The 288,358-nt window shown below is 39.6% G+C and overlaps 1 pseudogene across 1 annotated transcript; it reads left to right on the forward strand.

Annotated features, from left to right (window-relative positions):
• Window positions 1-106,255: 106,255 nt before the first annotated feature.
• LOC309845818 (insulin-like growth factor 2 mRNA-binding protein 2 pseudogene) lies at window positions 106,256-108,026 on the forward strand (annotated as a pseudogene). The gene has a single exon. The product of its transcript is annotated as an insulin-like growth factor 2 mRNA-binding protein 2 pseudogene (transcript).
• Window positions 108,027-288,358: the final 180,332 nt, after the last annotated feature.

Raw genomic sequence — 288,358 nt, forward strand, 5'->3', positions numbered from 1 at the left:
AGTACACACACACACACACACACACACACACACACACTGATGTGACCACTCACACAAAAACACACATAGACTTTCTCAGTACCATCCATTGGAGGAGCCCCAGGTGGAGTATTGATTAGTATTGCTCTCTATGAAAGCACTGAGTGTTGCAATACTCACTTGTCCTCTCCTTGATGGCAGATTTTTATACTAAAAACTGGATTAAGCCTAGGGGCGCCTGGGTGGCATAGTGGGTTAAGCCTCTGCCTTCAGCTCAGGTCATGATCCCAGGATCCTGGGATAGAGCCCCGCATCGGGTTCTCTGCTCAGCGGAGAGCCGGATTCCCTCTCTCTCTCTCTGCCTGCCTCTCTGCCTACTTGTGACCTCTGTCAAATAAATAAATAAAATCTTTAAAAAATTAAAAAAAAAATCTGGATTAAGCCTAAACTAGGCATCCCCCACTGACTGGATCAGTGTGTACTTCTAAGAGAGAAGACTAAATTAATTCATTTATTTGACAAATACTTATTGAAAACCTACTACATACATGGCTTTTGCTCTTTAGTTCCTCATAATTTGTTATCAGGTCTGAAATAATACTTCTAACCTGTCTTTCTGAATTTGTCTCCCTCCACCAGTGAACTATCAAAGTTCACACTGTTGCTACAGTGATCTTCATAAAACATAAACCTGTGTTCCTCCCCCACATCAAATCACTAAATGTTTTTTTTTTTTGTTCTTTTTGTTTTTTTTTTTTTAAATCACATTGTTGGATCATCTGACAGCCTACCACATCCTCCAGATCTGGTCCCTATTTACCTGTATTATACTAGCTTGGTGTGATGGTTTATGTGTCAACCTTATTGGTCTTAATGGATGTCGTAAAACATTATCTTGTAAATAAATGCTACTGACAAATGTTGGTAAAACATTATTTCTGGGTGTGTCTGTGAGCGTGTCTCTAGAGGAGGTCAGCATTTAAATCAGCACACTAAGGATAGCCCTCATGGAGGGGGTGGGCCTCATCCAACCTATTCAGGGCCTAAAGAGAACAAAAAAGTGGTAGAAGGGTGAATCTGCTCTCTTTGCTTAAGCTGAGACGTCCATCTTCCCTACCCTTGGACACAGCACTTCTGGTTCTCAGGTGTTTGGACTCAGACTGAATTATACCATGGGCCCACCAGTTCTCAGGGCTTTGGACTCAGACTGAATTATGCCACTTTCTTGGTTCTTCAACTTGCAAACAGTAAATTATGGGGCTTTTAGATCTCCACAACCACGTGAATCAATGCCTATAATAAATCTCCTCTTACATCTAACTATCTATCTATCTACCTATCTCTATATCCATCCATCCATCCATCCATCCATCCCTCCATCCATCCTACTGGTCCTATTTCTCTGGAGAACCTTGTCTAATAGACACCTCTAGTCATCTCTCTGCATTAACCCACCATTCCAGTTTATTCCATATGTTGCTTCCCAACAGACTACGCTCTCTTGCTTCTGTGGCTTTGTGGGTGCTTTTCCCTAAATATGGAGTGCTTCTTCTCTCCTTGCCCTGCATAACACATGTTCATTAATATAGTGATTTGACAGTTTCATATATTACTCACTACTCATCAAGATAAGTGTACTTTTAATTCTCTTCACCTATTTCTCCCCTATCCCACCTCCCTTCTGATAACCATCTATTCTCTGTAGTGAACAGTCTGTTCTTAGTTTCTCTCTTTTTTCTATTGTTCATTTGCTTTTTCTTAAATTCCACATATGAGTGAAATCATATGGTATTTGTCATATGGTATTTGGCTTACTTTGCTTAGCATTACGCTCTCTAGCTCCATACATACTGTTGCAAATGGCAATATTTCATTCTTGTTTTTGGCTGAATAATGCCACATGGTTATTTTTTAAGACTCATGTCTGGTATCAGGTATTGCTCCCCAACACATTCTGTCCTGAAGTAGACCTATGTTCGTTGCCATCTATGAGCAAACCTGCATTAGCTGCTTTCTTGCAACAGAATTCTAGCTCTCTTCTTAAAAGTTACTAGTTTTAACTGCAGTGATTTTCCTGTCAGTTTTACCCACTGCACTGTGAGCCCCTTGATGTCAGGGACTGTCTTCCATTCCTTTTTCCCCAAGACTTTGCAAAAAGCCAAGTATATTAATTCCTAATGATGTTGGTTGAATAAGAGGAATTTGGGATCAGAAGTAGAGGATGGTATGAGACTAAACACAGGCTGTTGTTAAAGCTTTAGGGTCCCAGAATGGAATAGTGCTAGAAAGAGAGGTGCTTTAAAAACATTGCATACAACCTCAAAGTGATGCTGGGGACTTTTATAAAACGTGGACTTTCGCAAATCTCATGAACCATGACTAGAATTAGTACTAGAGTAAAATCCTACTATGGATTTGTCTTACACCTTCCAGACAATTCAACCTACTTTTGAACTCATTAAGGGATAGCACACTTTCATTGTGCTAAGCAATGGCAATTTGGGAACAATGAAATCTGCATCACCTCAGTGGTCCAATCTCTCAGAATAAGTCATGTAACTCATGAGACGCTAGCAAGAAAAAGGTCTCATCTCAGAGAACGACAGTCCTATAACCCAATAAAACACCTGTGACCCCTCTTTTAGATAAGGAAATTGAAGCTCAGAATCATTTAACAACTTGCCCAAAGTTGCACTGCTAATGAGTAGTAGATGTTGGTGTCATACTTAATCCCTGAAACTAAATCCGCTCTGCTCTTTAGACTATAAACTATGCACCAACCTATTAAAAGTCACAAAAGTAACCAGGTACTTGGACGAATAAAAGTCATAACTGCTACTGGTTGTGCATGTGCTTCTATCTGGGGGAGCAAGAGGTAGTGGGGAGGTGGGATACAATTAATGAATACCCTTCTAACACTGAGTCATCATTATTTTTAAAAATATTTTGTTTACTTATTTGACAGAGAGAGACACAACGAGAGAGGGAACACAAGCAGGGTTATGGGAGAGGGAGAAACAGGCTTCCCCCGAGCATAGAGCCCGAGGTGAGGCTTGATCCCAGGACCCTGGGATCATGACCTGAGCCAAAGGCAGACACTTAACAACTAAGCCACCCAGGTGCCCCTCATCATTATTATTTTTATGTATTAAGTAACATAACACATTTTGGAAACTAATTTCCAATTATTAATTATTAGGAATAACTATCTTTTCAGCCAGAAGTAAAGTGACAACCAAGCTAAGTGTGCTGCTCTTATGTCTCCTGAAATTAATCTTTTCTGAAAATGGAAGGTTGCCAGTTGGGCCAAGAAGAGAAATGATGGAGACTTTACACTGGGTAAGTACATTGATTAGTTAATAAAATAAAGTTACATCCAGCAATAAATGGTGGTTTTATATGGCTTCCCACTATAGTTATCACCAAATACTTTATAGAGAAAATCTCTCATAAGATAAGAGCAACAAGAGAGCATGGGGAGGTCCAGTAACTCAGGAGGAAAGAGATGAAGATCTACAAGGTACTACAAAACAACAAAAGGCCACAAACAAAAATGAAATTCTGTCGACACAGAAAGAAATGTTAGAAATTAGGTAGAATTGGTGGGAAAGAGGAAGCCACCTTGAACACTTACACTTACCAGTGGCTTTGAAGAGATAGGCCACCTCCCAACAAAGGAGAAATGTGCACCCTAGCTTTATTGCTTTTATTCCTAAGTTCATTCTCTGGAGGACCTGAAATTTCTTGCAAACTTAGCTGACTGATTTATGGGAAACATTAAATAATTAATAACTAATTTCTTTTTGAGACACAGATATTGTTAGGGTTAGAGATTTATAAATCGGAGCAGTTATTTGGGGGCACCAACATTAGATTTAAAAAAAAAGTCACTCTTCAACATCTAGCCCACATTCTTTTTATTTTTTTTTTAAGATTTATATTTATTTATTTGACACAGAGAGAGAGAGAGAGATCACAAACAGGCAGAGAGGCAGGCAGAGACAAAGGGAGAAGCAGGCCCCCCGCTGAGCAGAGAGCCCAATGTGGGGCTCGATCCCAGAACCCTGGAATGATGACCCGAGCCGAAGGCAGAGGCTTAACCCACTGAGCCACCAGGCGTCCCTACCCCACATTCTTAAGAGCATGATGTACATGGAATGCTAACAGAGGCACGGTGAGAATAACCATCAGCAGCACAACTTGTCTATAGTTGAATTTCCAAACCATAGCCTGAAATAGTGATCTGGGGAAGGGTTTGGGGAGTGAGAGGAGGACAGTTCTGTCGTTTGTTACTGATGTATGTGGTGGACCCTCCACCAGGTCTGATCTTCATGACCAGCCACTGTGCCTCAGAAGCAGAAGTGAGAGGGGTGCCTGGGTAGCTCATTTGGTTAAGCATCCAACTCTTGGTTTCAGCTCAGGTCATGATCTCAGAGTCAGGTTCTGCTTGAGATTCTCTCTCCCTCTACCCCTTGCCCCCCTCTCTAAAATAAATAAACAAATCTTAAAGAAAAAAAAAAAAGGAAGTGATAATGTGCCCAACTCTCATTGTAGAGGGAAAACTCTCACAAGTGACAGCACCTCTCTCTTCTGGTAGAAGACAGAGCAGTAACATGCAGCTCTGAGTTATCATGGAATCAATAAACGTTTTCTGTGCTTTCCTCTTACAAGGACTGCCTGGCAATTTTTATCCTAATGAGTCTAAATTTGATAGCAACAGAATTATAAAGGGTGTTGGTACTCTCTTATAGGCATAGACTTGTATAACTTCTGATCAACCATCTGTTCCTAAAAAGCAAAATTAGCCTGAATTCCTCAGCAAGAATTGTAGGGGCAAATCACAGTGTAATAGTTGAGCAGTTATTCTACTTGGGAAACACTTTTCCTACCAAGCAAATTTTGTAAGTCAATCAACTTTATTAAATTGCAGATAAACAGCACATAAGAAGGCATCAACTTCAACAGGTTCACTCAGTTGTAGAGTACACTTATTATCATCAACTATCATTCCTTAATAACTGGAGGCAGGGCGAGTATCACTATAAATTAGCTTCAAAGTCCTTAGGAGATTTCAGTGGGACAAAGGAAGGAGACTGTAATTTAAAGAACTGAAAGGATAAAGCACAAAGGCAAACCTTGCCAGCAATTCCACTGCTAATACAAAAGTACGAAGAACCATGAAGGGGAAAGACAGGAGGAGAATGCTAAAGCCAGAGAAGAAAATCCTGATAAAGCAAACCATTGGCAAGTAAATCAAAGATGAGTTGGAGATGTGTAATTAGTATCAATCATAAGTTTCAATTAATAACATATCCCTTAATCTCAAAATAATGTAATTTTATTGATGACATCAGAAATTTCTCTTCTACACGAAGGGGTCCAAAATACATTACTAATGCTCTTTCTTTCTTTAAGTCTTCCTTTTTTTCTTTCTTTCTCTTCTGTCCATCCTTCCTTCCCTCCCTCGCCCCTTCCTTCCTTCCTCCCTACCTTCCTTCCTTCCTTCTTTGTTCTTTTGTAGGCACTTCCCCATTATTCCAACTACCGGTTGCATTTGTCATTCCATTTTCTTGACCCACATTAAAATTAGGCAAGTATGAAATTAAAACTCCAAACATTTGCAAAAGCTATTTCAAATTCAGAGATTTATATCCCTTGCAAAATGGGATTTTGACTTTGACGCAGGTCTGGGATGCATTAGATCCCTAAGCACATTTCAAGACAGCCATGGAACAGTTAGGGTAGTGTGAGGGGTGAGTAATTTTTTTAAGTATCTGAAAGTCCTTTGTGACTAACTTTTCCAGGTTATTTATGTGTGGCGCTTTTGACAAATTCTAAATAGGTTCTTTCCAAGTAAAGCAGAATGGACTCTATTTTCTTCATAGCATTTAACTTATATAATGACATACCAGTGTTGGAAAAAAGATAGCTCTTTGATTCTGTCCATACTCAGAATCTAATATAAGAAATGCCACTGAAGGTCATAAAATGCCCTCTAAACCCAATGACAACACGAAAGGCATAGAGAAAGGCAGTCAGTATACAGGTGCAGACTCTCTCCAACTTGCTCTGAAATCCATGGTAGAGGGAATGTTTCATTATCACTTAGAATATAAAATGTCACCTTGATTAATATTCGGTGAAAATAAATGCCTAGAAAGACCTTTCGTAAAGAGTAAAAATTTAGAAAGAGCTTGCAGTTTAGCAATAAAAATGTTCCACTTAATACAAATGAGGGCAGTTCCCTATTTACAAAGAGCTTTTAATTAAGCTGAGAAGAAAACTCACATGTGATAAATCAAGAAACCCCCTTTTTTCTTAAAGATTTTATTTATTTATTTGACAGAGAGATCTCAAGTAGGCAGAGAGGCAGGTGGGGGGGTGGGCAGGGCATGCAGGCTCTCCGCTGAGTAGAGAGCCTGATGTGGGGCATGATTCCAGGACCCTGAGATCATGACCTAAGCTGAAGGCAGAGGCTTAATCCACTGAGCCACCCAGTTGCCCCAAAGAACCCCTTTTTCATACACACACAAACACACACACATTGAATTAAGTCAGGAAAAGTGTTTGCTTAAATCCTGTAGAGTACATCTGAAAGTGGGAATTTTAGGCAAGCATGCCTGGACTAAATCCCAGCTGACATTTACTGGCAGCACAACCGCCACATCAAGTTACTTAACCTTCCTGAGCCTTGGTTTGCTCAATACAAATAGGGAAGAATATTAGGACCTCCTGCAAAGATGACTGTGAAATTGAGCTAGGAAAATGCAGAGTGCCTGATATGCAGAAAACAGTCGATAAATATTAGTGAGAAGAGGAGTCTGTCTTCAGTGCAATAAATGTAAGATTAAATTCTGGAGCTCCAGATACTTCCAGTCCTTCCGGATACTTCCTTCTTAATTCCTTTAAGAAGTCAATCTACAAGCATAACTGTGAGTTAAAATTCATCTTCTCTACTGACACTCCTCATTACCACTCTCACCATCTCATATATTCCTTTCTCTTGTTCAGACAGATGCTGGTCTCTCATTTAACCAAATAGGCTCAGGACAGGTGAAATCTCAGTTGCACTCCAAACTTTCTCCAATATTTGCCCTGCTAGTTTGTCTTCATAACACTCACTCTCTACTAGATCCTCCCTCTTTTTTAAAAAAAAATATTTTATTTATTTATTTGACAGAGAGATCACAAGTAGGCAGAGAGGCAGGCAGAGAGAGAGAGGGGGAAGCAGGCTCCCTGCTGAGCAGAGAGTCTAATGCGGGGCTCAATCCCTGGACCCTGAGATCAAGACCTGAGCCAAAGGCAGAGGCTTAACCCACTGAGCCACCCAGGTGCTCTGATAATAATAACTTTTGATAACATAGGCTTCTGTATGGGGGAAAAGGACTCTCTGGTCAACTTCTTCTGTACCCCACTCTCCCAGTGGATCACTCCAGATGGCATTTTCCAATGGATCAGAAAAATGCAATGACTCAACTAAACACAGAGTTATCTGTACACTTAAACTATGCACTTGAAAATCCACTTAGGAAAAGCAAGTCATTTCATACTTATGAAGGCAATATAGGTAGTTTTGCCATTTACTGCATATTTTTATGTGTTTCAAGACACTTTACATATGTTATATGTCACTTAATATTAAAAATTCCATAAATTAAAAGAAATCCATGAATTAAGTAATAGTATTTATTTTGTAAGCATAAACCAAGGTTCAGTGAGGGTAAGTGACAACAAGTAAATATCAGAGCATAAACTCAAGGACATACTCCTAAATAATTCATGGGCTAGCCACAGCACTCACAATACTCAGACTTTTTCCTCCCTCACTTCAATTTCTTTTTCTCCCAATCCTATTCTTTTATTTGCTTAATCGCTCCCCAAAGACACCCCCATGGATACATATATCATCCATATACAGGCTTATTAATGCTTTAATTAAAAATATATAGCTAATTAAAAACAAATTATAATTGAAATTACTAAAACTAAGAGAATTCATGATAAAACACTGTTAAAAGTAGCTGGATTTAGGGGCGCCTGAGTGGCTCAGTCAGTTGAGTATCAGATTCATGGTTTCAGCTCAGGTCATGATTTCATGGGTACTGAGATCATGCACGCATGGCCAGGCTCGGAGCTCAGAGGGGAGTCTGCTTGAGGATTCTCTCCCTCTGCCCCTCCCCTACTCACATGAGCATGTTTGCTCTAGTAAATAAATAAATATTTTAAAAATATATCTAGATTTAATAAATCCATAAATTGAGTATAGCTATTTGTCAACATTAATCATGAGACAAGGCTCTGAATGAATCACTCACAAAAATGAAACAGAAAACCTTTTACTGCCTTCGTATCCTCACCTTCACAGCTCACTGTGCTCTTCCTGCTATAACAGTTTTCACAGTGACTGTACATGTTCGTAGTTCTTATCCCTTATAACCAGAGGTAAGAGAACTCCATTCTATTTGCCAAAATGTTATGGAAATTGTATTTGTGCACTGAAAAACTTGTGAAATGCATGAAGTCTATCTCCACAATTAAGAGTGACAAATCTGATTTCTAATGATAAGTAGCATGACTGTGTCTACCATTTTGATAACTACTACACAGCAATTTCACCCAACTGTCAATTAATGTTAGCTTCTGGGGTGCTACTTATTTTTATTTGATATCCTCAAGACTTCATTTGACATTTATCCATTATATGTTAAATGTTAGTAATTCAAACACATTTTCTATCTCACTGCCAAACTAATATGCATGGTTCCCCACTGCTAAGTGGGGGATATACAGAATTACATAAAACCATTTAGCTATTCCTGTGATATTAGGCAGCTCAATAGAGTTTCCAGAGGAGAACAGGCATTGTTTTGTTTTTTCTAATTTCCTTTCTTTCTTCCTTTTTTTGCTTCTCATCAATCTAAATGACATACAGGTTTAGTCTAGTTCTCATGTAAAAAAATTAATACCAATCCCCAAAGAAGGGACATCCCAGCCTCTAGATTGCACTGGCAGAACTGTCTGATTTGTTTCTGTTCATAATGGGATATATTGTTATAAAAATATGCTTAAAGTACATATATTATCCCTCTATATTTATCTATATATATGTGCATAATTTAAACCCTTAGAAGAAACCACCCTCTTCAATACAATACACAAAAATCTCTACATTGCTACATACTTCCTGTTTTTCATTATTTTCTCTCTCTCCAATATTTGTCATATTTAATGTAACCTTCAAGATCCATAGCTTCACATTGACATAGCAATTGTTCCGCCTATGAAAAATGGTAGAGTCACCTTAGATCTTGTGACTATGTTTATCGGGGGAGAAAGTGGGCCACATGGTGTTGAAACAGACTTTGCCAAGGCAACTAAAATTTTTTCTCTGACTCCACTTTTCTACAATCTATTACCTTTAGTCTAACCTGTGCACCAGCAAGGCCACTTAAAACATCAAGGAAAGGGGCTCCTGGGTGACTCAGTGGGTTAAAGCCTCTGCTTTCGGCTCAGGTCATGATCCCAGGATCCTGGGATCAAGCCCCACATCGGGCTCTCTGCTCAACAGGAAGCCTGCTTCCCCTCCTCTCCCTGCTTGCCTCTCTGCCTACTTGTGATCCCTGTCAGTCAAATAAATAAATAAAATCTTAAAAAAAAAATATCAAGGAAAGAAAGTTTGCAAGTGCCCTATCTAAACAGACCCATAATTTCCTAGAGATCTGGATTTTTTTTTTAAAGATTTTATTTATTTATTTGACAGAGAGAAATCACAAGTAGATGGATAGGCAGGCAGAGAGAGAGAGAGAGGGAAGCAGGCTCCCTGCTGAGCAGAGAGCCCAATGCGGGGCTCGATCCCAGGACCCTGAGATCATGACCTGAGCCGAAGGCAGCGGCTTAACCCACTGAGCCACCCAGGCGCCCCAAGATCTGGAATATTAAAATAGCATAATTATGAGTGTGGGATGTGAGGTGTATCTTATAAGATTAGCACATATTTTTGTCTAATTTTTGGCAGACCTTTTCCCATATTTTCAGGCAACTCTCAACTGACTTCTGACTGTTGCTCTGTTTGGGAAGACACTTCCTTCCAACATTCAGGGCTAGCTCAAATCTCCCCCATTTGTGTTAAAAACATAACCTAAATTTTCTTGCTGCCACAATTTCCTCCAGACCAATATTTTGGGGAATCCATAATACAATTAAGTGGGCACTGTGTTAGGGAGTTGGCCAGTGTGGTAGAAGGTACAAAAGAAGTAACTAAACTTTCCAAGACTTTTAAAATTATAAACAGTGATCCATAATCTAAAATAATGTGACAGAATGACTTTTCAACTTCCACATATGTACTTTACAAGCTATTAAAGTTGGCATTTCTCCTTTTCAAGATCCCTTTGCCTTTCATTTAAAAATGATTGACCTGTTGAGTAATGTTGGCATGGAGAAAGAAGAATCAATAACAGAGCTCTGGGCAGTGAAACTAAATATTTCTGCCTAGTATTCGCAATCACCCTTACTATCAATTTATCTTCTCCACCTCCTACTCAGAAATAGGTTAAATGATCAGTGAAACCAGACAGAGGACCAAAGCTGACTTCAGGTGGGATTGAAGTATAAGATAGTTCATCAAACCAAGAAATCCAATTAATTGCTTTTTAGTCAGTCAACCTCTTACCCAAATTCAAGCAAGTATGGTTTGACTCTCTATAAAGTGGCACTGACCAAAATGACAGAAACAGCCATAGAAATATTGGAGGATAACTAGTCCAAAGAAGGCAAATTTGGGTGCTTAAAAATCGAGTTCATAGTTATGTTGAATACCTCATTTAATCCTTACAACTTTTTTTAATAAATTATGCTTATAACTCTTATTGATAACTTATATAATTGATTCCTGAAATATCAGATAATGCTCGAGATGAAATGGGAAAATATACCTCCTTATTACCAAATTAACATTTCTCCTTTCCAGTAATTTATTTAAAATTTTTCATTAAGAACATGACCATAAGACAATAGTCCATTCTTAACATTTTTTACATAGATTATTTTGAGAATGTGAATGAGAAAATCATGGGTCTTCTTTCCCAGGAAAATGTGCCTATAGAATGTGTATATATACGCAAAATTATTGACACAATTTCAGGAGACACCACTGACATAATTTCACAATTTCATGGCCCCCTAAGAATCCTGATCCTTATTTCAATACCTAGTACATTGCACGTGCACACACACACACACACACACACACCCCAAATTCCCAAAGACAGCAGCCTCATTCTTTTTCTTAGTCCTTACGCCATAACCTAATACTTGATACCTAATTTTTAGTTTTCCCCATTAATTTATTGAACAAAGTCCTTTTCAACCACGAAATAATCTGTTCAGAGAAATATGACTTTTAGATTCCCGCTGGCACACAGAAGACGCTCAAGAATCACTTGGGGCTTAATAGAAAGGAAGATGCAAGTAAACGAAAGCCATGATTACATGAGATCCTACACGTTGCCCTTGGAATGTGGAACATTTCCACCTGCAAAATGCTTAGACAGTCTCTAATCATTGCTTCTTCTGTACCTTTTATCCACCAAATCAAGGATTGCAGCATGATTCTGTGATGTTTTACATAATCAGTGTCCAGCTCTGTCCAATAGCTAACTGAATTTCAGCTTCATTGAGCCAAATCCACACACTTACAGGACACAAAGTTGGAGCCCAAGTTTTGGAGCTTTAGAGGAAAGAGATCCTTACTTCTTTCTCTCTGTTCAGCATGATACTCCCTCATTTGATGTCTGCACTGTGGGGTCAAATCTCTTTGCCTTTGTGTCTGACCTAAGGCCATTTAAAACTACCAGGCAAGGACTAGAACTGCCATGGGGCTTCCTTTCATGTAGCGACGTAACAGAGCATATATGCTCATCCTGGAGAGGAGTTTTGTCACACTTTGGTTATAGCTAGGTAGGTCAGTTATGCTCAGTTGGCCACCTTATGAAGTCCCCTGAAAACAGAGTAGAAAATTGGTATCTGATGCTGAGAATCACAGAAATCTCAGAAAATGTTTTGATATTTGATCAGAGCTGCAAACCTACTCCTCCTCTACTAAAAAGACAAAACAAAAATAAAAACATGTGCTAGTGTGATTACAGGTATCACATGCAATGCCATGTTATTTCAGCTTCCTTGAACCCAGTTATCATCCTGAACAAAAATAAATGAAAAAGCCCTTTTAAAAGGAAGTCTGTACTAAAGATTGCTTCCTAGATAGTGGCTTAAAGACAAAGAATTTATGATGCACATAGCTAGTTTTTTGTTTGCCTTCCCTGGTTTTATCGTAGTTATACTATATGAATAATTAGAGAAAGAGGAAATAAGTATTTCTCCAATTATTACTGGCCATTTGCTTATTTTATAGACTCTATTCCTCCCCATCTTGATTTCTCAATGAAATGATCAGTTTTTCATTTAGTCAGGGCTGAATCTACAACTAAGAAGTTCATTCCCAAATTTGCCATTAAGGAAACGTAGGGTGGACGAGTGTGCGAGGTTTGTGTGAACCTCAGAAATACCAAAGTAAGCTTGTGTTGTGACTTAATGAAGGGCAGCTGGTGAACAGTGGCTGGGAAGAAGGAGCGGTCCCAGGGACACAGACTGTCTGAACAAGGCCTCTGGCTAAAGGATCATTCAGCAGCTACCCTATAATGAATAACCTGTTGAATCTTGAAGTTAACTTTGGGAAGAACTCACAATCCTAGATTTGGAAGCAACTTCCGAGTAAACCCGGGGCAGGTGCTCTAGTCACTGACCTGCCAAAGGCCACAGAAAACCCATCAAATGGTAACCAAAAGGAAAGAACAAAAAAGGGTAAAAGGTTGGGGGAGGGGCTGAAATGAGAAGGACACTGTGAGGCTGTGAGTCCTTACAGTCTCCGCATGTAAGGGGCAGGTGGAAACCAGGACACTCTTCTGTTAATAGGACATCAGAGACAACTTTTGAGTTCTCAGAAAACAAATGTCACTTCAAAGACCTTCTTCAGTGCTGCTAAGAGCCAAATGGTTAATCATCAGAGGAAATTTGGCCTTTTTCCAAAACTTGGTGATGATCCGAAGTGCCCTTTCATTTACAAAGTAGGAAGGAGCCAGAAGTCTGAGCAGAGGCCCTACTCCACCAGGCAGAGGATGAGACATGGCTAGGTAATCTATTATTATTCATTTCTTTATTGTCCATACATCTGAGTGGAGCCCTGCACTCGGATGGGGAAAAAAAAATGAGATAGGAAAATCTAAAAAAGGATATATCCTACCAGGGGAAAAATAACACAAAATGTTCTTTCCACCTTCTAGTACCAGCCCCCTGTGTAGACTGGAGTGTAACTCTAATCTACATCAGGTGAAATCTGAATCCTGAGTTTTGACGGAGTTTAGGGTTACATCTGGGGTAAATCTGTTTCACCAGTTTTTCAAATGATGTATCTTACGGATATATGAAGCTATTAAGTGAAGAAAATAGTTCTGACCTGAGTCTAAATATGGTTTCGCTAAAATGAACCATTTATTTAGGAGGAAAACTGGCTTTAATAATCATACCACAATAATAATAATAATAATAATTCCATATTTTATTTATTTATTTTTATACCACATTTTAATTCAGCCTCCAAAACCTAGTCTCTGCACCAGACACCATTAGTCCCTTGGCAAACTGCGTCCAACAGTATTTCTGAAACTTTTTTGTTTTCTTTTCTTCTTATTTTCTGAGATTTCTTCAAAGTAGAAACAACAATGATGAATCATGAAAAAATTCCTTTTGCCTTCCAAAATACTCACATCTGGTCTTTGTTTAAATAACTCTAGCTGTCATTTTTGCCTACAAAAATCAACAGCAAACAATGAAAAGAGACATCAAGTTTGGTATCATTTTAGCTCCCAAAGGCCTGCCATCTTCGTATTGGTTTCCTCAAAAGGCAAAACCACCCAAATACCACAAGAATCACTACCAGCCTGTATTTCTACCTGAAGTGATCACTCAGTGAAATAGTAAATGTTTCATTCCTGCAGCTACTGGTTCTTGCTGTCTCCTTTCATTTGCTTTCAGCCTCGGTGAGACATTTATTTTTGACAGTTTATTATTATATGAGGAACTAGTCATATTGGATTGTAAAATACCTGAATCTTTTTTAGTAGAGTTACTGAGCACTTCCCCTTCCATCAAAATATAGGCTACATCTTTACAGAATTCCTATTAAATACCATTTATTGCAGTACCATCACTGAATGACTTTGCAATGTGATAAAAGCAGGTGATCCAAACTGCCAAGTATTTGGCAGTTTCATAGACAAAGGAACAAGGATTTAGACCTTCATTTTTGTGGAGAAGAAAACAAGTGATTTTATTTTTTAAAATATTTTATTTATTTATTGAGAGAGACATAGCAAGAGAGAGCACAAGCAGGGAAGAGAAGGAGAAGCAGGCCTCCTGTGAGCAGGGAACCCATACAGGGCTCTATCCCAGGACCCCGAGATCATGACCTGAGTCTAAGGGAGCCGCTTAACTGACTGAGCCACCCAGGCACCCCAACAAGTGATTTTAATACTCTCTTGACTGTTCCTAATCTTACTCAGTAAAGAGGCCCTAACTTTTCCCTTACTTTGACTAAACTTAGACATTCTTTTTCCAGACTTTAGGCCCTGATCTCCCTTTTCTTTCTTTCTTTCTTTTTTTAAGAGCATTTACTTTATAAAATTATAAATTCTTTCTTTGCCCCTTTAAGATGTAAATTAAAAAGGAAAAAAAAAAAGGTTTCTCACCAGGTCTTTCTCAAGGATGTGGGAGCCCTCTCTTTGAAAGGTAAACACCCAGGAAGCCAGTGCCCCTACTATCCAGTCTCTTTGACTCAGAGAGTAGGAGGCTAACTTTGGTGGGCACCTTGCTCCAAGTTACAAAATTACCTTCTGTCATGAAGATTACTTTTCCTTTGGGTAAAGTTGATTAAAAAACCCAGATGGTGCGGTGCCTGGGTGGCTCAGTTGTTGAGCATTGAGTGTCTGCCTTCAGATCAGTTCATGATCCCGGGGGTCCTGGGATCGACCCCCGCATCCAGCTCCCTATTCAACTGAAAGCCTGCTTCTCCCTCTCCTACTCCCCCTGCTTGTGTTTCCTCTCTCCCTGTGTCTTTCTTTGTCAAACAAATAAAATCTAAAAAAAAAAAAAAACAAGAAAGAAAGAAAAACAAAAAACAGATGGCCTAGACCCCACTTTCTCATACATGTCTTAAAAAGACTTTCCCACTCTTTGTTCTAGTGAGCTGAACTCACACTCTGTTCTTATTTTTCCTATCATTTTGGCCTTGAAGAAAGTCTTCCTTGCCATGTAACTTTGTCCAGTGCAATTTTTTCTTTGACAAATGTTTATAATATTATCTTCTATAGTATCAGTAAAATCAAGGTTTTGCCATGCCAGTCTCCTGACATATTTTTTAAAAATATTTTATTTATTTATTTGACAGAGAGAGATCACAAGTAGTCAGAGAGGCAGGCAGAGAGAGAGGGAGGAAGCAGGCTCCCTGCTTAGCAGAGAGCCCTATGCAGGCTTGATCCCAAGACTCTGAGACCATGACCTGAGCTGAAGGCAGAGGCTTTAACCCCCTGAGCCACCCAGGCGCCCCTCCTGACAGATTTTTAAATATAAAAAAAAGAAGAAGACATAAAAAACGGACTTACGGCTATTATGAGATAACAGGACTGATATAAAATCAAACCAGCTGCTAACAGAGCTATTGAAATGTTTATGGAAAAAAAGTGTTCATGAAAAAGATGACCCCTCCCCAAAAAAAGGTGATTTATTCACTTCCTATATCTTTCTTCAAAGGACTCAACCTAGTTTGGAATCAATAAAATAATAAGCACAAGTAAAAAATAAAAAGGAAGAATAATACAAACATTCCTCCCAGAAGGAATAACCATAGGTGCTGTGATTAAGCCTCATATTTGGTTCTGAAGTTCCTGACAGCCAGGAAGAGAAGGAAAAGCAGTCAATTCCTCAAGGCAACTTTTCTTCAGTAACTTTAAAAGAATGTGTTCATGTAGAATTTCATGAGGATACCAAGAAATGTAACAGAGAAGGTTTTCATGTGAAATGTGAACTGGGTAGGTTAAGTGACAGTCTCTTGGGTTTTGGTCAGGTCATGATTTCAGGGTCATGAGATCGAGCCCCACATCAGGCTCTGCACTGAGCAAGGTCTGCTTGGGATTCTCTCTCCCTCTGTCCCACTCCCTCCCTCAATAAATAAATAATTTTAAAAAAAAGAATGTGAACATACTTTTGTGTTACAACAAATGTTAAAATATATTTGCTATGGTTATTTCTTTCTTTGTATTAATTTTGCCTCTTTTTCTTATTAAGAAGCTAGAGGGAAAAAATGAAACAAGATGGGATCAGGAAGGAGACAAACCATAAGAGACTCTGAATCTCACGAAACAGAGTTGCTGGGGGTTTAGGGGGTAGGGATAGGGTGGCTGGGTTATGGTCATTGGAAAGGGTATGTGCAATGGTGAGTGCTGTGAAATGTGTAAGACTGATGATTCACAGACCTGTACACGGGGGGCCAATAATACATTATATGTTAAAATAAATAAATAAATAAATGTAGATTAAAAAAACACATTTAAAAAAGAAAAGAAGCTACTGTTAAGAATAGCTTGAGACTTACAGAAAATTTGCAAAGAAAGCACAAAGTGTTCCCTATAAACCAAACTTTTCCCTCAGTTTCCTGAGTTATTAACATCCTATATCTGTAAGGTACATTTGTTGCAATTAGGGAAAAATACTGATACATTATCATAACTAAACTCCAAACTTTATCCAGACGTCTTTGGTTTTTACCCAGTGTCCTTTTTCTCATAGGAGCCTATCCAGGATACTAAATTACATTTAGGTCTCCTTAAGTTCTTCATGTGATAGTTTCTCAGGCCTTTCTTTCTTTCTTTAATTTCAGTTAGTTAACATACAGCACTATATCAGTTTTAGGTATATAAAATAGTGATTCAACAATTCTATACATCACCCAGTGCTCATCAAGGAAAGAGTACTCTTAATCCCTTACAGTTATCTGTTATAGTGGCCACTGATAAAAGCAAAGGGCTTAACCCAGAAATATGAGAAGGTGCAGGAAAGGTGTTCTAGAAGGCAAATGTCTGCTTGCATCAAGCTTTGCTTGTAAAACTAAAATTGAGATTTAAGTTTGAATTGCTGTAAGAGACATGATACTCTCTTTTTCTCATTTATGCTTTGGAAACAAGCAAACCCCAGTGGCAGAGTTGGTTTTCTATTGTGAATTTAAGAAAGCTAAGAAATGTTCAGAACTGGATCGAGGTCCACCCACCTTTGTCCAGAAATAGAGCCTAGAGGCATCACTGATGTTTTGCACAACTCCAGGAGGCACATTTACATAAAAGACAATGTGATTCGAGTTTTCTGGCACTATATGACTTATGGCAGTGCCAGAATTTGGGGAATCAAAGTTAGGATTTTGAGGCTGCTTTAGACAACCTCTAACACAAGAACACATGGATTAAGTATATCCAGCAAGAAGATTTTTGTGGCTGGAGGTAGTAGTCACATACTACCATTTAGAAAAAGTTTAATAATAATTCCAAAGTGATCTGATTCTGAGAAACATGGCATATGGTGGTAAGAAAAAGAAACTGTAGAATTTTCTGTTGATAGTTCTTTTTTCTCTCTTAGCTATCATCTGAATTGTGAGCTTCTCCAAGTTTATTCCCCTGTAACTATAATAACAACAACAACGAGAACAGTAACATTATTGGTATTTGTTATGTGCCTCACAGTGTTCTAAGAAAATATATATATATATATATATATATATATATACACACACACACTCACTTAAATTTCATAACACCTCAATAACAAAAGTACTATCGTTTCCCTCATTTCACAAAGAAAACTAAGGCAAAGTCCAGTTAAGTAACTAGTCTAATGTAATGCAGCAAATGCATAATGGAAGGAGGATTTAGACTCTTGACACTGACTCCAGAGCTCATTCTTTGGATAGAGACAGAGAGCGCCCTTCAATTATTAGAAGTGCTCCCTTGTAATCTTCAGACTATCTTGCTGGAAAAAATGAGAATGGAGTTGTGTGACTTCCTTACCATTTAGCTATCAGTATAAAGAACATGGGTCATTTCCAGGATGAGTAAGTTAAGATTTAATGTATCTCCTCCATTCTTATAGCCCCCTATTATAGTGAGTTGGAAGCCACCTATGAGATGGCAGTGTCACAAGTTGGAGAAGGGCCAGATCCCAGAGTTATCAGATGGAGGAAAGCACCCATCAACCTAAAAAGACTTTGTATTAAATGAGAGCTAAACTTGAAATTTTAAATGGAAAAGTCATTTATTATCCCACACAGTCTTTTATACTTTTACTAATATAGAGCTCTTAAACACTACCTTATGGTTCTCATTCGCAGCTCTAGATCCATTTTTCTAGATGATTATATTTACAGTCTTGATTCTCAATGTTATCTACTGATTTCCAAGAGTAAATCTAAATCTGATATTCCCACATATAACTACCATTTAGAGGACATAGATTCAGTATCTTGAAACTAGGAATAGAGGGGAGCTTTTTCAACTTGATAAAGAATATCCTCAAATAATCTATGGCTAGCATCATATTTAACTGTGAGAAACTAGAAGCTTTCCACCAAGATCAAGAACAAGGCAAGGATGTTCCATCTCACCACTTCTTTTCAACATCTCAACACTCCTGGAGGTCTTAGCTAATACAATGAGATAAGAAGGAAATAAATGCTATAGATATTGGAAAGGGAAAAAAAATAAAAAATAAAAAATAAAACTCTATGAACTTTGTTCATAGAGGACATGATCACCTATGTAGAAAATCTGAAAGATTTGACAAAAATTTCCTGGAACTCTTAAGTGTTTATGACAAGGTCGCAGAATACAAGGTTAATATATAAAAGCCAATCAGTATTCTACACATTGGTAATGAACAAGTGGAATCTGAAATTAAAAGCCAATATCATTTGTATTAGCACCATAAAAATGGAATACTTAGATACAAAAAATGTGTATAAGATCTATATGAAAAAGGGTTATAAACTCTGATAACTGAAATTTTAGAAAGAACTAAATAAGTGGAAAGAAATTCCATGTTCATGGAAAGAAACACTTAATATCATCATGATTTCAGTTCTCTCCACCTTGATCTACATATATCCAATACAATCCCAACCAAACTCCCAGAAAGTTATTTATGTGATATTGACAAACTAATTCTAAAGTTTATATGGAGGAGCAAAAGACCCAAAATACCCAACACAGTATTGGAAAGAACAAAGATCTCAAGATGTAATATAAAGCTATAATAATCAAGACAATGTGGCACCGGTGTAAGAAGAAACAAATAGATCAATAGAACAAAATAAAGAGCCCTAGAGCAGACACCCATAAATTTAGCCAACTGAGAGGCTGAGACAAAAATAATTGTTGGCATAGAATTCTGCATCAAACATAACACTCTTTTAAGAATGAGGATAAATGAAAACATTCTCAGACAAGCAAAAGCTGAAATTGTTTACCACCCTCACTAAAGGAAGTTTTAAAGACTATATTTAGGATGGAAGAATATCTGCTAGAAGTTAAAGATGCCAAAAAAAACAAGCAATGAATAAAAATAATGGTAACCATTGATAAAAAGTAAGCAAACTACTAACTTAGAGGTACTTCTCCTAAACATTTAGAAACATGTCTACAGGATCAGTGGGGTGGGGCAAGGGTAGATTGTAGGACATCTATGCTTGTGAGTTGGTTTTACCCAAAGGAGAAGTCAACTTTCTCATATCTTCACAATAAGAGGTAATTTTACAACTTGGAGCAAAGGCACCCACTAAAGTTAGGCTCCTACTTTCCCACAGAAACTGGGAGATAAGGACACTGTCCTCCTTGATTTTTATATTTCAAGGGGATGGCTCCCAGGGCCTTGAGAAAAACACTCCTGGGTCCATAACACTGGCAAGAGGCTTTTTAAGAGACGTGTATCTCAAAGAGCTAGAAAAACATTTATAAAATCACAAATTTCTAAAGTAAATCCTTTAAGAAAACGGAGTTAAAGGCCTGAAGACAAGAAGTCTGTCTTAAGTCAAACTGAGAAACACATCAAGGGCTTTCTTGGTCAGCATGTGTTATGGACAGAATTGTCTCCCCCCGATTCAGATGTTGAATCCATAACTCCAAGTATTTGGAGACAGGGCCTTTAAGGAGGTAATTACGGTTAAATAAGGCTATAAGAGCTGGGCCCTAATCCAATAGTAATAGTATCTTTATAAGAAGAGGAAGAGATAGAAGAGCTCACACACAAAGAAAAGGCCATGAGGACACAGTAGGAAGTCATCCGGGAATAGAGGACCCACCTTACAAACATCTTCATCCTGACTTTTAGCCTCCAGAACCATGAGAAAATAAATTTCTGTTGTTGAAGTCATATAGCTCATGGTATTTTACTACGATAACCTATGAGGACTGAAACAGTAGATATGAATAAATGAAATAATGAAATGAACATTACTTCCCATTATTAGGTATCCATTTAAAGGCAAGTCCAGTGAGGTCTGATTAAAACATGAGAATCAGCTTGGCAAATGTGGCATTCTTCTGGCACATTGATATAATTTTTGGTGATTCTGTTAGTATAATTCAGACCAATGAATTCATTAAGAAATGGTGCTAGTTTCTTATAATTTAATACTGCAAATTAAATATGACAAGTCTGAGAAGGTGGTTAGCAAAAATCAAAGGATTATAAATCAAAGCACTCAGAAGCTCATCATTAAGCTCAGTAATTGGAAAAATGTACTAAGAGCCAGGACTACCAGAACAATAAGATTTACTATCTAATTTCTAAAAGAGAACAATGAAGGAAGCAGTGGTCTACAAATAGGCACTTTTGATCTAACAGAATGTAGGCTTTAAATCCATTCTTACTTCATTTCTTCTTTACTTTAAATCTTAACATCTTACTTATGCTGCCATTTAATAAATTTAATCATAATCTGTTTCCATGTAATTCAGAGTTTCCTATAAGATTTTGATTATTAATTACTACTCCTGAACTTATATGATATTTCTGATATTCTAGAGGAAATTACCAAATGAAAGGACTGAAAATTTGTAATTGCCTTCTAATCATGTCTCATATTCTACTAGTCCAAACAACAGACTTCAAAATCCCTAGAGGTAAGCTTGATTTTTATTTTATTAACTCATTCAACCAATATTCATTTGGCCCTCTACCAGACATTATGCCAGTTACTGGGGCAAGAGTGATGAATTTAATATATTTCATATCTTCTCTGAGCTTACCATTTAATAGGAAACTCTCATGTAAACTAAAAAGTACAAGGAGACGGGGTAGCCAATTCAAATTGAGTGAGGAGAGCATACATCTTAAATAAGAGGATATACCAGCTGGATTTAACCTATGGGGAGATATTTTTCAGGCACCAGATGCATAAAACTGAATTGGGGGAACAACAGCCTGGAGGTTGACAGGATTTTAAAAATTTCACAAAATATTTAACCTAATTCGAACAACTGAAAGACATAATACATTAGGTAGTAGAGTTTGTAAGACAACACATTGTACTTTATACCTCAAGTCCTTATCAGAAACATTTTCTTGTCTACCTAGGTGTGTCAAGTAGATCCAAAAGCACCCATATATTTTTATCCAGAATATTTGTTTTACCTTTCAACTGATTTGTATATCAAGATCTAGAGAGACAATATAAAATTATGTCAGGAAGGAAATTGATGTATTTATAAAATCTGGGAATTCTGACATGGAAGCTATTTATGATCTTTTAAAATACCTTAAATATAAATGTTTCTTTCCCCCATTATAAACATAAAACATATTCATTGTAAAAGTTTTGGAAATACATAAAAATATGAAGATCATCTGTTAATTAATATTTATACCAGTTAAATATAATGAACCTAAAAGGTATAGTTTCTATTTTTACTTAAATGACATTGTTGTTGTTGTTTTTTAAGATTTATTTATTTATTTGACAGACAGAGATCACAAGTAGGCAGAAAAGCAGGCAGAGAGAGAGAAGAGAGAGAGGAGGAAGCAGGCCCCCTGCTGAGCAGAGAGCCTGATGCAGGGCTCGATCCCAGGACCCTGAGGTCATGACCTGAGCTGAAGGCAGAGACTTTAACCCACTGAGCCACCCAGGCGCCCCGATATTGTTGTTTTTTAAGATAAAGTCAAATCGCCCATTGGGAATGTGATACCAACTTATACTTCCAACAGTAGTGTAAACTTGTAAAAAAAAAAAAAAAGTAGGTGGATGGGTTTTGCAAATTTAGTAAAAAATAATGACATTTGATCATTTAAATTTGCCTTTCTTTGGCCATTAGAGTTATTTACATAACTTAATTGAAGTCTTGCATTTCTTTTCTTCAACTATTCTCCATACTCTTTGTCCTTTTTCTAATACGGTTTTCTTGTTATTCTTAATGATTTACTTTTTATTATTTATTTATTTATTTATTTATTAATCTGGGAGAAAGAGAGCACACACGTGCAAGTGCCCACACAGAGAGGGAGAGGGAGAGAGGGAAAGGGACAGAAAATCTCCAGCCGACTCCACACTGAGTATAGAGGCCCATGCAGAGCTCTCTATCCGGACACTGAGATCATAACCTGAGCCAAAATCAAGAGTCGAACTCTTAACCGATTGAGCCACACAGGCACCGCTGTTCTTAATACATAAGAGCTGTTCACACATTCAAGAAATTTAGTGTTTGTCTTACATCTATTGGCTAATTTTCACTTCTTTATTTTGTATTTTTAACATTGTTCATAAAGCTTATAGAAAAGTTTTCTAGTTTTACTTGTTTTTTTGGTGTTATACTTAGAAGTGCCTTTTCAGATATGAGTTCAGATAACATATTCAATTCCATCTTCTTCCACTTGTTAATTTCATTTTTATGTTGAAATGTTTAATTTATTGTGGTATAGAATACCAAGGCAGGAGCCCAGCACTCTTTTTTTTTAAAGAAGTAATTAATCAGTTGTTCACGTATCATTGCTGAAGTGTCTCTCCCTTTCCAGAGAACTGGAGGTAACTCTTTTACCATATTGATATTAAATATGGCCTCAAATTATTTTCATAGGACCTTGTATTCATTTGTGTGGATTTTATATTCTTGTTTTGAATCACATCATTACTTCAACCATTATGATTTAATGGTAATAAACTACATTTAGTGGTAATGACCTACATCTGGTAGTTCAAGAGACAACATATATTCAGATTTGGGACTATAAATGTTTTAAAATGTTGGTAACATTTACCCTACATATGTGTATCACCTCAACCAAAAAATGTAAAGAGCAAATGTTTATTTTAGACACTTGAATGTTTCAAAAGCAACATAGAAGTCTAAATTATGTCAAATATAGTGTGTCCTCATATTCTTTTGCAAGTACAACAATTTATATACATACACAAAATGGTGGAAGTAGTAACAACTGGAGCAATATTTGTATTGAAAACATCAGAATATGAAAATCCAATTAATTTTTGCTCACTCTACCTAATATTTCCATTATTTAAATGGCTGATAGAGGAAAAAGGAGTGGAAAGAAAATGTTGCTGCCAGAATTTAAGCAAATATTCCAACCACTAGATATTTAACATCAGAGCCTTTTTTAAAACATTCCCAAATCAATCAACATGATACACTGCATTAAAAAAAAAAAAAAAACAAAGGACAAGAACCATATATTCCTCTCAATTGTTCAGGAAAAGCATTTGACAAAAATATAGCATCCTTTCTTGATTAAAACTCTTCACAGTGTCAGGATAGAGGGAACATACCTCGGTATCATAAAAGCCATATACAAAATGCCCACAGTGAACATCTTTTTCAATGGGGAAAAACTGAGAGCTTTTCCCCAAAGTCAGTAAGAGGACAAGGATGCCCACTCTCAGAACTGTTGTTCAACATAGTACTAGAAGTCCTAGCCTCAGCAATCAGACAACAAAAAGAAATCTAAGTCATTCAAATTGGCAAAAAAGAAGTCAAAACTCTCACTCTTCACAGATGACATACTTTATGTGGAATACCCAAAAGACTTCACCCCAAAATTGCTAGGACTCGTATAGGAATTCAGCAACACAGCAGGATATAAAATCAATGCACAGAGATCCGTTGCATTTCTATACACTAATAATGAGACTGAAGAAAGAGAAATTAAAGAATCAATTCCATTTATAATTGCACCAAAAATGATAAGATGCCTAGGAATAAAACTAACCAAAGAGATAAAGGATCTATACTTTAGAAACTACAGAATACTTATGAAAGAAATTGAGGAAGACAAAAAGAAATATAAAAACCTCTCATGTTCACGGATTGGAAGAATAAATATTGTTAAAATGTTTATGTTACCCGGAGCAATCTATGCATTTAATGCAATCCCTATCAAAACATCATCAATGTTTTTTTCACAGAGCTGGAACAAATAATCCTAAAATTGTATGGAACCAGGAAAGACCCTGAATAGCCAGAGGAATGATAAAAAAGAAAACCAAAGCTGCAGGCATCACAACACCAGACTTCAAGCTCTATTACAATCTGTAATCATCAAAGCAATATGGTACTGGCACAAAAACAGACACACAGATCAATGGAACAGAACAGAAAACCCAAAAGTGGACCCTCAACTCTATGGTCAACTAATCTTCGACAAAGCAGAAAAGAATATCCAATGGAAAAAAGATGGTCTCTTCAACAAATGATGCTGGGAAAATTAGCCACATGCAGAGTGAAACTGGATTGCTTTCTTACACCATACATAAAAATAGACTCCAAATGGATGAAAGACCTAAAATCCTAGAAAGACATCAAAATCCTAGAGGAGAACACAGACAGCAACCTCTGTGACCTCAGCCACAGCAATCTCTTCTTAGACATGTTTCCAAGGACAAGGGAAACAAAAGCAAAAATGAACTTCTGGGGCTTCATCAAGATACAAACATTTTGCACAGTGGAGGAAACAGTCAACAAAACTAAAAGGCAACCTACGGAATGGGAGAAGATATTTGCAAATGACATAAAGATATAGGGCTAGCATCGAAGATCTATAAAGAACTTATCAAGCTCAACATCCAAAAAAACCCAAATAATGCAGTCAAGAAATGGGCAGGAGACATAAACAGACATTTCCCCAAAGAAGACATACAAATGGCCAAAAGAAACCTGAAAAAATGCTCAACATCACTTGGCATCAAGGAAATACCAATCAAAACTGCAATGAGATACCACCTCACACCAGTCAAAATGGCTAAAATTAACAAGTCAGGAAACAACAAATGTTGGTGCAGATGCAGAGAAAGGGGGAACCCTCTTACACTGTTGGTGGGAATGCAAGCTGGTGCAGCCATTCCGGAAAACAGTGTGGAGGCTCCTCAAGAAGGTAAAAATACAGCTACCCTATGACTCAGCAATTGCACTACTATGTATTTAGCCCAAAGACACAAATGTCATGATCCAAGAGGCACCTGCACCCCAGTATTTATAGCAGCAATGTCTACAATAGCCTAACTGTGGTAAGAGCTGAGGCATCCATCAAGAGATGAATTGATAAAGAAGATGTGGTATATATACAACAGATTATTATTCAGCCATCAGAAAGGATGAATACTTACCATTTACATCACTGTGGATGGAACTGGAGGGTATTATGCTGAGTGAAATATGTCAATCAGAGAAAGAAAATTATCATATTTTTTGACTCATGTGGAATATAAGAAAAAGTGCAGAGGATCATAGGGAAAGGGTGGGAAAACTGAATGGGAAGTCATCAGAGAGGGAGACAGACCATGAGAGACCTTTAACTCTAGGAAACAAACTGGGGGCTCCTGGAGGGGAGGTAGGTGGGGGAGGGGATGATTGGGTGACGGCAGTAAGGAGAGCACATGATGTGATGAGCACTGCGTATTCTATGCAAATGATGAAGTATTTAACTCTACCTCTGAAACTAGTGATTGTATTATATGTTGCTAATTCAATTTAAATAAAAAAAATAAAGCATATCAAATGAACTTCATTAATTATCTGAGTTCAGAGTCTATTAATACACTAACAGCAAATAAAAACAATTAATTACTTGATCCTTTTTAATAAAATTGATTTTTAAGCAGCTAAGAAGTTTCCATTCAACTGGTGAAAAAGACACTGCACATTGAGAGGGGCTTGCCAAAAAGTAGCTTACCTAAGGATATTCAATTACTCAGTTTAATGATAATTCATTAATTGTAAGCAATTAATAAATAACCTACCTTGGACATTCAAAATGGTAGTGTACCATGCTGCAGCCTCTTAAAAATGTCACTCAATTTGTTAATCTTCCACCATAAAATCATGCCCGTATTTGTAAAATAAACACATGAACTTAGAATGCAGCTCTAACTTCATCTTGGGACATTTTTTTTTCCATCTCATTTATGTTATCAAATAAATACCTTAGATTTTAGATATATTTTCTTTTTTTTAAGATTTTATTTATTTATTTGACAGAGAGAGATCACAAGTAGCGCAGCAAGCAGAGAGAGCGGGGAAGCAGGCTCCCTGGTGAGCAGAGAGCCCGATGCAATGCGGGGCTCCATTCTAGGACCCTGAGATCATGACCTGAGCCAAAGGCAGAGGCTTAACCCACTGAGCCACCCTGGCACCCCTAGATATAATACAAGATACGAATTTATGAGACTATCATGTCTAAAATGTAGTGACTTCTTTCTGATCTTAGTGATATGAAGAGTATAGTCCCTACAAATATTTTCCAAAGAGCTTACTAGAGAATCATCTATGGACAAAATCACCCATGGACAGAATGCTCCATGATCCAAGGTTTCAAAACTCCTTGCCTAAAAATAACCAAAGGGCAAGACTTTCTGCGCTAAGAAGAAATATAATAACAGTCACTGCCTCTTTTCTTTTTCTTTTTTTTTAATATTAGTTAGTTGCAGTGATTCATCCCATTTTCATGGAGGTAAACATCTCCTTTATTAAAGTTTCTCTAGTAGAAACCAGTAATAAAAGGAGATAATCTCTATCTCATATACCATGTCTTTCTTTGGGTAGCATATTTTTCACATCATTCTTTTAGTTTTATTAAAAAATATTGTCCTCCTAGCAGAGCCAACTTTCAAACTTTTAATATAATACCTTCCTCCAGTCTTACTTCAGAAATTGGGCTTGTCTTATGAAATGGGATGTACATAAATTTTTAAAACATGATAGTTTTAGTTTCTCTCCCATGTTTTCCGATTATTTGAATTGTTTATTTAAATAGAGGGAGCTCGCTGTGAGGCGGGCAGCCATTTTAGAGATGGGCAAATTTGGCAGATGATGCTAGTGCTGGATATTATCTATCCTACTCAAGAACTAAATTTACTTCTTCAAGAAAAAAATCCCCATGCAAAATAAATTGATTTCTTAAAACACAAAAACCAAATGCTTTGTCTAGCATAACAAAGTTTTTAAAAAGCAAGCAGGTAAAAACCTAACCCAGGTTTTCAATTTTCAGAAAGCAAACAAAAATGTAGCCATCAATATGCCAGGAAAGGGATCTAGGAAAGCCCTGGGGGTCCAATTAGTTTAGTACCTCCAACTAGGTTTTTTCCCTATTGGGAGATTTATAAAAACAACAGGTGACATGTTTCTTTAAGGACGGATGTTCATGTGTGTTTGTGTGTGTCTATGTTAGTGCATACAAGGCCAGAAGAGGCCCTGCTCTTGTTGTCTGTGATAATTTAAAAGTTGAAATGTGCAAACCCAGACTGTCAAATTCTGTCACTTTCCTTTCTATTGGCCTGTTTCAGCTTCAAGACTGAGTGTTTTCTCTAAAAACACTATTATTGGAATGATTATAAAATAGAACAATCAAATTCAACCATTACAGTAAATCAACATGCATATTTTCATTGATTCTCAGTGGGAATGAGAATGTAATTTACTTAAAAATGGCAAATGTTTGTAAGAGTTTTAAAGAGAAGTAGAAAAGACATCATTCCTAAGTGCAATCTTATAGCTACATGTCAGGTTTGATGTAAATAGCTTCAGCACAGAATTACCCCTCTCCTCAGCCTTGGACCTTTTGCCTAAAAAAATCACTTTGCTTTTGGTAAAAGGTCACTTGATTTCTTATGCTCTGGAGTCCCTTCAGAAAAAATATATTCTTTTGAAAGCTGCTATTGTATTCTGTTAGGTTCATCAGTCATCAGTTGCAATCCTAAAAAGCTCAAAGTTCTATTTAAGTAGAAATTTAGGTTTATTACTTGTTGGTTGCTCAATTGCCCTTATTTCCAATATAAAGGAGAACATTTTATGTGAGATTTCAATCAGGAGAAGAAAAGAGAGCCAGGAGGTAACTACCTGTACCTTTCTATGGCACTGAGAGCAGCAAGGGGGACAGCATAAGAATATGACAAAATCATTTGCTGGAAATGAAATACTGATACACAAATAATATTTGTGTATTATGATATTTACCATTTAGGGGACACAATTCCCTCCTCACAACTAATGACAATCAAGAAAGTAAGTATTTTTTTAAAAAACTAAGTGCTTAAGTCAGTGCGTTTCCTGATTAGAAATAAATTCGTGTGTGTGTTTGTGTGTGTGTGTGCACGCACGCACACACGTGGGCACAGGCATACATATTACATTTAGCCCTAAATTGTGCTTTGTTTTGTTTTGTTTAAAGATAAAGTAAACATTCAAAGGTTTGCCTTTGCTTAATTGGGCTGTAAATCAGAAAACACCCTAAGCGCTGTGAAAAGTATTTAATCCACTCCAAAGACCCAGGCTATTATACTTTCCAAGTAGCCAAGGTTCTCTAGAAAGTGGAGCTCGATGCAAGAAATTAAGTGCTGATGCTTTACCTGACAGGTACAAAATAAGATAGCAATGATGATAAAAAGAGAAGTGGGGCAAGAAAGGTTACAAAGCAATGGCAGGTGAGGCTTTCCCTGCTGCTTTCACTTCCCCACAAGTCAGAGAGAGAGGGCAGCAGGATCCGCAGGTCCAGCCACGTAGGCCATGAGTCTTCTCTGGACCAGATGCAAAGAGAAACTATGCCTTGAAGTAACTGACACCAGTTGAAGGTAAGGAAGTGAAGAAATTTATCTGCCTGCTCCCTCCTGATTTGCTTCCCAACAGTCACCTCTTGGGGCATCAGCTTCTGTAGCACTCTGGGACTATTTTCTGGCAGCTCCTTCCACAGCTGCTCAGAATGTCAGAGCCTACCCTGGTAGCTTGGTGTTTCACCAAGTCCGGAAATGATAGGAAGAGCCAGAAACACGGCTCATGTGTCCAATTGCTTGGCAGGCCATCCTGGTTGTGAGTGTGGCCAAGTAGAAGGGCCCAGCTCTCCCAGGGTAAGGGACTGACCAACAGACTGATCCCCCTGTCTCAGGGACAGAAGTGAGTGGACCTTACCTTCCATCCAAAGAGGAAGGGACTGAGGTGGAAGAAAGCTGGAAGCAATGCCAGGGAAATGGGAGGAAGAGAGTCATGCACCCACGCGTGGTGGATAAAGTCATGGGTGAGACCAGAAGGCAAAAGCAGGAAACATACATGGGAGGATGCCCAGATAGAGAAGTCATTCTGTGGCAACAGGATGGGTATTTTTTTACATGGACTCGATACCAGATTACACTAAGTCACTCCAATTCTTAGCAGTTTCTGTTTGACATCATAGAGCTGAAAGTTGCCAACGGTCCATGTGACAGTCCATGGCAGACCGTCAAAGTGATGGAAAATAAGTCAAAGCGACTAGCGTCTGCATTCCAGAAGATAAAGACATTGTGGGATTCACATACCACTGATTCCACTTCAGACTGAAGGAAAACAGGTAATGGCTGATGTATCCAGTCTCTTTCCCCATGATACTGTGGATATCAACACAGGCTTTGTAAACAATTATATCTTCAAAACTTACCTATCATGGCTAATATTAAACAAGACAGAAACATCAATGAAATCTGAAAGTAAAGTCAGAAGAGATGAAAAACGATTTGCTAAAACTTATCTTCTTTTTCCAATTGCCCAGAGAGAATAACTTAAAGAGGTGTTTTATGCAGGGGCACTTTGAGAATCAATGCCTTGGGGCTGATTTCTGCTCCATGTCTCTAACACTGAACCAGAAAAAAGTGGTTTAAGTGACAAATTACTTCTGGATAGAGTTATACTGACCAAGTATACGTTATTTTTCAGTCAGTCTCATGTACTTGTGACCAGGGGGATGAGAGGTGGTTGTCTAAATTCTTGAGGTTAATGGACTGTCCATGAAAGAATTCTAGGTCAAAGTTTGTTTCTTAAACCTGCTGTAATCCTTATTTAAAATGCTGACACCTCGGGGCGCCTGGGTGGCTCAGTGGGTTAAAGCCTCTGCCTTCAGCTCAGGTCATGATCTCAGGGTCCTGAGATTGAGCCCTGCATCAGGCTCTCTGCTCAGCAGGAACCCTGCTTCCCCCCCTCTCTCTGCCTGCCTCTCTGCCTGCTTGTGATCTCTGTCAAAAAAATAAATAAAATCTTAAAAATAAATAAATAAATAAAAATAAAATAAAATGCTGATACCTGGGGCCCGCCAGAGTCCCAAATCATATTTGTGTGGGGTGAGGAATAAAATCTTCATTTTAATAAAAAAAAAAAAAGAAAAGGTGATTCTGAAATAAAGGTTATTAAATACTGACTTAATGTCATCTTCAAGGAAAAAATCTAATTGATGCCCATAAATGCTTTTGAATATTGAAAAAAAAAATCACCTGATACCTCAGGGTTCCTTTCTAATAGTAAAGGTGCTAAGGCTTCAAGCCGATATTTCCATTACAGACCTGAGACAAGAGTACTCCTGTGCTGTTAATTAACAACCTAGACCTATGATCTCCCCACCAATGAAAGGCTCTTAAGTAGCTCTGACTTGATCTCCCAGCACTAATAACTTAATTGGAAACATAAAAGACCATGCTAATGGAACATTAGGAAAAAGTCTTATTCAAGCACTGCTCACTAAGTAGAACTGTTAAATTGCTTGATGTTCCCTAGTCTTAACCCCAGTTCTCATTTCTGATATACACCCAGTTTCTGTGGCTATTGACATATGTCTGTGCCAAAGCATCCTTTAACTCAGATCTTTACAAATGTTCTAAGACTCTCTGATGAAGAGGGAATTTTATGTAGGAAGAACACTCACCAAATTTGTACTTTATATTAATTACTAGATATTAGTAATTATGGGATTGGCAGAAGCCAAATCCCATAATAGGTTCTGCATTCCATAGGAGGCAATAGACCATATACAGAATTCAAAAAGGAAGTTTCTGGGGACACGTGGGTGGCTCAGTTGGTTGGATGACTGCCTTTGGCTCAGGTCATGATCCTGGAGTCGCAGGATTCAGTCCTGCATCGGGCTCCCAGCTCCAAGGGGAGTCTGCTTCTCCCTCTGACCTTCTCCTCGCTCATGATCTCTTTCACTGTCTCTCTCTCAAATAAATAAATAAAATCCTTTTTTTTTTTTTTTTTAAAAAGGAAGTTTCTGGAAACTATTCACATGTGGTTTAACCACAAGTTCACTAGAAGAATTTAAACAGATTAAGATTTACATATTTGAAGAGCATGTGGAGAGAGATTTCTCTGGGGAGACTGTGTTACAAGACCCATACATCCCTTGGGAGGGTTATTGAGAATCTGATGGGTGCAGACTACTGGGAGAGTTTCATACATGTCACACCCAGTTTAGAGACACAGTGGGTAAGAATCTGCCTCACACTTAAGAAATCTGAAGGGTGAGAGAGAGGGCAGCTTGCTGTTTTGACAACCGACTAAAAGAGCTGGCACTGGCTTATACATCCAGAATCAGTGCAAAGAATGCACGCTTACTTTGCATAGACCAGAGGCGGGGAACACACACGAGAGACCTAACGCGGGGTCATCTCAAGTCTCACCCAAAAGAATCACATAGTAGTTGACAGTGACAGAAAATTTGAAGGTATCAAGAAATTTTAAAGGGCCGAGAAAGCAGTGAGCAACTATCCAAAATAGAGATACCCTTGACAAAACTTAGGTAAGATTTCCTGAATGAACATAATTGGGCCAGGGAACTGTTTTTAAAGTAAAAGGAAGGAGCCCGTTTTCATTTTCTAATAGTCCCAGAGAGTATGTACAGCTAATTATAGTACCAGTCAGCTAAGAACTCTTCTCCATTCTTCTCCTTCCTTCCTATACCCTGGCTGCAAAGTGGACACAAATACAGTTAGCTAGATCACAAGAAGGAGAAGGAGATGAAGTGCTAGAAAGCCAATCAGCCACATCTTTTCCCAATTTAGCATTCCAGCTCGCAGCTGGCTCAAGTTAGGAATAGGTAGAAATCTCAAATTTAAGCTTAGAATTTTGATTAGTACATGGGAATGAACATTTTAATTATTAACTAGGCACTGTGTCTGAACAAGTTGAAGAACCACAGACTTGGCCCTGTTTTCAACAGAGACAAAAAAAGAACTGGCCCTCTATTAGAGATTAAAAAAAGAAAAAAACAGCAGAAGACAAACATAATTGTTTTATGATTACATCTTGGGAGTCATTTTGGTTCAATGTAATGATTCCTTTTACTCAATGCTTAATTCATTAAATCCACATAACTGAAAAGCAAAACTTGGGAGATCGATTTTTGTGGACATTTAGGTATTAACTGTAAAGTTGATTAATTAAATTCCTTTAAGCAATTTAGATGGCAATTAGCAATTCGCTGTGACTGATTCTTTTGAATACTTTAAATACCCTAAATAGCAAATAAGACATATACAAACATAATAAGTCAACGATTCCATAACTGTTCAATACTGGAGAATCATACTAGTAGCCAAAGTGCTAAGTAGCATGAATGAAACTTTAATTCTTACTTTTACATCTTTACAAGGTTCTAATTTTCATACCTTTTGTAAGCTTTCCATACCAATGTTTAAACCCTTTTCAGGGAATTAACATTTTTTCCAGATCTACGTGAAAAGCAATGCCAAAATAAAATACCGGAATTCAGGTTGTTGGCCGGTTCATTTAAGTTTGTGGTGTGACACTGGGTAGTATGGTCCAAGGTAAAGCAAGCTTATGTCTCTGCAATAGACCAATTGCCTTTTCATATAAGACTTTCACGCATGGGCCTGGGTGGCTCACTTGGTTAAGCATCCAAATGGGCTCAGGTCATGATTTCAGGGTTGTGAGATCAAGCCCTGCATTGGGTTCTGTGCTGGGTATGGAGTCTGCTTAAGATCCTCTCTCTGCCCTTATATCTGAGAGACCACTCTCACTCTCTCTCAGAAAAAAACAGAAAACTTTAACTCACTATATACTGAGAGATCCATGTATCCCTGCCTTTAATACAAATTTTAATTTTTGAAAACTTGTCTTTCCTTTCTTACAGCTGGAAGTACTTATGCTGATGCCTTGATATTAAGACACATTGACCTGGTTTGTTTTAATTATGAAAATATGTGTATTCCTTATTAGTATATTAAAATTCATAGTTTATTCATACTAAGTAAAGGCTTCAGCTCCTTGGAGATGAGGGCTTAAACCTCTACACTTTTCTTTTCAGAGCAGTTGGATCATTTATAAATTTGGAACATCCTGTTTTGTAATGATCATTGTGTATGTCTGTATGCCATAGCTATACTCAACTTTAATAACCTGTGAGTCATTATTGTACAAGGCCATTAATTCTGATAAGTCCTTTAGCATTTAGTATGTCCCCCTCTTCTGGTCATTTCTATATTAAGACAAACGTTTACCTGATTGTGTGGAACTCCTGTGACATATTGGTTCATTCACGTATTTTAATTCCTCTTTCTTACACAAGACTATATCCACATCCACTAGACATATAGAAGCAAATACTAAACAAAGAGAATAAAATGTCATATGTCATCACTTTTCTCCTTATTTAAATCAATAAAGATCTAAAGATCCTACTGGAATAATTATTTGGTTGTATTAGAAGTACCTCGTGGCATACTTCGTGTTTTTTCTTTTGAGTATGACTGTGAACGCATGGCTTTTTGCAGGCCTCCCTTGTTCCAATTTAGCCATTAAGTGTTAATACTCTTATTATTATTTGCTGGCTCTTTTGTCATTGAAGCGCTAACCCTGGTGTTTCAAGAGGCAGCTTTGATTTCTGGTTAACAGATTGCTGTGGATCCATCTCATTTTGTCTTTGTACTAAACTTAGAGGCAACTGCCCTCCAGGGAACAGAATTTGGGAGCGAAGGGTGAACATGAGGGTTGGTAATGAATTAGAGTAGTGCCCCTGCTGTTACGCCATTTATGATAATGATAGAGCTAGAAAATAAGTCTTCTAAAGACATGAATTCACACTGATTTTTCCAATGTAACATATACTGAACCCAACTTTTCTTGTAGACTTGCTTTTATGCTTTTAATAAATATGTAATAAATGGAGAAAATGCATTACTTTCACAGTTGGTGCTAGAATTCTTCCTCAGGAGAAATCGACCTCTCCTGGGAAAAATGTTTTGATTCTTTGGAAGAAAAGCTGGGCGCTTCTCTTCTCAATTCCCACCATCCAGGTCTAAGAAAAAGCTGACCCCAAAGTTACAGTGAAGCATGTGGCTCTTTGAGGGCTGCTCAGAAAAAGGGGTTTGAGCACAACAGATAAAAGAAGAGGAGGAAAGCAAGGCTTGAAGGTGTTACTGCGTCTCGCCATGATGCACCAAATCACTACGAATCACACACACTAAATTCTTGGTATGCGTGTGTGGCAGTGTGTGCTGGGGGAGTTCATGAAAACTGAAGTAAGGGCTGAATGCCATAGCAGTCTGAGGACCTGTGAGACAGAGTACGCAAGAGTACAGACAGAAACACAGACACGGAGAGACCTACAAATGCAAGTTCTCTATAAATATGCCAAAAATTTGGAAGACCCCTTGAGGCTTCCAGAAACTAGAGTTGGTGAGTTTGACACCAGTTTCATTTAGGTAATGATAAGTAGGAAAGCCTTCTGTCTTTCTCTCTCTCTCTCTTTTTTTTTAAGATTGTATTTATTTGACAGATCACAAGTAGGCAGAGAGGCAGGCAGAGAGAGAGGGGAGGAAGCAGGCTCCCTGCTGAGCAGAGAGCCCGATGCGGAGCTCAATCCCAGGACCCTGGGATCATGACCTGAGCCGAGGGCAGAGGCTTTAACCCACTGAGCCACCCAGGTGCCCCAGAAAGTCCTCTGTCTTTAAAATAGAACACTATTTGTCAGATTTAACAAATAAAAACACAGGACACCCTGTTAAGTGTGAAATTCAGATAAATTTAAAAAAAAATGTTTTTTAGTGTTAGTATGTCCTATGCAATATTGGGGGCATATTGATCCTACCAGGAAATCTAACAAGAGAGATCGAATCCACCTAATGGAATGGAATAAAAATTATAAACAGTGATATAGATCTCTATGTGATCTATCTCAAATTATGATCTATACCAAATGTGATATAGATCCCTAAAACTACATGTTACTCAGGGTCATTATATCATCTGGATCCCTTATCATTATAAATATACAAAATCCTTAGTTGTGATAAATAGAAAAAGCTCCACCCTATTTATTTTTGTGCTTATTTCTGTTTTGGTCGTCCTGATTTTGCATTGTTTCTTCACCCTTTGCTTTCCATGGGCCCTATGTCATTTTGTAACCACTCATGGTTTGCTAAAGCTACTTTCCAAAATTTTCACTGTATCTATGTGTGATTGCTAAAGAGTCAAGTAGAAGGTATATAAACTACTTCTTCAGCTCCAGTTACCTCTTCTTCAATGCACAAAACATACCTTGATCTGGAACACCCAAGGACACCCATGTAAGTTTTATAAAGTGATGGTTGTGATTTCCCCACAAAAATGGTCCTCTCACATCTTCATACCTCATCGAGCTCATCAGAGCCTTTTCAGCTTAAACTACCTTGCAGTGATGCTTTGGAGAAGGTGGAAAGTTCCTTTCATAGAAATAAAAATGGAATTTGGCAGGAATAAAAAAAAAAAACACGTGGGTTGAGGAAGATGTCTGCTTCATCCTACAGGAATCCTACGGCATACTGGGAGACATAGAGCCTTACCTGCATTTTCTCAGCAATTTTTCCCCTCTTCCCTGACTTCATACTAGCTGCACTCACTCTTTCTGCACCCTCCAGCGTCCTGACTTCTCAAGCATTTTCATATCCTGGGACTTTTTGCATGCAGTGATGTGAAGGGAATTCTCAATTTAGTTTTGTCATATGATGAATCGGAGACACAAAATTAAGAATCCATGAGGGATATACATATTTCAAGTGAAAATTGCATAACTAAAGATCTTCAGCAAGAAACCAGTGGTTTATGCAAAATCCTTTCCAAATGAAACACAGAAAAAATTTGTAAAAGTTACTAAAAACTTTACAGAAGGGATTATGGAGCAGTGAACTAGATTTGGGAAAAGTCAAAAAATAGCACTCTCCGAATCCTGCAGACAGAAGGGCTGACTTAACTCTGCCCAGCTATGATAAAGGACTCACAGTGACCCCAAGCCTTCACAGGGATAAGATAAGAAAGGAGACGAGGCTTGCTGGGCTTGCCAAGAAGTGGGAAATGCTCTTCAAGCCTCGTGTTATCTGTACAGAAGGGACTGGACTCAATCGGTGTTCTACAAGCTGTGCACCAAAACTACCTGGTGTTTCCGTGGCGACGCCGAGATGGAGAGTGTGGAGCAGAGGTCACTTTCCTGAACCAGAATAGATCTAATTTTCTTTACATACTGGAATCTGCAGAAAATTTCCATCGAAATAAAGGCTTAGCATCTCTCTGTTTCCCAGGCTGCCATCATGGCTTAAAACAACTGAAAATTCTTCCCTTGGTCCTAGAGATCTGAAGCGTGAAGTCAAGGTGTGGGTAGGACTGTATGTACTCCCTCCAGCAGCTTTTAGGGAGATTCTGTCCTTTGCCTTTTTCAGCTTTTCCTGGGCATTTCATGTCTTGTGGCTTCTTAGTCCAGTGCCTGCCTCAGGCTTTACATGGCCTTCTCGCCTTCACGCATATTCTGCCCTGTTTTCCCTCATAAAATCACTCATCATGGATTTCGGGTCCACACTAGCCCAAGATGATCCCATCTGGAGATCTTAAATAAATTTCAGCTGCAATGATGGTTTTTCCAAATAAGATCACATTCACATGTTCTGAACGGACACATCTTTCGGGAGGCAGACATTCAACTCAACTTTGGTTCTTTTTATCTACATTTTTTCAAATATGGACTAACACATGCTCATTGCAATAAACAACACATACAAAGACATACAGAGAAAAGCTAATTATCTGCTTCCCTCCAAAGTCACCTTTCCAACATTTCTCTCCAACTCATTCATATTTACTGTCCCTTCTCCCAACCAATATGATAACCTATGTTAATAACGCTGCATTTGTAATTCTGGGCTTTATTTCAGTCTCACGTAATCTTACAGGTACAGACATACATGCACATACCTGTACATCTGCATTGATAGGGAGTCTGGGACTGATTATAAAACTTGCATCATATTAGGCACACTCCTCCATATCTTACTTTTCTCACTTAAAAATGCCTTAAGTACAACTGGTACTTTCTCATGTTTAATGGATGCACAGCAGCAAGATACACCACAGTATCATCGACAAACAAGTGCTTATTTAAAGCCTTCCCTGTGTATGGACATTTAGTATATTTCCAGCTTTCAGTATTTTTGCCTGTCTGAGAAATTCTGTAATACATGATTTTGTACATATACTTTTATAAGCTGATGATTTTATTACTACAGTGGACCCTTGAACAACACGGTTTTGAGCTGCATGGGTCCACTTCTATGCGAATTTTTGAGAGCACAGTTCTGTAAATGTATTTTCTGTCCCATATGATTTTAACATTTTCTCTCTAGCTTAATCGGAAGAATATAGTATATAATACACATATAATATATGTTAATTAGGTGTTATTGGTAAGGCTTCCAGTCAACAGTAGGTTATTAGTAGTATTTTGGAGGAGTCAAAGTTACAAGAATTTTTTTTTTTTTTTTTTGAATGAGAGAGAGAGAGCATTGAGCAAGGAGCCTGAAGTGGGACTCCATCTCAGGACCCTAAGATCACAACTTGAGCTGAAACCAAGAGTTGGACACCTAACTGACTGAGCCACCCAGACACCCCAATTTTAAGGTTTTAAAAGTTCATCCTATTCATATTTTACTTAGGATAACCTCTGAAATTTTGTCTAGCATGCTTTCAGTTTCTCCTGAAATTACAAGCCTTTTTTCTCCTTTACTTTGTTAATTAAGCAAATTATAATGAGATTTTGATATTGAACCACCTTTGAATCTGTATAAATTTTAGGTGGCCTAATAAATCTTCTTTTGATACCATGCCAGACTAAAATACCTTTACCAGATTTGGGAATTAAGGTTATACTGACTTCAAAAACAATTTGAGGAACTTTTCATCTTTTTCTATTGTGTAAATTGATTAACATGAGAGAGATCTATTCTTTCAAGATTATTTAGAACTCAGGAAAATATCTGGTCACAATGTTTCTTTTTAGTATGAGAAAATATACATATACAATATAACACAAAATCTACAATTTTAACCATTTTTAAGTGTGCAATTCCACAGCACTGAGTACATTGACAATCTTGTGCAATCGTAATCACCGGCCATTTCCAGAAATTTGTCATTAGCCCAAACAGTCACTCTGAACCCATTAAACAGTAACCCCACCTTCCACCTTTTCTCCATCCCCAGGTAACTTCTAGCCTACTTTCTGTCTCTTTGTCTAATCTAGATAACTCATACAAGGAAAATCACACAATATTTACCTTTTATGGCTGGCTTATTTAACTTAGCATAATGTTGCTACATATTGCAGCAAGTGTCAGAACTCATTCCCTTTCGTTGATCCATTGATCTGTTGATGACACATGGGTTGCTTCTACCTTTTGGCTCTTTTGAAGAATGCTGCTATGAACACAAGCATACAAGTATCTGTTTGAGTTCTTGCTTCCAGTTCTTTGGGGTATAGACCTCAGAGTAAGATTTCTGGATCATATGGTTTATGTCTAATTAATATATAAAACACTAAGCTGTTTTCCACAGTTCCTGCATCATTGTACATTTCCACTAGCAAAGTAAGGCTTCACATTGTCTCTTTTTTATGGGATCACCTTTCTCACTTCTTTGGTCCTGAGCATTCTATTATAGCTCTGTACTTTGTTATCAATTTTGGTGATGTTTGCTTTGCTGAGAAATCAATTTGGGGGGAATGGGATTTTCAAATACATCTCATTCTCTTTCCCTTTTACTGTACCACTTATCAAAAGGATTTAAAAGTAAATTTTCTTTTTCCTGTGTTCCATGGAATTTGATATTCACCCTGTTTTACTGTTTTCAGGTAGTCTGATTTCAGTTTTCATGCGGTTTCGATCTATGAGCTAACCAGGAACGCATTTGTATTTTCCAAGTAGTTACTATTTATTTGGGCATTAAATAGAAAAAAGAAGATCATCATTTCATTATTTCTAATTTTTAAAATATGGTCAAAGAGAGTAGTCAGTAAATATTATGCTTTTTAAAAAAATATTTATTTATTTATTTGAGAGAGAGAGAGAGCAGGGGGAGAGGCACATAGAGAGGGTGAGAGAGAATCTTAAGCAGACTCTCCACTAAGCAAGCATAGATCTCACAGCCCTGGGGGTCACAACCTGAGCAAAATCAAGAGTTATACATTCAACTGACTGAGTCACCCAGGTGCCCCAATATTATGCTTTTTAAATTTTATCAAGATCTGTTTTGTGGTTACATAATCCATTTTCTTAAATTCCATGGACACAGAATATAATTTATATTCTATATTCAAGGGATATACGCTTCTGAATTTTTCTTTTTGTTTTGATCTCCCTCCATAAGAAAATGTGTTGGCCTCATTGTTCAATTCCCCTATATATTATTCTAGAAATGGGTATTAAGGTCTCCCCTTACAATTGTAGTTTTGTGACTGATCCTTGTGTATCGAATAGATACTGCTCTCTACATTTAGTTATTACGTGATCTTGGGTACTTTTGTTTGGTGTTTCAGAATTTTCATAAAGTTCGTTTAGTCACTTTATTACTATAAAATGACCCTCTGTCTAGCTTAAATAATACTTTTAATTCTACATCCCTTTTTTCCTACTATTAACCTTGTTCCTGTTATTGCCATTCCTGCTTTTTTTTCTTTCTTTTTTTCAATTTTTGCCAATTCCTTGTATCTCTCTACTCATCCCTATATCATAATCATTTCTCTAGGTCCTGTGACCTTGGTTCTCAGGTGTTCCGCTCACCCAGAGGGGAGACGGTGCCCACCAGCATGTCCATCAGAATTAAACCTTCATCAGTGGTCTTATTTTCAAACCCCAGGGCAGGCACATCTTTCTTCCTCTAATAGATGATAAACTCTGTTAGATAAGAAAGCAGGTGACTGTGACTCGTGCCTCCTTTAGGCCACAGTATTTCCAGACTTCTCTCATCCTTCATCGTTTTACTCCTTGATAATTTTTCTTGTTGCTCTCTACTCTTAAATTCCCTTACCTAAATGGGTGTGTGTGTGGGGGGGGGTGTCTTTACGGAGACTTGTGTTTTTAATAAAACTCTGTCAATAGTTATGTGACATTAAGCAAGTCAGTAATGTCTCTGAAGTTATGTTCTCAGTTGTAAAATGTCTAAACTGACAAGACGACCTCTAGGGTTCTTTCTAGCCCCACAATTCAGTTTCTACCATTCTAGAGAGGAAAAGTCAAGAAGGGAGGAAGAGGATGTGAAAGTAGAACAGATGAAGTACCTAAGGGCAACTGCAAATTTGCAGGGCTAACGACAAAGAATCTTTTTTTTTCCATCTTAATTATATAACAAAATATTATAAACAAAGCTACTGTACGGCATCACTAACTTTTAAAATAATGGATGTGAATTGGGCTATGTGTTTTAAAGCCAATTCTATGGTTCATTTAGATACCTATTAATGTAAATCGAATACCTTAAGATTACATACTAGCCTCCATAATTTTCTAATCCAGCCCCTAAGTGAGGAACAATCATGCAATTGCTATGCACCTACTTATTAGAGAAGGGGTTATTTTGTGTGTATTTATTTCAAGTCACGGTACATTTCTTATCAACCATTGCAGCTAAAAAGTCAGAATCAAATTCCATAGTATAATAATCCACCTTTCCAAAGTTTAATGGTGAGAGCAGGTTAAATTGTGCAGTGTAAATTTTCACATCCACTCACAAAACCTGCAGCATTTCTCTTCTTTACCTGAAGGAAGGAGAGTATAGCAGAAATAATCCCTTAGAATTCTGGTAAATCTTAACACTTAATTGACTGTCCCAAAGCCTCTCTACATTCCAACAAGTGAGAATTCTGGGAAACAAGTCACATTTTAATGCTTCACCCCAAGTACACTGTTTCTTACGTGGTCTGAATATTTGTAGAATCTAAAGTCAAAGCTGGGATTTTGCTTCTCTTGAACATAACTAAACCAGACACAGGCCTCCATTCTCAACACTGTGCTATTTGGAGCATTTAAACCAATAGCTTTACTGAGTGCCTATTATGACCATTAGTTTGCCTTAACATGTAAGATAATAAAGCAGAATAAATGTAAAAACAAGGAAGTTCTGATATCTATTCTTAAGGAATTTACAACCTGACTCGGGAAATATTTTTTTTTAATGCTATACAAAATAAAATGAAAAATAGCTACAAGACAAACTCAGACAATCAAAATATCATTTGGTCAGCTGAATAATGGCTACCCAAAGACATCCATATCCTCATCTCTTAAATCTGTGACTCTATTACCTTACATGGTAACACTGCCTTTGTAGATGTGATTAAGAATCTTGAGACAAGAGATTTTCCTGGATTGTATGAGTAGGCAGAGTAGAATCCCAAAAGTTCTTATGAGAGGGAGACAAGATGGTCAAAGACAGTAGCAGGAGACAGATTAAAAAAGCAAACAGATGGAATGACACATGGAAAGGACCAGAAGCAGGGAGCCTCTATAAGGTAAAGAGGCAAAGAAGTGACTCTTCCCTCACAGCCTTCAGAGACAATCAGCCTTCTCTTCTGCCCATCATACCTTGACTTCTGCCCATCAAGACTGATTATGGACTTCTGGCTTACACAAGTATTGTTTCAGCCATTAAGTGTGTGGTAATTCGTCACAGCAATAGTCATGGTATGATTGAAGAGATAAAGGTGGAAGGTAATACCAAATTAAATAATGAAATAAAGCATAATGGAAGTGAATTATTGATAACAATGATAACATTGCATTAGATGGGAACTTCATCTCCTGGTCTTGATTTCTGTGAGGAAGACTATCTCTATCACACTCCTTCTCTCTCCTGACCTTTTATTCACTCAGACCCTGATAATATAGAATCATGTCTCTGGTGAATTTGGAAAGACTATATGTGTATGCTCAGCCCAGTTCTGCTTGAAAAAAAAAGCTTCTTCTAGGGACGAGCGTATTCTGCTCTTCTTCCTTTTTCCACGGGAGGGCTGGGCCAGGTGGTGCTGCTATAACAGGTAGGGTGAGTCTGCCTAATTTGGGGCATTACATACACTCAGCAGGCCAATTTGTCTGTCAAACTAAATTGCGTTCTCCAGCCTTTCTCCATCTTTAATACGGAGCTATTTTACCGGTGTATTTATTTTTTCTAAAATTCTCAAGTTATTCAGAAGGCGGGTGGAAAAGATAAGTGCAATTTTTTTTTAATTTTAAAAGATTTTATTTATTCATTTGAGAGAGAGAGAGAGAGAACATGATGGGCTCGGGGCCCAGGCAGAGGGAGAAGCAGACTCCCCGCTGAACAGGGAGCACAATGCGGGGCTCAATCCCAGAACCCCGGGATCATAACCTGAGCCGAAGGCAAACACTTGACCGACTGAGCCACCCAGGGGCCTTGAGAAGTGCAATTTCTTTTAGGGAGGAGGAGTGGGTCTCGAATTCTCAAATGTTGATATTTATAAAGGGCATATTATGCACCAGGTACTATAGAAAGCATTTTACATATGATTTGTCATTTCATTCTCACAAAGACTTTATGAGATAAGTACTACCATCACCTAATTTTATAGCTCATAAAACTAAAACACAGAGAGGTTAACTCACTTGGCCAAGGTCTCACAACTTAGAAACGATAAAGTTGTGATTCACGTCCAGGTCTTTCTCATTTCAAAGCCCAGGCTTCTGAACACTCTGCATATTGCCCTTCCCCTGGAGGCCATGAGGTTGAAACTGAATACTAATGACAACTCCTAAAGAAAGCTCTGTCTTTTTGGCATAAATCTTGTTTTGACACCTGTCTAAGAAAGTTGCTAGATATAAAGCTCAAAAAGAAAAAAGAGAGAGGGAGAGAGACCATAGATCACAGCATACTTGCTCTGTATATTCATTTAAGTGCTATTAATTGTCTGGGTCACTTAGGACTTGAACATAGCTTAGATTTGATTACAAAAACAAACCCTCTTTGAAAAGATTTCACCATTTAAAATACGGCCACCCAGAGAGCCTTTAATCTTCCCCGCCATGGAACTATCCTCAGTCAATCAGAAGCTGCCTAAGGGGTAATCTCAAAAACTGATGCCTATGGCTGAAAATTAAGATATCAGACTTTCATCTCATTTGACCAGTTTTATTTCACCTTTGATTCCACTTCCTTCCCCTTCTCTTATCCTACAGGCAGTGGACCATAGATTTCTCACTTCACAGAGGATTTAATAGGTAGTCACAATTCTACAGCTGGACATCCCACAAAGCAATATTCTCCATGATAAATTTCAGCCATTTTTGACCCTCAGCTTTCCTTTGAGAGCCATATCAACCATATTGATAAGACCTCATATTACCATCTCAGGAGTATAACAAGGTTAAGACGATTGCTGTCTCAGCAAGATGCTGAGCTTTTGATTCATGCTTTTCTAACAACAAGGCTGGATTACTACAATTTGTTGTTGGCATCCCTCCCAGAATGCTCACTGCTTTGACTTGACTTTGCAGAGGATTCAGCAGTCCGGGTGTTCAACAACCAATACACAAATGCCTCCACATCCCATATCAGTACTGCAAACATTAGGCTGAAATATAGAATTGGTTTGAAAAATTGTAGGTACAAGTCCTTGCTTTTAACCCTATGAAACACAGTAAACCTTTTCCTTCCAGAAACAAGGTTTTCATAAATAACCCTGGTGTAGAACCAACTGAGGCTCAAGAGGTCTAAGCTACTTTGGAAGAGTGTGACACTTCACTTGACTCAAGGCTCTGGACAGAATCTGGGGGAAACTGCACTTTGGAAGAGCATGCCATGCTTGCAGCCAATTCCCACTTGCCTGCACACTAAGCTATATTTCAGTCAAAAGAAAAGAAAGAGTAATATTTATCCTACAATAATATTCCATACTCTGCATTAACATCTTAGAGAAACTCAAAACACCCAATGGCCCAGTGTCTAAAGTCTCAATGAGAAGTATTGATTATTGATTCTTGTGATATCTGGATCAAGTCTCTTTCATCCACCAGACCCGACCTTAACACAGAATGCTCCTGGAGGGCGCCTGGGTGGCTCAGTGGGTTAAAGCCTCTGCCTTCAGCTCTGGTCGTGATCCCAGAGTCCTGGGATCAAGGCCAGCATGGGGCTCTCTGCTCAGCAGGGAGCCTGCTTCCCTTCCTCTCTCTCAGCCTGCCTCTCTGCCTACTTGTGACCTCTGTCAAATAAATAAATAAAATCTTAAAAAAAAAAAAAAAGAAAGAAAAAAGACAAAAGAATGCTCCTGGAACCACCCACTTCAAGGTCACCCAGAGTTTCATTACAAACACAGATTTCAGGGTTCTGCTCCTAGAATCACAATCTCTGGGATGACGGCCAAGAATCAGCATTTTTTTTTTCTTAAAAGCTTCCCAGGTGATCCCACTATACACTAAAATTTGAGGACCTCTGTATACTAGCTACTGTAACTTACAGAGCTACTCAGTAATGTAAGTCCTAGAGTTCTAGAAGTGACCATTCAGAAAGCCTCCTTCAGAACCCAGCATGCTGGCTCTGGTAAGCAGCCAGTTTCCACCAATGATGTGTGAGTAAATGAGCCATTGAGGAGTCCACAGGGAATTCACAAAGGCCAAGGTAATGCCCTTCTCTGCTCTTGTGATCTGCTCAGCATTCCTGACAGAGGTAGACAAGCCATGAGTAGAGTTGTGAGACTGAACAAAACAAACAAATAAATGAACAAAAAATGAAAACAGAACACCCAGTGAAATTTGAATTTCAAATCACTAACTTTAATATAAGTTTATCTCAGAAATATTTGGCAACGTTAGCCCAGACTACATAGTCCAATACTGACCCAGTGTCTTTCTTGGCTGGTGTCCCCTCCAGCCGCGGAAGAATTAAAGATCAGAGGATCCCTGCGGGGAAGCTGGAGGGTCTACCTTGTGCCTCCAGGAGAGCTGTGGGCTTTACCCTTGAGGAGCAAGATGAGACCTTCCTTCTACTCTCGTCACCACTGCCTGGACAGAGCCTTGTCCAAGTGATCCTCTGATATGTCATCTATTTTTTTTTTTTAATGTCATCTATTTTTAAAAAGGCAAAAATATTCCCTCCTAAGGGCTGCTTTGGAGATTAAGTGAAGTAGCAGTATAAAGCTTAACAACAGTGTTTACTTCCTCACCTTTGCTCTCTTCAGAGCTGTATCACTTCACTCTCAATATTAACACAGTCTCATCATCCCCACCAACTCACACACAAGCACACACAGGCACAGATAAGTGTGCACGTGCTCACCCTTGCACAAACGCACCCACGTGAGCATACACACACACTTTCTGGAGTCCCACTTACACTCTAGGCAGGAGCTAGGCATGTTCGCAGAGAGGTCAAGAGAGAGAGGGTTCTCTGAAGACACGCATTTAAACTCCATCTCCGCCACTTATGATTTTTGTGTGACTTTGGCTATTTATTCAACCTCTTCATACCTGAAATTCCTCATTTGTAAAATGGGAATAATAATGCCAACGTTTTAAGGTTGTAAAGATTAAGTACGTTCCTACAAGCAACCACTTAGAACAGTGCCTGCACACAGTGAGCTTCAGGAAGTATCAGCCATCAGCTCTTGTTATCTTTATTGCTCTCACCGTGGTCATCATCACCATCTCCACCTACCCCAGATGTGTTCTTGACACTCAGGAACCTCAATGACTTCCCTAAGTAACCCCTCTCACTGAGGACAGGAACGACCTCCAAATGCCAATATTTTATTCTCACTAGGACCTAGAAAAATAGTTGAATCATACCTCACTAAACTGGTTTCCATCCTCTCGCAATTTCTAAAACATATTTGTTATTGAGATGCTCTTTTAATTGACCTATATAATGACAGAGGCAAAGCTTAGAATTCTTGTGACTCTGCATTTATTTTTACAACTAGTGTTTGGTTGAAAAAGCTTATCCTTAGAAATTGTCAAAACATCAAAATATGGGGGCGCCTGGGTTGCTCAGTGGGTTAAGCCGCTGCCTTCGGCTCAAGTCATGATCTCAGGGTCCTGGGATCAAGTCCCACATCGGGCTCTCTGCTCAGAAGGGAGCCTGCTTCCCTTCCTCTCTCTCTGCCTGCTTCTCTGCCTATTTGTGATCTCTCTCTGTCAAAATAAATAAATAAAAATCTTAAAAAAAAAAACATCAAAATATGTAAGCCATTATATTTTAAATATTTCATATAAACATAGAGGATCAAAACGTGTACATTCTTGGGAAAAATGTGATTTCCGTTGTCATTGCTAATTTAAATTTTTGTGACGAATGTGCCTGGTTCTTCCTCATTGACCATCACTCTCTCACTGAATGCCTTCTACCCAGCAGATAACCCTCACATACATGGAGACCAACATGAAAGATAGTTATATGTCATAAATATTCAGACTGCCTCTACGTGCAAAGTGCTGTAGGTAACAGTGAACAAAGCATACACATACTGTTCTCATGGAGCCTACATCCCATGGGGGTAATGGGTACCAACCAAAGGGAAAATACATAGGATATCGTTTGGTGATAAATTCTGTGATGCAAAATAAAGCAAGGATTTGGCACGGGAAGGGTAAGGAATACTGGACTTTTGCTTAGAGTTGCCTGGGAAGACCCACTGATACTCGCACAGACACCCAGGAGAGGTGATTAAATAAGTCCTGCAGATACCTTGGCAGACAGGGAAGCCATGCAAAGACTTTGAGAGAGGACAGTGCCTGACACACTTGGTTAAGAGAAAACAGATCCGTGTGGCCGGAGTGAAGGGAACAGATGGAGTAGTAAATGGTGTCAGAGAGAAGCTGGTGGAAAAAGGGCATCATAAGCAATCACACGGACCTTTGCATTTCCCAGGCTGGAATGAAACAATATTGGAGGGTTTTGAGCAAAGAAGTAACAGGATCTGGCTTATCTGTTAGAGGCTCATACTCGTTGCTATGCAGGGAATGACAGTTGTGGGGAAAGTATACTAGAAGGATACCTATTTGGTGTCATTGCAGTAATCCAGATGAGAGACGATGGTGGCTTGGACTAGGATGATAGCAATGAGGGGGATGAAGAGTGGATGGATTCTGGATATATTCTGAAGGTACAAACTAACATGGTTTATGACATCTAAAATCTAAGAACACAATTAGAGTCAAAACCCAAAACAAATGGAAGTGTAGTAGAACATTCCTTAAAATTTTAAATTTTGAATCAGCAGTGATGTTCCAAGGTATGAAGTTGAGAAGCTACCCTGGGAGCTATGCAAGGAGAGATCAGAAAGAAAGAACATGGGGAAACAGCCATCATACATTTCTGAGGAGTTAGATGAAGGGTGTAGATAAAGAACATTGTTAAATTTGTTGTTAAATATATTACTCACTTCTACTCTTCTCAAATGAAGCCTGAACAATAGCAGTATAGCTTTAAGGGACTTGTGAGAAAAAAATACTAGTGCATGTGTACTATCTCAAGCCGTATTTACACAAGTAAAACGGTGCCTTTTCCTTCAGTAAAGGCCAAGTGCTTTTTAGAAGGCAGTACCATGTTCTAGATGAGTACTGTAAGTCAGCAGACCAAGCCTGCTTCCTGATCAATGCAATCAGGGAACAACCACCATTCTGCTTTGTGCTTTCTGCATCCCCTTGACTGTAAGAAATCTGAATTATCTATGAATTGAACTTCATCTGCTAACACTTCGATTCAAATATAATGTTTTTCCCAAGAATCAAAGAAGAACAAACATGGACAGGAAATGGATCTACAAGTGAAAGGAAAATGGGCCAGAAGAACCCAAACAAGCCCTGAGAACACAGATGAGTAGGTAGCAAAGATGAGATTCAGAGACTTTCAAGTTTCCTCAAAAGAGACTTTCGGTCAAACATCATAAAAGGTTTAGAGAAAACTAAAAATACTTAAAGTTTTGAAAACTGAATTGTTTTTTGTTTTTGTTTTTGTTTTTTAGATTTTATTTATTTATTTGACAGAGAGAGACACAGCAAAAGAGGGAACACAAGCAGGGAAGCAGCAGTGGAAGAGGAAGAAGCAGGCTTCCTGTCAAGCAGGGAGCCTGATGTGGGGCTCAATGTGAAGCTCGATCCCAGGACCCTGGGATCATGACCTGAGCTGAAGGCAGAGGCTTAATGACTGAGACACCCAGGCGCCCCTGGAAACTGAATTTTTAAATATTATAAGAGTACTAGAAAATGCAACCTGAAGAAAAGGTAACAAATATTGGATATAAATTGGCTTTTAGAATAAACATATCAAAATTAGAATTTACTACTAAATCTTGTCCACTGAGAACATATCAGACAAAAGCTGCAACCCAATTAAAGTTGACATTATCTTGTGACCCAGAGTGATAATTCCAAAAGTCTCTACCAGCAATATCAATAATTACAGACAATTCATATAATCCTTATGAATTATTATTCATAAATAATAGAAATTTTACATGGTATCCTAATGGTGGCTATCCTATTGATTTCTGAAGCAGAACTGCTCTCTAAACTCGTCTGATGTGCTTTTGCTTTTTTCTTTTCTTTTCTTTTCTTTCTTTTTTTTTTTTCTGGAAGGGAATTCACTGAGAGCCGATCAGAACTCATATGACAAAATTAAATTCAAAAGTGGAAAAAGTTTTTCGCCCAAAACAGGTATTAAAAGCAATCAGTTGAATCACTAAAACAAAACAAAACAAAACAAAACAAAAAAACAAAAAAACACTGATTTGTCTTTAATGTTTATTTATATTAAAATGAATAAAAGGGTGTCCTATAGGGAAGACCACACCTGCTAGGGGACCTACCTAAGAAAATAGATTTTCTCTCCATAAAAATTCACTGTGACAAAGACTGAAATATCTATTGAAAATGTATGTAATCATATTTTGCTATCTTCTTCTGCTAAGTATATTCCTATTATGGTGTCTGGGACTGGGAAATGCTATTGTACACACTTAACTTACAACACATTAGTATGTTCATATGCCCTTATAAATCTTCATTATATTAATAGTTTCTTTGTACCACAAACATATTTATGTGCAAAATTGTTATGAATTCACTTGATGATGTATACAACAGTGTCACTTAACACAATTTCAGTTACAAGGCAAAAAACCAGAGAGCATTTAAAGTCATTGTAATAATAATAATTACATTTATTGAGTCCCTAGATGTATCATGCATTTTACATATATTATTCTGAACCTCACAACAACCCTGCTGATACCCATCATTTCCCTCATTTTTTGTATATGAAATCCTTTTCACATAAATTTAATTTCTTGAAGGAAACAGAGCTAGGAAGTGATAATGTTGATATCTAAAGCCACATAAATCTAAATTCAAAACTTCTGGGCCTTCTACTATAGCCCATCATGTTTTTAGTAGCATTTATTCAGTTTACATGTTTAAATTTGTATTTAAATCACTGTTTCATTGATGACATTTCAGAATACTGAAGACTGAAAAATTAGTTTTGTTAAAAATGCTATTTTGATTTATTCTTGCAAAATCAGTGTGTGTGGGCAACATTTTAAAATGATACTTGGAACTTTTACTTCTTTAGTATTCTACTATAGCTAGCATTTTTAGAAGCTGAAAAGATTTTAGTATATGGGCTCTATCAGTGGTGAATTCTGTTCTACAAAATAAGTGAACTCATTTTGCAGTGAGACTTGAAAAATTGAAAATTAAGAACATCAGCTCCCATCAAAAACCATGGTTTGGTAGGCTTTCTGAGAAGACTGCTCAAGTGGCCAAAGCAGGAAGATCGCTTACACAAGAGAGACCCTTGACCTCAAAACTTTGACCTCCTAGTGTCACATAAGGACCTTGCGAGAGTCATTGTAAGCCCCAGAAAATACCAGAATGCATTTAAAATAAAATTTTAAAAACAAAACAAAACAAAAAAAAACTTTATTCCCTGTTTCAGGGGGGAAAACATGTTTCAGACAAAAAAAATTCCGAGGATTAGAATGTAAATTTCCCTCCCTCTGAAAACAAATAAAACAAGCAATAAAATTCAAAGCGTCTAGATTACCTCTAAATTACTTAGGTTAAATCAAGCCATATAGACTCCATGATGAAGATAATCTGTGGCCCAGACCCAAGGGTTCTCTATCAGGCCACCATTGTATTGATTCAGCAGCTTTCCTGTAATGAATGGAGTAAGAAATTCAGTGAGTGAGCTAAACCGCTGAAGAATCAAAAGACTCCTTACACATGTTACTCTCATTTTGCTGAGGCACTTACTCACCCATATCCTCTCCAACTGCTCAGGGACACATAACTGGGCCACTAGCAATAGTATCAATTGCTCTGAGAAAGAAAAAGGGAGGGCTTGTCTTAGCTTGGTTGTTCCTCAACACTCTAATTTCAGTGGTGATCGGGATAAGATTTAAAAAAAAAAATGAGTATTTTTCATTCAACATCTTAAGTTGATTTTAAACAAAACAAAACAAAAACAGCACTGAAGAAAAATATGAATGCAGAGACACTTCTATTGAAAAAGAACACTTTCATTTCATGGTTGATTTTTTTCTGTCAGAGTAGACAATGAAATGCGTGACAATGCTTCTGTATTTTCCTCTCCTCCAACAACCACACAACATATATATTTAGATTCTTTATAAATCGCGCTTGTGAATATTCATCAACCACAAAATCAAAACCCATAAAAGCTACACGTGATCAGAATATTTTGGTTGCAATGATATCTTCTACAGACAGAAAACTTGACTTTAAACTAGTTTCTGAAAAAATAATGGCTCTTATAACTGAAGTATTTTATGTAATTTTAGTTTAGATACTACTTTTCCAGAGTTCAAATGATGTCCTCAGGACCCAGTTTCTGAGTGGGGAAGGACACAGGATTTTAAATCAAGTCAGGATTCTCAGGCCAGCTCTTCCACATTCTATCTGGGGACTATTTTGGAAAGCAGAAGTTCTGTGAATTTCAGGTATTTGAAAAATGGGGATAATAATAACCCTGTGAAGTAGGAGCAAATGAGAAATGTAGAGAAAAGTGTTGTTAAACTGTTAGGTATCATACAAACATTAGAGATGAAAGTATATGACTTTCCTACAAATAAAGTGTATTAAGGAAATTTCAGCTTTGAGAGTAAGGGAGCTAGTGGAGGAGATGAAAATGGGGAAGTTGGAAGAAATGTGTAGAGAAGTGGGTAAGGAGCATGATAACAGTGGACGGCTGACAGGCAAAGGAGAGAGAACACCTGGAATCTGGAGTGTGGCGTGGCAAGGGAAGTGGGAGGTCTTATAATATGCCTGTCCCTGCTTGTCCAGCTGCATGGCATAAAGTAAACTATTCAGTGATGGCAGAGTTAACACGAATATCTCAACAAGTAACTGACAGAGGCCCTTTTCTATAGTCTAAGCCTTCGACTACAGCTTTCTTCTTAGTTAAAAAAAAAAAAAAATCAAAGTTGAAGTGAAGATAATTTAGTATGTATGTAGTATGATAATTTAGTATTTATGTATGAAATACAAGATACCCTGACACTAGCATCTGGCTGGCAAGCCAAGACGTAAGATGCTTGCAAGTTTGTATTTTTTCATTCTTTGAGCAAATGTGCACTGAAAATCAGTGTGTGCTTGTCAATGCGTATACAAAGGTAAATAAAACACTATCACTATTTTATTGGAACTCAGTCTGGTCAAGGAAATTTCTATAACTAAACAATGAAAATATAATGTAAAAAAAAAAAAACTGTCTAATAGGTATTTGCATGCATGTGAATGAAGCAAACTAGCTACCTCTGCAGAGTTTGGGGAAGGAGTCACTAAGGAGAAATAATTGAGGTGTCACAAAGAAAGAGTGGGAGTTTATGGAAAATGAGGGGAGAGGCATCCAGGAACAGGGAAGAACATGTGCAAAGTCACATGAACCTGAAGACTGGCATCTTGCTTACTCTAACTGCACCAAGGGAATGTTGGACCATGTCACTAACAAGATAAAGATCAGATCTTACAGCATGTGGTGTGTTTGGGTCTTACACTGGGGACAATACATGCTGAGAATACTTACTAAATAAGAAGGGAATATGAGCTGACTTATCTTTTAGTGTGCCAACTCCAGAAGATTGTAGACTGTAGATTGGAGTTTAATGGAAAGAGGGTGGATAGAAACAGAGACACTGAAAACAAAGTGTGATGAATTATTTGAGGGATCTCTAGAATATAGTATTACAGGCCTGGCACCTAATTGGATTTAAAAGATAGTAAGGAGTTTCTCAGAAGGATCCCAATTTCTACCTTTGGCAATAGCCACAGCGTCATTAGTAATGTTTGAACTTGAAAGAGGAAGAAAATATTTGGTTGTCATTTGAAATGACTCTGGACTCTTGCACAACCCAGCAGAAAAAAAAAGTCTGGAACTCAGGAGAGAGTCCGGAGCTGAAGACATGGGTAGTTCAGGAATATCAGCATAGAATTAAAGTTGAAACTGCAAATAATGTGAAGTCCCCGGCAAGACAGCAAGCAGTGTAAGAAAATCTGCCAATCAGTGAAATGGGTTGGGGAGTAAAATGCAGACAAGAATCTGGAAAGAGTGATTGTCAAGAAGTCTAATAGCATCTTTCTCTGGATGCTGCCAAAACACCTTTCCCTTCTCAGGACCTAGCAAGATAAATGACACACAGCAGAACTTTTCAGTCTGTGAACTTCTGGAGCAAATGAACTCTAAATTATTTATCATGTTATCCTTAAGATACAGACAGTGTCTGGTTCTCAATGAATGTTGAAGGAAGGAGAGAATGATGTTGGGGGGAACGCTATTGCTGGAAGGGAAGAACAGAGCAGAGACAGAAGAGATTTTATTTGGAATGGGAAATGGAACATAAGAAGCTACAAGTTCGGTGGGCATTGGTCATGAATATGCACTGAGAAGACTAAATGACTAACTACACAAATAAATGAGGGAGAACAGATGAATCCTCCTTACAGAAATATTGCAAATAATACATGTATATAGTCCTCTTCCCTTGAGTGTAGGCTGGAATTAATTACTCATGTCCAGACACTAGAAGATGAAAAGGGAAAAATAACTTGACAACAAAGAAATGCAACAAGCAAGACCTTAACCAAGTGATGAAGGTTAACACCATTAGTGATGTGCATTGATCTTCTGTACCTCCTAATATGATTTGATGAGAAAGGGCCTTCATCTATGTGGTATTCCTCCCCGAAATCTATGACTCTAGCTTAATCAGGAGGAAAACATCAGATAAACACAAACTGAGAGACATCCTAGGAAATAGTTGATCAGTACACCTCAAAACTGTCAAGGCCATTAAAAATAAATAAATAAGCAAAGAAAGAAAAGCTGTTCTCTATTGGGGATAGCTAAGGAGACATGAAAACTAAATGCAAAGTGTTATGTTAGATTGAATCCTCGAATAGAAATAGTATGTTAGTGTAAAAACTTAGGGAAGTCTGGGGAGGCCTGAATGGCTCAGTGGTTCAAGCAGCTGACTTGGTTTCGGCTCAAGTCATGAACTCAGGGTCCTGGCGTCAATCCCTGGGTCAGGCTCCTTGCTCAGTGGGGAGTCTGCTTGAGAGTCTCTCTCTCCCTTTGCCCTTCCCCTTGCTCATGCACACATGTTCTCTCTCATTCCCTCTAAAATAAATGAATATATTTTTAAAAGATTTTATTTATGTATTTGATAGAGAGAGAGAGAGAGAGAGCATGCACACGCAAGCAGGGGGATCAGGAGGCAGAGGGAGAGAGAGAAGTAGGTTCCCCACAGAGTGGGGATCCTGATGAGGGGCTCCATCCTAGGACCTGAGCTAAAGGCAGCTGCTTAATGACTGAGCCACCCAGGCACCCATTAAATGGATAAATCTTAAAACAAATCAAACACTAGAGCAGTCTAAATTGAGACTAGAGTTTAGCTAATATCATACGATCATTGGTTTCCTAGTTTTGATAAATGGAAGATGGGAAAGGAAGATGGAACATTATAGGAAACCACATGGGGAGTGGTACTGGCTTCCTAGGCTGCCATGACAAATTAGTGCAAACTTAAATCAACTGAAGTATATTCTCTCACATGTCTAAAAGCTAGCCGTCTGAAATCAAAGTGTCAGTAGAACTGGCTCCTTTTGGAGGTTCTGAGGAAGATTCCATTGCATGCCTCTATCCTAATTTCTGGAGGCTTCAGGCAATCTTTGGTGTTTCTTGGTTTGTAGAGTCCAATCTTACCTAGCTTCCTCCCTCTTTCTTTTCCTTCTTCTGTCCCTTATAAGGATACTTGTCATTGGATGTAGGGCCTACCTATATCCACTACGATCTCTTCTCATGACAATTATATCTGCAAAGACCCCATTTCCAAAAAAGGCCCCATTCACAGGTACTGAACCTAAGATTCGGTCATATTGTTGGGTTACTCTCCAAACCACTCCAGGGGACATGAGAAATCTCAGAACAATCTTGCAACTTTTCTGTAAATATAAAATTATTCCACAATAAAACATTTATTCACAAAAGAGAGGGGGTAATGTTTAATGGGAAGTAGTATGATGGTGAAACCTTAGATATTTTTAAATTTTATTTATTTTACTTTTTTAAAAAAAGATTTTATTCATTTATTTTGACAGAGAGAGATCATAAGTAGGCAGAGAGAAAGAGGGAAGCAGGCTCTGCGCCGAGCAGAGATCCTGAAGTGGGGCTTGATCCCAGGACCCTGAGACCATGACCTGAGCTGAAGGCAGAGGTTTTAACCCACTGAGACACCCAGGCGCCCCTGAAACCATATATATATATATATATATATATATATATATATATATATATTTTTTTTTTTTTTTTTAATTCCTTAGGCATGAATACAGATGTGTAGGCATGTAGGTAAGATGTCAGGACTGTTTGTGGCAAAAGAATCCCATTCACTCTAAATATGACATAAGAGTTTTAAAAGCAAAGCAGGGTTGGGAAAGGGAGGGAGAAAGGGAAGTCTGGAGAAAAGAGCAATGCAGTGTCAGACCGTGGGAGAATTATGCTCAGGAACAGAGCACTAAGCAGTCTTGGGATCCAGCGGAGGTCACAAACCGTGACTAAGCATTGGCCCCAGTCCAGTTAGGTGATTTCCTCTGGCAGTCTTCAGTACAGCATGGGCATAGCAGCAGGAAAAGATGCTGGTGTGATTGATCCAAGAAGAAGACTGGTCATGACAGATAAGCATCCTGGTGAGGAACAAACTGCAATATGTGAGCTAGGCAGGAAACAAGGTGAGTGAAAACTGTTGGGTGGGGGTGGGCCTGAGTGGCTCAGTTGGTTAAGTAAGTATCTGACTTTGGCTGAGGTCATGATGTCAGAGCCCTAGGACCTAGCCCCACGTTGGCTCTTCACTCACGGAAGAGTCTGATTGTCCCTCTCCCTCTATGCCTCCTCCTGCTCATGCTCGCTCTCTCTCTGTCTCTCAAATAAATAAATAAAATCTTAAAAAATAAAAAACTTTCATTAAAAAAACTGTTAGAAAAATCTGAAAGTATTAGAGCAGTCCTTCTCAAATTTGTATGTGCATACAAAGCCAGCCCCTGAGGATCTTGTCAAATTGCAGTAGGTTTGGGGTTTGGGGAAGGGCCGGGACACTTCCAAGCAGCTCCCAATGTCAGAGGCCAATGTCATGGCTGCTGGTCCATGGAACTCATGTTGAGTAGCAAAAGAGAATATGGAGGTCCCAAAGGTGTCAAAATGCCACACAGGAAGGCCCCAGAAACCACAGAAAGGAGTGAAGCTGTGGAGATTCAAGGTTCCTGTTTTCTGAAATGGGTTCGCAGTAGAAGATGGCAGAGGCCCAGGGAGAAGCTCTGGGCGTGACCTGCTGAATCAAGCAGCAGGGAGCATCATTTGAAGAGTGCTTGGGGGTGTGTAACGGGTCCTCCCTAGACACATTTAAGCCACACAGGAAGAGGACAGTTGAAGTCCTGAAGAAAACGGTGGCCAAGTATCAAATTCTTCCGTGCATCTGAAGAAGAAAGACCTAGTGGTTACTGAAGGGTGTTAAAGAGAGACTGTCTGAAGGGGTAGATTTCTATCCATATCCATAAAAAGTGTCTGGAAAATACTAACCCCCATTTCTAAGACTTAGGAAGTGGGAGAACATGCAATCTCCTGTTGAAGCTTTTCAAATGAGTTTCACAAACAACCTGAATTTACTAATAAATTCCAGTTAAATAAGACGGTAGGAAGCAAAAATCAATGAAAAGGATCAAAGTGTGAGGAAATCAGAATGCAGGGCAAAAAGTCTGGAGGGAGGTCAACAGAGGATGGCTGGAGAAAGGTAGTGCAATGGAAAGAGAAAACCTCCAATGGTGGCTATCACCCCACGGATGAGGGCGGAGAGAGCCAGGACCAGAGTGGGGAAGGGCTGGTGGCCAGCAATTGGGGCCAGAAATAAGGTCAGTGTATTCCCAAGATATGGTAGAAATCATGTCCAAAAAAACCAAAAATACTTGTCTCTCAAAAAAAAAACAAAAACAAAAACAAAAACAAAAACAAAAAAAAAAACAAACCCCAATAACCAAAAAAACCACATACTTCCTAGTTCTGCACATGTATGTAAACAAGAAACAGCAAGAGTACTTCTTTGACAAACTTTTAATTCTAAGGAAGATGGTATCTGTGCAGCAGCAGTGGGTTGAGGACTCTACAGTGGTATGATTATCAAGTTTATTTTAAATTCTGATACACAAAAAGGTAGCTTTTTTTTTTAACCTCCTGCTGTTGATTCTCGTGGAAACCATGCTTATCACAGGTTGAAGGAAGTAGAGCTCGGGGGCCCTGCTGATTGACAGGAGTGCTAACAGTGTATGTAATCCAGAATGGCAGATTAGAGATGAGAACTTTAAAGCTGTCCTGCATTCTAATGAACCTACAGTCATGAAAGATGTAAGCATCAGACATTGACATTGTCACTGCAGGCAAGGACAAAAGTCATCTAATTTGTATTAATATGAGAGAAGTTTAAATCTACCCATTAAATATGGAGAGTTTAGGCAAACTTTCATTAGCTTCTTTGGCTGATAAATGAAATGCTGAAAAAAACTGTTAAAGCCACATCATTTATTCTATAAATTAACAGAGAAAAATCACCTCATGGTAAATTACCCCTTTTATCAGCAAAAATATCTCTGAACTGGAGCAAACATGAGAGTATTTTATTTTTGTCTTAAAAATCTTACTCTTGTTATTTTTAGAGCCATTTACATTACTGTCTATCCCATGAATTAACATTAGGAGAAAATACTTTGGTAGCGAATTGTGAAATCTGGAGATAATATGGAAGATACTTTATCCTTAAAAATATACATCTGCTTTTAGTGTTTTATTCCTCCTAATTCTTTAGGGAAATGTGGTATGTTTATAGTTTTAAATGCTTCGGTCTACTCCCCTTTAACTTTATTATACTATTGCCTACAGTGATTTAAAGATATAAAATCAAGACTCAGATTTAATTATTAAGGTAATGCTTAAAGCCTTTTTTTCTTTTGAAGTTGCAGTGCTTTCTCCCTTACTCCTCAGTTCTAATATAGTGTTACAAGCCTTTTGCAGAATAAAGGAAACATTCACATTTACTAGAATTCCATTGATGGATGTAGGTAAAAGGCAAACCAACAACCACTATACTTCTGAGAAGAACTAAGTCACAACTTGTTTCCTAACTAACAATGCATCCTGAACTTGGACTTAGTCATTTAACAAAAACACTTGTTGACCTTTAGTGTGTCCCTGAACATTACTAAGTATTTGATTTCCAGGGAGGTTTAAAACATGATACCTATTCTTAAGGAGTCTAAAGCTTAAGTAAAGAACAGAATGTATAAAAATGATAAAGATAACTAACCATCAAGGCATCATATGATTAAATCAAGAACACTAATCTTATTTCCTTCATTAAACAGACTAGGTTTTCCCAAAAGAGCTTACCTCTAGAATCATTACCCAATATTTGGCCTTTAGAAGATCCCAGTTCATTCTAGAACATATTCTCAAGGCTTACTATTCTTTTTGTCAAGGTCTTAGTCATGAACCATTTCTTTTAGTGTCTAACACATAGTAGGGACTCAACAGATGACTGACTGAACAACTGGATGACTAAGTGAACCAAGGGATATTGAGAGAAAACCCAAGAGATACAATATTCCTCAAAGTTTCTTCTTCACCTGGAAACATGAGAAGTTTAGTTAAGCGAACCCCAGGTTTTGTCACTGTTTCTTAAAACAGAGCTAGACATTAGGTCCAAGTAGCACAGTACTGTTCTTTCCAACTATCCCTTGCTCACCCATACGGCTCTCTCTCCAGTGAGGTTAGAACTGTTTTCTCAGTAGTGTTGTCCTGGGTGTATGTCTTTCTCACACTTCTCATTTATTACCTATGTTTTTATAGTAACTATTTTCAAGAAATAAGAAGCACACTTGAAGGGTCCCTCATCAACTGATGAGTCACATAAGGCCCCAATATTTCCCTCCTCTAGGCCACACTTGCCCTTCAATTTCTTCCTGTTCTCAGGAGATGCTGCTCTCTTCTTTGACAATCTCCTCCAAATATTTCCATGTTCTGAGTCAATCCGTGCTGTAAAGATGCCTTTCTTTTAATGTTATTTCTGCTAATTTAGGATGATTATCTTTAAATCTTTTTTCTTCCATTTTAACATGGTTGTGAATCATGTCGATACTCTGGAGTAATAGGAATAAATTATGAAAAAAAATTTAATGGCCCAATTTAGAAATATTTTTATTGCTGTTTTCTTCCCCATCCACTTGTTCTCATTTTAAAGTCTGGGTAACCATGCTGTCTCTTTCTATGCCTGCCAGAAGGCAGCTACAAAAATAAATTTCAAGGAACAACAGAAAAAAAAAAAGGTAACAAAAGGCATAATACATATTAATAAACCTGAAAAATATTCAACCAACAGCCCATTATTATTCTTTACATCAAAAGAAAACACAGGAACTGAGCCTCAGAAGTGAAATGAAGGGAAAAGATGATAAGAACAGAACTTGGAAATTAGATGAAACATCAGAAGGCTGAGGGGGTTCAAGGAGAGAAGTCAAAACATCCAGAAGGAGGTAGAAGAGATGAGTATGGCAAGGGTTATAAATATGCTACTGCATGAGGCGATTGGTAACTGTACTCACTCAGAATTAACATTATCTTAAAATACGTTCTTTTTAGTTTAAAAAAGTAATGCCTTCAAGTTTCACCCCTATGATTAAATCATGAGGTACTTCTAGTGTAAATTAACTTAATAACTAGTTATTCATACAGTCATTCGTCAGAAATAAAACATCCTTACTAGTGAAAGAATTAATGCACCCAACTTCTAGAAAATTTCATTCCTTGCCAAACCCAGTAGATGACGTGCTTCATGAGGACTTCAAAAGACCAAGGTTATTCCTCACTCTAAGTTCCAACGATTTCATATTTTTATCATGACTTCAGATTTCTGACAAGATTTTTAAAATGAGTCACACACAAAACGTTACCAGAGAGAATGAGCAAGATACCATATGACTTGTTACTAGTGGGTTGTCTACTCCATCCCTCAAGACGCATAGAGAGTAAGACACTCCACTAAGGGAAACGCTTTGTTCTCTCCTGTATTCCCACCACCTATTACTAATGAAAATTAGGACTGGAATGACTTCACAAAGCCATTCATAAAACTAGTTCAACAATTAGGTGTCTTTAGCTACATCTTCCCTATTTTCCACTATTCATTATTCAGTATTTAAGGAATAGCATAGACGTAAAGTGAATAGTAAATTCAAACAGGGGATATTCTATTCATAGTATATTCATATAACCTGATATTAACATTAAGAAAACAACTTCTTGGAAGAGGTATTAGTGACAAAAAATTAATCCGACTGATGATAAGTCTTTAAAGAGTATTTAAAAATGTGGCAAGTTTGACAATTCATAACTCATATTATACAGTCCAAGCTTGAAAGCATGGGGGAGAAAACGCAAGGAGTTTCTTACCTAATAAGCCATGGAGAAATTTTACAGAATTGGGCAAAAATAAAGGGAATAAGTAAACTGGTATTCTACAAATAAAAAGGACAACTTCAAACAGACAAGGTAAATGTAATACACAGGATTTAACTGGGCATAACTTGAAAGCATTCTTAGCCCTGGGGAACCTGAATAAAAATGAAAGGGCTGCCCCCAAATAGAGTGCCAGATACACAAGGGCAGGCAGCAGCACTGGAGGACTGTGAAGACAGCCGGGGAGTCATAGCTCCATGAGGACAAGAGGTATTTGCAAAGAACAAGAGACAAAGAACCCTGGAATAAAAGCCAAGTTATAGTAGAAGGCATGAGAAGCAGACAAAAAGCAAAGGGTGGTCAGTACCTGTCTCATGAGGGGATGAGTGAGGGACAAATAAGTTAAGTGAATACGTGCAAATTTTAGCTGTTTTAAACAACTTCCTTTAAAAAAATGAAATGTTTTCCCTACAGAAAGGATTCTCAAAGTGAGGCGATATAAGAACTCCGAGGTTCTTAAACCCAATGCACACGTCTTGGTGATTTTTCTCTGGGAAGATAGTTTTATAATATAACCATAGCTATAAAGTACGTCCATGGAGAGGAATAACTAGTTTCTTAAAACATGGCCTGACAATTATGTATTGGGGGTGCCGCTGAGTGGCTCCGTTGGTTACAGGTCTGACTCTCAGATTCAGCTCACGTCATGATCTCAGGATCGTAAGATTGAGCTCTATGCTGAGCATAGAGCCTGCTTAAGACTCTCTCTCTCCCTCTGTCCCTCCTCCCTCCTGCTCCTGCTCAAGCTCTCCCTCTCTCTCATATAAGTAAATAAGTAAATAAAGTATTTATCGTGATGAACAAGCAGGCTTGGAGATACATAGGATGTTTTAACCACTTCTTTTGCCCTATTAAGTAGTCCACAGACAACTTTGAAAAATCAAAAGATAATGAATGATAGGACAAAGTTAAAAACATAAATCTGGTATAAAATGTTAAACAAATAAATATCCTGGGGATCAGAAGGAGGCAACAGACAAGGGCTCAGAACAGAAAAAGAAAAAAAAAAGAACGAGGCATGAAATAGGGAGTGGATGGGGGGGTGGGTAGCAGAGGGGAGCCACCAAGATGCCGTAACTTCACACAAGTTTCCTCCTGGCTTTCCTTTTCTTCAGGCATTTACTCTAGAAAACTTTTCATTGTAAACTCCTTCCCTGCCCCCTTCAAACATATGTAAATTTTCCCAAAAACCTCTTGATGATTTCAAATCCAGAGAAGAACCATTTCTGTACACCCCCATCTACCTACTTCTGGGGGAGGCCAGGAGGCTTCCTACAGAGGGCCTGTTTTGCTCCAAGTTTTTAAACCACCTCCTGTCACAAAAATACAAGAGCATTTACTTTTCCTTTGGGGTAAAACCAACTAACAAACACTGATGCTTCGTGTTCTCCCTCTCACTTCAGTGTTTAAAAACCTTCACATCCTCTATTTCTGGGGAGCTGAGTTCCGACTGAGTTCTGGTCTTTCACCCCTATTGCAACAGCCTTCAGCAAAGTCTTCTTTACCTGCTTAGCTCTGTCTGGAGCTATTTTTGTTTTGACGAAGCAAAAAAATTTTGACAAAAGAGAAGGGAGAAGAGAGATCAGTAATTATTAGTTTAAAAACATGATAAATGAAAGTGGCTGGTTAGCTCAGTTGGTTAGAACGTGGCACTGATAAAAACATGACAAACGAGAGCTCTTTTTCATCACTGGTTTTAACTGAGCATTCAGTAGATCTTGAAGCTACTTGTGCATTGAACATGCTAAACCACCACAAAATGGACATGTCCATTGCATGAATCATTCATCAAGAACTCACTGAGCCGGTCACAGAGTGGGCTCAACTAATAGGCAATTGGGAACCAAAGGAATGCAGGCTGGTTGTGAGGAGGAACAAACTAGGATGGGAAAATAGAGGTACTGGAGCCCACAGCTGCTGACTCGGGTGTAGGGCTGTCTGCTGAAGATGATCTTTGACCTGATGCTCCCCATCTCAGTGCTGGGCAGAAGCACCCTTGTTCAGGCGGACTTTGCAGACCAGGCTAATAAGAGGAGAACCACAGCAGAAAACCACAGCACATGCAGATCAAAGTTGAGCCAATTTCCAGAGTACCTTCAGTAGTCAGGGCATGGGGAACCCAGTGGCTTCTTCTTGTGGGAAGGACTTGGCAAAGACTCAGGGAAGAACTAGCCAGAGAAACGTAAGCCAAAGACCAATCAGATGGCCTCAACGATTCACAGTGGCCTGGTGGGCTGGAGGGAGACAGCAGATCAGTGGACATACATGTGCTCGTGACTTGTAACAGGTATCCTTAGTATTTTCCTTCTGTCAGCAAGACAAACTCCTGATTACAAAGGCCAAGTGGGAAGACTATGAAAACACATCCAAAACACAGGACTGTCTTAGATGCTCAGAGGCAGGAATGGGAAACGATGATGGGTCAGTGACAAGGACTGAGCCTTTAGAGGTAGAGAGAGGCAAGGCTCAAATCTGAAAGGGCTGGTCAAGACTGGGCATCCAAACTGTCTTCATTCTTGCTAAACAGTCCGGGGCATTGTTTTTTCGAGCTTTTTAAGAACTTTTGAAAACTCTTGCTACTTTTCTCCCTAGGGGCAAGCACAGATATTTATTTAAGGGTGTGATACACTAAACTTTTTCATCAAACTCACAGAATGCGAACCCTTCCCAGAGAGCAAAACAGCACACTCCTATTGTCTTTCATTTCCAAGTGCCAGAGGGGAATAGCTTTTAATAAATACTTTTACACTGCACTTCAGTCGAATTGCTATCGTGCGAAAACAGGCCTGAGGAGAATAACACATTGCCAAAATCCCTCCAGCGAGTGCAAAATAATACTGTAGGTTCTGGCAGAGAAATAAAATGGAAATCTGATTACTTTGTTTTATTCTATGTGGAGATAATGTGTGAGCACATTTAAATACATAATTCAACGTATTTCAGCTATGGCCCTAGATGATGATTTAATGTCAGCCCTACACTAACCTTGTAACATGAGAGTTGCATTTAGAGCTGACAACTAAAGAGAAAGTTGATGAAATTACACTTTATTTTATTTTCTGCAGAGCTAAGCAGACCTGTTTATTCCATTCCTAATGCCAACTACTGCCATAAATTTGAGGAAACTAAACCTACCCAGTGAAGGCCATACATATTAATAAAGCTGAAAGAATTGTCTGCTTTCCATATTGGAATAGAGTCAACCAAGAAATAAAAAAAATAATAAAATGTGGAGATAGTTTTCATGGGTCAAATTATAGTAAGTCATTTAAAGTTCAAATAGTTACATAATAACTTAGCTTTTAATTATATAAAATCTACAACTGTATTAGAGATAAATAAACAGCTATTTTTGAAGAAATACAGAACCGTTTTGGGAAATGGAGTACAGAAGATAATTTGCATAAACAGTTAAGAGTTTAGGAGTCCACTGGTAAGACATTAAGGTGAGAAAATTAATATTCTTCAGTAGTATTATAGAGAGTTGAAATAGCTCACATTGGGAAATAGTTTTAATGGTAATAATTTCAGGATGATCATTTTAAATTTGGGTTTCTTCCATTTCAGATACTTTATTTACTTCTTTGGCAACAAGCATAGGGTAGCCCAGAAAATGGAAACTGAATAGTTTTAATCCTAATAATAATTTTCAGGCCAGAGACATAGCAGATGATACACTATTAGGAGATTTCCAGAATCCTATGAACCTGTTATGATGATGAAATGCTTCATAATGTCCAAGTCAAATCTAGATTACATGGCAATATTCACATCTACAAAGCAGTCTCTTCAAAGGTCAGTTTTACAACCGCTACTTCTGCGAGTCTAGAAGATAGCTATCTCCTCCCACAACACAAGCAGGAAATGAAAAACTGAAATTTTAGAGGGCCCACCTAATCCAGCTATTTTTACTTCTTTACCTGTATGATTTTTTGGTATGGAAATTTTTGTAAACAAATAAGGAAATTATAAACTGATACAATAATATAGGAGAACCACCCCTAATTTTACTAGATACTTGATGGATTCTGTATGACAAGGGGTGTATTCTCATTTAACGTCAGATTTCTGATATCATCTAACCACAAGTAAGCAAAATAGAGGCCCAGTATTAAAAAAAAAAAAAAAGTTATCTTTGATATCAACTTTTGGGTGCTAAAACACTTCTTTTGTTGATTATATTACTTCATCTGTTTTACAACATAGATTTGGGCAATATTTGTCTATTTATGTTTGAATTAATAAACTACAGCTTTTTTTGTTGTTGTTAAAAATAAAAGGAGAGGGAGATTTGAAGCGACTATCTCCAGCTTTGTCCTGGCTAGAAGTTTCTTTTGAATTCACCAATCCAATTAGAAATATATAAACCTGTCTGCCTTAATTGCTACTGTTGCTACCTCTGTTTCTACTCTTCTGCTACCACTAGTTTTCATGTTGCTTCTACCTCTGTCTTTTTGTAATTACAAAATTGCACTGAATTGCAGAAGAGGCTTGGAAATGCCTGTGTCTGCTTGGGAAATTCTATGGTTATTTAATCTGCTGCATTTGGCACAGAGTGGTTTGGGCCCTGACTGGCAGCAGAGGACTACAGGGTGCCCCCACGGGGAGGCTACACCACCTTCTGACCCCACTGAGGGTTCTCTCTTCAAAGCCAAGTCCCCTTCTCCATCCTCTCAGTCTGATGAGTATGTCCACCAGGGTCCCTACCAATGACCTTGTATAAGTGTAGTTGCTTGCACTAGTTGCTTCTGCCCTTCTGCAAAGGACTCTGGATTTCCTATTAGCCATCTCGGCTGTCACATTTTCTAACAGCCACTTGGGCCCTGCATTGGGCTCCAGGCTCCGGTGCTCAGTACAAAGGCTGTCTGAGATTCTCTCCCTCAGGCCCTCCCAAGCCCACCCCACCCCCCTCTCTCGGAAACAAATAAATAAAACTTTTAATGCATTTTTAATGCATGAATCGGGGGCGACAGGGTGGCTCAGTGGGTTAAGCCTCTGCCTTCGGCTCGGGTCATGATCTCAGGGTTCTGGGATCGAGCCCTGAGTCAGACTGTCTATTCAGCAGGGAGCCTGCTTCCCCTTCTCTCTCTGCCCGCCTCTCTACCTACTTGTGATGGCTCTCTCTCTCTGTCAAATAAATAAATAAATATTTTTTAAAACTGCAGTAATCATATTTCTTAAAACATTAAAATACTTAATAATATCCAGTCACTTTCATTTAAACTTGTTAGAACTGGTGAAACCTTTGAGGAGGCAATGTGGAAATATGTGTCTTTATAAATTGTGACAATGCTGTGTCTCTCGGTTTCTTCAACTGAAAATGGAAATAATAGTAATATGTATAGTATGTTGTAATAAATAAATTAGTTAAAATATACAAAGTAATTAGGATTGTGTCTAATACACACACACACACACACACACACACACACACACACAGAAACTACATAAGTGCTGGTCATTACGATCATTACTATTATTACCAAGATTTAAAACAAGCAGCCCTTTGACTTAGCAACTTCCCTTACAGGAACTTATCCCAGAAACAGAGGCAGATCTAGATTTTGGGAGGCCAGAAGCTTATGCAATCTGGGAGGCCCTCCTTAAGAAAAAGAATACAGCAGTGTGAATTCAAAATTAGTTACAAAAGTGAATATTTATAATGAGAAAAGAAATTAAAACAAATTCAAGACATCTTGAAAACCAGGTCTTTTCTTTTTTTTAAAGTCGTCTTTAGGATAATTACCAGAAATGCTCACTTAGAAATACTTTCTGTTTGCATCCTGATTTCCCTTCCACCAAAAATACTCCACAACTCTTGGCATTTAAAGAGCCATGCAAGTGAGGGGTCCTGAAGCTTCAGATTCATTAAATTCAGAGGAAATCCACCTCTGCCAAGAAAAATGCTCACATATGTAAACAAGGATACCATTAAAGGTTGTCCTTTTTAAACATACGTGCATTTATACATGCAGTAAATTTCTAGAAGTATTTAAAAAAAAAAAAGGCTGTCCATTATAGCATGGCTTATACTGGCTAACGCAGGGGAAAGAAAATTAATATCTACCAATAGGCAGCAAAGCATGTCCTTTTCAGATGAAAAGTAAATGCTGATGTCAGATGGACCCAGGTGAAGTCAAAGCCCCCCTACTCACTGCTGTTTGACTTTGCACAAGTTCCTTAACTTTTGTGTTTATATGTTTCATTATCTGTAAAACAGAGATAGTAAGAGTCTCCATGTCATCAGGTTATTATAGAAACTTAATGACTGGCTATTTATAAAGTACTCAGAATAGTGCTCGGCACTCAGTAAGAGCTATTTAAATATAAAATAAATACAAATCTACTTAGAGGTTAAGAAAGTCCACACATCCATACAATAGAATGTTATATAGGCAAGAGAAAAGGAGAGATACATTTATATTAAAATTTAATATTGATATTGAAAGATGTTAGGTTAAAAAAAGGAAATTGCAAAACAGCGAAATTCAATAGGATACCGAGTATGGGGGTGGGGGAGAAAGAGAGTAGTTTATAAACTACTTAGAGGCAGGCAGGGTGGTTAGCTGTAATACCACTGAGAGATGCTCATCGTGTCTAATGTAAGGGAAAATACAGAAAACTCATTATTGTACACTGTTCATACTTACCGAATTGTAAAAACAAATAGCTCTACAAGCTGACTTACCTGCCATAAAGAAATGAGATCTATTTCCCTATCTTGGAATCTGGGCTGCATCTGTTCCAGGAATAGACAGGGTGAAAATGACACCACCCAGTCTCCAGGCTCAGGCCCTGAGCAACTGGCAGTTTCCCCTTCCTGCCTCTTGGAATAGTCACTCTTGAACCAGCTTCTGCTCGGAGGAAGCCTAGTTCACAGGTCTGCATTCTGACTCGGTCACCGGTCTACCCTCTGGCTCACAGCCTACTCCATGAGCCGCTGAGGCCATCAACAACCAGCATCAACTACCACACAAAGCAGCTACTACGCCACTGGCTGACATCAGCCCTAGCCTTCCAATCTTTCCAGCAGAGATCCTAGACTGTAAGGAGCAGAGACAAGCCATCGACACTCTGCTTTGTCTAGTTTCTGACCCCAAAGTTTTTAAGTATTAGAAATTGGCTCTCTGGTGCCATTACGATGTGTGTGGGTTGTTATGCAATAGGTCGATAAGAGGCAATAGATGACTGGAATAATACTGCTTCCCATGATCTGAGTAAGTTCTCAAACAACAATGGTATCTTTTTAGCAGACTATGCTGTATACTTCCAACCAGTGAGTGAGTTCCCCATAGAACAAACAGAATCAGTGAGGTCTATGGCTATAAACCGAGGGAGGTCCACAGCTTTCGTTATTTGCTGAATCATGACCTATCTTTCTGCCATTTATCTATGTACTACCAAAGAAATTAAATCCATAATGGTTGTTAAAGGTTTGTCAGTGTCAGTGCTAGTCCTACTACAAAAGAAAAGTTCACAATGCTGCTTAAAATGCAAGCTTTGTGATGCACAAAGGGCTTTTGAGAGAATGGTAAAAGAAATCAAGGAAAGCCTCAGTCAGCAACTGAGAACTAATAGAAGTGCTTTGACGCGAAGGACATGCAGAACATCATCCTAATCCGAAAGGATTGGGAAACAGTTGCATGAAATCAATGGAAAGCTGGGAAAAATCTTGGCCAGAGGCAAGAGAGGCAATCTCCCAGAGAGTAAATAAACATGGGAAAGTAATTGCTCCACAGGCGCGTGAAAGGCACCTCCGAGTGGATAATGCCTTCCACTGTTTTTGTGTCAATTCGCTAAGAGTTCCCCAGGAACACCACCCCGTCCTCTGTCAAACTGTGTGGTGGAGAGCACCAGCCCGTGGGGGGTGGAGAGGGGGAGGTGGTGGTGTGTGTTTTCTCACATGAACTTTTATATGAATCCAAAAAATGCCTGCAAGCATGTGTAAGAAATTCATAATAATAATGTTAATAATGGATCCTTGGGGAGAGTCTGGGGATAGGAGTTGAGGAAGCAGATGGTCTGTGGGAAGGGTAGGGAAACTTTACTTTTTTATTTCTTTTTTTTTTTTTTTTAACAAGAAGAATGCATTCCTTATATAATTTAAATGGAAAATCAATTTTAAATAAACGAGTCCAGTTAGAAGCATGGGGTTTATAACTTCCCTCCTTGGCTTTCTCGCAGATAACATGGCGGAATGTTTTTGAACTGGCAGGATTCCCTCCACTCCCTCTCTGAAAATGACAGGACTGGATAGTGGGTTGTAAGTAGTCATTTTTAGCATGGGATGGTTACAAAATGTCAAACCCTTACACGTTTCCTTTATATTATTTAGCTCCAAAGATTTCCAGGTTCTAAAAATAAGATAAGTTCTTCTGAGTTTATGTACCTTGGGCATGTTTTAAGTACACAGTAGTCATTTATGAAGTGTGTATCTAAAGGTGGACATCAAACTGGGTTTGCAATAATCATTTTTCTTTTCAAGCTATTTCAGAGCAATCCCAAGAAATGTTCTTTCATGATCAAAGCAAATCATCTCCTGGAAAAATGCACTATTTTCAGTTAACTCGGCTACTAGCAAGTGCCAAACGCATTTGAAGACAGAATGTTTCACACTAGAGAAAGTTAAGTACAGCAGTAAAAAGCAGCCATGAGATCACCAAGAGATTCTACACAAAAAACATGTGGGCAGACTGTACATGTTTATTCAGGGCAAAACCACCATCAGTGTGCAAAATTTAGTTTTATATATCTCACAACATGCCCCAGAGAATAACCGAGACTCGAAAAAGACAGAAGGAAAATGTGCATGGCTCTCAACTGTCAAAACAGGCAGTTGGGCAACTATATTAATCGTGATTGAAAAGCCTTATAACAAATTCTATTTCAATGGTATCCCATCTTCCCCCTGTGTGGAAAGGAATCTAGTCCCTGTAAGAAAATGCAACTGGCAGTTGAACTAACTTTAAAGCCCTGGCTAAGGACAGAGATCACAGAGTTTCTGTTTCAGTGGAGGATATTTCCTGATTGAGAAGACCACAAACCCTACAGGAAAGGTAAAGTCACAAATGCAAACTCACAGACTGGCTTCTGATTAAGGAAAGCTGGTCATCACCGACACGTTCTCCCTTTCTGCTCTTCCTAGCTAAATTAATATTAAATTAATGATTACTAAGAGGATACACACCTGATTACGGGGAGCATGACAGTGGAAAGGGGAACCTACACGATCTACTTCACAGGAGTTACAGACTTGCTACTAATAATGACTCAAAAAGTCACCTCTCATTTGCCACACAGCTTGTCCCTGTTACTATGCCACCAGAGCAGTCATTTTTGAAGTGGGATGTGGGAAGAAAATATTGAGCTTCCCTTTATTCTCGTCTAGAAATAAAAAAGGCAATTAAACTTCACTAATAGTTACTGTTGAACCTGGGTTTCCACTCTTAGTCCATTTGTCAGACTCAGCGTCACATGCACTCTGCACAGGAGACTGAGGAAAGGGCAGGACCTCCCCAGCTCACCATTCCCACTGGTTCCTTGGTTTCCTCCATACTGCAATGAATTACAGATGGTACGTGCCTAATTAGATAGATTTAAGGCTATATTTATAAGGTTTCCAACTAAACTAAATCTCAAGGTGGTCAAAGAGCTTTTAAATCAATCTTTGTGGGGCGCCTGGGTGGCTCAGTGGGTTAAAGCCTCTGCCTGCAGCTCAGGTCGTGATTCCAGGGTCCTGGGATCAAGCCCCGAGTCAGGCTCTCTGCTCTGCAGGAGCCTGCTTCCTCCTCTCTCTCTCCACCTACTTGTGATCTCTGTCAAATAAATAAACAAAATCTTAAAAAAAAAAAATCTTTGTAAAGAAATGCAAATTGAAGGTAAACTAATGAGGTGGGTTCAAGCAAATAGAAAAAAATAAAATGGCAGAGTTAAAGGTCTGGTCTTAATAGGAGTTCTTTGCCATGCTGTACATAAAAATTAAAATGATCTAATCACATGAAGCCTTATGTCAGCCCCCAGGTTTAAAATTGTCAAAAGGTTGGGGCGCCTGGGTGGCTCAGTGGGTTAAGGCCTCTGCCCTTGGCTCAGGTCATAGTCCCAAGGTCCTGGGAACGAGCCCTCGCATCGGGCTCTCTGCTCTGCGGTGAGCTTGCCTCCCCCAACCCCTCTCTGCCTGCTTGTGATCTCTGTCTGTCAAATAAAGAAATAAAATCTTTAAAAAAATTATCAAAGGGTTTAGATCTCCTCTCCCTAATGACGAGCTTCTTGTAATTGTATGTTATTCCCTGAGATATTAACTAGAGGTGGTATACACAACATATAAATATATAAACACATTTTGAGGAGTGCAAGCTCATTTTCTTTTAATGATAGGTGTTCATATTCAAAAATATTGAGGTCACTCTTCTAGAACAGAACAAGGGATAAGAAGAGACCAGTAGAGAAAAAAAAAAGCATGGCAATTTCTTAATTTCTAGTTGATTTCTAGTTGATTTGTTCTGCAATGCTGACTAAGCCCATTTTGTAAGGTAACACTAATTCAAACACATACACATTAATGGGACTGTTGTTTCTTTTAAAACCACCTTGTTTTGCTAATGTCGGCCCACCCACCTCCAGAGCCATTTTCCTGATGTGATTAACTTAAGAAATGTACAATGACACACTAATCTCCATGTGGAAATGCTGATTCACTTAAATAAGTGAGTAATTTCCATCTTACTCAAGTAGTTTAAATGCAAATGATCCATTTTATGTTTTGTTTCTTAGTCTTCTCTTAGGAGAAATATGCATATTATTTCACAGTGAAAGTAGAAAAGCTTCCTTTGAATATTAACAGCTCCTAACAGGAAAAACACCTGCCAAGAGGGCCTCTGCTCCTTTCCCAATGGTCCAGCTGGAAGGGACCTCAGAAATCAGCCCTCCCAACCTCCTCATTTTACAGACGGCACACTTAGGACATGGTAAGATAAAGCTACATTAGCAAGACGTACAGCTCACAAAGCCACACAGCCAGGACCATACTCTTCCTGACTCATGGACCAATCATTGTGCAATGTAAGGAGACAGAAGCAGCAACACTGTGGTATCCTTAGCATGGTGTCCTTACTCGAAAAATTAATTCACCTACAACTGCTTTTCCTAAAAGACTACCTCCCATGAAAATAAAACTTAGGAAAAGAGATGAAGAGCCAAAAAGAGGGGGAAAAAATACCTTAGGATATAATATAATCTTTAAACGGGGCTTCAAAGTAATGGTACAGCCGACTGTTTTGATAGTTGGGAACAGCGCACATTTTCGTTCTTTCTACAAAATCTCAGCTACTCCCTGGGAAATGTCGGAGGATAAAGAAACACATTTGTGATAGTTTTACCTAGCATAGAGAGTCTCCACTTGTACTTAATATCTTCCAGAAAATTGTGTAGATTCTCTTTAAGATTGGTAATCCAGTGACCTGATGACTTTTTTTGGTACGGTATCTCTCTAGTGTGAAACAGTCCTGTCTTCAAATGCATCTGGCACTTGTAAGCAGCAGAAGTAACTTAAAAAAAAAATGCATTTTTCCAGGAAGTGATTTGCTTTGATTACAAAAGATTTTCCGGGGTACCTGGGTGGCTCAGTCAGTTAGGCGTCTGCCTTCAGCTCAGGTCATGATCCCAGGGTGCTGGGATCGAGCCCCGTGTCGTCGTCCCAGCTCAGTGAGAGTCTACTTCTCCCTCTCCGTCTGCCCCTGTTCCTGTGCATGTGCCCTTCCTCTCAAATAAATAAATAAATAAATAAAATCTTGAAGTTAAAAAAAATATATTTCCCATGAGCTCCTTACCAATCTAAGGTAACATTTTTTAAAAATACAGAATCCTAAGAGATTCTTGGGTCTGGAAACTGGCATTTTTAAAAAGCACCGCCATGATTTTGAAGCAGGAGCACACTTCTGCCCTTCAGATAAGTCTATCACAAATCTTGTCTTGAGATGGCAAAGGGGAACTCCTACTCTGGAACTTTCCCCTTTATGTCTCCCACCGTATCCAAAATTCCTAACAACACCTATTGTCTTCTAAATGCTACCTAGAAGAATAACACCGATCCATTAATGGCCATGCATATGTAAATAAAACTGATTTACTAGAACATGGCAGAAGGAACTCATGCCTTAATAAGAATTCAACCCAGTAGAGATCAAGATGAGATTCTAGGTTTGGTGGCCTGGCCTGGGAAGGCTTGCCTTAGAAGCAGCAGTGCAGAATTCAGATAGCTAGGAGAAGCAAGAGGAACTGAAGCCAAGGAAGAAAAATGAAAGAAGAGAGGAAGGAGCTGCTAAAGAGAAACTAAAGCTGCTTCACAACCTTGGCGCTGTGCGGACCTTGTCTCTTAGCCCTTGCATCTTGAATGTCCGTCCAACCGCCTTCCTGGAGGTGGCAAGGTGGCAAATGGAAGCAGTTCAGCTAAGGTTTACAAATCCAACACACCAGAATAAAAAATCCAAGCTCCAACACTAACGCTGTGAGCTTCTAGGTTACCTTAGCTCCTCGCAGCTCCTCATCTATAAAATGGGATCATAACTGCTACCTGCGGAACTGTGAGAATTCAAGCAAAGCTCCTGATGCTTGATGAATTCCTCTGCTCCCCCGATCCAGTCCTTATCTACCCACACTTCAATGCACGGAAGAAGAGAAGGGCAGGGGTTTCTCCCCAGTAACACATCTGAGGCATCTGTGAGTTGATTTCTGAGTTTCCTTGCAAGTATTTGTATCTTTTTACAAATTCTGTATCATTTCCAGGGAGAAATAAACATCACTTCATGAATATGAGCTGATTATGTCTCATTTTCTGTCATTTCAGTACTCTTGTAGGAAAGGTGAATATACATTTGGAATATTATGCATCTTATGAAATAAAACAAACCCAACATTAATTCACTGAGGCTTCACTGGGTCTGGCAAGAGAGGAAATGCAAAGAAATATAAGACACAGTTTCTGCACTAAAGAAGTTAACAATTGATTAGAGGCTCAAGGCAAGCGAAAAGTTTCAGAGCCATAAAAAATTAAACAATAGCTCAAGACATAATAGGAAAGATGTCATGAGGCAGCTTGTGATTAATTTCAAAATGAATAGCACAGACATAATTATTATATGAATTTAGAAGAGAAAGAAATCACTCCCGTGTATATATATTGAAGCCAGATTTGAAGCAGAAATGGGTGCAAATCAGTGGCCTATAGGCTGAAATCAACCAGCAGGTCTAGAATTTGAAAGTCTTCCTGTTTGTTTTTAGTTTTGTGTCATATTTTTTTTTAAGAAGTTGCCAACATCAAAAATGAAGAGCATAATGCCTATAGTCCAGGGAAGTCCTTTCCAGAATAAATTGGTTTTTGTGGGAATTTAAAGAAGAACAAGAGAGAACATCCAATTAGAGTCTTCTCCTCCATTAGTTCATTCACTTATGAAGAGCATCTCTTTTCCATCCCAGCATTTCTCGCACTGAAATATATCCCCTGTCTTTCCTACTGTCAAAAATTCTTGTTAACAACTACTATTTCACTATTTCTTGAGCAACCAAAGATAATTAAAATCATGAGGGTAAAAGCCAGCAGTTCTTTCTCCCAGGAGATTATCAGCTTGGAGCCAGCTTCACAGGTTGACCACTTCATAAAGTGAACAAGTAGGTAATTAAATCCTCAGATCTGTAGGAATCAACAGGGACTAAATGCCAACAAGCAATTTTGCACTGGAGACATTTTGGGAATCAGGCCAATGAATAAACAGAGATCTGAGATTTGATTCCAGCAAATACCCTAACTGCACAGCAGCAAAATAAAAACAAAGAGCTTTGTTCCCAGGCACTGTCTTTTTACTCAGCACCAATATATTAGCAGAACACTGAAATATTCCCATTTAAATATTCAGAAGCCCAGGATGGTTTGTTCTCCAAAACATTTTCTTTATCATATAAACATATGTCTATCCTTGTACACTTAATTGATATTTACTGCCTCAAGTTGCTTTCAAAACTTATTCACTGCAAACACCAAACATTCTGTGAACCAAAATGTATATCCAAAAGATCTTCTTCATACAGTATTTCAAAGATGGGTCTATTCATACCCTGACTTCTACTGAGTAGTGCAGCATATTTTAATATCTTAATAACATTTCTGGTCTCTGAATTTACCTTCTGAATTTTAACTGACAACAAGGAGAATTACTCATATCCATATGCAGTGTTAGGAGCAATCATTTGGAATAGGAGGAGGAAAAATAAATATTTTCTAGCTGAGTAGAGCCACTTCACCATACGTATCATCTTCATACCCACATAAAACAACTCAGCACATAAAAAACTTAGCTTTAAAATAAGAGGCTTGTTCACTTTATAGAACATTTTGAGCTTGTTCCACGGTACCCATGACAATTCCTCAGTAGACACCGAGTAGATAATCTGCACATAGTAAATACTTGATTCATTCACCAAACAGGAATTAAATGACGAAATGAGATATTCACCAAAATCCACATTTTATGTTCACCATAATTTTCTTAAAAATATGTATACTTTTATTTTTGGAATATACTTATTCTGTGGTGTTTAAGATCATTTTTACCCACTAATCTCTTAAAGAAAAAACAAAAATAATTCGTTTTGGTCAAGCCTGGGAAATCTACAACCTAGTCACGTTTAAAGTTAGCCCTCAGGATATCCAGGAATCTGCTGTAAATTCTTTCAATTTATAGAGTTTCAGAGGATGAATGGCATTAGACCACTAACCTGGCAGTTCAGCCACTTGGGGTTATAATTAAACAGATTGCAACCTTTCATTAAAATGTTCATTTTTATAGATACAGAGAAAAAAAATATGGAGATTAAAGTGACCTTTGTCACTGCATAATACTAATATATTTTCTACCTCTAGTGCTATGGGGAAATGGAGAAATAATAATGAGGTTGCTTTAAATTTAAAGCAGATGAGGCTGTGCCAGAAGCTGTCCTAGACAGGACCAACTATGTTTCGTAAGGTACATACAGTCCTGAAACTGGGACAGTGTTTAAATGAGATCCCTCCACTAGGCAAACTACGCTTTCAAAGAAACAATACCTCTTCCCGGACCATGGTGTAAGTATAAAACAATATATAGCCACAGGGTTCACAGAGCTGAACCAAGCTCACAATGAGGGCCAGCAGTCAAAGTTGTTCTAGAAGACACGAGCTCATTTGGTCAGCAGGGGGATAACCCAGGCCTCTGAAGCTCAAGCTTCTGCTTTGTTCCAGTCTCTGCAGCAACGCTCTCTACATCATAGAGCTGAAAACAGAGCAAATATTAGCTGGGTGTTCAAGGGGTGAGTTTAGAAAAGGAGGGATTTCGCTGTGTGGTTTTTTTCTCTTGCTGTGAAACCTCCTATTCAATTATCATCCCCTCTTCAGCTCCGGCTTCCAACCCTGTTGTACTGAAACACATCTTACCGACATCACCCACGATTCCTAATTGCAAAGTAGTGTTGACATTTTTAGACCTTACTTGAATACACCTTTCTGTAGCACTGGATATGATCATTAATCCAATCCCCTCTCCCTCATGGGCCTCATGAACTTGCATGCCAGCTCTCTTTCTACCTCCTGTCCATCTTTCTCCATCTCCTCTGTAGACCTTTCTTCTTCCATCTCCTCCTAACACACCAGTCTTTCCAGTTTTATGTTCTCTCTGGACAAGGTTTTGTTTTCTCTCGTGGTTTTAGTTAACAACTTTTCATTCACAAAATCCACGATGGTGGCCAGGGGCAGGGGGGTGGGGGATGAAGAGAGGGAGAGTTGTTGCTTAATGAGTATGAAGTTCCGTATTCGCAAGATGAAAAGTTCTGGAGATCTGTTTCACAACAATGTGGTTATACTTAACACTACTGACCTGTATACGTGAGCATGGTTGAGATGACAAATTTTATGTTGTGCTATTTTCCCCATGAGAGATGAATACATAGACAGACAGGGAGATCAATCTCAATCCCAAATTTAGAATAATTTTGGTTACAAATAGCAGAAAGGTCACCCTCCGCATAATGGCTAGTTCACTCCACAGGTTAAAGATTGTTGCACCTGCTCAAGGCGGCACATTCACACATCAATGGCCTTATGAGCATTAAGGAACTCTCCCAGCAGGTCCCAAAAGACATCCCTTTATTTCTCATTAACAGAACGGAATCACCAGTCACTTCCTAAGCAAATCAATGGCAAGAGGGAATGGTTTCTCTATAATCAAGCTGAGAGGAAATCCTTACTGAGAATGAGGTTAGTCTTACCATCCCAAACTGCACAGAGGAGGGGGAAGACACAGTCAGACCTTGACCAGCAAGAAAAGAGGTGAGATATTACAGATTTAGTTTGACAACAACTATATCTGCTACACTGATCTCTCCTCTGAGCAAGAGACCCATGGATACAACTGTTTCTAAAACACCAGGTCTCATATAAAGCTTAACATGTGCAAAACCAATGTCATTGTCTGAGCTCCTTCTTTCCATAAGAGGTTTTCTCATCTTTCCTATTGTATTGCATAACACTTCCATACAATCAAAGGCTTAGTCAGAAACCTGGGAAAGTCTTCAACTTTTTTCTCTTTAGGAACGATCCCCATTTCTGCTATTTTGATTCCCCATTTCATTTCTCTTGCCACTACCTCCAAACTCATCTACCAGCCTGTAGTCTGGCTTTCTCTCACCCAGTCCAACTGCTGAACATAATACTAACCAGAGCAATTAATCTAAAGCACAAACCTGACAATCTGACTTTCTTTAAGCACCATCTACAAAAGGGGTTCTTTGGACTATGACTACCCTGAAATTAGATGTAGAATTTTTTGCATGTATAAATATGTGAAATTTTCTGGTAGATTACCCCAGAGGGATCCATGACCCACTAAAGCAAAACAAAACAAAACAAAACAAAACAAAACATCACTTTTGGCATAATGGATAAAAACCTAAAATTAAAAAAAAAAAAACCTATACTATTTAGGTGGAATATAAGACCTTTTATACACTGTTCCCAACCTACCTCTCCAGATTCATCCTTTACATCTCTTTCCCTTACATCTTATGTCCTACTTAAACTACTTACAGATACTCAAGCACATCCCTGTGTGTATGTATAAATCATTACTTCTTTCTAGATTGTTTTTGCTGCCCTAATTTATTTAGCACAGACCAGTATATCCTTCAAAACCCAGTTTGTATATCACTTTGTCTGTAGAGGCATTATTTATAGCCCCAGAACATTCCACTTCCCTTTACGTACTTTTATGGTATAGATATTTTTTATTTATGATATATTTGATATATAATGTGTATTTACCTATTCCTTCAGCAAACTGTGAGCTATGGAAAAGATGGTGTCTCATTCTTTTTGTATCCCTGTGTCCTAGAATAAATCCTAATACAACATATATGTATATGAAATATTTTTTGAAAGTAACAGTTTGAAAATATATATGCCTATAATTAATAGTGGGATTATGAATAAACCTGATATTGAGCATTATCCTTATAACTGCATCCTTTCTTTTACCTCTGTCTGATAGTAATGGTCCTCAAATTTTAGTGTTCATCAGACTTATCAGTGAAGCTTCTTAATAATACAGAAAGAAGCTTTGAACCCTATCCTAGACCTACTATGGCCAGAAACTCTAGAGCTGGAGCCATGATATCTGCTTTTTAAATAAAAACATTAATTCTCCAGTTCTTTAAGGTATAAAGAAAGCTGGTGTATTCTGGATTTTTTCCAATTTTTTTTTTTTTTTTTTTTTTGAGTGAGGCTTGGTTGGCTATGTACTTCCCTCTTAGGACCACCTTTGCTGTATCCCATAGGCTTTAGACCAATGTATCTTCATACTCATTGGTCTCCATGAATTGTTTAAGTTCTTCTTTGATTTACCAGTTGATCCAAACATTCTTTTTTTTTTTTAAAGATTTTATTTATTAATTTGACAGAAAGAGATCACAAGTAGGCCGAGAGGCAGACAGAGAGAGAGAGAGAGGAGGAAGCAGGCTCCCTGCTGAGCAGAGAGCCTGATGCGTGACTCGATCCCAGGATCCTGAGATCATGACCTGAGCCGAAGGCAGTGGCTTAACCCACTGAGCCACCCAGGCGTGCCTGATCCAAACATTCTTAAGCAGGGTGGTCTTTAGCTTTCAAGTGGTCGATTTCCAGTTTCAAAGCATTGTGGTCTGAGAATATGCAGGGAATAATCTCAATCTTTTGGTATCTGAGGAGCCCCAATTTGTGACCCAGTATGTGGTCTATTCTGGATAAAGAATGGATGTGCACTCGAGAAGAATGTTCATCATCATTAGCCATCAGGGAGATTCAAATCAAAACCACATTGAGATACCACCTTATACCAGTTAGAATGGCCAAAATTAACAAGACAGTAAATGACAAGTGTTGGAGAGGATGTGGAGAAAGGGGAACCCTCTTACACAGTTGGTGGGAATGCAAGTTGGTGCAGCCACTTTGAAAAACAGTGTGGAGAGTCCTTAAGAAATTAAAAATAGAGCTTCTCTATGACCCTGCAATTACACTACTGGGTATTTACCCTAAAGATACAGATGTAGTGAGAAGAAGGGCCATCTGTACCCCAGTGTTCATAGTGGCAATGGCCACAGTTGCCAAACTGTGGAAAGAACCAAGATGCCCTTCAAGAGATGAATGGATAAAGAAGATATAGTATACACACACACAGATACACACGCACACACACACAATGGAGTATTATGCCTCTATCAAAAAGAATGAATAACCAACTTTTATATCAATATGGACAGGCCTGGAGGGGATTATGCTGAGTGAGATGAGTCAAGCAGAGAGAATCAGTTATCATATGGTTTCACTTACTTGTGGAGCATAGGGAATAACATGGAGGGCATTGGGAGATGGAGAGAAGTGAGTTGGGGGAAACTGGAGGTGGAGACGAACCATGAGAGACTGTGGACTGAGAAACAAACTGAGGGTTTTGGAGGGAAGAGCAGTAGGGGGTGGGGTGATCCTGGTAGTGGGTATTAAGGAGGGCATGTATTGCATGGAGCACTGGGTGTGGTGCATAAACAATGAATGTGGAAACACTGAAAAATAAAATAAAAATAATTTTTAAAATTGTGTAATATATGGAATCATCAATTCACTATTTTGTTGTACACCTGAAACTAATATAACATTGTATGTCAATTATACTTCATCAATCAATCAATCAATCAATCGCCAAGCTGCCTAGAAGAGCTTCATGCACACCAACTCTTAATGACTCCACCAAAGCCGGATATTCTCAAGCACTGAAAGAAATCAGTTTCCATTCCAGGATAAAGATAAGAAAATATTCTTATTGTCTTCCCATTGTGACCTCAGGTAGAAGGTTCTGTCACCACTTACCACATCAGAGGATAATCCATTTTAGTCACTGCCGACCTGCTTCCTTCCCTTAAAGTTCCAGAAGAAATGTAAAAGGAGTTTCAGTCCTGGAAGTCATTTAGACAGTTCCAGTTGAAGAGCCAAAGCAGAAAATTAACATTCTAGCTCCCAGAAACTTTATTTCCACATTTCTTCTGGGCCTAAATAATTTGTAAATCAAATAGAATTGTTCTGGCTCTAGTGATTTTACATAATGACTCAAAGCATAGCTCACAGTCAGTATTATTTGCCTTCCGTGTCCACAGAAGATGACCACACTCTTCCCCAAGAGCCTCCAGCCCATACTCAACCCCGTTGCCCAGGCTCATCGGCCATGGAAAGACAAAAAGGGAAGAATGTTCTATCATAAATCAGAAATGGCCCAGAAGATAAACCTGGCCAAAGACTTGAGTGCCTACAGCCAGACTACAGCTATTTTCTTTTTTGGTTGAGGGAGCAAGCACAATTCCTCAGACTCTCTCAAAGTCGGCTAATCAAGACGGAAGTTCTCTGATCATTTACTCTTTAGGAGATGGCTCAGACATTGGTGTTTACTTATTCTTATAATATAGCCTAATTACTTATTACCATATCACATCTTCCCAGTTTTATTTATGGAATGCTTACCTGGGTAAATACGGGAGCCATGGAGCTGTTTTACATTGCCATTTAACAGAACCTACTGTGGGAAGTATAGCTATTATCCCTTTGGATTCACTGGGCAATTATTTTTCTCAGTATACTTCCAGCCAACGACTTAGCTATTAGACCCAGGTCATTTTCTCCTGCCATGGACTCCTCCAATGGGCAACTTTTGCTCTGGGCTGAGATTTGCCAGGATTCCATCAAAGTCTGAGTCTTCTACTACCTTCTACTACCCTTCTACTACCCTTCTACTACCTTCTACTATCCTTCTACTTTCCCTCTTTCCTTTCATAGATGTCAGACCTTCGTTGCAGTGTGAAGGCTCTGATGATTCCACTCCCTCGCTCTTTATTCGTCACAGATGTTTACCCTCAAGAACTCTCCTGCCTATCTAATCCCATCTTGGCTTCTCCAAAGACCCAAAACTGAAACAGAATTTGCTGTGTTAAAAATCTGTTGCAATTTTTTTTACAGTTACTTCCATTAAAAGTTGGAGACTCAAGGAGCCCAGTCTTCCAACCAGCCACACCAGGGATGATGTCAAGTGAAAACACCTGGGAAACTGCTGACCAGTTCACCTGCCAGCTGAGTACGACTAAGTTAACCCCATTAAGATAATGGAGGAGCGGAAAAATCACCCAGCCAAGCTCTGTCTGAATTCCAGATCCATAGAATTTTGAGATTAAATAAAATTGTTGTTTTAGGGGCGCCTGGGTGGCTCAGTGGATTAAAGCCTCTGCCTTAGGCTCAGGTCGTGATCTCAGGGTCCTGGGATGGAGCCCCGGATCGGGGTCTCTGCTCGGCAGGGAGCCTGCTTCCCACCCACCCCCCTGCCTACTTGTGATCTCTGTCTGTCAAATAAATAAATAAAATCTTTAAAAAAAAAATTGTTGTTTTAGACATTAAGTTTTGGGGTAGTTCTCAAAAATAGATTTTTCTCTCTTGTTTAGTTGAGTTAAAAATTAATACCCGATGTACCTAATTCCTCACAAAAGAAAAAGTTTTAAGACTATAAGAGAGTATTTTCCACAGTCTCTCAGGCTATACTTTTTAAATGTTAAGATTAGGTTTTTATTCAATCTAACCTGTTGGGTTCAATAGATACTTCTAGTAATTTCAGGTGCTAAGAAAGCACTTTTCAAAAGCTCCCCTCCCTATGGGTTTTTAATTCATTAGCTTATTTCTACCTTAACATTATAGGAAACAACTTATTAATCTTCCAGTTAGTATGCAATTCTGTGAGACTTTTATGCTGAAAAGAGGTAGGTGGGGGGTGGAGAGTTTAGTGGGAAGGTTTTAAAAAAAAATGGGGCTGTTGAAAAGAGCATGCTGCTGCAGGCAGATCTGAAATGGAACACTGATTTTATTTTGATCAATAAATCCAGATAACACAAGGCATTACCATTCTCAAACACCGCAGATTTTGCTTCATTTTAACTGAATGTGTCTTGTGGAGTCTTGTTTTATTCTATAAAACAGAATGACAATTTTTTTTTCCCCAGCCAGACAAGCTAGACCTATCTGAAATCAATCTTTCAGCATGGCAAATACATTGTAAATTATAAGGCAATGTGTATACTAAAGCAAGTGTCATAGTTAATTTTAACAATTTTTTAAAAGCATGTCAGGATTTTGATAATACCAGGGAGATGAAAATTTCTTACAGCATGCCAGATCAGCACAGTTTTCAATTTGAGATTATAGGTCATTGACTAACATGTCATAAGGTGCACAAAATATTTATGGTCTATATGCTCAAGAAATTAAAAGCATTCAATCTTGGGCAAGCTATACATGTAAATGGCTAACACAGAAGACCTGAAAACATTACGGTTGTGATAAATACATACCTTTAATAGATGTTTTGATTTATCTTCCAAGGAACCCAACATCTGCTTTAAAATCACAAAGCCATGGAAATTTCCTAAAACCCTGGTGTCACCATGTCCCTTAGAGTCACCTACAATTCAATACCCTTGTCCTTAAATTAACGGATTCCCAGAGAATAGGACTGCACGATCTTAGTTTTTTACTTTCTCTTTAAACGCCATTTTTTCTTTAACATTGCTCAAAAATCCCTACTTTTTTGAAGCACAAGTCATTCATTTATACATATATATATCCACTTTACCCTCTATTGGAAAAGGATAAAGAAGAAGAGGAGGAGGAGGAGGAAGAAGAGGAAAAGGAGGGGGAAGGGGGGAAGAAGAAGAGGGGGAGGGGAAAGAGGGGGAGGGGGACAAGGGGGAGGGGGGCGACGGGGGGGGGGGGTGAAGAGAAAGAAGAAGTAGTAGTAGCAGTAGTAGTAGAGGAAGAAAAAAGAAGAAAGTTGTTTAGCAAAACAGTTTTTAGGGGAAGGGTGTTTGTTTGTTTTGCACTGTTAGTCGTTTGGCTGGTGATCAAGCCTGGGATTGATAAAGACAGCTAGTTGGAAATGCAAAGATGTCCGGATCTGCATTCCTATCCTTTCTACGCTCCCTCTTCTGTCTTTTCGCTGTCTTTTTTGGTGATCCCATGCACCCTTTTAGCTACAACTGCCACCTCTGGGCAGATGAACTACAGTCTAGCTTAGGATTCTAACCCAGACTTCTCTCCTAAGCTCAGTTCTGAATTTCTGCCAGCCTTTGGCACATCTCCACAGAGTTGTTCTCTTTACAACTCAAAAATCAACATTTTACTAAAGTTCAATAAATATTCATTTAATCTAAAACCTGCATTTTCTGAATCTTGGCATGGTTTACTAGGTTAGTCTACAGCTGCCTCTTGCAAACAAAGCTATTTCTCTAGAAAGAACCAATAAAACGTGAAGTTCGTTCTTTGAGATGACTACAAGAATTGAAAAACCTCTTGATTTATCAAAACAAAATTAAAGAGGCATTTAAAAAGTCATCACCATCAGAAAATGATAATTTTCAGTTTTTTACTTCCACTTATTCTATATTACAGATTTCAGCTCTCCAGCAAAGTTTTCTGTTTTGTCATTAATATTTCCTACACAAAAAATTTTTTTAAAGGTTTTACTTATTTATTTGAAAGAGAGCGAGCACAGGTAGGAGTGGGAGGGTCAGAGGGAGAGGGAGAAACAGATTGTCCACTGATCAGGCAGCCCGGCAAGGACCACGACGACACAGGGTTGGATCCTAGGACCCCAGGGATCATGACCTGAGCCAAAGGCAGAGGCTTAACTGACTGAGCCACCCAGGTGCCCCTCCTGAACACAACTATAAAAGTTATTTTAAATTCCAATATCTGAACCACCTGTGGGTATTTCTTATTGTCAACTCTTTCCCAAAGTTATATATATATATATATATACATATATACACATATATATATGTGTATATATGTATATATATATATAAAATAAATCAGGACAGTTTATAGAAAAATGGTAGAGGACCCAAAGGGTGATTTCATCTCCCTCCAAAGGGCCTTTCTTAAGCTTCTAGAAGGCAGTTTTGAGTAAGAACAGAATCATTAACCCACTCAGGGCTTCAGCTTTGTCAGGCCTGATCTGTTTGTTTTGTCCTTATTCCTTGCATGTTGACATTGAGGTCTTTCAACTGAGAATCCGGGCCCATTCAGCTGGCAAGCCCTACAGTCCAGTTTTTTATCTCCCCGGTACCACCGGACTTCCCAGAACTGCTTTTTGCTCAGCTTTTCTGACTGGCCTAGACTGCCTCAGGGGCAAAAGTGGCTTAGAAGGTAAATCTCACTTCTCTGCAATTCTCTTTATTCTGGGATTATGACTCCTCAAATCCTGGCTGCCTTGGAAACCATACAATGCCTTCAAGCAGATGTTTTTCTATATTTTATCCAGATTTTCTAGTTGCTCTCAGCAGGAGGATTAGTTAGCTCCAAGCCAGTCCATCATAGCTGGAAGCCAGGATATATTTTGAACATACTGTGAAGGGATCTGCTGACAAATTAGACGTGAGAGGTGAGTGAAAGAAACTAGTCAATAATGACTCCAAGGAGTACCGTTTGTTTTTTGTTCGGTCCTATGAAACCTTAAAAATGGAATTGCAAGTAACTGAGATGAGCACGTCTGGGTGGGGGAGATAGGTTTTTGGGGAAAGCTGATAAACTGAGTTATGAACATTAAACGTGAGACACGTTACATACATAAGAGGCGATGTGGAGCAGGCAGCTGGATATACTTATCTGGCGTACAGAGAAGTCCAAGAGGGAGACATGAACTCGTGATTCTTCAGTCTGTACTTTTTGGTGTTTGCAAGGTAGAGGCTGAGATGCACCTACTCTGAGAATGCAAAACAGTGAGTGGCAATCTTTAGAAGATGAAAGAAGCCCCTTCGTGAATCTTCTAGATGTTTTAGCAGGATTTTCAGATTAGAGTAACTCAAGGGGCGCAGGACAATGAGAAACATTGGGGCAGGTTCTGCGCTTACAAACAAACCCTACGGTGCTCCAGTTTCTCTCAAGGCAAATGATCAGGACTACTTGTCTTCACACTCAGGCAGGAGGTTTGGCACCATTAAGTTTCCTTCCCACTCCTCCTCCTCCTCCCAGAGGACTCCATCTGGAGAGAGGAGCCCGAATACAGAGAGAGAGAGAGGTGTGTATTAAAAGGAAAATTACCCAAGGACTTGGGAAAGAGAATGAAAAATGAGGAGAAGGAGAAAAGGTGAAATAAAAACACCAGACACTTGAAAGCAAATAATCCTTGTGTTCTTGATCCGGACTTATTTCTATCTCCTTATATTAGCAAGTCTGGAGATGTTGTGTTTGTTTGTTTGTTTGTTTTGTTTTTTAAAGAGTTTATTTATTTATTTGACAGACAGAGATCACAAGTAGGCAGAGAGGCAGGCAGAGAGGGGGGGGGAAGCAGGCTCCCTGCTGAGCAGAGAGCCCGATGTGGGGCTTGATCCCAGGACCCTGAGATCATGACCTGAGCTGAAGGCAGAGGCTTTAACCCACTGAGCCACCCAGATGCCCCTACAGGTATTTTGTTTGAGACTAATCTCAGTTACCTATAAAGAATACACAGCTTTATCATTAACTAGTGTTGGGGTCGATTCCACATTAAAACATGTTAACCCCCTAGGGCCTGCCTGGGCCTACTTAGCCATAGTGACTCCATGTTGCCTAGGTAGACATTTTGTTGTCTAAAAAAGTTACTGCTCTCGGTTCCAGGTAACTGTTACTAAAACACAACACATAAAACAAGGTAACTGTTACTAAAACACACACCTAAAACAAGGCCATTTTGTTGTTTAATAAATGCCTCAACAGTTACTAGTATTGGTTCAGGTAACCGTTACTAAAACACACAGGTAGGAGACATCCAATCAGCCAAGGCCACATATGCAGATGTATGCGATTGTGCCCTATAAAAACTAGCCTGTAAGACCAAGGGGCGTCGCTCTCTTTGGAGGCGGCCCTGGCCGGTCAGTCTGACTTCTAATGCTTGGCATAGAATAAAGCTTTACATAACTTTCACTTTGTCTCAGCCTCATTTCCCTGGCTGGTCAGCCTAACTTCTAAAGCTTGGCATAGAATAAGGCTTTGCATAACTTTGTCTCAGTCTCATTCCTTTGATAACGGACCCAACACTAGCAGTGGTCTACTTATTTAACTTATGAAACAGCTTTTCAAGAAAGAAGAATAAATTGCTTTTGTAAACTTAGGAATCCCTACATCTCCTTTTTGAAAAGTCATTTTTTCCTGTTGGTTCCCAAAACACTTTTATTTATCACTTCACATTATCATCTCCTGAGTGAGAATCCACATGAGACAAAATCAGAATCACAAAGGTTGAGGCTTGGGTGGGAACATTTTCTTAATTTCCACAGATTTCAAAGCCTTGGTTAGGATCCATGACAAATAATTCTTCACCTTTCCCCATTATTGATACTATCCAGTCACTGATTGCTATAGACTGAATGTTTGCATCAAAATCCATCTCCTGTGTGATGGTATTGGGACATGGAGCCTTTGGGAGGTAATCAGGTCATAAGGTCATGACCTCACAAATGAGATTAGTGCCCCTATAAAAGAGACCCCAGAGAGCTCCCTGGCCCCTTCTGTCCATCTGAGGACACAGTGAGAAGATGACAGGGAACCAGGTGGCTGGCTCTCAGACATAGAATCTGCTCATGCCTTGATCTTGGACTTCCTAGCCTCTAGAACTAGGAGAAATAATTTGTGTTGTTTAAGCCACCCAGTCTAGGGTCTTTTGTTCCAGCAGCCTAAACAGATGTAGACACTAAACAAAGAGTGGTTCACAGCTGCCACCATCACTGGAAGCTACATTAACTCGTGTCATTTCTGGATCACCTCAGAAGACTCTGGTATCATTTTCCTTCCCCTGGTTTCTACCTGACTTTTTGCCAGTATCCCTATAACTGATAAAATAATCTTCCTAAAACATCATAAAATCACATCACTCCCTGATGAAGAATTTACCTTGGTTTAATGTTATATACAGTTCCTTTTCTTTTCTTTTTCTTTTTTTTTTTTTTTAATTCAAGTCTCCCTAAAATAGCACCATCATTCTCTATCCTGGCCTCTAATGTCAATCTCTCTAATGTGTCATATAACAAAAATTCAATCATGTTTATATTTTATTTAGTTTCATAAAGTCTTCTTATGATTTATAATGTACTGTACTGTTTGTGGATAATGTATGATGTAATTAGTAGCAGACTCCTAAGGGGCTGACTTTCTAAGTACTGCCATAAAGGGCCACCTCAGGGAAGATTAGGAAAATAAGTACTTCATGACCCAAATGTTAGAAGATCAGAATTCTAGCTTCGGCTATGATAGTAACCAGTTATGTGACCTTAGGAAGATCATTTTATATCTTTGAGCCTCTGTTTTGTCTTTTGCAAAATGGAAGGCTTATATTCAATGATCTCTCAGGTCCTTGTAACACGAAGCCTTTATGAGGCTCTTACCTCTCATAAAGAGGAATGAATTAATGACTAAAAATAAATAGCATTAGCTTCTAAGTTAGTGATTTTATAGGAAATAGGCACTTGAAGCAACTTAATAAACTTTACAATACTATATTTAATAGATACATAAATTAGCAATGTATTCTTATAGAGATTTTTATCTGTTTCTTGTTTTTGTCATTTGTGCAAAGTGTTTTGGCTTGTGTTTATAATCTACAGCAGTCTACCTCTGACTGATGTGTCTGCTTTACAAAAACTCTAACATTTCCAGACAATTCCAATTGCTCTGAATCTGCTCGCATCTGGTCACAATAAAGATAAAGCTGTGATAACATTTCTAAAAATAAGTTAAAATTATCTGAGAAGCCAAAAAACAATAACCGTAATAATAGAGATCACTACATCTGGTGAGAAATGAAGGGAAGTGCTGCAGATTTCTTGCATCTTGGTCATTTTTGCTTCCAAACATTGCTCCGGCGCTCATCCACACAGATTACGCTGTAGGGTGCTATCAGCACAAACTCCTTATTTCTTTCAAGCTCGGGCTCAAAACTCACTTCACTGGCCCTTCCCCCCCAGCGCTCCCTTATTCCTCACGGGACAGCAGTCAGGCTTAATTCCACTTCAGTCCCTACCCAGTGCTGAGCTCCCTCTCCCACCTTAAACATCCACATCAAAGCACCATCATCTCCATGATCAGGATGGCCTGTTCTTCTGGCTTATCGATATATTAAAGCAAAATACATTGATGACCAAACAGTAGCACATAGGTTAAAATGAAAATACATTTATTAAAAAGGGCAGGTTATGAGATATTTGATAGTGTGGAAAAGGGGGGAAAAACAGACTTCTGCAAAGCAGAGTTAGCTTTGTCATATATGGGTCTGATTAGAAGACAAACCTTCCGTCAAAATGGAGGATGACACATGGAATATAGAAGAGAGAGAAACCATTTCACTAATGCTAATAACCAAGTTACCTACGAGGAAGAATGAAGCTTTTGAGAGACAGTAAATGGCAAGGGTTCAGGGCACCAGTTCTGGATTCAAGCTGTCCCCTTTGCTAATTACCAGCACAGAGACCTGGAGCAAGTTACTTTATGTCTCTGTGCCTGAGTGTCCCAACAATGCAGTAGGGATGGCACCACTTCCTACCTCATGGAGTTTTGTGCCAACTAAGTTGTTCACACATATGTTAAGTGTGTAGAATAGAGAAGCATTGCCAATTATTGTTGCTGTTATTACAAGGTCCCTCAATTAAACTCATAAAGCAGCAAATTAAGAACAGACAGAGAGCTGGTAACAAAACCTGCACTTTAAGTGTGAGTTTTACCAATTATAAATGAAACAACTGAGAATTTCCAGCAATTAATCAATCCTGATTCAAGAAGGGAAATCATGCAATGAAGAACCTGGTGACATACAAGAGAATCATCACAGACACAAAGTTTTCAAAGAAAGCAGACCCAGAACAGATCCAGCATAGAACATTGTTGTAGCATCCAATTCCTTAGTTAACTATCAATAGTAGAACAACATTGGGAATCCTAGTGGAGTATAATGTTTATGGTTATTTAGTAGTATTGCATTAATTAAATATGATTCATATATTTGGGCTCAGCTCCTCATCTAGTCATACCTAATGTTATTTTGTAAAACCCAGGCTCACAAGAAGTGGATATTTGTACCTTGCGATCCAAGCATCTGGAGCATCTAGGATCCTGGACCCGAGATGGACAGGCCGGGCAAGCGGCGCTTCTTTCCGAATGGTACCTTCCAGGGCCTATTCCTTGTTGTGCTGCCAATTCAATCACGATTCCTCTGAAGTGTCCTGTGAGTTGTTACAAAGGCATCTGAAGGCTTAACTTAAAGGAATGGGTTCAATCATTTCACAAAGCCCACCTCCCTCCCTTCCAGACTCTTGCCCGCATACACTCTAGCATTTGGAGACAGCCAGCTGCTTCTTGCCTTCTTTCTCCCATTTCTCCCCTAGGCTGCTCTGTCCACACCTCTCTACTCTGAACTAATACCGTGTCTTCTTCCCAAGAATGCTTTTTTTTCATCTAGCCAACATGGTGTGTGACCCCTCACTTTCTGCCTTTCTTACCCAAAACACAGTAATTCTCTCTGATTTTCACTCTCTAATCTTTTCACACATAATTTTCCTCTTTCTGTATCTTTCATTTAGCAAATGATGTGCCAGACCACTAGTGTCAGTCATTAACCTCAGGAAAATGTGTTCCCTCTTTTCATTCTATCTATGAGCTCAAAAGCTAGCCTAATCTTGATGATTTAATAAGTGGTGACAACATATGTGTGTTAATTAAAAGGAAAAAATTAAGTTTTATCAGGTATGGGGCATAATATTCTTTTTCTTTTAAAGATTTTATTTATTTATTTGACAGACAGAGATCACAAGTAGGCAGAGAGAGAGGGGGAAGCAGGCTCCCCACTGAGCAGAGAGCCCGAAGCGGGGCTCGATCTTAGAACCCTGAGATCATGACCTGAGCCGAAGGCAGAGGCCCAACCCACTGAGCCACCCAGGGGCCCCTGGGATATAATATTCTTATCTCAACTTCTTTACAGCAAGGATCCTGTGCTCTGATACTAGGGGACTTCATCCTCACCATACCTTATTTCTTCAACTTATTTAGAAAAGTAGGGTGGTGATGTAGCTTGCCAACAATACCTTTGGATACTTGACTGTTCTTGTCAAATGACAATGAGAACAATAAGACATTAGTCCGTGGGAAAGAGGTCTTTCCTTTACTATGGCTGGTGTGGGCTGTGAACTCTATTTGAATATAATATCAGGGCTTCGTGGCCTTCAGTAGTCAAGAAAAATCTAATCTTCAAAGAAGACAGTAGGTGCCCACTTCATGAACAGTAACAGAGGCACAACTCTAGGTGCATACCTGGGAAAGCAGACATGTTTATCCTATAAACAGAGAAGACACCACTCAAGAGGAAAGCTCAGTACTCTTATGAGAGCTAAGTACATATTTTTTAAAAATATTGGCAAAGTTGTACTTTGAGAACTCTCAAACTATCCATAATGCTACCTGCCTCAAGAGCCAGAAAACAAGAAAAGCTGTGATCGCCCTTGGTGAAAATATCTGTCTGACCAGGACAAACAGCGCAACCGAAACAATGCGAGAGGTGGGCAGCAGGCCCAACAAGCCTCTGGGCCCACATCAGTAAAAAGCCACAATCTGTTAGGATAACAGGCAGCACACAGTGACTGGAAAGTGTGGAGCGGCAGTACTACGGTCAAGCCCCAGACTGGAAGTCATACACTATGTTTGCATTTCTTGCTGATAATGCCAAGAGCTGGACCATCTGATTTCCATTTCAGAGACGAGAAAACTGAGATTCAGAGAAATTGACTCACTTTCCTAAGGTCATAGAAGCCATGAGGGAAACCAGTCTCTGGAGCGTCTGTGTGACTTTACCTCTCCACTGCACTATGCAGGACCCTCAGAAGAAGTATAGAGAAAGAATCACAGCAGGGAGTTCACACCTGAATGAGAACATGGTGAAACAAATTCCTGAGAAAATAACTTATCGTAAGTGGCTGAAACCGCATCCTAAAACATTTATAAATACCTTATTGTATAGCTAATTTAAGGATAACATTCAACAACTACAGATAATCTGTTCTTGGGGTATGGATGAAAATGTCCAACCCCTTTTAGTTTAGGAACTTTTGAAGAATGCACAAAGGCAGGGCTACTTGGCCACATTACGGATCCAAAATAATGTCAGGAAAGGCTCTACAGAGGGGTGACTTTACCTGAGCTTCATAAACCAGCAGGCATTTGCCAGGTGGAGAGCTGTTAGGGAGAAAGTAGAATACAGGGAATCCCAGCAGAAGACATGAACAAAGGTGCTGAGACCTGATGGGGCATAAACTGATCTATAAAGAGCAAACTGTAGGAGTCTTCTTCAGTAAAATTTACATGCCTGAAATGTACTTTGACGGATTTAGACACACATATTCAACTGTGTAACTCACACCCTAGTGAAGACATAGAGCATTATTGTCCCCTGAAAAGCCCCTTTGTGACCCCTCAATTCAATTGCTACCAACCATAGTCAGTATCTGTTCTAACTTTTATCACTGTGGATTGGTTCTGCTTGTTCTTGAATTTCTTCTTTTTTTAAAAAAAATTTTTTTTAAGATTTTATTTATTTATCTGACAGACAGAGATTACAGGTAGACAGAGAGGCAGGCAGAGAGAGAGGAAGGGAAGCAGGCTCCCTGCCAAGCAGAGAGCCTGATGCTGGGCTCGATGCCAGGACCCTGAGATCATGACCTGAGCTGAAGGCAGAGGCTTTAACCCACTGAGCCACCCAGCCGCCCCTTGAATTTCTTCTTAATGGAATTATTGGTATGTACTTTCATGTCTGGGTATCAACATCAAAGTTTTGAGCTGGATGCATCAGAAATACATTGCTTTTTGTTGCTGAGTAGCATTCCAATGTATGGATATACTAAAAGTTGTTTACCTATTCAAGGAAAATGTTGTTTGATGGCTAATGCACAGAATTTTTATGGTGAGGGGTTGAGGAATGGTAAGTGTATCTCAAAATAAATTGAAAAAAAAAAAAAAAGACTGGACAAAAATCCTGGCATATGGCTAACTGAGGAATCTACACTTTATCCTAAGGGCAACAGGGAGCCATGAAGTTTTAAGGAGTTTTAAAAGGACGGGGTGAATATATAGTCAGATACCAATACCCAGCCTATCACTGAGGGCAAATCCCAATCTCTCATCAGTAATTACTTACATTTCACTTCGAGGTCTGAGTCTTTACAAATGCCATCCAGAGTGGAAGCATTCCCTCTAATACCCCTCATTTTCATGTTGAGCTAACATATTTGGTGCCTCTACTATAAGTGAGGCACACTATTAGTAAATGCCACCCACATAATGGCTCCTAAGGTTCCTGATATCCTCATTGCTCCCGAAGGTATTCTTACATCTGCAAGACCCACCTCTACAACACAGTCTGGCCGTGGGAGTCTGCTCTGCATTGTCCAGTTGCCCTGTAATAATGGGAGGATTTGATTCGGCTCATTCCCTTTTGGAAGAAAACATAATTTTGTGATTGGAATTGCAGCTGAAAACAGGTCTCCCCCACAGCACAGCACACTGTTCCAGGGGCTCAGAGGTATTAGTGTTTAAACATTTCATGTTCAGTCTCATATAAGCTACTGGTGCCAGTTGGACAACCAGTTGGCAAAGTGTCAGTTAGACTGGCAAGTTAGGGCAGTTTTCTGGACTAGCCAATGGAAAGATTGTTCTGACCCTTCTGATGGGACTAGAGCCAAAAATGCATTCACACAAATGCCCTAGACTCCATTTGTCGCAGGTGGTTCCAACGTAGTAAGTGTAAAAAGAACAAGGACCATCAATTTCTAAAGCTTTTGAAAATATTCAAAATCATTTGCTTGTTTTATCCTCCTCCATTTAAAACTGCTTCCATTGAGTACAACTATTTAAGAAAAATCAGATTTTAGCAAGTGTAATTGTTCTAATATCAAAAAAATACTGCTCACTTATAAAGCACTATATGCTTCATAAAATGCTTTGTGAGTCGAGTTTTATGTCAGGGAATGTTGGAATACAGGTTAGCAGATGATGCCAGACATTGTAGGGAGAAAAGAAAGAGAAATAGCAATGCCAGAGGAAAACAACTGAAAGGACATTACTGTCCCCTGGTCCAAGATGAAAGGTGAGTTATCTGCCAGCAGTGGACCTTCTGGAACTCAGGGAGCAAAGACTACAATGAAGATGGACTAAGCTCGGGGATCCCAGGGGAAACTGAATGCAGATTTTCTGGCAAGCAGGAGAAGCTGGGACCACGAATGCCTGCAAATTGGAAGTGACCCACATGGCAAAGGCCTCTGATGGGCAACTGAGAGCAGAAAGACCCACTAGCCAAGCCCTCAATGACCATGAGGCAGATGGACATTTCAAAGACTGATTGTTTGGCTGGATTCTCATTTGCCCATACTCAGTCTTTAGATAAAATATGTCTACGTGTGATATGTGTAGAACAGGATAATTTTAGGATATATTGTTTGGCCTGCATTCTTGTTCCCTTCCTTTGCCTTGAAACACAGATAGGCTCCATGTTTGCTCGTTTCAGAAGTTCACGGTAGAGCAACCTGGTCTTTCTTTTCACAGACTCAGAACTTTGGGAAGGATAAGGTTTGAAATGAAAAGAATGTCCCCAGGATGAATTATGAGCCTTTGGACTGGAATTGGTACTGTAATCTGTGGTCACACAAAACTTGAAAGAAACTGAATCCTACCTGGGTGACCAGAATCCCATAATCCGAGAATGGCATGGGGAACTCAAAGCAAGCTGACCGAAAGAGTAAGGCAGGTTGGGATGATAAGTATTTCAGTGGTTCTAATTCCTTATGATCTCCAAGCAATCCCTAACCTTCAGAGCAATAATAAGGGACAGAAAGAACAGCCACACAACAGACCACTATAGCTACCAGCCGAGCTGATGGATGGAGAAGGTACAACTGGTTTTTCAGTACAAAGTCGCTTTCAGACCACAGGTAGATGGGAAATACAGGTAGGATCACGTGGATTTGCAATTGCTTAGTTGATTGTCACTGAAACATCATTCATGCTCTTTTTCCCAGCAGCTTTTAAACCTCCAGGATAAATTTAGTCTTTTGTAGTTAAAAAATTACTTTTCTCATCATTTTATATTTTATCTGCAGTATGAAACCATCAAAGACTTATCCCTGAACTCTCCCACCCCCCAGATGAAGCTGTAAAACCATATAATCCTCTAGTTTTGTTCCCTGATGTATGGTCTTTTCTCTGCTCCTGGTTCAGTCTCTAATAGCCTCCTTCAACTTAAAAGAAACCCCTCTTGCCTTAATCCCAATGGAGTTCAGCTTTGAAAACAAAACACATGAAGCCCTCCCACAAATTTTTCTAGACAAAGGAGCAATAGACCTCACTATTTCCTTGAAGAAAGAAGAAAAAGAGTTTTCTCATTATAAAATCATTATAAAATTAAGACTCATTGGGCAACTGGGAGCAGAACAGGTACAGTTTCACCACTTCTGAAATGTTAATTCTACTACATCTAACATCTCCATTCTCGGTTTCTCTCCTTCATTGGGCTAAAAGTATGAAGAGCTTTTTATGGTCTAGTCAACATCTTTCTCAATTTACCCTCCTCACAATGGACATTTCAACTGAAGTGTCCTACAGGAGAAAGATGACCAGTGGACCACCAAGGCCAACTCAAAAACTTGGTAATATATATGGAACCTCACTAACGTATATGAAAGGGAAGTCACAGGGATGACTACCCTCACGTCCCATCTAGCCCAGCGGGGAGAGAGGCAGAACAAACCTTCCATTGTCCTCCTAGAAGAAGCAGTAATTTCAGGCACAGTCTCACCAGCCAGACTACCTGAGTGGGGAATCCCAGCTCCATTAGGATTACGTGTCTTTGATAATGTATCTGGCCCCCCTGTGCCTTAAATTCCTCACCAGCAGAGTAAGAATACCAACAGTATATGTCTCAAGTTTGGGTGGGATGAGGAAGTCAAAATTTATACTTGATCTTAGCCAAAAGGCCGAGAAGCGATAGGAAGTCAAAATTTATAGATATCCATATGACAGACAGTGAGAAGAGAAAGCTGAGGAGAGAGGACACTCCCCACCAAAGGTTCACATACTGCTTCTCCTTATGTCCCATCGGCCGGAATGTATTCACAGAGACACACCCTGTAGACAAGAGAATGTGACCTTTATTCTGAGAAGCCATGAGCTAAGACTTAGGGCATGTTTCTGAGAGAAAGGGAAAAGAAATATTAGAGAATAATTATGACTTTGTACCAGAGATAGCTCTTAAAAGACTGACTTTATGAACGCAGATTCATTCCTGCTCCATAAGCTTATTTCGTCTCCTTCAACACCCTGTACTGAGGTCTTGCAAGATGCATGAGGTAAAGAATGTTGTTTTTCTCCAACATGATAAGAACTTCCACAAGATTGGGAGAAGATATGCTAATGAAGGGGTATGAGCAAAGTAAGAGTTACTCAAGGGTAATTTTATCTGCTGCCAAATCTAGCTTATATGGTGGACAGGAAAAGCACTGTAATCCTAAATTTACAGATTAAGAAAATTGACGTTTCTTACTGTTATAAAATTTAGTCTCTTATCCACAAATTCTGATCATAAAAACAAGTATTCTTTTCATTAAACTAAGTTTAGTTTGTAGCCTACCTAAATAGCTAATCACTATTTACAGCACATTTTGCAAGAAGAAATGGCTCTAAACAAAGCAGTTTTATGAGAAAGTTGTATTTTAGAAGCAGGACATCTGAATTCTGTTCTCAATGCGGCTGCTACTTAGTTTGTGTCTTGGACAAGTGAGTAACATTCGTGTGCTTGACTTACCAGATTGAAAAATGTGAAAGCTTTGTAACTCTACTCTTAGTTCTATATAATGTGTCACCAACTACAATACAAGCTATTCCCAGGCAAAAATCTAGCCCTTGTATAAACAGATGGAGAACTACCTGTCACTGAGCATACAAAAATAACTCTATACGATGTGATCTTTTGGACTAGATGCCCTCTAAGGTTATATGGAAAAATGTTTGGATACCCACCAAGCATCAAGAAGCATTGAGCAAATGTCTGGTGAATAAGTAAAAGCTCCTCTGATTTGTACTGTTTGGCTAAATAAATCATCTGATACTTGTGGCAAGTGAACCAAAAGGAAATTGAGATATTCTAGGAAGCAAGGTGAATCAGACAAGACTCTGGAAAAAAAAATTATTTTTTTAATGAATTTAACCACTGGTAATTAGGATTGGCAGTAGAAATTAGCATAACCACACCATCCAAATGATAATGCAACTAGAACATTGTTATAAATTCTTAATGCCTCTTTTAAGAATAGAAAATGACAACTCATCAAAGAACAATTCATCAGGGTTCACCCAGCACTGACCTGAGCACTTCATTGCTCTGAACTGTGGAACCCTTTCCAATTTACCAGGCAAAATGCTTAGAGCGGAGAAAAGAGAATTTTCATACATTAATAGTCTAGATTGGTAGGTTTCAAAATTTCTTGGCTGAAGAAAATTGTTCCATTTTTCAAAGGAATTAGTAGGCAGAAATCCAATGTAATAACAATAATAATAGCAATAACCAATATTTATTATAACTATGTGCCAGGTACTATTCTAAATGTGTATATTAATATATTTAAACTTCATAGCATTACACAGAGATCGGTAATATTATTACTCCAGGTTTACAGCACATGAAGAAAGTTGGTAATAGTGACATTAAGTAAATTGTGGAGATCACCCAAGTTGTAATGGAAGGAGCCGGGTTTCAAACAAGTCTAGCCCAGAGCTCAGTTACACCTTTTGCTTCCATATATACCAGAGCTGTCTGGTTGGAAGTGAATGGATATGAAGGACCACTCCTCCCAAGTCCTGCCTACTGGTCTAAATGAAATCTGCCTTCAGAGCATCTCATATGTAGATACTGAGGTTGTCCTTAGATTTACTAAACAGAAGTCTCTCCTTTTATAATTTACTATTTTTTAAAAATATATCTGACTCCTTTCCTTTTAATTTTCCAGAATCACCTCTAAGATACATTCATGTCTGAATGAGACACAATTTTTTGAAGTCTCCTTTCTGGAGCAGAAGTGCAGAAGTAAACAGTAGACTGTCCATAAGGAAAATGAGTGTTCAGAGCAGCCACATGTAACTACGATGGATGGCAGCTGCTTGTGGGGGAGTAATGACCACATGGAACTCTGTCCTTTACATGTTCAACATGTAACATGTTGTTGACCACCAACATGTTGTTGACCACCATGGTTGTTGACCATCAACAACCATGGTGGTCAAAAGGATGCACAGAGAAGGAAAATGTATGGTTTCTACTTCCATGTGGTGGGTGTTTCACTTCAGTCTGTTTCTAGACCAGGACTTGCACCTGTAATCATGGCGTACTCCCCTGCAAATGTCAGGCCCTTCTCTCATTCTGAAGCCCTATTTTTTTTTCTTTCTGTATTGAATAAAGCAGAATATATCCATAAATCACAGACCCCTGGTCTGTAACACATGCAAGTGACCAAGACAGACTGAAGCAAGAGACTATGACCAATAAACCATTATCAAAATTCAACTACCCCAGGAGACACTCAAACACAGCACCCTGACTTTACATCAGTCTGATACTATCTTGTTAAAAAGGCAGCATAATTTTGTATCCACAGGAACACAGACCTCAGAGAGTAGCAAGGAAACTTCCATATCCTTTAAAAATGCCTTCTCATAACCCGACTCAGTAAAGATGTATCCAGCCCCCAATCTGCTGTTGGCACCAGTCATATTAAGAAGACAGTGGCACAATATCATCCTGTCAGTGTAATAGAGTAATCATGATCATCTTTGCTCATTTGTAAACCTTTATCTGTCGATCATTTCTCTCTTATTATGGGTGAAAGTTCTCATCCTTAAATACTTTTCCCTCAACAGTAAAAAACTCCAGTGCTTCTCCTGACTTGGCCACAGTAGGAAGTACTCATTTCAGCATCACAGAAACAGTCTCAGAGGCAAGGAGTTCCCAGGAGAGGTCCAGGCTAGGGTTCATTCCCCGGAAATTTAATCAGCTCTGTTAGTGGGTATGAAGAATCCTAGGGCACTGACCACATGTAATAATCATTGTCTTGCTTTGGTACTTCTGTTATGGAGGTTTTCCTGGCTGGATGAATTGGCTGTTCCAGAAGAAAAATCCTCCATACAAGGGAACAGTGTGTAATTGGAATAGATGTGACAGATGATGGTATTGAAGGAGGATTTTTCATGCCCAAATTTAAAAATTCTAGTTTATATAACCAGAGAAATGGACAGGAAGATAGAATATATGCACTGGAGAGAAAATTAGATTTCCATGTCTAGGCATCAGTTCCTTACAAAAAGTTTTAATTATTAAAAATCTTTTCAAAAAACATAAAAAAAGAACATACATAGTTCCAAATAATACTAAATTTAGCTTGGAATTTTGAAAGCCTATTATTTAGATATGCAACTAGATAACTACTATTCCTGCTGTGATCAGAGATTATAAAATATGCAAGTATGAGATTGCTATGCTTCACTGATTACCTTTTCTTACATTTATTTTTAATCTTTTTTTTTTTTTTTTTTTGGAGGAAAAACAGATGCACGTACAGCTTTTTGGTGAAGTATGACTAACACTGTATCAGGAGTTCATTGGAAAGTTTATAATTGACCACAATAATTTAGTAGTACTTTTTTAAAAAATTGATAAAATTGCTGCACAACTCTGGAATGCACAGAAGTTGTGCAATTTAGTAGTCATTTACAAAGGAACATAAAAAATAAAGTACCCATTTTTCCCAAGAGAAATGGAAATGCAATTTCCTAAGCAAAATCTATTCATGTTGGAATTTTTATTAGCTTTCTGTAATGGAAAGGCTATTAAATATATATTGTTTTGTGCTTCTGAACAGTTTTCACATCTTCTTAAGTGAAGACAAGATCAGTATTGCAACACAAAACGTACCATCCATGCATTGTAAGCACCAGTTCCCAATGCAATGGGCTGGATAAGGCAAAATAAATTCCAAAACCTAAATAGGGCCAATGTGTTCAGATGAGTGATAGCTTTATTACTTACTCCACAGTTGCCATGGAAAGGAACACAAAACCTAAGATTTGAAGCGAGCCTTTAGTGAAATGGTCCTTCAAGCCATTTATTTGAAAATGTGATGACATCTAGTGGCACATTCAGCTCATCACTACCGTGGACTCTGAGAGACCTTTGGCCGGCCACCATTCTAAGACATTCCAAAAATAGGAAAATAAATCCGGCGTTTGGGGTCAACATGAAAGATGGAAAGGCAGTTATTTCAACTAAAAGAGCAAGTTTTCATTTAACAGTCAAGGCTGACTAAATGAGAACAAGACAGCAATTTGAAAGAGGGAGGATGTTGTTCTCTCTCTTCATATTCCCACGTATTGGTGCTCCACATGAACAGAAATTTTCTAGAGTCTGTTCCCTCATTTCAATGAGGACAATTAACAAAACAAAACAAAACAAAAACAAAAAAAAACCGTGTTAATATCTATTCTGGTAACATATGAAAATGTCTACTTATTCAAAATAATGGGCAAAAGTATGGTCTCGATCCAGCCTCACTTCAAGTGAACGATGGAGCTTCAGCCATAGTATCCCAACAAATTTCCCCCTCATCTCTAAGAGCTAAATCCAGTCAGATCCTCGGAAAGCATTTACTGAGAACTTACAGGCAGGTTAAAGATCCTTTCTTCATATATGTCTGCTTAGACACCAGAGGCTTACATGGACAATTTCTCTCTTCAGATATATATGCTACACTACATGAAATATTTAGGCCAACTTTAACACCCAAAGAATCCTCTACCCGGTGATACATAAACTAGAAAGTACTGGGTTATCTGTGGAAATGGTTTGAGATAGTTTGAGATTTCATTAAAAGCTCCATTCACAGGGAGTTATACTTGGTTCTTAATTTTAATCAAAGATGTATTCAACACCTGCTAAGCCCCAGGCACTTTGTCAGACCTAGGAGAAATGCAAAAGCAAAGGCAAGCACTGGATAATTTCATGAGACAGGTAAGACGTTACCTACCCCATTTTGTGAATGAAGAGGGAGGAAGCAAAGAAAATGAGAAAAACCCTGCTCAGATGGCATTGGTGCTGACTTCTAATTGTTGAATAAGGCAGAGACAGATGGAGAAACTTATGGGGCAGGGAGAGGGTGGAGCTTCAGTAGAAGGAAAGATAAAACCACAGTGGGGAGAACACAGGACCTAAACAAAAAGCAAATCGTTCCGCACACATTTTACACTAAAGGTAATCAGCTATCTTTGAAGGATTTTAAGAAAAAACACTTTTCTTGGGCACCTGCATAGCAGAGTTGGTTGAATGACCAACTCTTGGTTTCCACTCAGATCATGATCTCAGCGTCATGATCTCAGGGTCGAGCCTCATGTCAGGCTCTGTGTTGGGCAGGGATTCTGCTTGGGATTCCCTCTGTCCCACTCCCTCTGCCCCTCCTCTCTCTCTTCCTCTCTCTAAAATAAATAAATAAATCTTTTTTAAAAAGTAGAAAAGCAATAGTGTTGAATTGAAATTTTAGAATGATCACTGCTCCCGGAGTGAGGTCTCCATGAGACCTGTTAAAGTCACAGAAGACTATGTAGGAGACTGTTTACTGGATTTTCTGAGGAAAAAACCAGTCCCACCTAATTTAATTCTAAGTTGGCTAAAGTTAGGCTCAGCATCTATGTAGCTTGGTCAGAGAATCTCATAAATTGGCAAACTAGTCATTTTTTAGCCAACAACTTTCCATCATTTCAATAACCTAGAAAATTTTCAATCTTACTCCTCCTCCCTACCAACAACAAAATTTTAATAAAGAAGAGAAGAAGATAATAAAACTGACAGTGGTAAGAGTCCTTGTGAGTGCTTTCCTGATGCTTTGACTGCTCCCGGACAGGCTGGCCATCAGTCACTACTAGAACTAATGTCTCTGAGAAGCACAAACAGAGAAGCAACACACGGATCAAGAGAACTTCAGGAGAACTGTCAAGTCTAATCCCTCTATGGACTGACTGGTGGGTTTTATTGCTTTAAAAAAAATTGCAGGACAACCTTTTGGACTCTTACTCTTCCAGATACCATTTGGAGCCAGGCTGCCCTAAACTTCCCTTGAAGCACAGCCTGAAGATAGGACTATTTTTCCAGAAAACCTCACAAAACAATGAGCAAGGGTTGATACAACTATCAAAAGTGTTACAGAAGGAGAACTTGGATTTTGTTACTGGTATCTTTTGTACACACAGGAGGAATGGAAGGAAGAAGGGACCACAATGCAAAATGCAGACAAGAAAACAGATACCACGAAAACCAATGACTAAGGCTGCTGCAGTTTTCAAGACAAGAAACGATGTGGATCTAAACAAAAGGAGTGAGAACAGAGCAGGAAAATGTAACCTGTTTTGGAAATACTAAGGAGATTGAATAAAACTTGCTGACCAGTAAGTAGAATGTAGAATATAGAGGAATAAAAAAATCTGAGATAATGCCCACATTTCTGGCTCAGAAGGCTAAGCAGTGATGCCACTCAACAAAGCTTAAAAATGTAGGCTGAGCTAAGATTGGTGAACAAAGTGAAAGAGAAAGAATTAAGTTTTGTTGAAGCAAGGCTGAATTTTCTGTGGGGCATCAGTGAGCTCTCTTTCAGGGCACTGAGCTTAGCAGGGAGTCTGATGCAGAACTCAATCTCAGGACCCTGAGATCATCACCTGAGCTGAAGGCAGACATTTAAACAACTGAACCACCCAGGTGCCCCTATTATTTTTATATTAACCCAGAAAGGAGGCTGTATCTTGTCAAATGCTTTAGATTCTGCATCAATTGAGAGGACCACGTGGTTCTTCTCTCTTCTCTTAATTATTTGTTCTATCATATTGATTGATTTGCAAATGTTGAACCACCCTTGCATCCCAGGGATAAATCCCACCTGGTCCTGGTGGATCATTTTTTAATGTACTGTTGAATCCCATTAGTTAGGATCTTGTTGAGAATGTTGGCATCCATATTCATCAGGGATATTGGTCAGAAATTCTCCTTTTTGGTGGGGTCTTTGCCTGGTTTGGGGAGCAGGGTAATGTTGGCTTCATAAGAAGAGTCTGGAAGTTTTCCTTCTGTTTCTATTTTTAATTTTTTTTTATTTTTTTAAATTTTTATTTATTTGACAGAGAGAGATCACAAGTAGGCAGGGAGGCAGGCAGAGAGAGAGAGAGGAGGAAGCAGGCTCCCTGCTGAGCAGAGAGCCCGATGTGGGACTCGATCCCAGGACCCTGAGATCATGACCTGAGCCGAAGGCAGCGGCTTAACCCACTGAGCCACCCAGGTGCCCCTGTTTCTATTTTTTAAAACAGCTTCAGGAATATAAGTATTATTTCTTCTTTGAATGTTTGGTAGAAGTCTTCAGGGACTCCATCAGTCCTGAGCTCTTGTGTTTTGGGAGGTTTTTGATCACTGCTTCAATCTCGTTACTAGGTAATAGTCTATTCAGGTTGTCGATTTCTTCCTGATTCAGTTTTGGAAGTTTATATTTCCAGGAATGCATCCATTTCATGTAGGTTGCTTGACTTATTGGCATATAACTGTTGATAATAATTTCTGATGATTATTTCTATTTCCTTGGCATTAGTCATGATCTCTCCCTTTTCATTCATAATTTTATTAATTTGGGTCCTCTCTCTTTTCTTTTGGATTAGCTTGGCCAATGGTTTATCAATCTTACTGATTCTTCCAAATAACCAGCTTTATTGATGTGTTCTACTGTATTTCTAGTTTCTATCCCATTGATCTCTGCTCTAATCTTATTTCCTTTCTTGTGCATGTTGAGGGGGAGGGGGTTGGTGGCTTAATTTGTTGTTGATTCTCCAGTTCCTTGAGGTGTAAAGAGAGCTGGTGTACTCTGGATTTTTCAATTTTTTTGAGGGAGGCTTGGATGGCTATGTATTTCCCCCTTACGACTGCCTTTGCTGTATCCCATAGGTTTTGGACTGGAGTGTCTTCATTCTCATTGGTTTCCAAGAACTGTTAAAGTTCTTCTTTGATTTCCTGGTTGATCCAAACAATCTTAAGCAGGGTGGTCTTTAGCTTCCAAGTGTTTGAATTCCTTCCAAACTTTTTCTTGTGGTTGAATTCCAGTTTCAAAGCACTGTGGTCTGAGAATATGCAGGGAATAATCTCAATCTTTTGTTATTGGTTGAGCCCTGATTTGTGACCCAGTATGTGGTCTATTTTGGAGAAAGTTCCACATGAACTCAAGAAGAATGAGTATTCTTTGTTTCAGGGGCATGCTTACTTCTTAATGAGGACTTCACTTTTCAGGATGATGTTTCCTTAGCATCCTCCTATGTATACACTGACTCATACATGCACATAGCTCCTCTTTGGAATGCTCCATAAAGGAGTGGTTCTGTTTTGTTCTACAGTGGGTTGGGGTGGCTACAAAGCAATCTCTAAGAAGCAGAATCAGGACAATGAGGTACATGCATCTACTCTAACATCCCTTCCCTCTATGGACAAAAGAGGGGATCCAAACCCTTCTTAGCACATATGGGTCACTATGAAACAGACTTGGAGGATAGATCCATCTCTCTAAGGGGACCCTCAAGGTTCTCGAGTCTGACCATGTTTTGCATCTTCTGAGTTAACTAAAAACCCCAGGGAACAGGTCCAGTCGGCCATTCTGAGTTCTATTTCAATACTGAATTCAAATTATGATGACAAATGTCAATACTGATCATATGGTCCTTCTGAAATCACAAAACCAAAATTACACACATAAAAAGTCTCACCTAACCTCAAATAATTTTTCCCTGACTTTTGTTCTCATTAGAAACCTTATTTTATTCACTCTATCCTCCAGCAAAATAAACTTACTTTAAAAAATAAAAGGAGGAGCGGGGTGCCTGAGTGGCTCAGTGGGTTGAGCCTCTGCGTTCAGCTCAGGTCATGATCTCAGGGTCCTGGGATTGAGCCCTACATCGGGCTCTCTGCTCAGCAGGGAGCCTGCTTCCCCCTCTCTCTCTGCCTGCATCTCTGCCCACTTGTGTCTGTCAAATAAATGAAATAAAATATTTTTTAAAAATCCTTTTAAGGGGCACCTGGGTAGCTCAGTGGTTTAAAGCCTCTGCCTTCGGCTCAGGTCATGATCTCAGGGTCCTGGGATCGAGGCCCGCATCGGGCTCTCTGCTCAGCAGGGAGCCTGCTTTCTCCTCTCTCTGCCTGCCTCTCTGCCTACTTGTGATCTCAATCTCTCTCTGTCAAATAAATAAATTTTTTAAAAAATCCTTTTAAAAAAAAGAAGCATGTGTCAAGAACATAAAAGCATCTATTTTAAACAACCTTATTACAATGTGATTTATTATATTTATTCTAACACAAAAGTTAGCCTTTTTTTTTTTAAGATTTCATTTTTAAGTAATCTCTACACCCAGTGTGGGGCTCAGTCTTACAACCTGAGAACAAAAGTCACACACCCTACTGCTCCCCACTGACTTAGCTCACCAGAAACCACACAAAAATTCACATTATAAAATGCTAATGCCTTTACATGTAACCTTAGCTACAATATTCCTATGTATGAATAGGGAAACCCTTTCACCAAAATATCAAGTTGCATGTAATCCAGTACCAGTCCAATGGCCAACTCTGCTTTGCTGTAGTTTCAAAAATGCAGCAGTTATTTAGCTCTTCTTCTTATAAGCTGATGCTGTACCACATGAAAGTGATGGATGAGAAAGTCAGTTCTAACCTCCAGAAAGCACAGGGTCTAGTCTTGCAAGAGTGCTTCGTAACCCAGGAGCACTGATAGAGTGCAGTAAGGGTTTTGCTGCTGGCACAGAGTTATGATGTGACAGGCTCTTTTAATCTACTCCTTAATTAGATGAGTTAATTCATGTCAAAATCCTAAGAGTGAGTGGCACACTATAAACTCTCAATAAATATTAGCATCTTTGGGAGGAACATGTTGGTGATCCATTTGGGACACGATTGAAACAACATACAAGAGAGATTAATAATTCAGCAAATTAGCTAGAGTGCAGAGAAACTGTGATCAGCACTGATGTTGGTCTGCCATCCAAACTCACAACCTCTGCACACTGCCCCACTAGCCCTCAAAGTGTGCAGAGTACCCACATGAAGAAGGCTTCATTCCACCTCTGGATGGGGAGTTAAGGAAGGTTTCAAAGAGGCAGCAGCCCAAGAGCTGGGACTTGAAGAAAAAGCTCATTAGAAGGCAAAGAGCTACAGAAGTAAATTCCAAACAGGGGAAAGCATCTACAAAATAATCAAGGATCAGATGGACATGGCACATTTGGGGTGACAGCAAGTAGTCTGGTGTGACAGGACAGTTAGAAGTTTAGGAGAAGATGCAAGAGGTGGTGGGAAAGACAAGGCTGAAAAGGTCATCCTGGAACAGAGGAGGAAAAGCCACAAAGACTGTGCTCATTAACACAATGCTCTTGATAATGAGCAATCATTTCTTGTTTTAAGAAGGAAAGAGATGAGGGGCGCCTGAGCCTTCAGCTCAGGTCATGATCCCAGGGTCCTGGGATCAAGCCCCACATCGGGCTCTCTGCTCAGGGGGGAGCTTTCTTCCTCCTCTCTCTCTCTGCCTACCTCTCCAGCTACTTGTAATCTCTGTAAAATAAATAAATTTTAAAAAAAAGAAGAAGAAGAAGAAGAAGGAAAGAGACAAGGTAGGGGTGAGTGGTGGCAGGTGGAGGGCAGGGAGGGGGAATGTTGGAGAAGGAGGAGAGACGAGGGCAGCAGAGGAGGTGAGGAATGCCGGGTACCGGGCTAGAGGAGCTATGGGCTCTTGGGAAAGAGATGATGATGAAGAAGCTTTACATCAGGAACCTGATCCCCACCGTCACTGCCAACAACCCCTGGCAGCTCTTTGAGGACAGGAAGCTGCCGTGGAGGGACAGGTCCTGCTCAAGTCTGACTACGCCTTGGTGGGCTACCCCAACCTGAACTGGGCCATCCGCACTATCGGATAAAGTGGAATTGCATGGGAAAATCACGGAAGTTGATGACTCAGTCTCTAAAAAGCTCAGGAGCAGAAAAATTCAGATCCGAAACATCCCTCTTCACCTGCAGTGGGAGATGCTGGACGGACTTTTGGCTCAGTATGGGACAGTGGAAAATGTAGAACAAGTCAACACAGATACAGAAACTGCCATTGTCAACATCACATACGCAACAAGAGAAGAAGCAAAAATAGCCATTGAGAAGCTAAGTGGGCATCAGTTTAAGAACTACTCCTTCGAGGCTTCCTACATCCTGGATGAAGAGGTGAGCTCCCTTTCCCCCCCTCAGCAAGCCCAGCAAGCCCACTCTTCCCAGGAGGAAGGCCACGCCCCTGGGCCTCTTTTCGGGCCAGACAGATTGATTTCCTGCTGCAGATCCTGGTTCCCACCCAGTTTGTTGGTGCCATCATCAGAAAGGAGGGCTTGACCATAAAGAACATCACTAAGCAGACCCAGTCCTGGTAGACATGCATAGAAAGGAGAACTCTGGGGCTGCAGAGAAGCCTGTCACTATCCATGCCAGCCCAGAGGGGACCTCAGAAGCATGCCGCATGATTCTTGAAAGCACGCAGAAAGAGGCTGATGAGACCAAACCAGCTGAAGAGATTCCTCCGAAAATTTTGGCCCACAATGGCTTATTTGGAAGACTGACTGGAAAAGAAGGCAGAAATTTGAAGAAAACTGAACATCAGATGGGGACCAAGATAACTACCCCACCCCTGCAGGATTTGAGCATGTACAACCCCAAAAGAACCATCACTGTGAAAGGCACAGTCCAGGCCTGTGCCAATGCAGATGTAGAGATCATGAAGAAGCTCCATGAGGCCTTTGAAAATGATATGCTGGCTATTTATGAACAAGCCAATCTGATCCTGGGGTTGAACCTCGGGCACTTGGCATCTTTTCATCCAGGCTGCCTCCAACAGCAGGGCCCCGAGGAGCTCCTGCCACTTCCCATTACCATGCTTTCGCTACCCACTCCAGATACTTCACCAGCTTGTACCCCCCTCACCAGTTCGGACCTTTCCCACATCACCAGATGTGATGTGGGAGACCATGAATCTCTTCATCCCAACCCAGGCTGTAGGTGCCATCATCGAGAAGAAGGGTGCATGCATTAACCAGCTGACCAGGTTCACTGGGGCCTCCATCAAGATGGCCCCTGTGGTAGGCCCAGATGTCAGCGAAAGGATGGTCATCATTACTGGCCCACCTGAAGCCCAATTCAAGGCGCAGGGGAGGATATTTGTGGAAACTGAAAGAAGAAAAACTTCTTTAACCCCAAAGAAGAGGTCAAGCTGGAAGCCCACATCTGAGTACCCTCTTCCACAGCTGGCCAGGAGACTGGCAAGGGCGGCAAAACCATGAATGAACTGCAGAACTTAACCAGTGCAGAACTCATCGTGCCTCGTGACCACTCGCCAGATGAAAATGAGAAAGTGATCGTCAGAATTATTGGGCATTTCTTTGCTAGCCCGACCGCACAGCACAAGATCAGGGAAACTGTACAACCACTGAAGCAGCAGGAGCAGAAATATCCTCAGGGAGTCGCCTCACAGAGCAGCAAGTGAGGCCCCACAGGCACCAGCAAAACAACAGATGAATGTAGCCCTTCCGACACCTGACAGAATGAGACCAAACAGAGCCAGCCAGCTCGGGAGCAAACCCAAGACCATCCTGAGGAATGAGAAGTCTGCGGAAGTGCCCTGAGAATCCCAGGGGCCAGGAGGGAGGAAGGAGGTCAGCCCGGGGCCTTTCCCGGCCTCCTGCCCACCGCCCACCACCGGGCCTCTGCCGGCTTCCCAGCCAGCCACTGCACCATCCACTCACGTCTCTCCATAACTCCCACCGCGCTATCCTTTTTAGTTGAACTGACATAGGTGAACGTGTTCAAAGCAAAGCAAAATTAACACCCTTTTCTTTTTGTGGAAATTGTCTCTGTACAAATGTGTACTTATTAGAAGGAGAAAGATGTGAAAATATGTGGCCTGTGGGTTACAATGGGAGCCTGCAGCGTTAATATATTTTAGAAATAATATATCAAATAACTTAAAAAAAGAAGAAGAAGGAAAGAGACATGGGGTGCCTGGGTGGCTCAGTTGGCTAAGGGGCCACTCTTGATTTCAGCTCAGGTCATGATCTCAGGGTCATGAGATTGAGTCCTGGGTCAGGCTCCATGCTGGGACTGGAGCAGGAGAGAGTCTGCTTGAGATTCTCTCTCTCTCTCTCCCACTGCCGCTTGCCCCAACTCTCTAAGTAGAAGAAAAGAAGGAAAGAACATGATAAAGGAAAGGTATCAGAGGTAATTTAGCAGAAGCGTGGAGAGGCACTAAGACGCATGAAGACAAAACCACTATTAGGAGGCTACCTGAATAGATGATTAAAACTCACTCCGCAATGAAAAAAGCCAGATGAGGGGAAAGGCAGTAAAAAAATGAAGGAAGAGAAAAGGAACTCCAAAGTTACTTTTGACGTGCCATCAGCAAGACCTACTGATTGGTTCCTGGGGATGTGGGAAAAAGGAGTCACAGATGTCTAAGTTTCCTGAAGAGATGACTGCAAAGTAATTCTAAGTGGGGAGACATGCAGAGGAGAAGGAGCAAGTTTACCAGAAAACAGAGTTAGCTCTGTGATTTTCGAGAGGCCTTCAGTCCCACCAGGTGAAGCTGGTAATGGGCAGCTCCACCATGAGGTCAGGACTGGAGACAGACGTTTGTGGAAATGAAGTGCAGTGGACGTGATGGCAATGGATCGGAGCATGAGAACAGCAAAGAACCAAGAAGTCATCCTTTGATAACAGCAATACTTGCAAGCTCCTGGAAGGAAAAGAAACCTAGAAAGAGACCGGTGAAGAGTGGTCAAAAAATTAAGAGGAAATTGCAGGAGAGTAGTGATTCCCAAGACAAAGGATGCTTCGTCATGGCAAATGCCATAGAGGTTGAGGAGAACCGCTGAAAGGAAGCCATTCGGTGAGATGGGTGGGAGGCTGGCAGAGAGTGACCTCTAGAAACCAGCTTCTGTAGAGTGACGGCTGTGAGAATTCTGGAGGAGACACTGAAGCAAGGAGTAGAGACTTTTCTTTCAAATTCAGCCGCGAAGGACGGTGATGATATTGAGTGATAGGGGTACCTGAGGGCAAGGGAAGCAGTAATAATTCCATGTGGACATTTTTATACATTCACGAGCTGATAAAGGGCCAGTGAAGAGGAAAACTGTGATGGTATGAGAGAGCTGGGAAATAAGACTAACTCCTAAGAAGAGTCAGAATGGAGTGCTGAACGATTAACCAAGTTCTCATTTTATGTGTAGGTTTTCCTGTGGTCCTCTGCCAGTGGCCCGGTGTTTTTAGAGGAACAAACTCAGCTCACAGGTGCTAGGAGCCCAGGATAAATTCTTTTAAAAGACAATAATTGGCCTTCTTCAGGCTGTCATTTTTTATAATCTCTTCAGACACACAACCCACTATTTTTGCAACGTTCTGCAATCTCGGTCCTCAAATCAAGGTGTTTAGTGGCAGATACCGACAGTTTCAGAGCATGACGCCTCGTCAGTGCCTTCCTCCCTCTCTTTTCTGCCAGGCCTTTTATTTATAGCTAGCTCCCCTGCACGTTCTCTCTATCTTATAGATCTATCATGCATACATATCTTATATATCTTGTCAAATGCTTTAGGTATAGAGCACTCTCTGCTTAATTCCCTCCTCACTTACTCCAGGATTTATCCCACCTGCTACTCAAAATGGGCATGATTTATAACATGCAGCTTACTTCCAGCCATTGAAGGCATCTAAGTCTAGCTCTGAAAACTTCCCAAACACTATTCCAAACCTCACTGAAGCTGAGCCCCCCTCTTTTCACAGAATACCTTGGAAAGAAGTGCTGAAGGCAGCCCAAGGGTCCCTTCACCTAGTGCACAGGCGTCCCTCTAAGAGACAGTTACACTACCTTAGACCTGGAAAAGGCTTCAACTTCTTTGCCTTTTTTTTAAAGAGAGAGATATCTCGAATCCATATCGAACCTTCTATGCATCTGTTCACAAACGTGTCACAATACCTACTTCAGAAAATGTTTTCCGAATGCCTGAAGGGGATTAGTTCTATCAGTGAGAGTTTAGGGAGAGCCACAATATCGAGGCAGGTGGACGGACTACTCTGTACATTCCTTTCCCGTGTGGCAGAATCAACTGTATACTCGCGAGACCATAGGATGAACTTCTAGGTGTTTAGTCCAGGTGTCCGTATTTCCTCTTTAGTTACCCAAATTGGGGCCCTATCTTCAATGTTCCTGAAATGGGGGAGACTAGTAGAGGAGCAAGTATGGGGACAAAGAAACAAGTGAAGACCGAGAAGCTTCTGAGGAAAACCCAGATGGAAGCAGACGTCTCACTCTGAAACTTACGGTGAAGTTCAGGCACAGAAAGTGAACCCCCTTCTTCCTTCAGGAAAGAGCCCTGATATTTGCCGGGTGGGGAAAATCGCTCAGATAACATTATGTTTTATTTTCTTCAAATTGGCACTCGGCAGTCCCGATGTAGGAACTGTCATAAATGACGAAGATTAGTACCAGTTTTCCAAGGATAAACATCCAAAAATAGCTCTAAGCTTTATAGATTCTCATTCAGCAACCAGAACATAGAGTAGGTGGAAACAAATGGTGATGAGATTTTAGATGATTAGTTTTCATCCATGATATGAGAATAAATGGATTCCATTTAATCAAGTGGATAGTTGTTTCTTAGCTCATTTTTCCCTTTATCCAGCTTTCAAGCCCATACAAATGACCACAGAGTGGGCTGGGAACGGGGCAAAAAAATTAATAGTAAATCTGAGATACAGAAGCATGAAGGAGGTAAGATTTGGTATGCATCAGCAAAAAGGAAGATGTGGAATTCCTATAAGAAGTTACCATTACAGGGGTGCCTGGGTGGCTCAGTGGGTTAAGCCTCTGCCTTCAGCTCAGGTCATGATCTCAGGGTCTTGGGATCGAGCCCCGCATCGGGCTCTCTGCTCAGTGGGGAGACTGCTTCCTCCTCTCTCTCTCTCTCTCTCTCTGCCTGCCTCTCTGCCTACTTGTGATCTCTGTCAAATAAATAAATAAAATCTTAAAAAGAAGAAGAAGTTACCATTACAGGGACGCCTGAGTGGCTCAGAAGGTAAGCATCTGCCTTCAGCTCAGGTCATGATCCCAGGGTCCTGGGATGGAGTCCCAAATCAGGCCCCTTGCTCAGCAAGGGGGCTGCTGCTCCCCTGCTTATGCTCTCTCTCTCTCTCTCTCTGTCTGTCTGACAAATAAGTAAATAAAATCTTTTTTTTTTAAAGTTGCCATTACAAAAAAGTACTCTGGAAAAAAATTTTCTCCTTGTTTATGAAAACAAAGATAAATAAAATATAATAAATAAAACTATTTTCCTAAAAACAACATAGGCATCACTTCTGCTTTCCTTTGATAAGCCATCATAAAGGGAAATAATGAACTATGGCATCTTGTAACCATTCATCCACAAAACTTCCTTAGCAGAGACATTTTCTGTTCCACAGTTTATAAATGGATCTAGGCCTCCATATTCTGTATGAAAGTCTTATTAAATGAATCAACTGTATTCTGTAACAAGGTCCTGGGTTCTCTCTAGAAATCACAGCTGCACATCAAATCCCATGGGGACAGGCTGTCTAACTTTACATGATGTCTTATACCTTTAGCGCACAGCATTAGGGAGACAGCACAATGTAGTATAAGGAATTTAGGCTTAAGAATTCATCAACAGGTTCTATCCCTGCAACCAACTAAAAAGTGATTTCCATGAGTTACAAGGTCCTTGAAGATCAGTTTCCCCATCTGTCACAAAAAAAAAAAAAGGAGGGGGAGGTATGCCACTCTTAAAAACTTGATTTTCTTGTTACAACAGAATTTGGTTGATCACAATTTCACAATAAGCTAACATCACTTTTTTTTTAATGAGAATGCATCCTTAAAAAAACCAGCGACGGGCACCTGGGTGGGTTCAGTGGGTTAAAGCCTCTGCCTTTAGCTCAGGTCATGATCCCAGGGTCCTGGGATCAAGCCCCACATGGGGTTCACTGCTCAGCAGGGAGTCCACATCCCCCCTCTCTCTCTGCCTGCCTCTCTGCCTACTTGTGGTCTCTGTCTGTCAAATAAATAAATAAAATCTTAAAAACAAAAACAAAAACAAAAAACAACCCAGTGACAGAATTACATTATTAATTCTTTTTATTCTTGTCTGAGTTATCTTTAATTATAATCATAGTCATACTGCTTAATAGAAAGAGTAGATCACGTAATTTATATTTTATGTTGAGACCAGTTAATGTGTTCAAAAAGACTTTGTTCTTTCTGAAGTCCTAATTTCCATATGAATCATAAACACCTTTGTTAGCAGCTGTTCTACTATAATGTCTTTCTTGGAGCACGTAGGTGTGATAGTATTAAGACCCACAAAATGCACAGAGAGATAAATATCCTCTTAGCCTATTCCAGTCATACAGTATTTCTTCCTGTGGTGAACATTTTCTAAAGAGTCATTAAAACACTATTTTCCCTGCATAACTAATAGCAGCATGGGGTTAAGTCAAGTGAATAAATGACTAAACGGAGATCATTTTCTTAGAGAAATTGTTTTCTCATACATCTAAAGCTTGTGAATTGTCTGATATTTGTCTGACCCATCATCATTTTTAAACACCATGAAGTAAACAACACATGTGCATATTTGCACTCATTTACATATCACACAATAGAGAAATAGACATCGTGTCCTACTATAAAAGCCTGAATGGCAGCACGCATCTAGAGTTCTAGAAGGTGAATCAGATAATTAGCTTCAAACAGTACTGATTCCCATGTCTTTCAGGGCACAGACATCACCCTGACATGCCATTCATTCGTGGGTTCGTTTGTTCATTCAAATACAGGCTAATGTACTGCGTCCCTGGCTAGATGCTGAGAAAATATAAAGATAGTTCCTATGATCAAACACTCCTCAATTGATGAAAAAAGCAGACATGTATTCAATACTATATATATATATATATGTATATATATCTTATACCTTATAACTATGCCAATATACCCTTTAGTAAAGGTATGTTCTGGGGACTAGCTCCTGTAAAAGAGAGCACCTCTGTTAAATGTTGTTCAATTGTCCTTCCAGATTCCCCTTCTACTCTTCTCTGTGGTACTCTCAGAAGGCAGATTCCATGGCTATTTCAACATCCTTACCTTCTGGCTTCACACTGAGCTCGACAATGGAAGGCACTGAAAACTGGACAGAAGGTGCAAGGTTCCTGAGGACAGTGTATCTATTCCCCAATTCCTCCTTGAGAGAGAGCTACAGGTTGTACAACAGACCACACACATCTCTAGTTAGGTGATCCTCTCCAGGGTCAGCCATAAGGCACTAGCTCCTCTTGCCCCATCAGGGGTTCCAGCTGATGGCAATTCTAAGTGCTGGTGGCGCTATCCTTTATGGGTTGTCCTTAATCCTATCTACACCTTTGTAAATAATCCCTATTTTAAACCCTCCTCAAATTAATTATTTCGAGTTTCTGCTATCTGTCTCCTGCTGTTTTCTTGATACATCATCCAGACCAAAAAGGGGTGGGAAGGAACACATTTAGGAAGCCAAAGTGTATCACCTGGTCAAAAGAAGAGTAGAAGTGGGATAGGCAAAGAAAGGGGTTGGGAATGGACTGACTGTGAGAGTGGAAGGAGCTGCATTCGCAAAAATGGAGAGGTAGAGGAAGATCTGATCTATCTGAAGCATCTGGAGTCATTGGGAAGGCAGCACAACAGACTTCCAAGGAGGCAGATGGGGTCAGATCACGTAAGGCCTGATACCATACTATTCAAGGGAATCTGAGACTCATTATGAATGCAACTCATTTTCCTCAAAGCATTTTGTTCAGTGCAGTTTCAAAAGGTCACGATGGTGGCATTTTTGAAATCAGAAGGGAGAGAAGTGAAATTGGAGATAGGGAGAGCATTTATCAGTTTATTACAATTATCAAAACAATGCAGTCGAAACATAATGCACATCTGGACTAAGGTCATGCCTTCAGGGATTGACAGAAGGAAAGGGAGAAGCATGTATTTGATAGCACTTTGTGACCAATTCAATATTGGAAGAAAGGTAATGAAACATGCTGGCTTAAGTGGTTAAAAAATGGTATTTCGGGGGGGATTTATTATGTGCTAAGTACTGTTCTTACAGTTTTACATATTTTGACTTGTTTTTATCCTCTTAAAATCTCCTAAAAATAACAATAATTTCATTCCTATTTTTTCAAATGTAGCAAGCAAGGTATAAAGAGCTTGAGCAACTTGCCCAACATTACATGAGTAATAAGTTCAAAAGACAAGATGGCAGGAAAAAGAAGAAAGAGACTGGAGAGGGGATTAAGCAAGATTATATCGGATTGGAATACCAACAGTCTCTCTAAAGTTGGAAGATAGTCAAGTAGAGAAATCTGATGACCAACTGCATATACTAGCATGAGATACAGAAATATACAGAATATATACAGAAATATAAAAATATAATGGCCAGAGATACAAACTGGAAAAATTCCAACACATGTTCTTTCTATCTAAAGTCTTGGAAGGGGCTGTGAGGTCCCTAGGGAGATTATTCAAAGTGAAAATGGGTTTGAGGTTGGAGACCAAGGTTAACATTACACTTAAGGAATAGAGTAAGAGGGACTTGCATGGTAGACTCCACAATCTAATTCTGTCCTAAAACTCTTCATGAATCTTCCACCTTGACCACTGAGAAACACTCCAGACAAATTTATCTCCTATTTTGGTTCTTCTGATGAACTCCCTTTGGAAGATGCCACTTTTGTGTTCCACTCATCCAAACCTTTCTCAGTCTTCAGGGACCACTTCAAATCCTACTTCCTCATTGGAATTTGGTCCCAATTACCTCATTCTAGGAAGCGTAAGTAGCACCTGGCTGTAAAACTCAACAGACGTTCTCAGTTCCTTCTGCGGATATTCATCTTTACTATTGCCCATCTCTGCTTTTTTCTGTAATGATACATTCCCAAATAGACCACAGACTCCCTAAAGGACAAAACGTTCTTATTTCTATATCCCATTGCTCCCAAAATAATGCCTCATACGTGGTGGGTATTTGGTAAATAGTGGACACCCTCTGATTTCGAGATGGCACCCATCTTAGCAAGTATGTGCTTTACTAAGTCTCTGGGGACAACCATCAGAGCTGAAATCTTTTCTTCCACTACCATTCTTTTCTCTCATATGCCCAGCATATTCATGTTTATCAAGCTCACTCTCTCTGAGGAAATGTCATAGGCTCTACCCCCTTTCTGATCTCCTCTATAAACTCATCTGACCATAACTTCATTCTCCCACTGCCATTCTTTTTTGCAAATGAGAACTGGTTAACGTAGATTTTTTTTTCCCTCCTCCAGAAAAAAAAAGGTGAAATTTCCCGTCTCCATGTAGAAGTGTACTAGGCCTATGAACATAATTTAATGGCAGTAATCTAGGCACTACAGAATATACTTTGAGACAAGCTGGATCTGTAATGTTCTTTAAATCTTCCTACATATGTCTCATTCCTCATTATTTCTAGGATCTTGACTTGAAACTTACTAAAATATGAAGGCACTTGGGGGAGAGTTTTCCCAATTTATACACTCAAAACTTTACCATTTCTTTTCATGTGGCTTTTGAAGAATTTTTAGGAATAGAATGTACTTCACTTCAAACATATACAAGGAAAAAAAAAACATATACTAGGAAGAACATCCTGTTCCCATTTATGCCATCTCATACGTTTGGCATGACGGGACTATCCACTTGCCTCAACATTACACTGTATAAATCTTAACGTCTAAAATAGGTTGTAGGTCCACAACTAATGTCTGCTTCGCTTTTAAGATGAATTCTGTACGTCTTTTTAATTTTTCAGGATAATCGTACATGGATTATTAAAAATGGCATGTGTAAGTGATAATATAATAAAATACTAATTTGTGCTCTAATAACAGTCTCCCACTGATAGACAAATGCGAGGAAAGATATGTTGACATTATTTCTGAAGCAGTTTTAGCTCATTAGAAGAACAGCAAAATCATCTATCTTTTTTTTTTTTTTCTAAAATAACAGCTAAGTTGCAAACAGCATCATCCATTTTACTTTCATCTAAAGCAAGGAATGATCTTGATGGCTGAAAGTAGCTGTAGAATTAATAAACTGGATTAAGTGCTATTTCTCACTAATTAGTTTTCCTTTCTGAGAACTAAGCTTCTCACTTAATTTTTTTCTTTTTCTCTTTTAGGAAATAAACTCAACATTTAAAGAATCCATCTAGCTATGTCCATATTAAATATCTACACTGACCTGAAATTGAGGAAGTTCTGTGTGCTTGGAAGCAGGTTTGAGTTTTGTATTACTTACCAGCTCAAGTTTTAAATAGTGATTCTTCTCACCTATAAGAACCTTAATAATGGGCAAATCACACGACTACAAAGATTCAATTAGCTACTAAATGTAAAAACTTAAGTGTTCCTAACTGGAAAAACCCTACATAAATATAACTTAACATTGCCCTAGGTCTTTAAAAAGCTTATAATTCAATGTGATATCATTGAGGGAAAGTGAGTTTTGAGGTTCAACACCACTTCCCACTTAGGGAAACGGATCACTTACTTAATATCTAAATACCAAAAATCTCAGTCATTGAAGTTCCACTTTGACTAAAGATGCAGAGAGCTACAAGAAAATATCACTTAAGCCATTGTTTCTAACAACAGCAAAGAAGTGGGACAATTTACACAATCATAGTACTCTGTGACAGTGTTGGAGAACTGGAGATACCAGGTGTCCAAACGAACTAAATTCCAATGAGTGATAAGCATCTGGGCAGGGAAATAGAACATACAGACCCTTTCACCTTTGGCAGAGCATGGACGAAGAAGTAACTGCAGTAAAGACAGAGAAGAAGAGATATGAGAAACAGATACGACGTCAAAGGCTAGCACAATACATTAGCATAACTGGGGTAACTTAATAGTTTAGAATTAGACAAAAATGACTGAGGAAGAAGAGGAAATTAGGAGAGGCTCCCTTGGCGGCATACATGTGCACAGGGCGATCAGCAGCCCCTGCAAACAGAATTAAATTCTGACTACTTCCCCATACCCCTTTCTCATATAAATTGAGAGCATTAAGCTATGAATTACTGAAGCTAAAAACTAGTAATAGAAAGCTATGTGGAAAACCACTGAAGAATAGAAACTAGCCACACAATTTTAAGTGCATCTGTGGATCAAAGAGAAATATCACAAAGGAAATTAGAAAATTCCTAATAACTGCAAAATGAAAACACAACATATCAAAACCTGTGGCACATAGCTAATATAGTGATTACAGGGACATTTACACCATCAATTGCCTTTATTAGAAAGAAAGAAAAATGGAATTTTTTTTTTAGAGAAACATAAGAGCAAATTAACACCAAAGCTGATGACTGGTAAACAATGAAATTAAAAACAGAAAAACAACAAGTAAAATCAACAAACACAAAGGCTACTTATTTTAAAAGAGCAACACATGGATAAACTTCTAGATAGACAGGTCAAAAAAGAAACAGAAGACAATATCTGGATAAGAAATGTTGATATTTTGATAAGAAAAGGGCACATCACTGCCTATCACATAGTTAAAAGGACACTTGGAGGATATTATGAACAGAATAATACTGGTAATTTAGATGACTTCGATAAAATAAAAAAAAATTTCCTGACACGCTATCAAAATTCACTCAAGAAGGAACAGATAAATTGAACAGCCCCAATGTCTATGCAACAAATTTAATCTGGAGTTAAAAAAATCTTCCCACAAAGAAAAGCTGGGGCCTAACGAGCTTTATTAGTGAACTCTACTAAATGACAAATAAATAAATACCAATTCTACCCAAAATCTTCCAAAAAATAGAGGACAGGACACATTTCTCAACTCATTTTCTCCCATCCAAGTACTAACCAGGCCCGACACTGTTTAGCTTCCGAGATCAGACAAGATCGGGCGCGTTCAGGGTGGTATGGCCGTAGACTCAACTCATTTTCTGAGGCTGACGTTCTCCTGAGACCAAAACAACGTTTTAGAAGAGAACAATAAAGGGGCTCGGTTAGTTAAGCATCTCCTTTTTTTTTTTTTTTTTTAAGATTTTATTTATTATTTATTTATTTGTCAGAGAGAGAGAGAAAGAGAGAACAAGAAAGCAGAGGCAGAGAGAGAAGCAGGCTCCCTGCCAAGCAAGGAGCCCGATGCAGGACCCGATCCCAGGACCCCAGGATCATGACCTGAGCGGAAGGCAGCGGCTTAACCAACTGAGCCATCCAGGCATCCCTAAGCATCTCCTTCTGGATTTCAGCTCAGGTCACCATCTCAGGGTTATGAGACTGAGCCAACAAGGGTGGGCTCCACGACCTGCTTAAGTTTGCTACACTCCCTCTGCTCTTCCCTTCTGCTCACACAGAGAGAAAGAGGTTCTCTCTCAATCTAAAAAAAAATTTTTTTTTAAGATTTTTATTTATTTATTTGACAGAGATCACAAGAAGGCAGAGAAGCAGGCAGAGAGAGAGGAGGAAGCAGGCTCCCCGCTGAGCAGAGAGCCTGATGTGGGGCTCGGTCCCAGGACCCTGGGATCATGACCTGAGCCAAAGGCAGAGGCTTAAGCCCACTGAGCCACCCAGGCGCCCCCTAAAAGAATTTTTTCAATAAATTTAAAAAAATAAAAAATACTCTTAAACATAGATATAAAAATTCGTACAAAAATATTAGCAAATAAAATCCTGTAAAATAGGACTAAGTAGGCTTGAACTTAGGAATGCAAATTCAACATCCCTAAATCAGTCAAATTAATTTGCCATGTCAACAGACTAAAAAAGTGGCAATAATATGATGATCTCAGTATATGCCCCCTCAAAAGGCATTTGACACAATTTGGTGTCCATTCATTAATTTCAGTAAACTAGAATAATTAGGAATAAGTATAATAAAATATGGGTATTAAGTACATGCTATAAGCTAGAAAATATTAATGAGAAAAAAAATAAAGGAAACCGAAAGTAAATCCTGTTCATGGACTGAAAGATTTATTATTGTTAAGATGTCAGATCTGTCCAAACTGCTATCTAGATTCAGTGCAATCCAAACAACATCCTAGCTGGGGTTTTTGTTTTTCTTTGTAGACATAAACAAGCTAATTATAAATCTTATGGCTATGCAAAGAACTTAGAATAACCAAAATAATTTTTATTTTTGATTTTAATATTCCTTAAAGATTTATTTATTAATTCAAGAGAGAGAGAAAGAGATTAGGGGGAGAAGCAGAGTGAGAAGGAGACAAGCAGACTCCCCGCTGCTGAGTGGGAGCCCTATGCAGGACCCGAGCCCAGGACCTTGATTGAGATCATGACTGCTGCCAAAATCAAGAGTCAGATGCTTACCAAACTGAGCTACCCAAGCACCCCCAAAATAATTTTTAAAAGAACAATGCTGGAGGGGGCACCTGGGCGGCTCAGTGAGTTAAGCCTCTGTCTTTGGCTCAGATCATGATCTCAGGGTCCTAGGATTGGGCCCTGCATTGGGTTCTCTGCTCAGTGGAGAGCCTGCTTCCCCCTCTCTCTGCCTGCCTCTCTGCCTACTTGTGATCTCTGTCTGTCAAATAAATAAACAAAATCATTAAAAAAAAAAGAAGAACAATGCTGTAGGACTCACCATCATTGATTTCAAGATTACTATAAAGCTAAAGTAATCAACCGTTAGTCTAAGGACACATGTACAGATCCATGGAACATAATGGAGAATTCAGAAATAGGTCCACATATCTTGGTTCAATTGATCTTTGACAAAAGTGTTAAAGACAGAGATAAATGAAGGCAAGATAGTCTTTCAGGCAATAGTGTTGGGATTTCTACATGCAACTAAATAGAAAGAGACAGAAACAGAAGAGAGAAACAAAGAAAAAAAGGAAACAGAAAAAGATACTTTCCTCTTACTGTGTACCATATGTAAAAATTAACTCAAAATTGATCAGATACCTAAATATAAGAGCTAAGACCATAAATCTTTTAAAAGAAAATGGTGGTGAAGATCTATATGACTTTATGTTAGGCAATGATTTCTTAGGTATAACTCCAAAAGCACAATCTGTAAAAAAATAATAATAATAATTGAGACAAGCAAAATTTTAAAACTTCTGTTCTTTGAAAGAGATAGTGGGACAAAAGGCCAAGCCACAGGGTGCCTGAATGGCTCAGTCAGGTAAGCATCCAATTCTTGGTTTCTTTGGCTCAGGTCCTGAACTCACAGTCCTGAGATCAAGCCCCAGGCTGGGCTCCATGCTCAGCACAGTCTATTTAAGATTCTTTCCCTCATCCTCACCCTCTGCCCTTGGCCATCTTCTCTCTCCTTCTCTCTCTCTCTTCTGCAAATAAGTAAATAAATTAAATCTTTGAAGGGAAAGCCACAGACTGAAAGAGACTATTTGAAAAATTCATATCTGGTGAATAACTGTTATCTAGAATGCATAAAGAATTTTCACAGCTCATTAATAGAAAAGAAATAATCCAATAAAAAATGGGCAAAATACTTAAACATTTCATCAAAGAAAAAAAATAATGGTGACAAATAAGCACATACAAATACATCATTAATTATTAGTGAAGTGAGTATTAAAACCATAATTTGACACCATTGTATACCTAGCAGAATGGATGAAATTAAATGAACCGACAAAAGCAACTGCTGGAGAAAATGAAGAGCAACCAGAAGTCTCAAAGGCTGCTGTGGGAAACGTAGAAATGGTATAATTACTTTGGAAAACAGTTAGATTCTTGTAAGACTTAACAGACACTTGCCATATGACACAGAAATGGCACCTATAGGTATTTACCCACGAGAAATGAAAAAAAAAAATCTGTTCACACAAAGACAAATACACAGTACCATGCACTGAGTTATGAGAATATTCTAATTGCTTCTCATTTTTGTGGATGTGAGCTCAATGATGTGATTTTCAAACATCTTGTAGACTCCTGCATCTTTGGTAACGTGGAACCCATGCAAGACTTGGTGCTGGATTGTTCCCTCTCTAGAAGTACTGAAGCAAAGTTCTATGAGAAAAAGTTACTCAAACCCCAACTCGGTGCCAGCACAAACCCACTCTCAGTTGAATGAAACAGAAAAAGAAAATTAAGAAAGAGCAATCTGGAGACTTGAAGACTTAATTTTATCATAATATGTGGAAGGAAAATGCATTCTGAAAGTGTACTTTCTCTTTAGTACCAGGGACATTATTTCTCCTCAGCAACAAGCAGACTGAGGTGAATAGATGCCTATTATATTGTATGGCTTTGAAATTAATACTCTCTATCCATCTCTTCAGACCATTAGACATTATTAGAAAAGCAGACACACTTAAGTGATGGTAGAACCTCCCTGACACTCCTCTACATTTCCTCTAAGAGAAATGGCCTGATTAATTGTAACATTCGATTTTAAGCCCAGTGGTTTAAAGAAAGAACCAAAGGGAGTGGAACATAATGTGTATGAGAGGGAAGCCTCTCAAGATTCTCTCCTTGCACCATCCTTCTTTGGACCTTCCTTAGAGAAGAAAACAATGTTAATCTGATTCCAGGACACAGGTTAGCCATGTTTACTAGTGAATACACTAACTGTATTTAAATGAATGAAAAAATGAAATGGCTCATAAATACAGCTATCCCCTCACTCTGTTTTTGTTTATGTTTTTGTTAATATTTTATCTTTCTGTGCAGTAGCACAGTGAATGAACCCTCAAGCTTGGAGTGAGAGGCAAGGAAAAGGTCAAGTTATAAGAACTCTCTGTTGGAACTTCAGGCACAAGTAATAAAGGGTTTCTTTGCTTCCATGGTTATATTCCTTGTGCATATATCTTTCTTAGGACCACAGAGAAGGGTCAACTGTAATTTGGTGCAGGATTTAATTATCCTTGATTATCTTTGACATAATAATTCCATGTACCCCCCATCAAAACCTAAGATTTCTGATATATATCATAATAAAATTGAGAGAATATTTTTACTGCTGATAGAGCATATTTGCTACCAGAACAAGGCACATAACTAGCTATGGAATGATCAAAAGCTTTATAGGAACTAGTATTTATTGGAACCTTACCAAGTGCCACAAGATGTCTACCAATAGCAACAATTTATTGAGGTCCCACAGTGTGCCAGGAATGACAGTAGGTGCATAATGTGCTGTATTGACTTTAAATCTCACAATAGCTCTATAAAGTAAAGTTTATTACGCCCATTTTACAAAATGCACTGAGGGTTAAGGAAAGCAAGGTCAAAGTAACTCTATCAGTAAATTGTATCAGCAACTGGAGGTCTAATTTTCCTACTATATCACATTGCTTGGTTAAGCCATTTGAAGTTCTTATATTATAGTAACTTAATAACTTAAAATTGTGTAATGCTTTATACTTTAAAATTTTCATAATTTCCAAAAATAATAGCCCTCGATATGGCACAGCCTTGCAAAGTGTAGCTTCTTAATCTTCCCATCTAGCCCCACATAGCTCTCTATTTATATTTTGAGGTCCCCCTCTCAGGTGCATCTCCCATCTCCCAATGTAGAAACTCTATCTTGTTGTGAAGCACATTGTTTCCAAACATAGGTCTCCATTCGTATGCCCCCACTCCACCAAAGAAAACCACAACAGGTATTAGAAAAGATGCAATATCTGTTTCCCCATCACTCCTAGACCCAAGTATGGGATGTTATCATTGCAGTACACTGAAAGCCATATTCAGCACACATTTCAAAGTGCAGGAGTAGATGGAACGAGAGGAATTTGCTCCCAAGGCTATGTCAAGTTCATTTAGAAAGAACGCGGTCAAAGTTGGATGATAAGACCTGGCTGGAAACCAGAGAATGGAGAAGCGATGGACATATGGAGCTGCTTGTACAGAGTTGGATAAAGCTCTTGGGGAAAAAAAACAAAAAGGTAGCATATGATAAAACACAGTCAGGATTTCTTTGACAGCACAGCCTGAAACAGTTCATTGCTTCAACTACATTGGGCAGGAAGGAAAACATGCATGACAGGTCGCTGTACATGATGTATCAATGTGTGGTGTCCTTGCCTACTTGCAAGTATTGCCCAATTGATGCTCTGAAATTCAACCAATTAAATTAGCATCCCTTCCCTTTGGGGAGGACTGAGGAGGGAAGGTAGACGCAAGGAGGCTACAGAGTTTCTGCATCAAGACACCAACACTATGTATTTAGTAAATGATTTATAACAAATAACAATCATCAAATCTTTAGAAAGGGGTACACTTTCTTCTAATGATCTTTTTCCGTCATTGTAATGACCTTCATGTCTCCGGTCTTATTCTCAAAGACTTGATTGATCACATTCCTCCTTATTTAGTATCGTTTCTTCTTAGGTTCTAGCTCTCCTCCAAAAAGGGAAATTATCTAATAAAGGTACTGAGCCTCATTCCTCTTTGTGCTCTTTATTGTGCCTTCCATATATTATTGGTTCTACCAATATTACTTAATGGAATTAATCTTCCTGCTGCTCTTTTCAAACAAGTAGCCAAGCCAAAAAGAGAGAACTCAGAAGTTTTATTTTGCTTCACACTCTGACTCAGCTAACATATTATTGACTCTGAGTTGGAAGGTAAATTTTAGCCAAGATTTTATTACTTCTTAGCAAGGTACTTCATTATAACTTTATTTGTACTTTCAAAGTTTTCACTGGAGAATAATGGTTAGTCTCAGATCTACTGGACCGGATGACAGAAATTCCATTTGGCATCATTTATTATATCCAAACATTATTATACACTGTCATTAATTTTGTCATTTCAGCTGTGAGAGATCTAATCTTACAAAATGACTTAGAGGAAAAAGCTGAAATATAATTGGCAGCCCTTGTGGTTTCCCTGTGGAAAGACCCATCAGCTGAAAATCTAGAGTAAGTCATCATCACCAGTCCAATCACTCATCACATCAGAAAATATCAGAGCTAGGACTTTCCTTTCCCTGCTGTGTATTTGGAGGGTCAGGAAGATCAGTTTTATAGATGATTTTAAAGCCACAAGCTATTATAAATATTGTATAATGGAGAAGCTACTTTTTTAGGTTGAACAACTAATGTTTGGAGGGTTCTACAATATGTAAGGAATTTGGGCCAAACCGGTTCTCAGGACTGAAGCAGGGCCTTGTACAAGGTGAGAGACAATAGTCCAACATGTTTTTCATGTCCTGTTCTATGAAGTGGTGTTACTTAATGTTTCTTTGGTAGCTTTCCCTTGAATTTCCTTCTAAGACAGTACAATGTGGTTTTGAAATCCACTTAAACTCTACAGTTCTAAAATACTGAGGTTAGTTCGCATGTTTGTTGGGGAAATACTAACTGTAGCAACAATTTGGCACGGAGCTGAAGATCCCAGTCATTTACTCAAGACATCCTGCACCACGAAATACTTCTGAATTAAGTCACTCTCTGACCCACCAGCCCAAGACTCCCTGCTTCCCTAACCACTGGTTCTCTAACAATTTTGACTATTACCTCTCCTTTCCTCAGTCACTGTCAGCAGCTGCTAATCTAGAACCTCTATCAATCTTACAGATATCTTCTTAGAAAGACCTTGTTAGCTCTGCTACAGCCAATAATTAAGAACAAACTTAGCTTTCATGAAGCCTAGACCTTATCCAGGTGTGGCTGAAAAACTGACCTGGTCCCTGGGTGTGTCTCAGATTAACCAAACACCTCCAAATCTAGGCTTTCTGTTCTTTGTAGAATAAGCTAGTGTTGATCAAAATAAGAAATTCAGATCAGTACATTAACCATTAAAAGAGTGGGGGAAAAATCAGACAACAAATAAATTTATACTTAAAGGAATTTCTTTCTCCCCATTAAAATTATATACACATTATACTTTAATCCCTTTAACTCAAATTAATAATTGGAAATCTTTGGCAGTCTGAAGTCTCTTGGGTTCCTCATACCCTATCCATCATTCACCTATTCTTTGCTGAAGAGTTTTCTTTTGCAGCTATTCTAGAAGTAAACTTACTTGTTTCATTTAATTTTATTTTATAAAGTTGGATTACATTTCTCATGGAAATATATAACTAAATCTCTTCTGTTGCCGGAGAGGTTGTTTTAAGAAACAATTGTTACTAGATTTTGCTGTGACAACATAAAAACAAACTCTCTTTTGACACACAACTTCTCATAGAAATTATGGAGAAATCAATCAATAGAGAAAATGTGACCTGAGTCTTCTTGCATTCAAGAATCATTCTTTCCTCTGCCAGAATTGATTCATTTTACCTAAAAGTACTAAGAACTCATTTACCGAACTAAACTCAGGAGCTTCTTTAGAACTATAATTTCAATTCTCTAGTACACTTACTTGCATGATCCATAATTCATATTTTTTGCAAAAAGGTACGACCTTTCATTTCATGAGCATTATTGACAAATAGCCCAATTAGTTTTTTAAATAAAAAATATTGTATTAGGATCAAAAGGTCTAATGTCTCTGAAGGGATCATAAAAACTTGAAACTAGAGGTCAGAAAACCAGTAAACACGTCCAGAGTTTCAAGTATCACTGCCATACCACCTACTTCCTCTTAAATGTCAAGTTCACGTGGGTTAAATGTTAGAAGTCTACAAAGTTGTAAGATAAAGGTCTTGGATGCATAAATATGTTAAACAACTATGAAGGAAAAATCTTTATAGTTTTAATAACTTAAGAAAAAAGAGGATCATCTCAAAAGAAAATCATGCCCAGCTTTCTCTTTTATTGAAATGGAAATAAAATTACTTAGTAAATCTTTTTATTATTATTTTTCGATGCTTATGACCAAAGCAGATCTGATAGAAAAAAAAATTGGTATTATCCTTATTATCTCTTATATAGCGGAGAATCCTTCAATTTCAACATAAAAATATGGTTATCACTGCTTACGGAATGTTCAGCCTGTACTTGGCACATTCTCAGGGAAGGCAGAGGTATGGTCTCTGTTCAAGGGAGTTACCAACTAAGAAATACAGACAGAGCCATTTGCATGTAACAAGAAAGCCAATACTTAGTTAAATGTCAGAGTTTCAGAAGTACAGACTCTCTAGCCACTCTTCAATTGTTTGCCCTTTCTTCCTCCCATACGTCCTTTTTTTCTTTTCTTCTTTCAGTTCCTTTGCACAAAGGATTTTTGTAGAAAGGGTAAATAATGATGCGTGGAATTTGAGAAACAAGGCAGAGGATCATAGGGGAAGAGAGGGAAAAATGAAACCCAATGAAACCAGAGAGGGAGACAAACCATAAGAGACTCTTAATCTCAGGAAACAAAGTGAGGGTTGCTGGAGAAGAGGGAGTGAATGGTGATGGACAATGGGGAGCATATGTGTTGTGGTGAGAGCTGTATATTGTTTAAGACTGATGAATCATAGACCAGTACCCCTGAAACAAATAATACATTTAAGGTTAATAATAATACTAAAAAAGAAAGGATCAAAAAAAAAACACTTTCATGTTAAGCACAGAAGACTAAAGGAAGGGACAGCTCCAAGCACAAAGGGCTGCTGAAAACACAACAGAGAAGAGGGGAAAATCTAACCAGGACACAACAGACTAAGAAGTGAGTAAGGCAGAGAGATAGAACCAATTTCTGGAATAGTTCCTGTGTCTTGACTAGTGGAGACTGAAGTAAATATTCGGGGTTATGTGGTTTTCTTTGAAGCCACTGGGATTGTGGAGGAAGAGGCAGAGGTTGAAGCCTTGCTTCATAAACCCTTTGCCTGTAATCCTACAGACAGTTGCCAAAACAGGCAGGAAAAAACATCCTAAAGGACAACTTGACATCCCATTTGGCTCTGAAATATTATTATTTTAGGATCTCAGAAAAGTTAAGTTTAAGTGACTGTAATTACTTACCTTATTTTAGAATAATCATAAAAACTGCCTGACTTGATTCCACTCTCCTTTTGTTTTCATCAATCGCATAATGAGATAACTTTGAATGAATTTATAGAAGCAAATGGTGATCATTTTTTAATGATACGGGGAGAAAAGGAGAGCTAGAACACTTTTGTTCTGCAAGTATTACCCTAAAAACTCCTCACAGGAAGTCTCCAGGTAAAAAACTGTCATCATCCCTTTTTTACAAAAGAGGAAACTGGAGCTCAGGGAGGTTTAATAACATGTTCAAGGTCACACAATTCGTGAGCAGTAGGTCAGGATTTGGACCCACTCCTGTAATTCCAGAGTCAACACCATGATCCACTACACACACCCTTCCCTAAGGAACTGGAGCTGATCTGATAGAGAAGATACGTTCACAGTTTTTCACAAAATGTGGTACACAAAGCACTGGTAGTGTTCAAGATGAATTTTTGTGCTGTATGGACAGACTTTTCAAAGTGTTAATACTAATGTGTTTACTAAGATGTGTGAAGAATGAACATGACCGGCTTATTACACCCATTATGTCATGGATTTTTTTTGTTTGGCATGAGACTAAATTTTTAAAAGTGAGTTGTTCAATATGAATGCAAGGGAAAACATTCAAGGAAAAGTAACAGGGCAGAGGGGAACTTAATGAGGGAAAAGGTACAAAGATAAAAAATAAAATTTCGGAAACAAAGCACTCCAAGCTGAAGGAATCACTAGCATAAAGTCATAGGGACATAAAAGCAAACAGCAAATGCAAAGAAGAGCAAATACATAATTATGGCTAGAGCATACAGTGGACAGAAATGAGACATGGGAAGTTAGCATGTTAAGAAGCTTAAAATTTCAGGGCACCTGGGCGCCTGGGTGGCTCAGTGGGTTAAGCCGCTGCCTTCAGCTCGGGTCATGATCTCAGAGTCCTGGGATCGAGTCCCACATCCGGCTCTCTGCTCAGCAGGGGGCCTGCTTCCCTTCCTCTCTATCTGCCTGCTTCTCTGCCTACTTGTGATCTCTGTCTGTCAAATAAATAAATAAAATTTTTAAAAAAGAAGCTTAAAATTTCAAACAAGAGAAATTAGGAGTCATTAATAGATTTGACATGGTCAGTCTACAGGTAAGAGAAAATGCTCTAGAGGCCCCTGGATGGCTCAATCAGTTAAGTGTCTGCCTTTAGCTTGGGTCATAATCTCAGGGTCCTGGGATCGAGACCCACATCAGGCTCTCTGCTTGGCGGAGTTGCTGTTTCTCCCTCTCCCACTTTCCCTGCTTGTGTTCTCTCTCTCTCTCTCTCTGTCAAATAAATAAATAAAATCTTTAAAAGAAACAGAAAGAAAGAAGAAAGGAAGGAAGGAAGGAAGAAAGGAAGGGATGGAGGGAGGAAGCAAGGAAAAGGAAAGGAAAGGAAAGAAAAAAAGAAAGGAAAAAAAATGCTCTAGCTATGGTGAAGAAGATGGATCAGATCCTGACAACAAAGCAGGCAGGTAAGTGATCATTATATCACACTCACTACAATGGCTACTATGAAAAAAAAAAAAAAACAAACCAGAAAATGGCCATTATTGGTGAGCATGTAGAGAAATCAGAATGTTTATGCACTATTGGTAGGAATGTAAACTGATGCAGCTGCTGGGGAAAACAGTATGGTGAGTCCTCAAAATATTACAAATACAATTACCATATAATCCAGCAATTCTGCTTCAGGGTATGCAGGGTATATACCTACATATACAGGAAGTATTACTCCGTCTTAAAAAAGTAGGAAGTTGGAGGGAGAAAAAGTAAAAGACAATTCACCAGTACAGCTCGGCAGGTTTCTTCACCTCCACTAACTTCCAACATCACAGCTTTCTGGGTTCTAGGGAGAGCCCAAGGATGGAGGGAGGGTAGATTATGTTACAGATTCAAGGACCATATTTTCAGGAGCTGTTGCTTTGTAGTTCCAGAGTCACTAACAGAAGACAAAGCTGATCTGGTTTATAAAATATCTGAGTTGTTTTTAACAACATGAGGTGTTACTTCCGGAGCTCAATGGGTGATTGCCTCCAACCCCCTCCAAGGGTTGCACATTTGAATGAAATTTAGATATGACACCCTCTCCAATTACAATATTTTATAACCTTCTCCCAGGTTCAGCTTCTTCCCATCATCATGACAACCCTGTAAATTATCAGCCTGCCACATAGCCCTTTACTTTCTAATCTCTTTGCTAATTTTCATAATCTTTTCATTCTTAGCTAAGCATCATGGCAGCTGGTCCTCATGTTCAGTGTCACTAAATCACGCAAATGCGAAACTACCTAAATTCTGCGTATTAACTAGGGCCATGTTTCAAAGCATGTTTTATTGGCCATCCACCTCAGAACTACCTGAGTAGTACTTACTAAAACACAGATTTTTTTTAATATTTTATATATTTATTTGACACACACACAGAGAGAGAGAGAGATCACAAGTAGGCAGAGAGGCACAGAGAGGGGGGGGGGAAGCAGGCTCCCCGCTGAGCAGAGAGCCCAATGCAGGGCTCAATCCCAGGACCATGACCTGAGCCGAAGGCAGAGGCTCCACCCACTCAGTCACCCAGGTGCCCCTAAAACACAGTTTTCTAAGCCTAGTTTCAAATCATTATTTCAGAAGCTCAAAAGATGGGTTCCTGGAAATTTGCATTTTTAACAAGTTCTGTGGAAATTTTGCCTCCACACTCCCGCCATTAAGATATGAGGTTTGAAATAACTCCCATTTCTATCTGAGCTACCTTAACAACTTGAAGTAAAAAGGCAAAATCATCTCAAAAGGAAGGAAGAAAATGCTATCTCAGAGGCAACAACTAGAGAGGTTAGAAAACTGGTAAATGGTATCGTCTGATAACTTACTCAGCTACAAATAGATGATGTGCTGCAACTATTTTGAGAGATCATAAAATTTTTTAACTGAAGGGTGTATAGGAGTCATTTAGTGAAACCTTAACTCAACTTCCATATTAAAGCTGAGGAAATCAAGGATTATGGGATCCAGTTATTATCTATTATTTTACTCATTTTGAAATGGAAGATTTTTTCTTGCTTTTTCAAGAATCACACATAATAATGACACATATAAAATAAATGCATTTTTTCCAGGATAGCCATTCTCCCTCTCCACTGAGGGAGTATAATCATAGCAGCCTAACTTATTTTGCTATAATTTAATCCAATTATCTAAACTCCAAATGTGGAAAAAAGAAAGAATTTATGTGAATAACTGCTTCAGTCTCAGTTATAAATAGGTTAGGATGTGTCAATCATCTTACGCCTTCAGAAGGCAATGAAGATACAATTTCAAATGTCATGCTTTTGCCTGCTAGGAGCCACATGAAGGTTACTGAATTTTAAACATATTGGTATGCTTAATAAGTACAGATTCTTCTGTACATATGCCACATGAGCACTAGTACATTTTGCTTATTTCTGTGTTATGTTTACAGAAGCATCTAACATGACTCAAATCACAAAACACCATAAAAATGATATTTTTTTTTCATTTGGAACATGCCCCATTGAAATAAGCATTTGACCAGCAGCTAAACAGATTTAACCAAGACTGTCCAACAGAAATCCACAAAATGCAATCCTCAGCAAGAGAGGCAAAGTGGTTTCTTTTTTCAGGACATATAACTAACAAAATGTGTTTTCATTGGGAAAATAAAGTTGTTAATCATACATTGTTATAATCACTCCAACACCTGCTTCTGTCTTCTTGCTCTCAATGCAAGTTTCCATTTCACTGAGAAATTAGATGCAATCTTAAGAGAATGTCCACCAGTTCTGACCATAGCATAAGCACATTTGTGCTTATAAATGCTGTCTTCTCTCTAACAGGAATGAGCTATCCATTCTCCTCAAAAAGGCCAAGCTCTCCACTCATACTAAATCTTAATCCTCTTATCTTCTCAACAGAAATCACTCCAGGGACTATTTCTCCCACATACTCAATGGTTTTTCCTCTCTAGTAGCTTATTTCTGTGGGCATATAAAAATATGCAATATTGCACATCAAAGGACAGGAAGTAAAGAAGGGAGGGAAGGTGGGGGGGGCATGGGGGGGGAGAGGAGAGGGGAAAAAAGTTAAGGAAAAACCCTCCTACACCCCTCTGCTGCCTCTCTGGTTACCTAAGGGATAAGCCTCACCTAGTCAAGACTAATCTCTAGTCTGGGCTCCTAGAAAAGAATTCATTGTCCTACAGAGCTGCCATGGAACCTGGGGAGGTAGTACTTATTGTACTGGTCCACCAGAAACTTGAATCCCAGCCCTGTGAGCTGGTAAGGCAGGGACCGAAGGAATCAGGCTGGAATCAAAAGTATCACTACAGTCTCATAACATCAGGAGAGGAGCTTGTGCAGCTTTAAAGCCCCACAACCTCATGTCAAAGTAGCTCTTCTGTAATCTGACCCTCAGCCCTGCTCGCTCTTTTGTTTCTGCATGTATGTCACTAACTCACCTCTCAGTCTTCCATGCTGATCCTCCAACTCCCATCCCTCAGCTCCAGAACTTCTCTATCTGAACTTACTCCCGAAATGGTCTCTCCTGGTTTCCTTATCTTAAATGGAATTAAATGTCAATCTTAGGCTGATGACTCCCAAATTCACCTGTGCAGCCATGACCCCATCTCTTGGAACTAAAAACTCAACACTAAACTCTCCAACGTCCAGACTTGACATCTTTGCTTGGTTGACTTCACACTCAACATCGAATCCATTAGGAAACTGTCACCTCTATCTCCAAAATATGATCAAAAAATCTCAACACTTTTCACATCCTCTATTTTTATCACCCAGACCCAAACCTACTATCTCCCATTGCCTGAACTGGAACTAGCCCACCCTAGTGTTTCTCCAGTCCACCACGCTTACATTACTCCTGCAGCTCCCAGACTTATCCCTCTCAATGAAAATAAGATCAGGTCACTTTTGTCTTATGACTCTCTCCTGGCTCCCCACCTCATTCAGAGTAAGAGTCAACATCGTACAATGGCCTCCAAGGCTTTATAAGATCTAAACCTGCCCCCCTCCTTGGGGATACCTGCTATTCTCGAAACCACACAGGCTTCCTTGCAGTCTCTTGAACATACTCCTGCCTCAGGACATTTGTCCTTGCTCTTCCTTCTGCCTGGAGTACTCTTTCAACAAATACCTAGATGGCTGATGGCAGCTTCTTTAGGTTTCCAGAGTGGCTTTCCCTAGCCACAATATGTAAAATGCCCACTATCAATCCCCATGCACTGGCCTCGATCACTCTCTATCACCTTCTACCAACGTGCTCTATTTTTCTCTCTATAGTGCTTATTGCCACTTGACATATTATATAACATTTTTTAATTGTGAAGATTTCTCCTCCAGAATGGAAACTCCATTAAGACAAGGATTTTGTTTGCTTTGCTCTCTAGTGTATGTACCCCCAGAGATTAGGACAACACCACCCCATTGTAGGTGATTATTATTTGTTGAATAAGTAAATAAATATATAAATGTTACAATGATGAACAAACTAAACTATGTTTTTTTCTATTTCAATCACAGTTCAACTAAAAATACAATTATTTCATATTGCAATGAAAGGCTTTTAATAGTCATGCAAGAAATTACTTTCAGATGGCTGATTAAGTATTTCATTTCCCAACTAAATCTCTACTCTTGGGTCACACTTTCAAACAACCTCTCAGCCCTTTTGAAAGAACCCTGCATAGATTATTATTTACTCTTTTCATTTTTTCATAACACTCTCAAAGATCAAGTAAAAAAAACACATGTCAAAGCAATTTCTCCCTGTTTCTTCTGATTAAAATCAATATTCTCCCTGCTCTTAACAGCAGTAAAAATCAACACAACAGTTTCTGTTAACTCAATAGAATGTCAAGCGATATCTTAGTGTATTGTTACCAGCAGGGATATCAACAGAGGACTACCAACAGCCTATAATCATTGCTGTTTTTATTATCTACAAAATGTCATGTGTGCATATGGCATTTTACAAAACAACACAGTGAAAACAAGGCTCCTATCTCAAGCAGCTTAGAGCTTATTTAGACAAACAACTAAAGAATGGGGAGCCATAACTTAAAAGGAGGGCCTGCTGTTGCGAGAAAAGAATATGATTGATCCAAGTGTTCAGGACAGGATGGTAAGTCTCATTCCTTACGTGACTGTACTGCTTGATTCTGCTCTTTAGATCACAAACAACAGCCATAACCCTAATTGCCTTTCTCCAAACACTGAGCCTGTTAGTCATAAAGAAGATAGCTCAGAATACATCCATCAGCAAATGCACTGTTAGAAATGTCCAACAACAATATAAAGACACGTCCCACCAATAGTTGCTAGCAATGTCTTGTAACATTTAAAGAAAACTATCTTTCCCAAAAAGTCTCATAAAAAATAACTTGAGCTAAGCTTAATGGCAAATGTTTAAGTTTATATAATTTAGAATATCTGATTAAGGATATTTACAATAAGGGTTATTAGTAATAATTAATAGTAACTTATTCAACTACTAATAAATGATTGTACAAATGCATAAAATGTGCAATAAAAGGACTAAACACAATAACCAAAAAATGGAAACAACCTAAATGTCCAAAAAGAATTAAAATGATTGCATAAAATAAATTACATCTATACCACACAATACTAAAGAATATCAATCAGTCTTTAAAAACAGACCTTTGGATCTATATTGATTGCCATAGCAATGTGCTTTTTTTTTTTTTTAATTACAAGGCAGCATGTGTCTAATGGTCTTATTTTGATAGAACTATATGTATATGCCCACACGCTTACATGTATATATTCATATACTCCATTCATATGAATATGAATACAGAGAATGTAAAAAACAGCAAGAGTCTGACAGAAAGAAGACCAAAGGCAGAGAAGCCAAAATAAAAAAGAGATAGGGAAGCCCTTACAGAGTAGAGAAAAGCATGTTAAAAGAGAAAGCTCAAAAAAGAGGAAAAACAAGACAACCCAAACAGGGCCACCAGAGACACCCTGAGAAGGAGGCACACAGACTGTGTTATACCTACACAGGTTCATACAGAGGGGAAAAAGTCAGAAAGGATATATACTAAAAGGTTAATAGTAATTAAGTCCAAGTAGAGAAGCTACAGCAAAATGTCACTATACCTTTCTATATCACTTGATTTTTTTACCATGAAAATGATAAAATAGAAAACTACTTACAAAAGAAACTGAAAGTCAAGAATGAAATTGACATGCTTCAAACATAGAAATAAATAAAATCTCCAAATTCTTAAGTGCTAAAATTTAATGAAAATTTCAATCATCCTTTAAAATCCTGGAAGGTTTGGTCTTTATTTAATCAATAGTGAGTCTTAGTGTACTCATAAGAAAAAGCATGGAGTCTGTCTTCCAAGTGCCTCTTAATTTATTCTATAAGACCCAGTGCATGCCAACAAAAAAGTTATTTCTCATTCAGAATATCATTTCCATATGAAAACAGCACATACGTATTTGTATTTCATCTTTTCTTTAAATCTCAGAACTTCAAAGCCTGGAGGCAATCTCAACATATCTAAGTAGGAACAAAGGTAATCACCATCATGTTATCCAAAATCAGATACAGAAGGGAGTTTTTCAGAGAGAAACAGAATTCTTGATCAGAATTATATAGTTCTTAAAAGTCACTTCAGAGACAGATCCAAATGTAAGGAAAAGTTTGCAAAGGTGACACACAATTTTTGCTTTAGAAAAGATCAGAAAAGATACACAACTTCGGCAAATCATAAAATAAGTCACTCTGTATGCCCAAGAGTAATGAAAAATGGGCTGTTTTTTAATTCACCAAATTAGGATTTTTTAACTCTTTTCATCAGAGAATTCATTGGTCTAAAGAACAAAGCTAAAGATGATCATTTTTTTAGTAAGTAAAAAGCACTGGTACATAAGTTTTATTTCTGAACTTAAAAATCAGTAACTTTTAATTCATTAAGGAAAGTGAAAACTAACAGTATGGTAAAAATTGATGATTTTTTCCACTTAAATTTCTTATCATATAAATATAGTTGTATACATCAAAATAATAATAACAATGTATGTTAAATTTTTGACATCACGCAAACAATGCTTGAAGAATTACAGATTAGAGTTTTCATTTCTACCAAAATTTTGAATAAACTGCATTTAAAATCATATTATTCTAAGTATATTAATTCCAAATACATAAGTAGAAAAATGCTGAATCACTGGATGTTTATTGGTAAATATTATTTACAGAAACCATATTAATTCCCTTAAAATACATCATTCACAGAACCACAATTAAAATAATGTGGTATTTCATTGTCTCCAAAATAAAATACTAGAATTAAGTACTCTCCATGATTTTCTAAGCTACTACTTTCTATATCTACTATTCCTTAACCTTAATCATAAGATTTATTCATTATAATCTCTTTTTTTGCTATTCACATACATATTTACTGCCACCTAAGTTGAACTATAACATCAATAATCAATTAGATATATAATTCTGAAATATATATTATATATATATTATAAAATATAATATAGAAAGAGAGCTATAAAAAAAATCAGAGGTCCTCAAGACTTACTATCAGAAAGCCTGATTTCTGTAAACTGAGGGTAGGGGCCCATGCATCCAAAATTTCAAAAAAAGAACCAAAAAACCCGATTTAACAAGTTTGTTGAAGGACTTGCAACTTCTAGATCACAGTCCTGGCTACACCACCTCATAGTATTACATTACACTTTGCACTTTCCAGCGCTGCATATAAATTAACCTAACTGATAAATGTCCCATTCCATCCCAAGATCTCCCCACTGCCACTTCTCAACATATTCTTTGTCTCCTTTGAACTCTATTTATTTCATAAAGAAAATACTTTGGCACAATTCTATATAGGGTGTTGAATGACATCATGAATGTCTTTATGTACACGTGTATTCTCTCTTTAACTCATGAGTTTGTGATTTTATCTTACACCCCCCTGGTCGTCTTTCCTCTTCTGTTCCTGCATCCCCATGCGGTTCTGTACCTGTTTCCACATCCCAGACCACTCCTTCCCTTCCCCATCTCTCTCTCATTATCTCACAGCTGACCTCCTCTTACTTCTTTCCAATCCCAGACTTAGCAATTCCATGACAAATACTCCTCTACCTCCTCCGCTGTTTTACAGGGTATTCTTCTCATTCTTGTGCTTACATAAAAACAAGTCTTTTTTTTTTTTTTTTTTTTAAGAGGATAAGACTTTTCTTCCAACTCCTCTGAACGGAGGCTGCCCTTATGCTCATGGCTCACATACATCACGGAAAGGAGGTGACATTTGTATATTCTTGGCTTCCCTTGGGCACTTCCAAATCAATTAATTCTACCCTCCTAAGTGTGAAAAAAAAACATTTCTCCTTTGATTCCCATACCATCAGACACTCTAACTTCTCCCCTTTCCAATGGTGTCAGTTCAAAATTATTACACATTCATTGCAGATGTTAACATTTAGAACACTCAGAATACTTCCAGTTTTTATCAGAGGGACACCCATACCAATGGAAAGCTTCATAATCTCTTGACCTGCTCAACCAGTATTACCTTCACTCCTCTTCAATATTTCTCCTATAAAACTATATAATGAACCTCATCATCTAGTCAGAAATCTTCTATCTCTGAAGAGAAGGAATTCAACAGCCAAGTCTCTGGTCATATGATCTTAAACAGCAGTGGTCCCAGGTCTTGGATCTACCCCAGACATTCTCTCCTGATATGTTTCCTCGTTGGGAAATCTCAGTCCTGCCAGTAGATTCAACTTCCCCTTATTCCCTGATCACCACTGAATCCATCTTTCTAATTCAGATTGCTCCCCTAAACTACAGGTCTATATGCTTAGCTCTGCTGTAAATTTCTATTGTGTTGTTTTATAAACACTTTAAACGAATAACCAAAACCCCAATTTCCTGGCCCAACCTCTCATACCTACTCCCATGTTCTAGGGTCCAGTGTATCACAATAAGGATGCAGTCAACTGCCAGGTAAGCACACACCTGGGAGAATCATCCTAGATCCACCTCTCACCTGCTACAACTACCAGCTGTGCATTTTACCAACCAGACAGTATCTGTCCCTCTGTCCCTTTCCCTCTCTCACTCACTCTCTCTCTTTCATTTTCACTCTACTACCTCTCACCTGAATCTAGGACCTCAACCCTCACCTTCACAATTACAATAAGCTTCCAAACTCAATAATTCGAAAACTTTGTTTACAAAAGGATCACTTGATGTAGATGTTTAAAAATGCAGATTGTGTTCCTTGCTCAGGAATACAGTTCAGTTGCTAGAATCTTCATTATTAACTAAGTACTTTATCCTTTGCAAATGATTCCAATCCTAGTGACCCATTCAGTCGCACTTTGGGAAGCACTGAACGATCCAGTCCCCCTGCTTCTTCTATTTCTTTTCATCCCATTCTCCCACTGGCGACAAAATTACCTCTTGTTATATTCAACAATCATGTCTCTGATTCTTCTAGGTACCTGTATTAATAAAAGTCTCCAGTTGCAAATGGAAAAAACCCAACTCAAAGTAATTTAAATTTAAAAACATACACATGTAAATTGGTTCATGAAAAAAAAAAAAAAAAAAGGAAAGGAGGATACAGTTTGTATGATGACACCAAAAAGAAAGCTCTCAAGTACTGTAAAGAATTTATTTTTCCTCTCTTATTTCCACTTCTCACTGCAGGTTACTCCACTCTCCCAGACCAGCTTCTCCAGAGCAATGAAATAGTGGCAAAGAATCCTGACTCATACCCTAACAATCTTTGACATAGAAAAGAAACACCCATCCTCAAACTATAATGAGAAAAATCCACAGAAGTATCCTGACCAAATCAATGAGGAGTTCCCATCCTTGGAAAAATCTTTTTTTTTTTTTTGACAGAGACACAGCAAGAGAGGGAACACAAGCAGGATGGGTGGGAAAGGGAGAAGCAGACTTTCCACCAAGTAGGGAGCCCAACGTGGGGCTCAATCCCAGGACCCCAAGATCATGACCTGAGTCAAAGGCAGACACGCAACAACTGAGCCACCAAGGCGCCCTGGAAAAGTCATTATAATGGAGGGGCTGGGATAATGATTTCTCTAGCTGTAATAGTGGTCCACCTCTACCTTTCAAAACCCATGGCTAAATCTGCAAAAGGAGCAATTCTTCCAGAGAAGGTGAGTATTGATCTCTGAATAAGAAAGCGTACTGAATAAGCAAAACATTAGTTTCCTATTAGGTTAAACTCTTACCTCGTAAGAGCCTTCATAATCCAGTCCCTCCCATTGCCCTTGGTGCAACTCTATGCTCCAGTCAGAGCCCCTCCTACAATGCCCCCATTGTACCCTACCTGTATCTCCCTCATGGTACTTACCGCATTGAATCCTATTTCTCTGAGAGATGGGTGATGGTATGTCTTAATTCCTAGAAAATCTCAGGACATCTTTATCTTTATAACTTTAGTGTCTTGCAAAGTGTTCGGCATAAAATATGTGCCCCATAATTAATAAATATTTGTGTACTGATTATGTAAATAAATTGTAAATTTAGAAGCAAAAGGCTGAGGTCTCTGACCCAGACTCCAACATTAGTGACTTGAAATAAAAAAACTCTCTTTCATTGCCTTGTAGGTCAGTGAAGACATTCATTCCCAGATCCTGCTACCAAAGCTGCAGTTAGAAAAGATATGTTCCAAGCATTCCAAAGTAGAACACTGAGTTTCCCCATTACAAATATAATTACAGAGAAAGCTTAATTTCTAAAACCACATTCCCACAGTAATATTTTGGGCATGTTATATAATAATTTTTTATGTTTGTGCCCAGAAGCTAACATTATTTCTGTGATGGTAAAAAGAGTATGTTTTAAGTCACAACTAAACATCAAATCTCTGACCATAATAGTCCATAAACTGAGAATTTTCTTCTGAATATACTTTATTTGGCTATATTCACTGAATTCTCTTAGCATATCAAAATTGTATTTATAATATATATTACTCTTAAGAGGAGGATAATCTCCTCCAAAATATTTCCTCCTTATTGAGACGTTATCAGCTATTAAGATATGACAGCCGGTCACTGCAATTAGAGTCCCCACCTATTTGAAGAACATAGGTACTGTCTGGTTTCCTTCTAGTCATTTATAGATACAGTCAGCTGATGTCTATGAAATATCAAATAAATCATCATTAAAGTGACTTGTTTATGTACATTTCAGGAATCACTGTTTTTATCAGTTATTACTATAATAAGTGTTCCTAATAGTATCAGTCAGGATTCTCCAGAGAAACCAAATGATTAGGATATATATAGAAAGAGATTCATTTTAAGGACCTGGTTCATGTAATTACAGGTCCTGACAAGTCCAAATTCATAGGGCAGGACAGCAAGTCGGAAACTCAGAGAGGAGCTGATGTTATGGTCCAAGGCAAAATTTCTTCCTTTTTAGGAAACTTCGGTTTTTGCTCTTTTGCATGTGTGTGTTTGGGTGTGCTCACTCTGTGATAAGACTGAGTTTATTTTTTTTTTCCTTAAGATTTACTCATTTCAGAGAGACAGGGAGAGAAGGAGCGGGAGAGTAGCAGAGGGAGAGAACACCCAAACAGACACTCTGCTGAGAGCAGAGCATAATGTGGGGCTCGATCCCACAGCCCATGAGATCATGACCTGAGCCAAAACCAAGAGTCAGACACCTAACCAACTGAGCTACACAGGTGCCCCCCACCCATAGTCTCTGTGCTTAAGACCTTCCACTGATTGAATGAAGCCCATGCACATCCTCGAGGGTAATTACCTTTACCTAAAGTGTGTAAATGTTAACCATTGCAAAATCACCTATGGGAGTGTTGGATTAAATAAATGGATTCCATAGCCCTAGACACACTGACACTTAAAAAGAACCATCCCACTAACGATAGGACGTATGTCTGGCAACTTTTCGGTAATGAGGCTTAGGTCCTCAGGGTTACTGATTTTGAAGTACTGAGGCACCAAGATATATCTCCTCTGTCTTAATTCTCTACAGGTTAACCTTCTTCCCTGAAGAAGTTCAGTTTTTAGTTTTTCGGGACCTTGCAACTTCAGGGAGAAGAACAAAAGAACCTACACCAAGTTATCTGATTGCTCAATATTGAGGAGGAGGAAGAGAAAGAAGGGACAAAGATGAAGACAGAGATTAGGAAGATGACAAAGACAATGGCAGTGCTGAAGAAGAATAAGGAGGAAGGGCAGGAGGGTTCTGAGGAACGAGAGGGAGGAGGAGGAGAAACTGGATCCTTTCGAAAAGAACAACGGATTTCAAGACGCGTGATTATGGAAAATCTCTCGCTCCTTTATATATATAGGAATTCAAAAAGTATAACACAGCATTGCAAAGAGCACAGGAGCTATTAAATGTGGACTCTGGGGGCGCCTGGGTGGCTCCGTGGGTTGAGCCTCTGCCTTCAGCTCAGGTCATGATCCCGGCCGGGGTCCTGGGATCAAGTCCCGCCTCGGGCTCTCTGCTCAGCAGGGAGCCTGCTTCTCCCTCTCTCTCTGCCTACTTGTGAAATCTCTCTGCAGATAAGTGAATATAATCTTTAAAAAAAAAATTGGACTCTGATCCAGATACTTCAGTCAATCAGAGTCCAAAACCAGAAACTGTCTTTGCTCACTGTGCCCTATTTATGTGATGATGGTGATGGGAGTGTGACCCTGTGTTTGAGTTTAAGTGGGAGGATCCCTGAATCACATGAGTACCCAGATTTGGGGGTGGGGAGTTCTTTAAAATCACCTCACATCTGATAGGATGGCTATTCAAAATAATAATATTAATAATAATAAAGTGTTGGTGAGGATGTGGGGAAAGGAGAGCCCTTACACTGCCGGTGGGGACATCAATCAGTGCGACTGCTGCGGAAAACTGCACTGAGGTTCCTTAAAATATTAAAATTTCTTGTGATCCAGCAATCCCACTTCTGGGTATATAGCACTGAAATCAGGATCTTGAAGGGATATCTGCAGTCCCCTGTCCACCGCAACATTATCCATGAGCGCCAAGGTATGGAAACAACTTAAGTATTCATTGATGGATAAATGGAAAAAAGGGAAACGTACCTATGATGAAATATTATTCAGCCTTAAAAAGGAAAGAAACCCTGCTGTATGCCACCAGATGAATCTCAACCCAGAGGATGGTGTGCTAAGTAGAATAAACCAATTATCAAAGAATAATGCTGCAGGATCCCCTAACCATTAGGTACCTAAAATTGTCAAATTCATACAAACAGGGTACAGTGGTGGTTACCAGGGATGAAGGGAAAGGGGACCGGAGCACCGTTCTCCAGTGGGAATAAAGTTTCAGTTCCGCAAGATGAGTATGTTCCAGAGATCTGCTGTACAACATCAGTGCCTATAGCTAACACTACTGCATGATACACTTATAAACGTGCTAAGATGAGGCACCTGGGTGGCTCAGTGGGTTAAAGCCTCTACCTTTGGTTCGGGTCATGATCCCAGGGTCCTGGGATCGAGCCCCACCTCAGGCTCTCTGCTTGGCAGGGAGCCTGCTTCCTCCTCTCTCTGCCTGCCTCTCTGCCTTCTTGTGATCTCTGTCTGATCTGATCTCTATAAATAAATAAATAAATAATCTTATTTAGAAATGTGCTGAGAGAGTAGACCTCAGGTTAAGTTGTTCTTACCACACACATACAAAAAACAAACAAACAAAAAACCCACATAAAAACAAAGCCAAACCATGTATTTTTAAATATGCCACAGCAGAAAGGATACATGCACTGAAAATATCAAAATGTTATTTGAATCAAAATAAGACTAGTTAAAAAAAAAAAGACTAGTTTCACTGATTCATCTGGTTCCCATCTCTCACTCAAGATATATAAACTTGGAAAAGCAACAGCCTCTGTGCTTCATTCAGACTCTTCCACTGATAAATCTGAAGGAAAAACCGATCGGTTACTTTCATTCATTCAGCAGATAGATACTGAGCCGGCCAGTACAAGAAGTCACCGTATTAGGTGTCCCACGGTAAAGAAATGTAAGATGACGTAGCTGGAACCAAGAAGCCTACGACCTAGTGGTGCAGACATGTACATCAACAGCGAAACATTACACCAGGGAAAATGAAATAAGCGCTGCAAGTAGAGCCAGAAGTAAGTTGCTGCCAGAGCACAAATGAAATAGCATTTCAAATGGAAAGGGACAGACTTCAAGGAGGAGTCTGCACAGAGCCCTGAAGGAAAGTCATTGTCAACTGCCAGAGACAGTGGGGTAGTTGACAGGTTTCGTGGGGCAGGAGTGAGAATATGCACAGACAGTGAAATTGCACAGCATGTTCTGGGAATAGTAAATACTCCAATGGGATAAGGATACCAGTCAGGAGTAGCCCTGAGGCACCTCCTCTCTCCATGTGGTTAAATGTTCATTTTCCAGAGTGTGCTTTCCCTGGAGCATGATCACCCTGGAGGGCAGATCATTTCATTTTCTTCGAAAATGTTCTCCCACATAGTAGAGTGAGACACTATCCTATAGGCAATATTCCCCATAAATACATGTTCACACGGAAACGCAAAAATGTGTCCACAAAGTACAAAGACAAATGGCAAAAACGTTCCCCTTTTGTCTGCCTCTAAGTCTCTCTCTTCATCTAAAAAGTAAAGCAAGTCTGTACAAGCCCCATGAAGTACACAACAGTAGAGCCACACTGCGAGAACAGCAAGCAGGTGGAAATGTGGAAGACTATTCTAGAAAAAGATTTAAAGTAAGAAATACAGTTCTTGGTGGGGGGGTGGGGGTGTAGAACAGGAATCAAGGTCCCAGAGACTGAAAAGACTGCTGTACCTCTCCACCTCTCTTGCTATCATATCCTGGTTCGGAAAACAAGCCTGGTCTGCAGACAAGCTTTGGTTCAATCTCAAAGGAGCCCTCAGAGAATGTATTTGCCCTCCCCCTAACCCACGCTAGGGAAGAGCCGTTGTCTTCCCTCTCACAATCAATTTTCACCTTGTTCTAGGAAGAGCCCACAGATTTCCTTTTGGACAGCTACCTCTCACAGCTTGGAAATATCTGAGAAAATGAAATTGGTGCTTGACTAGCGACTAGAAAGAAGGCATGTAGGAACTGCTTTAAGGCATGATGTGAGTTTAAGGGTCAGTATCCCAATGGAGGCGCACACTGTTATATGCTATTTTCCCCCTTGCATTAACTGATTGCTAATCTTGCTTTAATCCCTCAGAGTTTTGACTGTTATGAATAGGACAGTCTTTAAAAAACAATTCTGAGGGGCACCTGGGTGGCTCAGTGGGTTAAAGCCTCTGCCTTAGGCTCAGGTCATGATCTCAGCGTCCTGGGATAGAGCCCCGCATCGGGGCTCTCTGTTCAGCAGGGAGCCTGCTTCCTCCTCTCTCTCTGCCTACTTGTGATCTCTTTGTGTCAAATAAATAAACAAAATCTTTAAAAATAAATAAATAAATAACAATTCTGAGTAGCTAAAAGAAGGATTTGCTCTCCAATAAGAAACAACTGCTTTCTCCTCTCTTCGGCAGGCCCGTTGTTGAGGTTGAGACGGAGCTGCAGCCCCCTTCTAAGGACAGCTAGCTCTCAGCCACCCCTCAGGTCGGCACTCCAAAGACAACTTCATAAGCCACATTTTTAACATTATGCCTTTGTGAGAGTGACTGCTATAGTTTGACAAAATCTCTTGTTAAAGTATTCACTATTCCACCACAGATATTAAATCTACACCTTCTTGTCTCTAATGGTGAAGAAAAAAGGAAGGGAGGGTGGGCGGGCGGGCGGGCAGGGGGGAGGGAGGGTGAGAAAAGGCTTTCTACTTGGGAATTCTTCTCTCATTTTCCCCCTCTGTAAGATGAGAGAATAGGCAAGGCGATTTATAAAGTTCCTTTGGCTCTAATAACCCATGATTTGAAAACACACTAAGCATTTCAGTTGGCAGCACTGTCAGGTAGAGTGATCCTCACCCTGTGTTACCATTCGGATGGCAAAAGCGATCATTTAGTACGGAGATGCACGGGCTCAAGACACTTGACATTGCTGCACCAGAACCTGCAGATACAAAACCGAAGTCCGAGACCACAGTGCATTATAGAAATGAGTTTCTATAAGGTGAAAACACCAGGATTCACGGGCCAGGAGCTGAGAGGTAAGTTTGGGCTGGGAGGGGGTTGTTGTCTCCTCTATAAATGTTAAGCAGTTCTTATAAATCCCATTTAACAAAAAGACATAATCATAATGACATTTCCAAGGAATCCCATAAAAGACACAAAGTACAACCAGCCCCTTTGTCAATGTCTTCTATTACAATATGAATGATTTAATGAAATTTGAAGTTGACAGTAATGGTGTCATAAAATGACATACTTTAGCTCAATAAAACAAAGGTGAAACAAAATAAAATCTAGAGCATATGTCTTTTATTTTATATTTTAAAGATACATACTTGCAGCCTACCACAGGAGTCAATTGTCCTGACACATTGTATTTATGTATATTAGTGTATGTAAAATATGCAGCCAATTAAATGTTTCAGTTTGAGTCGTGGGCCAGCCACGGCAGACTCTCCAGCCATTAGTTACATTTTCCAGGTTATGTAAAATGCAGAGTGGGTTTTCCTTCACGTTGTACCTAGAATTCAACTACTTTTTCTCCACTTCTACAGTAGATTGCTAGCCCCCTGAACAGACCTACCATCTTCTCTTATATGATGACTACAATAGCCTCCTTTTTGGACGCTCTGCTTTCACTCTGGTTCCCTCCCATCCATTTGTTACATAGAACCAGACCATGCTTTTAAAATGCCACTCCTCTACTGCTTCCTATCCAACAGTTATATCATTCAATAAAAGCTAAGTGTTTACTATGACCTACTGTGATCTACAACATAGCAACATCATCTGCAGGTGTGCTAGACTTGTAAATTCTCAGAGCACCTGGGTGGCTCAGTCACTGAGCATCTGCCTTTGGCTCAGGTCATGATCCTGGGGTCCTGGGATAGAGCCCCATGTCAGGCTCCCTGCTCAGCGGCAAGTTTGCTTCTCCCCCTCCCTCTCCCCTGGCTGGTGTTCCCTCTCTTGCTGTCTCTCTCTGTCAAATAAATAAATAAAATCTTTAAAAAAGAAAAGTAAATTCTCAGGTCCCACCCCAGACCTATTGAAACACAAAAACTCTGGGAGTGGGGCCCAGAGATCTGTTTCAACAAATTCTTCAGATGATAGGGACAAAGGCTAATGTTTGAGAACCACAGACTTAGAGGACCATACATCTCACTCCCTCTCGCTACCTCTTAGACCCATCTCCAATTCTTCCTTTTGAATACCACGTTCAGGTCCAACTACAATAGCCTTGAACTTGCCAAGCATGTCCCAAGCTCAGGTGCTTTGCACATTTTGCTACTTCTACACATAAGACTCTTTCCATGATATCTGTGTAGCTTGTTCCTTCACATTCTTCAGGTCTCTGTACAAAAAGTCATTTTATGTAACAGCCTTCCCTAACTACTCTATATAAAAGTGTGAGTCCTGACTCCAGAACTCCTTTTCCTCCTTACCTTCCTTTGTTTTGGCCCATTGCAGGTATTATGCCCTGACATATAACATGTATCCATTAATAGTCTGTCTCACCCACCAGAATGTCAACTCCATGAGGATGGAGTCTTTGTTATTTACAAATAACCAGTGTCAAGAACATTTCTTAACATGGTGCAGACACTCACATATTTATTAAATGCATAAATTCAGCTCCCAAGTCTGAGAAAGAAGACATAGAGACCCAGGACCAGACCAATGTGTGACTGTAACTTAAATATCTAAAAAAGTCCCTTCTTTTTAAAGGCCAGCTTTCCTATATCATAGATTCTTATAGCATTAACAATTACATCTCCTTAAAAGCCTTATTAAGGGAAAATGCATTTTTACTAGGTACAACCATATCAGAGATATGTTTACTAATCAAATTAATCACCATATATACACACAGAACATAGAATATGTAGCCTATAGCACACAGGCTTTTTTGGGGGGGGGGCGTTGCAGGAAGGTGATAGAGGGTTGCAGAAAAAGCTGGAAGCTTATTGAATAGATCCTTCACTGGCAGTGAGCAAAAAACCCATTAAAAGAGAGTAGGGAGCTACCAAACAGCTATAAAAACAATTCTGTCACGGACATTACTGTAGATATCAGGAAACTGGGAGCTGGAGTTCACATGGTGGGTGCCAGAATCAGAATCACAAATGAGTGGAACAAGAGACCAAACATCCTAATTCGAAATGAAGAAACCAAAGGTGCAAGAAGAAGGGGAGGTGGTTTAATGGTGTCAAAACAGAGAAGAAAAGGAGGACTTCAGCTGAATGCAAGTGCAGTCACGTTGTACAAGTACTAGAAAAGTTTTTGGGAACAACAGTTATTATTTGTAAAATGTAATAATTAGGAAAAGGGAAGAAATAACTGCCCCCTTTACTACGCAGGTAGAATTGGTGTGGCATGCTCTGACGGGTCACAGACCAAAGAGAATTGGTCAAGATAAAAATAAACAGAATATTGAGAGGGAACAAAGCCATGTCATGTGGGAACACCCAACTCACAGGAGCTAACAAAATCTGGGACATTTACCCACAAAAATAGAAATATGAAAAAAAGGAGATATTAATGGTTGCCTGTAACTATATAAAGGATTGCCATACAGAGACAGAAGTAAGTTTGTCCTATGTAACAAGAGGAGAAACTAAGAAAAATTGATGGAAATTCCAAGATGGTGGATTGACTCTGCAAAAGAAAGACTTAATCAATAAACAGAGCTGTCCCAAATTAGTAGAGGGTGGCCCCAAGAGGTGTGCAGACAAATTCGGGTCATAATCCAGGTCATCAGCCCTCTGCCTGAGTTATTGCCATGGCCTCCTTGGTCTCCTACCTGCACCAGCTCCTTCTCCAACAGCCTAGCAAACCATTTAAAATATAGAACTGCTTTGATTCCTCCACTTAAAATCCTCCCAAACACCCTGGTCTTCAGGAGAAAATCAAAACTCCTCCTTCACAACTATATATTTCCAGCTTCCTTGTTTGCAGTCCTAACACTATACTCTGGACTTCAGCTCAAACATTTTCTAGATCTTGAACAGGACATGCCTCTTTCACCCCCAGACTTCAGCTCTCACTTATGCCTCCACATATCATACAATGGCTTCTCAAAGCCTGGGAAAGTTTGTTTTGTCCACAGATTGAAACTCTGGTACCCAATTCAGATCTCCTTCTCTGTCTAACCAAGCTAAAGTCACCCCCAAGCTCACATAAACTAACACAAAAAAACAAAATAGTGGTGATTGTTTTAAAATATAAACCAGACCACCTCACTCCCATGCTCAAATTGTCAATGGCTTCTACTCATGTGTAAAACAAAATCCTCCTCACCATGGTCTGCTAAGCTTCCTGGTCTGACCTCTGTCCATCTCCAGCCTCACCTGCTACCTGTCAGCCCTGCCCTCAGCTCTAGCCATGCAGGTCTCCGTGCTGGTCTCCTTGCTCCAGCTCTAGCCATGCAGGTCTTCTTCAAACACATGATGCATCCTTCTGATCTCAAGATCCTTCCACTTGCAGGCTCCTCTACCTGCAGCAAACATTTTCTAGATATTTGCAGAGTTGGTCTCTCACTTCATTCGGAATTCTGCTCAACCATCACTGCCTCGAGATATCTCCCGCACCATCACCCTATCGAAAACAGACCTCCCCACTCTTTCCCTTTCTCTTTCATTACATCGTCTCATAACCTGTATCACGATGTGATTTCCTACCACACATTTTTTTATGGTCTATTGCTCTTCCTTAACAGAATTAAATGAAAGCTCCATGAAAGAAGAGACTCTCTGACTCTCTGCGTGCCTAGCTCTTAGACCACTCTCAAGAAAACACTCGGCACTCGTTAGATTTTAACATAATGAAGAAACAAATCGTCTTGTTCTTCTACATGGCCTTCATCACTCCCTAAAGCTGACGCCATTCATTTCCTCAGGCGTTAGTGTACTGTGTCGCTACCTTCCAGACAGAATGTAAGTCCTACGAGTTTATCTGTTGAGCCTCGCTAGAACAGTGCCTGGCAAGAAAGAACAAAGTGACGGATTAATGAGTTCGATTAGAGGACATATTTTTAGAAACATTCACGGACACCCCCCGTTTCTACTCCACCCAGATAAGGTACATGTTTCTTATACGTTTCTTATACAGAGGAGAGATAAAGGAAGCATGTCAAGTCTTGCTTTAGATTAGGTAATAACTTTCAGGTTGTCTGAGCAAACAGGGAAAGACAGAGCTATTCAGAATTATTATACGATAGACGTTCTGTCCTGTGCGTCCCCTGCCATAGTCTTTGTACTTCACAGTATTGCTTGTTTCACGGGCTGCATTTCTTGCCTAATGGTAGGCTCAGAGAGGTCAGGAATGTGGTCATTTGCTTTGCCAGTCAGATCCTCAATTCTTATCACTAATCTTTAGTACAAAAACTCATTTCATGAGTGTATTCGTGTTTGTGCAAAGAAGGGAGGGGGTGGCAGGAAGGACAGACAAAGAGACAGGAGGAAGAATGAACTACCTTTTTCAGGATTTTAAGAGATTATTCGGTTTCTAACACTGGCTGAACAAAATGGCCATGGAGGTCTTTGAGTTTTCCCAAGGTAAGTCACAGTGGGATACATTTCTAACGTGGGGTTCTAAATGAGATTCTAAGATGAATGGAGTCTCGGGATCCAAACGCTTGTTTTGGTCACACATATGTCAAAGAAGCAGTGCTCACATTAATGTCAAAGACAGACCAGCCACTTGCATAAACAGTGTTCAAATAGTTCAAATGTTTTTGTTTGCAGGACCTGAAGAAAATTCTGTTTTTCTCCTTGTTTTTCTTTCCCTTGTTTCTACAGCATGCTATCTTTATATACATATCTACACTTGAAAGTCATTCATTATCACCTTATCACTGTTCCTCTCCCACAAATGTAGAAATTTATTTTTAATTTCCTTTAAACACAAGGCTACACATTTTCTGTGAATGAAGAATTCATTAAAATTACTATTGGTATAAAGGTGATAAAATAATCTACGTCTATTAGCAGATATAAACTTATAGATACACACAAACATAAAAGTGTTAACATATAAAGTAAAAATTATGAATACAAAAAGTAAAACATCATTGAGACTATCTCTTCATAAGAAGGGGAAATTTCTAGTGCCTTTGTTAGAAGAATAATGGAACTGTCCCTCTGCTGCTATCCTGAAGGCTCTGAAGTCCCAAGGTCACGCTCCAGAGTGAGACTCCTGATGGGAAAAGTAGGCTTTTCATTTGTAACACAGGTAAAGAAGGGCATTTTGAGGATGGAGAGATAGCGAAGAGAATGTCTACTTCAGATGATTGCTCAAGTAAATCCATTTTAGAAAATATCATGTATTGGGACGCCTGGGTGGCTCAGTTGGTTAAGCGGCTGCCTTCGGCTCAGGTCATGATCCCAGCGTCCTGGGATCGAGTCCCACATCGGGCTCCTTGCTCAGCAGGGAGCCTGCTTCTCCCTCTGCCTCTGCCTGCCATTCTGTCTGCCTGTGCTCGCTTTCTCTCTCTCCCTCTATTACTGACAAATAAATAAATAAATAATCTTTAAAAAAATAATAATAATTAAAAAAAAAAAAAAAGAAAATATCATGTATGAAGGCAATTCGCTGGAAAATGGTTTTCCTTAAAAATGACCCACCAGCATAACACTTGGAAAGTCCTTTGTATCTGGCCTGAGGATCACTGGTGGGCACTGCCCTGTGGGAAAACCTGTGATGCTCTCCTCCTCCAGGCGTGCCTCCTGCACTCTCCTCACTGCGCTTCAGAGCCCTGCTTCTGAATTCCAGACCATCACTCCCAGCCCCATGCGCGGCACTCCCACAGGCACAGCCCACCTGTCAATTCATACTCCACATGCACAACAGAACTAACCCTGTCCCACTCCCAAACAAACTACCCTTTCTTATATTTCCTATTTCACATCATGGTATTCACCAGAAACTTGCAAAAATTACAAGAAATACTATTCCGGAGTCTGGAGATATGAAGAGGTTGTAGTGCTTTGAGCTAATATTTTGCCGTCTTCTATGAAGACTTACCCGAGGGAGGTGCACTGAACAATAATTACTAATATGTGAATATCCCCAAAAACGTTGAGAATACAGGATTCATTCTCTTTCAAAAGACAGAAAATCAACTTAAATGAGCTGAAGGGGAAAAAAGACAGGGTTTCTTAGTTCATGTAAATGAAAAACTCAAGGATGTATCAGCCTCAAACACAGCTGTACCACGAGCTTCATGTTGCTGGTTTTTCTCTCCATTTTCCAGTTCCGTTCTCCTATTTAGCCCAATTCATTGCACCCAACTGGGGAAATGGAGGGAATAGAGGCTGGCAGTTCCACACTGTGACCCTCACAGCCTGTGATACACAAAGGAAGAAAGAGTCCATACCCCCAGTCTTCTGGGTGTGGAGAGGCTCTGACTGACCTAGCTTTGGCCATATGCCTGTCCTTGAACTAATCATTTTGGTCAATGGAACAAGGGAGTCTGGTGGTAAGTCCTGGAGGGGAGGAGGTGAGCTGAGATGGGGCAACTTTGTTGTTGTGATTTGGGGCAACTTCAAAAAGAGAAAGGCAGTGTTGGGTTTCTGTGAAGAAAACGGATGAGAGATAAAGGAAGCGTGTAAAGTCTTGCTTTAGATTATGTAATAACTTTCAGGCTGTCTCACCAAACAGGGAAAGAGAGAGCTATTCAGAATTATTGTTGGGTTTCTAAATTATTCCTTTGACCACTTCAATAGGACTAGATCCATTATTATACAAATACATTCCATTTGTGTTTGCATACCTATCTCCCCCACTAGATGGAAGTCTCCTTGACTGTAGTAGTTGTCTCTTATACTTATTTCCATTGTGCTTTGCACACACAAAGGACTCAAAAGTGGATTTGATGAATGAATGACAAATTCATGATATGTGATTTTCCTACTCTCAAGGCACTCCAATAAAGTGTGCCCTTCAAATTTTTGAAAATCCGAAAGAAGGCATTTCCATGGCCTCCAATTTACCCTGACTTTAAGTAAATAAGAATTTCTTTGTACCTTTCATAAATTCATTCTAAGGCACGTTCTCTCTTCATCTCAATCAAGATAGGACAATAATAATCCTTCAATATTACAGAATCAAAGGAATTCAGGCATAGAAGAGAACTAGAAATATACCAACTTTTTGGTTGTTTTTTTTTTTTTTAAGATTTTATTTATTTGTTTTTGCAAGAGACAGTGAGAGAGATAGAGAGAGAGCAAGAGTTCAGGGAGGGGCAGAGGGAGAAGCAGACTCACTGCTGAACAGGGAGTCCAATGTGGGACATGATCCCAGGACCCAGGGACCATGACCAGAGCAGAAGGCAGACGCTCCCATCTTGTTTTATGGAGATGAAAATGAGATCTCTTTTTAGTTAAAATTATTTGTTCACCCAAATAGTTATTTAGTGCCTAAAACAAGGACTTGAGTTCCTAAACTTCAGCTTCAGGACAATGTCCACATATCATCTTGCCCCTGAGCATTATACATTATTTATTACAAATTATTATCTTAAAGACACATTCAAACCTCTTCTCTTCTCTTCATACTAAATAAACATAATTATCTGTGCCCTTCCCATCGTTCCTTGAACATAGAATGTGTATGAATAATACGGGTAGTATAAAAACACAGCTCTAGGGTGCCTGGGTGGCTCAGTGGGTTAAAGCCTCTGCCTTCGGCTCAGGTCATGATCTCAGGGTCCTGGGATCGAGTCCTGCATCAGGCTCTCTGCTCAATGGGGAGGCTGCTTCCTCCTCTCTCTCTGCCTGCCTCTCTGCCTACTTGTGATCTCTGTCAAATAAATAAATAAAATCTTTAAAAAAAGAAAACCACAGCTTTAGAGTCTAACAAGTCTTGAGTCTGCCTCTTTAATGCTCCAATGAAAGTTTGTTTAAAATGAGTGTAATAACACCTATAGCTACTGAGTATTTATAAGGTAATGAATTGTGAGCACATAACAAGATAAAACACTCAATATATCATAGACCCTGAACAAGTATTAGGGTTTTTTCCCTGCCAAACTCAAAGTCCCAACCATAACCAAATAACATTTATGAAAAACACTGAAACATACAGATTTCTATGCAGGAAATTTATTTTCAGGTCAATGAAGAAAGTTTGATTGGAAGTTGGAACAACAAGAGATTTGGGTACTCTATGTTAAATTAACCATTCTCCAAGTTAATAATACTTCTTGACCAACTCAGAGTCTCATCATAATACTAATGAAATGAAATACTCCTTTAAATTTATTTTTCTCATGAGAATATTAGCACCAAACAAGTGCTGTAGACCAGACCACAAAGTACTCAATGGGGGTCTATGGGATTTACTTAAAAGACAAAATTATTTTGTCAGTAATAGTAGCAGAGATTAGAAACAAAGTAACAACTCCCTTTTTCAAACATTACCACCTAATTTACAATACCATGGCAGCAAAGAGAATAGTGGTATAGATAAAGAGTAATTTGACAAAATAATGGTTGCCATCTTTCTATTGTAACTGCTCTGCGACATAATTTATAGGGACCATACTTCTCCTCTTCTTGATGACAGGTAATGGGAAAAGTTCAGCGGCAAACCTTGATAGTAGGCTATGGCCACTGGATCAGTACAAATAAGTCATTTTTAACTGATTCCTCAATTCTTTTTTTTTTCCCAACTTTTACTCCACTTCATCAAAAAGAGGACAAAGATTGAAGATAAAAAAAAATCTCTGTTCAATATTGAGAGTTGTAGATTTAAAAATATCTCTAAAATTATTTTCACTCTATTATAAGGATAATGGTTCATTTTCTACATTGAGGTGATCATGATTTAGTCTACAATTTGTTCCCATGAATGTTAAAGTACACAATAAAGAGTTCCATCTACAACTCTTGTAAAAATGAAGCTCATAGTTTGTTTGTTTGTTTGTTTGTTTTTTGGTTTAATTGACTCTGAGCCTTATGCATTTCAAATAAATCCTGAAGTAATTTAAAGATTATCACAGATTGCAAAATGTGATATTTAAGAATAAAAGTGAAAAGGATCACCTAAAGAATGCAGGTGGAATATTCCTTTTAAGCACCTGAGTTGAGTTGATTAAGTTCCTTAAATCCTAAATTTAGCTGCTGAGTTTCTGGAATCAAAGAATATAAATAATGGACAATTACAGTAATTTTTATTTTCAGCCACTCACATCATATTTTTCCTCACATTTTCTATGGATTCTAATTTCTCCTTTACTATTTCAATTACTCTTTTTATGACTCTTATCCTGATCTTAAAATTATGTGGAATAAAATGATAAATGGATAATTTAGATCTTTGATCTTAAAAACTTGTACTAGTGATAGCTCAGGATGCCACATCTCTATGCAAGATAACAGGAAAAAGATGATTTAAATACTGAAAGTTTAAACAAGAAAGTTAAGAAATGACCAATTATATTTTATAAATATGTGGTAAATATGACAACTTGGATTATGCTACTAATGTTTAGCTATTCCTTTTGGTAACTGCTGAAGAAAAATAAAGGAACATGGGGGGACACCTGGGTGGCTCAGTTGGTTAAGCAACTGCCTTCAGCTCAGGTCATGATCCCAGCATCCTGGGATAGAGTCTCACATCGGGCTCCTTGCTTGGCGGGGAGCCTGCTTCTCCCTCTGCCTCTGCCTGCCACTCTGTCTGCCTGTGCTCGCTCTCGCTCCTCTCTCTCTGACAAATAAATAAATAAAATCTTCAAATAAATAAATAAATAAATAAATATATAAATAAAAATAAAGGAACATGAAGAAGAGGAAAACATATGTAACATTTCAGATATTATTAAAAATTAGTGCATCACTAGCCATCAGGGAAATTCAAATCAAAACCACATTGAGATACCACTTTACACCCGGTAGAAAGGCCAAAATCAACAGGATAGGAAACTAGTGTTGGTGAGTATGTGGAGAAAGGGGAACCCCCTTACACTGTTGCTAGGACTGCAAGCTGGCACAGCCACTTTGAAAAACAGTGTTGAGATTCCTCAAAAAATTAAAAATAGAGCTGCCTTATGACCCTGCAATTGCACTACTGGGTATTTACCTCAAAGATACAGATGTAATGAACAGAAGGGCCATATGTACCCCAATGTTCATAGCAGCAATAGGCACAATAGCCAAACTGTGGAAAGAGCCAAGATGCCCTTCAACAGACTAACGGATAAAGAAGATGTGGCCCATATATACAATGGAATATTACACAGCCATCAGAAAGGACGAATACCCAACTTTTGTATCAACATGGATGGGACTGGAAGAGATTATGCTGAGTAAAATATGTCAAGCAGAGAGTCAAGTAACATATGGTTTCACTTACTTGTGGAGCATAAGGAATAGCATGGAGGACATTAGGAGGAGGGAAGGAAAAGTGAATTGGAGATGAAGCATGAGAGACTGTGGACTCTGAGAAACTCTGAGAAACAAACTGGAAGGGAGGGGGGTGGGGGGATGGGTGATACTGGTGGTGGGTATTAAGGAGGGCAGCTATCGCATGGAGCACTGGATGTGGTGCATAAACAATGAATCTTGGCAAATGAAAAAAAGAAAATTAAGATGTTTAAAAAAATTAGTTGATTTAGATTGATATTTTTCAAGGCAACCAGTGAAAACATCTTTAGGAGGAAGACTCTGGAGCAACAAAATGTATGTAAATATCTTATGAAAGAATATTCCAGACAGAAGAGCATCTTCCAAGGTCTGGAGGCAGGATATTAGAAACGAATCCTAAAGTATAAACCAGGCTGCCGCTAATTAAGAAGAGAATTCCATGTAGTTTTATATGCTTCCTCTCTCTAAGTGGGTTTTGACAACAATGTTTTGAAAGACTGGAGAAATAATCAAAAAATTAAAAATAGGGGCGCCTGGGTGGCTCAGTGGGTTAAAGCCTCTGCCTTCAGCTCAGGTCATGATCGCAGGGTCCTGGGATCAAGCCCCTCAATCGGGCTCTCTGCTCAGCAGGGAGCCTGCTTCCTCCTCTCTCTCTTTCTGCCTGCCTCTCTGCCTACTTGTGATATCTCTCTCTGTCAAATAAATAAATAAAATCTTTTTTTAAAAATTAAAAATAAATAAAAGACTAGAGAAGTAATGATTGTCCAGGATCAACTTCCTGTGCATAATTAAGAAATCTTCTAATCATCCTTGGCAATTTTCTCTTATAATATGAAATTGGTTTTGGTAGCAACCAATAATAGAACACATGTCTTGAATTATGCTTCTTATATAAAATATTCTTTGAGGAAATGATAGCTCAATTGTTTCTAAGTGAAATCCCTAACCTGAGATAAGCAAAAAAAAAAAAAGTACTAATTTAATTTAATAGTTTGGCAAAGATCAGGGCTCATCACTGAGGAAAGATTCTGTAGAGCTGTTCCACTTGACCTGTGATTCTGAGGGAAATGGGGCTGAACTAGCCTAATTGTGGTGGAGGCACTTACGGATGCTCTATAAAGAGAGGAAGTCTACCATGTGGATACCACAGTGGAACTCTCAAGGTTTTATGAGGAATTCAGCAACAACTAAAATTGCTTTCTTTGATACCTCAGCTGGCTAGCTCCAATAAAAATATCCAGCCTGGTCTCTCTGCTAGTTGCCAAATAATTAGTTTACCCCCAAAATGAACAAACAAGATTTTTTTGTTCTTAGGTCAACTATAACTGTTTTTTCTTTTTTGAATTCCCTCACCGCTCTCTCTTTTGATCCAGATTTTTCCTTTGTCCCTTGACTCAGCCTACCAACTCTAACATTTGAATGTATAATTTTTATTCAAAATAATTTTTAAAGTGTACAACACCTAGCTAAGTGTCTCCAATTTATACCTTGGTTAATCTGGGCTTTAAAACACTGTTCTTAAAGTAGATTGATCCTTCAAGAACATGATGAAAGTTACTGAATCCTTTCCCCCAAAATGCAATGCATCCATAGACATCAAATTTTACACAGATTCGCAGGCTTCCTGAAGCATCCCCTCATTCTAAGTACATAAAGGGAAGAGCCCCTGGCTGATCTAGAGTTGCGGACTTTTGCCATGCCATCCTCAAAAAGCTTCAGATCCATTTACAGTTCAGATAAATACAGACTTACCCTTGAAGTCATTTACAACCTCTAGCTCTTCCCAGTTCTGCTCTAACATGAAGCCACACCAGAGGCACAATGTCTCCATATCTGTCACCAGCCTGTCTCAAATACCTGATAAAACCTGCCTCCTTGGAGAGTGTGATATGTTTCCATTGTTATGTGAGCCAACTAATCCTTTGAGTGGATTTTATGGACATGCTTATGACATTGTCAAGACAGTTTTATCTAATAGTTCTGGCTTCCTATGGGATTTTGCCAAATAATAAAGTCAATATGATCGCTCTGTTTCTTTAATCAAGTCTGATTGTGGTAAATCTACTCTGTTTCACATAATTAGAATTCCTTCTTTCAGACTCATCATATGTGAAATATCCTCAAAGCACAAGAAATTCTCCAAAGAAAAGACAAGATCTGGACTTATCTGTCATTGCTTTACCCTTCCAGCTCAGCAAATCATCAGCTTGCTGGTGAGATATTTACAAAATTTACATTGGAAACTATCATTTCACGTGCTCAACAATATTATTATACCTTAATGAAGAAGTTCAATAAGTTGGCATTGTATCTGCATTGTGAATACATATCCATGTTAAAGCTGAGATTGTACATGGACTCGAAAAATGGAGAAACCTACCTTGCTTGGTAAAGTGAGTAACTTGAGTGCTTTCTCAGACTAGTAAAGAATCCTATTTGTTAAAATTAAGTAGATGCTCAATATCGATGTGAGTGTGTTCTAAATGCTCTTCATTGTCAAACTGAGCCTGGGTCTTAGCTAAGTCACCTTACATAGGTATTCGGCATCTCTCAGTGCCTGATTAAAAACAGTTGGGATAACCACAGTACCAAAAGCCTACAGCTAGATCAACTAGCAAAGCTCAACATTAAAGAGTCTCAACATGTCTTATGACAGCTATTGTCTATATTAACTATGGCTTAAGAGTCTTGCAAGATAAAGACAGGGTTTCCCCTCTGGGGAAGATGACAGATTTTTTTAATGCCAAGAATGAAAAAAAGAGAAAAAATCTCCCTTTGGAATAAATTTTGGCAAACTGGCTAGCATCTTATTTATAAGAATAAGGCTCAAGATTCCTCAGCTGTGACACAGATCCACTCTGGGCACACCATTTAACTTGGCCAGGCTACATCATTCGATAGGACTTGGGGGACAAGGGGACCCATTGAGAATATGGAGCTCAAGCTTCTTTGCTATAGCAAGAGTAATAAATCCTTTGTCTCTGATCCAGGAATCTCATGTCTTCTGCCAGTATTCTAAAACTGTGGCAAACTAACTGGTTAGTTTGCAAGCAGGATACAATCTCGGGCCCTTCACCGTTCTTGACACTAAGCTAAATAGGCAAAAACAACTGGGATAGAAAATAATATCCAGGGATCTCTGCATCTGATAGGGTAACAAGCCAAATTTATCTTCATGCTTAAAACAACCTCCACACTGAAAACAATGCTTTTAAGACATTCAGACATCAGGCAGTGTAGCACAGGACAAGGAATAGTTTGTGTTCTGAACAGGCAGAATGTAAAACTCATAATTGACAGAGAGTAGAAGAATATTGTCTCCATAGTGGGATCAAATTATCCTTAGACCAAAGATTACTCTGGATCCACCAATGCTTCCAAAGGATCAAACCGCTTGCAAGTTAACTTAGTGGCATCCTAGTACAAAGCTCAAGAATACTTGTAAGAATATAAAAATATACAGCGTCCAACAAGGTAACATTCATTATGTCTGGCATCCAATCAAAAATTACCATGCCTGGGAGGGTGCCCGCAGGGGGGAAGAAAGTCACTATACATGCAAAGCAGCAGAAAAATGAAGATATCCAGGGATATTCTCTCTATTCAAAATGCGGTTCCCAGACCAGCAGAATCAGTGTCACCTGGGAGCTTGTTAGAAATGCAGAAAAACTGAGGACCCACCTCAGCTCTACTGAATCAGAATCTGCATTTTAATAAGCTCCCCTAGGAGTTAAAACACACATTAAAATGTGAGACACAGAACTAAAACTCATAGTCAAGGGAGTCTCTCTCCAATTGACTCAGAGGAACTACTTGTTCAGAGACTTCTATGACAAATATGTGGAAAAGGAATATTTATTCCAGATTTCAGATATTTTCTTTCCTAAAAATACCATAAGTTAATACATGTGCTTGTTTTAACAAATTCAGTTCTATAATAAGTGTTTTAAATGAAAAGTAATGGTCCCCAAGCCACTTTTCCAATCTGAAGTCTGGCTTCCAAAAGGTGACAACTTTTATCTTTTTATTGTAGCTCTTCTAATAATTAGTTGCTTAATGCTTAAAAACATACACTAAAATCTCCTGATCTGTCAAATCTGACTCTGGTATGAAATATAAAGATATAAGCTTAATACTATTTCTACTTCCTCTCTCTACCCTCCCCTAATTTTTGATGGGCACTATATATTTTTACTATAAATGGGCTATTCATTTCTACTGGATGCCTATGTAATTTTAAATAATAAATATATAGAAATATTATATTCTTTTTTTTAAGATTTTATTTATTTATTTGACAGAGATCACAAGTAGGCAGAGGCAGGCACAGAGAGAGGAGGAAGCAGGCTCCCCACCGAGCAGAGAGCCCGATGCTGGGCTCGATCCCAAGACCCTGAGATCATGGCATGAGCCAAAGGCAGAGGCTTAACCCACTGAGCCACCCCTAGAAATATTATATTCTTTTCATATATTATATATTATATTCTATATATTATATTATATAATATATATATATTATATACATAATAATATTATATATTATATAATATATAATTATAATTATATTATATTATATTATAACAATATTATAATTATATATAATATTATTATATATAATTATTATATATAGATATATATTATAGATATTATATAGATATTATAGAATATAATATTTCTAGATGCCCCTAGAAATATTATATTCTTTTTCCATGAGTTTGTGGCAGTATTTCTATACTCTCCACTCCGTAGGGTAAGGCTACTTGTACCTTCTCTTATCTGTCAGCTCTATCTTCACTTTTATATCATTAAGTTTGATAACATTTACATTCTATTCTGTTTATTAAAGCTTACTATGCTTGTCTATAAACTGATTATTGAAACTGCACTTGATCTTAGCCAAAAGGCCAAGAAGCGATGATGATTACTGAAACTGAAAAAAAAAAAAAGCGCTAGTAGCACTTCCATTATCATTGCTATATACATACCATTTACTGAAAGCTAAGTGGACTAGGATTTGGTCTTTGTTATCCTAGTATCCGGGTCACAGGACTTCTCCTACACCCCACTAATTTCTCAAAAGCTGCCAATCAGTTTACTTGCTTCATATTTGGATTATGGCTTTCCTACAAAGGTTTCTGTGTGCAAATGTGTGCTTGCTGGCATTTTTTCCTGAATTCAAATGTGCCTCTATTTTCTCATGTTGAGAAAAGTAATTTGTCTTCTCTACTATATCACAAATGTCTTCTAGTCACTTACTTTAACTCTCAGAATTCTTAATCTACTGCTTGGATTCTACTCCATTCTTCTTCAGCAGATTTTTATTAATGCTTGATTCAAGGTCTGCTGTGTAGCTGATATCCTGAACTTGTTTACAATAGACTTTGGAATTAATTCTACATTTGTTGAGTCTCTCATCTTCCCTTTTATTGGTTTTCAAATTTGTAGCGCTTGAAAAATATCCTCAAGTAACTTCCTTAAAAATACATAACAGATGTTAATTTTCTGTGCCTTTGCATATCAGAAGGGTAATGACCATCAGATCTGAGTGAGTATGGAATTAAAGATCCAAAATAATTTCCATCAGAGGTTTAAAGGTACTGCTCCATGATTTTCTAGTATTGAGGATTGCCAACGAAAAGTTTGATGCCAAATGAGATTTTTTTTTTCCTTTACTATTTGTAGGATGTGTGCTTTTACGTTTGGTGTTCTAAAATGAAATGATACGGGCGCCTGGGTGGCTCAGTGGGTTGAACCGCTGCCTTCGGCTCAGGTCATGATCTCAGCGTCCTGGGATCGAGTCCCGCATCAGGCTCTCTGCTCGGCAGGGAGCCTGCTTCCCTCTCTCTCTCTCTGCTTGCCTCTCCATCTACTTGTGATTTCTCTCTGTCAAATAAATAAATAAAATCTTTAAAAAAATAAAAAATAAAAAAAAAATAAATAAATAAATAAAATGATACAATAATCACAATAGAGTTGTGTGTGCTTGGGCACACGTGTGTCTATGTGTGTATTTTCGCTCACTATACTTTATAAAATCAAAAACATTTTCAATCAAAAAACATTCATTTTTCCTACTATTGGTTTGATAATGTCCTCATTTTTTAAAAAAATTTACTTATTTATTCTAAAGAGAGTGAGAGCAAGTGTGAGCCGTGGAAGGAGCCAAGGGGAGAGGGAGAGAGACGCTCCAGCAACTTCTCTGCTGAGCAAGGAGCCCGATGATGTGGGGCTCAATGAGGGCTCGATCTCACAACCCTGAGATCATGACCTGAGCAAAGTCACGAGTCAGATGCCTAGCCAACTGAGCCACCCAGGCACCCTATATAATTTCCTCATTTTATCTTCTTTTGTCTATTTGAAATTCTTATTAGATGGATGTTATACTGACCTCCCTACAGATACTTCCCTCTCTCTCTCATACATTCTCTTTCTTTCCACTCTGGAGATTTTCTACTTTACTCCCTGACTAATTACTGACCATGTTCTTGTTCCTTTTGTGTGAATCTTTCTAATTTTTAAGAGTTCTTGGTTTTGTTTTCATAATATGTTGACGTGGTTTTATCAGTCCTTGTATCTTACTCTTCCTAAGTATAAAAATCAGAAGTTTGGAATTTATTGTTTGTATTTCTTTTAAGCTATAGTTTGCCCTCTGAATTAGCTCTTCTTCCTTGGAGATGTTTTTTTGCTGTTGTATACATGTGTCTTTTTTCCTACTACATCTCTTCTACGTAGGAAGTTTGACCAGGAGCTGTGTTATGTGGACAGGACTTACGACCTGACAGATTTTACTTTTTTTTTTTTCCTTAAGATTTTTATTTACTTATTTTTTGAGAGAGAGATAGAGAATAAGCCAGACAGAACACAAGCAGTGGGACAGGGAGAAGCAGACTCCCTACTGAGCAGGGAGCCTGGTGCGGGGCTCGATCCCAAGATCTTGAGATCATAACCTGAGTCGAGGGCAGACACTTAACCAACTGAGCCACCCCGGTGCCCCTTACCTTTCACTAAAGGTAAGAAGAGAACTCAAATGTCAGAATTGCAACCCAAACTGTTCCCGGGAAGTTTAATTAATTTCTGTATAGAAGAATCTTCTGGAGTTTCTTGTCAAAGTTTAAATATTGAGTCGTCCACATTCTGCCTGCCAGAGAACAGGAAAAGGCAAAAGGAAGGGAGGTGTGGAAACCAAAGTATTTTTGTTCTAGCAGGCACACTTTTAATTCCCTCATGCCTGTTAACACACTTTTCCATTCTCACCCTCCTATACTGGCCCACGACAAGTCTGGTGCCTTTTGGGGGGTTCTGCCAGACTTATTCTGGCCTCTGGTCCCAACCAAGCTGCATGTACCAGTATGCTCCTCTCTGCTTCATCTTCCAGATAAGAACCGAAATACCCTGTCAGCTGTTGCCCCACTCTCTTCACCACTAAGAATATTCCCTGTCTTAGTCCTTAATACTCTATGGGGATCTCGAGAAGGAGAGGAGGTTGATTTGTGTGCTCGATTTGCCATCTTGAATAAGAAGCCGAAACAGGCATATTACATACATTACTTCACTTAGTGCCAATGTAGCCTCTGACCGCAAGATGAAATCAATCTTTTCATCAGCTTCTGACCACACAACAAGGCCATGTTTCCTTTGTGTGCACAAATTATGATCTCATGATTTTTACCCCACATCATGGCTTGATTGCTCTGCTTATTTGGGGAGGGCCTGAACAGGTCTTAGGTGCTTCCAAGAGCAGTCTGCCCCCACAGCCATCTTCTTGCACCTGGATAGTCTTCCTGACCTGGGCCGCCCCACGTGGTCACACATGCAGCCAGAAGCTTCTCCAAGAAGCCTCAGCATGTTGAACAGCAACAGCACATACACGCCGTGTGCTGCCCGCCAACGTTCCCAGAGGCTGGGGCGCTGCCTGCAGACATCCCAGAGCCTTGGCTCCTCAGAATATCAGAATATTGAGATTCTTCATCACTCAGTACCATGCCACTCTCTAATATCTGTCCCCAAAACCATTCTGCCTGTACCCGGAAACTCAGGAAATCTAACCTGTTCTCACAGCTTCCTCAAGCCCCTCTCTGATAGCTCAAAATTTTAGGCCCCGGAACCAGGTGAGAAATGGATACCAATCTCTCCTCTTCGTCATCATTCTCACTCCTTCCTGCCCTGCCTCCCTTCAAATCCTCCCTCCTCTCTCCTTGATGCATATGCAAGAGCCCTCAAAGTTACCAGCAATACTTACTGTTAGTTCCTATGTGACTTAAATGGGAGTCTTGTGGAAGTGAACTCTTTTTTTTTTTTTTTTAGATTTTATTTATTTATTTGACAGAGAGAAATCACAAGTAGATGGAGAGGCAGGCAGAGAGAGAGAGAGGGAAGCAGGCTCTCCGCTGAGCAGAGAGCCTGATGCGGGACTCGATCCCAGGACTCTGAGATCATGACCTGAGCCGAAGGCAGTGGCTTAACCCACTGAGCCACCCAGGTGCCCCTGGAAGTGAACTCTTAACTCCTACGGGAAGTAACTGGTACTAATGTGACACAGATATAAGGAATGTTTAGGATACAGCTGTGAATAACATATAACGTTTCTCAGGTTATCTATAGGCAAATGTGGAAATCAGAATTCATTGTGTTCTTTCCATTTCCCCTACAATGGGATATGGTTCCTCAAAACAGATTTGGTATTTGCTTTGAATCGCTGGTAAATAGTTATTTTATTTTTATATTTAAAGAGAACTTTGGGGCATCTGGGTGGCTCAGTGGGTTAAAGCCTCTGCCTTTGGCTCAGGTCTTGATCCCAGGGTCCTGGGATCGAGCCCCACATCAGGCTCTCTGCTCAGTGGGGTGTCTGCTTCCTCCTCTCTCTCTGCCTGCCTCTCTGCCTACTTGTGATCTCTCTCTGTCAAATAAATAAATAAAATCTTTAAAAAATAAAAATAAAGAATAAAGAGAACTTTGGTAGAGTGGATTCTTAAAGCATTTTAGTTCATGTCTTAGTTTTCCATCCTGAGACCCAAATTCCATGGCTTGAACCCTGAGGATCATGTCAAGCTTGCCACGGAGAGCAGTAACATAGGGGAAGCGTCTCATGCCAAGACAGTCCAACAAGGTCTTTTAAAATCTGCCACAAATCTGAAAGGGAGAATCATACACCCTATGACAAAATGGAAATATTACCTGACTCTTTTTTAAGACTGGATAGGCTCAGGCTTTAAATAGACTTCAGAAACCATCCATTCTTCTACAGTGAAAGAGCAGACCATGTTGCTGATAGTATATAATATTTCTACAAACAGACAGAAACGTGTAGGGAAGGATCAGCCTGAATTTGGCAGCTATGAAAATGGTAGTTCCCCTTTCTCCAGAAAATAACCACCATTAAAAAAAAAAAAATTCTTTTTTATGTTAGAAAAAAAATTCCTGGGTCTTTTCATGTTCACTCAGATGTCTATACTAGCTTGATTCACAAGGGTGAACTGGTTTCACTGCCTGAACTAGTTCTCATCCCCAGTACTAAACCTCTGCTTATGAAAGGGTTTTTCTATTAGGCTGTAATTGTAACCATCTCTGAGCTATTGGATTATTAGCACTGACATGAAATTTGTGTTGGATAGACAATCCTCCTCATTTTTGCCACTTGGACTGCTCAGTTCCTTCCCTGAAGAGAAATATAATTAAAGGAAGGTAAACATGAAAGAAACCTGTCCATGGCAAGCACCTACTCACTAAAGAGATGAGACCATATTAAGAACACATCAGCTGAGTAATTCAGAATCACATTCTAAGCAGACACAGTTCACCAACGTGAACACTAAACCTCTCTTCCAATGGCTACAGACTCTGCCCAGACAATTTAAAAATGCAAGTAATTTTTGTAAAAGGCAAGTTAATGGCTCCGCACAATCCCGCACCACTCCTGGAAAATGTAGACAGGGTTTGGGCCATCATTTGTGCCAAAAAAAAAAAAAAAAAAAAAAGTAATGCTCTTGAGGGCATTCTTATCTCATACACAGAATCAGACCACAGATATCTAAACACCCAGAACACTACCCCAAAGAAAAAGTATTAACCGTGCCTAAATGAAAATGTTATTTATGGTACTCAAATGACTCACTCACTCTCCATCCACATTTGCAGACTCCAGAAGAAAGATGGTTTTCCTTATCATTTGAATTAAAAAAAAGCAAATTCCTAGTTCAGTAGCCAAAACACTGGTCCCCTTTAGGTCTCAAGAGCCATCATTAAAACTGACACTAATTGGTATCATTGCTGACAGCGCAGAGTGACAGGGAAGGCTCTGCAGAAGAAGCGCCATGCGTCCCTGGGAGTGCCTGCCAGCTTATGCATGGATGGGGAAATTCAGGTAACCCCACGTGGAGCCTGCCCTTGTCAGTCATGCTCTGTGAAGACAAAGGACGACAGGACTTTTGATCCACCACTTTCTCCAAACACTGTTTACAGTCTTTGCCTCTGCGCATCACCTCCCTTCCCAAGCTGAACTGATGAGTAGGAATTCAAAGGCAATGAAAGCTCGCCTCTGATCAGTGATCCACGCATGGCAGGTGCTGAGAGGCCCACGGCAGTACTCACAGAGCGTTTGGGTGTTATGACAGGAGCTCAAGACTGTGATGCTAATGAAGCCCGTACAGCAGAATGCATTTTCCAGCCCAAAGAAGCACTACACACCTGAGTGATAGGAATCTTCTTGGGTTCCACGGAGGCTCACTAACGGTGTGCATAGCAAAACTCATCCCACTGCTAATTCTGTTTTACTCACGTCCTTCCTATCTGCCCCGAAACGCACTCAGCTTCTCCCCACCATAGTCCCCATATTCCATACCCACGTAATTGCTGTTGAACTGTAAGAGTGTATCAAAAAGTTTGCATTATAAATCCAAAAGAACATAGACTTTCATTGGACCTACTCACAAGAAGAGTTTGTTCCTGTTAGGGTGTGATCCAGAAGATTCATCTCGACACAATTTATATACAGATATAATCACTAAGTGAAACAAAGATAGAACAAAAACAGCCTTAAGAAAAAAAGCATCCATGTACAAAATGGAAATTTTTCAAGTCAGGAAAGGAAAGGAGAATAATTTCAAAATCAAATATTGAGCAGTCACTGATGCAGGAAGGGATTCATAATAAATGTATAAATATAGTGTAGTATCTTGAAGAGATAAATTTTTATAAATCTATATACATACTTTTTTTTTTTTTTTTTGCCTTATCTTGAGCTTATAGAATAGCATATGTTTCACAGGTCACTTCAGAAGTCATTGTAGGGGCACCTGGGTGGTTCAGTAGGTTAAGCCTCTGCCTTTGGCTCAGGTCATGATCTCAGGGTCCTGGGATCGAGCCCCGCATCAGGCTCTCTGCTCAGTGGGGAGCCTGCTTTCCCCTCTCTCTCCCTGCCTGCCTCTCTGCCTACTTGTGATTTCTCTCTCCGTCAAATAAATAAATAAAATATTTTTTTAAAAATTTAAAATTTAGGGGCACCTGGGTGGCTCAGTGGTTTAAGCCTCTGCCTTCAACTCAGGTCATGATCTCAGGGTCCTGGGATTGAGCCCCACATCAGGCTCTCTGCTCAGCGGGGAGCCTGCTTCCCCCTCTCTCTCTGCCTGCCTCTCTGCCTACTTGTGATTTCTCTCTCCGTCAAATAAATAAATAAAATATTTTTTTAAAAATTTAAAATTTAGGGGCACCTGGGTGGCTCAGTGGTTTAAGCCTCTGCCTTCAACTCAGGTCATGATCTCAGGGTCCTGGGATTGAGCCCCACATCAGGCTCTCTGCTCAGCGGGGAGCCTGCTTCCCCCTCTCTCTCTGCCTGCCTCTCTGCCTACTTGTGATCTCTCCCTGTCTATCAAATAAATAAATAAAAATATTTTTTAAAAAAATTGTCCTACTTACAAAATTTGTCCTTTCTCAAAAAAAAAAAATTTAAATTAAAAAAAAAAAAAAGTCATTCTATTCATCCCAGTAACTCCATGAAGGGAATGAGATGCCATTAATAATACTGGGGTTTACCACATGTTTCCAGTCCCCTGCACAATCTTTGGGAAGGTATGTCCTTATTAGAAAAATCATCTTCTATATTAGAGTGCACAGAGATAAAAATAATGAGTTCTATTTATCCAAAAATAACAGCCAGCTAATCAAATTTGGAAGAGAATTGCACTTTGAGATTAACTGTTGGGTCTAAGACCATGCTAAATCCAGAGGAGAGAAGGTCATACTGAATCTGTGTATCTTGGACTCACCCACTACAGCCCATTCAAGAGGAATGAGTTATATCAACACATAAACCACCAAGAAGATAATATAAAGTAACTACAACACTTAGGAATGCCTTAAAGCAACAAACTCATAATAAAAAGATACAAAGTGGAACTTTACATTGGAAATAAATATTCAGTCTACAGCCATACCCTTTGAACGTGCCCAATCTTGTCTGAAAACAAGTATTCATAAGAAAAAAAAAAAACTGTTGAGGAGACATGTTTGACACTGGGAAGAATGAAAGTGATTTTTTTTCAAGTATGGTTATATCACAGCAGAAACCTCCCATTATTCAGGGGTAGATGAAATTAATATTATTATGCTACTTTAGCATAGCAGCACCCAAAACAAAGAGTACCACCCTTCCCCATGAACCCCTTAGGCAAAAATGAGGAAGATGTAGGAAGTAGGATGCTAAATGTCTTTTTCTAAATTCTTCTTTGGTATCCCACACATCTTCTTACACATCATTTGGTAGATCCTTGTTGATTAATGATAAAGTCCTTAGAAGGGGATAAAGAGCTCTAGCAAGCAAGCTAAAATGATTTCCCTCAGGCAAGAAAAATTATACATTACAAGCTTCAGATCAAATTTTAGAGATCTGAATTCAACCTTTCATTTTTCTGAAGGGAAAATTTAGGCCTAGAATGGTAAAGGATTTTTCCCCAAGGTTATTCAGTTCATTTGCTAGAAATGTCCAGTCCCTTCAGGAATTCAAGGTTTCCTTTGCTCTTTCTGTATGTCAGGACTCTGCAAGACATAGCCAATGGTAATGCCTTCATGAAATGACAATCTTTGCAGAAGGTAGACATTTAAAATAGCTGCTATGGGAAATGAATTGTGTTCCCCCAACAGTTTTAGGTTGAAGCCCTAATTCCTAATATTACTGTATCTGGAGATATGGTCCTCAAAAAGCAATTAGTGTTAAATGAGGAGATAGGGGTGGGACTGTGGCCTTATCTTAAAAAAAAAAAAAAAAAAAAAAAAAGCACTCTTTGTGTGTGTGTGTGTGTGTGTGTGTGTGTGTGTGTGAGATGTGAGGACACAACAAAAAGGTGGCTATCCACAAGCCAGGAAGAGAGCACTCACCAGAAACTGAACGCTGCTAGAAACTTAATGTTGGACTTTCCAGCCTACAGAACTGTAAGGAAGTAAATTTCTATTATTTAAGTTACCTAATCTATGGTATGGTATGGCAGCCTGAGCTGATTAAGACAATAGCTACAATAATGTGTAGGGAAAGAGAACAGACAGAATTCTGCATGGACTTCAGTCCAGACCTCAAGGAGAGCAAGCACCCCAGGGATCTAAACTGAGACCCTCTCCCTGATGATGCACAGAGCTGAGAAGGGCAGAACTTCAAGAGCGTGAGAAGGAGGAATGGCTGAGACAAACTGCCCAACTGCAAAAGCAGACCCAACAGAGTGAACATGAATGAAGATGTATCCTATTGAAATCTGTAGGTCAGACATCCACTACTTGGTGCATGAATATTTATTGAGTGACTTCTTAGGCAGACATGCTGCTAAGTAATGAGTTATCACAGCAGTGATAACTCAAACATTGGCCGTACCCACAGGATCTCACTTCTACAGGGGAAGAACATCTAACTGGGCTGCCAGCAGCCCTAGTGTTTCCTGAGAACCCAGTGAATTCTACAGATTGTCCATAAAAATCTGTCTCTGTCCATCTTATTCTACACTTTAGCTTCTAATGGTAAGAACTTCTGATAGTTTTACAAACTTCTGCTACAAGCTTCCTGATGTCACCTTTGAAGAAAACGCACTAACTGGACCACAGTCTATATGAATTCCTCCCTGTGAATGATACCTGGGCTCATGAACAAAGTCTTTGTGTATGAATACAGCCAACCAGACTGCTAACTTTGCTTGTGGCCAGGCAATCAATTTGTGCAACCTAAGAACTGGGATGGCTAATCTACCTCTTGGCCAAATAAATCCATGATAATCTTGTCCTCTGGATCTCCAAAGCAGAGCCCTCAGAAATTCGCCCATTAAGTGGATTATTTGCTAAATGCAAGACATAAGTCACCATTAAATGCATGCAGCAAAGGCCGCCAATGTTGACTGGCATGTACAAAGCCCACTCTTACTAGACCCTGGTGTTTAGGAGACAGGGTCTAGATATGATCTCTGACAACTATGACTAGTCAATATTGCCACCCAGGAAGTAAACATCAAGGGCATGTTTTAATACTGCAACAGGCAGCCATGGCATTTTCAATGGTTGAAGTCAATAGTGAATGTTAAGCCCTTACTCACCCATAAGTCTCCTCTAGAGAGAGCCCTGGAGATTTTTAAAAAACCCATGAAGGATTTGAGATTGAAATCCATGCTCAAGTACAAATGCCAACAGCCAGAAATCCCTGGTGCTCTGCCCTCATTCCCACACTCAGCATTTCAGAAATTAAATGTCTGAAAAGGATAGCCTCTGATGAAGAAATTTCTAATCAGTGGTAAAAAATAAATTGAACAAGATAATTTGAACAAGATAGTTTTAAACAGAGAGGTGGTTGGTGTACCTTAGAAATGCAATTAGGAACAGATTTCAGAACTTGTAGCCAGAATATTTTCATGCAGAGCCAAGCTCAGCAAAGGAAAGCAAAGAAGCCAGGTGCTAGAAGCTCCCCTTCTTCCTAGGATTCCTTAGTTGGGCAAGAAGATTAGGGTTCAATTAGGGTTCTGCTATGTGTATGGCCAGGAGCAGGGGTTGGTGAGTTGTAAAGAGACAAGTTCATTAAGTTTTATCTGACCTAGAAGCCAATTTTAAAGGAAACCTATACTCCAAAGTCTCAGACAAGGGGTTGGCAGTAGTTTTAAGTGCTTTTTGATTTGATGATAAAAAGAGACTAAGAGAAGGGATGGTGCTCTACAGAATAATCAAACAGAATTTTACGTGAGTTTAAAACCACACTTTTCTTTCCCTTAATGCTGAAATAAGTTGCCAGAGACCTGTCAAAACACAAATTAAATGAGGATTATGATAAGGAAATCATGGTAATCTCTGAAAATACGTCACAAGGGGTCTTCCAGGATAGAGTCCTTCCTGAGAAGCTAACATTTAAACTTGGTCTTGACAAATAAATGATTAGGAGTTGGCCCTTTGAAAGGAGACTGGAAGTGGGAAGAATGTCTTAGAGGAAACACCATGTGCAAAAATCCCAAGATAAGAAAAAAGAAGGTGTATTCAAGGCACGAAAAAAGCTCAGAGTGATACACATGAAAGAGAGGAGGGAAAAGAGATGAGGCCAACAATCTAGAACCAGTCCAGGTGGCAGGCCTCATAAACTGAATTAAGAGATCTTAACTATGTCTTCAGGATAATGTATAACCATGGAAGTAGTTGAGTATGAAACCTAAACTATAAAAAGGATTTAAGAGAAATGTGATCATAACCAGGAAGATAAGTCAAGAGCTGTTGGAGAGCTGCAGGTGAAAGAGGATGGCCAAGCTCAGAGAGGTGGCAGCGAAGATCTGAAGACGACACTCTACACACTTGACACTTCCTGCTTGCGCAGGCGGGTCTTGGGGTCTTCAGAAGCAAAGCATATTCAAAATGCTACAAATGATTTTCAGTCTTTTCAAGTCCAATAAAAGGCATAATCATCCTCCTGGAAGTGGCAGTCAGAAACCTTGGAGATATAATAGATCCTTCTGTTTTCTTTATCCCCCTCCACCCCCAATCCCCAGCTCCCTATCCACTCTGTTCACAAATCCCATTAATTCTACCTTCAAAATTAAATTTCCGTTGTCTTAGTTCATGATAGAAAGAGACTCAGAAAGATTTGCACACAAGAAGTCTACTGGGGGGCGCCTGGGGGGCTCAGTGGGTTAAAGTCTCTGCCTTCAGCTCAGGTCATGATCCCAGGATCCTGGGATTGAGCCCCGCATCGGGGTCTCTGCTTGGCAGGGAGCCTGCTTCCTCCTCTCTCTCTCTGCCTGCCTCTCTGCCTACTTGTGATCTCTGTCTGTCAAATGAATAAATGGGTAGGAGAAGAATCAATGAAACAAGATGGGATTGGGAGGGAGACAAACCATAAGTGACTCTTAATCTCACAAAACAAACTGAGGGTTGCTGGAGGGAGTGGGGTTGGGAGAAGGGGGTGGGATTATGGACATTGGGGAGGGTATGTGCTTTGGTGAGTGCTGTGAAGTGTGTAAACCTGGTGATTCATACACCTGTACCCCTGGGGATAAAAATATATGTTTATAAAAAATAAAAAATTTAAAAAAAAATTAAAAAAAAAAAGAATTTCCAAAGATACTGGATATGGTAATAAAAAAGAAATATGAAAATATTTTTTAAGGTTTTTTTAATAATAAAAAAACTCAAGATATTAAAAAAAAAAGTCTACTGGGGATGACACAGGACAATATTTCTAAAGGAACAGGGAAGCAGGATGGGCAGAGGCAAAAGTTAAACTGTCATGTAGCTGTACCAGAAGCCTCAGCTGATCCTACAGGCACCTATGGAACTAGAATGGTCTTCCCATGTTGTCCTGACTCAAGGTAAGAGCCTTCTTCTTCTTCTTTATTGACCAGTTACTGGGTGTGAGCCAACCCAAAGGCATGGACTTAAATGAGACATTCCAACTGGGCAAAGGACAAGTCCTGGAAACCAAGTAGGCTCTAAATTGTTAGCAGTCAACATTCCTAGTAGCGAGAAAGTGCCTCAGTCTTAAAGGGCATCTCTGGGTAGCACAGCACAGAGTCCTCCACATTGAGATTTATTCACTTCCTTCTTTATTGCTACCAACATTATTATAAGCCATTATCATCTCTCACCCTGACAACATGTTAGCTCTGAATTTGGTTTTCTCTGCCCCCATTCTTGATGTCCTCCAAACCATTCTCTACCCAACACCAGAGGTATCTCCTTGAAATGGGAGACTGACTATGTTACTCTCCAATTTTCAATGACTTCCCACTGCAATGAAAACAAAATGCAAACTCCTAATCCTGCCTATGTCTACTAATTCCTGACCCTTCCTGTCCTGGTTCAATCATGCTGCTGTAACAGAATACCACAGACTAGGGGGCGGGGAGGTTATACATCACAAAAATTTACTTCTCACAGTTCTGAACGGGAAGTCTAAGATTAAAGTACTAGCAGATTCAGTGTCTGATGATAACCCACTTCCTGGTTCATAGATAGCCATCTTTTTGCTGTGTTCTCATACAGCAAAAGTGGCAAAAGACCTCTCCAGGGTCCCTTTTATAATGTAGTCTCCCTATATTATCAGTTCTGTGAGATTAAGACCATAAAGATATTTTGACCTCTGTATCTCCAGCATCCAGCACAGTGCCTGACAAATACTTATGGAATGAACAAGCTGATGAATGAAGAATACATCAGGAGATATTTAGGAAATGCTATCAATAGAATTCTGCCAAATGCAGTGGACGACTGGGTGTGATGGCTTAGGGAGAGTGACTCCTACGATTGTATAATGTACATTTGGGTGCCATCTACTGAGATGTTACAGGAGAAGTGGTTTGTGGGGAGTGGAAGGAAGGTCATTTAACCCTGACTCATGATATCATGTGATTAACATACACTTTATTCCCCACAATTGTAAAAAAAGGACACTTACCAGACATGCATTTTTTTGTTATAGTCAATTTCTCTCTCAATTGGCAACTCCTCTAACTCTGAACTTTCTTGATCAGCAAACACTTTGATTCCCCTTATTTTCTTCCACCGTAATCTGACAGATCTTTTTTTTTAAAGATTTTTTTTTATTTATGTGAGAGAGAGAGAGAGAGCACAAGCGGGGGAGGGGTAGAGAGAGAAGCAGAATCCCCACCAAGCAGGGAGCCAATGCGGGACTTGATACCAGGACCCCAAGATCATGACCTGGGCTGAAGGGAGATGCCCAACCAACTGAGCCACACAGGAGCCCTAATCTGACAGCTCTTAAGGACCCCCTCAGCCTCTACAACATGCCAAATTATACCTGCTCTTAGGACAAAAGCATGAGAATCAGACAAAAATACAGAATTTGAAAGAGAAAGGGGGAAGAAGAAATTGAATATGGAAAGGAGCATACAAAGAGGGTGGAAAGAGCCAGGAAGAAGAGAAACCTTTGCCCCATGAAGACCAAGAGACAAAGACTCAGCTCTGGTTGTATTGTGTTTAAGGGTAGAGACCTCATAGAAAGCAGTTAATGGCTTCACGAGTGTTGTCTTTGATCTTCCACAGATACTTATTTGCAAGTATGTGTTGTACAGGAAGCACAGAAATAGTCATCTCTGTGGTATCAGAATTCCAACAATCTCTCCTGCTTCATTTTTTCATTGGTTACAAATATATGCATTTAATATCATATCACACATCTATAGCAGAACATCCAAAAGACATCTGTATTTATGTCAACGTTCAACTAACCTTGCTGTTTTAAGTCTGATAGTATGAATAATCCCAAACAGCATTAAAATTAAAATCACATATACAGGGCTTTCGTTATTATATAAACTTTTGGCTATGCATTTGCCTTTCCCGAATGCATACTCCAGAAGTGATCTGTGACTCAGCAGTAGTTATGAAGATCCTCACAAGTTAAAAAGAAAGAAAGAAAGGAAGGAAGGAAGGAAGGAAGGAAGGAAGGAAGGAAGGATGGATGAAAGAAAGAAAGAAAGAAAGAATCTTCCTCATATTTTGATGGGGAAACAGACGTCTGAGGGGTTATTGTGACTTAGCTCAGTTGTATGCTTATTTTGTGGTGGAACCAAAGTTCAAAATTCCCGATGCCCTATTCGGCATGGTCTGTGGTAAAACCAAAATAGCATGGAGGAATTGTTTCTCATGACCCACTGATTTCCAAACTTAGAGAGTTTCAAGACTATTGATGGCCTCTTTAATGTTACCCCACAAGATGACTTCAATCGTCACTTAGAAAAATTAAAGAACCCTTCGGATAATTGGGAGCATATTCCAAAGTCTAACAGGGTGGCTGAGAATTATAAATTGTGCAGTTATTCTTCATTTAGACCCTTAAATTCATTCTTATTTCTTCTCCTCCATTCTGTATCATTAGAAGCCTGTGTTGATGGCCCATAGCATCTTAACTCCTTTGTGGTCTGGCCTAAATAGAGCTCAGCCCATGGGCATCACCGGAAGGAAACCAGAGGTTGGGAGGACAGAGAAACCAGTATTATTTCTCCCCCTCACACTCTCTGCTTTGGACCACATTTCTGCCAATTATATTCCTCCAGGACTACAATTAATACTAGTTGATCCCTTCTCTGAATCTCCAACTTTCACTAGGTTTAAGTAATGCTATTTCCCTGGTGCTCAAATGGCTTCCTTTGTTGCTAGTTTCTGGGTGCCCTGACATCCCTTATTTCTTTCCTTAATGCTGTTCACCCTCCATAAGTGGCCCTTGAACCAACTGATTTATATATTTTTTTTTCTTCTGGAACTTGACTGGCCCATGCATATAGCAACCAAATACTAACATTAAGGTGACTCGATTAAAAATATACCCTTGAAGAGGCAATGGTGTATGTATACATAACTGTAATTAGCTGAATCTTTAGTAGAAACGGCAAGTGGAAATAGTTATAAGTTTGCTTGGGGTATTGCTTGTGCTTTTTATCATAAGGAGTAGCAGACATAGGTCTATAAAGACCAGCTCAAAGCGGGGGAGAATCAGAGAAAACCAGATTTGGGTACTTGGGAAAGTGTCACCTCTCTCCCCAATCCTGGACTTATGAAGTAGTTGAAGTTCATGCCTCAGAAACACCAGTCAAATTGAAGTAGTATTAATTACATCTAAAACAGCGATGCTATCAGAAAATGCCAGAACCCTGTCTGAAAAATTGCTACATTACCTGCAAGTCCCTGACAGCTCAATTCGACGTTAAGGTGTTTTCACCAAAACAATGGCTTAATCACTCCATTACAGGCAAAACTGCTGTATTAACTGATAAGGCTTATGGTGCACCATCCCTTATCCCTGGCAGCAGCGGATAGGTCAGCCCATGAGAGGGTGACTCGCAAGAACATATATCATAAATCCACGCTTAGAAAAACTTCAAGCTTCAGCAGTTCCTGCGTTTCCCATGGACTGCACTCACTTGGAGACTGGGAGAAACAACACTGATGTTTTGTGTAAGAGTTTAAGGAAACTGACAAGCCAGGACTGTCATCACTGTATCATCTGCTAGGATGCACGACTTAAGAAACGGCCTATAGGGGCACCTGGGTGGCTCAGTGGGTTAAGCCTCTGCCTTCGGCTCAGGTCATGATCCCAGAGTCCTGGGATCAAGCCCTGCATCAGGCTCTCTGCTCAGTGGAGAGCCTGCTTCCCTTCCTCTCTCTGCCTGCCTCTCTGCTTACTTGTGATGTCTGTCTGTCAAATAAATAAATAAATAAATCTTTAAAAAAAAAAAAAAAAGAAAGAAAGAAAACGGCCTATACCTAGAACTTTTTTTTTTAAGCCAACAAATGACTACACAAAGGGGAAGAAATATAAGCCTGAACCATGTGGATTATTGGTATTTTATATTCATTTCTTATATTTAATGAGCTGAAAGTTATAGGACTTTGGTCATTCTCATATCCATTATTTATTTGATCATGCATTTATCTGTTTGTTTGTTTAGTGGACTTAGGGACACTGAGGTTCAGAACAGTTGAGCTGCATTGGGTCAAATATGTCCTAAGAAGCAAAGCCCAGATAAAGAAAAATCTTCTGACTCCAAGTCCCATGCTCTTCCCTCCACCCACGTTGCGTGCTTGTTCAACTGCTGAAAAGCACACTACCCCTTCGAAGAGAAAAGTCAATAAATACTACTCCAATTATACTTACAAATATGTCCCATATTCGATTTTTCCCTTTTCTTTCCCATTTCACTATTTCCAGCTGCCATCATTTCTCCTCTGGACTTCTCCTATAGTCTTCTAATTCATCTTCCTGTTTCCAAACTTGCCTGCTCTCACTCCCACAGCCCTCACCCCACAGAACAGCAAGAGAAACTGTTTTAAACATAGATTATATGATGTCACTACTTCACCTTGAAAGTCTAATGTTTTCCCACTGCAATAAGAATGAAACCCAAACTCCTTACCTGGCCTATAAGGTCCTGTATGATCATGTTCTTGTCTGCCATGCTGAGTCTCATTCTAATCACCATTATTCACACCATGCCTAGCTATCTTGGCCATCTTTCACCCTTTGAGCAATCCAGGCTCATTTCTGCCAAAGGGCCTTTGCACCTATTATTACCTACATCAGGACTGCCTTTTCTCCAACTCTACCCATGATTTTCTCTGCTTGTTGTTGGGCTTTCATCTAAAGTCGCCTCTTGTCTGACCACTTTACCTAAAGGAGCTTCTTCCTCTATATCCAGATAATATATCAGATTGCCTGATTATCTTTTTTTTTTTAATTTTAAGGATTTTATTTATTTATTTATTTGAAAGAGAGACAGAAAGACAAAGAGCATGAGTGGGGGAGGGGCAGAAGAAGAGAGAGAGGGACAAGCAGACTCCCTGCTGAGCAGAGAGCCCAACATAGGGCCCTATTCCAGGACCCTGAGATTATGACTTGAGCCAAAGTCAGACACTTAACTGAATGAGCCACCCACGTCCCCGATTTTACTTTCCTTGCAATAAACATCATTCTCAAAAATTCTTACTTGCTTGGAGCGCCTGGGTGGCTCAGTGGGTTAAAGCCTCTGCCTTTGGCTCAGGTCATAATCCCAGGGTCCTGGGATTGAGCCCTGCATTGGGCTCTCTGCTAAACAGGGAGTCTACTTCCTCCTCTCTCTCTCTCTGCCTGCCTCCCTGTATACTTCTGATCTTTGTCTGTCAAATAAATAAATAAAATCTTTAAAAAAAATTATTACTCATTTTGTTTTATTTATTTTTAAGATTTTTTTATTTATTTATTTGGCAGAGAGAGATTACAAGTAGACATAGAGGCAGGCAGAGAGAGAGAGAGAGAGGGAAGCAGGCTCTCCACTGAGCAGAGAGCCCAAAGCAGGACTTGATCCCAGGACCCTGAGATCATGACCTGAGCCGAAGGCAGCGGCTTAACCCACTGAGCCACCCAGGCGCCCCACTCATTTTATTTTTTGAGGCAGATTCAATTATTTTCAGCAAAGAGTCACTCTTTGCCACACTATTCCCCGTGAAAGACGTGCACTTCTCTAGTCCATTGATCTGACACTTGGTCATATGACTTCCTTCGGCCACTGATGTGTAGCTGAAAGTAACAGTGAGCTTTAGGGAGCGTAACTCTCATCAACCCTCTTGTGCTCCTAATCCCCACTGCTCCCACCCCCCATGGGAAGAGCTTGTTAGAGGCAGCCACTGCCCCTTCATCTTGGGTCCCGGAATGACATATACATGGAACAAACCAGAACCCATTCATAGTAACAAAATCATGACAGTAACCCCAGATCTAAGAGCCTGAAATAAATGTCCTTTCCTTAAGGCATGGTGAATTTATCATTCTCTGTTGCTGTAGCAAAAACACAAAGCATTTATCAATCCATGAGTTATGTATATGTTTACTTGTTTAATGTCTATCTCACTGGCTAAAAGGTGGGCTCCATGAGGGCAGAGATTTCCTCTCAGTCACAGCCCCAAAACTAGCATCTGGTTTGCACTTAGAACTCATAATTAGACCTGTTACAAGTCATTAGCAGCGTCTAATACAATCTACAACTGCAAAAAATGTAAAACTCCTTGAACAATATGAGGTTTTAAGATGTAACATTTAAATATCAAAATGTGGAACAATTCCCTAAGTTCTTCTGTTAGTTGATAGCAAAAGGAGTTTTTACGATTCCCCAAAATCACACCAACTGAAAATGAAAACAATTGAACAATAAATATATTAGGCAGCAAATAGGAGCAACCCTGAGCTGCTTCTCCAAGAATAAAAAAGAACTGCGTGCTGAGAGTCTGACTGGGTCAAAACCTAAAGTAGGACATGAGGTCTCTAACCTCTCTTCCACTCAGACTCCCCAGCTCTACGTGGCCCAGGTCTGCCTTCCCGCCTTTGCATGTTGGCTCACATTCCCCCCTTTATCAGGAGCATCCTATCCCACGTCTCTACGTTTTAAGATTATAGCTATTCTTCAGATGCCAGCCCTTTGCAAAATCTTTTCAGTCTTTGCCATATGGAATTAATCTTCTCCTGGGAACTTAGGGAGGCTATTTGTACTCCCTATATAATACTTGTCACATCTGGCCTTCTATCTAGGCAGGAGGACCTCTAATAAGCTATGAGAGGACAGGAATGATGTCTTATTCACTGCACACTGCCTTGCAAACAGTGTATTTCCAAAAAAAATATTTGTCACTTTGAAAAATATACTAAAGTTTCAAACATCCCTTACCATCATGGCATGCATGTGGTCTAGAGAAAAGAGAAGAGACTACATTACTAACCAAGCTTTCTCACACTATGGGATTTTTGTGGAAGTAGAAAGAGAAGTCAAAACTAAACCTGCTTCTTGTAAGTTCAAAGACACATATAGAGGCTGAGATTTTTCTCTTATGGCTGACATCTGCAGATAATAACTACCCAAGTTGATTCTGAAATGCTTTGTACATATGTTTGACTTTGCTGTTAAATAATACTTATAAAGCTTATCACTTCTTTCATGGAAAAGTCAATTTGAATATCTCTGCATCCAAGCAGGGCAAATTTGTGGGAAAAAGAACAGACATGTGCATTATTTGGTATGATTTGAAAAATATCAAAATATACCACCCACTAAATACAACACATCATTCAAGCTTCATGTCTGTGGGGTAAAAGGTATCCTCTTTTAAAATTTAGATACACTTGAGACGTCCGCAGATCAAGCTAAGTAAGAGTTATTCATATACTAATTGAATTAATTTAATGAGTTTGCATCCCTTCTGATGGCAAGTAAAAATTGTTGGCCCTGGAAAAAGAAGGTTTAAAAATCAGAGTGTGGGGACGCCTGGGTGGCTCAGTTGGTTAAGCAGCTGCCTTCGGCTCAGGTCATGGTCCCAGCGTCCTGGGATCGAGTCCCACATCGGGCTCCTTGCTCCGCAGGGAGCCTGCTTCTCCCTCTGACTCTGCCTTCCACTCTGTCTGCCTGTGCTCACTTTCGCTCGCGCTCTCTCTCTGACAAATAAATAAAATCTTAAAAAAAAAAAAAAACCTTTAAAAAAAAAAATCAGAGTGTGGACAGGAAACTCTAACAAATGAAACTGCTCTGGGAACACATTGCTGATGGGAACTGCCGCTGACCCTAAAAAACAATCAGGGGATGTTAGGAACTGGGGAGGGAAGAGATGCCACCGGTGAAACGGGGAAGCAGAAGAGAAGATACAGGGGTGCTAATGAAACTTCTAAAACCTCACCTGACAGGGCCCTGGGACAACATTCTTGTAAGCTGAGTTTATATGATGCCAAGTAAGTTCTTTGGGTTCAGACTTTATTATACTGGAGTGGGGGGGGGGAATCAGTATTATCATCAGACTGTTTTACCTGTCAAATTCCCTGATTCACATTAAGAAATTTCATCCCCAGGTAACTCAGAGGTTGTGCTGACATGATGGCAAAAAGAAAATTACTAAATGTACATTGAAAGGCACCCAGAACAAATGTCTCTATGACCAGCTGATCTCAAACAAAAATTCAGAACAAAGAGTTGGCATCATCCACGAACACATTAAGATGAACTACTTTCTTCACCATTTTGATTCAGATATTCGAAACCCTGCTATGATCCAGAAATTGGAAAGTAGATTAGAAACAAAAATAAATAAGACAGATTTGGTGTCTTCAAAGAACTAGTCATCTAATAAGGCAGACAGACATAAAGAGGTAATTTCAGCACAACGTGAAGGGAACAAGCAGGCGCGGCAGAACGGGGCCTCACGCAGAGTGAACAGAGGAGTGAGCCGTCTGAAGACCCGATATTAGTTCTCTCTGAACTATGAACTGGCCAAAGATGGAGGTTTTTTTGTTTTTTGGGTTTTTTTGAAGATTTTTATCTATTTATTTGACAGACGGAGATCACAAGTAGGCAGAGAGGCAGGCATGAGGCGGGGGGAAGCAGACTCCCTGCTGAGCAGAGAGCCCAGTGTGGGGCCCGATCCCAGGACCCTGGGATCATGACCTGAGCTGAAGGCAGAGCATTAACCCACTGAGCCACCCAGGCGCCCAAAGATGGAGCTTCTGTCTCATGCAGGACAGAACTGAGACAGCCTTCTCTGCCATGCTGGGCAACCTCGAGGCTCTTCTCTAGGGAATCAGAATCTACAGAAGGGTTTCAAGCAGTGGAGTGAAATGATCGAAAGTTGGTGATGTGGTTTAGGGCTGGAGGTGTGCAACAGTGGAAAGAATATCAACCAACAGCATGAACAGGGCAGAAAGTCAGGATCAAAAAGGACAGGGCAACATACCGCTAACGTTCTGGCTCTTGGGAAGGTGCTGGCTTCACTGGTGTTCTCTCTTTTACTAGAGGAAGCACACATAAAATAACATACATACTTTTTTTCTGTATTAAATGTCTGATTTAAAAGAAATAAGAAAGAGGATATTTGAGTGTTCAAAATTGATCAGATATGTGGGTAAGAATGGAGAAGTATCTAGAATGAGGACTGTCCCACACAATTAATGTCTGTCATACCTTGAACTGAGGGGGAAGGCGCTGACTGAAATCCAACCTGATCTTTACTTATCAAGTAGGGTTTGTGTGTGCATGGAGAAAAGTCAGCTTCTTCTGGTTGTCACAAAAGCACAGCTTGGGCAAGTGGCAGGTTACCCTGTTTAGGGTAACCCCCAGTTTTCTGTCTTGAGCAACTGGATGAATATTGATAGCACCAGTGACTGATCTACTAGAAGAGGAGCTAGAGGCTAACACTGGGGCGGGGGGTGAAGAACAATCATCATAATATGAATTTCAGGCCATATATGATATCCAAGTGAAGTTATCTGCCAGAAATGGGTATATATGATTGTCAAAGTTGAGGGAAAGAGCAAAGCTGGCTACAGAGAGCTCAATGGCACATACAGGAGTTAAAGTATAAGAATAGGAGAGGGTAGTGACTACAAACAAAACAGTATCATTTCGTCTGGAGAAGGAGGCAGAGATGAGCTTGAGAAAGTGATCACTGAGCCTATTGCTCTAACCAAAGATTTAACATTCCCTAAAATGTTGTTTCAGTGACATCTTATTGCACTTACAATTTTCCTGAAAACTTAAAGCTTGTTTCCTACCGATAACGTATTCAATCCCCTAAAGCGCCAGCAAACCCATTTCTCATCAACATTAAGGCTTTTAACTATGTCCTTATCTCATCTGGAAAAACAACTGATTGCCTGTCATTGGCTTATACTTTTCAAGATGGATTCTATAAAAGGTATTTCATCTTACACATTGCCTTAGTCAACCAAGGATATATTGCCTCGTGTTTCAAGACACATTCAGTTCAAAACTGAAATTTAAGCCTCTGTCTTTAGTACTATGGCCTTTGGCCCCAGTGGAAATGGAATTTTTATATAATATTTTTGGTGATACTCTTGCCATTCAAATGGCCCAAACATTTTTTAAAGCCTCATTGTACTGTAACATCTTATTAGTAAAAAGGAAGAAGTCGGAGGTGGATTTCTGAAGGAGTGCTGTAAAGTACTTTCACCCACAAACCGTGCACAAGGATCTTAGCAGGTGACTTCTCAGCCAAATATAGTGGGGTTATCTAATTAACAGAGAATTTACTATTATTAGTTACTTCTCTTTCAAAGGAGAGGTCAGGCTTTATGTTAGACCTTGGGAATTCAAAAAGGATATTATCCCCACACTTTAGAGATTCAACTTAGTAGATTATCAAGAGTAAAATAGCACAAATTGTCAGTTACCATTTTCTCCAGTTCTAATTATATGAGAAAATATGGAGAGGTCTCCATCTTTATTAAAATTTTATTTTAATTTTGCTAAAAAATGTTTTTTCATAGCCCAACTCACTCCATTATTGCATCCTTTCTCCCCTAAGTTTTTTAATTTTAAGGCTCCAAAATAAGACAGGCTTATATGACTTATTATTTATGATATTTTTAATATACTCATCACTATTCAAGGTAAATGCTATACAAAAAGAGATAAATTATATGTCCAGGAAGGCTACAGTTCATAATTCTTGCTCTCTTTAACGTCAGTGAGCCCTGGACAAGTTTTCAGGGACAAACTAGCAGTTAATGTAGATTATGTAGATTCAACCTTAACCATCATTTTATGATCCAGAAACTCCTAGATTTCCAAGCCTGAATTACAAATCAATTTGCTATCACATTTATTTTTATTTTATTCACCTGATGATACCCTGCAAAATAAAATGAAAAGCCCGAGAGAGTATATCATGTCATTTTCTCTTTGGAACCAACAGAACATGTACCTTGTCCACTCATCCAACAAATAATAATTGAGTAAATACACTGTAACAGACCCTTTATTAGTTAAGAATGGAGTCTATGTTAGTGACTATTACAGTCCCTGACTTCTTAGAAACTTAGTACATTTCTATCACATTTCTTTCTTTAAGTTTTTATTTCATTCCAGTTAGTTAACTTACAGTGTTATAACATGAAAAAATATTCAACATCACTCAGTATCAGGGAAATACAAATCAAAACCACAAAGAGATACTATCTCACACTGGTCAGAATGGCTAAAATTAACAAGTCAGGAAATGACAGATGTTGGCCAGGATGCAGAGAAAGGGGAACCCTCCTACACTGTTGGTGGGAATGCAAGCTGGTATAGCCACTCTGGAAAACAGCATGGAAGTTCCTCAAGAAGTTAAAAATAGAGCTATCCTACGACCCAGCAATCGCACTACTAGGTATCTTCACAAAAAACACAAACGTTGTGATCTGAAGGGGCAGCTGTACCCCAATGTTTGTAGCAGCAATGTCCACAATAGGCAAACTATGGAAAGAGCCCAGGTGTCCATCAACAGATGAATGGATAAAGAGAATGTGTTATAGATACACACAATGGAATACTATTCAGCCACCAAAAAGAATAAAACCTTGCCATTGGCAAGACGTGGATGAAACTAAAGGGTATTATGGTAAGGGAAATAATTCAGTAGTCAGAGAAAAATAAGTACTGTAAGATTTCATTCATACATGGAATTTAAGAAGCAAAACAGATGAGCACAGAGGAAGGGAAGAAAAAATAAAATAAGAGGAAAATTAAGAGGGAGACCAACCATAAGAGATGCTGAACTCTATGAAACAAAGTGAGGGTTGCTGGACTGGGGGTGAAGGGAGGGGATGAGACAATTGGGGGATGGGCTTTAAGGAGGGCACTTGATGAATGGGCACTCAGTATTATATGCAAATGATGAATCACTAAATTCTACCTTTAAAACTAATTAAAAAAATACAATGTTATGTTAGTTTTAGTGTACAAAATAGTGATCTAACAATTCTACTTATCACCTGATTCTCATCACAATACCACATTTCTTTATAAGAGTTTGTAAATTCTCAAAAAAAGACACTTATTATCTCCTAAAACTATATTTGGGGGGGGGGAGAAAGAACTATTTCTCAGGATGAAAATTATTATAAGCTTATTTTAGTGGAGTCAAATTACATAATATCACAAAACAACCAAAAAAAGGTTATAGGGAAGAACCTCATCTTTAGCTCAATTCAAATGAGTTAATTGTATATTTTTATGGTTATCACCATGTGGTTCAAGGACTAGAAAATGCACAACTGATTTATTTGACAAAGACAAAATTGTAAGTTCTGGTAGTTTGGGCATTTTTAAAGGAGTAGACAGACTATCTTCTATCTTCTCAATGAAAACTGTAACATATTTAGACTATTCCATTTATTTCTTTTCCAATCCCCTACACTGCTCTTACCATTCTCTTTGAAGATAGAGAATGATCCATCCTAATTTTTCTTCTCCCTTCTGAAACCATGTTTAGATTTACTATTGCCCTTAGATTTTCGATTAACTCCCATAGTGCTTCTCCAGGAACTGATCTGGATCTCTAAAGAGCTTCCAAATATGCAATTATTTTTGTGTGCTTGGTCAGTTGAGGATCTGCCTTCAGCTCAGGGTCATGGTCCCAGGGTCATAAGATCGAGCCCTGCATTGGGCTCCCTGCTCCTCAAGGAGCCTGCTTCTCCCTCCGCCTGCCACTCCCCCACTTGTGCTCTCTCTTTCTGCCACATAAATAAGTAAAATATTTTTTAAAAAATCAATGTTTAAGCACCTGGGTGGCTCCAGTGTTCAAGCATCCAAGTCACAATTTCGGCTCAGGTCATAATCTCAGAGCTGTGAGACTGAGCTCTGCATCAGGGTCTTTGCTAAGCACAGAGTCTGCTTGGGATTCTCTCTGTCATTCCCTTTTGCCCCTCCCCTACCTCACATTTTTTTTCCTCTCTCTCTCTCTCAAATAAAATCTTTAAAAAAAAAAATCAGTGTGTAAAAAATGTAAAAAGTATATGCTCAAATCATCTCCTGCAAATCTAGTTTTCTAATCTTTAAAAGATATTTCCCTTGACTATTCAAAATAACTATTCCTCTTACACACACACACACACACACACACACACACACAATTGCATTTATCTTCTTTGTCTCTGACCAGTATTCAAAAGGACCTGAATTTCAGATATGACAATTGCAAGAAATAAAATAAACCAAGGAAAGAACAGATCTATAGACTCTTAGTTGAATAAAACATCAGAAATAGGCTTATAAACAGTAACAATTTCAAGTAGGTCTTGTCCTATTCATGACGAATCATCCCATTCATTAACTCTACCTATGAGCTGGCTTCTTTCTGGTGACTACCCTCTACAAGGAGCGAGGCTCAAAAAGGTCATCTCTTTATTTTTTTCAGCATATATTTGGCATTCACTGGTTGGAACAAAGCATTAAATCACATTTAGTGACTCACAATAACCTTGAAAAGGAATAAATGTCATTCTTCTAAGCATATTAAAGAGCAAAGGTTAATATAAAGGCAAAGATTTTTTTTGTCTTACTTTTGATTAACAAAAGGTATAAGAAGCCATCATGTTATTTTAAAACACCCAAGTTGTTGGTGTACCCCGATATTCCACAGTAATTCATGGCCTAGTAAAGATATATAGAGAGAGGGAGACAGAGATAATATAAATATTATATAATTATATTTATGTTATAGAAGTATTTTATGTAATATAATACTATACCTACATACATAGTATAGTACATACACATATATAATACTATTACCTATAATATAATATAATAGCTACACAACACACACACACACACACACACATACACACACACACGTCCATACCACATTTTCATAAAGTCTGCTACACCCAAATGTGCCTTTCTGGCCAAAGCTGACTGGAAGAAAAAGCCTAAGCCAAGCCAATTACATGGTTCCCACTGATCACGTTCAAGTTAGAACTAAGAGACCCCAGTCAGTCTCTTGAATATTTTAGCTATGAAATAAATTTTAAAATATTGGAATGGTCATTTTTTCACCTAATTCAAAATGATGTTAAGAGAGTCAGTTAACAAAAAAACGTGAGAGAATGAAGCCAACACAAGAGAACTGGAGAGTTGGAGACCCTGAGGACAAGAGAGCCAGAGATAGTGACTGCCTTGCCCTTGCATGACTTTTCACATTCAATGCCAACCCTTCCCGAGGTCAGACTGCATATCCTACCTTTGAGTTCTGTAAGATCTACTAAATCCACCTTCTGTCATGGCATTTTTGGGGGGGGAGGCGTGTCACAGCATATTTTTAATAGGTTCTATTTCATATAGTCAAATTACATTTGATTCAAACATTGATCTCTTTTAAGTACAGAGGTAAAGGCAAGGTGCCAGGCATTGTCAGAAAGGCTGACTTTGGCCTTGTCTTACAGTTAATTTCCAACAGAGGATATCTGGTTGTCAAAGTGCTGTGTGATTTAGGAAAGTCATGGTAATTTTGAGTCTACGTTTCTTTACCTTTGAAAGAAAGGCATAAGGACTTCTCCATTTGACAGTATGACAGATGAGGTACCCCAAACACCTTTTGAATAAGATAAAATTTCAGGTAAAAATTTTTAAGTATTTTTTAAAATGCATCACTGAGCTAACACAAAAGTAATAAAGGTCTCAGCCTCGAAAACGAAGTAACCCAGAAACTCTAGGAGATAAAACAATGCCAAGGCCTAATTTTGAGCTGAAGATTTTTATTGAAGTTGTGAGACCTCAAGCTTCTACTTTGACAACTACTTATGAGGGCAGGGATATAAGATAAAGCCCAGGGCTCCTCAAGCCTGACTAATCTAATAGGTGGTTCCTGCCGTCCCCCACCACGTAAGGGTGAGGGACACGTAAAACCCACTGCCTACAATGGAACAGGAAAGAAACTTACCTATGCCAATTAAGCTCTCTTAAAGGGAAAAATATATATATATTTTCCCTAGTAATTCCTAATAAACCATCCCTACCCATATTTGCAATCTGAGTTCACACTACCTATGTGATCTGAAAAAATTCTCAAGACGAAATTTTAATTTATGGTGGTTCAAGTTGGTAGAGTCCCAGGGAACTGGCAAAATAACTGCAAATCTTATTTTGAGGTATATTGATCACGAACTAATTAAAGAGTAATTCAGACAGTAAATTAAATGCAGCCCTATTTTCCAAATGCAGCCCTAAATTCCAAATCAGATCACTCCTGTGCTCTAAAAATACCATTGTCTTTTAAAAGTCACACTCTGTTCACTTTCCTTTCAGTCACATATACTGACCCACGCCCAAAGTGTTTTGTCTCCTAGCCGCAAATATTACAGTTGTTTAAAGAAGCAAATTCCTACCCAAGGGAAGAACTTCTACTGCAGAGCACCAAGAACAATGCCCTGAAAACGGAAGCTTTTGGCCATGCTGGGATCCTCACTATTGGGAAAATAAGCCGAAGACCTTGTTGACCAAGACCCTAGAGTAGTTACAGTAGGAAGTGAGTTCAGGGAGAATGGCTGAAACCCAGATAATTCTCTGGGGCGCATTTTTTTACAAACCGCTTAGTGACAAAAATTAATAACTTGACTTTTTAAGTGGGTAATGGACTTGAATAAACATTTCTCCAGGAAGGCATACAAATGGCTACCAGGTATAGAAAAGGTGCTCCCGAGGACTAAGGATTGGGGAAATGCATGTAAAAACCACAATATCACATCTCTATTAGGATGGCTATTATTAACAACAACAAAAAGATAAGTATTGTCAAGGGCATGAGGAAATTGAAACTCTTGTACACTATTGGTGGGAATATAATGTGGTAATGTTGCTGTAGAAATGATATGAAAGTTTCTTTAAAAATTAAAAACAGAACTACCATATGACCCAGCAACCCCACTTCTGGATAAATTGAAATCAAGATCTTGAAGAGAGATCTTCACCCCCACATTCGTTGCAGCACTATGGACAATAACAAGGATATGGAAACAAAACAAAGATCCATTGACAGATGAATGAATAAAAAAATGTGCTATAGGTTTCCCTCATTATAAATAGAACAATCCTATGAAACCTTTCATAAATCAAGGAAGCAATTGCCATTAATTTATACGGGGAAATTTTTAACATTCCCTGACCCCCAAAATAACCTCTCCTAGGCTTTTCTGAGACTTGAGGACATATTTTGCTAATAGATACACAAAATAGATTGAGATAAAGCCCAGATGCTCACAGACACCGTTCAGAGCTATGAAGGCTCAATGCTCAAGTGCTGAGTTCTTGGGGAAGGAACTTGTGGGGACACTTCTGGGGCTCGGGATGTGTGCTGTCGTTATAATGGCTCATTGCAAAACAAACACTGAACACTCTTCACTTCGTTTCGTAAGAGTGAAAATCCTTTCTGGATTTCTTTCTGTTGTTGAAAGCAGCTACTAATGCAGGTCTTTCATAAAAGCAAAGTGTTATAAAGCAAACTTCCAAAAAGCAGGAATACCTACCTGTATATAGCTAAATGGAATATTACTCAACCTTTGGAAACAAGGAAATTGGGACAACTGGGTGGCTCAGTAGGTTAAACATCTGCCTTCATCTAGGGTCATGATCCCAGGGTTCTTGGATCAAGTCCAGTATCAGGTTCCCTGCTCAACAGAGAGCCTCCTTCTCCCTCTCCCTCTGCCTGCTGCTCCCCCTGCTTGTGTTCTCTCTCTCTGCCAAATAAATAAATAAAATCTTCAAATTAAAAAAAAACAAAAAACACAAAGAAAAGGAAAGAAGGAAATCCTATCATTTGTAACAATACAGATGAACTTGGAGGACATCAGACTACATGAAATAAGCCAGGACAAAAGCTGTCTGATTCCACTTATAAGAGGCATCTAAAATTGGCAAATTCATGAAAACAGAGAACAGAATGGTGGTTGCCAGGAGATGGGGGAGGGAGAAATGGGACACTATTGTTCAACAGGCACAGAATTTCAGTTATGCAAGAGGAATAAATTCTAGAAATCTGTACAACACCGTGCCTATAGTCCACACCAGGGTATTGTGCACTTACAAATTTATTAAGAGGGTAGGTCTTACATTAAGCCTCCCTACCACAAAAGAAAAAAAAAAAAAGGCAAGGGGAGGGAGGATACAAGGTAACTTTTTACATCATGACAGATATGTTTATTACCTTCATTGTGATACTGTAATGACAGTTTCAAGGTGTATGCCTATGTCTGAACTCACACAAATTAAGAGGTGCCATTTTTTTGGTTCTACCTGTTTTTGTTTAGACCTTGATAAAGCTGGTAACAGAATCAATGGCCATGAAGAATCAATGGCCAGGGTTTCAGACATTTAAAGAAGGCATACCTGGAACATAATCACCAGACCAAAAAAACCCTACCACAGGCAAAGGGAACTGTAAATGGGTAGTGGAGCAGAAATCCTGAGTGCCAGAACTAGAAACCCTAACTCTCACTCGTATTCCCTTCATTGCTGGGTCATCTGTTTTTCAGTAATCGCCCTTCTCTTTGCCGGTGCCCTCCACCAAAATGGTGTTTAGTGATAGTGATTAACCTTGTCATTTAGTCCATAATGTGGGTAATATCAGGATGGACAGATCAGAGGGAAACCACAAGGAATAAAACACCACCTAGACATCTCACACCCCCATTGAAATGCAGGAACCAGCTACAACTTCAGGCTGTCTCCTTCAGGGAAATGAATGAATATAGTGTAGGTCATAAATAACCTTAAGAGGTAGAAGCATTTTTTTGAAACTTTGTTACCAGTGTTTCTCAACCTTTTATTAGTATTACTCCCAAGGAGAAAAATTAAATTTAATTTAAATCTTCTCTAAAGAGAGAAATTAAATAGTAAACAATAAGGGTTTGTGATGTAGGGCTGAGCTTTGGCAAACCACAAACCATTACAACACTGGTTTGGTTCCTAATCCTGCACAAACTATTTCAAGATAGCAGCATAACACACAATTTTTTTCTCTTACAGTTCTGGTGCTCCAAAGACCAAAATCAGTTTTACTGGGTTAAAAACCAAAATGCTGGCAGGTCTCTGTTCCTTCTGAAAGCTCTAGGGAAGAATGTGTCTCCTTGTCTTTTCCAGATTCCAGAGGCTACCTGCATTCCTTGGCTTCTAGCTCCTTCCTCCACCTTCAAATCCAGCAGTGTAACTCCCACCAATCTCTTGCTTGTGTCATCACATCACACACTCAGCCTCCTGCTTCTCCCTCTTAGCAGGACCCTTTGAATACACTAGACCCACTCAGATAATGCAGGATCATTTCCCCATCTCAAAATCCTTAACTTAGGCAACATCTGCAAAGTCCCTTTTTACCAGGTGAGGTCACACAGTCACATATTCTGGGGATCAGAACATGCATATCTTGTGCACTGATGACAAATATTCAGCCTACCACAAAGAACTAATATCCCTTCCACCTAAGCAACAATTTTGCCCCTTTGAGAGTAATTTCAGCTTCATTTAGAATGCAAGCTATATTATACAAGGAAGGATACACGTGGGTGCTAAGTAGCCAAAGGATGAACTAGACTGAACAGCTCTGGGGTCGGGAGCGCTTCCCCACTTTTCTTGGTACTAGCAAACCAGATTTCCTTTGGAGAGTGGCCCTTTCTTCATTGTGTACAACCTTAACAGACCCATATATCAAGGTGACCACTTTCTGGCAGTCAAGGTGCAGGCATCTGGTGGTCAAGTAGACCTTCTCTGTGAGCAATTTAAAAAGGGGTTGGGGTTTCATTCAGCATGCATGTAAGGAGACCATCCCAGGGCCCTCATGTCCTTAACTCCTGGCTTTTCTGCTTTCCTGGTTCTTCAGCCTCCGCTCACTTCCCATTCCACTTCTAGGATTCCACCAAATCTTTCCAATATATCTCATTTTTTACTGAGTTGGTTAGAGCTGACTTTTTTTTTTTTTTGCATGTACCCAAATAACTCCAATTCATTCTCAATAAGATGTTATAATTTCTGATATTAATATAATACTTTGGGGGTCTAGAATTCCAGGAAAAATGAATAATCACCAAAGTCATTTTACTTTCATTTTAAGTCAAAGTGAATCTGGGCAATTTAATTATGAAATAACTACAGGAATGCTAGCCAAGAAAACTTTCTGCGGTTCTGGTAACGTCCTGCATCTGTGGTGTCCAATCCAATAGTCCCTAGCTAACAAGAAGCTAACCAGTACTGGAAATGTGGCTAGCAGAACGGAATTTATAATTTTATTTCATTTTGACTAAGCTTAATTTAAGTGGCCATGCGTGACTGTTTCTTCAGACTGGACACAGAAGAACAGGAGCTATTATATTTTTAGTATTAAGAATGATCCTATATATGATATAGCATCTTCAAATAAATGATGAGATCTTAAACCATGAGAACTAATTACTATAATTTTTATAAATACTCTGGAATTTAATAACAAAGCCCCATGGCCACCGGGCTGGGTATTTTGTTTGCCCTTCCCAATTGAGCCTCTATCCTTCTCTTTAACACTTTTGGGCCCTTAGGCTGATGCCTAAGGATTATATAAATGGATTCCTTTGCCCTCTGGCTTCCACTGAAGGTTGATAACTGGGAATTTCCTGCAGATGGAAGGGAAGAAGCAGAGCGAAATTTGTTGACTTAACCCTCCCTTCCTGTAAGGTAGCTATAGGCTAGCAATATCCCTCAAACACTAGTCACAGCTGCTTTCAGGCACCTGCCTGCCCTTCTGTCTCTAGGTTCTGGGAACTAGCCTTCCTTCTGCCTCTTCTGGCCTATAGTTGGTGATGGCACCCCCCAGCTAACTAGCTCTCAGGTATTTACTGCCCCATTATTTATTATTCCGTTTAAGTACCCCATCTCTTCTCTGCTGAGACATTGACTGATAGACTCAGTCAATATTTTCATTTAATAATATTTTAGAATAAGGCTTAAAACCATAAGCTAACAAATGGATATATCTCACCATAGAGCTAAAAGAGGACCCTAATCAAAGATGTCATTGATCATTGCTATACACATTAGTCATTTAACACATACACACATACACACAGTACAAATTCATACACTCAGAGTTAGGAATAAAATCCAACTCAGAGCTCACAGAGATAGTAACAATATTTCTGTCATTAACAGCAGATACCAAAGATTCTTCTACAAAAGCAATTACAAGTGTGTTGACACAGATTCTAAACTGCAATTTGGTCAGCCCTCTGGGAGCTTGTTTTCAAATGCAAGTCCCTTGGAAAAGAAGATAAAATGTCAGTGGATTCCCATCAGTTCAGCCTAGTTAGGTTACTATTAATCAAAAAGGAAAGTGGAAGCAGAACGGAGTGTTATTTGTCAACTAAACACAGCTGGAAACCAAAAAAAAAAAAAGGAAAAACTCTGGTTTTTCCAGGAGGACGAGAATATGTTATATCCAAAAGAAACTTTAGAGCTCGTGTAACTGAAAATATTCCAGAATATGCTGTGAGAGGTCCTCTAGGAAGCTTTTACAGAGCCGTCTTTAATCTAATCTGACGGGAGGCAGCCCTCCACACTCTGTTCAAAAGAATCAATTCTAAAGATAATCCCCCCCAATTTTAATTTGAACAAACAAGTCACTGCTAAAAAAAGAAAAATATGAAAGTCACTTCAACCTCAAAGCCATCCCTACTTCCCATTAAAAATGGGGTCCTATCCAAGATAAGTTAAAGGGTTTCCCCAATGTCAAATATCTTGCCCCCCCAAATCGGTCTCTAGAGTATGTCCTGATTGGTCTTACTATTCATATTCCAGTCATTTCAATTAAAATATCATCAACATTTTCCTTTCACATATGTGTTTGTGAGTAATTGTCTGTGTACTGTATCTGTATAAATTTCTTATACATAAAATACATATCCATTACATATATACACATACACATATATCTATATTTATTTATGTATAAACTTTTCAAGGATCTTTACAAGGAAAGTATGGTCCAAAGTTTAGTTATTGTTTATACTGGTCAGAGTAATACTAGCTGCCACATTGTATATTGCTTCAAGCTCAACAGACTTTATTTCTTGCTGGGCAGGTGACCAGATCAGCGGGGTTGTCCTCCGCAGAGTCATTCAGGGACCTAAAATGACAAGAGCCTTTGCCATCTTCAATACGGAGCCTCCGGGGCTCTCATGGCCATCTCCCTCCCAGCCAGCCAAAAAGAGAAAAACAGCATGGAAGATCACCCGTGGAGGATTTTTCAAGGCCGAAAAAATATGGCATGCATCCCTTCTCCTCACATTCTATGAGCTCAAGAACCCAGTCACATAGCTTCCTGAACTGCAGGAGAGGCTGGGAAATGAGCCTCGCTGTTTGCTCATGAAGAAAAAGAGAACGGGGATCTGGGAAACATCTAGAAATCTCTGCCACAGGGGCACTAAGCCTTTCTTTCAACCCCTAAAACATATACCCAGGAAACAAGAAGAAAGAAAATAGCTCCCGTTTCCTTTTTTTTTTTTTTAATTTTTAAAGTTATTTATTTATTTATTTATTAGACAGAGATCACAAGTAGGCAGAGAGGCAGGCAGAGAGAGAGGAGGAAGCAGGCTCCCCGCTGAGCAGAGAGCCCAATGTGGGGCTCAATCCCAGGACCCTGGGATCATGACCTGAACTGAAGGCAGAGGCTTTTTAACCCACTGAGCCACGCAGACGCCCCTAGCTCCCGTTTTCCTAAACAGGAAAGCTAAGGTATAGACAGTGTGCTGATAACAGAAGCAAAAAAGGGAGAGCCCTTCAGCAGACAAATGGATAAAGAAGATGTGGTCCATATACACAATGGAGTATTACTCAGCCATCAGAAAGGATGAATACCCTTCTGCATTAACATGGTCGGGACTGGAGGAGATTATGCTGAGTGAAGTAAGTCAAGCAGAGAGAGTCAAGTATCATATGGTTTCACTTGCTTGTGGAGCATAAGGAATAACATGGAAGGTATTAGGATAAGGAAGGGAAAAAATGAAGGGGGGGTAAGTAAGAGGGGGAGACAAACCATGAGAGATTGTGGACTCTGAGAAACAAACTGAGGGTTTTAGAAGGGAGGGGGTGGAGGGATGGGTGAGCCTGGTGATGGGGATTAAGGAGGACACAGATTGCATGGAGCACTGGGTGTTATATACAAACAATGAATCATGGAACACTACATCAAAAACTAATGATGTACTTTATGGTGACTAACACAACACAATTAAAAAGAAAAAAAGGGATCTCCCCCTCCCTCACCATCAGGCTCGAGGCTATGCAGTGTTTGGTGTTCCAAACTTGCCAGAATGAAACACAGTGAGCTGAAAACACAGCTTACACTAGAGGAGAGGAGTCACCATTGGCTTCATTTTCTGCTTACTTCACGGTATACCATCTGCGAAATCCGCTGCGCACAAGAGGGGAAATTGAACCTGATGACCTGTGCCAGAAGACTATACCTCTGTGGGTTATTTCTCAAATCGTGGTCTAGGGCTAAACCCTCTAGAGTAGTCTCAAAGCCTCCCCGCGGTGGGTTAAGATAACACTAGCTACTCAACAAACCAGAAACCCTAAAATCTCAGCAGCTTAACACAGAAGTGTATCTTTCCTGCACAGTAAAACAAAATGAGTCCTGGTCAGCTACCTTCATCCAATTCACTGCTCTATTTTCTTTCTTTTTTTAAAAAAATATTTTATTTATTCGGGGCGCCTGGGTGGCTCAGAGGGTTAAGGCCTCTGCCTTTGGTTCGGGTCATGATCTCAGGGTCCTGGGATCGAGCCCCGCATCGGGCTCTCTGCTGCTTAGCAGGGAGCCTGCTTCCCTTCCTCTCTCTCTGCCTGCCTCTCTGCCTGCCTCTCTGCCTGCCTCTCTGCCTGCCTCTCTGCCTACTTCTGATCTCTGTCTGTCAGGTAAATAAATAAAATCTTTAAAAATAAAAAAAAAATAAAAAATAATATTTTATTTATTTATTTGACAGACAGAGATCACAAGTAGGCAGAGACACAGGCAGAGAGGAGGAAGCAGGCCCCCTGCCGAGCAGAGAGCCCAATGTGGGGCTAGATCCCAGGACCCTGAGATCATGACCTGAGCCGAAGGCAGAGGATTAACCCACTGAGCCACCCAGGTGCCCCTCTCCTATTTTCAACATGACTTCCAAGGATGCCCTATGCGTGTTCATCCAGCCGGCAGGTGAGAAGAAGAGGAGATGGAGAAGGTATGTCTCACGCTTGCCTCGCTCTTCCTGCAAGGGACACATGCCAGCTCTGCTCACATCTCATTGGCAAGGCCACCAGCCTGGTCACACCTAGATGTAAGGGAGGCTGGGACAAATGAAGTTGTTTCCCAGCAACAGCTTTATACTAAAACAGCAAGGACACACATTTTTGATGAAGAGCTAGCTCTCACTGCCACAACCCACTAGGAACCAGTGGAAACAATCCTTTTACTTGACGAGTTGTTATCGGTGCCACAAAGAGTTCTGTTTCCATAAATAATTACTGACAGTGGGTTTTCTTTCGCCTGGTGTGGCTGAGCCTCAGAGGTAAGTGAACACTTTGAAATACATTCAAATTTTCATGAGTGGGTAAGGTTACATTTTTTAAAAAGACCCCATAGCCTTTATTTCAGATTTTCAGAGAGCTTCAAGACCCCCTAGATATTTTTAAATCATTGCCACGTAGGGATTGTATAAATTCGCTTTGTCCTTTTGGGCCTCATTCCCTAGCCCAGTGGTTTGTGAACTAAGGAACCACACCTACTGAGAATCACATCGAATGTGCAGATTCCAGGACCCTACCCCAGCCCTCCTGCACTAATATTTAAGTGGGGGGGGGCGGTTAGGCAGTTGGGGAATATGTATATATTTTTTAAACTTTCCAGGTAGCCATTGCTCTTCCCTGCTGAGCTAAACCAAACAGGTGCCTTACTTGTGAAAGAGAGGAGAGCCTGCTTGCCCGCCGCTAGTGCTGCCAGCGATTAGCTCCCTTCACTCAGAGCTTACCCACATTCCCTTCAGTCCACCCATAGTTCTCAGCCTGGTTCTAACATACACGATTTTCCATCTATTCACCAGACCCACTTTCACATTCACATAGCCCTTAAGGATCTCTTTTTAATTACAATGACTGATTAAGAAACTCTCATGGGCCAAGCACCATGCTTATCACCTCACATTTCATGGAAAACTCACAGCCACCCATTTACAGATGGATAGACTGACTGGGGCTTCTAGACCTGTACCATCCGTCCATGGTCACAGAGCTAGCAAGTGCCTGAACCTACAGCCAAACCTCACTGCCTGATCCCAATCTCTTTGTCTGATATGAGGACCTATTTTTAATCCCTTTTTCTCTTCATAACATTGCAGAATACTTTCAAGGCTTTATTACTTGCCTCTCCTGCTCTCAATAGTTTTGCTCTGCTCAAATATTACTTGAGGTTTTTATCTTCCCCCAGTTTAAAATTTTAATTCTGAGTCATCCGTGTACAAAAAAGAGGAACTCTGTAACTGTTTCCCAGTGGAAACAATGCATATACTATTTGTCATTCATTTTTCAATTCGGAAGCACCAAATGAAGTAGATGTGAAACATTCAGGATGTCGGGTTGAGCTACAGAGTTCTTTTTCTCTGCTTGAACAGAAAAAGAGAGATGTTGGCTGCTGCAAGTCTACAGACATCCTTAGAGCTTTGATCACAACATGCACAGCTGAGTGAAGCTGTTAATGACAAACACTTCAAAAAATAATTAACTGTTATATCTGACTTCACGTCTCAAGGAATCGAAGGTGCCATATCAGGAATTTGTGTTGAGACTGTAAATTATTTTGTGGCCAGATGGCACATGGTTACATCTCCTAAATCATTCTATATAAATGTCCCACGCTGTCTCATCCAGAGTCCCGTCTCTGCTCTCACACTCTGCGGACATGGTGTGATTAAGCTCTACTAGGAAGGGCCAGTCTGGGATCTCCAACACTAGAAGGAAGGGATTATAACTTGTTAAGTTGCAGGAGGCTCCTCATCATAGAAACTTTAATTTTCTTACTATGTAGGCCACTTCAATCACTTGGTTGGAGCTGGGGGAGGTGGAGAGCGTTTTGTTAAATCTTTTTGCTGGAGGAGATGTTGGAAATTTTTTTTCTCATTAGAATTTTTTTCCTGGGGGTAAGAAGGAAAGGAAAGAAAGATAAAAACATAAGCCAATCAATGACACTGTATTTTGAATCTCACTAAAATATGAGGCAGATCCAAATGGTTAAAAGTAGGTTTTTTTTTTAAAAAAAAAGTAGTTAAAAATAGTTTTTAATGAACTATTTGGGGATTTCAATTTGTTCCTGCCATCATTATACCCACAACATGGTTGTCTGAAAAAAACACCATAGATAAGAAAAAAGGAAAAGGAAAGGAAATGCCATCACAATAATAGAGATCAGAGACAGACTTGGGGCAGAGATCAATGACCTAATAAACCAATTTAAAAGTTAATTAGGCAATGTGCCTTACATATACATATATATACTTCATAGTTACTTACTGGTATCCAACTCACAGACCCCTAACACCCTCTCATTCTGAGCTGTCGAGGTGTGTGCTGAGCAGGAGCGAAGCAGCCCGGAGTGGGAGGCAGCCCGTGCCAGCTTCTGGGAGTTGCTCCCTTCCCCCAGGATGTCAGGAGCCCTCTTGTTTGGGAGCTTGTTCTCCCAAGGGGCTCAAGGTGGCTGCAGTCAAGTGTTCCCACTCTGCTGGTCTAGCTACGAGATCCTCACTTGGTGGAGGGGAGCCTTGCCCCATCTCCTTTCCCATCTCTCTGGATGTGTTTCTGTTTTACATCTGCCAAAACAAACTGCCTACACTGAAAAACACAGTAACGTGGAATCTTGTTCAACATTACTTTCTCTTAGCTTCATTAGTACCATAATTTTTTTCCAACCCTTCAGTCCCCTTGCCTCCTCCCGTCTCTTGCCCCTGGCTAATAAACACACCCAGATTTCTTCCATCCTAAAACTGTATCCTTGCTTGATGCCTACCTCTAACTCTGTGCTTGCTTTCTGTTCAGCCGTGTCTGAAAAACATTCTATTCTAACTCTCTCCACATCCTCGCTTCCCATTCCCATTTTCTCCCGACCACGAAAAGCTGGTTTTCACCTCCTACCCACCCCACACTTGCCTCCACGCTGCAGAAACTGCTCTGGAAATGGCAACCAACGATCCTCATAGTGTCCAAACTGCCAATTGTCTATTCTTATACTACGGGTCCCTTCTGTCCCGTTTGAGAACGATAGAGACCCAAACCTTTCTAAAACTATATATCCTCGGTTTCCATGGTATTATTTTCTCCGAGGTTTCTCCCCTCTCTGACTATTCTATGACTATTTCCTACATGGGTATTTTTGCTTCTCCTCTGCCTGTTTCTTAAAAGTTGATGTTCCACAGGGTTTTGTTCTCTTCTCACATCTTCTGCGCACTGCCTTTCTCACCTTATGCTCTTCTCAGGTAGGCTCCTTTGAGCTAATGATAGGAACTCTGACTTACGTGCTAAGGACAACAAAAGCCAGTTCTCCAGCCCTGCCCTCTGCCCTGAGCTTCAGACTCAACCACTCAAGTGCCTTTTTACATATACCCCCTTAGATGTGTACAGTCATCTCCTGTTCAGTACAGACCAACTTCAACGTGACACCTTCTCCCCCAAGATACTTCATCTCCAAATTCACTCCCCATTTGTTCCCAGTAACACTATTGATAATAATATGTTTGAGGATGATACCTCGGCCATATAATCATAGAATCATTTCCTACCATTGCCCCTGCTTAATGGACAGTAGGCCATTGATTCTCCCAACCCACAGTTGAAGACAGAAAGACACAGACTTTTGGAGTGCCGCTCAATCCCAGGAATGGTTAAGCACAAATCAAAAAATGCATGAGCTCCCGCCACTAAGGTTCACGGGCAGCTTTGAATCTAAAACTACCACACTAGTGAAACCCAGACCTCTTCTGACTCCTTGTGCTAGGAGAAAGCCTACTTGTGCTCAGCACACTTGAGAAATGTCTCTGCTTCTTGCTACCAATATAATCCTGACCAATAGGGCGCCTGGGTGGCTCAGTGGGTTAAGCCGCTGCCTTCGGCTCAGGTCATGATCTCAGGGTTCTGGGATCGAGTCCCGCATCGGGCTCTCTGCTCAGCAGTGAGCCTGCTTCCTCCTCTCTCTCTCTGCCTGCCTCTCTGCCTACTTGTAATCTCTCTGTCAAATAAATAAATAAATCTTTAAAAAAAAAAAAAATCCTGACCAATAATAAATAACAACATGTAGCTTTAAATCAAACCGAGCTCAACACTTGAATAGGATTACTGTGGAATCCCTATGAGTGTAAGTGTCTCTAGTCCTCAGAGATCCTCATCGCCATGGAACCCCCAAAATTTACTCTAACTATAACAAGGCTGTCTAAACGCATCCAGCTAAGTCAGATCTTAGGCAAGGTACTATCTCTGTTCCAATTCTCTTCTCACTCAGGAACCGCTCAGAATCTAAAATGTCAAATATAAATTATTAAAGAATACATTTAAGAAGTCATTTCTGTAGGTTTCCAGAATTCCTGGGGCTGCATTATTTGCCAGCTGTTTTAATAATCCTCTTTTAAAGTCCATTTGTCAAATTACCTTTAATCAACAAGAGTGCCGTGGCATGAGGTATACAAATGGGAAAGAACAAACTGTTCCTCAAGGTGCCTCTTCTTGGAATGAGCCTGGAAAGTGACACCTGGGTAGACTTGATTTTAAGGAAACGAAAACTCTGAGTTCTAGCATGAAATGTCACACTTGATCGTAAAGGAAATCCAGATATACTAGGCACTGCCTGACATCACATGCTAATATTCATAACTGTTAAGCTTAAAAGCATTTCACATATAATTGCTTCTTTCAGGAACAAAATGAAGTCCTTTCTTCAGTCTTGGCTTGCGATTCTTTAGTGAGTCAGAAGTGATACAGAGTAGCTAAAGGTCAAAGCAATTTGTCACAGTCACATGTGAGCAATTCAAAGTTCTTCAACCCCTCCATTTTGAAAGGATGTTTTCCTTAAAAGCAGCCTCTAACATTATTTTATAGCCATTAAGTAGCTCATTGTACATAGGAGAACACGAATCAGTAACCAGCTTCCCTGACATAACTCTACAAGGAAAAAAATAAAGAATCTTCCAATCTAATTAATTTTTAAAAGCCTGAACTGGATATTTTGTTAGGGTTCCCATCTTAGAGAAATGATAAATACCTCCAGCTTATATCATGCTAATCAAAAATAGTTGACCCTGTATTTCAAGCAATTGTGACCACCATGAGTCATGGCGAACAGGAGGAACAAAGGAAATCAAAGGGGAAAAAACCCCACCAGGGTGAGCTGCATTTACTCACTCAACACCTTGGTTATTTATTTAGCTTTTGAAAGTCACCCTTTAGTCATACTCCCAAAAGCTTGATGCTGTATTCAGAGCAAAACATGAACGTGAAAAACAGTTCCAAAAGAGTTTGTTGGACTTTTCCTTTCACGTGGGCCAAGTCATCATGTGAACTTATTTGAGCTCCGCTAAAATCTGGAGATAGACATTTTTATTAAAAGGCTACAGTCTTATTTGGTCTACTCATGAACTCAGAATGTCATCATCTTGGTTTTCATATGTGGGATATAAGAACATATTACCATATATTTAAATTGCCAGCCTAGCTTGTCTAGGACATCATCCTAGGACTCGAGTGACATGCTGATGATGCACATTAGTACATTCTAATAAAAATGGAAGTTTCTGATTATACTGAGTGGGGAAGAAAATAGGATCATGAAAAATGGCTGTCAGTAATACAAGATAATAAAATCAGCTTTCCACTCTACTACTTAATATGCTGCTTTGGAATTTCAACAGATTTCAATTTATACACACACATACACACATTCACATATTCTCCCATATAACTTGTGCCAAAAATGACAGACTGGGATTACCAAATTAGAAGAAATGTGGATTGTATCCTACCAACTTCAAAATATACTTAAGCAAGGAGAAGAATAATTTATTATAAGTAAGATAGACTACAAGTCCAGTATTTACCAAAGTATTGCTGTATAGAAGAGGTAACTCAACAAACTATATGTCAAATTCATTTAAGAAATAATTCCATAGGGTCCCTGGGTGGCTCAGTCAGTTAAGCATCTGCCTTCAGCTGAGGTCATGATCCCAGGATCCCAGGATCTAATTAATTTTTAAAACAGCCCCAAGTCGGGCTCCTCCTTAGTGGGGAGCCTGCTTCTCCCTCTACTTCTGCTCCTTCCCCCTGCTTGTGTGCTTTCTCTTTCTCTAATAAAAAAATAACAATAAAATTGAAAGAAAGAAAGGAGGGAAGGAAGGAAGAAAGAAAGAAAAGGAGAGGAAAGGAAGAGGAAAAGAAAGAAATGATTCCATGACCACAAGGAATATAATTTCAAATGAGAAAGACAAAAGAATAAAAGACATGTGAAAATAGATTAAGGGCAAAAGGAATTGGGGAGAGGGAAAATTCAGGTGGACTTTAGAAATTAACAGAGTCTCTCTCTAAAGCAGTAGTTCTGAACCTTGACTGCACATTAGAATTACTTTGATTTCCCTCTATTCATGTTCTATTTTAATCGGTCTGAAGTGTGGGCTAGGCATTAAAAAATTGTTTCACTCCCCAGGTAATTCTAATGAGCAGCCACAGCTGAGAACCACTGCCCCATTAGGTGTAAACCTTGAACTGCTTCTATGATCAGGTCAGGATGAATAGAAGAAAGCACACCATGAAGGGGGGAATGGAAAGCACCAAGTCAGGCACTGTAATTTGAAAGGAGAGGTGAGCTAAGCAAAAAGTACTACTGGCAAAAACATCAGCCACCTGGCATCCCAGTCAGAGCTTCCTGTGAGGGCATTTGCTTAGTGAGCGCCCCACACCTCAGACCATGACCTTCCATTTTACGTGTTGGAGAGTATCAATTATCAGCTGCTCAATTCTCAGATAATTCTCAATAACTGGACCCACATAATATTAAAGTACGGGTCAGAATGTCAAAGAATGCCTTTTTGACAAAGGGCGTATCAGCCTAGTGTGTCAGATACCACACTGACATTGGGGCAAAGCTTTATGGGAATACAGATTGTGGTCAAGCGTTTAGTGTAAAGAATCAGAACAAGGATAACTAATTGTACAATTTCCATAGATAATACAGCAAGCATGGAGAGCTGGATGCTTCCATCTCATCTATATATGCATACGTGATTCATGGACCAGATCCCCAGGCAATTTCAAAGCAATTTTTCTCCAAGATGATGCTCTTACTCCTCATTTTTCTTTGGTTTCATGCTCTTGCCTGCTTCTGTTGGTAAATTCTTCCTTTAGCAATGTTAATACCATTGATTATATTACCTTTAAGCTTGGTTTATTCTTTTAGATTTGAATCTGGGAAACATATTATCTCTTATAATTACATATTGATTGTTTTTTTTTTTTTTTTTTTAAATTCTCAGAGATCTAGAGAAACCTTTATTTTGTTACCTACAGAAAAGAATTGGGAGTAAAAGTCAGAGAGCTGGGCGCCTGGGTGGCTCAGTGGGTTAAGCCGCTGCCTTCAGCTCAGGTCATGATCTCAGGGTCCTGGGATCGAGTCCCGCATCGGGCTCTCTGCTCAGCAGAGAGCCTGCTTCCTCCTCTCTCTCTCTCTGCCTGCCTCTCTGCCTACTTGTGATCTCTATCAAATAAATAAATAAAATCTTAAAAAAAAAAAAAAGTCAGAGAGCTGAAGCAGAGGAGATAGTTTCAGAGGTAATGAGAAATCAGTTTGTACAGCTCTGATGAGGACAAGAACCCTGAAATATGGTATACTTATTCATTTATACCTGTCAAGACCTCTATCAAAATTCTGAACATAAAACAGGCTACTTATTTGAATGTTACATATGAATATTTTTATACATGTATTATATATACATATATTTATAATTTATGTATTATATAATTCAGCTCACTGAGAACTTATTTATTTGTATTTGTTTATTCTTAGAGAGTAAGTTAGCTGATAGTAAGGCTTCCCTCTTTCCTTTTTGCAACTGTTATTTGTAAAGGAACTCTTCTTGCTATAGTGCTATCCCCAAATTTTAGATCAGATTGGCTTCTGAATCACAGTACTTAGGCGATTTCATGAGATTAATCCCTTTTTCATTTCAACAAGACATTAGTGTTACAAGAAGAAATCAATACCTTGATTTTGAAAAATTCAAATAAGAAGGAAGTACCATGATAACCTGCCCAGAAAGCCTCTATGAGTGTTGCTGCTGAATTATAAAAAGAAAGGAAATATCACTTCTAATCACTGGATTTAAAAGTAAGTTAGTCATTTTAGTTCTTCCTTTGAGTGGAACTGAAATCTTAGTCTATTGAAAAAAGAGGGAAACAGAGATTAAGACACCAAATACACTTAGGTTTCATTAGGATTGGTTAGCTCTTAGATGATACCTGACTCGTTCTCATTCTACATTTAATCAGAGATACATCTCAAAGCATTTCTAGAAGGTCTGTGTGATTCACAAAAACTTCAGTTACCAAGAAATTGATTCAGAGGAGCTACATTCATGAACTCATGTTCTGGATTCTTAGTCCATTGGCTGGATTAAAATCATGCTTAGAGGGGCGCCTAGGTGCTCAGTCATTAAGCGTATGTCTTTGGTTCAGGTCATGATGCCAGGGTCCTGGGATCAAGCCCTGCATCGGGCTCCCTGCTTGGCAGGAAGCCTGTTTCTCCCTTTCCCACTCCCCCTGCTTGTATTCCTTCTTTTGCTGTGTCTCCCTCTGTCACGTAAATAAATAAAATCTTTTTCAAACAATAATAAATAAATAAAATCATGCTTAGAGGCTGAATTTACCCCTATGTCATGACCTAACCGATCAGCTCTCTTGCCAGGCATTCTTCTTCCCAGTTCTCTCTTAACACTCACCCAAGAGTTTCCATGGCCCCTGATCATCTATCTCACTTTGTATTTTTTCCATTGTGGAACTCACTTTAACAGACTCATACCCATATACCTGAAGTTCTGCTTGCTTTCTTCCCCTGCTCCAAGTACTTTGGTTTACCAAACATTCCATAAATTAGTAAGAGCACCCCTCCAACATTTTCTCTCACTGATCCTCAAATCAAAAACACAGAATCTTAAAACTTTCCCCCTCTTTTTCCTCAGATGGATTCATTGGTTCAGATGGATATGGATTCATTGCCTTTCAACAGTTGAAGCAGGTGAATTCCAAGGAAGAGGTCAATATCTCCTTTTTCTCTGAACTTGTAACTATACTAAATGTTAATGGTTCCAGAAACTCTCCAGCATTCTCCAACATTTTTAAAAAGAATTCAATTGTGTGAGGTAGGATTAGATGTATCTATCGAGACACCTTCTCAAACTATCACTTCAGGAAAAATAGATGGTTAAATTCTATCAAATATTCAGGAAGTTTGGGAGGTTATGAATATCTTCTGTGTTAGTGAAACAAACTTTCTTCTCAATGATCATTTTCAAGCCCTATAGGAATTTTCATCTGGATAAATACAAATCACTATTAGAACATTAATAGTATCTAAGGACATTCAAAATATTTTGGTTTTGTTTTTCTTTTCTGAATATTATTGTTGTTGTTTCTAATCTAATCATTTTAATATAGTTGCACCCTTTCAATTTCAGCCAGACAGCTCACAGTCAGAAAACAAATTCATGAAAAAAAATGAAAGAGCGCATGGGAGAGAAGGAGAGGTGACGATGAAGAACAAACATGTTTCTGAGAACAACATAGTAAACTCACACTTCTTAGTCAACTTCTTTCATACCCAAAATTCTCCATAGACTTTTCCAATGCATTAAGAAAAACAACTATAAGTCAGTGTTCTCACATCTTTCCATTCCTACAAAACCGCAGGGTAACAGTTCTTGTTCATACTTTCAGACACATCATTGTTGGAGCTCCCTTCTCATTGGGAAAATTGGTGAAGTCAAAAACCTGCTGGGATTTCCATTAGAAATAAGAGGCACAGCCATTATTCAAAAAGCAAGACTTACTTTATGAAGATTTAGCCACCTTTGTAAGAGCTCGGTTGCTCTGTCCATCTCCCCAGCTGTGAAACAGGCACAATAGCGCCCACCATGGTCGTCGTAAGCACAAAGGATAAAGCCTAGCCCAGGGAAGGAAGTTTTTGGGAGTTACTACTGCTAGGTGATACTTCTCTAGGTAACAATTGAGGGAAACTGACATTTCTAATGCTGCCTTAAGCAAACAATAATTTTGCCAATGGGTGAATGCAACCAGAATTCATATTGTCTCTGGCAGGAAAAGAGTTGAGAGAAGCCCATAAATACTCTACTTTAGGAGTGGTAATGGTGTTTTTGCACAGTTTCTGTATTTTAGGGCACAAGTGTGATATGGTTATCTCATTCCTTTAAGTTAATTATTTTGAATCATCAGTCATAGCCACTATTTATTGTTGTAACACAATCACCTCTGGTATATGTGTTAGGATTAGTGAGCTCAAATTTCTGTTTTCTGAAAGGTTCTGTTTTCTTAAGGGACATTTCTGTGTATGGCCTCAAACAAACACATCCTATAGATGGCAGGCTAAGATCTCTCACAGGCCAGCGATGGTCGGTCAGAAAGATTACGTGTACCTGGAAACTGAGTCCAAGGGTCACTTTTGAAAATGTGATTATGAAACAACATTTCTCTGCTGTTCCAAGGACAGAAAATTTGGAGAATGCTTTAGAGAAAATAAACAGGTATTACTGTGGAAAGCAGTAGAACGTCTCCCTCAGTGAAGAATATGCAGAGGGAGCATGAAAAACCCACAGAAGGCAGGTCCCAAAGGGAGGCTGAAACTCCAGAGAAAGCTTTTTGCATTACAATTCCTTAAACAAACGTAAATTAGCAACATTAAATACATGTTCTGCTTCCCTACGGAATGGCCTCCGGAACCCATGCTCCAACTCTGGAATCCATCCAGGCCACTCTCCCACTGGGACGCCTCACAACCCTGCTCTCCTCAGCACAGGTTCCCACCCACCAAAATCCCAATGCGCAGCTTTGCTTCACGCTTCAGCTAGGTTTTCCTGACTGAGCCAACAGATTTTCACAGCTCAATCTTTTGTCTTTGACACTAACACTCTTCAAAAACCAGACTACCACTATGTGCAGGAGCTCGGATTACGGACAGGAGGCAACCAAGCTGGAATCCTAACTCAGAAACTGAAGGAATAAGCGGCCGGACCTACTCCTCATGAACAGCTCCTCTCCAGAGGAAGGTGATGGGACATTCCTCAGAGGCAAGAGAGAGAAATCACGGAGCGAAACGTCTAAGCAAGTTGGAAGTGGTCTGAAGGGAGAGAAGCAGTCCTGGATGTCTATCTGCTCATTCACCTCATGAACAAATATTAAGAATCATGCGCTAGGTGGTGTTCTATACACTGAGATAAAGGGATGAGTAAGACAAGGTCTGTTCTCCTGAAGCTAACTTAGTAGTTGGTGGGGCGGGGGTGGGGGGGACAGACATCAAACAAATAAAAAATAAATACATACATAAATGCATAACTGAAACACTGATAGTGCAATAAAACAGAGTAAGGGAATGGAGGCACCTCTTCAGAGAGGGCGGTCAGGAAAGTCTTCTCTTAAGACACTTAATCTAAATAAAGAAACAAAGACACTCATGAGGGGATATAGGGTAAGAGAATTCTAGGCAAAGGAAGTGGCACATGTAAAAATCCTGAGCTGTCTGCACACTGGGCAAGGCGAAAGAATGGGAAGATGTTCCACGGGGCTCGAATGCAGCCGATGAAAGTAGAGGATGCTGGCAGAGATTAGTGGGGTCAAGATACACAGAACTGTGTGAAAGCATGACAAAGTGTTCAGATTTTATGCTAACAGCAGTGGAAAGCAATTAGAGGGTTTTAGGTAGGATAATGTATGGTGTGATTTATGTTTTAAGATCTCGCTGGCTATGAAACACAGTATACATTATAGGGTCCAAAAGGGGTTGCAGGAACAGCAGTAAAGAGACTCATGGCCAGGAAAGACACGACGTTGGCCTGAATCAAGACTTGCGGCAGCAGCAAAGCAGCTACATAAACTGAGCCGGCGTGTATTTTGAATGGGGCACTGGCAACTGGCTGAAGGGCCATTTTCTGACATGAGAAGTAGAAGAACTAGCCTGGGGGAATCCTGGATTCAGGATTCTTCTTGGAATCTACTACTCTGAAATGCCTCTAGATACAGGAGAGACATCCTCAGTCAGTCCAGACTGCTGTAACAAAATGCCACTGGCTGGCTGGCTTACAAGCCACAGATCTTTATTTCCCACAGTTAGGAAAGCCAGAAGCCCAAGACCAGGGTGCCAGCACGGTAGGTTATGGTGAGAACCATTTTCTGGGTGAGACTGCCCATTTCTTGCCTCCTCACATAACGAAGGAAAAGCGGTTGAGAGAGCTCTCTCTCCGAGGTCCCTTTCATAAGGACAGTAATCCCATTCAGGAGGGCTCCACTCTCCTCCCAAGGGCCTCCTGTTCTAATGCCATCATGCTGCAGGTTAGAATTTCAACATTTGAATTTAAGGGACACACAAATATTTAGTTCATTGCAGGAGTAGACAAACAAAGGTTAGATTTATGACTCTTGAAATTGGTAGCTTGGAATTATGAATAAAATCTTGGACGCATTGGCACATAAAGACGTGAGACTAGATGAGAGAAATGAGATGGAAGGTCATCTAGAACGGGGCCCTGGGGCACACCATGCATAGATCAGAGAGCAAAGAAGCAGCCAGCGAAGGAGACTGAGAAGAGAAATCATGGAAGCCAAGAGAAAAAAAGTGTTTAAAGAAGGAGAGTTTAGGTGTGTCAACTGCTGCCAAGTCAGACGAAGACAGAGAAGTGACCGGGGTCGGAGTGTGGTGGGGCAGAGGCGGGGCCTGCCTGGCACTGGCAGACCTGGAGAGTGTGTGCCTCCTTAAAGTTCAAACTGTAGACATCACAAAAGCCTCACCCGGGTTCCAGCTCTGTCTGCAACTCACTGTTAAATTGGGCAACAGGGAGGTGACTGATGAGCTCAATGAAAAAAAATGATCGGTGGAGAGGAAGGGACAGAGCCCAAGCAGTCAGGGATGGGAGGAGCAGCGACGGGGAGGACACACGGTGTGGGCTGATAATGACACTTGCACTCAGTCGTTTCCAGCAAGGGAACAGAGACCGGAGCACACGCCGGAGCAAGACGTTAAGCGAGAGTAGTGGCGTAATCATAGTAAATACTGAAGCATTGTCTGATGCTCATGGGAAAGATCCATGGGGAACACAGTTAATGAAAAACAGGAAACTGCCATCCCAAGGCAGAGAGAGAAAAAAAAAAAAATGTCCCTGCTCCAGGGGGAAAGAGGGAGAGGAGAGAACTATAGCCAGAGGACCCCCCCTGGAAAGAAGCCAGGGCTTCCCGCACATAAAGCAGCCACTCTAAACTCCATATTGCAGATCCGTAAGTCAGGCTGCCGAAGAGGTGCCCTGCTCCCAGACAAGTGATTGAAAAGCCTTAGCCCTACAACGCTAGCAACATTTCAGGGCTACACGGAAATGAAAGGCATTGCCAGCACCAGTGGGTATAGCCCCACCCGGAGGGTCACAGGGAGATGGCAGACATTGTGGCTGTAAGAGCTAGCCAGAGACAACAGGACATTTGTGACAATGGCACATGGCTCAGCTTCAGAGCACAGAGGGGCTCAGCAAAACATCTGCAGCACTGATGTCATCTGTCACATGGTAAAGGGGAGAGGGAAGAAGGAAAAAGAGGAAGAAAGAGAAGACCCAGCCCTACTCTTGCCACAACTAGTTTGTTTTTGTTTTGTTTTGGTTTGGTTTGGTTCTGTTTTGTTTGGGCTGCAATTTATAGTATGTGCTCAGTACATTCTTTCCTATGCTGAGAAGTTTCAGGAACATGTACACCCTGTGCTAGGGACCTTCTATTGTGTCTAATCCACACAGCAATCCTGAAAGTTGTATGTTTTTATCCCATGCTTACAGATGAGGAAACTGAGGCCCAATGAGGGCAAATGATTGCCTGTGGTCACAGAGCCATCAGCAGATTCAGGATTCAAACTGAGCCTGTTTGAGTCCCAGGCCTGTGGTTGCTGTGGACAGAGAGCAGGAGAACCTGGAAGACAGCACTCGGAGTTGGACATCCGCTAGCCCTGGACAGAGCCACAGCACAAACCATTCAAACAGCACCTAGGATTCTGTCCCGACAGGCAGGATCATGGAGAGAGCAGGAGCCGGGGCATTTTCCTGCTGAACAGAGATTATGAGGATCCTTCTGGATGTTGCTACTGTTGCTGTGATCCAAGGCCTGCCCCTTTAGGGTGATGGGGCAGGGGAAATACTGCCCTCTCCCTGCATAATTCTGCAGCTCAATACACACTGTAACTTCCCACTCTGCCCTCAAGTTGTGGCAGCCAGAAACGGGGTGGGGCGGGGGGGGTGCTTATCTCCATGTGTACAATTACATCTCTACAGAGAGCAGTGTTAGTCCTATTCAAAGACATCTGCGTTCCCCCCGTTTTATGAAAGAATCATGAAAGTGTTCCTTGCTGAGTCGAGTTATGTCCTGGAATCTTTGAAGAAAACTTAAGTCTCTCTAGACTTACCTAACTCTCTTGAAGTCTGTAAAACCTGAAGGAAAGATAAGGTTGCATAAGCTTCAATTAAAGTTTCTTTTCAAATATCCACAACTCTATACACATAAAGAGAGCTCTCGTTATTATTCGCTGGCACTATAAACATTTGATAATGTTTTCAAATGTATACTCCACGGAAGAAGCACATTGTCATACTTAAAAAGTTTTCTATTTTCATATTTAGAAAGTTGGAAAATGGGTTCTCTGGCTTCTGACTGACTCTCTTCTTTAACTCTATAAAGCGTCGGGTTTTTCCACCACTGATACTCCCATCTCCTCCACCAGTCACCGAAAAAAGTATCAACCCAAATGGATCACGGGCCTAATTGTAAGAGGTACCACTATACACGTTCTACAAGAAAACCCAGAAGAAATTTGTCAGGACCTCAGGTGGAGCAAGAGTTCTTAGAAACAAGAGCAAAAACATGACAAAAGAGAAAAAATGATAAACTGGAGTTTAACCAAAATTAAAGTCTTTTGCTTTCATAGGACACCATTCAGAAAATGAAAAGACAAACCACACACTAGGAGAAAGTAGTTGCAAATCATATTATCTAATAAAGGACTTGGACCCAAATAGATATAAAGAATTCTTTCAACTAATTATAAGGAAACAGAATGCAATCTTAAAATGGGCCAGATATTGGGGCACCTGGGTGGCTCAGTGGGTTGAAGCCTCTGCCTTCAGCTCAGGTCATGATCCCAGGGTCCTGGGATCAAGCCCCACCTCAGGCTCTCTGCTTGGCAGGGAGCCTGCTTCCCTTCCTCTCTCTCTGCCTGCCTCTCTGCCTACTTGTGAACTCTGTCTGTCAAATAAATAAATAAATAAGTTTTTAAAAAGGGGGGGGGGCAGATACTTGAAAAGATACTTCATAAATACGACATGGGGAACGTGCTCAACAGCGTTAATAATGAGTGAAATGAAAACAAAATCAAACTAAGATACCACCAGACACCCACCGGAATGGCTATAACCAAAAAGACAAACAGCAGTAAGAGTTGCTGAGGATGTGGAGAAACCAGAGCTCTCAAACACACTGCTGCTGGGAATGCAAAATGGTACAGCTGCTTTGGAGAACGGTTGGGAAGTTCCGTTAAAAAGAGAAACGTAAACTTCCCCTTTGATGCAGCAATTCTCTACCCCAGACATTTCCCCAAGAGCAATGAAAACATATGTCTCTGTAAAGGCGGGTACCCAAGGACTTACAGCAGCATTATGCATACAGCCACAAAGCAGACACAAATCAAATTTCCATCGGCTTGTGAATGGAATTTCCACATTATGGAATACTAGTCAGCAATAAAAAGGGTCAAACTACAGAATGGTGCTGAAACTTGGATGAATCTTAAAAACACATTAAGTGAAAAGAGAAAAACATGCAAGGCTGCATGATTCAATTCAGATTTACATTCTTTAAAAAGTATGATTCCCTTTAGAGGAAATGTCCAGTAACGGAAAATGGATACAGACAGGTGGAAAGCAGGTCACTGGTTGTCTGAGAGTATGGGTAGGAGTAGGCACTGACTGCAAATGGGCAAAAGAAAACCCTTGAGGATGATTAAATTGCTCTAAAACTGGATAGTAATGATTGCAACAACTATAAATTTACTAAGAATTATGGCATTTTATGGATGAACTTTATTGTATGGGTGGATTTGTAAAAAAAGAGCCATCAGGTACCTGTTAGTCAGTACACTATATCTATAGCTTTCAAAAAAGAATTCTTTAATACCCTGATAAGAAATATTTTAAGATACCCATTCATTTGGCAAAAAGCTTATAGTCATTTAATACAACATGCTGGTGAACAGATCAGTCAGGATATGCTATGTTATACGGCAGTAACAAACCAGCTCAGAATCTCTGGTCTAAAACAGAAGTCAGCAAACTTTTTCTGCAAAAAAATGGTATAGTAAATATTTTCAACTCTGCAGGACACAGGGTTTCCACTTTAACTACTTTTCCACTTTAACTACTCAACTCTGACAAAATACAACAAACGGGCATGGCTCTGTTCTGATAAAACTTTACAAAAACAGGCAGTGGGCCACATTTGGTCAATAGGACATGGTTCTCAAATCTCTGATTTAATTTATTTACATCACTGATTTATTTACAACTCACACTTTATTGCAAGTCAACTGGGGACATCAGTCCACGTCATCTTCACTGAGACCCAACATGGTGAAGAAGTCACCACACAGATCATTAAAACTTGCTGAGGCAGAGTCAGTGAATGTGACAAATGTCTCACTGGCCCTTTAGAGTCTGCTCACATTTTATTGCCCAAAACAAATCTCATGATGGGGGCGCCTGGGTGGCTCAGTTGGTTAAGTGGCTGCCTTTGGCTCAGGTCATGATCCCAGTGTCCCAGGATTGAGTCCCGCATCAGACTCCCTGCTGAGCAGGGAGCCTGCTTCTCCCTCTGCCTGCCACTCTGTCTGCCTGTGCTCACTGTCTCTCTCTCTCTCTGACAAATAAATAAATAAAATCTTTAAAAAAAAAAAAATCTCATGACTGTGCCTAATTTCAAAAGGGGTGGAAGAGTGCAAGCCACCACATGCCGAAAAGGCAGAGAGTTAGAGGTCGCCGGTGAACTCAGCTCCGTTACTACAGTGGAGAGAATGGAGGGAATTGTGCGAAGGAGCACGTAAGCTGGAAAACCACTTGGAGGAATCATTTAGCACATACTGTTACATATGCTCTACAGACCAAAATTTCCACCCTCAGGTGGGTGACCTGCAGAATCTCCCACACAAGTCCACTAAAAAATACATACAATGGTGTTCACTGCAGCATAGTTTACAGTAGGAAAAACTGGATGCACCTTCAATATCTATTAAGAGTAGAGTAGATAAAATTATTATTTCTAAAGAAAATGACATCATACACAGCGGCCAAATGCATAACATATGGATTAATGAAAACAAATTACTTTATCCATATGGATACATCGAAAGAAAGTAATTTTGAATGAAAAAGGAAAGTTGCAAGAGAGTGCCTACACAATGATTCTGCTTATTTCAATTAATTGTTTAAAGATACATTTATTTATTTATTTATGTATTTATTTGAGAGAAGGGGAGGGACAGAGGAAGAGGGAGAGAGAGAATCTCAAGCAGGCTCTCCATAGAGTGCTGGATGTGGGGCTCCCTGGGACCATGACCTGAGCCAAAATCCAGTCAGACACTTAACTTTTACTTCAATGTTTACTTCAATGATTAAAAACACATGGCTGCTGGAGACATCATCTTAAAAAAAACAGGCATATTAACTTTATAACAATGTTATCCCTGAGGACATTAGGAGGTTAAAGGACCTTCCTATCTGCCATGCTGTATTTCATTCAAAGCACCTGAAGAAGTTATGTCAAAATATTAATATGCATTAAGTCTGGAGAGTGAAAACTGTGGGCTTCTGTTATATTTCTTTTGTTCTTATTTGTATGCTTGAAATAGCTCTTAAATTAAAATGAAAAATAATGACTGCAGCCAGTGTCTGCCTGTCAGCGGAGAGAAGTGCCATAGTGATATTAAATGACACAAAAGAACTGGCTGAGCTAAGAGCAAGACAATGAGTTGCCCTTACAAGCTACAAAAAAATGAGCCATGAAAGGGAACAAACCAACCTCACTAGCTGAGCAGACTGAAAGCGAAAATAACAGGACTCGACTCTCTGATTTAGGAAAAGTTGATAGTGAATAAAACCTCAAAATAGAAAGTCCATCTTTTCACGGCTTTGAATAATCCCTTGTGGTCATTTAAGAGACTGCTGTCAGGGCTCTTATGATATAGCAATTATTGTGCCTTCCACATTGGGAAAATGTTCTCATATAACAAATAAAATAAAAGTGAAGAAGGGAAGAAGGAATAAAGAGAGAGAATGAGAGAAACACGGAATGGGGGGGTGTCTGTGGGGAAGTCAGATAACTGAGCTCTATCCTTTGGCTCTGCCACTACATCTGTCTTGAGCAAGTAACTTCAGCTCTGTGAGTCTCAGTTTCTTCTTCCTAATAAGAGGACAACGACCTAGATTCCAACTTTATATGCTATGATCCTTGAAATATCCATTCAGGTTCACATTTGGAGAAGAGGTATTACCCTGGGATAAAAACCCTCATCTTCTGTCTGATCCAGTGAACAAAGTACTAGAATCAAAAGCTAGGGTCACAATTCAGCATGAAGGTCAAAGCCACACATCATTCATCAGGACAGTTTCTATGCACGGGTAGGTGGGGTGGGAAGTGAGTGAAGGTAACGTAGGCAAACTGCTGGGCTTCAGACTTCCATTTATGATGAGCGGGGTCCAGGGGCCACACCCTCAGTCAGGAAGCCCTAAAAGAGGACTGTGAGAAGAAGAAGAGATTGATGTTCACCTCCAGTTTCTCCGGGTCCCAGAACAACATAAGAAAACAGGAAACTCTGGTACCATCAAACCTTTCACTTGCCCCAAAGTTTGTGGGACAGGTTTAGATTAGGATGTAGGACAAAGGCTCACCAGAGTGGTTTCTAGAATGCCAATCATGGGCCAACCACTACCCTAACACCAAAAAAGAAATATAGAAAGATGGAAGGAAGAGAGGGAGGGAATGAGAGACCAAGGGAAGGAAGGAAGGAAGGAAGAAAGGAAGGAAGGAAGGAGAGAAGAAGAAAAGAAATAAAGAGCAAGCCTCAGTTGTTCTCCTCCCATGACCCATTCCATGTCACCTCACCCAGAACGTGTCAGCCCCTCCCTACAGAAGCCACAACAACTTGTACCATTTCCCTCCAGCCTCAGTTCTTTGCCTTTCAAGTGAGCTTGGGCCACAACAAGAAGCCATTTTCCCTACACTGGTACACAAGAAACAATAGAGGAAATCGAATTTGGAGGGGTTGAAGGAGGCTTGTGGGTCCTGGGATCTGGAGAAGGTCCCCCTGAGAAGCAGAATGTCAGAGGTTTAAAATAATTTTTCTTCAGAATTACGCGTAGATACTCTCCGGTGAAAGTTTCCCAAACAATCCAACCATCTTTACATTTGATATGATGTCATCACAAACCAGGATCTCTCCATTAAAGTGTCAAGACTCAGATTTATACAACAGACATAAAAATAAAAGCTAAACACGGAGGCAAAGAATGTTAATGGAAGTTATGTACATGCATTAAGGGGAAAATGCACCTCTGAGTGTTGTTTATGTAAAAGGCTATTTGTGAGTTTGAGCCTGCATTTCCTTAGACATTATTTGAAAGTGTCTCTATTACTGATGTGCTAGAAACATTTCTCACATTTTAATTATGCTGTGGAATATGCTGATTCCAATCAACACATTCAGGACAGTTTTAAAGTCCATGAGCAACAAAGAATTCCCATTCATACAGAGTCAAGGCTTTATGTGTAAAGATATCAGCATGCATTTAGTATCTACCATGTGCTTTACTAAACACAGGCATTTTTTTAAAGATTTTATTTATTTGAGAGAGGGGGGGTGAGAACACAAGCAGGGGGAGCAGCAGGGGAGAGGGAGACACAGGCTCCCCACTGAGCAGGACCCTGGGATCATGACAGAGCCGAAGGCAGAAACTTAACCAACTGAGCCACCCAGGCGCCCTAAACACGGTCTTTGTTAAACACAAGTATTTGGGTATTCATCCCTCTCTGCTGCATGGATAATGAGGCTTCCCCATTGTGCCCCCAAGCTGACATGGGGATGACATTTTCTATGTGGCCGACAGCTGCCAGACAGCAGCAAAGGGAGAGCAAGCAGAGGCCAGACTGCAGAAGATCTTGGGTGTCAGACCATACATAACCTCCAAAGCTATAAAAACTAGAGAAATGTTTCATTTTAGGAGGTATGGGATCAGACTTTCATTTGTTAATGATCATCCTGGCCAAGGTGGAAAGAACAAGGCATGGGCAGGGGCAAGGAGATGGGCGCAGGGCCCCTATGGTAAACAAAGGGCTTGAGTGTGGGGGACGTTTGAAAAGGCGCATTGTCCTAATCTGGTGACCAAGTGAAATGGAGGTCAACGACAGAAGGTGAGGAGAACTTACTTCCCTGGCTTCGGAGACGAGGCAGGAAACGGTACCACCGGCTGAGAGAGAGAACAGAAGGAGGTTGGCCAAGAGAGCAGAGTGATAGTCGGTGAATTCAGGTTTGAACTCACCGAGTCTGAGGCAGCCGTGGGCAGTCCCTGTGGAAATGTGCAGAGAGCCCAAGGAAATCTGTATGGAGCTCAGAAAAGATAGTTAGGGAATACTTGAGACTTTGAGTGTAGACGAGCTCCTGCAAGGAGAGTCTCTCTGATGGAAGAGACTGACAGTGATAATACCCAACGTGTAAAGAGTGCTTCCTATGTGCCAGGCCCTGGTCTAAATCCTTCGCATGTATTAACTGATAGGTTCACAGTGCCTGTGGCACAGTTAATATAAGCAACTTGCCCAAGGTCACACGGCGCTCATCAGTACCAGCTGGGATGTGAACCCAGGCAGACTGTCTCCAGCCTGGACTTTTAAATCTCTAAATGATACCATCTCCCTCAGACAGGATGGGGACTGTGGCACCCTGGAGAGCAAGGATAGGAGAGGAAGGAAAGGGTCATTTGAAGAATATTGAGAATGGGAAGCTAAAAAAGGGAATGGAAAGGCCAAGGGAAGAAATAGTTTTAAGAATTCGGGGGGTGTCAGGGGCACCTGTGAGTAAGTGATCTCAGGGTCCTGAGATCAAGCCCCAGGTGGGGTCCCGACCTCAGTGTGGCATCTTGCTTGAGTTTCTTTCTCTGTCTCCCTCTGCCCCTCTACCCAGGCTATCTTTCTCTCTCTCTCTCTCTCTCAAATAAATGAAATAAATCTTAAAAAAGAAAAAAAAAAGAATTAGGGAGGGATAGGGAATGTCAAACACCGAAAATATCATTACCCCATCATTTGTAAACACGCAGGAGGAGAAAAGAAAATTCTCTAAAAAGAAACCAAATAAAATTTAGAAGCCATCCAGTAAAAATATTACAAACATTCATGTTGAAATTATAGAGGGTTTCTGTCCCCAGTGACCACATAAACACGAGGCGGTGGGGCAATGGGCATGACTTTCAAAGTACAAACGTATGTTATTTAAAATAAAGTTTCCTTCTGTTCCACTTCTGTATAGTTACCTGGACTTCAGCTTTGCCTTTGGTAGGTAAGGGCCACTGAAAACCAAAACGATTCATCCTGCTGGAACATTGTGCCCAAAGGAGACAGAGATCATTGAGGACATTTCCCATTTAATACCCTCCATAATGGAGGGTATTAAACCTCCATTATGGCCAGGGCTAACTCCCCATTGCCACGGCCACAGAAATGAAAAGAGGAGGCAGAGAGAAGGCAGCTTTGCAATTGGTCCTTGAAAGAGCCACAAGTGGATCAAAAACAAACAAAAATCCTTAAAGCCTTTGGATATGTTCATTGAAGCTGCAAAGTGTCATAAACCTTGACATATCATGCCTATTCCAAGAGTCTGCAAGTAACCGAACATCCAGGAATCTGATCTCTCATCCCCAAAAGAAAGCAGTACAGCCAAACTTTAGAAAGTATACCCTTTTCTCATTTTCAATTGGGGAAATACATTACAATATCCTGCTCTGAAAAGTTTGAAGTTGGTATCTCATTAGCTCCGTTCTCTCCGTCAGTGGCAATCTATCTCCCTCTTGTGGATTTCTGGGATATTTCTACCCAGGAGAATCCCTTCCAAATCACTCCTCAGACTTAACAGCTAGGTTGTACTGAGTTCACTATAAGCATAATAAAAGGTAAAATATCTACTGTACCTCCTAGTAACTGAAGTACTAAACAGAATACACGCCCTAGCAACCGCATTCATTCTTCTTCTGGAAATGAAGTAGCTGTTAAAAAGAACTGTGATCATGTATCAAATATTTATTGAGCGATTATGAAAAGCATGGACACAGGGCACTTGAAAATAGAGCTTGTTTCAGTGAAAATTTACAACCTAAAAGAGAAGAACCAAACAGTCTGCTGAAAACTGTGTGTCAGGTCCTCTGATGGTTTAAAAAAAAAAAAAAAAAAAACCTTGGACAGGGACCGCTGCCCAGGTGGAAATCCCCACCTGTGACCAAAAGGGCCCAACAACCTAGATTGCAAACGATGCAAAGTCTGGGGTGAAGTATGCTGAAGTCCTGTGACGATGAAACTGATATTTTCCCTTATGTGCATTAAAAGTCAGTCAATACAGAAATGAAATTCCATCATTATGTACAGAGATAATGCCTCCAGACAGAGACACCACTGAGTTCCTGTACTTCCATTAAATTTTTTCAATATTTAGACCTACCTTTTCTTTATTTTCTCCCATTTCTTTTTTTTTTTTTCATTTCTTTTCAGTGTTCCAGAATTCATTGTTTATGCACCACACCCACTGCTCCATGCAATATGTGCCCCCCTTAATACCCACCACCAGGCTCACCCAACCCTCCCCTCCAAAAAACTCAGTTTGTTTCTCAGAGTCCATAGTCTCTCATGGTTTGTCTCCCTCTCCAATTTCCCTTCTCTTCTCCATCTCCCAATGTCCTCCATGTTATTCCTTATGCTCCACAAGTAAGTGAAACCATATGATAATTGATTCTCTTTGCTTGACTTATCTCACTCAGCATAATCTCCTCCAGTCCTGTCCATGCTGATAGAAAAGTTGGGTATTCATGCTTTCTGATGGAAGCATAATACTCCACAGTATATATGGACCACACCTTCCTTATCCATTAACCCATTGAAGGGCATCTTGGTTCTTTCCACAGTTTGGCGACTGGGCCATTGCTGCTATGAATATTGGGGTTCAGATGGCTCTTCTTCTCACTATATCTGCATCTTTGGGGTAAATACCCAGTAGAGCAGTTGCAGGGTCATAGGGAAGCTCTGTGTTTAATTTTTTAAGGACTCTCCATATTGTTTTCCAAAGTGGCTGCACCAACTTGCATTCCAATTCATTTCTGGAAAGCATCATTCCCTTCCAAGGGTAACACTTTCACACTTTTCTTAGCTTCAAACTCCCCTGCCAGCTGCTTTTCTGCTACCTACAATTGTGCTTAGTTCTTTTCAATCCTCTCCACTGACACTTCCTTGAACTATGACGTCCACTAGAATTAATTCCATTCAAATTAATCTACTATGTTTCATGCATTTGCTAATGAACCCCCAGCACTAACAACAGTTACATAGTAGATACCAGTAATTTTTTTTAGTTATTGTCTATGAATGTCTTAATTGAAATATAACTCATACCAAAAAAAAAAAAAAAAAAAAAGAAATATAACTCATACCATAAAACCCCAGTGTACAGCTAGGTTGTTAGTATATCCACTAAGTTGAATGATAGTGGTACAGTTATCACCATTATCAATATATTTTTTTTTCTTTTGCAGCTTTACTGAGGTATAACTGACACATAAAATTATATTATACTTAAGTGTATAATGTGATAACTAAACATACACACATATTATGAAAGGATTTCCATCTCAGCTTGCATAAATGCACGAGCTAAATTCTCATAGTAAATAAATAAATGCAAACATATAGATTCTGTTTCCCTGGAAACCCTAATACACACAACTTTAGGAAAAACTAGATAATCTTAGTGATAACCTTCCCATCATAGATAACTCTTCTATCTCATTCAACTAGGTATCTTTTGGCTGGAATCACAATATGCATAGTTAATTAGAAAATCCTATAGATTTTGTGTGGCACCTGGGTGGGTCAGTCAGTTAAGCATCTGACTTTTGGTTTCAGCTCAGGTCATGATCTCATGGGTCCTCAGACTGAGCCCTGCTTCCGGCTCAATGATCAGCAGGGAGTCTGCTTGAAGATTCTCTTCCCCTGCCCCTCCCATGACTTGCTCCCACTCTTTCTCTCTCTCAAACAAATAAATAAAATCTTTTTAAAAGAGAGAGAGAGATGGGGCGCCTGGGTGGCTCAGTGGGTTAAGCCGCTGCCTTCGGCTCAGGTCATGATCTCAGGGTCCTGGGATCGAGCCCCATATCAGGCTCTCTGCTCAGCAGGGAGCCTGCTTCCCTCTCTCTCTCTCTCTCTGCCTGCCTCTCTGCCTACTTGTGATCTCTGTCTGTCAAATAAACAAATAAAATCTTAAAAAAAAAAAAGAGAGAGAGAGAGAGAGAGATTTTATGATGTTAAACTTCATTCCCTTAAGCATATAGATAAACTATATAAATTACCAGAAAACTACATTTTAATTTGCTACAAAGTTTTAAAAATATGGGTGAGCTCAGTGACCATTTGAAAACAACTGATTTAGATCAAATAAAGCCAAGGCATAATTTCACCATCTAATAGAAACTATGTCAGGCACTATAATCGCTAACATTTTCACCTGAAAAATAAAATTCCACAAAACTACCGATATCCCTCTCAACATTCAATTTGTTATTGCTATGGTCTGAATTTGGGGTCCTCTCAAAATTCATGTATTGGAATCTTAATGCCCAAGGTGAAGGCTTTAGGAAGTAGGGCCTTTGAGAGGTAATTAGGTTATGGAGGGTGGAACCCTCATGAATGAAATTAATGCTCTCATTAAAAAAAGATCCCAGAGAGCTCCCTTGCCCCTACCACCATGTGAGAACACACCAAGAATTCTGCAAACTGACAGAGACCCCTCTAACGCTGGTACCCTATTGTGGGACTTCCAGCTTCCAGGACCTTGAGCACAGTCAATTTCTGTTGTCTACAAGCTACTCAGTCTGTGGTGTTTTGTCATAGAGTCTTAAATGGACTACGATGGTTGTGTTCTATTCTCTTTCTAGTGGTCATTTTGCCTCCATCTGATATTGAGAAGAAGTAGCAATCTGCTGTGGTTTTCTCAAGAAAGACAAAGGAAGAAATGAATGAGGTATCTCCAGCTTCTACCTCAAGACTCCAAAATAAAGGATGCTTTGATGAACTGAAATGTAGTTCATTTTTAAATACAATAGAGTGGTGCTTCTCAACCTATGAAGGCATAACTATCCCAGAAACCCATCCTGGAGGAGCACAAGTACAAAAAAAGCACAGTTTATTATCTTTTCATGCATTAGATTCTCTGGAATGTAGGATTCCCAAAGGAATTTATACTATTTCCTGACAACCCATAAGTATAAAATTAATAAAGAAGGTAAAAGAAAATTTGCTCTAGAGATCCAGAGCTGATTAACTTAAGCCATGCCCGTCCGTCACTCTCTGGAAGCCAATTAAGTAAAGTACTCAAATGCAACACTTTAACACCATAAATTAAAGTTGGCAAAAAGTTCAAATTCTATCATAAAATTAACCATTGTAAGTGAAGTAGTTGTGAAAATGTACCTTTTAAAAATAAAATATATTTATGTCCTAATTGCTAAGCAAAATAAAGGAAATTTTTATTCTGAAACAGCCAAAATGACCTCATCAATCTTTTCTAGCTTTCCATTGGGGGAAAGAAGATCTTTGCAGTATAAGATATGTGAAATTAATCTTCTCCAAGGGTATTATTCTGCAGAATCTTATTTTTTTTTAAATGTACAGTACCTTAAAAATAAAGATGGACAATTTACCAGATTACATATTCCTCCCCTGTAAACTATTAAAGTTGACTCAGGGCTGCAAGATGGTCAGAAACAGAAGGAAGGGGATTCATGGGCCTGGTTTATTGTTTCCCCTCAGTAATTTATTCGTAGATAGTGTCACCCCCAATTGTACGTCCACACAACAAATAAAGAAGTGGAAAGACTGATAAACTAGTCCTCCAATGCTAGAAAGCATGTATGCATTCTCTCAATACATGTTGCTTTGAGTTTTTTTTAACTCAAATGTCAAACACCTGGCTATTGAACCACAGTTTTTATGACATATTCAGGAAAAAAGTCATTATGATGAGGAAGAAGAGTCCCGTGTGCTAAATCTAAAAGGCCCTGAAAAGAGCGAACCCTGGTTAATTGATTATACTGGTGATTCTAACATTACATACTACCTCAACCACTCACTCAATTCCACCTTTATTCCACGCCCTACGAGCACCCAATAAAAACCACTCTTCCCCCATTTCCATAGTAACCCTGACATGAAGAGGAAGGTCTCTTAACTTTCCAAGCTACAGATAAAGCCCTCCTATATTAACTCTCACCACCTCTCTGCCTTGAGACTCAGACTGAACCCTTTATTCCTCACTCATGTATCACCTGTAGAAGCTCATACTACGCCTCTTTACATAGGCCCTCATCCCTGGGCTCTCCTTACCAGATGGCTGTGTCTCTACCTTCTTATGAATTCATCTCCCACCCATCCTCAAGTCCTAAATCACTTCCAACATGTCCTCTAAAACCCAACATCAACCATCAGCAAAATCCCTTATATCTTAGTATCATCAACTTGACCTGACTCCCCCCCAACCGCCACCCAGAATATGGCATTCATTCATCACCTCAGACTATCAACCCACTACCCCTCCTTGTCCCAATGATTGACAGACATGGGGCCTTCTCTACTCCTTCAAGAATTAATTTCCTAACTCACTATTCTCTTTCAGCACTCTTCTTGTCATTATTCTGGGTGATTTCAACACCCACCTGATGATCCTTCAATCCATTTGAACTCACCCCCTCCACCGATCTTGTCTTCCACCTAAGCCAGCCACCTTGTCATTACCAAAACAGCAACTTGCTCGTAAGCTCAGTATCAAGCATCCCACTCCCCTACCCCCGCCTCTGGTTCTCCAATATTCCAATCCCAACCCTGACCTCTCACTTTCTCCTACATTCTCTTCATATATTTAACATCCTCTTTAGGTAGTTTAGAATCCACAGACCATCATCTCTCTTTTACATAAAATGTCAACTCTTTTTTCCCTCCTTTTACCCCATGGTTCTAACTTAGCAAAACTCTAATCACAGTTCATCTGACACGCACATGCTCTGTCCTGACACCCATGAATCAAAATGTAGCTGAGGAAAAATAATCTCACTGGATCTTTAAATCATGATCATTAATCGCAGATACTCTGAGCATTTAATTTTAAACGATATTTCTCTACTCTGCTCATTTTCTCACTGTCCTGACTTTTTCACACCTCTTCTTTCACCTAAAAACTCCAGAATCTCCTCATCTTCACTGTTTTGCTTCCTATGTCTCTAAGGAAAGAACAGTTCTAGAAAATACTGCCACTATGGAAAGAACAGTTCTAGAAAATACTGCCGCCACCTTTACCCACCCCAACGGCACATACTCCACTTTGTTTTATGTAACTACAGGTGAATTTTCCGTGTTTTCATCCAGAGCCAACTCCTCTGCTTGAGCACTGGACCCCATAATTTCTAAAGTAATCTGCCATTAGTACAGAAATTGTCCTCTCTTTCATGATTTTCTTCATCTCTACTAGGTCATTCTGTTAAGCATGAAGTCACCAATTCACCAATTCTTCTATTGTCAAGGTCACCTCCATTTTTCTAAATTAGGTCTCACTCTTCAAACTAAATGACATGTCTGCAATATCTGACTTTGTTGATCACACCCTCCTCCCTACTTTATTCACTCAGGTTGCAGGACACCACTCTCTCCTGATTTCTCTCCTACCAATGGGAAACTCCTCAGTTTCCTTTGCTGGCTCCTCCTCCCCTTTTTGACAATAGCACTGAAGGGCCTTAAAGCTCCATCTCTGGATCTCTTCTCTATCTGTACTTATTTTCTTTCTTTCTTTCTTTCTTTCTTTCTTTCTTTCTTTTTTTTTTTTTTTAAGATTGTATTTATTTATTTGAGAGAGCAAGAGAGAGAGCATAAAAGGGGAGAGAGAGGTCAGAGGAAGAAGCAGACTCCCTGCCCAGCAGGAAACCCGACGTGGGGTTCGATCCCCACACTCCAGGATCATGACCTGAGCCAAAGGCAGTTGCTTAACTGACTGAGCCACCCAGGCACCCCCTACTTACTTCCTTTATGATTTATCAATCTACAGGCTGATGACTCCCAGATTTATATTTTTAGCCTGACCTCTCCCATAAAGTCCCTATTTAACTGCATTATCTAACTGCATTTGCCATGCTCTGTTTTAACAATGCTTTATAACAGATAACCCCCCAAATTTCAGTGACTTATGATGATGCATTTCTTGCCCATGTATGTGCAGGTCTCCCAAGGCATCTGTGCTTCAGGCTCCAGAACCAGTTCTGGTCTATTCCAAAGGTATCTTATTCTCAGAATAGCAGCTTCTCAAGGTCATGCTCACTGCATGGCAGAGAGAGGCTTCTTCAAGGGGATTATCACCTTTTTGCCATACCACCTATAGCCTCGGCTCAAATGGCACACTGTTATTTCTACCCACATTTAACTGGTGAAAGAAAGTCACGTAGCCAAGTCCAGCATCAATGAGTCAGAGAAGTATACTCCACCCCAGGGAAGCTGTGATAAAGACTGAGAGGTAAAGAAGAAATTTGAACAAGGGATATAACCTACTGCACCAACTCCCTATTCAACATCCTCCAATAAACAGGTCAAATAAAAATCTCCAAACTTGAGGTGGACAAAGCTGATTTTACCTTCTAAACCTGCTTCTCTTACAATTTTCCCCACATCTACAAAGGAGAGTATCATCATTTCAGTTGCTTCAAAAGCCTTAAAGTCGGGGCGCCTGGGTGGCTCAGTGGGTGAAGCCTCTGCCTTCAGCTCAGGTCATGATCTCAGGGTCCTAGGATGGAGCCCCGCATTAGGCTCTCTGCTCGGCGGAGCCTGCTTCCCCACCCCCAGCCTGCCTCTCAGCTTACTTGTGATATCTCTCTCTCTCACTCTCTCTCTCTCTCTCTGTGTCAAATGAATAAATAAAATCTTAAAAAAAAACCTTGAAGTCATCACTGACTTTCTTTCACATACCACATCCAATCCTATTGCTTTTACCTCCAAATATGTCCAGAATCTGACCTCATCAACTCTATTGCAATCACCTTAGGTCAAGTCACCAGCTTCTCTTATAAGGAGTATAATAATAGTCCCCTAACCAGTCTCCAAATTTCCACCCTCATCTTCCTATGGGGTATTCTCAATGTGACAACCAGAATAAGGCTTTAAAAGTAAGTCCTACTGAGGTACCTGGGTGGCTCAGTCAGTTAAGGGTCCAACTCTTGATTGCAACTCCAGTCATGATCTCACAGTCCTGGGATCTAGCCCCACATCATGACCTGAGCTGAAGGCAGACACTTAGCCCACCGAGCCACCCAGGCACCCCTGGGGGATTGTTTGTTATGCAGCATAACTGCAACAGAAGTCTGAAGGTATTTTCATACACAGCATCAATACCGTGTAGAAAGGTTGCTACAACACTTTCTCCATTTTTTTCCCCCACAACATCTCACAAATAGTTTTATCCTTTCTCTAGCACCCAGCTACCACTATCACTCTTTCTTCTTCCTGAAGCAATAGTCTATACATATATGTCTCCTTTTACTCGCTCCCCAATCAGGTTTACATCTTGACGTCATTGAGACCATTTTCTCAAATCATTCATTCCTTTACCAATGGAGCAGCTACGACACGGAGCTGGGGCAGTAGGAGTCATGACAACTAAGCCAATCAATAAGTGACAAGTAAAGTGTTGCCTTAAATTGGGGAAGGAAATAGGAAGTAACTTGAGAAGCACTAAATTTTAAATCTACTGTTTAATCCTAACCCCCATTCAATTTGTGCATTAAAAATTAAAATAGTTTCTCAGGGTCCTAAGATGGAGCCCTGCCTCTGGCTCCATGCTCAGTGGGGAGTCTGCTTCCCCCCTCTGCCTGCCTCTCTGCCTACTTGTGATCTCTCTCTCTGTGTCAAGTAAGTAAATAAAATCTAAAAAAAAAAAGAAGAGATGTTCAGTGCATAAAAAGATAAAAAATAGGAGGGAGGAGTCAAGATGGCGGAGAAGTAGCAAGCTGAGACTGCTTCAGCTAGCCGGAGATCAGCTAGATAGCGTATCTAAAGATTGCAAACACCTGAAAATCCATCGGCAGATCGAAGAAAAGAAGAACAGCAATTCTGGAAACAGAAAAACAACCACTTTCTGAAAGGTAGGACCGGCGGAGAAGTGAATCCAAAGCGACGGGAAGATAGACCCCGGTGGGAGGGGCCGGCTCCCGGCAAGCGGCGGAGCAACGGCGCACAAAATCAGGACTTTTAAAAGTCTGCTCCACTGAGGGACATCGCTCCAGAGGCTACCCGGGGCAAAGCCCACACGGGGTCAGCGTGGCCTCAGGTCCCGCAGGGTCACAGAAGGATCGGGGGTGTCTGAGTGTTGCAGAGCTTGCGGGTATTGGAACGGGAAAGCCGGCTGCAGAGACAGAGCCAACAGTAAGCTCACAGCTCGGTGTTACCTTGAACCGGTCGCAGGCTTGGTGAGCTCGGAGCGTGGCCGGAGGTCAGGCAGACGGGAGTAACTGGGCGCTGTTCTCTGAGGGCGCACTGAAGAGTGGGGCCCTGGGCTCTCGGCTCCTCCAGGCCGGAGACCAGGAGGCCGCCATTTGTATTCCCGTCCTCCGGAACTCTACGGAAAGCGCTCAGGGAACAAAGGCTCCTGAAAGCAAACCCGAGCGGATTACTCACCCCGGCCCCGGAAAGGGCGGTGTAATTCCGCCTGGGGCAGACACTTGAGAATCACTACAACAGGCCCCTTCCCCAGAAGATCAACAAGAAATCCAGCCGAGACCAAGTTCACCTACCAAAGCAGTGCGGTTTCAATACCAAAGAGAGCAGCAGAATTCCAGAGGAGGAGAAAGCAAAGCACGGAACTCATGGCTTTTTCCCTGTGACTTTTTTTAGTCTTGCAGTTAATTTAATTTTTTTCTTTTTCATTTTTTGTTTTTTTTTTTCTCGCCTTCGGGTAAATTTTTTTTTTTAAACTGTTACCTTTTTCTTTTTTAATGATTTTTTACTAGTTTATCTAATATATATATTTTTTTTATATTTTTCTTAGGTGTTTTCTTTTTTTTTTAATAAAGATTTTATTTATTTATTTGACACAGAGAAATTACAAGTACACTGAGAGGCAGGCAGAGAGAGAGAGAGAGAAGGAAGCAGGCTCCCTGCTGAGCAGAGAGCCCGATGTGGGACTCGATCCCAGGACCCTGAGATCATGACCTGAGCCGAAGACAGTGGCTTAACCCACTGAGCCACCCAGGCGCCCCATGTTTTCTTTTTTTTTTAATTCTTTTTTTTTCTTTTTTCTTTTTTTTTTTTCTTTTTCTTTCTTTCTTCCTTTTTGAACCTATTTTATCCCCTTTCTCCCCCCTCACAATTTTGGATCTCTTCTAATTTGGTTAAAGCATATTTTCCTGGGGTTGTTGCCACCCTTTTAGTATTTTACTTGCCCCTTCATATACTCTTATCTGGACAAAATGACAAGACGGAAAAATTCAACACAAAAAAAAAGAACAAGAGGCAGTACCGAAGGCTAGGGACCTAATCAATACAGACATTGGTAATATGTCAGATCTAGAGTTCAGAATGACAATTCTCAAGGTTCTAGCCGGACTCGAAAAAGTCATGGAAGATATGAGAGAAACCCTCTCGAGAGATATAAAAGCCCTTTCTGGAGAAATAAAAGAACTAAAATCTAACCAAGTTGAAATCAAAAAAGCTATTAATGAGGTACAATCAAAAATGGAGGCTCTCACTGCTAGGATAAATGAGGCAGAAGAATGAATTAGTGATATAGAAGACCAAATGACAGAGAATAAAGAAGCTGAGCAAAAGAGGGACAAACAGCTACTGGACCACGAGGGGAGAATTCGAGAGATAAGTGACACCATAAGACGAAATAACATTAGAATAAGTGGGATTCCAGAAGAAGAAGAAAGAGAGAGGGGAGCAGAAGGTATACTGGAGAGAATTATTGGGAAGAATTTCCCCAATATGGCAAAGGGAACGAGCATCAAAATTCAGGAGATTCAGAGAACGCCCCTCAAAATCAATAAGAATAGGCCCACACCCCATCACCTAATAGTAAAATTTATAAGTCTCAGTGACAAAGAGAAAATCCTGAAAGCAGCCCGGGAAAAGAAGTCTGTAACATACAATGGTAAAAATATTAGATTGGCAGCTGTCTTATCCACAGAGACCTGGCAGGCCAGAAAGAGCTGGCATGATATTTTCAGAGCACTAAATGAGAAAAACATGCAGCCAAGAATACTATATCCAGCTAGGCTATCATTGAAAATAGAAGGAGAGATTAAAAGCTTCCAGGACAAACAAAAACTGAAAGAATTTGCAAACACCAAACCAGCTCTACAGGAAATATTGAAAGGGGTCCTCTAAGCAAAGAGAGAGCCTACAATTGGTAGATCACAAAGGAACAGAGACCATATACAGTAACAGTCACCTTACAGGCAATACAATGGCCCTAAATTCATATCTCTCAATAGTTACCCTGAATGTTAATGGGCTAAATGCCCCTGTCAAAAGACACAGGGTATCAGAATGGATAAAAAAACAAAACCCATCTATATGTTGCCTACAAGAAACTCATTTTAAGCCCGAAGACACCTCCAGATTTAAAGTGAGGGGGTGGAAAAGAATTTACCATGCTAATGGACATCAGAAGAAAGCAGGAGTGGCAATCCTTATATCAGATCAATTAGATTTTAAGCCAAAAACTATAATAAGAGATGAGGAAGGACACTATATCATACTCAAAGGGTCTGTCCAACAAGAAGATTTAACAGTTTTAAATATCTATGCCCCCAACATGGGAGCAGCCAACTATATAAACCAATTAATAACAAAATCAAAGAGACACATCAACAATAATACAATAATAGTAGGGGACTTTAACACTCCCCTCACTGAAATGGACAGATCATCCAAGCAAAAGATCAGCAAGGAAATAAAGGCCTTAAACGACACACTGGACCAGATGGACATCACAGATATATTCAGAACATTTCATCCCAAAGCAACAGAATACACATTCTTCTCTACTGCACATGGAACATTCTCCAGAATAGATCACATCCTCGGTCCTAAATCAGGACTCAACCGGTATCAAAAGATTGGGATCATTCCCTGCATATTTTCAGACCACAATGCTCTAAAGCTAGAACTCAAGCACAAAAGGAAGTTTGAAAAGAATCCAAATACATGGAGACTAAACAGCATTCTTCTAAAGAATGAATGGGTCAACCGGGAAATTAAAGAAGAATTGAAAAAAATCATGGAAACAAATGATAATGAAAATACAACGGTTCAAAATCTGTGGGACACAACAAAGGCAGTCCTGAGAGGAAAATATATAGCGGTACAAGCCTTTCTCAAGAAACAAGAAAGGTCTCAGGTACACAACCTAACCCTACACCTAAAGGAGCTGGAGAAAGAACAAGAAAGAAACCCTAAGCCCAGCAGGAGAAGAGAAATCATAAAGATCAGAGCAGAAATCAATAAAATAGAAACCAAAAAAACAATAGAACAAATCAACGAAAGTAGGAGCTGGTTCTTTGAAAGAATTAATAAAATTGATAAACCCCTGGCCCAACTTATCAAAAAGAAAAGAGAAAGGACCCAAATAAATAAAATCATGAATGAAAGAGGAGAGATCACAACTAACACCAAAGAAATACAAACTATTATAAGAACATACTATGAGCAACTCTACGGCAATAAATTTGACAATCTGGAAGAAATGGATGCATTCCTAGAAACATATAAACTTCCACAACTGAACCAGGTAGAAATAGAAAGCCTGAACAGACCCATAACCAGTAAGGAGATTGAAACAGTCATTAAAAATCTCCAAACAAACAAAAGCCCAGGGCCAGACGGCTTCCGGGGGAATTCTACCAAACATTTAAAGAAGAACTAATCCCTGTTCTCCTGAAACTGTTCCAAAAAATAGAAATGGAAGGAAAACTTCCAAACGCATTTTATGAGGCCAGCATCACCTTGATCCCAAAACCAGACAAGGATCCCACCAAAAAAGAGAGCTATAGACCAATATCCTTGATGAACACAGATGCGAAAATACTCAACAAAATACTAGCCAATAGGATTCAACAGTACATTAAAAAGATTATTCACCACGACCAAGTGGGATTTATTCCAGGGCTGCAAGGTTGGTTCAACATCCGCAAATCAGTCAATGTGATACAACACATCAATAAAAGAAAGAACAAGAACCATATGATACTCTCAATAGATGCTGAAAAAGCATTTGACAAAGTATAGCATCCCTTCCTGATCAAAACTCTTCAAAGTGTAGGGATAGAGGGCACATACCTCAATATCATCAAAGCCATCTATGAAAAACCCACCGCAAATATCATTCTCAATGGAGAAAAACTGAAAGCTTTTCCGCTAAGGTCAGGAACACGGCAGGGATGTCCATTATCACCACTGCTATTCAACATAGTACTAGAGGTCCTAGCCTCAGCAATCAGACAACAAAAGGAAATTAAAGGCATCCAAATCAGCAAAGAAGAAGTCAAATTATCACTCTTCGCAGATGATATGATACTATATGAGGAAAACCCAAAAGACTCCACTCCAAAACTGCTAGAACTTATACAGGAATTCAGTAAAGTGTCAGGATATAAAATCAATGCACAGAAATCAGTTGCATTTCTCTACACCAACAGCAAGACAGAAGAAAGAGAAATTAAGGAGTCAATCCCATTTACAATTGCACCCAAAACCATAAGATACCTAGGAATAAACCTAACCAAAGGGACTAAGAATCTATACTCAGAAAACTATAAAGTACTCATGAAAGAAATTGAGGAAGACACAAAGAAATGGAAAAATGTTCCATGCTCCTGGATTGGAAGAATAAATATTGTGAAAATGTCTATGCTACCTAAAGCAATCTACACATTTAACGCAATTCCTATCAAAGTACCATCCATCTTTTTCAAAGAAATGGAACAAATAATGCTAAAATTTATATGTAACCAGAAAAGACCTCGAATAGCCAAAGGGATATTGAAAAAGAAAGCCAACGTTGGTGGCATCACAATTCCGGACTTCAAGCTCTATTACAAAGCTGTCATCATCAAGACAGCATGGTACTGGCACAAAAACAGACACATATATCAATGGAACAGAATAGAGAGCCCAGAAATAGACCCTCAACTCTATGGTCAACTAATCTTTGACAAAGCAGGAAAGAATGTCCAATGGAAAAAAGACAGCCTCTTCAATAAATGGTGCTGGGAAAATTGGACAGCCACATGCAGAAAAATGAAATTGGACCATTTCCTTACACCACACACAAAAATAGACTCAAAATTGATGAAGGACCTCAGTGTGCTAAAGGAATCCATCAAAATCCTTGAGGAGAACACAGGCAGCAACCTCTTCGACCTCAGCCACAGCAACATCTTCCTAGGAACAACGCCAAAGGCAAGAAAAGCAAGGGCAAAAATGAACTATTGCGATTTCATCAAGATCAAAAGCTTTTGCACAGCAATGAAACAGTTAACAAAATCAAAAGACAACTGCCAGAATGGGAGAAGATATTTGCAAACGACATATCAGATAAAGGACTAGTGTCCAGAATCTATAAAGAACTTAGCAAACTCAACACCCAAAGAACAAATAATCCAATCAAGAAATGGGCAGAGGACATGAACAGACATTTCGGCAAAGAAGACATCCAGATGGCCAACAGACACATGAAAAAGTGCTCCATGTCACTCGGCATCAGGGAAATACAAATCAAAACCACAATGAGATATCACCTCACACCAGTCAGAATGGCTAAAATCAACAAGTCAGGAAATGACAGATGCTGGCGAGGATGCGGAGAAAGGGGAACCCTCCTACACTGGGTTGGTGGGAATGCAAGCTGGTGCAGCCACTCAGGAAAACAGCATGGAGGTTCCTCAAAATGTTGAAAATAGAACTGCCCTATGACCCAGCAATTGCAGTATTGGGTATTTACCCTAAAGATACAAACGTAGTGATCCAAAGGGGCACGTGCACCCGAATGTTTATAGCAGCAATGTCCACAATAGCCAAACTATGGAAAGAACCTAGATGTCCATCAACAGATGAATGGATCAAGAAGATGTGGTATATATACACAATGCAATACTATGCAGCCATCACAAGAAATGAAATCTTGCCATTTGTGACAACATGGATGGAACTAGAGCGTATCATGCTTAGCGAAATAAGTCAAGCAGCGAAAGACAACTATCATATGATCTCCCTGATATGAGGAAGTGGTGATGCAACATGGGGGCTTAAGTGGGTACGAGAAGAATAAATGAAACAAGATGGGATTGGGAGGGAGACAAACCATAAGTGACTCTTAATCTCACAAAACAAACTGAGGGTTGCTGGGGGGAGGGGGTGGGATTATGGACATTGGGGAGGGTATGTGCTTTGGTGAGTGCTGTGAAGTGTGTAAACCTGGTGATTCACAGACCTGTACCCCTGGGGATAAAGATATATGTTTATAAAAAATTTTAAAAAAAATTTAAAAAAAAAAATAAAATAGTTTATCTGCTAGATGAAGAATCAATCTCAGTTTTCTCAAAAACTGATTTGGTAATTTTATGCAATTACACTTCAGTTCTCTGGATTCTGGTATTTCCATTCATAAGTTTAGAAAGCTAAAGCGCATGGTTTTTAAGCAGAAACTTCTGAGAATCTTTCAGAATTCAGAACCAATGTGCCTCCTACTCCTCCAGCAACTCTGAAAGAACCCCTAGGATAGAGGAGGACTTTGGCAATCTGAAATGCTCAGCAATTGATTTCTTATCTTTTCAAGCCCTGTTGTACATCCCTGACAAACATGCACACTGGACAATCAGAACCCTGAGGCAGATATTCTCCAACATCCCTTTAAATACTTAGTAGGTATGTTTAAGTCCTTTAGATTGTTATCTGAACATATTAACTTAAATACTGTTTTGTATCTCTAAAGCAACCGTGTATGCTGCTTGAATATAAGATTTCGGTTTTTTTCCTTTTAGAATATCCATCAAAGCACTAGATGTTAATACTCTTCTTATTAACTTACCCTTCCACACCCTCAAAATATTGTATATGCAAGTGCTCTTATGTCAAGCCAACAACTTTGCAGTGACATATATTAATTTCTTCATATAACCCATAGTATGGAGGCTAAGGAGAATTTGAAAACTAGTATGAGTTTGGTAGTTGAGTACTTTAGATATAAATTTATCCCATGACATAAACATTTGAAAGCATTATAATAATTGAATGTTTTCTTCATTTCATTATCTCCCTATTCTGAAAAATAATGATTATACAATTTTAATTTAATTTGAGATTTTAGGATATGAATGCATTTCTTTTTTCATATTTTTCTTCACTCATTTCCATATAAATTCACATACATACATATGTACTCACCTTCTAAAAATCTAATACCCCTGCTTCACAGACATAACATCAGGCAGTTTCCAAGGGAACACTGCTTCAAGGCAGGATCCTATTAAAAAGATCCCTCTGAGAATAAATACCTTTTCCCTTCAATATCATTCAGAAGCATTAAATTAGAGCCACTCCTCTTGAAATGAAGAGAACAATCCTGCACTTAACCATCACAGGATAACAGAGAATGTTCCCCTTAAAAACATAACTATTCTACAGGGTAGCAGTACTGGTATGGACCATTAGCTCTGACAGTGAAAAGCTTCTAAATTCCTCTACAATTGAAAAGTTGCTCGAGACGACAAGAGATCTACAAATCATGATTATCTTAAAATCAGAGAATTAGGCCATGTAGCTGAAAAGACTCTTCAGAGATCTGACCCAAGTCCTCTCTGGCTTAGGCAAGGAGCATAGCCAAAAACTAGCCTTGTTGAAGGGTCTTTAGGGTGCTGCTTGCCTAGTCCTAGTCATCAGAGCACCAGAATACCTCTTTAAAAGTTATTTTCGGTATTTTTCTCATTACAAAAACAATACAATTTACAACACACAGAAAAACACAGCGAAGAAATAAAAAGTAACCATACACCTAGCATCTAGAGAGACACTGTTAACATTATGGGACAGTTCTAAACTTACTCTGTGACCCCATATTGACTTGTTAAAGGTTCAGATGAGTTCATGAGCATACACATAATGTACTTTTTCCACAGAATACTTTGTTGTAAGTATCTCCCCATATTACTACATTAAGAATAAAGATTTTAAATCCCTGAAGTAAATTCCAATTTACAATACGGGAATTTGTTTAATAAATACCTATTTTGGCACACTTGGATTGTGACTTCCCCTCTTCAAACTAAAGAGGGAAGTGGACATCCTTAAACATACATCTTTATGCACAAGATATATAACTTCCACAGAACAAATTCCTAGAACAATTGCTAGATCACAGATATAAGTGTATTAAGACTCTTGATATACTTTGCCAAAGTATCCCTCAGAAAGGTAGTAATAATTAAAAGTCCACCATGAGGTACTGGGCATGAACACCAGATATGGCATTGGAATCCTTGAATGAGATCCATGCAGGACAGTTCTATCTGCACATAGCAATAGCCAGGGGAATTCTGCTACCTCTTAAAAGCCAGAAATTGGATCATTGAGAAATGTTAGGTTTACATGAAAAATTAAGAACCAAGTTAGACTTACTAATAGTGGTAATGTATAATAATTTCTAAGCATTTACAGATAACGCCAAAGAAAAATTACAGCAGAAAGCTCCAGCTCCTCCTCAAAATTGAGAATATTGACCACCCCCCCCCCAAAAAAAAAATGAGAATACTGAGCCAGAGCTAAAGAAGTTTTCTCTTTGGTTTGTTCTGGAAACTTTTTACTGGTTTAAAAGAGCCCCCTACTGGGCACCTGGCTGGCTCAGATGTTGAAGTAAGCTTCATATTGGGTGTAGATCTTTTTTAAAACAAAAAAAAATTTTAAAAACAAAGAATCTTTAAGAAAATAAAATAAGATAGACTCCCATTAGTGCTCAGCATCAGTCTTTTCTTACACATCCTTGTGACGGGATAAAAGGGCCCTCACTACAAACGCCGGATTATCAGACAGCATCAACTCAATCACCTAGAAAGCCCAGACAGGGATATAAAGATACAAACTTTGCCAACAGGAAAACAATGGAAGTAGTGGAGTCTATAGCAACCTGGAAAAAAGTACTTTAATTCAAGTGTGTGGTTTTTTCTTTTAATCACAAAAGACAAATTATATTACAGAGACACCTTTTTTTTTTAACTATTTTTTTAGAGCAGGTTTAGGTTTACAACAAAATTGAAAAGAAGGTACAGAGATTTACTATATACCCCTGTCCAAACACATGTATGGCCTCTCTCATTATTCACATCACTCACTAGAATAGTACTTTTTCTTTAAGATTTTTATTTATTTATTTGACAGACAGAGATCACAAGTAGGCAGAGGCAGGCAGAGAGAGAGAGGGGAGGAAGCAGGTTCCCTGCCTGGGCTCCATCCCAGGACTCTGAGATCATGACCTGAGCTGAAGGCAGAGGCTTTAACCCACTGAGCCACCCAGGTGCCCCAGTACTTTTTCTTTTTTAACCAAGGATGAACCGACACTGACACATTATAATCTCTATAAAGTTAATGGTTTACTTTAGGATTCACTCTTGATGAGCAACATTCCATGGCTTTGGAAAAATGTACAATGATTATATCCATCATTATAATATTATATAGAGTATTTTCACTTTCCTAAAAATCCTCTGTGCTCTGCCTGTTCATCTCCCCCACCCCTTCTCTAATAATCACTGATTGTTTTATTGTGTCCATAGTTTTGCCTTTTCCAGTAGGTCATATAGCTGGAATCAGACCAGTGTTAGCCTTTTCAGACTGACTTCTTTCACTTAATAGGATATCATGGTTGTTTCTGACCTTTGACCATTATGAATAAGGCTCCTATAAATATCCCCGAGCTGATTTTTGTGTAGACATAAGCTTTCAACTCCTTTGGTAAGCCCTAGGAGCACAATTGCTGGGTTATATGCTAAGCGTATGCTTAGTCTTAATAAGAAACCACCAACCTATCTTCCAAACTGGCAGTACTATTTTAAGTCCCCACAACCAATGTATAAGAGTTCCTGTTGCTCCACACCGCCACCAGCATTTGGTGGTGCCAGGATTCCAGATTTGGCCATTCTAATAGGTGTATAATAAAACAACACTGTTGTTTTAATTTACATTTCCCTGATGATGTATCATGTGGATCAACTCTCCACAAAAATACAAATACACAAAAACATATGTGTATTTGTCATCTATATGTCTTCTTTGGTGAACTGTCTAAGGTCTTTGGCCCTTTTTTTATTCAGCTTTTTTTCTTATTATTGTTGAGTTTGAAGGGTTCTTTCTATATTTTAGATAACAGTCCTTTATCAGATGTGTTTTTTGCAAATACTTCCCATCAGTCTATGGCTTGTCTTTTACTTCTCTTGACATTGTCTTTCATAGAGAAGTTTTTAATTTTAATGAAGCCCAGCTTATCAATTGTTTCTTTCATGGATTATGGTGCTATATATAAAAAGGCATCACTGTACCCAAGGTCATCTAGGTTTTCTATGGTTATGTTCTAGGAGTTTTATACTTTTACACTTTACATTTAGGCCTATGATCTATTTTAATTTTTGTAGACAGTGTAAGATTTGTGTCTAGACTCACTGTTTTGCACATGCACATCATTTGGCTCCAGTACCATATGTTAAAGAGACTACCCTTGTTCCATAGTATTACATCTGCTCCTCTGTCAAAGATCAGTTCACTACATTATGTGGTCTATTTCTGGGCTCTCTAGTCTCCTGCATTGATTTATTTTTCTATTCTTTCACCAATGCCATGTTATCTTGGTTATTGTGTTTATAGTAAGTCTTGAAGTTGGACAGCATCAGTCCCCCAACTTTTTTCTTCTAATTCCTCATTTTTTCAAGGTTAGACTGGCTAGAGGTTCAACGATTTTATTGCTCTTTTTTCTAAGAACGAGCTTTTGGTTTCATTGATCTTTCTCTACTGATTTCTTGGTTTGGGTTTCACTGGTTTCTGCTATAATCTTATTATTTCTCTTCTTCTGCTTACTTTGGAAGGAATTTGCTCTTATTTTTCTAATATTCTAAAAGTGGAAACAGATTATTAATTTCAGATTTTTTTTCTTTTCTAATATATTCATTCAAAGCTATAAATGTCCCTCTAAGGACTGCTCTGCAGCTGCCTACAAATCTGGAAAAGTTGTGTTTTCACTTTTATTTCAAATTCATTTTTAAATCATCCTGACAGGCAAAACATATTAAGGGGAAATTTTCACTCATGGACCTCCAGATTGCAGCTGTTTTTGTTGTTTTGTTTTGTTTTGTTTTTACTATTATAGATAAATTCTTAACTCTGACTAATGATTGATCAAAGTATGCTTTGAGCAACACACATTTATTTAGGGATTTTTTTAAAGATTTTAATTAATTAATTAATTTATTTGACAGCTAGAGATCACAAGTAGGCAAAGAGGCAGGCAGAGAGAGAGAGAGAGGAGGAAGCAGGCTCCCTGCTGAGCAGAGAGCCAGATGTGGGGCTCAATCCCAGGACCCTGAGATCATGACCTAAGCTGAAGGCAGAGGCTTTAACCCACTGAAACACCCAGGCGCCCCTCTTTAAAGATTTTTATGGATGTTTGCTTCAATGCATTCTTCAAAAGGAAGACCCAAAGTATAACATCTTATTTACTAATACTGAAATGGGGTTTCTTTCTAATATGAGCCTATATCCTGTGTTGTCTGTGTTCTGCCTTGTTGTAGTCATTCGTGGTCTCCAGACCCATGAAGTGGAAAGCCATTGCAAATTTATTTTGTTAACTAGATAATATTTACTGGATTCAGGTCAACTGACTGCCTTCGCTAAAAAAAGACAATTTTTTTTCCATTACCCACCTCCCCACAGCAGCTCTGGAGATATTGCTTATAACCATTTTACCCACAAAAACATAAGAGTCCTTCCCTTATGATAAGGATAAAGTCATTCAGGTTCCAAAAGACTGAGTTGCCCAAAGTTAAATGGTGCTTTTTGCCTTTAATAAAGCAGCATTCTCTAGTCACTAATCATAGAGTTAAAATTGTTACAGCTCTAAACCCATACAACTGAGTCTCCTTTATTGCAAGGCCTCCCAAAACAAGTGAGAACACAAGCAAGGAAGGAAAGAAATGGGCAAGGAAATGCAATGGGTGGCCCTTGTAAAGTCTGATTTTGAGTTGGTGAGGCTGACGTCCCAAGGGAGTAGAACTCTATTTTAGCCTAATGCTTTTTGGGGGATGGTAAATTTATTGAACTCACAAGCTGAAACAATCTCAAGAGGGCTGTTTATTCAGAAGAGACATATTAATCCATTAAGCTAATGCTTTAACATAAAAGGCTAGACCTACTACATTAGCTTCGGTGACCCAAGTAATTTTACCCATTTGAATAAAATAACCTTTGGTGTGAACAATATAATAAAAAAAAAATGAGCATCAAATTCCACTCTGTGCGTGTGTGTGTGTGTGTGTGTGTGTGTGTTCCATCTGTTGGGTTAAATTCCTAACCTAGGCCTTCATATTACTCTGAAAATCACAAAATCTCCCACATCCTAAAACATGTCTCTGATCTAAAAAGTAATTGCAACCAAAGGCCTATACTTACCTGGATAAAATGAAAGTTTTCTGAATGTGTTTAAGGGGAAAACGCTGCATAAAAGGAAAGACAAGTTGTGACAACTTTGGGCTCTAAAATAAAAATGAAATAAGATGGTATCTGAATTATAATTAGAAAGGTTTGGAGAGTACTGAAATGTGAGTAAACCATTAATGTTTCGGGGCACCTGGGTGGCTCATTGGGTTAAGCCGCTGCCTTCGGCTCAGGTCATGATCTCAGGGTCCTGGGATCGAGCCCCACATCGGGCTCTCTGCTCTGCGGGGAGTCTGCTTCCTCCTCTCTCTCTGCCTGCCTCTCTGCCTACTTGTGATCTCTGTCTGTCAAATAAATAAATAAAATCTTAAAAAAAAAAACATTAATGTTAAGTGAAGTTTACTCCTTAAATATATTGAAATATAATTTTGACTAAATCTTAATAAATCATTTATGGCAGCTGTTAAGTGTATCAGTATAACAGGATCATCCAAAGAAGTTAGTATTCCAACATAGTAAAGGCATAAGGGAAAACAAATGTGCACGATTAACAGTGACAGTTTAAGAGAACAGCTCTAAGCAATTTAGAGATGCAGGGACCAAAAGGATCATAAGAAACAAGTTACCTTCATTAGGTGACTAGAAGTAACTTTAAAATTGGTATTGTTGTAAGATGCTACTTAAAATGAGCTACAGAAAAGGAATGAAAGAGGACCATTTTATTCTTGAACAGCCTGTTCTGTCAAGGTTGTTGGAGAACCAATTATTCTTAGGAGTTCGTCAAATAAATGCCTCTGAACCTGTCTCAAGCTAAAAAATTACATACAAGTATTTAGCATGTATTAGTTTGACCCTGTGAGCTGACCTCATTCATGAGATTTCAACAGAGTTGTTGAAAAATATTTCAACATGCTAGCATACCTTAATTGAACATGGCATGTTTTATAGCAAAGGGTATAATGTGAGAAATTGCATGAAAACGAGAGTAAAAAAAGAAATTAATTTAATGTTGTTCTAGATCTCAATACCACTCAGAATTTAACAAGAAACACAAACTATACAACCACTAAATTCTGGTTTCATCGATCCAAATCCCCTTCAGCTTATCCAATCAACCCACTCACTTGCCTTGTTTTAAATATTTATGAACACAGCCCTTATCTGGAATAATTACCAATTGCTAATTGTTATATTAATAATAGAAAATTACATTCAACACTGAAACAGATGGCCTCCTTTCATTACACTTCAGTCTCTTTATCTTATTGAAAACTCTCCTAAAAGCCAAAAACTATCAATCAGTTGAATGGGTTTTACAATATGTTTATTATTCAAGATGGGGTGTCAATGAATGCTTTTCTTAGTGAGAGGTAATTATTTTGATGTGGAAAAAGTTCATAATATGTTTGATAATCAACATTTGCCTAAACATAAGTATTTTCTCTGTTTTCCCATTTTAAAAATGTAATCTCGTACCTTCCAATCTTTTACTCTTTGACAGTTTATTAACTATTAATCTGGTGAATATTTATTTGATATTCAGTGAAAATATAGATAATATATTTACATAAATTTGAGAGCATCTCTTTAGTGTGGCTTCTCTGGGATTTGGCGCCTCATGAATATTGCCTTCTCTCTCCATTCTGTGATCCCCTTCTGTGGCCCCCCACGCTTCTCTAACAAAAATGGACCCTATGACCTGTTTGGAACTCCAGATACTTTCCCAATTAAGTCATCCTCATTCATTCAGACACAGTATGATTGAAAGCCAAGAAAACCTTCCAAACATAAGCATACTGTATATGTGATATTTAAAAGCATAACAAAGATATAAATACACGTTTGATTTTTGAAGGTCTATGTACACATTTTATAGCTCAGCTTTATTTCAATATTTGTATTTATTTTCTATGAACGTAAGAAAATTTAATGGTCATAATTTTCTTATTTATTTATTTATTTATTTTCAGCGTGACAGGATTCATTGTTTTTCACCACACCCAGTGCTCCATGCAATCCGTGCCCTCTCTAATACCCACCACCTGGTACCCCAACCTCCCACCCCCCGCCGCTTCAAACCCCTCAGGTTGTTTTTCAGAGTCCATAGTCTCTCATGGTCATAATTTTCATGGAAAAGCTAATCAAAAATAAGTTCTTATAAAGGAATTGGCAGCAAAACACTTCAGACTCAACAGGTGAATTATAAATATTTTAGTCATATTACTAAGGTAAATAACACTAGTGTCAATTCTTTATTTGCTTAAAATGCTTTTAAGCTGAGTATTTTCTTTAACCATAATGATTAAAAAGTATTTCAATAAGATAAATGTGTCTGTTTTATTTGTCCTAAGCAATGTTCTTGTTTCCTTTCATTATTCAATTGCATTTCAGCATGAAAAACATTAAAATTAGGATAGCCAGTTTACTTCAGCTGTTGCCTGATTATTTATTAATAGGCTAAGATATCAGTCAGGAAATGGTGCATTCCTGCTTTTTCAAATCCTAAACTATTTCTCCACTGCAAATAATTTAGCAAATAGAAACCATTCTTTCTAAATCCACAGAAGGAATTCTGTTTCTAAAAGTTGATTGTCTCTCCAGCACTGGTCTGATCACTTTCTTGGGGAAAAAGAAAAAAAAAAAAAAGAACTGCAAACAAGACAAAACTCTGAGATGGAACTTTGTCCCTAAGAGTCAAAGGGACTCTTGATTCTTGGTGCTAGATGCCCTAAATCTTAATGCTCAGGCAACTGAACCCCTGAACACCCTCTGGAAAGTTTTGCCCCACCTCCCCCCAACCCTCCCCTCGACTTGGAACAGAGTTTCACTCAGAACTGCTGCAGGGATTCTAGTAGAACTCTTGTTAATTTTCTCCCCAATAGCTGAGAACAAAAAGGACAGAGGGAGATTCTCGATAATAGGCAAGGCAGGGTATAATAAGTCAAAGCTAGAGACACGGTGCTGAGCATCAGGTGGGAAGGTGAAAGAGAGGCTGTACCTAGGAAAATAAATCAGACATTAAAAGTGTGAGGGAGGGGGCGCCTGGGTGGCTCAGTGGGTTAAGCCTCTGCCTTCAGCTCGGGTCATGATCCCAGTCATGATCCCAGGGTCCTGGGATCGAGCCCCACGTCGTCAGGCTCTCTGCTCAGCGGGGAGCCTGCCTCCCCCTCTCTCTCTCTGCCTGCCTCTCTGCCTACTTGTGATCTCTGTCTGTCAAATAAACAAATAAAATCTTAAAAAAAAAAAATGTGAGGGACAAGGCCCATGTCAGAGTAGGACACCCCAAAGGGAAGCAGGCAATCACTTCAGGATGTAAACTCGGACCAGCGCATGGGTGTTCTGGGATCCAAGCTCTATGGCATGGCAAAGGGCTTTATAGCTAAAAGGAGCATGGAAGTGTTAGTTTCTATTCAGTGGGCAATAGTGTCATTCAGACTCCTGAGCAGGAACATGGCACAGTCTGATATGTGTTTTAGAGATTTCACTCTAGAGTCTGTATAAAAGATTGGAGAAGAGGTCAAGTTAGCCGAAGGTAGCAAGGACATCAAGAAACCAGAAATGACAAGGGGTAAATGAGAGCACTAGAATTGGGGCGTATTTGAACAAAAGGGAATACAACGGGTGGGAACTGGTAAAAATTGGCTGCTGGGTCTGTGTGGGGGCCTAAAGTGGTATTTTTGTATAACTTCCCAGTGTGCAAGGGCCAAATGTGAGGACAGTAAGTTCATTTGCAAAAATGGGGACAGAGAAAGAAGAGCAGACTTTTGAGTAAAATAATGGGTCGGTTTTGACACTTCTATTAAACAAGGTAGAAGTATCCTGATCACATCAAAGGCAGGCCAGGCCTTCAGCCACTCTGGCTTGGTAATCTTCCAATCTTCCCCCATTCTTTGGGAGGAAGGACAACTTATAGCCAGAATCTCACTGTATTCACAAATGCTCAGAAGTGCCCATAAATTATTATTACTTTATTTATTGCTTTCTTTTTAGTGTAAATCTAGTAATTCTCAGTGAACCAATTTTAAGAGGCCTTTTAAGAGGTGGCAGAATCCCTCTTATTCTTGCTACATACTGTCCTGTTGGGGACTTGCCCAAAGACTCCAGGATTCATAAACTAATGAAGGGCTTTCAATTGTTAGGACCTCTCTATGGAAAACTTTGACAAAGTGTATCAAAAGTTTTAACACACTTATGTCCTATGATCTAGCAATTCTCCATCCAGAAATTTGTCCTAAGGAAATTGCTGGAGAGGTACACAAAGATTTAAGTATGATACTGTTAGCCCACTAGTTAAGTGCTGAATGAAGAATGGGATTGTTTAGGAAGCAACTGGAAGGAGCCGATCCCTCGTAACCCATCTTCTCCATTCAAATGGTCATATTCCACCTGCAGACTCCATCCTTCTTCATCTCTGGCATCTTCCCCTGATCTTATTCTTGCCCAAGTTGCCTGTTCTGTGTTTGACCAATCCTGCCATCCCCAAGACTATCCTGCACTCTCAAGTTCACCTCTGTTCTTCAGCCGGTCCTCACAACTCTGGTCTTCTCAAGATAAGAGACAGTTAATCTGATATCCAAGTGCATGAAGCAATACAGGCAGAGGACCAGAACCACTGTATGCTCTCTGTTCTTCTCTAAGACGAGATGTTTCCTTTATAGTACTAATCTCCTGAACTCCATACAATTTCTTATGCTCACAACGGTATGATTCCCAGCACAAGCATTCCAAAGAAAACAGAAAACAGGAATGCCATGGCAGTGTGTCAGGTAAATACTTTAGGAAATGGGGCTTTCTGGGATCACCCTTCCATCTGGTCATTTCTTCCAGTCTCCAACTGGGTCCATCCTGGTCTCTAATCCTTTTAAGGGCTGTCTATGTACTGGTTTTCTAGAAAGTTAAAATCAGCCTTTCTGAAAATATTTATGGGGGGAGGGGGTAACTGGGTGATGGGCATTAAGGAAGACACGTGTTGTGATGAGCACTGAGTGTTACACACAATGAATGAATCGTTGAATACTACGTCCAAAAATTAATGACATACTTATATGCTGGCTAACTGAACATAATAGAAAAAAAAAATTTATCTTGTGAAACATTACCATTATTCCTTCAATACACTGAAGTAATTATGGCAGAAGGATGCTTAGCAAGTGTATGTACATAGCCAATACCTTCTTCAGCAGGTAATGACTAATACCAGTGCAAGAACTGAGAATGCTATAAGAAATGTAGCTTTAGATAGTTAAACTATATTACTATGTATCATAAAACTTTTAAAAATACATTGTCCTAAGTGCTTCCCTTCCCAAACTGCACAGAGCCAGCTAGGGGAGCCAAAGTATCCGTGAGGTGCTAATGCACATTTTAATTGTCAGAGGAAACACAGGGACAAGGGTGACTATCAGACACCATACAAACTGCACTCTGAGATAAGTCAGTTTCAATGTCAGATCTGCTTACATTCCTCCTGATGATGTTATGTCTTTTTTCCCAGTTTGATTAAGATACAATCAGCATATAAAACTGCATTAGTTTTAGGTGTACTTCATGAAGCTCTCATATATGGACGTATTGCGATACCATCGTATCCTTGTGAAACATTTTCAAACGTGTCTGTGATAAACAGCAAGAACAAAACCAGAAAGGAGGGTGGTAGTTACATCTGGCTTTACAGTTTGAGAAGGTATGCAGGGCCCAAAAGTCAGACACATACTCTTAGGAAATAACTGTAGGTAGTTAAGAATAAAATAAAATATTATTTTTCTTTTCACTCTATGTGTATTATTTTTCCAAATGGCTTCATGACATTAGGGCAAATACTTACTAAGTTACTTGGGCATAAATACTTAAGAAACAGGTATGCTAGGTATTTCTTTTGGCCGAGCGACAAGGTGAAAAAAGTTACCAGACACGATGGTACTTGGTATTTACAGAGACAATGTGGGCACTTCTGCCTAAATGCTATGAAACTCTAGACATAAACTATACATTATTACTGCATCTTGGCTCTTTGACAAAACTGAATGAAACAATTTTCATAAAATTTTATTTGACCATCACAAAAAGTATTTAACTTCCAAATATAAAGAAATTCTTAATATTGACCCATTTTTATGAAACTTTGTTAGCCATTGTATAGGATTTTGTAAAGATAAACATTAAATCTTTAGTTTCAGAAGATTAAGTTTTTCCTTCTATCTTCGGCTTCATAATTCTGTAATTTAAGGAAGCATAGACTTTAAGGCAAAAAGCCTCCTAACTAGTTGCCAAAGAATTTATTTGTATGGAAATTGCTCTACAGCCCTCTCTCCTGATGCATAAATATCGTACGTAAAGTTTAACCTTATTCATATAGGAAGAAACTCCTGAAGCATGCCAATCATACCAAAATCTGTTATAAAATTGCAGGTGTGTGTTTTGTTTTCAGTATCTAAACTAGAACCAATTATTCAAATCAGCATACTCTATGTAAATTAGTCTTTTCAGAAAACTTCCTTAATCCAAGTAGTTATTGAGCGAAATGGGATTTACCTCAACTAATGTCTGCCCGAAGAAGGAAAACACACACAAGGGAAACCCTACCACAGGGAAGAACTGGGTTCTCTTTTGTTTACTTACAATCCCTCCTCAGGCAAGAACAATGAGCAGTATATGTATGCACTTATGTATGTATTTATTTTAGAGAGGTGGGAGTGGGAGGGTAGAGGGAGAGAGAATCTTAAGCAGGCTTTACACCAGGCAAGGAGCTCAGAGCCCAACATGGGGCTCCATCTCACAGTCCTGAGATCATGACCGGAGCCAAAATCAAAAGTCAGGTGCTTAACGAACTGAGCCACCTGGGCAACCCATGCAATTATTTTCCTGATCATCATTTATACAGTTTTAATTTGACCCTGCATCTTAAGGAAAAGAGAAGAGGCATAAAATGAAGGAGCCCTGTTTTTTCAATACCGGTCTGGCTTAGTGATTAAGAAAGGGAGACATCAATTTTGCCACTAATTTCAAAAGGGACGTATTTAAGGAAACCTATACCTTTGTGCTTGGAAAGTAGGACAGACCAATTTTCCAACTGGCATGACTATATTGCGCTGCTCAAAATCAGAAAGAATTTTCACTAGAAAATAGATAACCAACTTGGATTCCCCTCTCCTCATTAGATAGCAATATATTTTTTAAAAGTAAGAGCCTTCAAGAAGATTTACATTTTGGGGATATGAAGCAAGCACAGATTTTACAGCATTAAACTAAAGAAGTTTAACCAGAAGGTAAAGGTCAGAGTTTTGATGTCTGTTTGAAAAAAGTCTCAATTGCTGTACGTCATAATTAAAGAATAGCCTGAGAGAAAACCACTAATGTTTGGAACAAATCCACAGTCACTGGTGACAGACTTTCATTCTTTTATTTATGTTCAGACCTTGCATGTGCTAATTGAAAGCTGACAAACAAAAGCCTTATCACCTGGAATCCTGGGGAAATGAGTTCTTCTCACAATGTCCCTTTGAAGGTAGTGGCTCACATCCCATATTCAATAGAAAGTGACACTTAATTTGGCAGACTCCGGTTTTAGGAACCCGAGAGAATAATACTGCCCTGATAACAGGAGGCACACAACTGAGGTTGGGTCAGGGTGGAATTCACTTTGTCAAAATGTCATACGCAGCCTAAGTCAGAAGCCAGGGTGAAGCCAGGGCAAGGGGGATTTGGAAGGAAATGACAGGATTGATGTTTGTATTTCTCGCTATTTTAATTTTTCTAACACTTATAGTTCTCCAAGTGATTTTTTTTATTAGTTTATTATAGGAGACATTCATTCCAGACTCTAAATAAACATAAATGAACCTGAAACACATACTCATTGTCATACGTATATACCATGTGATCACCACCTTCCCAGTCCCAGAGGAACCCTGTTAAAGGAATGCCAAGATGGTATTTTTGGTCCCCTGACGTTTTGAATAATCAGTGCATAATAAACTGTGAGGCCTAAGTAAAAGTCACCCATAAAAAATGGGAACAGAATTAGAAAAGTCATCTTCTGCAAGTGAAGTTTATATTAATTAATGTGGAATGAACGTGATTAGCCTTCTGCAGGAGTGACCATTGAGAGGCATTCTGAAATGAGTTGTGCAAAAGATCAGAGTGTCTCTAAATCTCCTTAGGTCCCCAGTTCACATATAAATCACTACAGCCTGGGCTTCGACTTTGGATAACCTAGATGACTCCATGCTCATAATAAATGCAGACACAATGATGTGGCACTGTGCATGAAGTCGAGAAAATGTAAAGACGAAGAAGAATGATTTGTTGGGGTTTATTCAGAGAGACCTGGAGAACAGGTCATTAGAAATACATACTCAGCGGTAAATAAAACAGGAGTAATTCTCTAGTTTCTGCCACAACCCCAAGAAATATCCTTCAAGGCTACTCAACTTATTGTACCATCATCTCAGAGGTTCATGTTTGCCTCTCAGTGCCTTGATGAGCAGCCTGGATTCCTGGGAAGTTCAATAATAGGAAGGGCTGCCTTCAGTGAGGGTTTTCTAGTGACAAGAAAGGCAAAACCCCACTGACTCGTAAGTTAGCCCTTGTTCATAAATAAAACCATGAGACTTGTTAGCCTGAAGTCAGTCACCAGGAGCTCATTATTCCTAAGTGAACTGAGAGCATCATATTTCTTGAAACTGGATTAGGGACCCACTGATAGGGCTTTCCTATCAGTCCACATTGCTTGAGCAAATGTGCGAAATGGTTCAAAACCAATGTGTAGGGCATGTCATCATACATTTCTCAAAAGCCATAGGATGTACCACACCAAGAGTGAACCCTAATGTAAACCATAGTCCCTGGGTGAGAATGATGTGCCAGTGTACGTCCATTGATGGCAACAATCATTGAGGGATTCAAGCCCCATCTCAGGTATAGAGATTACTTAAAAATAAAATTGTTAAGGGTGCCAGGGTGGCTCAGTCGGTTAAACATCTGCTTTTAGCTCAGGTCATGATGTCAGGGTCCTGGGATAGAGCCCCCCCCCCACCCAAATAAATTCTTCCCTGGTCAGCAAACAAAAGAGGAAGTAACAGGTGAGTCTTGAGAAAAACTGCAGCTCAGAAACCACTCAAAGAAAAGAAATTCACTGCACAAAAGACCAGATTTTAAAGAATTTGCAATTTTCATGTGAGGAATTGGAGTGATATAAGTCAAAGAGGCAAAGCACTATTTTCAGGGCTTGCTAATAAGCATTAGCATAAAAAAAAAGTATTCCATAATCTAATAGGGCCAGCACGTGCAGGGTTTAAAACATCAACAGTGACAAAGAGCTTTCTTTACCACAGGATTTTTTAGCACTTTTAACATGCAAATGTATTCTGTGTACCTCCAAGAGGAGAATTTGATGTGGGGCATTTTCCAAACTTATCTAGTCCAGAACCTCTTTTTCCAGGCTCCTCACAGGATATGTCCTTCCACCCATTCTAGGATCTGAGGCTGTTGTTCAAGAAGGGCCAATAAGGAGTCTCAGCAGGAGAGGAAGGTGAACAAACTCCAGGCACAGAGCCCTGCGATCTGTAGAATAAAGTGCAAACGTCTAGCCCGGCCCTCCTAGCTCGGCCACATACCACACCTCTTCCTCCACACTTCTCAACTCCCTCCCTCCGTGTTCTCCAACCCTGGACAAATCGGACCTATCCTTTTCCCCTGAGCATGTTTTCAATTCCCTTGCTTCTGAGCACTTGAATGGTCTCCTTTTGAAATTCCACTTCATTTTCAGGATACGGCTCAAAGACTACTTCTTCAATCAAGTCTTTCATGATCCCCTAAAATCGTGTTAATAACACTCCCTGTGTGTGTTACTTTTATTTCTGGCCAGCCCATATTTCATTCTATTTTGTCTAACAGATGGCAGTGCTCATGTGCAATGGGAGAAAGTTGGGGGGTGGGGGACGCTGGTGATCGCTTGCCAGAACCACCAAAGGACCAGTTCCAAATTTTTCCTTCCCTATCACTGCTTCCTCTTCCTTCGCCCAGTGACTGCCCTACCTCACCTACACACACACACACACACACACACACACACACACAGCAAAGACTACCAAAATATCACTCAATTCACACAAACGTGCAGAGAAATTTCAGCTTCTTTATTTTGTCTGTAACCGATCTAATCTTTCTCATTAGTACCCACCTGCTAAGTAGTGATAAAAGCTGAGTTTATTCCAATCTTGTAAATTAATCTGCTTTTTTTTCTAGAGAGCCCAGTCTTTTCTGGTTAAATGGCCAGCCTTTCACAGGTCCTCTCTTCCTTTTCTCCTGCAAGAGGAACATCTGGGCATACAAGGTGTGTTTCTTGTGTCCTCCTGACAGGAGGGGAGGTCTAGGATTTATATTCCCCAACCTCATGCTTTTCTCTGGACTGGCAATCATAGACATACCACTGAGCCTGACCCTGAGTGTTCTGCTGTTAAATCTGGCAGCAGGAAGCAGGATTCATGGTCTGCCCTCTTTCTGTTTCCTTAAGCGCTCCTTCAGGGTCTGATTTAAGCCCATCTTCTCTCATTGAAGGAGTTGGTCCTGGCCCAGGTGTTTTATCCATGACTCTGAGCTATAAGGACACCTCCACTTTGCCACAGCAATCCTTAGCATCCCAGAATATCACCTCATTTACTCTCCCCCACTTCCCCCAACCGGGGCCTGCAAGATAATCTGGGACTCCATCCAAATAGGACTGAAACAAAAAGAGCTTGAGGAAAGCTAAAGTCGGTAGATGCTCAATAAAAATTCTAAGAAGAGGGGCACCTGGGTGGCTCAGTCATGAACTGTCTGCCCTCAGTTCAGGTCATGATCCGAAGGTCCTAGGATTGAGCCCCCACTCAGGTCATGATCCCAGAGACCTGGGATCGAGCCCCGCATCAGGCTCCCTCCTCTGCGGGAAGCCTGTTTCCCCCTCTCCCACTCCCCTGCTTGTGTTCCCTCTCTCGCTGTCTCTCTCTGTCTCTCTCTGTCAAATAAATAAATAAAATCTTTTTTAAAAATTAAAATAAATTCAAAGAAGAAAATTTTTACACATTTTAATGTTACCAGTGCCTGCAATATCATTTTCAAGAAGGTCTTACTAAATGAAAATACAAATTTTATCCAAAGACGCCAATGTTTCTTACAACCATTTTAACACAGAGAAATTTGATTTCTTAGTTGTTTTAACTTATTGTCATCACCATCCATTTTATAGGATCATCATTTTACAGTAACCAGACCCTGACCCTTAGATACTTTAAATTTTAAGAAAAATAATCATGATAGAGATATATGAATGAGGAATAAGCAAGAGCACCATTGTAGCAGAAGGCTCCCACCTGCAGGGACTTCAAATGTTAAGAAAAATAATCACAGTATATATGGAAATGAGGAACAAGCAGACAAGAATACTTTAACAAAATATAACCTTTAAATCAGCAGGAAGGTCAGGACACAGGAACAGTCTGAGAGTGAGATGAGGGAAGCCAAGGCCTGAGACAAGTGAACTTTGGAATGCAGGCAAAGTAGGATTAGGGAGTTTCTGTCATTAGATATTCTCCATAAAGGTAACAGAACAACATTATTCAAAGGACATTAAGCATCTCTAAGAGTGACCTTAAGCTCTTCTTCAAATATGAGACTATCCAAATGCAGTCCAAACCGACAGAATCTTTGAAACCGTCCTCTAAAACATAGGTTCAGAATAAAGAAAATTAAAGAGAAAAGAAAACTAATCCCTTTCTAATACACTAATCACACCTTCTCTTCCTCTTCTGTATTAGTTCACAGGTCAGAGATTGGCTTCCAGCTTCCTGCTAATTGTGACATTAGCAAAATGTAACGCTTGCTTTTGAAGGAGACAGAGAAATCTAGACAGCTTTTAGCATTAGAGTAATTAATCATTTAGTAGTAGTGGATGTTGAGTCGGGGAAGGAAGATTAGAAATCATTTTAATGGTGGATCAAAGAAAGGCAAGAGCTTGAGAAATCATTTTCCTTCCTGGGAATATCCCAGAAGTTGTCATTAAAAAAAAAAAATTATATGTGATACAGAGTCAGGAGTTCATTGGTTTATTTCTTTTTATATTTCACTTTAAGTAAAGTCTTCCCTGAAGATTGCTGCACCACATAAGTATGAAGCCAAGGATTGACTATTTCATCACACCAAATACCATCTCTTTTCCTCTGAAAGGTGTTGAAAGGTTCATTTAATCCAATGACTCAATTGGAAACTTTAACAATGCATTTTATATGACACACAATTTATCTAGGTTTTAAAAAATGCATTGGAAGAATCCCTTTGTACATTTCAATGACCCTGAGAGAACCCCAGTTACTTTAGATTATATGGATATTGTGCTACGACCTGCCTGCTTAACTGTAAACTTTTATCTCCAATTAACTTCTGCCTATGATCGATTTAAACCCTCAGAGAAGGGGAGAGAGGTAAGAAGTCAGGAAAAGCATTCCTCCTGGAATAAGGCAGTTATCAATGTGCTCATAGGTAGCAAAGGACGAGGAGGCCAACAAAAGCTGCAGAAAGCAGGGTGTTCTGATTTCATTCAGCCTAGACGTTGTCTGGTGGGCATGACCTGGCAAGCTGAGCTGAAACATAGAACATTTCAAGTGGGCCAAGCAACAAAGAGAAGGGCCTGGCCAGTCCTCCCCAAGCTCAGCAAGCATGGACTCCCTGTAGCCACCGGAACTCCAGATCATAAGATCCAAACACGAGAGGGCCTTCATTAGCACAACGAAGACAGCAGGAATCAAATCCCACAGGCTGTGCAAGTCAGTTGGAAGAAGGCGGTATATCATAGATAACCTATAGCTGATCCAATAATAAGAGAGCCAAGGCCCATTACAAGTGAAGCCAAAGGAAAGACGAGAGACAAGATGTCACCTCCCAAAGGGAGCTGTGTCCACAGAGCTTACAGATCAGTACAACTCTTCGGGGAAGGTGGACAACTTCCTTCAGTATGCCTCTCAAGACATGCTCCCTTCCTTTCTTAAGGAGACTATATCCTCTTGATGGTGTACACGTCTGTAACGTGCTAAGTTCTACAAGCATTTAACTGGTACCCATAGCACTAACTCTTCCAGAAAGATATTAAACTCCACAGAGTGCTTGTTCTGGGTTACCTAATACCTCTAACAAGTCTGGTACAATGGTCTGCTGCTCTCCACTAAGCCACAGCAACTAATCCTTGTCACAATGTCCCATAGCCCTCTGTGTCCTGGGCTCCTGCTTACAACAGACAGAAAGAGGATATCCAGCAACTCCAGGTCATAGTTCCTCATTAAGTTAATGATCTAGTTTAGGGTCAAACCCTGGGCTTCATATTTAAATCACCTGGAGAATGCCTGCAAAACAACCAGAGTCTGAGAAAGGCCTGGATATGGATATTTTTTAGAGCTTCCCGGAAGAATGTCACATGCCCCCAAGGTTCGGCATGATTGTCCAATCGAAGGCATCTCACAAAAACAGCAGGAAAAGACAGGCCTTACAGTTTTTCAAATCAGGGAAATCTCTGAAACTTGCTAACTCCTGTGTAACAGGATCATTCCTACCCTCCAGAAAAAAATGATTCTAAATTGGTCTGTTTGTTGTTTGGGCTGGGGGGCGGGGAGGTTGTTGTTGTTAATATACTGGGAGCCCATCGTGAGTATGTCTAAGAATCTCCCAGCCAGGAGGTCCTCGGTGCTATGTATTCATTTAACCCAGGCTTTCTTGGTCCACACAGAGCTGCAGACCAATCCTACCATAGGATTGGTCTTACAGATAATCACAAGGTGATTGATTCTACCCCAAATCTCCCATCCTGTCCTCTGTTTTCCTGGAGGTCCTGAGTGGTTCATATTCTTCCTTTGCAACATTTTCTACTTTTCTGTAGCCACTGTCACGGGTGTTCCTTTTCCTATAGGTCCCACTATCAGAGGCTTATGAACCAACCACAGGGTAAGCAGGAGTCTGGGTCCTCTAGATAGTTACTCATCATGCCTTCCCTGGCCACGTAGGCTGGGTTAATTAAACTTCCCACATGCTGAAAGAGCTCACTCTACTTTCTTTCTGACAAGAACTTCTCTTTCAGACTCCATGCGTGCCTGTTTTCTTGCCGATATACCCAACATAATGCACCATGAGAGTAGCACTGGGGTTTTAGCCATTATTCTATCTCCAACAATTTCCTCTCTCTAGTCTGAAGCAGAACACCCTTAGAGGCAGTCCACTCAGAGGCAGCCTGACACTGAATCATACTGCCTGATTTTAATCCTGCCTGTCACTACCTGACTCTGAGACCCTGGGCACGTTTCTTAGGCTTTCCATGCAAGCATCCTCCTCTCTAAAATAAGGATAATTTTAAAAAATGACAATAATAAATAATAAATGTGTTACTAATCATAAAGTGTTTAGTACAGAACCTGATATCGATGACCAATGGCCCTGGCTTGCCCAGGTCCAAGCGGGCTCCCAGGACGCAGAACTTTCAGTGTTAAACCTGAAAAAGTTTCAAGCAAACCCCAGGATAAGCTGGTTACCTTACTTGGCACATAGTAGACAGGAGAAAGCATGTTGCTTTTTCTGGATGATGGAGTTGATGATGCACAGAAAGATGGTTCTTGTTGGACCATAACTAGATTGTTGTCACAGATCTCTAATTTCTGTTACTTTTCCAAAAGTCAAGTCATTTGAGCAGGGTGCATACCACCTGAACCATTCATCCGACGCGAGGCCTACTCAGTGTGCTTATGGATTCTTTAGTCTTCAAACGTATCCAAAATAGAGGACTGAATCACTTCCATTTCATCCTCCCTAAGGTTTTTACTTAAAATCACCAACTCATTTCTCATTGGTTCATTCGGGCCCGCTTGTTAGAAATAGGCTTACTCCGTTGTTGGCTCATTTGTTTGATCTTGTTTAATGAAGCAAATTTTTGTAACACTAGGAGGTAAAATATTATTACTGTCAACAGTGCCCAGTGTTATTTGGCTTTGCATCATAGTGCTTGCTATGCATAAACAGATGGCATTTCTTCACCTTTCCTCATCTCTCAAAGCTGCATAATCACAAGCGTTATTAAAATAGCTCTAATGCACTGGCCCAAGCTTACGCAGATAGGTTTACATGTAACATAATTAAAAAGTAATGTGAATTTTCACAAACACAACAGAACTTAGAATTGCAAAATGACGTTGTCACACTGGAAGGAAACAACAGCGAGTATAAAAAGAACAGAACTTCAGTGCCAAATAAATCCCAACTCCACATTCGTTCCAAGGGATCTTAAATCACCTCAGCCTTTTGATTCTGTTTCCTTTTCTGGCCGACAGGGATAATACTTGCCTCATAGGACTTCTGGGAAGATTAAACCGGAACAATGTGTATTAATCACTGAGAAGCCTTCTCCCTTTTAAATCCAAGTTAGCCTGTTATCCAAGTTATCTTCCACAGAAGAGGCATGAGAAGACCAGTCCAGAGACGATGCTGCTACACAAAATATTTTGGGATTGCTTATACCTCAGCCTTGCACACTTCTAAACAAACACAAATTGATCCTGACTCCAGCTGGAGGACTGAAGTAGAGGACGCAAGCAGGGCAACACCCTCCCTAGTAAAAATACAACTCCCAAGCGCTAAGGGCAGCTCCTAGCCACTTCCGATTGGCACCCCCCAAAGGGTATCGATTTGGGGACAAATAAATTCTTAAAATGTTTAAGACGCCTCAATTTCTCTTTCACCAGTCCTGGTGTCAGAAAACGGGACCAAAGGAGACACCCCCCCCCCAACAGCCACCAGGAGCAAAAAAAAAAAAAAAAAAAAAGGCAACAAGATGAAGGTACCTTGAGCTCCGCTGCTTCCTTGCTGCCTCTGGAGATGGCGGAAAAGCCGCTTCCGGATTTTGGATCCTAGCTCCAAAGCTTTTGCCTTAGGTGTGTTAGGACTTTATTTGGGTTTCCCCCACGCCCCTGCCCCAGACTGGTTCCAGGAACTGGCCACACCCGGACTGGGTCTGGAGTTGGAGTAGGATCTGACTTAGAAACCCTACCAAAAGGAAATAAGGCTCCATGCGACTTTAAAACCACATTGGAGGGGGAGGGGCGCCTGGGGGGCTCAGTGGGTTAAAGCCTTCGCCAGGGTTCTGGGATCAAGCCCCACATGGGGTTCACTGCTCAGCAGGGAGCCTGCTTCCCCCCTTCCCCCGCCCCCGCCTGCCTCTCTGCCTACTTGTGATCTCTGTCAAATAAATAAATAAAATCTTTTAAAATAAAATAAAACCACATTGTGTCCAGGGTTAGTCCGGCTCCAAACTTAGGAACCAGATTCGGACCTGGAGGAACTGGATCCAGGGAACGACCGGGTCTACCTTAAAAACTGGACTGGATCTGTGGTCAGGTGGGGTCCAATTTATAAACCAGATTGGGCCCAAAAAAGATTGGGTCTGGAAATGGCCAAGGTCCGACTTAAAAACTGGACTGGATCCAGGGTCAGACTGGGTCCTACCCTTCAAGCCAGATGGGGTCCAGCAAGGACTGGGTCCAGGGATAGACCAGTTTTGACTTAGAAACTGGGCTGGAACCCACTTAAAACAGGACTGGGTCTGAGAACAGACTAGGTCTGACCTAAACTGGGTTGAGGCTAGTGTGAGGCCTCAGGTGAAAAAAATTTTGTTTTAATGCTGAACAAGAATGTTAAACTTAATCACAAATAATCTTGGTTTTAACCATCTCAGGTATGCTTATCCATTTATGAGGCATCCTAGCTAAAAAGGGGTTTCGGCCAAGCACTCCCTAAAAAGGGTAGAGGGGAAAAAAAAATTTTTGTCTATATACTTTCTGATAACCAGGATGAGACCCACTGAGACACCTCACTCACTATAGACAGCGTCCTGGAAAACTGGCAGAAGACAGCTAAAGGTAAAAATTCTTACCAAAATCACCCCTTCCAAGATTTTTCTCTGTGGTGCTTGGTTGAGAGATGAAAGTAACATTTCATGTTCTTTGCCAAATTCAAATTGCAGGGAAAAAACATTGGTTATCGATTCTTTCTCTCCCAGGGACAACTGCTGAGTTCCTTGTCTCATTTTCTGTCCTGAGATTTGCCAACTGCCATGCCGGGGGGGGGGGGGGGGGGGCTCCCAAAGTAGGACAAGACAGGACTGTGGGTCACACCTCATTTGCTACTACAGTCTTACCAACTGATCCCAGCACTTAGGGAAAGTGTCTAAGTCTTTCTTTCAGTTATCTTTGGGAGTGGCTCTGGATCTTGCAAGGGTGTATCTTTGGGACCTTCTTTGCGGAACCCTGTTGTGTCCATGGGATTGTTCATACTGCCAGGAATATTTACATTTCTCCCAGATAAAACCTGACATGGATTTTTTTTTTTTTAAGTGCCTCTTAAAAGTAGAAGGTTGCCCACATTGGGAACTAATATTCCGAGCCTGATAAGAACTTTTTTTTTTTTTTTAAGGACTTTTCCCCTAAGCTAAAATGAAACTATGTACCCAGAAGGGAAGAAAAACCTTCTGAAGCCATTGTGGAAGACTTTACTAAAACTTTCCAAAGAAACACAGCTTTATATCTAGAACACAGGAATCTTCTGATTTCTATCTTAGTTGAAAATCTTCTCCCCAATATGAAGAAGCAAATTGAGGATTAAATGTAGTAGGATGGTTAGGTCTGTGTCTTGATATCATTCAGGTTGCAACCCAATTCTTTCAAGAATTTAAAATAATTGTACTTGTCTTATAATTGAATCTCTATGAGAACAGAAATGCAGCTCTAGAAAGAATCCAAACCCCACCTGTCCTTTTTTACCAATCCTCAAAACTCCTCTTAAAGAGCTTGCAGATATTGTAAAAGTTCTAAATTGAGGAAATAAAAGCCCTTCTTGGAAAAAAGTCACATTTTTTTTCTCTGTGCCTTTGAAGTGTAAATGTTGAAGTGTAAATGTTCTACCAGATCTTATATAGGAACTCAAAGCCATCTCTCAAAAAGCAAACTTTTAAGAGGTCATTCTTATAAGAAAAATAAAAAAGCTTTTTGGAAATTAAGCAAATAAAAAATATTAAAGTCTTTCCCACAAATACTAGTAAAATTTTTAGCCATCTGTCTTAGCAACACTTTTCTAGATATGTCTCCTCAAGCAAGGGAAACAAAAGTTAAAATAAACTATTGGGACTACACCAAAACAAAAAGCTTTTGCATAGTGATAGAAACCATCAACAAAATGAAAGGCAACCCACTGAATGGGCAACCATATTTGCAAATGACATACCTGACAAGAAGTTAACATCCAAAATAAAGAACTTATAAAACTCAACATCAAAAACCCCCCAAGTAATTGATTACAAATGGGCAGAGGATCTAAAGAGACATTTTCCCAAAGAAGAAATACAGATGGCCAACAGATACGTGAAAACGTGCTCAACATCAGGGAAATCAGGGTCATCAAGATGATCAGGGTCATTAGGGAAATCCGAAACAATACCACAATGAAATATCACCTATATCTGTCAGAATGGTTAGACTCGGGGCACCTGGATGGCTCAGTGGGTTAAGCCTCTGCCTTTGGCTCAAGTCCTGGAGTTGAGCCCCGCATCAGGCTCTCTGCTCAGCAGGAAGCCTGCTTTTCCCTCTCCCACTCCCTCTGCTTGTGTTCCCTCTCTTGCTGTGTCTCTCTCTGTCCAATAAATAAATAAATTCTTAAAAAAAAAAAAAAAGAAACAAAAGTTTTGGCAAGTCTGTGGAAAAAAGAACCCTTTTTTCCTTTTTTGCACCGTTGATGGGAAAGCAAATTGGTACAGCCACTATGGAAAGTGGTATAGAGTTTCCCCCAAAAATTAAAAATAGAAACACCATACAATCCAGTAATTATATTATTAGGTATCCTCCCTACAAAAAAGCCACGAAAACACCAATCAATGAAAATTTATGCACCTCTATGTTTAGTGTAGCATTATTTTCAATAGCCATGATATAAAGCTGTTGGGTTCCCAATGTTGGGTCCCCCAATAATGGGTCCATGGTCAAAGGAGGAAGACTGATACAAAGCGAAAGTCAAGCAAAGTTTTATTTCAAGCCAAGCATCAAGAATCAAACCGACCATCAAACAGACCAGTTGGAGCCACCCCTTACAGAGAAGGCAACCCCTCCCTGCCTCACAGACTAACTTTTATAGAGCAAAGACCATGTGGTTGGGCCTGGCCACATACAGGTGGCAAATGAGATTGTAACACACAGAGAAAGCTGCACAGTCATGCTAAATTACACACAGGTGGCCAATTGAATTACAATTCACCCCATAGTAGCTATTTGAACTAGCCTATCACCTTAGTCAGAATTGGTGCCCAAAAGACGCCCCAAAGGCGGGGCCCACACTTCTTGGTAGCTAGGGAGATAGTATGTGCGCTTTTCTGACTGGATATCTCCCCCTGACCCCACTCATCCCTCATTCCACTGTTATCTCCACCTGACCTGACCCACCCTTGTATTTGGGCTTTGTTACCTAGAACTGGTTTCCCAGACTTGCTTTTAAGTAAGTTCCCCTGGGGGGGAGTGGGCGGAGCACAGGGTCAGTTTAAGTTTTACTGTATAAACAACAAAATAGCTGTTCAACCAAGATGGGGTCGCTCTGGCTAAATAGGCCCTTACAAAGCAACCTAAGTGCCCACAGACAGATGAATGGATAAGAAGATGTGGTATATAATAATAGATTATTTATATATATATGTATATATATCTATAAAAAATAGAATATTATATTATTAGAATATTAGAATATATGTGATATAATAAGATATATATATAATAGAATATATATATCTTTGTATATATATAGAATAGTATATTACTCAGCCATAAAGAGTCCTTGTCATTTGTGACAACATGAATGGACTTAGAGAGTATTGTACTAAGTGAAATAAGTCAGAGAAAGACAAATACCATATGATTTCACTTATACATAGAATCTAAAAAAACAAAACAAACAAGAAGCAGAAACAGATCCATAAATACAGAGAACAAACTGGTGGTTGCCAGAGGGGAAGGCATAGGGAGATGGGCAAACTTGGTGAAAAGGTGTAAGAGGTACTGGGTTCATTCCAGTTATGGAACAAATGAGTCACAGGGATGAAAGGTACAGCACAGGGAATAGAGTCAATGGCATCATAATAGTGCTGTATGGTGATAGATGTGGTCCCTTGAGGTCAGCACAACATAAGTACAGACCTGTAGAATCACTATGTTGTACACCTGGAACTAATGTATATCATGCCAACTATACTTGCATTAAAAAAAAAAAAGAGTAACTCTTAAAAAAATTTCAGCCATCTGAGCAGTTAACTTTAACTTATTCAATCTGCTAGAAATACAGTCATCCAATCATTCTTTGATAAACTAGGGAGTTTTGCATCATCATCATACCTGACTCATGGCTAAAATTTCTTTTTTTTAATATTTTATTTATTTGAGTGTAAGCAAGAGCAAGGATGAGAGAAAGGGAGAGAGAGAGAGAGCCTATGAGCAGGGGGGAAGGACAGAGGGAGAAGGAGAAGCAGACTCCCCGCTGAGCAGAGAGCTGAGTACAGGCTCCCCCACAGGACTTTGGGATCATGACCTGAGCCTAAGGCAGATGCTTAACTGAGTGAGCCATCCAGGAGACCAAGATGGTTAAATTCTTAAACGAAAACTAAGAGATCTGTGTGTATATATGTTACAGATGTGTGATATTTTTCTACCTCTGGATGGTATTGCCAAAGTTAATTTGTAAAGAGCTCTATTAAATTGACTTAAAGACAAGCATTTAAATGAATCAAGTATACTCTCAGAAATATAGAATCTCATCCCAATGTTTGTTTTAAATTTATATGATCTAGGCTAATCTTCAGTAAATAAATGCTACTTATAGCTACTTAAGATAATGGTTGTTTAATTCTCATGAAATTTTCATGAGTTCTCTAAATATAATTGTTAAGAACAAGTAAATTAAATGGGTGTAAGAAAAATAAAGGTTTATAAATAAACTTTTCATGAATTATTATGCTTTATGGTATGTCTACTTAACAATAATTTCCAAAATCTTCTTGGTAACTGGAAACCTTAAACTTATCCTGAGATAAGTTGAATGATAGATATTCACAGACTACCCAAGAGCATTTCCAAGTAAGCTAAAAACCTACAAAACTTACAAAATGATAATGAAACATTAATTGCTGAACATAGGTTTATCTGCTGTTGGCTTCCTTTCTTACAGAAGAACTAGAAATTTTTAGTAAATTCTATTAGTAAATTAGTTATTAGTCTATTAGAATGCTAGAGTAACAGCCCACAATTGCTTGCTTCTTAGTTTTCCCTAGAAATAAAGGATTCTAAATGTTAAGAATAGAAATAATAAGGGTGAAAGGAAACAACTCTGTATGAAAAGTAGGTAAGTAAAATAGAACAAACAACTGGTTGTTCCAGAATGAGAAAGAAAAAAATATATATAACACAAAACCTGACTGGATTTAAAAAAAAAAAAAAGTATAGAAGATACATGGACAAGGAATCTTTGAAAAGGAATTTTAAGTGTGGTCAAGGTAACTAAACTTGGAATTAATTTAAGTTTTTATTTTTTTTTAAAGATTTTATTTATTTGTTTGAGAGAGAAGAAGAGAAAGAAAGAGAGCACAAGCAGTGAGAGCATCAAGTAGAGAGGGAGAGGGAGAAGCAAGCTGGTTATCATGACCTGAGCTGAAGGCAGCCACTTAACTGACTGAGCCACCCAGGTGCCCCATTGAAGTTTTTAAAGAATGAGTTTTAATATCAAGGGTACATTGGTGCAAAATTAGAATTTGGTTTTTCCCTCTGTTAAAAAAGTGATGGCTCCAGGTGCCTGGGTGGCTCAGTTGGTTAATAGACTGCCTTTGGCCCTGGTCATGATCCCAGAGTCCTGGGATTGAGTCCCGCATGGGATTCCCAGCTTCATGGGGAGTCTGCTTCTCCCTCTGACCTTCTTCCCTCTCATGCTCTCTCTCCCTCTGTCTCTGTCTCTCTCTCTCAAATAAATAAATAAAATCTTTTTAAAAATTTTTAAAAATTAAAAAGATGACGGTAACTTGGTCAGCTCTTGATAAGAGATTTGTGTCATCTACCTGGAAAGCAAGATTTGTGTCTTACCAAAATAATTCACTGCATCTCATGTTGTCTGTATCAGGTCTCTGATTACTAAGAAAAGTCAATCTTCTCAATATTAAGAGCTAAATTTTATTCACAACTATGTAACCTTGTTTATTTGCCTTCAAAATCTGCTGTCACTTTAGTTAAATAGGTATCTTTTCATAATGAGCCGAGATTCTTTGTACTCAAGTGTTCAAACCCCCTGACATTTTGACATCTTCTTAAAATAACTTTCCAAATGGAGTCTTTTTTACCTCAAAGTAACTTTGAGACTTCCCAGAGGGTCTCTGAAAAAATCTCGAAGGATTTGTCTCACCTTGTAAAATAGTCAGAAGAGCATGTGATTCTTGATCTCAGGGTTGTGAGTTCAAGCCCCAAGTTGGGTGTGGAGATTACTAAAAGATAAAATTTACTTTTTCTCCCTTCCTGATTTCTCTAGAATTTAGAAACTTACTGAGGATTCTTATTTTCATGGCAACATAGTTACTTGTGGAAGTTCAGTAAGAATCTGTTGTCCTTATAACAGGACATATAACTGAAAACATTGGTTCTATTACTAAGGTTTGACTAGGATATCATATTTGAGAACATGCATGAAATCAGACATAACAAGACAGTTTTAAGGAACTAGGGTTGACATTATGGAGCCAAGAAAAGCCACTTGAAAAAAACTGGTCTTGTACCTTGCATATAGAGTTCCCAACAGTCTTACCAGCTGACTATGAAAAGTCACTTCTTGGCAAGCCCAGGAACCTCAGGCAACCTAGGCAACTTCCCAAGGACAGGAGTTCACCAAAATCTATAGGTATTCCAGGCAAAGTCTGATGGTGAATTCTTGGCTTGGCTTCTAAGCCTAAAGAGGCTTTTCAAAAGTCCAATCTAAGATTCCTTATGAAAATTTCCAGCAAAGCAGATTTAAAAAGAGCCTAACGGGATGATCATGATTCTTGCTGCGCTTATGTAAATAATCAGGCCAACAGACTTATTTTATAAACAAATTAGCCTTGCTGTGATTATCTTTGATAGGAATGACAGCGATTTTAGAGGAAAGAATATATTTCTGTAAAAAATTATAGCACAACTTTGCAGATACCAGATCCTAGTCCTGTTCGTTGTCTCTGAGTTTTGGTTATATATCTATAAACAAAATCAGATCAGTAATTCTTCTATTTTCCTCTAATATCCTACATCTCTCCACACTAACACTTCTGGCTTCCACTCTCTGATTTGGAATCAGTAAGAACAAATCCCGCCCTTGAACACTTTAGAAGGAACCAAACCCAGTCCTCCTCACTACCCCAACGGCAGCCAGACTGCAGGTAGTTGAACCCTGGGTCCACATACCCCATTCAAAAAGGGTTTCTTCAGTTACACACTAGCTGGAGATATAACATGTAAATTGATTAGCGAGGTCTCCCTTCAAAACCAGACAGCTTCTTCAAGTAGACAGCTCTCCCAAGATCACAGATCAAGATCTTTATTTCTAATATAAAACCTTTATTCCCTCTGCTTTTTTGCTACTTCCTTTTCCTCTCTGTTCACACATGGGAAGACGTTGCTCCTTAACTTTGGCAACTATTGCTGAATCTTCTGATAAGACTGGAGCTGCACAACAGTCCCTCCATTTTCTTCCTAAAGTGGGCTTAGATTGGAGATGTGTTAGATTGCATGTTGGCTGAACAAGGAGAAGTCAGTGCTGCGGCAAACACCTTCCGCCGAAGCTGGATCGAGGCCTCTGGTACTGTAATAAATACAGGAAATCAACAAATGAGCCACTTCGTTAAAACAAGCTGATGCTCCTTTAGGTTCATATTTTGTGTTATTTCATACTAAATAGCATGGTTGATGGGGGTCCTGACTCAGAAGCAGGTGTCAGTCTCTTGGTATGATCTTCCTAATAGTTATCTTTGTAGTCTCCCTGATGCACTGTGTTCTTATAGGTCTTAGATGCATGTTCATAAGCATCAGCAGTATGTGGATGGTCTCACAATACATGAAGAAACAGAAACAAGATGAACAATGAGATGAACTGTAAAGGCCATTCTTCCCCAGATTGGACAGCACAACCTATGAGTTTCATAATGAGATAAGATCAGCTTAACTCTGACAGTGACTGAGGGCTGCATTAATACCAAATCTTTGGACAATCTCTCATGTATGAGAGGATGACCAAAAGGTGAGAATTAGCAAATTAATTAAACAAGGAGACCATTAGACTGATGTGGCTCTAATCTCATGGCAGCCTGTATAAGCAAACCAAAATCCAAGGCCTGAAATACCTCAATGTTGAGAAATCAAAGCTTAAGGAAGAGTAATCACAAACCACCCACAAGGCTGTCCTATTACAGCCAATCAATAATTTCCTCACTTCTGCCTTTTCTCGATAAAAGTCTCTCCCTGAGCTCCTGACGGTGGAGATTTCCTAGTCACTTTAGGTTTGGTGCTCCTGGTTCCAACTGATTTTTGTTCAAATAAAATCCTAACACAAACAAAGTAATAAAGTAGTAAGGAGAAGTAGATCATAAACAAACTCTGAGACAATTCTGATAGAGGAGTTTCAAAAACATTTTGAAAATAGTATAGATAGAATTTTTCAAACTCATTTAAATTCCCAAGATAATTCCTTAAAACAACAACCCTAACCTGAATGATTGCTTCTGTGTTCATTTTTTTTTTTCTTAAAGATTTTATTTATTTATTTGACAGACAGAGATCACAAGTAGGCAGAGAGGCAGGCAGAGAGAGAGGGGGAGGCAGGCTCCCTGCTGAGCAGAGAGCCTGATGCAGGGCTCAACCTGAACTGAAGGCAGAGGCTTTAACCCACTGAGCCACCCAGATGCCCCATCAATGTTCGTTTGTTTTTTTTTTTAAACGCCATTTCTTTTCATCTCTTTTGTATAATTAACATAATTCTGATTTCAGACACTGGTTTAGATGCTCTAATTACCATTGATCCTTGATATGTCATAAACCAAAGTTGAAAACTTTTTTCTTGTTATATACATTCCTCAGGTTTGCATAATGAATAAGGTTGTAGATATTACACACATTATTCTTGTTGATGGCTACCTAAAGGGCAGATTTGCGTTTCTCATCTTGACATTTAGGATAAAATACCCACATAAAATGGTTAAGATCTTTTGGTTTCAGTGTGATTAAATAATATGCTTGCATCAGTATCTGTTCACTTTGCTGTGAACTCTTGCCCTCAATATGCATTATCAGAAACAGTGAAACATGATTCCAGTTCTCTTATTTCTCCAAGAAAGAAGTTTTTCTACTAGTACCAGCTGCTGTAACTGTCTTAAAGAAAAAAATATGCTCTTGGCCACAAAGATAAATTATAGAAGAATTTAAAAAAAGTTAGGTTTACGGATTTAAGAGGCACTTGGTGAGCTTTCAGACCTCAATTAAGGCTGCGACTGGAGAAAAAGAAAATGAATTTTCCAAGCAATTAGGTGGTAATAGATCTAATGGCTTTGGGGGGAAAGAAATGGGTATTTTTAACTTTGACAACTGTCTGCCATGCATTTGTTATATAACCTCTTTTGATAAATATTTTTGCTCCAAATACCTTTTTTAATTATCTGAAAACACCTTTTGCAGGGAATTATAAAGAAGGACAACCACAAAGGAGACAGGCATTCTGCCCTACAGAGTCAATGGCATTCACTTTTCTAAAAACATCTCACGTTAATTTCATAATACTCATTTAAGAGGTCCAAAAATATGTGCTTACCGATAAACCATATGGTCTCAGAAGGATATTTTACAAGAAAATGTGTCAGCTTTCATAAACTTCCACAGGGGACCCTTTTCCTTTTCAAAGAAAAAACCTGACATTGAAAACACAGTGGAATTTGAACATGAAAAGATTTCTTAACAGCGTGAGAATGTAATAGAATCCAACAAAATCAGCGTATTTCATATTAACGTGAGGCCTTGTCTTCAGCTCATTCGTGGGACAAAAGAACAAACCATTGGTTACAGTGATGGAGCAGGGGGTATTCAGAGTTAATGGAGATTTAAGTTCCTCATTTACTTATTGTTAAAGGAAAGGCTAAGATTGATTCATCTGAAAATAGAGCCATTTTTCTATACCTTATGCTATAGGCAAAAATCTTTTTTTAAGCTTTTTTTGCTCACAGTGTGCAATTTTCTTCATTATTTAATCCCACTTCTCCCCAACCAATTCTAAAGAATGTCAAATGTGCCCTATGAAATCCCACAAAGATGCAAATCCTCCATCCACCACTTTTGTATGGGCAGGGAATAAATTATTCGAGCTTTATTGCCTTCCTCCTCTACGCCCCAGGAGTTGGCCTCTCTAATCTACAGAAGGGCACAAATACTTGGCTTTGAGGGAGCAGAAAATATTTCAGCCTAATAACTGAATGAGATTTCTCTAAGTGAGGACATAGAAAATTAAAACGCACAATGGTTTAACCTAAAACTTGGCTGGGGACAAAAAGACGTTTAGTGTCCTCTTTGCTAGCTATCGTTGGAATCATTGTTCATGAAATGGGGATTTTTCTGAGATCATACCATCAATCAATCCATGACTAATGAGTGGAACAATAGCCAACTGATTCAGTCACTTTACCCACCCTGATAATGAATATTGATTTCTAAACCCAAGTCACTCAGGAGGTGGTCTGTAGGGTTTACTCAGGTGACAAAACCAACAAGTCAGTCCCAAGGCCCACCCGGCACATTAGTGGCAGATTCAAAGACTTCTTGCTCTTGCTTGAGATCAGAACATAAAGATATGGGTGCTAATAGAAAAGTAGGAGCTCTCCTAATCTCAGGAGCCTTGTCTCTAAGGGAAGAAGCAAGGGGACCCTAGGAGAAGCAGAGGGTGTCCCCAGCTCAAGAAAAGCTGGGCGGGGACCTTAGTGTCACAGAGTGAAGCAGAAAAAAGCAGCAACAGGTCACAGAGCCACAGTGACAGAGGATCAAGCTAAAAGCAAAAACACCTAATAATAACAACTGGCACATACTGAGCATAAATATGTGTCAGGAATGGTACATATTATCTCAGCAAATCTTTTTTTTTTTTTTTGAAGATTTTACTTATTTATTTGACAGAGAGAGATCACAAGTAGACAGAGAGGCAGGCAGAGAGAGAGGGGAGGAAACAGGCTCCCTGCTTCGCAGAGCACCTGATGCAGGGCTCGATCCCAGCACCCTGAGATCATGACCTGAGTGGAAGGCAGAGGCTTTAACCAATGAGCCACCCAGGTGCCTCTATCTCAGCAAATCTTGACAACAACGTTGGAGCTAAGTTCAATCCCTATTTTAGGAAGAAGGAAACTGTGACTCAGAAAGCCAGTGGAGGAATCAAAGTTAAATCCAGGCAATCTAACATCAGCGTTCTTACTTCTGCTAGAATCTCTCGGGAGCACTGGCCAGAAGTGAGGAAATAGCCAAAATGAACATGAACCTGAATTAATCAGCCAAACATGGAAGGAGGGGTAAAAGGAGACAGAGGGCGCACGTTCCAGTGGCTGACCCTGAAAGACCCGCGGATCCCCTTACCCAAGAATCCAACACTGCCACTGGATGCAATCAGCAAGAGGTTCTTTATTGTTACGCAGGCGCCTGCGGGTGGTCAGCGCGCGCCTGCGGGTGGTCAGCAGCTCCTGCTAGCTGAGCACACCCGGCTAGGGTGGTGCCGGGTTTTTATGGACAGGTACAAACAACTTTTGGGTGGGGCGCAACTGATTGGTGGACAGTTTGAACTTTTGAAAAAGGCATACTTGGTGTTAGTGGATTGGCCCTGGAAGACCCCCCTCGCGCGAAGAGAAAGGCGGGAAGGGGAAACAAAGAGGGGAAGTTTGACCTTATTACTCAGCAGAAAGACATCCTATCTATGTGACCATGCAGCCCCCTTGCCTATGAGACCATGCCCTGGCTATTAGGAGAGGGTATCTTGTTCAAACAGGAGTCAAGTGTCATGCCCTAAAAGCCAAGCGAGTTACAGAAAGGCAAAAGAGCAGTTACATTGAATTCAACCCTGGGGGAAGGGTCTTTTCATTGCAAGGGGAGGAGGGGTACTTTTACACAACAAAAGAGCAGTCAATTAGTTAACGACGGGGGGGGGGGGGTCTTTCAAGCCCTATCAGGTACGTGTGAGGCTGCTTTGGAAGCCTGTTCCCGGCCGCATCCAACAGCTATGGCCGGTATCCCTCTCATCACTGGAGATTACGAGCCCCCACAGGCAGGAATAACTAGAAATAGCCACGTTGGCAAGTATGGGTAATTCAAGAGCAAATTCTGCAGGTCAAATAGAATTCTTTCATGTCTCCTCACATCTTAGGAAAGCGATTATTTTAAAACCCATCTGTAAACCTTGCTTGAGAGGAGGGTACTAATGTGGAAGAGCATGTCTGCATCTGAGACGCTCGGAACATTTCACAAGCACTCTCACGGAGACCCTAGGAAAAGGATCCATTATTCAGTGCCCTGAAGGGAGGGCTGGAAGATTAGAGAAGAATCCAGTGTATTTCTATGGCCCTGAGGGGTATTCTGCACTTCTAACCAGGGTAGAGAGAAAAACAATGGTGATTTAGAAATTGGAATCTCACGGATTTTTTTAATTAATTAATTAATTTATTTATTTACTTGGTAGATATTACACACGTTTCTGGAACCACTGAAGGATGAGTGTGTTGCTTACTGTGAATCCAGGAATCGGCAGCAGAGTCTGCGGGGTCTACCAGATTAACTGCTTTACCTGCGCGGATTTGTTGAGCAATTAGAACAGGTGCCATGTAACATCTTACACCCGTTACATCGTGCTTGTGAGGAGCCAGCTTTAATCTTCAGTACCTTTAAATGGTTGCCATTATATTCTATGGTCCTCAGTGGATCTATACATTTGTTTATAATCCTTCTGTTTCTGTAAGTGTGGTTTGTAGAGAAATAGATCTGACCTGTGAAACCCATAGTATGAAATTATCTTTACTGAATATACATATAACACTTGACCTTTACAAAAGATTTTGTTGTTGCTGCTGGTCATCTTTTTCAATGGATCTGAAGTCATAGGCTGACACACAGCATAGTGTTTCGCCCCCGTTTTTTCTTTCGCTTAGGGAAAAGGTAAAAAATATGGACACTTAGCCAGTTTCTCTTTTACTAATCATTATAGATACACAGGTTGAATGATTTGGACCAAACCCTCTCCTGATCATTTTACACCGGTAGGAGCATTTCTGTCAAGAATTACTTACTAGGGGGGCTCCTGGGTGGCTCAGTGGGTTAAAGCCTTTGCCTTCAGCTCAGGTCATGATCCCAGGGTCCTGGGATCAAGCCCCACAATGGGCTCTCTGCTCAGCAGGGAGCCTGCCTCCCCCCCTCTCTCTGCCTCACCCTTTTTCTCTCCCTGCCTCTCTGCCTACTCGCGATCTCTGTCAAATAAATAAAGTCTTAAAAAAAAAAAATCTTACTAAATAGCATATGTACTGGCATTTATTTTTAAGATTTTATTTTTTAAGAAATCTCTACACCCAACGTGGGGCTCCAACTCACAACACCGAGATCAAGGATTGCATGTTCCACCAACTAAGCCAGCGAGGCACCCCAGTACTGGTACTTTAATTTGCTTTTGTTATTAAGATTTGAGTGCACACATGTTACAGACCAAGCACTCCACTAGCTCTCTAGGGCTGGGCAGGCAAGCACAGAGACAAAAGGCCCAGGCCCACTTCAAGTGACAGTGTGCTCAAAAAGGCACAATATATAAAATGTCCTGAAAAACCAGTGTACCCAAAAGTGTGTGCCAATATTCAGGTCAAATCTTAATGAATAAAATCCATTTGCAGAACTGCTAAGAGGAAACTTCCTGAGCCACAGTCAACAGCTGCCTGGTTTCAAACAATATGTAGCCAAACCAAATCCCAGCATAACAGATAAACAAGGAACATTCTTTAGACTTTGGTATGATGGTATTTGGTAGCATAAACTGAGCGGATACGGGGGAAGAGTGGGGTTCCAAGCCCAAAATTCAACGGCACCTGGAACTTGTTAGAAGTACGTGTCCTCAGGCCCCTCCCCCAACTCACCCAAAAAGAAACTCTGGGAGGGGAGCCCAACAATGTGTTTTCATGATGTTCCCAAGGAATTCTGAAGCCCATTAAAGAAGAGACAGCTGCTTATGGTGGAATGAGATCAGGAATGTTTCTTGAAGGAGGAGAATCTTGAGTCAGACTTGAGAAGAAATAGAAGGCTTGCCTGATATTCTCTTGACGGAAAGCTCCACAAGCAGGCCAAAAAACCAAAAACAAACAAACAAATAAACAAAATAAAAACAGAAAACACCAAAAAAAATTTAAAAAAAAAGAAAGAAAGAAAGAAGAAAAAAAGAAAAACCAGACTAAATATTTACCTTTTCTTTTTTTTTTTTTTTTTTTTTTTTTTTAAGATTTTATTTATTTATTTGACAGAGAGAAATCACAAGTAGATGGAGAGGCAGGCAGAGAGAGAGAGAGAGAGGGAAGCAGGCTCCCTGCTGAGCAGAGAGCCCGATGCGGGACTCGATCTCAGGACTCTGAGATCATGACCTGAGCCGAAGGCAGCGGCTTAACCCACTGAGCCACCCAGGCACCCCAATATTTACCTTTTCAAATAAGTTTAGGTTCTGTTTAAATACTAAAACTATCATGCAACTACTTTGGCTGATCTGTTTTTCCATGGATATCTCAGCCTCAAAAATATATACTCCCCAGGCAGCCAGTCAGCTATCTTAAGAAAACTGATAATCACTCCCAAATACTTGAGATTTCACATGTAGTCCTTCAAGATGAAATGTGAAGTATTTCCTTCACTGACAATTGTTAGTTCTTTTCTTTGTCCGTTTTGTAAACCATATATGTTTGCAAAGGTGACATTTGTAGGAAATTTACAAAGTATGAAGAGCTAAATCAATGTGAACACGATGTCACAAAGGTTGCAAATTCTAGTCAACATTTTTTAAAGTTCTTATTTCTTGCTAGAGTACAATTTTCCTTAACATGAATAATACTACACCTTTTCATTAGGCTCCCTTTGATAACAATTTTGGTGTTCTACTTCCCCCTTGTGGTGAAAATTAGGATTTTTACTATTTCTAAAATCTAAAGGTTGACAGAGGGAATACCAAAGATGGATTTATGCCCAGCGTCAAGTTTAAATGCAAATCAACAAAGTCAGCCAATTATTTCATTGATTCCTCTATAACACCCAAATTCAGAACTTTTTAAAATACCTGATGATTGGAAGAATTTGTTCCTTTTCATCCTGCTACGTGGAATTACCTAGATGCAGACAAAAACAACTGATGGGAGTGGCCAGTCAATATTTTTTTCAAACAACGTTAAATTGTTAATTCTTTAGTGTGCCTGAGTATAGAAAATCAATGCATCAGAATAATGCAATCATTACTGTTAAATACAGAAAATTTTTTGGCGGCTTCTCAACAAATATTTTGTAAATATTACACTAGTTAATGGATAACTAACACTAGAATTAAAAAAAAAAAAAAGCCCTGTTTAGTCAAAACTTCACTATACAATCTGAAATTTATAGATGCAGAGTTGACTTCTCAATGGTGCCAGATTAAGTGCCATCACAGCAATAAATATCAGTCATTGATCAGAGTGCATTTTGGGTTGAATTACTGGGGTTATGAGTGTGGTGTCAAGACTGACAACTTAAAATATAAAGCCCTCAATAGTCAAAGAAAAAAAAGGAAGAAATGACAATTTCAACAACTATGTTTGCATTCATGTTGCATTCGAGTTGTCAACTCCTATATGGTGTCTGTGTGACGATCTCAGAAGGTTTGATTATATGGGCCAAATGATGAACCCCACAGGAGTCTGATTAATGAAGGTAAACCAGTTAGGAGAGTCAACCTTAATCCAAGCAAAACTAGGAGAAACAGCAATGGACCCAACCTTCAAAGAATTCTAGTTTCCTTCATCTCTAAGATTGTTAAGCAATGATATTTATTAAATAGTAGCTATACTCAGGATGCTGAGCTAATGAGGTACCCATCTTGTCCTTCAAGGACCAGCTCAAATGTCGGTGTATCTCTAAAGCTGGACAGAATTAATTCTTCCTTTTTACTGCTAAGATAGTGCTTTATTCCTACAACTGGGAATGTGCTTCACACATTATTTTGTAACTATTGTGTGCCCACCTGTCTTTCTCACCCAGGCTCTGAATTCCTTGAGAAGAGGAACAACATCTAAATCATGTAGAACTACTAACATCTAGCATAGTGCCTAGTACATAGTAGGTGATCAATAGGTTTTTCCTAAATGAATTGAATAGAAAAGCTGAAGTGTATGATACAAAGGAATTGAAAGTACAATCATTGTCCTCAGTTTATGGTTTATCTGCATAGGTTCCCTAAGTGTATATTGACCGGTGAGGTCTTTGTATGATTGTAAGAAGTATAAGAAAGTGTGTGATGTCTTCTGCAGTTAAAGAGAACTAAGAGAGGGTGTTTTATTTGCTAAATGCCCTTTCAGTTGGCTCTTCCACTAACCCTTTCTCGAAGACACAAAACTTGCTGTGTAGCGAAGTGAAACTGGGCCCCTTTTCTTTTCTCGACAACAGCTGTATGGCTCTCAGCTAAGACTGCCCATGGGCAGAAGTGGAAAGTGGTCCACAACGTGTGTTTTTAAGCATGTAAAGAAGATCCCAAAGGTCTATGTGAACTACAAATCCACAAAATAAAATTGATTCCATTGTGTTGTAAATTTCCCTAACCATTTTAAAATGATTAAAATGGTTTAAAATATCCTCTGGGAGGGGCAGCCCACCCCGTTCCTGGCACCTTGGTATATGTTGATGGTGATTAGACTACCTACCGTCTGTTCTGACAAGAACTGAGAACGAGGGTGAGGACGCTGGGTACTTAACAAGGAAAGGGAATTGCTGAGGGGTGAGAATATAAATGCTCTGACGGTCCATCGAGGAAGCCCTACCATTCTAGAGCCCTGTGTTCTTGGGCTGCCAGGGGACCCATGCAGCTGGTCTTCCTGTATATTTTCTGTCATCACCTATCCACTCACAGCTTATGACTATGATGCCTTCCCTTCAAAGTGACAGCTGAATAGAGAGAAATCATTCCTTAATACTGTGAACCCTCAGAATGTTCTTCCTTCCCAAGTAACATATGCTAGCTTATGGGATGTGGCAGGCTGTGATTAAACCAAAGCCCTGCCTCTGCTTAGCTTCCAAACAGTAAATGCCATTCCTACCAAGGTATGAAAGCTTTCCTTTCATAGCCTTGGGGCAGAGTAACCTGGGTATCCGGTGAGGAAGCCGTGTGCTAACAGCACACAGACCCAGGGCGAGACGCGGTGGGGCAGCTCCTCCATGATCCTGCTTCCTCCATAAACTAGCAAAGAAAGCATCCAGCATTTCCCAGAAGACACTGAAAAGACACTCTGCCCTCCAAATTACTAGATGGTAATTTAGTCTTTCAAAACTGTGCTCTGGGCCAGAGTTTAACTAAAGGCTAACAAGTCTCTATGATTAGCAATATAAATACTAAAGCAAGAGGGAGAAATGCTCTTGCAGACAGGGTGCCAAGAGCAGCCTGAAACACTCAGCAGAGTGTGTCACCCTGGACAGACCCCTAGATCTGAAGCAAGGAGTCCAGTGGACAACAGTCATTATTGTTGTCATTGCTATTATTACTGGTGGACCTAACAAGATTTCTTCCTTCCTTCCTTCCTTTTTTTTTTTTAAGATTTTATTTATTTATTTGATAGAGAGAGAGATCGCAAGTAAGGCAGAGAGGCAGGCAGAGAAAGAGGAGGAAGCAGGCTCTCCGCGGAGCAGAGAGCCCGATGTAGGGCTCAATCCCAGGACCCTGGGATCACGACCTGAGCCAAAGGCGGAGGCTTTAATCCACTGAGCCACTCAGGCGCCCCTCTTCCTTCCTTCTATTCTAGTACCCCTTAGAAGAATTGCTTCTCCAACTCTCTGTGAAGTCTTAGTGGAACGCTACCTTACCTTAACCAGAGACTGGGCAAAGTCATAGGACTCCCTCCCTGTATGCTGAATATATTGAGAGAGCTGCTACATATACTGGATTTGGAGAGGAGTAATTTTTGTTGGAAAAAAAAAAATCTTTGGGCATGTTCATTCTGGAGCAGAGCTTGTAAAAGATGGCCAGATACTTTCCACTGCTGAGAGACTGGCCAGACTGCCTTGGTTTTTGTTCTTATTCTGTGATTGTGTGGAAGTCATCACATTTTTGTGATGCATGTGATGCATGCATTCTGTGACGAATCCTTCCAATAAATTCATTTTTTGTTAGAGTTAGCAAGAACTGGTTAGGTTACTTATAACTAAGGAGTCCTGACTAATATACATTGTAACACAGAGCCAAATACATAATAACTGTATAATAAATCTAGTTATTATTCTTGAATACCTATGCCAATCTAGTTATTATTCTTGAATACCTATGCCAGGTATCTTACCTGAGTGATTGAAGATTTCCATAGAAGGCAAAATCAGGTAAGTGGGCACATAATTCTGTCTCAGAACTTGTTTTTCTGTGTATATGTCACGTGCTACATTTTAATTTTATCAATTTATTTCCAGCCTCTTTTTCTGGATGATCTCTGAGTGAGTCAGATCAGAAGCAAGGATAGAATGTTGAGCATAATCTTCTTGACTTCATGGCATAGACCTATTGAATGGAGAATTCAATCTCAGTCCCTTGAAAGGGGGAAAGAAGTTATTTCTTAGATGAAGTAAGACAATCAGTAAGTGGTACCAAACCTCTATTGCATGTATTCTTTGCTTCTCTCAGTCCCAAGGAAGATTTTTCTTGTGATTAGGGCATTTTGCCACTGGGTGGATATGGCTGGCAGCAGATTCGCATTAAAATTATTCTTTTTGGACTGTCACTGGGCTGGGTCACCACCAAGGCTCCCCTGAGAGAGCTAAAGAGGCCAAGTCCAGTCGGTTCCTGTGTGTCTTTGTCAGTTTGAGTGCTATAAGAAAGTACATAGACTGAGCGGTCTATAAACAACAGAAAGTTACTTCCCAAAGTTCTGGAGGTTGAAAGACCTAGATCGGGGTGCCAGCACAGCTGGGTTCTGGTGAGAACCCTTTTCCAGAATGCGGACTGCTGACTTCTCATTCTATCCTCACATGGTAGAAAAAGAGCAAGAGAGATCTTTGACATCTATTTCATAAGGACACTAATCCTATTTATGAGGGCTAATGCCCTAATTACTTCCCAAAGGCCCCACCACCTAATACCACCACATGGAGTGTTGGAATTTCAACACTTGAATACACAAACATTCAGTCTGTTGCACTGAATGACAGAAAGGTTCCTATGACAAAGTAGTGTCAGGTTGGACCTCAGGCTCCATTTCCTGATCTATCTGCTCCATGTTACCCACTCCTTCTCAAAGACAGAGTTTCATTGTTGTTGGCTTATTTACCCCAAGGCACCACTCAGAGAAATGAGGGTTTAATAATTTTAAGAAGAAAATTATTTTCTCACAGTTCTTGAGGCTAGAAGTCCAAGATCAAGGTGCTATCAGGGGTGGTTTCAGGTAGGACCTATCTTCCTGGCTCTGGGGTTGGGGGCCAGATGTACAATTCAGCCCATAACCAGCTGCCATAACAAAATACCACAGACTGGCGCACCTGGGTGGTTCAGTGGGTTAAAGCCTCTGCCTTCGGCTCAGGTCATGATCCCAGGGTCCTGGGATCAAGCCTGACATTGGGCTCTCTGCTCAGTGGGGAGCCTGCTTCCTCCTCTCTCTCTGCCTGCCTCTCTGCCTACTTGTGATCTCTGTTTGTCAAATAAATAAATAAAATCTTAAAAAAAAAAAAACCACAGACTTGGAGGCTTAAACAACAGTAATTTATTTTCTCACAGTTCAGATAGGTTTCTTCTGAGGTCTCTTTACTTGGCTTGCAAATGTCCATCTTCTCTCTGTGACTTCACCTGGTCTTCCTTCTGTAAGGTTTGTGCTCAAATTTCCTCTTCTTATAGGGACATCAATCATACTGGATGAAGGCTTACCCTGATGAATTTTTTTTTTTTTTTTTTACTTAATTACTTCTTTAAAGACCCAGTCTCCAAATACAGTTATATTCTGAAGTACTGGGAGTTAGGTCTATATCATATGAATTTTAGGCCATAACAGTAAAATAATAAGTAAGTCCAGAAATGGGGCAAATGATAATAGGAAAGATGATGAGAATAAAGAGTGAGACATATATCAAAGCTGGGTCCCAACCCTGCCTCTGAGGCTAAAAGCTGCCAACACAGAGAGAGGATCCTGATCAGTTACAAGACATGCATCATGCTTTGCACATGGATTTAAATGATGCTCTTTAACAGGCTGTGTGTTTTTGTTGTCTAATTAAAAAGTCATGACTCTAATGATAAGAGACTCAAGCCAGGAAGGGAAAAAAGAACAGCACCATGACAGTCCAACGAGAAATGCTTTTTTCAGTAGTTACAATCTTAGGAATTCCTTCAAAATATGGTCACAGGGCAACTATCTGTATTTTAAGATTCTAGAGGCAGAAAGAGTGCCCCCAAAGAGGCCAGTGTTTCATAAATAATATATACTTTTATGTGTTTTTCTGGAGTAATTTTTAAAAATTATCTACTGCAGTTATTTTAAACAATTGCCTAAAATTAACTAGTTTTTGTTTTGTTTTCTTAGAAAGACGGGCAGCAGGAGAGGGAGAGAAATAATCTCAAGCAAATTCTCTATGAATGAGACGCAGTCTAAACTGGATACTCTAACAGCTAGGATAAATGAGGCAGAAGATCAAATTAGTGATCTAGAAGATAAACTAATAGAAAGGAAGGAACAGGAGGAGGCCTGGGACAAAGAGCTTAAAATCCATGAGAACAAACTTAAATCAATGACTCCATGAAATGTTCCAAAGTCAGAATTAGTGGGATCCCCTGAGGAGGTAGAGAGAGAGGACTAGAAGATATATTTGAGCAAATCCTGGCTGAGAACTTCCCTAATCTGGGGAATGAAACAAGCATTTGTGTCCTAGAGACAGAGAGGACCCCTCCCAAGATCAAGGACAACAGGTCAATGCCCTGGTATGTAATAGTAAAACTTGCAAATCTTAGAATGAAGGAAGCCATCCTGAAAGCAGCTAAGGGGGAGAGATTCCTTATGTACAGAGGGAAGAACATCAGAATAATGCCTGACCTGTCCATAGAGATCTGACAAGCCAGAAGGGGTTGTCAAGATATATTCAGGGTACTAAATGAGGAGAACATGCAGCCAAGAATACTTTATCCAGCAAAGCTGTCATTCAGAACAAATGGAGAGATAAAGAGCTTCCAGGACTGGGAGAAACTGAAAGAATATGTGACTACCAAGCCAGCCTGGCAAGAAATACTGAAGGGAACTCTATAAAAGAAAGATCCCAAAAGTAATATAAAAGTGAGCAGAAATTTACAGAGACAATCCATAGAAACAGGGACTGTACAGACAATATGATGACAATAAATACATATCTTTCAGTAGTAACTCTCAACATGAATGGCCTAAATGCTCCCATGAAATGGCACAGGGTTGCAGACTGGATACAAAAACAGGTCCCATCCATATGCTATCTATAAGAGACTCATTTTGAACCTAAAGATATTCAAGACTGAAAGTGAGAGGATGGAGAACCATTTATCATGCCAACAGACCTCAAAAGAAAGCTGGAGTAGCAATTAGTATATCACACAAATTAGAGTTTAAACCAAAGACTGTAATAAGATCCAGAGGTACACTATATAATCCTTAAAGGGTCTATCCAACAAGAAAAACTATTGTAAATATCTATGCTTTCAACATGGGAGCAGCCAACTACATAAGCCAGCTGTTAACCACAATAAAGAATCAGATCAACAATAGAACATTAATAGTAGGAGATTTTAGCACTCCACTCTCTACATTGGACAGATCATGTAAACAAAAGATCAACAAAGAAACAAGAGCTTTGAATAACATATTGGACCAGATGGACTCCATAGATATATACAAAACATTCCACCCGAAAACAACAGAATACTCATTCTTCTTGAAAGCACCCAAAACTTTCTCCAAAACAGACCACAAGGGTCACTGGGTCACAAGTCAGGTCTCAGCCAGTGCAAAAGACTGAGATTATTCTCTGCATGTTATCAGACCACAATGCCTTGAAACTGGAACTCAATCACAAGAAAAAAAAATGGAAGGAATTCAAATAGTGGGAAGTTAAAAAGCATCCTACTAAAGAATGACTGGGTCAACCAGGAAATTAAGGAACTTAAACAATTCATGGAAACCAATGAGAATGAAAACACATCAGTCCAAAACCTAGGGGTACTGCAAAGGTGGTCCTAAGGGGGAAATACATAACCATCCAATCATCTCTCAAAAAATTAGAAAAATACCAAATGCACAAGATAACCCTATACCTAAAGGAGCTGGAAAAAGACCAGCAAATAAAACCTAAACCAAGAAGAAGAGAAATAATAAAGATTAGAGCAGAGATCAATGAAATAGAAACCAGAAAAACAGTAGAACAGATCAATGAAACTAGAAGCTTGTTCTTTGAAAAAAATAAGATCAACAAACCACTTGCCAAACTTATCCAAAAGAAAAGAGAAAGAACCCAAATTAATAAAATCTTGAATGCAAGGGGAGCGATCATGACTAACACCAAAAAAATAGAAACAAGTATTAAAAATTATTATAGCAACTATATGCCAACAAATTAAGAAACCTGAAAGAAGTGGATGCATTTCTGGAAACTTACAAACTACCAAAACTGAAAAGGAAGAAATAGACAATCTAAATAGACCAATAACCAGAAACAAAATTGAAGCAGTAATCAAAAACCTCCCAAAAAACAAAAGTCCAGGGCCTGATGGCTTCCCAGGGGAATTCTACCACACATTTAAAGTAGAAATAATACCTATTCTATTGAAGCTGTTCCAAAAAATAGAAACAGAAGGAAAACTTCCAAATTCCTTCTATGGGGCCAGCATTACCCTGATCCCCAAACCAGGTGAAGATCTCATCAAAGGAGAGTTACAGACCAATAAGGAGAATTACAGACCAATATCCCTGATGAACATGGATACCAAAATACTCAACAAGATCCTAGCTAATAGGATACAACAGTACAGTAAGAGGATTATTCACCATGACCAAGCAGGTTTTATGCCTGGTATGCAAGGGTGGTTCAACATTTGCAAATCAATCAATATGACAGAGCACAGCAATAAAAGATAAGACAAGAATCATATGATCCTCTCAACTGATGCAGAAAAAAACATTTGACAAGTACAACATCTATTCCTGTATAAAACTCTTCAGAGTGCAGGGATAGAGGAAGCATTCCTCAGTATCATAAAAACCATCTAAGAAAAGACCACAGTGAATATCATTATCAATGGGGGGAAAGCGGAGAGCTTTTCTCTTAAGATCAGGAACACAACAGGGGCATCTGTTGTTCGACATAGTGCTAGAAGTCCTAGCCTCAACATTCAGAAAACAAAAAGAAATAAAAGGCATCCAAATTGGCAAAGAAGAAGTCAAACTCTCCCTCTTGCAGATGACATGATACTTTATGTGGAAAAAAAAAAAGACCCCACCCCTAAATTACTAGAATTCATACAGCAATTCAGCAATGTGGCAGGATACAAAAATGCATGGAAATCAGTTGCTTTTCTATATGCTAACAATGTAACTGTAGAAAAAGAAATTAGGGAATCAATTCCATTCACAATAGCAACAAAAACCATAAGATACCTAGGAATAAACCTAACTGAAGAGGTAAAGGATTCATATTCCAGAAACTACAGAATATTTATGAAATTGTGGAGGACAAAAAAAAGATGGAAAACATTCCATGCTTATGGATCAAAAGAATAAACATTGCTATAATGTGTATTCTGCCCAGAGCAATTTACACTTTCATTGCATCCCTATTAAAATACCATTGGGGGCGCCTGGGTGGCTCAGTGGGTTAAAGCCTCTGCCTTCCGCTCAGGCCCTGGTCCCAGGGTCCTGGGATCCAGCCCTGCATCAGGCTCTCTGCTCAGCAGGGAGCCTGCTTCCCCCTCTCTCTGCCTGCCTCTCAGCCTACTTGTGATCTCTGTCTGTCAAATAAATAAATAAAATCTTTTTTAAAAATTAAAAATTAAAAAAATAAAATACCGTTGGCATTTTTCAAAGAGCTAAAACAAACAATCCTAAAATTTGTATGAAAAGACCCCAAAACACCAAGGGAATGATGAAAAAGAAAAACAAAGCTGGGGGTATCACGTTGCCTGACTTCAAGCTATATTACAAAGCTGTGATCACCAAGACAGTATTGACACAACACCAAAATGGTATTGGCACAAAAACAGACACATAGACCAATGGAGAAGAATAGAAACTCCAGAAATGAATCCTCAACTCTATTGTCAACTAATCTTTGACAAATCAGGAAAAAAATATCCAATGAAAGAAAAAAAACACAGTCTTTTCAGTAATTGGTACTGGGGAAATTGGATAGCTGCATATAGAAGAATGAAACTAGACCCTTCCCTTACACCATATACAAAGGTAAACTAAAAATGGATGAAAGACCTCAATGTGAGACAGGAATCCATCAAAATCCTAAAGTAGAGCATAGGCAGTAGACTCTTCAACATCTGCCACAGAAACTTCTATCAAGACACATCTCCAAAGGCAAGGGAAACAAAAGCAAAAATGAACTTTTAAGACTTCATTAAGACAAAAAGCTTCTACACAGCAAAGGAAATAGTCAACAAAACTAAGAGGGATCCCACAGAATGGGAGAAGATATTTGCAAATGACAGTATAGATAAAAGTCTAATATCCAAAATCGAAAAACAATTTCTCAAACTCAACACTCAAAAAACAAATAACCCAGTCAAATGAGCAGAAGACATGAACAGAGACACTCCTCCAAAGAAGACATGGTTGTGGTTAACAGACACATGAAAAAATACTCAACATCACTAGTCATCAGGGAAATACAAATCAAAACCACAATGAGATACCACCTTACACCAGTTAGAATGGCAAAAATCAACAAAACAGGAAAAAACAAATGTTGGCCAGGATGCGGGGAAAGGGGAACCCTCTTTCACTGTTGGTGGAAATGCAAGCTGGTACAGCCTCTCTGGAAAACAGTATGGAGGTTCCTCAAGATGTTAAGAATAGGGCAACCCTATGACCCAGCAATTGCACTACTAGATATTTACCCCAAAGATGCAGATGTAGTGACAAGAAGGGGCACATGCACCCCAATGTTCATAGCAGCAATGTCCACAAGAGCCAAACTGTGGAAGGAGCTGAGATGTCATTCAACAGATGAATGGGTAATGAAGATGTGGTACAATGGACTATTACTCAGGCATCAGAAAGGATGAATACTACCATTTGCATCAACAAGGATGGAACTGGAGGGGATTATACTAAGTGAAGTAAGTCAAGCAGAGAAAGACAATTATCATATGGTTGCTTTCATATGTAGAACATAAGCAATAGCATGGAAGACCATAGGGTAAGCGAGGGAAATCCAAAGCGGGAGAAATCAGAGAGGAAGATGAACCATGAGAGACCAGGACCCCAGGAAACAAACTGAGGTCTTCAGAGGGGAGAGGATGGGGGTAACAGGGTGATGGGTATTAAGGAGGGCACATGCTGTGATGACCACTGGGTGTATACATAACTAATGAATCCCTGAACATTACATCAAAAATTAATGATGTACTATACAGTGGCTAACTGAACATAATAAAAAAAATAATAACTCAGGAGAGGGAAAAATAATCCTTGAATTTATAGATGAACAAGATTTGTTATGAATGGCTCATTGTTGGATCTGGGACGTGAATACCTAAGGATTCATTTTATTATCTTCTCTCCTTTTCTGTAGATTTAAATTTTTCCATAAAATGAAGAGGACTCTCTTTAAAAAAAAAAAAATGGAAGTTGGGGAGAGGGAGAGAGAGAATCTCAAGCAGGCTCCATTCCCAGCACAGAACAAGATGCAGGGCCCAATCTCACAATCCTGAGATCATGACCTAAGCCAAAAAATCAGACACTCAACCAATGGATCTGCCCAGTCACCCCATTACAGTTCTAATTTCTCAATAACAAAAGTCATGTGGGATCCTTAGATCTAAATAGACTCTTCCTATTCTCTAGCATGTCTAGGTCTCTTAGACACCACTACAGCTCAATGGGTTAGAAATGAGGGATATCCAGGTGCTGGAATCACAAAATTCAACCTCTAACCCCATATCCTGAGGAGACAAGAAGGCATACATCAGGATAAATGGCCAAAGATACATTGTCAGTCCTTCTAGTCCTATTCAGAGATAAAATCTATCTACAAAATGAAGATAATTATCAAGTAAGCCTCCTTTTCTGCCATAGATAGGAAGCCTTAAGTAGTGCTAAAGAGACATGACTTAGGAGATAGTCTAAGTCCAAAGTCTAGAATCACATTTATTTATTTTTTATGAGAGAATACTTAAACAAAAGGTTACATTAGTGTCAGATGTACAACATAGTGATTCAACATTTCTATCTCTGTGTAATGCTGTGTTCACTACAAGTGTAGCTACTGTCCCCATACACCCTGTTACAAGAGCACTGTATTACCTATTCTCTGCCTTTTATTTCTATGACTTTGTCATTCCGCAACTGGAAGTTTCTATCTCCCACTCCCCTGCACCCATCTTGCCCATCCCTCTACTCCTCTGCTTCCCTCGGGCAACTGCCAGTTTTTTCTCTTTATTTATAGGTCTGATTCTGTTTTTTATTTATTCATTTTTTAATTCCACATATGAGTGAGATCATATGGTATTTATCTTTCTCAGTCTGACTTGTTTCACTTAGGATAATATCCTCTATGTCCATCCATGTTGTTGCAAATGGCAAAGATCTCATCATTTTTATGACTGCATAATATTCCATGTATACATATGTTTCCTATATCTTGGATATTATAAATAATATTTCAATAAGCACAGGGGTGCATACTTCTTCAAATTAATATTTTTTGTTTGTGTGTGTGTGTTTTTAATAAATACCCAGTAGTGGAATTATCTGGTCACATGGCATTTCTATTTTTAAGTTTTCTAGGAAACTTCATACTGTTTTCCACAGTGGCTGTACCAGTTTGCATTTCCACCAATTCCCTTTTCTCTACAACCTCACCAACACTTGTTACTTCTTGTCTTTTTTATTTTGATGGGTTTAAGATAATACCTCACTGTGGTTTTGATTTGCATTTCTCTGATGATGAGTGATGTTGAATATCCTTCAAGTGTCTGTTGGCCATCTTTGGAAAAAGTTCTACTCAGGCCCTCTGCTCATCTTTTAAATGGGATTATTTGTTTCTTGGTGGTGTCAGACTCACCATTGATTAAATAAATATATGGCCTTGGGAAGTTTCATTAAGCTCTCTGCATGCTGGTTCCTCATCTGTTGAGGAAGAGAACAACTGTACCTATTTTGGGGTGTGTTATGAGAATTTAGTTAAATATGTAAAGTGCTTACAACCATGTCTGGAATGTGGTAAGTGTTATTATTATTGCATATTTCCTTAAGCTCTGAAAATTATATGTTGGTATAATCAAATTTCTATCTTTCAACTAGAAATGAGAGAACAGTTTCTGCCATATGTGCATATTTACATGGCCCCAACTGTATCTTGTATTGTGAACAAGGTTCATGTATTCCGATATGTAATAAGGGACATGAGTTCCTCTGTCAATGCCTCATAATGAGACACTTCTGCATTTAAAATTCCAAAGGAATTCTCCTCTTTCTGAGCTGTTGTAATACCTTGCAATTCAAATCGAATTAGCTATCTGCTATCACTCCAGGTCCAGGCTTTACACCTTTGCTTCTCCATCTGGGTGTTTTTATTTAAGATTATTTTTCCCAGATGTGTTTGTGTTCACTTTTCCTCAGTTGACTCTTGTGTTTTTGCTCAAATCTCCAAGCTGCCTTATGTCTTTGTAAACTCTCTTGGTCTGTGGTGTTAGCACGTTCATTTGCTGCCGTATTGTAAGCTTCATTGCATGTCTTCTCTCTGCGAGATCACTAATGATGCTTTTAGAATTTACATCCAAGACTTTTTGAGTCTTTTTCTTGCATCCATATGCCTTTCTCTAGAAAATGTCACTGGCTGGCTGGCTGGTTCTTTCCCTTTGTTCTCAGTCATTCGTTTTCTCTTCTTTGTCCTTTGACGAATGAAGGGAAACTTTGCTGCCCAAATAGGCTGTTATTCCAAGATGGCTTTTCTCCCTTAGTGAACTCCATGCAGATACATAATTAGTATAGAACATATTCAAATGGGATAATTTGTTTTATAAATTGCAGCCACAGGTTCATCTGCTTTTCTGTACTTTCTCGTCTTTTCCCTTGTATCTAAAATAATCAGATTTACGCTAGCCCTTATGTTGACTCCCTGTTGTTCTTGTGATATGGGACATCTGTTATTTTACAGTACTTAACTCATGTGCACTGGCAGCCAGACACCTACTAAAAATAACAATTAAGGACATAAATAACACACATGTGCATGAGTTCTGCTACTCACTGAGGTATTAACTCTGCTCACCATCTTCCGGATTTATTCTCTTCTGCACTGTAACAGCCGTTTGATTTTGGAGAGTTTAGCTTCCCGTCCTGTGGAGATTTGGGTATACAGTTTTATAATGATCTGGTTTTGTAGGATGGGACTAGTGCGTGGCTGTGTATGTGTTGTGTGCTCTGTGATAATTGCACATTCAGGAGAGAGAGGCACTCCCCATCGTATTCTCCTACTGCAGTGCTAGCCTTCCCACCTGAATAGTTTTTACAACAGCATCAAGCATGACTCATTGGTAATCCCTGCTGATATAAAATTCATATGCCTGTGTGCTTCCTTCTGAAGGCAGTGATTTGCATTTCTGTTGAGGTCTGAAGGAATAGGAGAGGATTATTATCTGTTATTATTTGCTGGCCACCCACGGCACTCACAATGGGGTACGAGAGGCAGAAAGGAGAGAGGTCAGCTCTTTAAAATGTACGTGTAACTAGCTCAGAGCCAATGAAAGCATCTTGGTGGCACTTTAATTAGCAGCTTCCAGGGTCAGAGGACTCTAAAAAGCTTCCTAACATCTATGTGGAGCCCATGGAAACTGTCACTTCACAGACTCACGAGATGAGAGGGCTGCCAGAGAACAGCTGTGAATTCTCTCTGCTTCACTGTGGAACGAGAGGGCTAGTGCCACCTCACTCCTACTTTTTAGAGTGTGGGGCTGGGATGCTCCACGGATGTCACAGGCATCTGTTGGGTGCAACACAAAAGCCTTAAATGTTTATTCCCCAGCCCACCCCACCCCCCAAGAAAACAGAAACAGAGGAGGAAGGAATCATCTGAACTCAGTGACTGAACAGTGCCTCAGTGGGTGGGTTTTAATGGCAGGACAAGTGAATTCCACTGGGAGAGAATGGAGCTGGAACAGAACCCAGAGGAGGAGGATTCTGATGGTTAAGTCAGGCTGCAATCCTAGAGCCATGCTTCCCAGAACTAGCCGTCAGAAAGAGAATGAGGAGGTTTTTCTTTTTTCAAAACAAAACATAGCTTGTAACACTAACAATTCTGTTACAGCAATCTTTTTTTTTTCCCCCTAAAAACCTTTCAAATGTTTCTAAATAAAAGAGCACAAGGCCAGAGAGTTTTCTGTTTGTTTTTGGAGGATGACAGATGAATGAGAAGGTTGAAATAGGTTATACATAAACTGTGCTTTCCAAACAACATGCAGGATTCTAGCATCAGAGATGAGAGCAAAGCTCTAAGTTCTAAAATATGTCAAAATATAATACTAAAACAAAACAAAAATCCAGATATGCAAATGTCCAATGACAGGGAAATGGTTTGATTATGCTATATCTATATGGTGGAATTATTAAATAACCATAGCATTATGCTTTCAAGTCATTTTAATGATCAGGGAAATGCTCACTGTATCATGCTAAGTGAAAGAAGCATAATAACAAAACTATACCTTTAGTATTATTTATGAGAGTATGTACAGATGTCTACACACACACACACACACACACACACACTCACAACAGAAAGGAAACACATCCAATTGTCAATGACACTGTTGTATCCAAATGGGAACATTAGGGATGATTTCATTTCCTTCTTGATTTTTCTCAATCTTTCCATTATTAATGTATCTTAGTATGAAAGTCAAAAATAAATAAATCAATGTTTGTAAATGCCTAGCCTGCTCTGAAGAGATAACTCATCTCACCAGTAGGACATTCACTCATGTGATACAAATTTAAGATTATTAGAAGTCCATCTTGGGGCTCCTGGGCAGCTCAGTCAGTTAAGGGTCGAAAGCTTGGTTTTGGCTCAGGTCATGCCGTCAGGGTCTTGAGATTGAGCCCTGCGTTGGGGGATCTCTATGCTCAGTGCAGTCTCCTTGAGATTCTCTCTCCCTCTTCCTCCCCCTCTGCCCCTCCTCTTCCCTTACTTGCACTTGCATGCTCTGTCAAATAAATAAATAAAATCTTAAACAAAAATAAGAAAAATGAAAGTCCATTTATCCCAAATCTCTTCTGCCAGTATCCCGCAGGTACCCCAAATTCCTATAGTTAGAAATTCACTCCACAACATATTTTGAGCAAATAATATATATTGCATGATCCTATTTTTTTGTCCTTTTAAATAAGTATCTATTCTAATATCTAGTTATTTTTATTTATTTGTATTATTATAAGTGTGTCCTGAACTGACCCAGCCCAACTGGATCACAAACATTAGGTTCTTTTTGATAGATGGCCGTGGGCTCCAAAGGTTAGAAGTAGGTGATAGTAATGGTCTCTTCCCCCACAACTGCCCCATCAGGAGCTATGTGATACAATGAACACAGGTCTCAGAAAGACTTTTGCATAGGACACAAAGACTTACTAGCCGGCATGTACAAACACAAGCATGGTCACTTCTCTTAGCTCAAAGTGCACACAGCACAGAATGGAATCCTCAACATAGTGTGCCAGGCTAGGGTAGAGGACAGGACTTAATAAATTCTTTCTCCCTATTCATCAGTTGCAGGTATGCTTATATAGTATTTTTAGCCAATTTCACATCTTGAATACTAATGATTTTACAAAGGAAAAATTATTTCTAATATCCATTATATGCTAAAAAATAAATGATTGGAGAGCTTATAGTAGTTCTTCCAGAGTGTGGTCTTCTGATTAGTGTTTCAATGGTCACTGACCATCCCTTGAATGTTTACCTTGATCAGTGCATGTCGAAGGCAAGCTAATCAGCTCTAAGGTACTGATTAAAGCTAACATGCATATGTAAGTAATTTATAATAAGTTATAGAGCATATAATTATATGCATTCACCAAAAAGAATCTGAAGAACAACCAGCAAGTTATTATTAGTGGTATTCTCTAAAAAGAATGGAATTAGGAAGAAGGGACAGTTGGTTTCGCACTCTCTGTATTATTTGAAGAGTTTAAGCAAATATTACTTTTGTAATATATATTTATACTAATGAAATTTTTTTAAAGGATGGGATACATGATCATTGGGATTTATTCAGAAATAGGGATTGACCTCTGCTTGCCTTCAGAAGTGCACAGCAGTGTGCTGGGGATTTGGAAAAGCACAGAATAAACAAGCCCTTAAAAGGGTGAATTTTGCTAGGAATTTCAGATGGGGTATAGCAAATGGTAAGCAACTTAAAATAGGTTTTGAAGCAGTTTCCCCTGGCCTTCCTTTCCCTAACCCTATAACCCTACTTCCCGGTCCTATGATTTTAGTGGGAACATTTGAGAAGTTGGGCCCTTCGTTATTACTATGCATTAATACTTGCTGTGAATTGGTGTATCAAATTATCAGAAATCATGATGAGACAATTACCTACGAGGGCCAAGGAATAAGTGAGAAAAGGATGTAATTGGGGACAGTTAGTGGTTGGGGGAGTTGAGGAGGAAAGGCATGAAGGAGAGAAAGAATAATCTGGAACTGGAAGGGCATCTGCGAGGGGATACCTGAACCCTGGGGGCAACCATGCCTTCATCTCTTGGGGGACTAGAGCTCTGATGTGGTGAATGTTGGGGGCTAGAGAGGAACAGTGGAGCAGAGAGGTCAGGGAGCATGAATACCAAATAATTTTATTCCACAATTTTATCCCTTCCTGGAAAAAATACAGATATAAATTCAGCAGCAGACAGCGCTCTCTCAGTCATAAGATTTGCTGCTGCTGATATACATCTGTCAGCTGATTTGCATCAAGCAAAAGAGCTGAAACCACAATCTGTGTTCATGATAAATGGAGATTTGGAAGACATTTGCTTTATCCGGCCTTTTGCTTACTTAGGCATCCTGCAGATACAAAAGACACTGCCAGCATTTGCTTAGACAACACTGAACATGGGGTAAGAGTGAGAAGGAAGGGAGAAAAATCACGATGAAATATTGCCACTTCCATTGCAATTCTGGAACCATCATTCTAAATTGTGAAACGCTTGCTGCTGCAGAGCCTTTCCTGACTCAAAGGCATTGGCAGGGGCTTCATTTGTCAGGGCAAGAAAATGCCTAATTCAAAAGGAAAGTCACCTGGCCCTGATAACTTTAAACAAATGAAGCAAAACTTCATTCTTTGGTTCAGTGCCAGGGAACAACTCCTGTCCCTCCAGAGAGGGAGAGATACCCCCCAGCCCAGCCCCCACCATTTCTCACTTGCTGTGAGACCTTATCAGCCTAGTGAAGGAAGAGAGAGGACATTGGGAACATCATCAGGCTAATAAAAATTAACTGCTTTTTGTGTATTTGACCTCAGTAGCCTTAGGAAAGTAGCACCAATCTCTCACTCAACTCATTGTTCTCTCCCTGCAGGACAGCTTTGACTCTGCCTTCCTGTGTCTGAGTGATTACAGGCCATCCAGAATGTCTGCTACCTTCTTCCTCCTGACATTCCCCCTTTCCCCCTTCCCTTTCTTCACAACCTCCCTCCCCACAAACCCAAAGTCTAACGCAGGCAGCTAGTGCAGGATAATGGGTCCTCCATTCGTCCGTGCCCCCCATCCTTGACAAATAGTTATTTACAGCCTGTTATGGATGAGATGTTTGAGAAGGGAGAAAAGGCACCCCTACCACCACTGCTTCCGTGGTTTATGTTCCTAAAAGATTCAGAAAACTCTGGCCCTAAAGTGATTGTAAACAGTTTGCTGCTGTTATCTGTATAGATCTATACAGAGAAGGTGTTACCTAAAAATTACAAATCTATTCTAACAATGCTCAGTGATTTCTAGCTGAATGCTACCCTCCTCCTTCAGTAGCTAAGTAAAATGAACCAGCAGAGCAAATAGAATCTGGTGCCCATGGCAACATACATTCCTGCTTTGAACTTGTCAATCCACCACAAGGAAATCACATTAATGGGATGCTTTTCTGCTACAAATAGCTTTTGCTTTCACATTTTAATTACAGGAATAGATTTTTCTTGATTTCTAAATTCTTCAAAGACCTGGGCAAAAAGGGGGAAAAAGTAAAATAAATGTAATATTGTTTCAAAACGTCCTTGAAATTCCAAGCAGCCTTTCAGTTGAGGGAAGGAAGGTGGAGGAAGAGAACTTATTTGTCCCCATTTTTCCCCACTTACAGGACTGTGAAAAGTCAAAGGCTTAGGTACTTTTTCTGCAATTTGTTTCTTGGTCTTTTTAAGATAGTTTCCTCATCTGTAAAAACAGAGATAACAATATCTGCCTCACACAGAGTGTTGTGAGGTTTAATTAATGTTCACAAAATGCTGAGGATAACTGTTAAGGATTATCAATTAATATTGCTGGTTAATCCTGGGTAAGGGAGCCTCAGTTTCACCTCAGGCCCTTAGCTACTTCATTCAGTCATTACCAGCCTGAAAATGCTCATTTTATCTATATTTAATTGCTTAACTGTGGACCATGACTGTACAAGGTTATGAACACATTTTATGAACAAATTAGGAAGTTCATAAAAGGTATGAAATTAGAGCTAATTTCTACCACTGAGGAAGCTGGGGACATAGGAAATGGCACCTAGATA

This window comes from Mustela nivalis (genome assembly GCF_964662115.1).
Source record: "Mustela nivalis genome assembly, chromosome: 12".
Lineage (NCBI taxonomy): Eukaryota > Metazoa > Chordata > Mammalia > Carnivora > Mustelidae > Mustela > Mustela nivalis.